The sequence below is a fragment of the Bufo gargarizans genome, chromosome 2 (genome assembly GCF_014858855.1).
Source record: "Bufo gargarizans isolate SCDJY-AF-19 chromosome 2, ASM1485885v1, whole genome shotgun sequence".
NCBI lineage: Eukaryota > Metazoa > Chordata > Amphibia > Anura > Bufonidae > Bufo > Bufo gargarizans.
In genome coordinates, this window is record NC_058081.1 from 162161391 (window position 1) to 162449748 (window position 288358).

Consider the following 288358-nt stretch of genomic DNA (forward strand, 5'->3'; position numbering starts at 1 on the left):
CATTTTCAGTGGCCAGTTTGCCCCTTCTCAGTAATAGTGCTTCCCAAAGTCCCACCAATAGTAGTACTGTAATTCTCTGCCAGAGTGCACTTAGTAGTAATAGTGCTCCTACAGTGCCCCCAACAGTAAAAATGTCCCCACTGTGCCCCAGAAGTAATAATGCTCCCATAGTGCCCATAATAGTAATCATGTTCCCCATAGTCCCCCAGTAGTAATTGGGGGACATAATGTTTACACTATTTATGATAGGGGCACTATTTACTGGGTGCAGTTATTTTAGGGCAGTATGTGCCAATAATTATTGAAGGGCACTATCTACATGGTACTAGTATTATCTGTCAAGGATGATGTTGCAGATAGCTGGAACTTATAAATAAACATCTGACTGGCTTGATCCCAAACTAAGGAGCATATGGGTGAGCCCTATAAAACCCTAAGAGCTCTTCCTGACTGCTATGCCCATGCAAGGGTCTCAATGGTAGACGATTGCATGTGCCCACGTACCTAAGACTGTGTGACACCTGAAAACCCTACAATAGTGAGGGGACACGACCACCGGCTCCCTGCACTTAATACAGACGGAGTCAGGGTCACCTAGAATCAAGCCAGCAAGGAAACACAAATAAAGGAAAGGACTTATCTGAGCAAACAGCAGCAGCAGCCTCCAGCAGTGAACACCTCATCCAGGAAGTAGTATAAACCGCAAAGTGAGGCAGTATAAAGGGAGACAATTAGTCTAAATAGGTGACACCTGGGAGAAGGAAAGGAGATGAGAAAGTGAAACCAAAACAAAGAACGTCATGCAAGAGGTAGAGAAGAACGTCTGCCAGACCTTCTCACAGAACTGGCGGTGACATTATCAGGGGGAATTTTTCTGCAGTATAGTATTGGGTAGCATGGCAGGCACAGTATTTAAGGTGGCAGGATAAGTTGTTCAGAAGGTAGGAGGATGATAGAAAAGTAGGAACCTAAGATGTCTTTTTGTCAAACTACAGAGATGATATATGGGTGAAAAATCATCATGGCGGTCTGGTCTGAAAGGAGAAGATGAGGAAAGAGAATGTCTACATCAAGTGAGATGTCACTGGATATAAGAGGTATGTGGATAGCACTGAATGTAATGTGTAGCAAATATGTCTTTAGTGCTAGGTACAAATGTGTATGAAATGTATATGGAGTAGGTATAGTTACTGTGAGTGTAGCCTGTGTGTAAATTATATACTGTATGGTGTATCATATATGGGTGTACGTATATTGTATATGTCATTTTGTGAATGTAGTGTCTATATAGTCTATGTATGCATTCCTCTCAACTACCCCAGGTCTGGCATAAATACTGTGTTGGGGGCACAATGAAGACTAGGCAGGGTTGGGACACGTAAAGATAGATATTGGGTGGAGGTAGAGGTGCGGGTCAGCACTTTAAAAACTTGTTGTGGCACGCTTTGCGCCCGGCTGATAGTTTAGCTTCTTAGGTTTTTAAAAGTTGGGCAGTGTGTGTGTAGTGTATATATGGTGTATTTATGTATGTGCACCATGTATATGGTCTATTTAATGTGTATGTGTGTTGCATATATATGGTGTATGAATATGTAAACATATGTTGTGGTGCCACGTGTCCGGCATTGAGTAGGGGACCTGTTAAAAAATGTAATCCCACCCCTGGATATAAGGCTCATTTACATGACTGTGTTAGCATTCTACTGTATGCAGTTCAAACAAGAGCAGATTTAAAGAGGTTTTCTCACTTCAGCAAATGGGATTTATCATGTAGAGAAAATTAATACAAGCCACTTACTAATGTATTGTAATTGTCCATATTGCCTCCTTTGCGTGCTGGATTCATTTTTCCATCACTTTTTCCATCATTTTTCCATCCATGGTTACAGACCACCTTGCAATCCATCAGTGGTGGTTGTGCTTGCACACTATAGGAAAAAGCGTCAGCCTCTCTGGTGGCCGGGACCATAGGAGCGCAGTGCTTTTTACTATATTGCGCAAGCATGACCACCACTGATGGATTGCAGGGTAGTCTGTAACCATGGAAACAAGCAGTGTATAATGTGATGGAAAAATGAATCCAGCCAGCAAAGGAAGCAATAGGGACTCACAATACATTAGTAAATGGCTTGTATTAACTTTCTGTACATGATAAATGCCACTTACTGAAGTGAGACAACCCCTTTGGGGGAAGGAGGGGGCGCAATGGGAGCAGTCACCTCTGCCTACACTGGATCCTGATGCATCACCTTTGAGGTATGTGACCTGTGCGACTACGATACTCTTCCAAGATGAACAGGGCATCATGTGGATGGTGTAAGTGTACCACTCATCAGACAGAAAGAGTAGACGGCATCTGAATGATCACGCTACTGGGCTGAATACTTTTTCCCAGTCACTCTCTTCCCTCATTATAAACTCCTTCCCACTGGCAAACAGTACTGGTTCAGTGACGTCTATCACGCCTGCCAGGCTCACTAATGAACTGCCAGCAGCATGTGTGCCAGCACCACCATCAGAGAGCAGAGCGGCAGGGGAAGTTTGAAAGTGCTCATCTAGCCATTGTAGCCACAACTGTGACTTGTCAGCCACTTTCCATGCAGAAAATCCAGTGAGTCTGTGTGCTGAGGTGACTTGTTTTAGACCAGTGATGGCTAACCTAGGCACTCCAGCTGTGGTAAAACTACAACTCCCAAGATGCCCCCCTTGCTTGGCTGCTCTCAGAACTCTATAGAAATAAATGAAGCATGCTTAAAGGGGTTTTCCTGGATTTTACTTTTGGTGGCCTATTCTCAGGATAGGCCAACAATATCTGATTAGCGGCGGTATGACATTCTGCACCCCACTGGGCATCTGTTTTCAGAGTGGCTCCTGCGCAAGAAGTCAGTTCTGGAAATACACAGTACACAGAGCTTCTACAGCCCAGAACCTGATGCAGAACAGCTGATCTGCAGGGACACAGGGGTGATGACTCAGATCAGATATTGATAGCCTATCGTCCATTCAGAGATCGTAGCTGCACGCTAATCGTGCAGCTGCAGATCGGGTTGCCCGCTGTCAGTGACAGCAGGGCAACTCTTAGAGAAGGCAGGGACAGTTCCCAGGTGTCCCTGACTTCTAGGTCGCTGTATATATAGCGCTCACCGAGCGCTGTGTATACATAGCAGGAAGAGGTATGCGCTTCCTGTTCCGGCCCGGGGGTCATGTGACCGCTGGGGCCGGGAGAGTGCAGGAGCTGTGAGGTCTTCTACAGACCTCGATCATCCCTGCACTGAGGCTGTACAGCGTTGTATAGTGCTGTACAGTACAGCCTCTCTGGGGGTGTATTTCCACTGTAACTGGGGATACTATGTCAGCCCCAGTTACAGGAGAAATCAATAGTGGGGGGAAAAAAAAGTGAAGTTAAATGTCTTTCAGAGGTCTTGTATGACCTTAAGGGGGATGCAAACTGTAAAATAAAAAATAAAGTGTTAAAATAAAAAAAATAAAAAAAAAACGTTTCACATGTAAAAAAAAGTAAGGAATTAAAAAAAAATGTTAAAAATAGATTTTTTTTAAATAAAATAGACATATTTGGTATTGACGCTTCTGTGACGGTCAGCTCTATAAATATATCACATGATCCACCCAGTCCGATAAACACCATAAAAAATAGAAAATGTGTAAAAAAAAAAAGCCATTTTTGTCACCTTACATCTCAAAAATTCAACACCAACTGATCAAAAAGGCATATGTCCCACAAAATGGTACCAATAAAACCGTCACCTCATCCCGCAAAAAATGAGCCCCTACATAAGAAAATCATTTAAAAAAATTAAAAAACTATAGCTCTTAGAACATGGACACATTAAAACATATTTTTGTTTCAAAAATGCTATTATTGTGTAAAACTTAAATAAATAAGAGTATACATATTAGATCTGCTCTAATAAAAAGGTCACTTGACTGAACCCCTCAGGTGAACGCTGTAAAAATAAATAAATAAAAACTGTGCTAAAACAACCAATTTTTTGGTCACCTTGCCCCAAAAGTGTTATAATGAATGATCAAAAAATCATATGTACCCAAAAATAGTACCACTAAAATTGGCACCTTATCCCCTACTTTCCAAAATGCGGTCACTTTTTGAGAGTTTCTATGGTAAGAGTGCATCTCGGGGGCTTCAAATGGGACATGGCATCTAAAAACCATGTGGCGCTCCTTTTCTTCTGCGCCCTGCCATGTGCCCATACAGCAGTTTATGACCACATGTGGGATGTTTATGTAAACCGCAGAATCTGGGTAATAAATGATGAGTTTTGTTTGGCTGTTAACCCTTCATGTGTTAAAGAAAAAATTGGATTAAAATGGAAAATCTGCCAAAAAAGTGACATTTTAAAATTTGATCTCCATTTTTCTTTAATTCCTGTGGAACGCCTAAAGGGTTAACAAAGTTTGTAAAATCAGTAATTATTTTCAAAAATAAAATGACCTTTCCAAAATGATGCCAACATAAAGTAGAGATATGGCGAATGTTAAATAATAAATATTTAATGAGGTATCACTTTCTGTTTTAAAAGCAGAGAAACTGAAATTTTTAAAATTGCTAATTTTTCTAAATGTTTGGTAAATTTGGGATTTTTTCATAAATGAAGGTGAAATATATTGACTCAAATTTATGACTATCATGAAGTACAATGTGTCATGAGTAGGGATGAGCGAACTCGAACTGTATAGTTCGGGTTCGTACCGAATTTTGGGGTGTCCGTGACACGGACCCGAACCCGGACATTTTCGTAAAAGTCCGGGTTCGGGTTCGGTGTTCGTCGCTTTCTTCGCGCTTTTGTGACGCTTTCTTGGCGCTTTTTGAAAGGCTGCAAAGCAGCCAATCAACAAGCGTCATACTACTTGCCCCAAGAGGCCATCACAGCCATGCCTACTATTGGCATGGCTGTGATTGGCCAGAGCACCATGTGACCCAGCCTCTATTTAAGCTGGAGTCACATAGCGCCGCCCGTCACTCTGCTCTGATTAGCGTAGGGAGAGGTTGCGGCTGCGACAGTAGGGCGAGATTAGGCAGATTAACTCCTCCAAAGGACTTGATTAACTGATCGATCTGCAGCTGTGGATCATTGAGCTGCTGATCCTCAATTGCTCACTGTTTTTAGGCTGCCCAGACCGTTTGTCAGTCACATTTTTCTGGGGTGATCGGCGGCCATTTTGTGTCTTGTGGTGCGCCAGCACAAGCTGCGACCAAGTGCATTTAACCCTCAATGGTGTGGTTGTTTTTTGGCTAAAGCCTACATCAGGGTGAAGCTGTCACACCAAGTGCATTTAACCCTCAGTAGTGTGGTTGGTCAAGCTATCACACCAAGTGCATTTAACCAGCAATAGTCTGTTCATTTTTTGGCCATATACTAAATCAGGGGCAAGCTGCGCCCGTCACCAAGTGCATTTAACCCTCAGTAGTGTGGTTGGTCAAGCTGTGACACCAAGTGCATTTAACCAGCAATAGTCTGTTCATTTTTTGGCCATATACTACATCAGGGGCAAGCTGCGCCCATCACCAAGTGCATTTAACCAGCAATAGTGTGGTTATTTTTTGGCCATATCCCAGTCTAATTCTGTCACTAAATCCATACCGGTCACCCAGCGCCTAAATACTAGGCCTCAAATTTATATCCCGCTAAATCTCTCGTTACCGCTGTCCTGTTGTGGCTGGGAAAGTTATTTAGTGTCCGTCAAAGCACATTTTTTGTTCTGGGTTGAAATACAATTCCCAATTTAGCAATTTAAAAATTTAGTGGTTTCTGCTGTATCAGAGCTATTTGAAATCTATCCCTAAAAGGGTATATAATATTCAAGGTGCACATAGGGTCATTCAGAATAACTTCACACACCCGCTACTGTGCATTTCCAAGTCTAATTCTGTCACTAAACCCATACCTGTCACCCAGCGCCTAAATACTAGGCCTCAAATTTATATCCAGCTAAATCTGTCCTTAGTTCTGTAGCTGGGCGAGTTATTTAGTGTCCGTTCAAGCACATTTCTTGTTCTGGGTTGAAATACAATTCCCAATTTAGCAATTTCATAATTTAGTGGTTTCTGCTATATCAGAGCTATTTGAAATCTATCCCTAAAAGGGTAGATCATATTGAAGGTGCACATAGGGACATTCAGAATAACTTCACACACCCGCTACTGTGCATTTCCAAGTCTAATTCTGTCACTAAACCCATACCTGTCACCCAGCGCCTAAATACTAGGCCTCAAATTTATATCCAGCTAAATCTGTCCTTAGTGCTGTAGCTGGGCGAGTTATTTAGTGTCCGTTCAAGCACATTTCTTGTTCTGGGTTGAAATACAATTCCCAATTTAGCAATTTCATAATTTAGTGGTTTCTGCTATATCAGAGCTATTTGAAATCTATCCCTAAAAGGGTATATAATATTCAAGGTGCACATTGGGTCATTCAGAATAACTTCACACACACCCGCTACTGTGTATTTCCAAGTCTAATTCTGTCACTAAACCCATACCTGTCACCCAGCGCCTAAATACTAGGCCTCAAATTTATATCCAGCTAAATCTGTCCTTAGTGCTGTAGCTGGGCGAGTTATTTAGTGTCCGTTCAAGCACATTTCTTGTTCTGGGTTGAAATACAATTCCCAATTTAGCAATTTCATAATTTAGTGGTTTCTGCTATATCAGAGCTATTTGAAATCTATCCCTAAAAGGGTAGATCATATTGAAGGTGCACATAGGGACATTCAGAATAACTTCACACACCCGCTACTGTGCATTTCCAAGTCTAATTCTGTCACTAAACCCATACCTGTCACCCAGCGCCTAAATACTAGGCCTCAAATTTATATCCAGCTAAATCTGTCCTTAGTGCTGTAGCTGGGCGAGTTATTTAGTGTCCGTTCAAGCACATTTCTTGTTCTGGGTTGAAATACAATTCCCAATTTAGCAATTTCATAATTTAGTGGTTTCTGCTATATCAGAGCTATTTGAAATCTATCCCTAAAAGGGTATATAATATTCAAGGTGCACATTGGGTCATTCAGAATAACTTCACACACACCCGCTACTGTGTATTTCCAAGTCTAATTCTGTCACTAAACCCATACCTGTCACCCAGCGCCTAAATACTAGGCCTCAAATTTATATCCTGCTAAATCTCTCGTTAGTGCTGTAGCTGGGCGAGTTATTTAGTGTCCGTTCAAGCACATTTCTTGTTCTGGGTTGAAATACAATTCCCAATTTAGCAATTTCATAATTTAGTGGTTTCTGCTATATCAGAGCTATTTGAAATCTATCCCTAAAAGGGTAGATCATATTGAAGGTGCACATAGGGACATTCAGAATAACTTCACACACACCCGCTACTGTGTATTTCCAAGTCTAATTCTGTCACTAAACCCATACCTGTCACCCAGCGCCTAAATACTAGGCCTCAAATTTATATCCAGCTAAATCTGTCCTTAGTGCTGTAGCTGGGCGAGTTATTTAGTGTCCGTTCAAGCACATTTCTTGTTCTGGGTTGAAATACAATTCCCAATTTAGCAATTTCATAATTTAGTGGTTTCTGCTATATCAGAGCTATTTGAAATCTATCCCTAAAAGGGTATATAATATTCAAGGTGCACATTGGGTCATTCAGAATAACTTCACACACACCCGCTACTGTGTATTTCCAAGTCTAATTCTGTCACTAAACCCATACCTGTCACCCAGCGCCTAAATACTAGGCCTCAAATTTATATCCTGCTAAATCTCTCGTTAGTGCTGTAGCTGGGCGAGTTATTTAGTGTCCGTTCAAGCACATTTCTTGTTCTGGGTTGAAATACAATTCCCAATTTAGCAATTTCATAATTTAGTGGTTTCTGCTATATCAGAGCTATTTGAAATCTATCCCTAAAAGGGTATATAATATTCAAGGTGCACATTGGGTCATTCAGAATAACTTCACACACACACGCTTCTGTGCATTTCCAAGTCTAATTCTGTCACTAAATCCATACCGGTCACCCAGCGCCTAAATACTAGGCCTCAAATTTATATCCCGCTGAATTTGAATACAATACATTGGGCCAAATAATATATTTGTTGTTGTGGTGAACCATAACAATGAGAAAAACATCTAGTAAGGGACGCGGACGTGGACATGGTCGTGGTGGTGTTAGTGGACCCTCTGGTGCTGGGAGAGGACGTGGCCGTTCTGCCACATCCACACGTCCTAGTGTACCAACTACCTCAGGTCCCAGTAGCCGCCAGAATTTACAGCGATATATGGTGGGGCCCAATGCCGTTCTAAGGATGGTAAGGCCTGAGCAGGTACAGGCATTAGTCAATTGGGTGGCCGACAGTGGATCCAGCACGTTCACATTATCTCCCACCCAGTCTTCTGCAGAAAGCGCACAGATGGCGCCTGAAAACCAACCCCATCAGTCTGTCACATCACCCCCATGCATACCAGGGAAACTGTCTCAGCCTCAAGTTATGCAGCAGTCTCTTATGCTGTTTGAAGACTCCGCTGGCAGGGTTTCCCAAGGGCATCCACCTAGCCCTTCCCCAGCGGTGAAAGACATAGAATGCACTGACGCACAACCACTTATGTTTCCTGATGATGAGGACATGGGAATACCACCTCAGCATGTCTCTGATGATGACGAAACACAGGTGCCAACTGCTGCGTCTTTCTGCAGTGTGCAGACTGAACAGGAGGTCAGGGATCAAGACTGGGTGGAAGACGATGCAGGGGACGATGAGGTCCTAGACCCCACATGGAATGAAGGTCGTGCCACTGACTTTCACAGTTCGGAGGAAGAGGCAGTGGTGAGACCGAGCCAACAGCGTAGCAAAAGAGGGAGCAGTGGGCAAAAGCAGAACACCCGCCGCCAAGAGACTCCGCCTGCTACTGACCGCCGCCATCTGGGACCGAGCACCCCAAAGGCAGCTTCAAGGAGTTCCCTGGCATGGCACTTCTTCAAACAATGTGCTGACGACAAGACCCGAGTGGTTTGCACGCTGTGCCATCAGAGCCTGAAGCGAGGCATTAACGTTCTGAACCTGAGCACAACCTGCATGACCAGGCACCTGCATGCAAAGCATGAACTGCAGTGGAGTAAACACCTTAAAACCAAGGAAGTCACTCAGGCTCCCCCTGCTACCTCTTCTGCTGCTGCCGCCTCGGCCTATTCTGCTGCTGCCGCCTCGGCCTCTTCCTCCGCCTCTGGAGGAACGTTGGCACCTGCCGCCCAGCAAACAGGGGATGTACCACCAACACCACCACCACCACCTCCGTCACCAAGCGTCTCAACCATGTCACACGCCAGCGTTCAGCTCTCCATCTCACAAACATTTGATAGAAAGCGTAAATTCCCACCTAGCCACCCTCGATCCCTGGCCCTGAATGCCAGCATTTCTAAACTACTGGCCTATGAAATGCTGTCATTTAGGCTGGTGGACACAGACAGCTTCAAACAGCTCATGTCGCTTGCTGTCCCACAGTATGTTGTTCCCAGCCGGCACTACTTCTCCAAGAGAGCCGTGCCTTCCCTGCACAACCAAGTATCCGATAAAATCAAGTGTGCACTGCGCAACGCCATCTGTAGCAAGGTCCACCTAACCACAGATACGTGGACCAGTAAGCACGGCCAGGGACGCTATATCTCCCTAACTGCACACTGGGTAAATGTAGTGGCAGCTGGGCCCCAGGCGGAGAGCTGTTTGGCGCACGTCCTTCCGCCGCCAAGGATCGCAGGGCAACATTCTTTGCCTCCTGTTGCCACCTCCTCCTTCTCGGCTTCCTCCTCCTCTTCTTCCACCTGCTCATCCAGTCAGCCACACACCTTCACCACCAACTTCAGCACAGCCCGGGGTAAACGTCAGCAGGCCATTCTGAAACTCATATGTTTGGGGGACAGGCCCCACACCGCACAGGAGTTGTGGCGGGGTATTGAACAACAGACCGACGAGTGGTTGCTGCCGGTGAGCCTCAAGCCCGGCCTGGTGGTGTGTGATAATGGGCGAAATCTCGTTGCAGCTCTGGGACTAGCCAATTTGACGCACATCCCTTGCTTGGCGCATGTGCTGAATTTGGTGGTGCAGAAGTTCATTCACAACTACCCCGACATGTCAGAGCTGCTGCATAAAGTGCGGGCCGTCTGTTCGCGCTTCCGGCGTTCACATCCTGCTGCTGCTCGCCTGTCTGCGCTACAGCGTAACTTCGGCCTTCCCGCTCACCGCCTCATATGCGACGTGCCCACCAGGTGGAACTCCACCTTGCACATGCTGGACAGACTGTGCGAGCAGCAGCAGGCCATAGTGGAGTTTCAGCTGCAGCACGCACGGGTCAGTCGCACTACAGAACAGCACCACTTCACCACCAATGACTGGGCCTCCATGCGAGACCTGTGTGCCCTGTTGCGCTGTTTCGAGTACTCCACCAACATGGCCAGTGGCGATGACACCGTTATCAGCGTTACAATACCACTTCTATGTCTCCTTGAGAAAACACTTAGGGCGATGATGGAAGAGGAGGTGGCCCAGGAGGAGGAGGAGGAGGAGGAAGAGGGGTCATTTTTAGCACTTTCAGGCCAGTCTCTTCGAAGTGACTCAGAGGGAGGTTTTTGGCAACAGCAGAGGCCAGGTACAAATGTGGCCAGCCAGGGCCCACTACTGGAGGACGAGGAGGACGAGGATGAGGAGGAGGTGGAGGAGGATGAGGATGAAGCATGGTCACAGCGGGGTGGCACCCAACGCAGCTCGGGTCCATCACTGGTGCGTGGCTGGGGGGAAAGGCAGGACGATGACGATACGCCTCCCACAGAGGACAGCTTGTCCTTACCCCTGGGCAGCCTGGCACACATGAGCGACTACATGCTGCAGTGCCTGCGCAACGACAGCAGAGTTGCCCACATTTTAACCTGTGCGGACTACTGGGTTGCCACCCTGCTGGATCCACGCTACAAAGACAATGTGCCCACCTTACTTCCTGCACTGGAGCGTGATAGGAAGATGCGCGAGTACAAGCGCACGTTGGTAGACGCGCTACTGAGAGCATTCCCAAATGTCACAGGGGAACAAGTGGAAGCCCAAGGCCAAGGTAGAGGAGGAGCAAGAGGTCGCCAAGGCAGCTGTGTCACGGCCAGCTCCTCTGAGGGCAGGGTTAGCATGGCAGAGATGTGGAAAACTTTTGTCAACACGCCACAGCTAACTGCACCACCACCTGATACGCAACGTGTTAGCAGGAGGCAACATTTCACTAACATGGTGGAACAGTACGTGTGCACACCCCTCCACGTACTGACTGATGGTTCGGCCCCATTCAACTTCTGGGTCTCTAAATTGTCCACGTGGCCAGAGCTAGCCTTTTATGCCTTGGAGGTGCTGGCCTGCCCGGCAGCCAGCGTATTGTCTGAACGTGTATTCAGCACGGCAGGGGGCGTCATTACAGACAAACGCAGCCGCCTGTCTACAGCCAATGTGGACAAGCTGACGTTCATAAAAATGAACCAGGCATGGATCCCACAGGACCTGTCCGTCCCTTGTCCAGATTAGACATTAACTACCTCCCCATAACCATATATTATTGGACTCCAGGGCACTTCCTCATTCAATCCTATTTTTATTTTCATTTTACCATTATATTGCGAGGCTACCCAAAGTTGAATGAACCTCTCCTCTGCCTGTGTGCTAGGCCTAAATATATGCCAATGGACTGTTGCAGTGGTGGGTGACGTGAAGCCTCATTCTCTGCTATGACATGCAGACTGATTCTCTGCTGACATGAAGCCAGATTCTCTGTTACGGGACCTCTCTCCTCTGCCTGTGTGCTAGGCCTAAATATATGCCAATGGACTGTTGCAGTGGTGGCTGACGTGAAGCCTCATTCTCTGCTATGACATGCAGACTAATTCTCTGCTGACATGAAGCCAGATTGTCTGTTACGGGACCTCTCTCCTCTGCCTGGGTGCTGGGCCTAAATTTATGACAATGGACTGTTGCAGTGGTGGCTGACGTGAAGCCTGATTCTCTGCTATGACATGCAGACTGATTCTCTGCTGACATGAAGCCAGATCCTCTGTTACGGGACCTCTCTCCTCTGCCTGTGTGTGTGCTGGGCCTAAATATATGCCAATGGACTGTTGCAGTGGTGGCTGACGTGAAGCCTCATTCTCTGCTATGACATGCAGACTGATTCTCTGCTGACATGAAGCCAGATTCTCTGTTACGGGACCTCTCTCCTCTGCCTGTGTGTGTGCTGGGCCTAAATATATGCCAATGGACTGTTGCAGTGGTGGCTGACGTGAAGCCTCATTCTCTGCTATGACATGCAGACTAATTCTCTGCTGACATGAAGACAGATTCTCTGTTACGGGACCTCCCTCCTCTGCCTGGGTGCTGGGCCTAAATATATGCCAATGGACTGTTGCAGTGGTGGCTGACGTGAAGCCTCATTCTCTGCTATGACATGCAGACTAATTCTCTGCTGACATGAAGACAGATTCTCTGTTACGGGACCTCTCTCCTCTGCCTGTGTGTGTGCTGGGCCTAAATATATGCCAATGGACTGTTGCAGTGGTGGCTGACGTGAAGCCTCATTCTCTGCTATGACATGCAGACTAATTCTCTGCTGACATGAAGACAGATTCTCTGTTACGGGACCTCCCTCCTCTGCCTGGGTGCTGGGCCTAAATATATGCCAATGGACTGTTGCAGTGGTGGCTGACGTGAAGCCTCATTCTCTGCTATGACATGCAGACTAATTCTCTGCTGACATGAAGACAGATTCTCTGTTACGGGACCTCCCTCCTCTGCCTGGGTGCTGGGCCTAAATATATGCCAATGGACTGTTGCAGTGGTGGGTGACATGAAGCCTCATTCTCTGCTATGACATGCAGACTGATTCTCTGCTGACATGAAGCCAGATTGTCTGTTACGGGACCTCCCTCCTCTGCCTGGGTGCTGGGCCTAAATATATGCCAATGGACTGTTGCAGTGGTGGCTGACGTGAAGCCTCATTCTCTGCTATGACATGCAGACTAATTCTCTGCTGACATGAAGACAGATTCTCTGTTACGGGACCTCCCTCCTCTGCCTGGGTGCTGGGCCTAAATATATGCCAATGGACTGTTGCAGTGGTGGCTGACGTGAAGCCTCATTCTCTGCTATGACATGCAGACTAATTCTCTGCTGACATGAAGACAGATTCTCTGTTACGGGACCTCCCTCCTCTGCCTGGGTGCTGGGCCTAAATATATGCCAATGGACTGTTGCAGTGGTGGGTGACGTGAAGCCTCATTCTCTGCTATGACATGCAGACTGATTCTCTGCTGACATGAAGCCAGATTGTCTGTTACGGGACCTCTCTCCTCTGCCTGTGTGCTAGGCCTAAATATATGCCAATGGACTGTTGCAGTGGTGGCTGACGTGAAGCCTCATTCTCTGCTATGACATGCAGACTGATTCTCTGCTGACATGAAGCCAGATCGTCTGTTACGGGACCTCTCTGCTCTGCCTGTGTGCTAGGCCTAAATATATGCCAATGGACTGTTGCAGTGGTGGGTGACGTGAAGCCTCATTCTCTGCTATGACATGCAGACTGATTCTCTGCTGTCATGAAGCCAGATTGTCTGTTACGGGACCTCTCTGCTCTGCCTGTGTGCTAGGCCTAAATATATGCCAATGGACTGTTGCAGTGGTGGGTGACGTGAAGCCTCATTCTCTGCTATGACATGCAGACTGATTCTCTGCTGACATGAAGCCAGATTGTCTGTTACGGGACCTCTCTCCTCTGCCTGTGTGCTAGGCCTAAATATATGCCAATGGACTGTTGCAGTGGTGGCTGACGTGAAGCCTCATTCTCTGCTATGACATGCAGACTAATTCTCTGCTGACATGAAGACAGATTCTCTGTTACGGGACCTCTCTCCTCTGCCTGGGTGCCGGGGCCTAAATATCTGAGAATGGACTGTTCCAGTGGTGGGTGACGGGAAGCCAGATTCTCTGCTATGGAACCTCTCTCCAATTGATTTTGGTTAATTTTTATTTATTTAATTTTTATTTTAATTCATTTCCCTATCCACATTTGTTTGCAGGGGATTTACCTACATGTTGCTGCCTTTTGCAGCCCTCTAGCTCTTTCCTGGGCTGTTTTACAGCCTTTTTAGTGCCGAAAAGTTCGGGTCCCCATTGACTTCAATGGGGTTCGGGTTCGGGACGAAGTTCGGATCGGGTTCGGATCCCGAACCCGAACATTTCCGGGATGTTCGGCCGAACTTCTCGAACCCGAACATCCAGGTGTTCGCTCAACTCTAGTCATGAGAAAACAATCTCTGAATGGCTTGGATAAGTAAAAGCGTTCCAAAGTTATTACCACATAATGTGAGATATGTCAGATTAGCAAAATTAGGCCTGGTCAGGAAGGGGGCAAATGGCCCAGATGTGAAGTGGTTAAGGATCACACTGGCTGGTCCCGAAACACACCCAGTCATCTGCCCCATTCCAGAAGGGGATACAGGCACAGTGCTGGGGCAGCATAGCACTCACATCGCACCAGAAAGTGTAGTACTTTGGTCAGTCCCACACCTATGAGTGGTATCCGGCCAGTTCTCCTGAACTGGTTGTTAAAAAAAGACACCTGGTTATAAGAGAACCAAGTAGAAGCAGGATGCTGACGTGGGAGCACCACTTTCAACTTCATCCGTGCCCTCAGGATGCCTATAGAGATGATATCTATGGCAGAGCAAGGAGCCATATAATACCTGCACTGCCATTCTCTAGGTGGCAGGCCTCTTTAGGCCTACAGCCTAAAAGACTACAGACTAGCATTCAGGACATCAGCAAGGCCTCAGCCACACAACTCTGTAGGGGATCAGGGTAGGTGATATTGTTTTCTTTTTTTTTTTTATCTGTGAAGAGGCACTATAAAAGGTGAGGGACCACAGCACTATTAATAATGAGGAGGCACTACTAACTCGCCCTGTCAAAAAACAGACAGGACAATGGTAAAGTGATGGAAGGGGGCATTATGTTATGTTACCTGGGTAGGGAATGTGTTGGTAAAATTTAAATCCCACCCTGCCAACACCGATCAGAAACATTACCTATCCTGAGGATAGGTGACAAGTTTCCATCTTATGACAACCCCTTTTAGACCAGATGACCATTGGTTTGCAATGTGCTCCTTTTACTGAATTGTTCTCTTTCTCCACCAGCTTCAGGGTGCTGGGCCTGTTCAGTAACCTGGAAACATAGTTGAGAGATAGTATGTTGTTTCTGAATAAAGTGATGTCGAGAGTTGGTTTACTGACTCGTCTGGCAAGCAGCACCTGGAGTTGTCTCCACTAGCTGATAGACCAGGGAGACAAAGCAAAATGAAGCATAAATCAACAGGCACATAAACAGTCAAGAAACCGGCAAAAATAAAGCAGCAGGCTAAGAGAAGAGAGGACATAAATGAACTCTCAACAAGCTCTGCCTCAGATGTAAGGTAGCTATCCTATAAGTCAATGTGCGACCTTTTAAGCAGGCCTTGAGACATGACTTGGATAATAAGCCAGCTTCTCATAAGACATATCCTCTTCCCAGACATATCCTCTTCCCAGAATTCCAGAGGAGTGTTGCCTGGTCTATAAGACTCCTTATGCTGTTTTATAGTATTCCCCGCATACTAAAAACAGTCACCAAAGTACTACAAGAACAAGAAGAATTGAGTGGGGTAACTAACATCCTGAGACATCACAGCAGAAGGGTGCAACATGTTCTAGTAACCCTCATATTAACGTCTCAGAAAGATTCAGCAACTGACTGCTGGACAGACTAAGCATCCACTCTCTCATGACTGAAACAAGAGATATATATGTTCATTATTACCATGTTAGCAGCTTATGTCATTTGAAACCTTGGAACCATACAGTGGTTTGTAACATTTTCAAAGTGGGGGAAAAACAATGCATAATTCATACTTTTGCTCTGTCGTTGTGTGCAGCATACTCACAATGGACAATTAGGAAGACCACTGCAAAATCTCTCAAAATACAGTAATTTTGCATTTTATATTTAACATTGAGAAAAATGCAGAGGCCTAGTAGGGGCAAATTTAAAGAGGACCTGTTACCATTCCTGACATGCTTGTTTTAATAGCTTCATGCATTCCTCATGTAATAAGTGACTTTATTTCCCCCAAAATGTTAACACCCCTCTGTACCTTACTGCAGACTGCTAGCAATTCATTCATAACTGCTAGCAAAATAATAAAGGAATGGCGCAACATAGAGGTATAAGAATAGATTATCTAGAATTGTTATTACACCAGGAATGCATGAAGCTATTAACCTCTTAAGCCACCATGAACAGTACATGTACAGTACGTCATAAACTGTACTGCATTAAGCCTCCATGATGTACAGGTTCGTCATGGCTGCAAACTGTCACCATGTATATGTACATGGTGACAGTGCTGAGATCGCGGTTGTTACATACAGCCAGCGAATCTCAGCTAACCGGCCCGGGACCAATGAGGACGGTCCCGAGCCGGTGATAGTCTATACAGACTAGCCAATCAGAGGATTGAATCGCCGGCAAAAGGTTCTGATCCCCACAGTTCGTGACTGTGGGGATCAGAACCTTGTTAAAAGTATGAATGACAACAACTATACAGTGTACTGCAGTGTACTGTAGAGCCATCAGACCCACTGGAAGAACCAAGTGGGTCTCGGTACAGGGGCAGTTTTTGCATGAACGCGGAGCTTCCACAGGGCTCAGTAGTCTTAATGTCCTGACACTAAGGCTTCATGCACATGTCTGTATTTCTGGTCTGCATCCGATCTGCTTTTTTTGCAGATCGAATGCAGACCCATTCATTTCAATAGGGTTGCAAAAGATGTGGATGGCACACTGTGTGCTGTCCACATCCGTATTTCTTCTCCGCGGCCCCACCAAAAAAAAAAATTTGAACATGTCCTGTTCTTGTCCATGTTTCTAACAGAGGCCAAGACGTACAAATCCGCAAAATGCAGAATGCACGCGGGTGGTATTCATGTTTTGCGGGTCCGTGTGCATGTCCGTGTCCATGTGCATGCGGCTTAACTAGCGTCAGGACCAGTGATGGTCAGTTCTCAGTGTTCGCCAGCGAACACATGCAGGCTGCCATCTTTAGTAAGGTAGACTCACCGGTCCGGCGATGCACAGGTAAGCCCTTACCTGTGCCTGTGCAGGGAGCAGGTCTGAAATCAAATGCAGTCACCGGGAGCAGGCAGTTCCCAGAACAGCCCGATGAAGGCTTTCTTCCCTTTATAATCCACACCTCAAAAAAATGCTGGCAAAAAAGCTGAGTGTGGAAAACCAGCCTTGGGATGCGTCTCTGCAGTTGTAAACACACATTGGGAGGCCCACTCAGCTGAACCCCTAGCTAAACCTCTGATCATACTGATGTGAATAAAGCACTTGGGGGGAGACAGAAGACTAAGGCCCCTTTCACACGGGCGTTGCGGGAAAATGTGCGGGTGCGTTGCGGGAACACCCGCAATTTTTTTTTAACCCCTCCAGCGTTATTTTACTATGCATTCTGTATTCAGAATGCTATTAGTTTCCCTTATAACCGTGTTATAAGGGAAAATAATAATGATCGGGTCTCCATCCCGATCGTCTCCTAGCAACCATGCGTGAAAATCGCACCGCATCTGCACTTGCTTGCTTGCACTTCTATGGGGCCTGCGTTGCGTGGATTATCGCACCGCAACACACAAAGAGGAGAATGCTGCGATTTTCACACAACGCATAAGTGATGCGTGAAAATCACTGCTCATGTGAATAGCCCCATAGAAATGAATGGGTCGGTATTCAGTGGGGGTGCAATGCGTTCAACTCACGCATCGCATACGCGCGGAATACTCGCCCGTGTGAAAGGGGCCTAACAATTACCTGCAACAGCCTCTTGGTCTATGTCTCTCAACTCTCTCAATGCTAGCAGAATGCTTGGGTGTATAAGGACAGGCATTACCAGTAGAAAGAGGGAGGTGCTCATGCCGCTCTACAGAACACTAGTGAGACCTCATTTGGAGTATTGTGCTCAGTACTGGAGACCATATCTCCAGAAGGATATTGATACTTTGGAGAGAATTCAGAGAAGAGCTACTAAACTGGTACATGGATTGCAGGATAAAACTTACCAGGAAAGATTAAAGGACCTTAACATGTATAGCTTGGAAGAAAGAAGAGACCGAGGGGATATGATAGAAACTTTTAAATACATAAAGGGAATCAACAAGGTAAAAGAGGAGAGAATATTTAAAAGAAGAAAAACTGCTACAAGAAGACATAGTTTTAAATTAGAGGGGCAAAGGTTTAAAAGTAATATCAGGAAGTATTACGTTACTGAGAGAGTAGTGGATGCATGGAATAGCCTTCCTGCAGAAGTGGCAGCTGCAAATACAGTGGAGGAGTTTAAGCATGCATGGGATAGGCATAAGTCCATCCTTCATATAAGATAGGGCCAGGGGCTATCCATAGTATTCAGTATATTGGGCAGACTAGATGGGCCAAATGCTTCTTATCTGCCGACACATTCTATGTTTCTATGTAACTCTGCAGCTCACTCCTTCTAGCTCTACACACTCCATAAACTTCTATGGAAACTTGTAAGATTCAGTGAGCTGGCCGTCCATCTAGGTGTCTCAAGATGGATTTTTCACAGAATCCATAGTGAATGATAGTTTAGAAAAGGTAGTAAAGAGCATTTTCTCTGATAAGATAAATGATAAAATGTATTATATTCACCTATACTAATGAGTTATGCAAAGCTTGCTGTAGTACTTCAGAATGAAAAAACTGCAGCAAAAAAACATGACACAACACATGAATATATGGAGCAAGGATCCGGGCTGTTAACCCCTTACATGCCGCAGGCAATGACACCCACCGCATGTAAGCTGTTATAGAGGGAGCTGACTCTCTGTCTCCCATCAGCACCCTGCAAATGAGATTGCAGGGTGCCGATGCCAGTGGAGGCGTCAGGCCTGCCTATAGGAATAGTGCAATGGATTTTAGAATCAATCAAATGATCGCCTATTATAGTCCCCTTGTGGGACTATTACATGTTTAAAGAAAGTTTAAAAAAATTTATTAAGCTACTTTCACACTAGTGTTAATATTTTACAGTATTGAGATCCGTCATAGGGTCTCAATACCGGAAAAAAAAACGCTTCCGTTTTGTCCCCATTCATTGTCAATGGGGACAAAACGTAACTGAACAGAACAGAGTGCTCCAAAATGCATTCCGTTCTCATACCAGAGAGAAAACCGCAACATGCTGCGGTTTGCTTTCCGTCCTGGGATGCGGAGCAAGACGGATCTGTCATGACCCCCAATGCAAGTCAATGGGGACGGATCAGTTTTCTCTGACACAATCTGACACAATATAAAACGGATCTGTGCTTCATTGACCCGAGCTCATGACGGATCCGTCTTCACAATGTTAAAGATAATACAACCGGATGCAGATGGTTGCATTACCAGTAACGGAAGCGTTTTTGTTGAACACTTTTTTATGCCTAAAACAGGCGCAGAAAATGGTAAATGAGATCCCTTTCCCCACCATGCCCACGTTTTTAGACCCAGCTGAAGCAGGAAAAAGTAGCAGTTTGCAGCGCAAAGGCGCATTTCTGTTAAATAAATGACCTCCTTTCTTCTTTGTAAGAAAAAAAAAAGGAGGTTTTATTGTGCATCAGTAGTAAAGCATATAAAAACTATATGTATTTGGTATTGCTGTAATAGTACTGACCAAGAGAATAAAGTTATCATCTTATTTATGCTGAAAAATTAACGCCGCTAAATTTATAACGTAAAAAGTGTCAGTATTGCTTTTTTTTTTCAATCCCCTTCCCAGAAACAATTAATAAACGTTAACTAGTAGGTTATGTGTACCCCAAAATGGTGCCATTAAAAACTACAACTTGTCTAGCAAAAAACAAGCCCTCATACACCTGCATAGAAAAATAAAAAAGTTAGGACTCCTTCCCACGGGAGAGTTTTCCACAAGGGTGCAACACATTGAACACATTGCACCCACACTGAATCCTGACCCATTCATTTCAATGGGGCTGTGTACTTGAGCGATGTTTTTCACGCATCACTTGTGCGTTGTGTGAAAATCGCAGCAGGTTCTATATTCTGCGTTTTTCACACAACGCAGGCCCCATAGAAGTGAATGGGGCTGTGTGAAAATCGCATTGCATCTGCAAGCAAGTGAGGAAGCAATGCAATTTTCACGGATGGTTGCTAAGGAGATGATGTTAATAAATAGGGATGAGCCCTGGGACCCCATTAACCACCTCCGGACCGCCTAACGCACATGTGCGTTCCGGAGGTGGCAGGCTGGCGCACAGTCACGCATATATGCGTCATCTCGCGAGACGCGAGATTTCCTGTGAACGCGCGCACACAGGCGCGCGCGCTCACAGGAACGGAAGGTAAGCGAGTGGATCTCCAGCATGCCAGCGGCGATCGTTCGCTGGCAGGCTGGAGATCCGAATTTTTTAACCCCTAACAGGTATATTAGACGCTGTTTTCATAACAGCGTCTAATATACCTCCTACCTGGTCCTCTGGTGGTCCCTTTTGTTAGGATCGACCACCAGAGGACTCAGGTAGGTCAGTACAGTCGCACCAAACACCACACTACACTACACCCCCCCCCCCCCGTCACTTATTAACCCCTTATAAACCCCTGATCACCCATGATCACCCCATATAAACTCCCTGATCACCCCCCTGTCATTGATCACCGCCCTGTCATTGATCACCCCCCTGTCAGGCTCCGTTCAGACGTCCGTATGATTTTTACGGATCCACGGATACATGGATCGGATCCGCAAAAAGCATACGGACGTCTGAATGGAGCCTTACAGGGGGGTGATCAATGACAGGCGGGTGATCACCCATATACACTCCCTGATCACCCCCTGTCATTGATCACCCCCCGTGTCATTGATCACTCCCCTGTAAGGCTCCATTCAGACGTCCGCATGATTTTTACGGATCCATGGATACATGGATCGGATCCGCAAAACACATGCGGACGTCTGAATGGAGCCTTACAGGGGGGGTGATCAGTGACAGGGGGGTGATCACCCTGATTACCCTGATCACCCCCTGTCATTGATCACCCCCCTGTAAGGCTCCATTCAGACGTCCGCATGCGTTCTGGGGATCCGATACATGTATCCAGGGATCCGTAAAAAATCATGCGGATGTCTGAATGGAGCCTTACAGGGGGGGTGATCAGTGACAGGGGGGTGATCACCCTGATTACCCTGATCACCCCCTGTCATTGATAACCCCCCTGTAAGGCTCCATTCAGACGTCCGCATGCGTTCTGTGGATCCGATACATGTATCCATGGATCCGTAAAAAATCATGCGGATGTCTGAATGGAGCCTTACAGGGGGGGTGATCAGTGACAGGGGGGTGATCACCCTGATTACCCTGATCACCCCCTGTCATTGATAACCCCCCTGTAAGGCTCCATTCAGACGTCCGCATGCGTTCTGTGGATCCGATACATGTATCCATGGATCCGTAAAAAATCATGCGGATGTCTGAATGGAGCCTTACAGGGGGGGTGATCAGTGACAGGGGGGTGATCACCCTGATTACCCTGATCACCCCCTGTCATTGATAACCCCCCTGTAAGGCTCCATTCAGACGTCCGCATGCGTTCTGTGGATCCGATACATGTATCCATGGATCCGTAAAAAATCATGCGGATGTCTGAATGGAGCCTTACAGGGGGGGTGATCAGTGACAGGGGGGTGATCACCCTGATTACCCTGATCACCCCCTGTCATTGATAACCCCCCTGTAAGGCTCCATTCGGACGTCCGCATGCGTTCTGTGGATCCGATACATGTATCCATGGATCCGTAAAAAATCATGCGGATGTCTGAATGGAGCCTTACAGGGGGGGTGATCAGTGACAGGGGGGTGATCACCCTGATTACCCTGATCACCCCCTGTCATTGATAACCCCCCTGTAAGGCTCCATTCAGACGTCCGCATGCGTTCTGTGGATCCGATACATGTATCCATGGATCCGTAAAAAATCATGCGGATGTCTGAATGGAGCCTTACAGGGGGGGTGATCAGTGACAGGGGGGTGATCACCCTGATTACCCTGATCACCCCCTGTCATTGATAACCCCCCTGTAAGGCTCCATTCAGAAGTCCGCATGCGTTCTGTGGATCCGATACATGTATCCATGGATCCGTAAAAAATCATGCGGATGTCTGAATGGAGCCTTACAGGGGGGGTGATCAGTGACAGGGGGGTGATCACCCTGATTACCCTGATCACCCCCTGTCATTGATAACCCCCCTGTAAGGCTCCATTCAGACGTCCGCATGCGTTCTGTGGATCCGATCCATGTATCCATGGATCCGTAAAAAATCATGCGGATGTCTGAATGGAGCCTTACAGGGGGGGTGATCAGTGACAGGGGGGTGATCACCCTGATTACCCTGATCACCCCCTGTCATTGATAACCCCCCTGTAAGGCTCCATTCAGACGTCCGCATGCGTTCTGTGGATCCGATACATGTATCCATGGATCCGTAAAAAATCATGCGGATGTCTGAATGGAGCCTTACAGGGGGGGTGATCAGTGACAGGGGGGTGATCACCCTGATTACCCTGATCACCCCCTGTCATTGATAACCCCCCTGTAAAGCTCCATTCAGACGTCCGCATGCGTTCTGTGGATCCGATACATGTATCCATGGATCCGTAAAAAATCATGCGGATGTCTGAATGGAGCCTTACAGGGGGGGTGATCAATGACAGGGGGTGATCAGGGAGTCTATATGGGTGATCAACCCCCTGTCATTGATCACCCCCCTGTCATTGATCACCCCCCTGTCATTGATCACCCCCCCCCCCTGGTAAGGCTCCATTCAGACATTTTTTTTGGCACAAGTTAGCGGAAATTTTTTGTTTGTTTTTGTTTTTGTTTTTTCTTACTAAGTCTCATATTCCACTAACTTGTGTCAAAAAATAAAATCTCACATGGACGCACCATACCCCTCACGGAATCCAAATGCGTAAACATTTTTAGACATTTATATTCCAGACTTCTTCTCACGCTTTAGGGCCCCTAAAAAGCCAGGGCAGTATAAATACCCCACATGTGACCCCATTTCGGAAAGAAGACACCCCAAGGTATTCCGTGAGGGGCATATTGAGTCCATGAAAGATTGAAATTTTTGTCCTAAGTTAGCGGTAAGTGAGACTTTGTGAGAAAAAAACAAAAAAAAATCAATATCCACTAACTTATGCAAAAAAAAAAAAATTCTAGGAACTCGCCATGCCCCTCATTGAATACCTTGGGGTGTCTTCTTTCCAAAGTGGGGTCACATGTGGGGTATTTATACTGCCCTGGCTTTTTAGGGGCCCGAAAGTGTGAGAAGAAGTCTGGGATCCAAATGTCTAAAAATGCCCTCCTAGAAGGAATTTGGGCCCCTTTGCGCATCTAGGCTGCAAAAAAGTGTCACACATCTGGTATCGCCGTACTCAGGAGAAGTTGGGGAATGTGTTTTGGGGTGTCATTTTACATATACCCATGCTGGGTGAGAAAAATATCTTGGTCAAATGCCAACTTTGTATAAAAAAATGGGAAAAGTTGTCTTTTGCCAAGATATTTCTCTCACCCAGCATGGGTATATGTAAAATGACATCCCAAAACACATTCCCCAACTTCTCCTGAGTACGGCGATACCAGATGTGTGACACTTTTTTGCAGCCAAGGTGGGCAAAGGGGCACATATTCCAAAGTGCACCTTTCGGATTTTGCAGGCCATTTTTTACACATTTTGATTGCAAGGTACTTCTTACACATTTGGGCCCCTAAATTGCCAGGGCAGTATAACTACGCCACAAGTGACCCCATTTTGGAAAGAAGACACCCCAAGGTATTCCGTGATGGGCACGGCGAGTTCCTAGAATTTTTTATTTTTTGTCACAAGTTAGCGGAAAATGATGATTTTTCTTTTTTTTTCTTTTTTCCTTACAAAGTCTCATATTCCACTAACTTGCGACAAAAAATAAAAAATTCTAGGAACTCGCCATGCCCCTCACGGAATACCTTGGGGTGTCTTCTTTCCAAAATGGGGTCACTTGTGGCGTAGTTATACTGCCCTGGCAATTTAGGGGCCCAAATGTGTGAGAAGAACTTTGCAATCAAAATGTGTAAAAAATGCCCTGCAAAATCCGAAAGGTGCACTTTGGAATATGTGCCCCTTTGCCCACCTTGGCAGCAAAAAAGTGTGACACGTCTGGTATCGCCGTACTCAGGAGAAGTTGGGGAATGTGTTTTGGGGTGTCATTTTACATATACCCATGCTGGGTGAGAAAAATATCTTGGTCAAATGCCAACTTTGTATAAAAAAATGGGAAAAGTTTTCTTTTGCCAAGATATTTCTCTCACCCAGCATGGGTATATGTAAAATGACACCCCAAAACACATTCCCCAACTTCTCCTGAGTACGGCGATACCAGATGTGTGACACTTTTTTGATGCCAAGGTGGGCAAAGGGGCACATATTCCAAAGTGCACCTTTCGGATTTCACCGGTCATTTTTTTACAGATTTTGATTGCAAAGTACTTCTCACACATTTGGGCCCCTAAATTGCCAGGGCAGTATAACTACGCCACAAGTGACCCCATTTTGGAAAGAAGACACCCCAAGGTATTCCGTGAGGGGCATGGCGAGTTCCTAGAATTTTTTATTTTTTGTCGCAAGTTAGTGGAATATGAGACTTTGTAAGGAAAAAAGAGAAAAAAAAAAATCATCATTTTCCGCTAACTTGTGACAAAAAATAAAAAATTCTAGGAACTCGCCATGCCCCTCACGGAATACCTTGGGGTGTCTTCTTTCCAAAATGGGGTCACTTGTGGCGTAGTTATACTGCCCTGGCAATTTAGGGGCCCAAATGTGTGAGAAGTACCTTGCAATCAAAATGTGTAAAAAATGGCCTGCAAAATCTGAAAGGTGCACTTTGGAATATGTGCCCCTTTGCCCACCTTGGCAGCAAAAAAGTGTGACACATCTGGTATCGCCGTACTCAGGAGAAGTTGGGGAATGTGTTTTGGGGTGCCATTTTACATATAACCATGCTGGATGAGAGAAATATCTTGGCAAAAGACAACTTTTCCCATTTTTTTATACAAAGTTGGCATTTGACCAAGATATTTTTCTCACCCAGCATGGGTATATGTAAAATGACACCCCAAAACACATTCCCCAACTTCTCCTGAGTACGGCGATACCAGATGTGTGACACTTTTTTGCTGCCAAGGTGGGCAAAGGGGCACATATTCCAAAGTGCACCTTTTGGATTTCACCGGTCATTTTTTACACATTTTGATTGCAAAGTTCTTCTCACACATTTGGGCCCCTAAATTGCCAGGGCAGTATAACTACCCCACAAGTGACCCCATTTTGGAAAGAAGATACCCCAAGGTATTCCGTGAGGGGCATGGCGAGTTCCTAGAATTTTTTATTTTTTGTCGCAAGTTAGTGGAATATGAGACTTTGTAAGAAAAAATAAATAAATAAAAATCATCATCATTTTCCGCTAACTTGTGACAAAAAATAAAAAGTTCTATGAACTCACTATGCCCATCAGCGAATACCTTAGGGTGTCTACTTTCCGAAATGGGGTCATTTGTGGGGGTTTTCTACTGTTTGGGCATTGTAGAACCTCAGGAATCATGACAGGTGTTCAGAAAGTCAGAGCTGTTTCAAAAAGCGGAAATTCACATTTTTGTACCATAGTTTGTAAATGCTATAACTTTTACCCAAACCATTTTTTTTTTGCCCAAACATTTTTTTTTTATCAAAGACATGTAGAACAATAAATTTGGCGAAAAATTTATATATGGATGTCGTTTTTTTTGCAAAATTTTACAGCTGAAAGTGAAAAATGTCATTTTTTTGCAAAAAAATCGTTACATTTTGATTAATAACAAAAAATGTCAGCAGCAATGAAATACCACCAAATGAAAGCTCTATTAGTGAGAAGAAAAGGAGGTAAAATTCATTTGTATGGTAAGTTGCATGACCGAGCGATAAACGGTGAAAGTAGTGTAGTGCCGAAGTGTAAAAAGTGCTCTGGTCATGAAGGGGGTTTCACCTAGCGGGGCTGAAGTGGTTAAAGTCCATTTATTATGATGGAAAATAATAGCATTCTTTAATACAGAATGCTAAGTAAAATGTCCATTGGGAGTTAAAAAATTATAAAAAAAATTACCTCATCCACTTGATCACGCAGCTATTATCATCTTCTTTCTTCTTCTTGCAGGATCTGCACATGGTGAGAGAGATGACGTCAGCGCAGGTCCTTTTGCAGGTCTTTTTGCAGGTCCTGCAAGAAGAAGAAAAACAAAGACAATAACGTCTGCGCGATCAAGTGGATAAGGTGAGTAATTTTTTTATTATTTTTTAACCCTCAATGGGGTTAAGAATGCTATTGTTTTCCATTATAACCATGTTATAATGGAAAATAAAAAAATAATAAAATCTAAAGAAAAACGAACCCAAACCTGAACTTAAGTGAATTTTTTTTTGCGAAACAGACATACGGAAACAGAATGCACACGGAGTAACTTCCGTTTTTTTATGGATCCATTGCAAATCTGCAAAAAATAAATAAATAACGGGACAGACAAAAAATACATTCGTGTGCATGAGCCCTAAGGGAGTGGTCTGGTCCACAATCGCCTTTCTTAATTCCACCCCTACCCCAGTAGACCTGTGAAAAGAACTATAATTACCTGCTCCCGCTTCTCAGTTCCAGCTCTGTAGGTCCCAGGCTGCAGATGCCAGAAGTGCATGGCGTGGAACAGGTAAATATATAGCTCCCTTCATAGGTGCCGTAGGGTGGGGTGGAATCAGAAGTTCCTTTCCTAAGTTATACTTTTTCCTAATATGTAAATTAGGCCATTGGTGACGGCATCACCGTTTCTCTTGTTGCCTCCCTCGCTGTTTTGCCATTGCTTGGTGCTGTCAATCAAAGCAACGAAGGAGGAGCTGGCCACAGAAAGGAGTGAAGTTTGGGTGTAACAAGAGCAACGGTGAATCCTTTATTGCACCAAACTCCTAATTTGAGCATTGGGAAAATGTATCATAACCCAGGACTAGTGATGAGGGAAGCGAGCTTCAGATGCTACATCCAAAGTCGCTTCTCTAACAAATTAGTTTTAATGCTGTACAGAGTCACAAAGTCGAGAGGTACGAGTCGGAACCGAAGCGGAAGTAGTTTTCCACACACCTTTGGAATAATTAACTTCGCCTCATCAGAGGCAGTACATTTTAATGCTGTACGGAAATGGATCTATGCAAACAACTGGATAGGGAGGTCCCTGGTGATGGATTACCTTTAACCCCTTTTGCGACTTCTGCCGTATATGAACGGCGGAAATCACGACTTTAAACATGGCGTCTGCTCGCGAATGCAGCGGGCGCTATAGCCGCCGGGTTTCTGATGTTTCAAACATCAGAGACCCACTGCACATGTATGCGGTCAGCTATAAGGCTGATTGCGTACATTTCACCCCTCAGATGCCATGGTCAAATGTGACCACTGCATCTGAGCAGTCCGGAAGCGGGAGCCATGCTCTCCCATAACAGTGTTACACGGCTGAGATCATGGAATCTGTTAAACTGTTCTATTAGCTCAAAGCCTCAAGCAAGCTTTGGCAGCTATTAGTGAAATATAGCAATACGGACCACTAGGTGGCAGCACTGTATTGTTATATTGAAAATGAATTGTTCAATGATGGCTATATAGCCATCAATGAACGCAATTGGCAATCTTTGAAAAAAGTTTAAAAAAAATAAAATAAAAAGAAAATAAAAATATTAAAAATTAAAAAATATAAAAGTTAAAATCACCCCCTTTCCCTAAAATGAAAATACTTAACCAATAAAAAAATACACATTATGGGCATCCCCGTGTGCATAAACACCCGTACTATTAAAATATAACAATATTAATGCCATACGGCGAATGGCGTATTGGAAAAAAGTGATAAAAAAGTCACACACACTTCAATGTGGTGTCACTGAAATGTACAGATTGCCCTGTAAAAAAATTAGCCCTCAAACAGCATAATACACATAACTATGAAACAGTTACAGGGGTCAGAATATGGTGATGAAAAAAATAAAGAATGCTATTAAGGTTTTTAATATTTATTTTTGTATTAAAACGCAAGAAAAAGTATACAAGTGTGGTATCATTGTAATTGTACTGACCTGGAGAATGAAGATAACAGGTCAACATGTGAATGAGAAAAAAAAAAGGTTATGACTCTAGGAAGGAGGCAAGTGAAATATGAAAAGGCAAAAATGGAAAATCTCCCCGATTCTCCAAGGGTTAAAGTGGTAATCCCACAAAAAGTATATAGGTCATTGCAGCATAAGTATTATTGCAATATACATGCAATGAAAATATTGCAAAAGGAAGTTTATTTTATCTACGCCTTTCATTCATTCTTTCTTTTTGCGGCTGTTTTTTGCAGATCCACAAAATACATACGGTCGTGTGCATGAGGCCTTAGGCCTCTTTCACACAGGCGAGTTTTCCGCACGGGTGCAATGCGTGACGTGAACGCATTGCACCCGCACTGAATCCAGACTCATTCATTTCTATGGGGCTGAGCACACGAGCGGTGATTTTCACGCATCACTTGTGCGTTGCGTGAAAATCGCAGCATGTTCTATATTCTGCGTTTTTCACGCAACTCAGGCCCCATAAACGTGTATGGGGCTGCATGAAAATCGCAAGCATCCGCAAGCAAGTGCGGATGCGGTGCGATTTTCACGCATGGTTGCTAGGAGACGATCGGGATGGGGACCCGATCATTATTATTTTCCCTTATAACATGGTTATAAGGGAAAATAATAGCATTCTGAATACAGAATGCATAGTACAATAGGGCTGGAGGGGTTAAAAAAATAAATAATAATAATATAACTCACCTTATAGGGGTATTCTCAAGACTCTATTTCATACTTACCTGCTCCCAGCGCACTGTCCACTTTCTGGTTTCGGCACTCGGCAGGGGGCGGGCTCCATCTTTATTGAAGTCTTCTCCCGGCCGAGCCGCGCGCTGTACTGAACGCGCACGCCAAGGCCGTGCATGCGCCCTGGTGACTTCTTCCTGGCAAGTATACTATACTGGCCAGGAAGAAATCACCATAGCGCATGCGCGGCCTTGGCGTGCGCGTTCAGTACAGCGCGCGGCCGGACGGGAGAAGAGAAGAAGTCGTCTGTGCACGCGCGGCTACCGCGATTCCTGAGAAGAGCGGTGGCCGTAACCAGGGGAGACGGAAGACAACAGTCAGGTAAGTATATGTTTATTTACTTCTAAGGGGTGGGAATTTGTTAATTAAATATATTAGGAAAAATGATCACTGTTAAATCATTAACAGATTTAACAGTGATCATCAAGGTGAGAATACCCCTTTAATCCACTTGATCGCGCAGCCCGGCTTCTCTTCTGTCTTCTTCTTTGCTGTGCACAGGAAAAGGTTCTTTGATGACGTCACTGCGGTCATCACATGGTCCGTCACATGATCCATCACCGTTGTAAAAGACCATGTGATGAGGGCAGTGACGTCATCACAGGTCCTTTACCTCACAGATGAAGACAGAAGTGATGCCAGCTGCGAGATCGAGTGGATTAGGTGGAGTTAAATATTTTTTTATTTTTTTAACCCCTCCAGCCCCATTGTACTATGCATTCTGTATTAAGAATGCTATTATTTTCCCTTATAACCATGTTATAAGGGAAAATAATAAAAATCTACACAACACCTAACCCAAACCCGAACTTCTGTGAAGAAGTTCGGGTCTGGGTACCAAAGATGCCGATTTTTCCCACATGTGTGTAAAACACATTACAATGTTTTGCACCCGCGCGGAAAAAAACGCAAACATGGAACGCAATCGCAGTGAAAACTGACTTGTTTTAGTGTCAAAATCGCACCATTTTCCCTGAAGGCATCCGGCCCCAATCCGCAACGCCCGTGTGAAAGGGGCCTTAGGCTAGGGCTACATGGCAACATGTGTCACGTGACATTTATTGTAATAATTTATTGCACTGCGACATGCAACATGCTGCGACTGCGACACAACAGTCGCTAAAAATCCAGCCAAATTGGATTTTTGTGTGACTGTCACAGCCGCAGTGCGACACTATAGACTATCATTACAATAAAGTAGTTGTACACCTTTTGTCGCGTGACAAATGTTGCCATGTAGCACTAGCCTTACATGTGCGGAGTTGCTGTCTGCCTACAGAAAGTGACCATACATGAGCAGCAGATAAACTAAGGAACAAAAAGGGTTGAAGTTTACACTGAAGAGCAGCGTTGTTTGCATTAGGGCTCATTCAGACGACCGTATGCTGTCCGCAAAAATGCAGATCCATTTTTTTTCCGGACCTATTCACTTGTATGGGGCCCTTTTCTTCCGTTCCACGGCTCTGCAAAACAAATAAAACGTCCTGTACTTGTCAGTGAAAATCAGGATGTGGCCCCATTGAAGTGTATGGGTCTGCAAAAATGCAGAATTCAATTTTTTGGGCCGGACATGCTGAACTGTCCAGAAAAAAAATGGATCCGCATTTTTGCAGACAGCATACAGCCGTCTGAATGAGCCCTCAAAGGGGTTGTCTGGTTTTAGAAGGAAACAGAATAATACGTGATCCACCTACAAACAAGAATAGATCATGACTTACTTGACAGCTCCCACATAGCTGCTCCTGCTCTGTTTACCGCGCAAAATCTATGACATCACGTCAACATGTGACTGTTGCAGCCAAACACTGGCCTCAGCAGTGGACCAAAGAGGCCAGTTATTGGATGCAGTGGTCACATGTTGTCGATGTGATGTCACCGCTGCAGCAGGGTAACTGGAGCCAGGCTGGGAGAACCAAAGCAGTGGCACAGGATCTGTTGGATAAGTAAAGCTTTATTCTTGCAGGTCGATGACATGTGCTGTCCGATTTCCTCCTGAAAGAGGACAACCTCCATTTCATATAGTTCGAATAATGGTGTGCATTACTCCAGATTTTATTTTTTTCATTTGTGAGATAATCTCTATAACAACAAGTTCTCTTCTGACACAGCAAGGTATTCCAACCCACCCAAAATAAATTAACCATGCCCCCAAGAGGAGGAGGAGTCCGACTGGTCTGATCTGGGATCTGTCGCCAGCAGCCTGGGAATGGCAGAGAGCGTTAATGAGAACAGAAGTGTATGGCTGTGGTTATTTGGGAAGATTGTAAAGTGTACTTACAGTAAAGACTCAGGGAGGACTACTACTATCATTGCTACTGCTTACACACAGCTGTTTGGAAAGTGGCCTACTCTGTGATATACCTCAGAACTGTGCCTGTCGCTGCTATATGTACTACTATTCCCATCAATAAAGAGACTTTGTTTATTGTAACCAAACGGGCCCGGTGATTGACTCCACTATTCATTCGGCGGCCCCTACACTTACCCTCCTGCCTTGCACCCATCTACCTAACATCAAGGACACCGCACCTAACTTTATGCAAGAGCCCAAAAGGGTCCCAGGTATGCCCCAAGGAGAGAACAAGTGTGCCCCAGGCAGTCATGATAGCCAGATATAGAAAAACTTAGTCCAGCTCACCTGCCTGGTGGAATATGTAATCCCGGCTCCAGAGGCCCTAGGGGAGTGTTCTCGTAGCAGGCTGCAAGTAACTTTTGCCTCCGGGACCTTTCTTTCCAAAGTTACTTGCAGTCATGATAGCCACTGTGAACCACTACCACTCCTATCAGTGCCACAGCTACCACTGTCCTCCTGCGAGTAGTGCAACCTGATAGGGATTCAGGAAATATCCGGTGCTGCAAACTTCCTGAACGTTCTCGGACCCTTATATCAAAAGGTATGTATTTTGTCCATAAAATCCAGATCCACAAAAATAACGGATGACATCCGTGTTGGATTCGTTTCTTTGGCGGATCCATTGTAACAATGCCTGTCCTTGTCTGCAAAACGTTCAAGAATAGGACATGTTCAATATTTTGTGTAACGGATATACGGAGACGGAATGCACACAGAGTTATTTCATGTATTTTTGCGGACCCATTGAAATGAATGAATTTGCATACAGACCTGTTAAAACGGAACGCAAATGGAAAAAAATATGTTTGTGTGCATGAGCCCTAAGGGTTCATGCACATGAACGTATTTTCTTTCTGTGTCCGTTCCGTTTTTTGTGTGGACTGTATGCGAAATCATTCATTTCAATGGGTCCGTAACAAATATGCAAGTTACTCTGTGTGAATTCCGTTTCCGTATGTCCATTGTGCAAAAAAATAGAACACGTCCTATTATTGTCCACATAACGGACAAGGATAGGACTCTATTAGGGACCAGCTGTTCAGTTCCGCCAAGTACGGAATGCACACGGACGTCATCCGTATTTTTTGCGGACTGCAAAATATAAACGGTCATGTGTATGAGCCCTAAGTGTGATATGAAAGTTGTCTGAGTGTATTTTTTTTTAAGCTACTTTCACACTAGTGTTTTTACTGGATCCCGCAGGGTTCAGCAAAAACGCTTCCGTTACTGATAATACAACCATCTGCACCTGTTATGAACGGATTCGGTTGTATTAACTTTAACATAGCCAAGACGGATCCGTCATTATGAAAGTCAATGGGGAACGGATCAGTTTTCTATTGTTGCAGATTGCGTCAGAGAAAAACGGATTCGTCTCCACTGACTTGCATTGGGGTTCATGCCGGATCCGTCTTGCTCTGCATCCCAGGACGGAAAGCAAAATACAACATGTTGCGGTTTGCTCTCCGGTATGGAAACGCAACTAAACGGAACGAAATGCATTTTGGAGCACTTTGTTCTGTTCAGTTCAGTTTTTGACAATGAATAGGGACAAAACTGAAGCATTATTTTTTCCGGTATTGAGCCCCTATGACGGATCTCAATACCGGAAAACTAAAACGCTAGTGTGAAAGTAGCCTTAGTAGGGATGGTAGAATCAATTTCTCTAGTTCCATATTAGCTGAGCAAGTAAAAATCTAAGTGATTTGCATTTTGGAAGAGCTATGAAGAATAAAACCTTCATTTCTATAACTGCAGTTTTCCAGAAAAACTGTATTGACTTTTTCCTCTTGCCATCGTTCGCTGATATTTCCTTTGACTAGAGCCAAATGTATTATACTTCACCTTTGCTTGAACTTTGATTTATTAGAACAGCAGAGCGAATTTTGCTTCATGAATTCTGCAAGGTCTTGTATCTTGGGAAACCAGTGTAAACCACGAGTCAATGATATTCTGGTATTATGTGCCATGTATTGTTCAAAATGAGTGTATTGAGCTGCATGCTTTTCTTTTAGCTTTTGTTTTGCATTGTCTCTATCGATTCCCAACACAGTGAAAATAAAAATGCATTCAGCTTTCCCTATTGATATGGTCTCAGTATCATCAGTACAATTGTACTTTGAGATGGAGCTAAATCACTGGTTGTGGTACGTCTGCCACTTATCCCACCTCAGGTACATGTCTACAGAAACAGATGCCTGCCCTGAATATTTGTACAATGTATCATATTGTATGTAAGGCTTGTTTAATACCTGCGGTAAAGCTATCCAGTGGGGAACAGCCTGCCTGAGTTCACGGTATCTGGCCTAGATGAATACTGCCCCGCTAGCGCCATTGGCTAAAATGGGATCCAGCCGTATTCCTGCATAAGCGCCGGGTTTCGGCAGGACAAAACCTTGTGCACACATTGCTATTTGTCAGGCCAGAACCCAGCGCTCATCCCGAAAATTGGACAGATACATTCCGTATGCCATTACAGTCAGTGGTGTCCTCTTTCTATTCACTCAGAATGTTACCAACAAAATAAAGTGGCACATTCCATACACATAAAGACAAAAACTCACTGAAAAAAGTGATCTTAGGCCTCTTTCACACGAGCGAGTTTTCCGCGTGGTTGCAATGCGTGACGTGAACGCATTGCACCCGCACTGAATCCGGACCCATTCATTTCTTTAGGGCTGTGCACATGAGCAGTGATTTTCACGCATCACTTTTGCGTTACGTGAAAATCGCAGCATGTTCTATATTGTCTGTTTTCCACACAACGCAGGCCACATAGAAATAATTGGGGCTTTGTGAAAATCGCAAGCATCCACAAGCAAGTGCGGATGCGGTGCAATTTTCACGCACGGTTGCTAGGAGACAATCGGGATGGGGACCCGATCATTATTATTTTCCCTTATAGCATAGTTATACCTAGTGCGCACGAGCGCGATCTGTCTGAGGGAGCGGACGATTTCGGAGGCGGTGCTGAGGTGAGGGAGGCGGTGCTGATTTGAGGAAGGCGGCTCTATAGAAAGGGAGGGCGGCGATTTTTAGTGGGAAGGCGGCGCTGGGCACCAGACAGAGACGGCTGCAGCCGGGCACCCTGCATGAAGCGACGTCCCCTTGAGCACCTTAGGTAGGTGAATGACAGGTTATAAAAACCTGTTTTATGTGCTAATGTGCTAATAGAGCCACAGGCACATTTAATAAGGACAGTTTCGGATTCAGCTTATTAGTAGGGATCTGGCCATATGTTTAGGTTATAGGCCTCAAATGTCTTGACAGAATCCCTTTAATGCCGGATCCAGCACTAATACATTTCAATGTAAATTAATGCCGGATCCGGCAAGTGATCAGTATTTTTGTCCGGAGAGAAAACTGCAGCATGCTGCGGTATTTTCTCAGTCTAAGGCCTCATGCACACGACCGTTGTGTGCATCCGTGGCCGTTGTGCCGTTTTCCGTTTTTTTTCGCGGACCCATTGACTTTCAATGGGTCCGTGGAAAAATCGGAAAATGCACCGTTTTGCAGCCGAGGCCGTGATCCGTGTATCCTGTCCGTCAAAAAAATATGACCTGTCCTATTTTTTGGACGGACAACGGTTCACGGACCCATTCAAGTCAATGGGTCCGTGAAAGAACACGGATGCACACAAGATTGGCATCCGTGTCCGTGATCCGTGGCCGTAGGTTGCTTTCATACAGACGGATCCGAAGATCCGTCTGCATAAAAGCTTTTTCTGATCTAAGTTTTCACTTCGTGAAAACTCATTTCCGACAGTATATTCTAACACAGAAGCGTTCCCATGGTGATGGGGACGCTTCTAGTTAGAATACACTGCAAACTTTGTACAAGACTGCCCCCTGCTGCCTGGCAGCACCCGATCTCTTACAGGGGGATATGATAGCACAATTAACCCCTTCAGGTGCGGCACCTAAAGGGGTTAATTGTACTATCATATTCCCCTGTAAGAGATCAGGGCTGCCAGGCAGCAGGGGGCAGACCCCCCCCCCCCAGTTTGAATATCGTTGGTGGCACAGTGTGCCCCCACCATCGCCCCCCCTCCCTCCCTCTATTGTATTAAATCGTTGGTGGCACAGTGTGCCAACCACCATCGCCCCCTCCCCCCCCCTCCCTCTATAGCAGTAACATTGGTGGCAGTGTGCGGTCTCAACAGTAGAAGATTCATACTTACCTGCTTGCTGCTGCGATGTCTGTGAACGGCCGGGAGCTCCTCCTACTGGTAAGTGACAGTTCTTTAGCAATGCGCCGCACAGACCTTTCACTTACCAGTAGGAGGAGCTCCCGGCCGGACACAGACATCGCAGCAGCAAGCAGGTAAGTATGAATCTTCTACTGTTGAGACCGCACACTGCCACCAATGTTACTGCTATAGAGGGAGGGGGGGTGATGGTGGGGGCACACTGTGCCACCAACGATATTCAAACTGGGGAGGGGGGGGCTGCCCCCTGCTGCCTGGCAGCCCTGATCTCTTACAGGGGGATATGATAGTACAATTAACCCCTTTAGGTGCCGCACCTAAAGGGGTTAATTGTGCTATCATATCCCCCAGTAAGAGATCGGGTGCTGCCAGGCAGCAGGGGGCAGTCTTGTACAAAGTTTGTAGTGTATTCTAACCTGAAGCGTCCCCATCACCATGGGAACGCCTCTGTGTTAGAATATACTGTCGGATCTGAGGTTCACTGAAGTAGCTCATATCCGACAGTATATTCTAACATAGAGGCGTTCCCATGGTGATGGGGACGCTTCAAGTTAAAATATACCATCGGATTGGAGAAAACTCCAATCCGATGGTATAAAAGAACTCCAGACTTTACATTGAAAGTCAATGGGGACGGATCCGTTTGAAATGGCACCATATTGTGTCAACATCAAACGGATCCGTCCCCATTGACTTGCATTGTAATTCAGGACGGATCCGTTTGGCTCCGCACGGCCAGGCGGACACCAAAACGACTTTTTTTTCATGTCCGTGGATCCTCCAAAAATCAAGGAAGACCCACGGACGAAAAAACTGTCACGGATCACGGACCCACGGACCCCGTTTTTGCGGGCCGTGAAAAAAATTTGTCGTGTGCATGAGGCCTAAAAAACATAAGAGACACTGAACTGATGCACCCTGAACGGATTGCTCTCCATTCAAAATGAATTAGGATAAAACTGATTCCGGTATTGAGCCCATGTGACGGAACTCAATACCGGAAAATAAAAAAGCTAGTGTGAAAGTACCCTTAACAACCATCAGTGAAAAACACATAGCATCCGCACTTGCTTCCAGGTGAAATGTGTTTTTCACTGAAGTCCCATTCACTTCTATGGGGCCAGGGCTTAATGAAAAGCGCAGAATATAGAACATGCTGCGTTTTTCACACAACGCAGAACTGATGCGTGAAAAAAAAAAAAAAAAAGCTCATACACACAGACTGTAAGATCCTCACCTGTCTCGCACTCCGGTGTGACCAAAAAGGGTCCTCGTGGAGCTGCAGGACAGGTTACGCGTGTCTCCATTGATACACCAGCTCCGACCCCTTTGAGAACCGACGCAGGGATACGTTCGCATGTGCACCGGAGGGGAAGACCGCATGGCTTTCGGGGACAGCTTGGCCGGGCTAGTGGCAGTACGCTGCGGCCGTGCTTGTCTCCGGTGCCTACTGCGAATTCTATTCCGGTGTCCATGTCAACACTCTCGCGGAGCCTGTCGTGCATCCGCATTTACGTTCGAAAACGGGTTTGCAAGGGGATATGCGGTCGCGTGTACACACTTCTTATGCGCTTCACCGACCAGCAAAGGGAATAGCACCTGGCCGCAAGTAGATTAGAGGGCCGGCATTGGTCTAATTGACTAATGACCGACCAAAGCCTTGTACACAGGTGTAGGGCAGGATCATGACCTATGGGGAGTGGACACTTGGCGCCCTGAGATTTGTTAGAAGGCACATAAAAGGTGGCCTCCCCCCAGGTCGGTCAGTGCCCACTGTTATCCTTCCTTATCCAGGTGCAGGGCAGTACTGCTAGCTACTGACTGAAGTTTGCTGGGACTCTGTCTGTTCCAGTGGGACCCGGGACTTTCTGTGACGCATCCGTTTACCTGGCAAGTTGCACAGAGACTTATGCACGGATCGGGACTACTCCTGGCTTTCCTTTGTTTTTTGTTTGCTTGATATTTGCCCAGTGAAGTTTACCTGGACTTTGTTTATTTTGTTAATAAACCCCTTTGATTTCATCCTCGCTGGTCTGTTTCGTTGGTGTCTTGCATTATACAGACCTATTGAAATGAATGGGTCCGGATTCAGTGCGGGTGCTATGCGTTCACATCACACATTGCACCCACGGGGAAAACTCGTGTGAAAGGGGCCTAACCATGATGTGAACTCTCCCTTAGGCCCCTTGCAGACGAGCGTGTCCGGATGCGTTCAGTGAAAACTGTGCGATTTCGCAAACAAAGCCATTCAGTTATGTTTGCGATTGCATTCAGATCAGTTTTTATCGCACGGCTGCAATGCGATTTACTGCATTTCGCTCGCATGTGAAAAAAAAACGGAATGTTTACAAACATCTCTTAGCAACTATCCGTGAAAATTGCATTGCATCCGCACTTGCTTGATTTTCACGCAGCCCCATTCACTTCTATGGGGCCTGCGCTGCGTGAAAATTGCAGCATATAGAACATGCTGCGATTTTTCACGCAACGCAAAAGTGATGCGTGAAAACCACCACTCATGTATACTGACCCATTTTAATAGGTCCGGATTCTGTGCGGGCGCAATCCGTTCGCATTGCACCCGAGCGGAATTCTGGCTCGTGTGAAAGGGGCCTTAGGACTCATTCACATGAATGTATTTTGTTTCTTTGTCCGTTCCGTTCTTTTTTTTTTTTGCGGCCTGTATGCGAAACCATGCACTTCAATGGGTCCGCAAAAAAAACGAAAATAACAGTTTCCGTATATCCGTTCCACAAAAATGTAGAACATGTCGTATTATTGTCCACGTTACAGACAAGAATAGGACTGTTCTATTAGGGGCCAGCTGTTCTATTTTGCAAAATACGGAATGCACACGGATGTCATCTGTATTTTTTGCGGAATTAGTACTTTTGCGGACCGCAAAATACATACGGTCATGTGCATGAGCCCTCAGAAGCAGCAGAAGAACCATATAGGACATTACAGAGAAGTACTGATCATACTGATGTAAATAAAGCACTTGGGGTGAGATAGAAGACTAACAATTGCCTGCAACAGCCTCTGGGTCTGGGCTTACCTCTCACTCTGCAGCTCTTCTATCTCTAGCCACTCCATAAACGTCTATGGGAGTTTGTTACCTGATCCTTCAGTCAGAGGCGTAAACACATCTCAGAGAACTTAGTATGGCCCCCCTGACTCCCAGTACATGTGCAACAATCATCCAAGGTATGCACAAATGCAAAGCACAATGGATTAGATTTCTGATGAATTAACATTTTACATTAAACATAATTTGAATAAGGCCTCTTGCACACGACCGTATTTATTTTGCGGTCCGCAAAAAAAGGATCCGCAAAAAGTACGGAAGACACCCGTGTGCATTCCGTATTTTGCGGAACGGAACAGTTGGACCCTAATAGAACAGTACTATCCTTGTCCGTAATGCGGACTATAATAGCACATGTTCTATTTTTTTGCGGAACGGAAATACGGAAATGGAATGCACACGGAGTACCTTAAGTTTTTTCCGTATACAGTCCGCAAAAAAAAAAAAACGGAACGAAAACTGAAAGAGAATACGTTCGTGTGCTAGAGGCCTAAAAAAATTGCAATAAAAAAGTCACCCTTGGCCTAAGGCTTCTTTGTAAAAAAAAAAAAAAAAAAAGGGTAGAATAGACGCTTCATAAATATGGTGCTCATTCTGAACGATATTTCTCAATGTGTATTTCACCAGAAAATCATTAAATATAAGGAAAAGAAAGCAAATAACTCTCATTATGTTCATGTTGATTTAACATGGAAGATGCTCTCCAGTCACCTGTCGCATTCCGTTGACAGAAATCATACAAAAGGTGTCCATTATAAAAAATATTAGACAACTAAAGGCTTATCCTCATCTCCACCTTTAGGCCTTGTGGCTGCTCACATGTATTTTGCATGTTTTTTTTTTATCATTAGATGGCAGTCCTGCAAGTGTAACCAGACATTTATACAAGGGAGGGCTGGGATGGGGGGCAGGGAGGCAATTGCCCCCCCAGGCCGCCCTAAAAAAAAGTCAGCTGGTCTTTAACAAATACATTTATTTTTTTTTTTTTTATTCCTCAGGGCCGCTCCGCCGATCATCACAGGCAGCGCGACCATGGATGTAATTGCGGCGTTGGTGGCAGTGGGTAGTAGGAGATAAGCGCTTCCATTGTGGAAGCGCTCATCTCCATATTCATCTGTATCGCCATCCTCAGGACAGCGATACAGAAGGCTGTGCTGTGGGCAGGGAAGGGAGAGGTGTCTCCCTCCCCTGTTCTTCTGAAAGGCCGCAGGCACTAATGTCTGCAGCCTATCAGAGGCCGGCTCAGGCGGCATGATGACATCATTATCATCACGCCACCTGAGCCGGGCAGCACACAGCCGGGGACACAGGCCGGAAGAGGCCGGCATCTCTGCTGATGGAGGTAAGTATTAGTGTTTTTTTTGGTTTTTTTTTCTTTGCGGGGGGAGCTGGCATTTCTTACAGCCCCATTTTGGGGGGAATGGCATTCTGGGGGCATTTATTTCTTGCCCATTTTGGGGGGCACTATGGGGGAATTTCTTACTGGCACATTATGGGGGGGGCACTGTGGGGGAGATGAATACTATGGGGGTATCTGTGGGCTCTAAAGTTTTTTTTCATTATTGGCACATTATGGGGGGCACTATAGGGGAGAGTGGCACTATGGGGCATCTGGTGTCACTATAGGGGCATTATTTGGGAGCACTATGGGGAAGTGGGGGCTCTAAAGGGGCCTTTTTTATTGGCACATTATGGGAGGCACTATAGGGGAGATTGGGGTATTATTTGGGGGCACTATGAGGGAGTGGAGCACTATTGGGGCATATGGTGGCACTAAGAAGGGGCAATTTTTACTGGCACATTATGGGGAGAGGAGCACTTTAGGGACATCTTCTGGGGGCACTGAGAAGGGGCATTTTTTTACTGGCATATTATGGGGGACACTATGGGGAAGGGGGAAGAGGAGCACTATGAGGGCATTTACTGGGGTATTTTATACTGGCATACGTTATGGGGACATTAGCTCAACTGTGGGCACTAAGCGGGGTATTTTATGTACTGTCACATAGGGAGAATTATTACTACTAGGGGGTATTATGCGGAGCTTTACTACCAATGGGGGACTATGAGGAACATGATTACTAGTATGGGCAATATGGGGGCATTATTACTACTAAGTGTGCTCTGGCAGAATTATTTCTATTGGTGGGATTTTGGGGAGCACTGTTACTTTGGGGGGCACCCTGGCTGGCACAGTATCAGCTTAGCACAATTATTTTTGGGGGACATTATCTTTATACTATTAGTGTCTGGGCGCAGTTATTTTTTAGAGCAGGCACTATCTGTGTGGTAGTAGTAGTCCAGGGGGACTGTTTCTGCAGTATAGTATTGGGGGTGGCAGGAAAGGGTGTTCAGATGTGAAGATGATGGAAATGTGGGAAACTAATGTCTGTTTGTTAATCTCTGCAGAGATGGGAGATGGCTGAAAAATCATCATGGCGGTCTGGTCTGAATGGAGAAGATGAGGAAAGAGAACTTCTACAACAAAGGTGACATCACTGGATGTAAGAGGTATGTGGCGCTATGTAGGAGAGGGGATGCTCCGGCTCCTCCACCTGCCATTTGCAGAAGGAGGATTCAGAGCTGGGTGAGGACGATGAAAGGGGGGAAGTAGGCCACGGGCGGGTGGCAGATGGTGGGGGGAACCACAGGCCTTGAGCAGGATCTATAACAGCTAACAGCCCCAATAAGATCCCCAATGTTAATAAGACCCCAATAAGACCTCAGATCAGACCCCAATATGAATGACCCCCAATCAGACCTCAGATAATAGCCCCCAGCGTCTCTCATCTGCCCCCCTGTGCCTCTCATCAGCCCCCCCAGTGCCCCTCATCAGCCCCCCAGTGCCCCTCATCAGCCCCCCAGTGCCTCTCATCAGCCCCCCAGTGCCTCTCATCAGCCCCCCAATGCCTCTCATAAGCCCCTCTGTGCCTCTCAGCAGCCCCCAGCGCCTCTCATAAGCCCCCCTGTGCCTCTCAGCAGCCCACAGCGCCTCTCATCAACCCACTGCCCATAATATATGGGGGGGAAAAACACCTCCCCTGCTCCTGGACGCAGATGCTCCTCTTCTCCTGCTGGCGGCTGTGAAGGCTGTGCACAGCGTGACGTCACAGAGCGATTCACTCCTGTGCGCAGCCTGCAGAGCCGACAGCCGAGGACCAGGAAGCGGTGAGTACAAAGCATTCACTGCTTCCTGGTCCTTTTGCCCTGAAACTTTGGGAACGGCGTTCCTGCCATGAAAAAAGTGCAAGAATGCCGTTCCCACTCGACCCGAGCCCTGAAGCAGCCCGGTCTGCCCTATGGCCAGTGCGGCCCTGGCTACGCCCCTGCATTTGGATATGGCTTTGGGTATTAAAAAATAAATAAAAAATCGCAGGTATAAAGACCTTCTGTAATGTGAACGCTGCCTTACTGAACACATGGGGCATTCTGACTGAGTTTCAGGTGGAGATGTGACCTCAGCCTTATGGTTATCAGCCCTGTATCAAGCTTCTATGAGGTAGAAATGGCAAGAGAGGTTCCCAGGAGTGAAACCATTTTTCAGGGGTTCCCCCTGTGGTAATGAGGTTGGGTATTTCTGGGCTAAGCTGGTAAAGCAGCCCCCAGAGCACGCACATAGCCGGGAGGATGCCAGCTAGCTCTAGGATTCTGCTCTGCAGGAAAGAACACACAAGCGCCGCTGCTGCCTCCAGCCGCCTTCTTATTGGCTGCAACGCTTTAGGCGGGGACATTCTGAGAGTTTTGATTGGTTGCTGTGCGTTCCCTAGTCTGCAGCGTTCGGAATCCGAGAGACGCTGATCCGCACAGCTCACCCTGAGCCAGAGGCGGCGGAGCTCGGCAGTGTCACAGGCGGAGAGAGCGGCCGGAGCGGCAGGTGACAGCGCGGACCTCAGCACACCATGGACACGGACTCTGGGGACCTGAGCGAGGGGGAGCTGTCACCAGGTAACAGCAACGCCAAACTTGTCTGCAGCCCTGCGGACTGACAGCCGCACGTCCCGCTACAGATCAATCAACTTCATTGAAATGGGCGGGAGGCTGCATTCCCCTGGTAATGGGGGGTTAACCCCTTTTAAAGGGTTAAAAGGAGAGAGCGCTGTGGCTCCCAGGGAGTGGGTGCTCCGCACGTGGGGCAGGAAGTTTGTTAGGGGCATGCGGTACCTGAGCACCTGTCGCTGGTCATAGCAGGTGCTGCGGATTATAAACCGCAGTCGGTGCACTGCACGGTAGTCACTGTGCCAATGATAGAGCTGCACAGGGTGGGACTGAGGGGGATGTAGCAGAGCTGGAGGTGCTGTTCACCTACCTGTTGTGTCATCATGGATGACATGCTCAGCTCTGCTACATCAAGAGCTGTGGACTGTCTCCTCTTGGCACCCTGTAAACCTGACACCTACTGGAGTGACCAGGTGCCAAGGCTGGTCCCTCAGACACTAGGTGGTTGTGATATGTTCTCCCAGGTACCGAGGCTGGCACAGCACTGGGTACACCGGACTCTGCCGTCATTCAGACTTGTCCCTGTTGGACGCGTATGGATTTGATTAGGCTGGATTCACACTTGCAGGTAAGTGGCTTCAGAAGACGTGTGACCTGTTAGAAGAGGATTTATACGTCTCCACTTCTGGCTGAAAAACTGCACCCAGAACTGCATGTGTGATTCCAGCCTCACATCTCGATGGCTTGTGCCTCGGCTGACATCCACGTGAGCCAGATCCCCGTGGACGTGGCCGCCGGCTGGGCTTTAAGCTATGACTTTGTCATCTGATTACTTTGAGGATGTAAGTTGCAGTAGTCCTTTCTCCCTCATTCACATTTCCGCGTCTGTTTGAATTCCTTGGAAAATCCATCTGTGTTTCATCTGTGAGGTTATCTGCGTGTCCGTTTTTGCCCTCCGTGTGTCCTCTGTATTCCACGGACACTGCTCAGTGTTTCCAGAGCATTTCCTACAAGTGGTCAGTGAAAAACTGACAGAACACGGATGCCATTTGTGTTGCTAGTGGTTTTCATGGACTTATGGACGTCAATGGTCGTGTTTAGGGATGAGCGAACTTCTGTTTTCAAGTTCGGCATACAAGGTTCGGGTTATCTAAGAATTATTTTGTGGATTCCGCTACCACGAACCATAACTTATAGTCCGTAGTATCGGAATCCATAACGGAATATTTGGATAACCCGAACCTTGTACGCCGAACTTGAAAACAGAAGTTCACTCAACACTGGTCCGTGATGCTGGCCAAACACGACTAAGGCCTCATGCACATGACCAGTTTGCTGAAAGGCATTGACAGCCTTTAATATAACTGCCTATTCTTGCCTGCTAAGCGCGGACAAGAATAGGACAGGTAATATTTATTTTGCGGACCACAGAACGGAGCAACGAATGCGGACAGCACACGGAGTGAATGGGTCCGCATCCGAGCTGCCAAAACTGAGGATCGGATGCGAACCAAAACAATGGTCGTGTGCATGAGGTCTTAAGTGGTGGAAAACCACTGAAGTGTGAAAAAACACACTAAAAGTCAACGGGGGAGATTTATCAAAACTGGTGTAAAGTAGAACTGGTTAAGTTGCCCATAGCAACCAGAGTCCATCTTTCATTTTTCAGAACTCCATTAGAGAATGAAAGGAGGAATCTGATTGGTTGCTATGGGCAACTAAGCCAGTTCTACTTTACACCAGTTTTGACGGGCACATTTGCTGTCTGTGGAGAACCTGAGCAGCACGTCCGTGATTTGCTGCAGTGTGAGGCCTGAGGCCCCATCCACATGGAGGTTTTTGTCCACAGATTCCACAACTGCGCTGAGAGGACATGGTCTTTCTTGGTGCAGTTTCTACGTGGATGCAGCTGGTAGCCACGGTGGGTGTCCACTTCAGCGCCGTCCGTAGGGGCTAAACGCAGAGGCAAAATCCGCCCTAAACCTGGTCTGGAATCAGAAGAAGAAGTCCTTCCAACAGGGATCGGACTGTTGGACATTGAAACGCCCAATTCTTTTGTTCTTGGGGGAGATATGTTCCAAAAAACAAAAAAAACAGATCCCGTATTTTAAGCATCCGTTAGGCTCAGTTGTGCACATTTTGCATCCGTTTCAGCCATTTCTGTCTGGAATCTATTATTTTAGATAGAAAAAAAGTCCTCCACAAAGTTTTTTTTTTTTTTTTTTCTTCTTCTAAAATAACGGATCTCTGTTCGTCTGACGTTTGAAATCTTTCTGTGGCACATGCGCAGGGTTGTACAGAGCCAGCAGAGCGGAGGAGATTCTAAGAAATCCTGTCCACACGCTGTGTAATAAATTGCCCCACGGTGCGGATCTGAAATCTACAGCTTGTCAATTTAGGCTGCGGCTCCCATGCGGATTTCACCCTTCGCAGCGGAGAGGATGAAGTTCACAGCCATTCCTGTGGCCAAAAATGTAATGCATGCGATATTTGGTTGCGATTTCTGTTTTAGAACCACAGCAAAAACGGCAGCGGACTTTTCCACCGCACTTTCAGGCACGTGTGGGCGTACTCCTAAGGCCGCCTGCACATGGTGTGGATTACATAGGTTTTTTTCTGCGCAGACTCTCATGTATTTCACAAATCTCATGCGCACTTTGCTTTTTCTTTCTGTCAATTCTCGGTGCGGATTTCACCCTTTTCAATGCAAAGGTGAGACCTGCAGCAACACCACGTCGAATCCTTACCAGCCTAAGGCTACCTAAGGTTCCGTTTGAAGGCTCTCACAAGCGGCCCCGAACGGATCCGTACAGCCCCAATGCATTCTGAGTGGATGCGGATCCGCTCAGAATGCATCAGTCTGGCACCGTTTGGCCTCCGTTCCGCTCAGCAGGTGGACTCCCGAACGTTGCTTGCAGCGTTTTCTTGTCCGCCTGGCCGTGCGGAGCCAATCAGATCTGTCCAGACTTACAATGTAAGTCAATGGGGACAGATCCGTTTGACGTTGACACAATATGGCGCAATTTCAATTTGATCCGTCCCCTATTGACTTTCAATGCAAAGTCAGGATGGATCCGTCTAACTAACAATTAGACTTAGATTTTTTTCTGAAATATAATGCAGACGGATCCGTTCTGAACGGATACCATCATTTGCATTATAGGAGCGGGTCCGTCTGTGCAGATACCAGACAGATCCGCTCCGAACGCAAGTATGAAAGTAGCCTAAGGTATATTCACATTTGGCAGATTTGTTGCAGAAAATTCTGGAGCTGTCCCGTTTATGCGAGTGCAGAAATCCTTGCAGTTGCTGCCAACACAATGAATGGAGCAGATTTTCAGCTGCGGAGATTTATACTGGTAGCTGAATAACACTCCAGATTGCCATAATTTCGGGCTTGTTCAGAGAATATAATGGCTTTGGGCTGCTGTGATATAAACCCCCCTCCCCGTTACCTCTGACACCACCCCTGGCCATAACTGCTAGCCTCCACAGAGATGACATGAGACGTCTATAACTGGCTCTAAAATTAACTCGGGTTACAAACTGTACATGAAGCGCTCAGACTGTAATATACTGTCTGTTCTGTGCTCTGGGGGAGGACATTCAGACAAGGAAGAGACTGCCGGCAGTGCCGCTATGTAAGCAGGGTCATGCCGTGCCTCTTGACATGCCTTCTGTGGTGGTGGTGGCACCTTCTTCTGATGTCCGCCTGCTCAAGGACAGCAGCAATGGGAAAAGTAGTTAACAAATCCGGGCCCAAACGTGGCATTTTCTGCCAGCCCTCACATGGTGCAGGTATGAGAGAGTGCAAGGTGGTGCCGCCTGGTATGAGGGTGAAAAATCACTGCTGTAGTCTGTTTGATGCCTCCTTGAACTTGCAGGGCTATATCTTGTGGTAAATCTTTTTATTTTATTTATTTTTTATATAAAATGGGCCCACGCTGAACGTGTAGCCGCCCCCAAGAAGGCACAAGGGGAAAGTCAGCGCTCTTATAAGCAGTGGATGGGCACCAGAGAAATGGTCAGCAATACTGGCAGCGCTGCGTAGCTTTATCCAGTTGCTGCCGAGCACTGACTGATGGGGGCATGGTCCTGACAACTGCTGCTGCCACCACAGGGTACGGCCACACAGTACCACTGTGCAGCGGCTTGAACCTCACGGCCCCGCAAGCTGCCATCACTTGATGGCAGTCACTGACCAAATCACTGAAGTGCGAACTAGACCTTAGGCCCCTTTCACACGGGTGCAATGCATGAGGTGAACGCATTGCACCCGCACTGAATCCGGACCCATTCATTTCTATGGGTGCTGTGCACATGAACAGCGATTTTCACGCATCACTTGTGCGTTGTGTGAAAATCGCATCATGCTCTATTTTGTGCGTTTTTCACGCAATGCAGGCCCCATACAAGTGAATGAGGCTGCGTGAAAATCGCAAGCAAGTGCGGATGCTGTGTTATTATTTATTATTTTTTTCTCCCCCCCCCCCCCCCCCCACGCACGGTTGCTAGGAGACTATCGGGATGGGGACCCGATCATTATTATTTTCCCTTTATAACATGGTTGTAAGGTAAAACATTAGCATTCTTACTACAGAATTTGCTTAGTAAAATAGAGCTGGAGGGGTTAAAAAAAATAATAATTAACTCACCTCATCCACTTGTTCGCGCAGCCCGGTTTCCCTTCTTTCTTCTTCTTTGATGAAAAGGACCTGTGGTGACGTCACTGCGCTCATCACATGGTCCATCACATGATCAATCACCATGGTGATGGACCATGTAATGAGCGCAGTGATGTCATCAAAGGTCCTTTACCCAGGTCCTGAAGAAAGAAGAGAAGCCGGGCTGCGCGAACAAGTGGATGAGCTGAGTTTAAAATTTATTTTACTATGCATTCTGTAGTCAGAATGCTATTATTTTCCCTTATAACCATGTTATAAGTAAAAATAATACAATCTACACAACCTTGAACCCAAACCTGAAGTTTGGGTCTGGATACCACATTCACCCGTGCGGTAAAAACTGAACAACGGAACGCAATCGCAGTAAAAACTGACTGCAGTTGGGTACCTACACGCGCGGGTTTGCCGCAATGCACCCGGGACGCATCCTGAGCCAAAACGTGACACCCCTGTGAAAGAGGCCTTAGGCTGCTTTCACACAGTCGGTATTTGGTCAGTATTTGATCTGTGATTTCCTTCAGGGATTTTTGAGCCAAAACCAATAGTAGAGCCTACACAGAGATGAGGTCTAAGGCTAGGTCTACACGACGACATTTGTCGCGCGACATTTTGTTGTACCAATGTTGCGCGACAATTTTTATAATGGCAGTCTATGGTGTCGCACTGCAACATGCGACATGTTGCGACTGCGACGCGACAGTCACAGAAAATCCAGTCGCGTCGCAGTCGCAACATGTCGCATGTTGCAGTGCGACACCATAGACTGCCATTATAAAAATTGTCGCGCGACATTGGTGCAACAAAATGTCGCACAACAAAATGTTGCGCAACAAATGTCGTTGTGTAGACCTAGCCTAAGGGCTCCAAAATCTGCAAAACATGGATACCGGCCGTGTGCATTCCGCATTTTGCGACCCCATTGAAATTAGTGGGTCATCATCCGTTCTGCAAAATTGTGGAATGGATGTGGACACGTAAATATGGTCGCTTGAATGAGAAAGAGAGATTTGCTCCTGTTCTGTGTTTTTGACTACTTCTGGTCTTGGCTCATAATCTCTGATAGAAATCACTGATCAGTCAGTGGTGGTCCGAGTTCACAGACCTCATCAATGTGATCCTCTCACATGTATCTATGACCCATGAGAAGATCGTTTAGATTGGTTCTCCCCATTCATTTTCTGTGCGCCACTGTCGGTGTTTCCATCATACGGTCTTGAACATGAGAGTTGTGGCGTGATGGTGGGACTGATCCCCTGTAAAGGGAACCTGTCGTCAACTTTATGCTGTCCATACTAAAAGTATAAAGTAGAGACAGGTGAGTTGATTTCAGTGATCTGTCATTTATAAATTACAAGTAAGTGGTTGCTGAGAACCAACATCGCAATCATTGCAGACTGGACCTGGAAAAGAGTCCCGGCCGCCTGAGAAGAGTCCTGGTTACTCATGACTTCCTGCTGTCCCTGCCCACCTGCTGATGGCTGACAGTCTTCTACCGAGTTTTCTTCCTTTCTCTCTAGGAGAGAACTGCCAATCATCAGCAGGTGGGTGAGAGAGCAGGAGATTATGAATAACCAGGACTCTTCTCAGGTAGATGTGACTCTACAAGACCTGTGCTGCAATGATTATGATGCTGGTTCTCGGCAACCACTTACTTTTAGCTGATAAGTGACACACTGCTGAGATCCGCATTTCTGTCACTACTTTTTGCTGTCCTCAGTGAGATCAGCATAAAGTTGATGACCGGTTCCCTTTCAGTAGTCCATACAGGGCGTACAAAACCATTTCTCCTATTGAATTCCCAGGTACCTAACAGAACAACAGCGGAATAAAGCAGCAAATAAATCAAATAAATTGTTTTAAATGTAGCACCATATGTTTCTGTGCCCTTTTCACCATTTATTTGATTTAAAGCTTCTTCTTTTTTTTTTTTTTTCCCCAGCTGCTTTGTTTTTTTCAGCCAGAAATGTCCCATGGATATGAGAGGCTAGTGTGAATGGTCTCTGGTGTAATGATCTATGTACTGAGTACACTTGGATTTCATTGTGGGGTTGGTTGTAAAAGTGACAGACTGCAGGAAAGCCATGGCAATAGAGTTCTTTACCAAATATGAGCTTTTCTGTGTGCACCTCCATCGTCTCTTTATTCTTACCTTGCTACTCCGCATGTGATGACATCTGTCACTACTGTACTGGAACAAAAGTGGTGTCTCATCTTAAACTGGGTAGTGATGATAGGGCAAAGCTTTAAAGGGCTTTTCCAAAATTGTATGTTAAATTTTTCAGGCAATTCAAAAAACTTTTTATATATCACAGCGACATGTCAAATGTTTTAATCGGTGGGGTCGGAGTGCTGAGCCTCCATTGATTGCTAGGAGGAGAAAGAAGCGCTTACATAGCACACGTCTCTGCAGTGGGAGACAGAATCGAAACGGGTCTATAGGCCTCTTTCATGCATCGAGTTGAGAGTGTTTCCCTAACCTCGTTCTAGCAATCGGTCGGGGAGGATATTACAGTCAAGTACTGACCTGCATTGGTTGTGAATTTAGCACTAGTGCTGAAATATAAAGAGACTGCACATCTACACAGGAGATCTAGTGTCTCTTTTTGAGTCCCGTCTCCCTCATGCTGCTGCTCACTCCTCCCCCTCCCCTCTCCATAGACTTTCTATTTCCATGAAATATGATCATCCCATGGAGATTAACTGTTTTGAGAAAAGCATTTTCAAAGTAAAAAAACTATTAGCAAAGGGTAGAGGAGGGAAGAGGTAAACAGCTGATACCATGTTAACAAATTACAAAGTTTCTTGTGGTCACTTGTATTGATTTATGTAAGCTTGTGTGAAAGTACAGGGGCTCTTAAAAAAAAAAAAAATAAAACCTTTTTTTTATTTTATTTGCATTGCCAGATTCTGACCCCCCACAACTTGTTTAGTTACATCTGCAGAGTTGTACGAGAGCTCATTTTTACTGTAGTGTGTCCGACTTTTTTTAATCATTTTATTCTTTTTTTTTTTTTTTTGGGGGCGGTGAAGTGACAAAAAGTTGCAATTTTTTCCCATTATGATATTCACCATCTGGGATAAATGTGATTTTTATATTTTAATAGTATGGATGTTTTGGGAGGCGGGTTTATTTACTTTTATTATGGGGTCTGGGAGTGATTCGAATTTTTCTATTTTTCTTTTTTTAAATTTTTTTAAAACTTTTTTTTTTTACCTTTTAAGTCCCCTTAGGGGACATCAATTTACGATATTAGATCACTTCTCCTATACACTGCAATGAGATTCTTTATGTTCCTATGAAGCCCTGCAGGCCTGAATAAGAACTACATATGTAATAGTTTCGGATTCTTAAGAGAGCCTGAAGCCTTTACAAAGAAGAAATGTTATCCGCAAGCCATTGGTGCCCGATAACGTAACTCTCCTTGGGGAAACCACCTCAGATGCAGTCACAACTGACCATGTCATCTGGGGAGGGGGGAGTTACATGCTTGTGTGAGGAATGTGGAGTTATGATTTCATTCCTGCCGTTTGCTCCAGAAGTGTGCAGAGAAATTCACACTCCACAGGGGAGCCCTGCTTCAAAGGGCGGCCACGTGTTTATCTTTTACACCTCACTCAACTTCTCTGTCAGGATGAATGCTGGTGGGGTGGGGCGCTAAGTTGGTCAACAAAAGAAAATAATCCATCAGACATCATGGAACCAGGAGTTCATAAGAGATTATGAATTGCCCGTCCAACACAGAAATTAACCGGTTACATATCTGCGACCCTGGGTCCGAGGCGGACATGCCCCTAGTCGCCGTTTGGGGGTCAGGTGCCAGGAAGGGGAGATGCAGAGATCTCCCAGTAGTAACCTAATAACAGCGCCATGTTTGATTTCCACTTGCGTTGCTTCCAGAACCATCTCCCTGTGATCTTCCGGTGATGAGCTATGATCCATAATGGGTTTTTGGATTCTGAGTTGCCAGGGTCTTTCTCAGAAGGGGCCACATTGTGTAATGTGTTTGGGGAGACCTGGATTTGCTGACATCACTGCTCCCAGGTGACTACAGCTAAGGACTATAGCAACCCAGAATTCATCATCATAACCCAAAGGACTACTCATCAACCTGGTAACTGACTATGGCTCTGTTTAACCCTGTTTGTACCACGTCATCTGTATTTGCACATTTGACCATTGTATATATTCTGTGTGTGTATATAGTGTTATGTCTAGTGTGCCCTTAAGGCAATTAAATATATAATTTAATCTTGCGCTATTCTTGTATATCGATCACGAATCCCCACGTCTGTGTTTCTGCATAGTTATAAGCTACTTGGGGTTGATTTCTGACCCAATATAATCGCGCTAGTGGACCGGGCTTATATCTAACGAGGAACTGGTGGCAGTCTACCTAGGACTGGGCTGACAGGGTGCTGTTTCACTGGGGCAGTGAAAAGGCCCTCTCAGCTTGTCAGGGGTGTGAGCGAGTGTGGAGTCATGCCAGAGGTAGCGTGGACCACCCTCACTCACTCTTCCTGTCTCCCTGTGCCAGTGTGGAAAGGAGGTGTCTGTGTCAAGCTGTGCTTTTACACACTGCCAGGGAGGGTGTAACGTCACGTCTTGGTAACCAGTGACAAAACCGGACCACGTGAGCTCGGCGTAGTTGACGTTAGGCGGGGCTGCGAGGTACGGTATTCGTCACATCTTGTGATCTGCATTATCGACGATCACAGAGATTTAACCCCTCTGATACAGTGGTCAATTATTGTGACCATGGCATTTGAAATGACCTTCCCGGGAGTGCTGTGCTCCCAGGCTGGAACAATTTCCCCTTGTGGCAATTGGGGAAGCTGTGTTAGGCCCGGGTCCCTCTGCAGGTGGCAGGGCTCCATAGGAATACAGTGAATAATCTATAGATTTCAGTGTTAAATCACTGCAGTCTGTAGGACAAGCAATGTACAGTAACACGTACTTCTTAAAGGGTTTCTGTCGTGAGAAATAACGTTATGCAGCTGACTGACATTAGCGATGTGCTACTGTCGGCAGTACATAACAGTATGCGTTATAACTCCCTGTATGCCACTGTTCTCTTAAAATAAAGACTTCTAAAATATGCTAATGAGCCTCTAGGTGCTACTAGGGCGTTGCTTCAGCACCTAGAGGCTCGGTCTACGCACCCTTTGGCACGCCCAGGTTCAGTTGATTGACTTTCGAATTCTCCTCAGTGTCCCGTAAATCCCACGCCTGCACCATTCCGTTTAGTATTCGGCGCAGTGAGTGAAGGACGTGCTACTGTTGCCGGCTTTCTCACTGCGCCTGCGCAGAAGGAAGGAAGCCGGCAGCAGGAGCGCGTCCTTCACTCACTGTGCCGAATACAAAATGGGATGGAGTGGGATTTACGGGACACTGAGGAGAACTCGAAAGTCAATCAACTGAACCTTGGCGTGCCAAAGGGTGAGTAGACCGAGCCTCTAGGTGCTGAAGCTACAGATTGTTCCTCAAAAAATGACTATAAAAAATTATTAAGGATAAGAATATGGCAATGAAAAGAGAAAACAATTTACACAACTTTTTTTTTTTTTTTAATAGTATTAACCCTTTCCAACATGTGACGTAGTATTACGTCACATATCGGGTCTTTAAAGATGGTGCCCACGCCTGAGCGGAGTGGGCGCCATAGCGGCTGAGTTGCTGCTGTGTCATACAGCAGGCACCTGTGGCTAATGTCCGTGTTCGGCAGTAATGCCGATCGTGGACATTTAATGTCTCAGATGCCGTGGTCAAACCTGACCACTGCTTCTGAGTGCGATAAATACCGAAAGTGCGTGCTTCCGGTGATGCTCCGGCTCCTCTGATTGTTATAGTGAATGACAGGAGGCTGCATAGTGTTTCCTATGGAGCCCTTGTCTGTAGCAGAGCTCCATAGGAAACTAGTAAAATAATCATAGACTCCAATGCTAGTGCATTGGAGTCTATGACAATAGCAATCTAATGACTGTTTGTCAAAGTTCCCTATAGGAACTATAAAAAACGTGTTTTTACAATTAAAAAAGCTTAAAATTCAAATTGACCCCCTTTCCCCAAAATGAGGATAAATAAAAAAAAATAATAAAAAAAATCATGGGTATCGCCGCATGCAAAAATGCCCATACTATCAATATATAAAAGTATTAATCCTATATGGAAAAAAAAAAAAAGGCGAGACAATTTGCCATTTTTTTGTTTGCTTCTCCTCCCACAAAAGATTGGTCAAAAAGTTGCACACACCCCAGAATTGTATCAATGAAAAGTACAGATCGCCCCGCAAAAAATGAGCCCTCGTACAGGTCTGCACACAACTGCAAAAAAGTTATAGGGGTCAGAAAAAGATATTATTTATATACAGACGTGGACAAAATTGTTGGTACCCTTTGGTCAATGAAAGAAAAAGTCACAATGGTCACAGAAATAACTTTAATCTGACAAAAGTAATAATAAATTAAAATTCTATAAATGTTAACCAATGAAAGTCAGACATTGTTTTTCAACCATGCTTCAACAGAATTATGTAAAAAAATAAACTCATGAAACAGGCATGGACAAAAATGATGGTACCCCTAACTTAATATTTTGTTGCGCAACCTTTTGAGGCAATCACTGCAATCAAACGCTTCCTGTAACTGTCAATGAGACATCTGCACCTCTCAGCAGGTATTTTGGCCCACTCCTCATGAGCAAACTGCTCCAGTTGTGTCCGGTTTGAAGGGTGCCTTTTCCAGACTGCATGTTTCAGCTCCTTCCAAAGATGCTCAATAGGATTGAGGTCAGGGCTCATAGAAGGCCACTTTAGAATAGTCCAATTTTTTCCTCTTAGCCATTCTTGGGTGTTTTTAGCGGTGTGTTTTGGGTCATTGTCCTGTTGCAAGACCCATGACCTGCGACTGAGACCAAGCTTTCTGACACTGGCTAGTACATTTCTCTCTAGAATTCCTTGATAGTCTTGAGATTTCATTGTACCCTGCACAGATTCAAGACACCCTGTGCCAGACGCAGCAAAGCAGCCCCAGAACATAACAGAGCCTCCTCCATGTTTCACAGTAGGGACAGTGTTCTTTTCTTGATATGCTTCATTTTTTCGTCTGTGAACATACAGCTGATGTGCCTTGGCAAAAACTTCGATTTTTGTCTCATCTGTCCACAGGACATTCTCCCAGAAGCTTTGTGGCTTGTCAACATGTAGTTTGGCATATTCCAGTCTTGCTTTTTTATGATTCGTTTTCAACAATGGTGTCCTCCTTGGTCGTCTCCCATGTAGTCCACTTTGGCTCAAACAACGACGGATGGTGCGATCTGACACTGATGTTCCTTGAGCATGAAGTTCACCTTGAATCTCTTTAGAAGTCTTTCTAGGCTCTTTTGTTACCATTCGGATTATCCGTCTCTTAGATTTGTCATCAATTTTCCTCCTGCGGCCACGTCCAGGGAGGTTGGCTACAGTCCCATGGATCTTAAACTTATGAATAATATGTGCAACTGTACTCACAGGAACATCTAGTTGCTTGGAGATGGTCTTATAGCCTTTACCTTTAACATGCTTGTCTATAATTTTCTTTCTGATCTCTTGAGACAGCTCTTTCCTTTGCTTCCTCTGGTCCATGTCGAGTGTGGTACACACCATATCACCAAACAACACAGTGATTACCTGGAGCCATATATATAGGCCCAATGGCTGATTACAAGGTTGTAGACACCTGTGATGCTAATTAGTGGACACACCTTGAATTAACATGTCCCTTTGGTCACATTATGTTCTGTGTTTTCTAGGGGTACCATCATTTTTGTCCATGCCTGTTTCATGAGTTTATTTTTTTACATAATTCTGTTGAAGCATGGTTGAAAAACAATGTCTGACTTTCATTGGTTAACATTTATAGAATTTTAATTTATTATTACTTTTGTCAGATTAAAGTTATTTCTGTGACCATTGTGACTTTTTCTTTCATTGACCAAAGGGTACCAACAATTTTGTCCACGTCTGTATATATATATATTTTTTTTTTATGGCATCAAAATGCACGAAAAAGTATACATATGTGGTATTACTGGATTCGTGTACTCTTGGAGAATGAAGATCACAAGTCAGTTTTATTGAAAAAAAATCGATAAAATTGTGGCAAAATTTTGCTTGTTATTTTTCAAATTTCACCACCTTTTGGAATTCTTTTTTCACTACATTCTATGCAATATTAAATGGTGGCGTTGGAAAGTACAACTTGTCCCACAAAAAAAAGCCCTCATATGGCTATGTGAGCTGAAAAATAAAAATGTTTTATGGCTCTGGGAAGGTGGGGAGCGAAAAACGAAAACACAAAGTCAAAAAAACCTGGGGTAGAAGGGGTTAAAACACAAGAAACAATATATGAATGTGGCCTTGTTGTAATCATACTGACCTGGAGAATGAGGCCAGGTCAGTGTTACTTATGGAATACTGTAAAAAACAATACAAAAACAAACCCCATAAAAGTGTGGCGGAATTGCATTTTTCTTCCAATTCCACCCCGTTTGGATTTTTCCCCCCACTATATTGTATTGTACCAATATTAAATGGTGCCATTGTAAAGTACTTGTCCCCTAAAATTCAAGCCCTTATACCGTTATATAAGTGGATAAATAAAAAAGTTATTGCTCCGGGAACACAGGGAGTAAAAAACTGAAACGCAAAAAAGGAAAATGGCGCATTCCTGAAAGGGTTGAAGACGTATATAGTCGTATGGCGGTGGGGAAGTGGTTAAAGGGAGAAGACTGTTTTCCAGTCTCTAAGTATAGACAGCACGATGAGGAGTGTCAGATCCATTTCCTCACGACCGTTCCTCCCGGACCACCGTCATTACACTAATCAGGAGTGGAGAGCATCTTGCCTTAATGATATATTAGCGGCTGCACAATAAACATACATTTTTAGCGGAAAGGGCCTGGACTATGTAAGAGCGTGTCGCACATAACATGTTATTATACAGCAAGCATAATTGGGGGTTATTGGCTCCAGCTTTACTGGGAAATCCAGTGGAGAGAGAGAGGCGCAATCATCATGGAAGAGATTGTCACCAGTCATCTTCAGCATCATTCAGGTGTGGCTGACTGGTCCAGGCATCTCAGGATGTAGTCTGCAGCGCTCTCGTCTGACATCTGTACATTAGGGGATCACCTCTGTGTGCATCTCCGTATTTTTCTATCTCTGCTGCCAACAGCTTGGCTTCTCCTCCAAACGGCAAGGATGAGACGACGAGCTTTGTAGGATAGCCCCAGTCAGTTTACACGGATTAGGAGCTTGAAAGAGATCATTAATTGTAAAGGATTGCTCCAAATATGTGTGTATATATATCTGTTTAAGTCTCCATGTCTGATGTCGTAAGGAGCTTCCACTTCTTACAGATTGCAGAAGATAAGTGACTATATAGTGAGCTGTTGTTTTGGGTACTGGAATGGACTCTATAAGCCTTTATGGTATCCTTCTGCAGTTTTGATCTCTAGTAAAGACCATCTGTCAGCAGATCTGTACCTATGACACTGGCTGACCTGTTACATGTGCACTTGGCAGCTGAAGGCATCTGTGTTGGTCCCATGTTCATATGTGCCCGCGTTACTGAGAAGGATGTTTTAATATATGCAAATGAGCTTCCTATAGGCTCTGCTCTATGATTGACGGGGCCTGGTGTGATGATGTTTTCACTGCCTGGTCCTGTTAATCAAAGTGCCGAGGGCATGGCAGTTGCATAGGAAAGCGGACCAGTGGTCCTATGGGTGACGTTATCCGATGATCCATTGGAAAGATTTGGCACATTGGCTAATAGACAACCCATAGTGTCTTTGAAGCTGCTAAATCCATATGGGATGTCCTTATTAGAGGCCACATAATAAAAATGGGTTACAGGGTGTATTACCTGGAGGCAGTTCTAGATGTGGACAATGCTGCCCGTGAGCTGGTAATAAAAGATGTGTTTTCCTGTGGAACGAAGTGTGTTGGGTATGCAATAATCTGTAACCTAGGAAAAGTGCTTCGCCTGAGGTGAGATTCGGGGACCTGTAGAGTCACTACATACAGGGCATTGAGCCCCTGGTAATCGATCATATGCAAAGTTTCACAATGGGAATTCAGTTTTTAGGCCTACTAAATGTACAACAGGAGCTAGTTGGGGGGAGGGGGGAGGGGGGGGGGGATCTAACTTTGAAGACTTTCCATGTCCTGACCTGTTTGTAGATGTTGTAATACTGATGATATTATGTGATTAAACTGTGTGGGTCAGGGTTATGCTAACTGTCAGGGCAGGACAACATTTGGGAGCGCACAGAGCGGCTGTCCCCCTGCTCCTTCCACATCCTTTGTAATCTGCGGTCTAAATAAAGTGAAGAAATGTACCGAAGGGACCAAATTTTTAATCTGTATACAGTCCGCAATTCTTGCAGAATGCACACGGACCCATTCATTTCTATTGGTCTCCAAGGAAAAGAAAAACCAGCAGATGGATGTCGTCACCCTTGTGCTGCCTGCACCTGTATGTCTGTTCCCCAAATCATAGAACGTGTCCTGTTCTACTCCGTACTGTGGACAAGTATGCACACAGAAGGTATCTGTATTTTCCAGATCAGAACCGCAAACCAGAGACCCCGTTGTGTGTATGAGCTCCAAGGGTGAGGGCCGTACTGTACTGCTGCAAAGGTTTGGATTTGTTGCCCTTGCCTTTTACACGGAGCACCTCCTGGACATCGGATTGCAGGATTGACAACAGTGTATAATGTGATGAAAGAATGAGTCCAGCCAAAGGAAGCCATATGGACAATCACAATGCATTAGTAAGTGCCTTGTAATAACTTCCTCTACATGCTAAATACTTTATGCTGAAGTGACATCAGTCATCTGAGTATTCTGCACTGTGTGTATGAAGACAGAGCCGCTCTTCTATTAGACAAAACACCACAAAATGATTGTGCCATTTGGATAATGGGAGTGATCAAAGAACACGTTGGACTCATCATTTAGTCCGGTGTCTTCTTGAGGGGAGTGACTCCCTCCTCACAGTGATTGATGGCTGCTGTGTATGCAGATAAAAGTATAGAGCAGAAAAACCCTGAGGGGAGCTGGTGATGCCCACACCAAAAAAATGCAGACATACACTGTTCTGTGCCACCCATTACATGTGCAGGTCAGCAGGGTGTACAACAGGATAGGGGATCTGATCAGTGGGCCTCCGACTGCTGAGAACCCCACCAATAAAGACAGTGGGTGTCCTGTTCCCCTTTCCAACTTAGGCTACTTTCACACTTGCGGCAGAGAGATCCGGCAAGCAGTTCCGTCGCCGGAACTGCCTGCCGGATCAGGCAAAATGTATGCTAACTGATGGCATTAGTAAGACTGATCAGTCTTAAAAATGCCTGATCAGTCGAAAAAATGCATTGAAATGCCGGATCCGTCTTTCTGGTGTCATCCGGCAAAACGGATCCGGCATTTATTTTTTTCACCTATTTTTCAGTCTGTGCATGCGCATAACGGAACGACGGATCCGGCATTCCGGTATTCTGAATGCCGGATCCGGCGTTCAGGCAAGTGTTCAGTTTTTTTTTGCCGGAGATAAAACCGTAGCATGCTACGGTTTTCTCTTTTGCCTGATCAGTCAAAACGACTGAACTGAAGACATCCTGATGCAAACTGAACAGATTACTCTCCATTCAGAATGCATGGGGATATGCCTGATCAGTTCTTTTCCAGTATAGAGCCCCTGTGACGGAACTCTATACCGGAAAAGAAAAACGCTAGTGTGAAAGTACCCTAAGTGGAGCTGCAGGTCAATCTTGCCCACCACCAAACCATTTACTGTCTCTGGTGGAAATAGCTGAGTGCTGTACTCCTATAGAGAGTGAATAGAGCTGCAGCGTGCATGCTTGATCGCTGGGGGCGCTGCCTGTGTGAGCGGTAAGCGCTCAATACAGGCAATGCAGAGAGGCAGGGGGAAGCTGTATATTACTGTCTCTGTATACTGTATACCAGCTTCCCCGCTGCCTGTAGTGAGCGCTTACCGCTCACACAGGCATTGCTCCCGGCTGCTGGTTAATTACGCCGTGCACCGGGCGTACAGGGGGAGAGCTCACTGATGGCACTGCCCACGCTGGTCAGTAAGCAGGAACGAGGAATGTATATTATACACTAGTCGCAAAAAGTTCACGCTACAGTAATTTTATATCATGAAAGTAGGGCATTTAAGTAGAAGCAGCAATGGTGATTTCCTCATCTCAATTTATTGAAACAAAAGCCAGCAGCAGTGGTGGGTATACCCCCACAAAATGTCACTGTCTCAATAACTTGTCATGTGGCCCTGAGCATCAGTTACAGCTGGAGAACGACGTCTCGTGCGCTTCACAGGTCGACTTATTGTCTGCTGAGGCATGGCATCCCACTCTTCTTGAGGGGCGGCCCTCAGTTCATTGAGGTTATGGGGTACACGGCAAGGTTATGAGCCTCTACACAGCAACTCATCTGAGGTCTGGAGAAAGGGCAGGCCGCTCCATTTGAGGTACCCCAGTCTCCAGCAGCCGCTCCCTAATGATGTGACCTCCATGATCTGTTGCAATGTCGTCCATGAAGATGAAATTAGGCCTGTGTTGTTCATGCAGAGGCACAATGAATGGATTAATGATGTTGTTAGTAGTATGGTCTTGTCACTGTACCATTCACAAAGTGTAGGGCAGTTCTGTATGGACTAGAAACACCTGACCACACTGTAACACCACCACCACCACCAAAGGCTCGTCTGCAGTGGCGTAACTAGAAATGACAGGGCCCCACATCAGGTTTTTGCACCAACTCCTATGGCTAGTCTAGATCAGGGCTTGACAAATCCCAGGTCGCCATGGCGATCAGGAATTTGGTCCTGGTGCTTGGGTATTTGTCAGCCCGTTTTCAAAGGTGCCCGGGCGACGGGTGCTGAGCGCCGGGGGGGGGAGCCCTTTCTGTCCGGAGGCAGCAGTAGTGGAGATGAGCGCCTGCATATTCATCTGTATCGCCGTCCTCAGGACAGTGATACAGATAAATGGTGCGGAGGAGCAGGGGAGAGGCGTCTCCCTTGCCCGTTCCTCTGATAGGCTATCGGAGGCTGATGCAGGCAGCGCAATGACGTCATGGCCGCCTGAGCCATACAGTGCGGGACACAGGCCGGAAGAGGCCTGCATCGCATCACTGACAGCAGCTTAAGGTAAGTATATGAGTGTATTGTTTTTATTATTTATAGTATACTGTGGCAAGAAGGGGGGGGGGCCCTATATACTGGCACAATATGGGGGGTGGGCACTATGGAGAAGAGGGGAAGCACTATGGGGCCCTATATACTGACACAATATGGGGGGCACTATGGAGAAGAGGGGAAGCACTATGGTGGCCCTATATACTGGCACAACATGGGGGGGCACTATGGTGGCCCTATATACTGGCACAACATGGGGGGGCACTATGGAGAAGAGGGGAAGCACTATGGGGGCACTATATACTGGCACATTATGGGGGCCCTATATACTGGCATATTATGGGGGGCACTATGGAGAAGAGGAGAAGGAGCACTATGGGGGCATCTACTGGGGACTTTATGACGCGGCTCCGCTTGGCTCCTAACTTTTTTAGCTGGCTCCTAGATTCCAAGGAAATTTGTCAAGCCCTGGTCTAGATCATTCTCCTAGGTGAAGCCCGGCAGCCGCTCTATCGGTTTCCTACATGTATATACTGTATATGATGTCATTCTATAATACTGTTAAGGGGGCCCTGACGATAAAATCTTTTAGTCCTCCTCCTGGGTGCACCCCCTTCTGAGTTCGGGCCTCAAAGCAGCCGCTTCCCTTGCTTCCCCTATAGCTACGCCCCTGCTTGTCTGGTGACAACAGTGGCTGATGCATAGATGCATAGCGCTCTCCATCGTTGGTGGCCATCATTTCTGCTCAGTGTGAATCAGCTTTCATCAGTGAATAGCACTGAGGCCCATTGGTACCTAGTCCAGTGTAGATGCTCACTAGCCCATGCAAGACAATGACGCCTGTGGACAGGTACCCTTGCAGGTCGTCTAGCATGCATACCACACTGATGTAAACCGTTTTGAATGGTCTGACATGACACTTGGGTGCCTCTCACCTCCCTTAAATGTGCCTGGAGTTGTGACATTCATCATCCGGTTCCGCAGGGCATTGGTCACAATGATGCGGTCATCTGTGCAGGGCTGTGGAGTCGGAGGCAATTTTGGGTACCTGGAGTCGAAGTCGGCAAAAAATTAACCGACTCCGACTCCTACTAGATTTAAATTGGAATAAAAATTAAAAAAGCAAGTTTAAATGTCCCAATTCACAAAAAGTTATAATTAATTACCGTATTTTTCGCCCTATAAGACTCACCTAGGTTTTTGAGGAGGAAAATAAGAAAAAAAAATTGGGGAACCAAAAGGTGTGCTTTTGGTGGGTTTTGAACTAATGGTGGTCTGTGGATGACACTGCTGTGGGTGGCACTGTTATGAGGGATCATTGCGGGGACATCTGTGGATGACACATATATAGCATCTTATCTTATGTGTCAGCCACAGATTCCCCCCCCCCCCCCCCCATAACAGTGTCCCTGTGTAGTGAATGGGGGCTGGCATCTGTTTCTGTAATGGCAGCAGGGCTCGGTGCCTGCTTCATTCATAAAGTGGGCGGAGCAGGCGCGTGACGTAGTGAGCTACGCTACGAGCGCCCGCCCGGCCTCCTGACTGCCAAGAAGTTTTTAAGATGATTGGAATACTTTAACAATACCCACAAGTTAGATATGATTACCGTATACTACAGTGAGCGGGGCCCAGTGTAACAGAATACAGTGACTGCACCGGGCACCGCTGCCATTACAGAAACAGATGCCGGCCCCCAGCCCCTCCTCCCTCTCAGCCTATTCACCGGACGGTCGTAGCAATCGCCCCATAAGACGCACTGCTATTTTTCCCCCACTTTTGCTAAAAATGCGGTACATCTCTACTGTAAGAATAAAGGCCAATGCATGCAGTGCGTCACGTTACCGCAAAACGAACACGTTAAGTGACCATGAAGAAGCATGCTTTTCATATGCTTCACTATATGGCACGCAACGCACAGTTAAGGAGCGGCAATACTTATACTTTCCATTGTGTTGTGTTCCGCTGTTACAGGGAACGTTGCGTTAACCTAGCCTCTTACTGATAACTGATTAAGTAAATATGTTTTTTGCAGGACTAGACACTTGTATAAGTGATGGGAATGGATAGTCAATAGTTCAAGACTGAAGCTGCAAACCATTTGAAAAACTGCTGTCATTCAGCTAAGGCTATAAAAACTTGTAAACTCAGATTGTTAGTTTAAACTTTAAACATGACTATGGGATTCTACATGGGAAATCATGTTTTACAATAAATGCCCTTCCCCTGCCCCTTCCTGGATCCTCCCACTGCCCTATCTTCAGCAGAAGATCAGCACACAAAGGAGAAGGCAGCAGCTTCCTAGCCAGCAGTTCTGTGGTAATGACATTCGCATATTAAATACAAAGGAGTCGGAAGTACCAAAAACTGAGGAGTTGGAGTCAGACTATATATCTACCGACTCCACAGCCCTGCATCTGTGTTGTATGTGGTCAAAGGACATCCACTTCTATGTCTTTCTGTGACTCTTCCAGTCTCCCTGTATCTCTGTTACAACCTGCTGATGGCTCTGTGACACTCTAAGCTCAGTGGCCACTTCTGTCTGAGAACACCCTGCTTGAAGCCTCGCAATGCCGAGGTACTGCTGGTCAATTGTTAGGTGTCATCTGGGTCTCATGATGTCAAAATGGGAACAGCATGATGAGGAGGACTGTTTAAATACCAATTCTAAATGAACTAAGAAATGTATTGGGTGATTTATGGATCAAACACCTGTTGTGAATTTTGCTGTTAAGAACAGCAAGTTGTGCAAAAAGTACTGAAACATTGAACAGTTGTACATGTGCATTCAAAGGTTTAGAGAAGTTCACCTGTAAAGGTTAGAGGGCATTTTAGGTTCATCCTGAAATTTCATCCACAAGACAAATATCCCTAACTTTTTGTGAGTAGTGTATAGGGCTGCAGCTAACGATTATTTGAATAATTGATTAGTTGTCGATAATTTAATCGATTAATCGGGAAAAAACACAAAAATTACAAAACAAAGAGGTTTATATGATTTTACTTGAAAAATGATGTTCAATGGCCATATTAAAACAAATTGTGGATGGCACTGTTATGGGGGGGGGGGATCTGTGGGTGGCACTGTTATGGGGGGGATCTGTGGGTGGCACTGTTATGGGGGGGATCTGTGGGTGGCACTGTTATGGGGGGGATCTGTGGGTGGCACTGTTATGGGGGGGATCTGTGGGTGGCACTGTTATGGGGGGATCTGTGGGTGGCACTGTTATGGGGGGGGACCTGTGGGTGGCACTGTTATGGAGGGGTCCTGTGGGCATAACAGTGCACAGATCCCCCTCCCATAGCAGTGCCATACACAGATCCCCCCCCCCCCCTCCCCATAACAGCCCCGGCCCCGCTGCTCACAGCAGACTAATCCGGCAGTAACTTTTACTCTGCTCAGCGTATCTTTATTATCTTACATTGAAGCTCGGGTAACAGGCAGAGCGGGCGGGGCGGCATAACCTCACTCACGTGACGCACCTGCTCCGCCCACTTTATGAATGAAGGAGGCGAAGCAGGCGCGTCACATGAGTAAGTGACGTTACGCCGCCGTCCGCTCTGCCTGTTACTGGAGCGTCATTGTAAGGTAAAATAAAGATGCAGTGATTTTAAAGTAAACCGCCCGCATAGCAACGAATCGGACGATTATTCGATAACTGGATTCGTCGGCAACGAATCCAGTTATCGATTATTATCGATTAATCATTGCAGCCCTAGTAGTGTATGTACCCTGGTTATCACTTTATTAGCCTCACTATGTGAGGGAGCAGTGCGGCAGACTGCATCTCTAGCATCTGGGTTAAGATAACAAGTTGTTAAAATCCTCTTCTATCACATAGAATTTTGACAAACTGTAGGTTGGATTAGCTTTATTATGGTAAGATGGACCCATGCGGATGATAATTGACATATATCTGACCTGTCTGCCATGTAGATGCAGGTGCCTACTTATACTGTCATCCAGTGTGGAACTGGATTCATATCACTCGCCTGGCTTCAGTGAAGGAAAATTCTGCTCATCCGCAGTTGGTAATGTGACCGTCGTTTGTAACATTTGGCAGGGCTGACTTTTATTTTGGTGATGAGTCAGCTGATGAAGTCAGCTTAATATCGTATATACGCGTTTTCCCATTTTATTAATCATGCTTCAAAAGCTGTTCTGAGTTGCGCAAGCCAAAATGTTAATATACTGACATTTTTAGTTATTTGAATTAGGGTTGTTAGATACCATAAAAAAAGTATTGCAATACTTGATACAATTCGATACCACGTAAAAAAAATAAAAATAATAATCTGCGTGCATTCCGCATTTTATGGAACGTCCGGCCCATAATCTAACAGCCCTATCCTATTTTTGGGGGGGACAAGGTAACTTTTAAAAAAAAATGGCGGATTGCGCAGTTTTTTTTTTTTTTTTTTCCCTTTTATGGCATTTACCGCATAGGAGATATTTTTTTTTATATTTTTATTGTTTGGACGTGGCGATATGTAGTATTTTATTTATTTATTGTTTGTTTATATATTTTATATGTAAAATTGGGAAAGGGGGTGATTTATACTTAGAGGTTGTCCGGTCCCAAAATCTAAATTCTTATTACGCTATGTGCTTCTAACACCCCTCACCATCATACATATTCCCCCAATACCTGTTTGTCATGTCTGAGCTTTCCTTCCTTCATGAAAGACATCACATTATCCTGGCAGATCTGTTTCCTTTCTCTCCTTGTTTGGTTGAATATATAACTTTATTGATACACAAGCCTGGCTGCACTGCAGAGTGATGAGTCACAGGCTGGAAACGCCCCCCACTGCTCTGTCTGCCTGTCGCGCTTCTGGGACAGCAGAGAAGGGCTATTATGGCAAATTACATCCTTGCACTCCCCTATGCCCCATCTGGATTGGGGGGAGGTGGGGGAAACTTTGTATATGGGCACTTTCTGCTTACTTAGGTGGTCGCACATGCTCAGTTCCCACCTTTAGCTGCCAACAGCCAAATCTACTTTTAGAAGCTGACAGTTACAGAGAGAGAGCTGCAGCCGAAAGGACACACCCCTGAGAAAAATAACATACCATGGAGGAGTTGTAATCGAATGAAACTTTATATGTGTGAACATAATGATGATAAATGTAAGTGATTACAATATTACAGCGATACAATAGGTTTATTGGGGAAAACGGTACAACTGGAAGGCAGCTCTAGTACCCTGCTGGGCCGCCTCTAGCCTGGATACAAGATGAGATACGGTTGGGTATGGAGGCATACAGGTTCTGTATCTTGCAGCACATTGTAGGTTGCTGATGCTGGCATCCCAACTGGTCCCATAAATGCTCGATTGGTGATAGATCGGATGACCAGGCAGGCCAAGGAAGTGTTACAATCTGGGGGAGACATTCCTGGGAAACCCCTGCTGTGTGTGGGTGAGCAGTATCCGGCTGGAAATGCCATTTGGAAGCCCTGCCATGAGAGGAACACATGTGCCTGTAGCATGTCTTTCGTATCACTACTAGGGATGACTCCCCAGATCATCACACCAGCAGTTGGGGAAGTGTGTTACTCCATAGCAAATACAGGTTTGAAGCTCTCACCATGAGGCCTCCATACTGAAACTCGACCGTTGTGGGATCCCAAACAGAACCTGAATTTGCGGTAAAGATGATAGTCCCAGTCCGTAGCAGTCCAGGTTTCTTGTTCACTACAGCTTTGCAAACAAAGGGAACAGTGACTGACTGTCGATGGCAGAACAAGTAATAGGTGACATGGGACCAAATTCCCTTCTGCTAAGTGCCTTGAAATGGTCCAGGCAGAGACGGGGATGTAAAGTAAGTGGTACTGATAAAATAAAATAAAAATAATAAAAAACTGCCGGAAGTGCTGACTGGGGGGTAAAAAGAATGTGTTAGAGAGGGAGAGTCCCTCAGAAGCAAAAGTGGGCAGAGGTTCATAGGGGTGGGCGATATGGCCTAAAATCTATATTGCAATATAATTTGAAGCATGTGCTATTATTCTTCTGTATGTATACAAAAAATACTAATTACAAAACTGCCATCAGACATATCCCCCAGAGCTAGTGCCATCAGCCCCAAGCCCCTTGGCATTTGCCATCATCTGCCATCAGACATGTCCTTGTCCCCCCAGAGCCAGTGCCATCAGCCCCAAGCCTCACCGCCATCCTTTGCAAATAGATCCCCCCCCCGTCCCCGATCCTCCAGCCCCCACCCCTCCCCCAGAATAATCGCTATACTTACCTTTCCTGCAGGGTGCTCGGCATTCCACAGGTGTCGCGTCTTCTTCCCAGCATGCATTGTGGGCGGGACCTGACGTCACACACAGCGTCAGCCAGCGGGCTGACGCTGTGTGCACACCAGGCCCTGGCCACTCCAGTATAGCGCGGTGCAGACTGCGGAGTCGGTAGCCGGAGCCACGGAGCGGTGAGAAGCTGCTTCAATTCACTACCGCTCCGTGGTCATATCGCGGTCCGGTGATATGGACAAAATCTGTATCGTTGCACAGATTCATATTGTGCATATCGCATATATCGCCCACCCCTGGAGGTTCACCAATCTGTGAAAAAATTTTGATAAATTGTGGAACAGTTTCAGAAAAATGTTCCTCGTCATAAAGACTTTGAATATCCCACCATCTACAGTACATAATATCAAAAGATTCTGAGAATCTGGAGAAATCTAATTGAGCAAGGACAGTGCTGACAGTCACTGGATGCTCGTGATCTACGCACCCTCAGTGGCACTGCATTACAATCAGGTAATCACTGCTTGGGCTCAGAAGCACTGAACATTGTCTGTGAACACAGTTCATCATGCAATCCACAAATGTATCAGAAGTCATATGTCAACTTGATCCAAAGAGGTATCTCCCAGGGAAAGAGAACCAGATCGCTAGTGCTCTGGCACTAGAGTCAGCACCGTGCCTAAGCTACATTCAAGAGATCGCGCTCAGCCAGCCAGATTCCTGGGAGATACCTCTCTAGAGCTTGGCCAATAAGTCTCCATACCATGGAGCACTGATAAAAACTCTCCGTACACAGCTGGTCTCTTAGGAGGAAAGTCGAAACGATCCAGAAGCGCTGCTGTCTTTTCTGGGCCGAAGTTCATTTAAAATGATATGAGGCAAAATGTAAAACTGTTCTATGGTTGAAATTTGAAACCACAGATGCCATGCTCTGTGGACTCAGGAGGAGAGGTACCATCAAGCTCATCAGGGCACAGTTCAAAAGCCTGCATCTCTGATGTTATGGAGCTACATTAGTGCCTATAGTGTGGGAAGCCTACACATCCGGAAGGGCACTATCAATGCTGAACAGTATATAGAGGTTTTAGAATAACGTATGCTCCCATCCTGACTATGTCTCTTTCAGGAAAGGCCTTACATATTTCAGCAAGACAGTGCTAAACCACATTCTGCATCCATCACAATGGCATGACTTTGCAGAAGAGCCTGGGCACTGAACTGGCCTGAAATTTCACCAAAAGATAACATTTGGTGCATTGTGATAAATCCTGTAAAGAAGACCCAGAACTGTTGAGCAGCGAGAATCCTACATCAGACAAGAATAGGACAACATTCCTCTCCCAAAACTCCAGGGGCTCATCTCCTCACTTCTCAGACTATTGGTAAAAGAAGAAGGGATGCTACACAGTGCTGCAAGTTCTAAATGAGTTAATTTTCTTCATGTAATGGTAAAATGTCTCACTTTCAACATCTCATATGTGTTCTGTGATCTATTGTGAGTGAAATATGAGTCTGAGATTTACAAATAATTGTATTCTGTTTTATTGACATTTTACACAGCGTCCCAAATATTTTGGAATTGGGCTTGTATTTTTCACACCGCTTTAATTACCCTCCTTGGAATTGAAAATTAAAATGCTTTCACATTGTGCAACAAATATTGTTATTGATGGAAATCCCTGCCGCAGTTACCTTTGCATATAGATTTGTCCTTCAGTTGGATCATCCTTCTATAGCACATACTACGCATAAAAATATAGAAATGTGTGTATTTTGGTCTGGTGAGCGGCAGTAGTAAAAGCTCGGATACACGCGGTACATATTAGAGCTTTCAGCCAGGGCAAGCAGTACATGCTACAAGTCCATTTTGTCTGTGTTATTCCGAGGGTTCATTTTTCCATACAGTCTTCCAATATCATTTGGAAGTCTTTGACTCTCAGGGCAGTCCCCTGGCTGGAAGTGAATGGAAACATTCGCATTGCAGATGTCACTTCTGAAGCTACTACAGAGAACATGTTCAGCTATTGGGAGTAACCATTAAGAAGTGCATGACCCAGGGGATAAGTTCTTGGGTTAATAAGACAAGGATTAGAAATACAGTGTAAAGGACACACATGGCAGGTTTCCTGCAGCAGAAAAGATTCAGGGTATTTGAGCAAAATCATGCAGATTTTGGTCTGAATATGCTGCCAATTGCAAAGGGTAAAATCCTCGCCATTATATCCACAACATGAATGCCGCAGTTATAAAATCCACACCAGATGCGGGCATCCTACACAGCATGTGAATGAAATATATGAAAATCTCATCCATTTTGCTGCTACTTTTAACCCCTTAAGGACCGGGCTCATTTTCACCTTAAGGACCAGGCCATTTTTTGCAAATCTGACCAGTGTCACTTTAAGTGCTGATAACTTTAAAACACTTTGACTTATCCAGGCCATTCTGAGATTGTTTTTTCGTCACATATTGTACTTCATGACACTGGTAAAATAAAGTCAAAAAAATGAATTTTTTTGCATAATAAAATACCTAATTTACCAAAAATTTTGAAAAATTTGCAAATTTCAAAGTTTCAGTTTCTCTACTTCTGTAACACATAGTAATACCCCCAAAAATTGTGATGACTTAACATTCCCCATATGTCTACTTCATGTTTGAATTATTTTGGGAATGATATTTTATTTTTTGGGGATGTTACAAGGCTTAGAAGTTTAGAAGCAAATCTTGAAATTTTTCAGAAATTTACAAAAACCCAATTTTTAGGGACCACTACAGCTCTGAAGTCACTTTGCAAGGCTTACATAATAGAAACCGCCCAAAAATGACCCCATTCTATAAACTACACCCCTCAAGGTATTCAAAACTGATTTTACAAACTCCGTTAACCCTTTAGGTGTTGCACAAGAGTTATTGGCAAATGGGGATGAAATTTGAGAATTTCATTTTTTTGCCTAATTTTCCATTTTAACCCATTTTTTCCACTAACAAAGCAAGGGTTAACAGCCAAACAAGACTGTATCTTTATTGCCCTGACTCTGCTGTTTACAGAAACACCCAATATGTGTCTGTAAACTACTGTACGGCCACACAGCGGGGCGTAGAGTGAAAGGTGCGCCGTATGGTTTTTGGAAGCCAGATTTTGCTGGACAGTTTTTTTGACACCATGTCCCATTTGAAGCCCCCCTGATGCACCCCTAGAGTAGAAACTCCATAAAAGTGACCCCATCTAAGAAACTACACCCTCAAGGTATTCAAAACTGATTTTACAAACTTCGTTAACCCTTTAGGTGTTGCACAAGATTTAATGGAAAATAGAGATACTATTTCAAAATTTCACTTTTTTGGCAGATTTTCCATTTTTTATTTTTTTTTCCAGTTACAAAGCAAGGGTTAACAGCCAAACAAAACTCATTATTTATGGCCCTGATTCGGTAGTTTACAGAAACACCCCATATGTGGTCGTAAACTGCTGTACGGGCACACGGCAGGGCGCAGAAGGAAAGGAATGCCATACGGTTTTTGGAAGGCAGATTTTGCTGGACTGTTTTTTTGACACCATGTCCCATTTGAAGCCCCCCTGATGCACCCCTAGAGTAGAAACTCCAAAAAAGTGACCCCATTTTAGAAAGTACGGAATAGGGTGGCAGTATTGTTGGTACTAGTTTAGGGTACATATGATTTTTTATTGCTCTATATTACACTTTTTGTGAGGCAAGGTAACAAGAAATAGCTTTTTTGGCACGTGTTTTTTTTTTTTTGTTATTTACAACATTCATCTGACAGGTTAGATCATGTGGTAATTTTATAGAGCAGGTTGTCACGGACGCGGCGATACCTAATATGTATACAATTTTTTTTTATTTATGTAAGTTTTATACAATAACTTTTTTTTAAAACCAAAAAATTGTTTAGTGTCTCCATAGTCTAAGAGCCATAGTTTTTTCAGTTTTTGGGCGATTATCTTGAGTAGGGTCTAATTTTTTGCGGGATGAGATGACGGTTTGATTGGCACTATTTTGGGGTGCATATGACTTTTTGATCGCTTGCTATTACACTTTTTGTGACGTAAGATGGCAAAAAATAGCTTTTTTTACACCTTTTTTTTTTTTTTTTTTTTTTACGGTGGTCATCTGAGGGGTTAGGTCATGTGATATTTTTATAGAGCCGGTCGATACGGACGTGGCGATACCTAATATGTATACTTTATTTTTATTTATGTAAGTTTTACACAATGATTTTATTTTTGAAACAAAAAAAAATCATGTTTTAGTGTTTCCATAGTCTAAGAGCCATAGTTTTTTCAGTTTTTGGGCGATTATCTTGAGTAGGGTCTCATTTTTTGCGGGATGAGATGACGGTTTGATTGGTACTATTTTGGCGTACATGCGACTTTTTTGATCACTTTTATTACCTTTTTTGGGAAGTTAGGCTACTTTCACACTAGCGTTCGGGCGGATCCGTTCAGAACGGATCCGCCCATAATAATGCAGACGGAGGCTCCGTTCAGTACGGATCCGTCTGCATTATTTTAGCAAAAAAAAGCTAAGTGTGGAAATAGCCTGGGACGGATCCGTCCAGACTTTCAATGTAAAGTCAATGGGGGACGGATCCGCTTGAAGATTGAGCCACATTGTGGCATCTTCAAACGGATCCGTCCCCATTGACTTACATTGTAAGTCTGGACGGATCCGCACGCCTCCGCACGGCCAGGCGGACACCCGAACGCTGCAAGCAGCGTTCAGCTGTCCGCCTGTCCGTGCGGAGGCGAGCGGAGCGGAGGCTGAACGCCACCAGACTGATGCAGTCTGAGCGGATCCGCTCCATTCAGACTGCATCAGGGCTGGACGGCTGCGTTCGGGTCCGCTCGTGAGCTCCTTCAAACGGAGCTCACGAACGGAATACCGAACGCTAGTGTGAAAGCAGCCTAAGGTGGGCAAAATTTCAATTTTCTCAGTTTTTTTTTTTTTTTTTTTTTATGGCGTTCACCGTGCGGGGAAAGTAACATGACCGTTTTATAGATCAGGTCGTTACGGACGCGGCGATACCTAATATGTGTAGTGTATTTTATTTTTTTAATTTTTATTCAGTGATAAATTTTTTTTTTTTTTATCTTAACTTTTTTCACTTTTTTTTTTATTTTTTTGACCCAGACCCACTTGGTTCTTGAAGATCCAGTGGGTCTGATGTCTGTATAATACAGTACAGAACCTATATAGGGTTCTGCACTGTATTTTACTTACACTGAACAGATCTATGCTTTCAGCACAGATCTGTTCAGCACCATGGACAGCAGGACGCCTGAGCAGGCGTCCTGTTGCCATGGGAACCTTCCCCGTCTGCCACAACTTCGCAGACGGGGAAGGGTAAGGACGGGGCTCTCGGGGGGATGCCTGGGGGCTCTCTCCCTCTCCCATCGGGGGGCTGCAAAGGCACCGATGGGAAAGGCATGTCAGCCGTTTATACCAGGGTGCCAGCAATGTGCTGGCACCCTGGTATATCCACTAGAAACCAACGATTATTCAAGGGGAGGCGGGCGGGGGATCGCGATCCCGCCTGCCGCACCGCCCGCCTCCCGCAACGCCCCCACTGCCTGCGACACCCCCCCTGCACCACCCGCCGCCATCAAATCGTGCAGGGGTGCAGGGGGAAGGTGAAATCTTGATTTTAGGCACTCTGAAGTTTCTGATCCCCGCGGTCAGGGACCGCGGGGATCAGAAACTGCAAAAAGCGCAGCAAACCGCAGGTCTGAATTGACCTGCGGTTTGCTGCGATCGCCGACACGGGGGGGTCAAATGACCCCCCCCTGCGTTGTTACGGGATGCCGGCTGAATGATTTCAGCCGAAATCCCGTTCCGATTAACCCCCGCGGCGCCGGAATTCAGATTTTAAGTCAGGACGTACCGGTACGTCCTCGGTCCTTAAGGACTCGGGAAATAGGGCGTACCGGTACGTCCTCGGTCCTTAAGGGGTTAAAGGGGGTTGTCCAGTTTCGGAGCTGAACCTGGACATACCCAGAATTTCACCCAGGCAGAGCAATGGCATTTTATAGTGTTCCGGTGAAGTACCGGGCTCTCCATAAGGAATGCTAGGTGGAGGCTTCTGCTTATGAGTGAGCACGGTGACGTCACCTGCTCTGATGGGCGGGCTATAGCGCTAAAGCCCACCCATCAGAGCCGGTGACGTCACCAGAAACACTGCTAGGCAGAAGCCTCCGTCCAGCGGTGTGTTGTTATAAACAAAAAAGCCCTTGCCCTGCGCGATCCAACGCAGGGCAGGAGAGAGCATCATAGCAGGGGGGCTGGCTGGGTGAAATTTTGGGTATGTCTGGGTTCAGCTCTGAACCCAACAACCACTTTGTAGAAAATCCACAGCATTTGTAAAATGCATGTGACTGTCCCCTTAGGCCCTTGGGACCTGTGCTGTTCATAGCCCACCCATGAATGGCAGGAAAAGTCTAAGGCATATAGGTGCACCATAGACTTATTCCAGGGTGTGGGTGCCCACAGAGAGGCCTCTGAGTGCCGCCTCTAGCACCCGTGCCATAGGTTTGCCACCACTGCCATAGGCATCATTTTGAGACTGAAAAATATGGATGAGCGACCAGCCTCTGAAATCCAGTCACATTTTAGGTGAAGTCCTGTTTCCAGCAGGATTTTCAGCTGCCTTAAACACCTGCATAATATATACCTGAAAGTGCCTGTTCACATGGAGGATTGTGACGCTGTCAAAATCCTCCACATATACTGCGGTACAAACCACAGCAGTTTCTGCCCCAGTAGTTTGGATCTTGCAGAATCGCTTGCAGCTTAGCTCCATTGAATGGAGCTACTGTAAATCGTGAGCAGACACCTGCCGCGCTCCACTGTACCAAGAAGGAACATATCCCTTCCTGACGCAGTCGCAGCTTTAACCTATTGAATACTGAAGTTTTTATCGTCCTGGCGTTTTCATTCTTCTCTGTGTTTACATTTAAAAAAATTCTAGGGAAAAGAGGGTGATAATTATTATTATTTTTTTTTATATATATTTTTATTTTATTTATTGCCTCTCTAGGAGGCTACAATATGCAGTAGATCTCACTAGAACCACAGTATAAGCTCCATCTGCGGTTATCCTATGTTGGACTGCCACCTGCAGGCCTCCATAGGTACTGCAGCTCCAATACGCAGGGTCTCTTCAGAGAGACTCTGTGCATTAGAACTTTTTAGAATAATCCCGATTGCCGCACGAGGGAACTGGTCCTAAACCGATTTCCAAGTTTTTTGCAATTTTCAAGCATGACCACGACATCTAAAGGGTTGAATGCTTGTGAATGGCATTATTGCCGGTCACAAACATTATCCATTGGCCTCTGCTGTTTGCAGAGATCCGCCAGCTATGGCTCCCGGTGTGCTCTCGAGCAGGCACCATATTTAAAGACCATACCAGTCCCCGTACATGTATGGCGCTAGTATTCTAAGGGTTAAAGGGAATCTGTCACCATAATCATGGACTATTCTCTACAGTAATAGATGGTTAGTACTGCAGATAAGGCCGAATGCACACAGCCGTTGTTCACGGCCGTGAGCGGTCCGTGGAACCGCGGCCTGGATTCCTCCTGAGAGCAGGAGCGCACTGCGTCATTGGTTGCTTTGACGCCGTGCGCTCCCTGCTGCCGCCACAGTACAGTAACACACTGGTATAGATCATACTAGTGTGTTACTGTGTGGCGGCGGCAGCAGGGAGCGCACGGCGTCATAGCAACCAATGACGCCGTGCGCTCCAGCTCTCAGGAGGAATCCAGGCCGCGGTTCCACGGACCGCTCACGGCCGTGTGCATTCGGCCTAAGAGTCCAGATCAGTTTTTTTTTTTTTTTTTTTTTTTTTTTTTTTTTTCCCCCCCCTCAACTGCCCCATCCTCTCACTATCAGTGCTCAAAGCTGCGCTGAAATACATTGTCAGGACTGCTGTGCATGCGCACAGGATTCTTGACAGCACAGCAGTCTGGACTGTGTATTTCAGTGCAGCTTTGAGTGCTGACATGATGGGAAGTAGGAATATAAAAAATGGCAATCTGGGCTCTTTATATGTGCAGCAGGCTATTGCCAGCGTCTGGGGTATCCCTTGCCCCTTAGGAGGTTTCTGCTAAATATGCCCCTCTTATAGAGCAAGTAGTCGTGACGCCAGTTGCAGTTAAGCAACGAGGACATGGAGTCCCCTTTGTAGATGGTAGTGTTGGTACCCAGATGTAGGATTGCCAGAGTGGTGTCGAGTGGCATACAATGTCTGTAGATGTTGTATGCACGTGTCATTATGCTCCTACCTAGATATCCTTGGATCCCAGACGTGGTGTAGTCTGAAGCAAGTGCAAAAGGGATGAATAACTTGGATGATGAAGGAATAATTGAGTCCAGACTTGTAGTAACGTTGAACACAGCTTTACTTGGCATAAACGGTAATCCAAACAGTTTCCAAACGGTATCTTGGTCATCAGCAGGTATTGGCTTAACTTTGGCAGGCAAACACTTCTGCAACAATCTCAGCTTTGCTATGTGGTAGCTTTCTCAGCTCTGCTATACTAGCTGGAGTAAATAGGAACTTTTCCTCTTCTGCTGGAACTTGGTTTAGCTGTAGTCTGTCTCTTACTTTAATCCTTAGTCCTAGGAACTTCTTCCTGGCATTTAAGCTTGGCTTGTAGGCAATGCGAGCCAAGGAGGGGACAAGCAACCATGTAGACTTCAGAGGATGGGCCAGCACATAACCTTTCCCCAGGAGGGGGTAGGCTAGAATGCTCACTAACTAAACTAAACTCCTCCCTCTTTAAAGAGGTCTGGAATGGAACTAGAAGTTCCTTTCCAGAGAAACTATCTCTGCACAGATTTGCTGCCACCTGCTGGTGAACCAGGCACATTACACGTTAACATTGTGTATATTTATTCCTTATAAAACAATGAGTGACCTGATACAAATGTATTAGATGATACACTCTCAGCTCATAGGAGGTAATGGTAATGGCACTCTGGGTCATTACATTTGCAGCACTACTATGTGTTACCTCAGATAACAGTCTAGGCCAGCGTCCCGCAGTGCTGCCTCCCGTATAAAACAATAGGAAGCAGTCACCACTCGGCCTCTGGCAGGATTTTCACACGTTGAGTGAGATCAAATAGCAAACCAGCATATTTGAAGTGTATTTTGGAAAGCTCAGCTTCTAAAATTGCTTCACAGCAGTGACATGCTACTTCTTGAAGCCTATTTGAACACAGGCGTGAAAGTATGCATCATGTGAACTGTGGCACATATAACTGAATACCACGAGAAGCTTTTTAGAAGTGTTACGGAAGTGTATTGTGCGAAACATGAGTATTTAAAATGCCAAAATATGGCAAAATTTGGTGTCTAGGTTTAGAGAAATTATCTGCACCTAGCCTGATGGTGAGGCCTGGCTAATTGGTGAAATGTGGCACCAAATTGGTGAAATGTGGCACCAAAATTCGGTCATAAAGCAAAATAACCTATAGTCGGTATAAAGTGAGAGAAAAGTGTCCATCCCTGCACCCTATTCCTCATCCAACCTGAGCCCCCGTGATAAATCTGTTGCAGGTCTAATAGGATTAGTACGTTTGCACCATTGTCTTTAGATCCACGTCCAAGGTCTTTCTGTAAAACAGAGCTTTGCTTCAGGCATAACACTTCCTACCGTTTTATGAATAATGTGTGTATGACAGTGAAATAAACAGCAACGGGTCTGTTACTTCAGTGTGTCGCCAAGAGATTAGAACGCGGTGGAAAGGCCAAGTGTAACTAGCGTCTTCGGAGCACAGTGTAAACACACTCGCGCCATAAAGCATGTTCTAATGATTAAGATGACGGCACATCCAAGAGCCTGAGCGGATCTGGGCTCCAGCGCTACTTGCAATGGGCAGATTGCTTCATTTTTCCTTAATAAGTACGCTGCCAATATCTAGCATCTCATTACTTACAGAATATGTTAATGGAATATTTTTTTAAAGATTTGTAAGTACCCTAAATGTTACATTATGTATGTATACATATCCAGAGAAAATGTGTTGAATAGCAGATAAAAATGAGGAAAGATCTGTGTATAAATATATATTTGTCAATCAAAGAATAATCCAAAAAATAATCACGTCCGCAGTACAGTGATCTTCCTGGCACAGTATAAATCTTACAAAGCATGCTCAAGATAAGACGCGTGGTACTACTTTAGTCTTAAAGGTAATTAACATTCTACATTGATATGCCCATGTATAATCAAATCCATAGGTATCAAATATATGGACGTGACTTGACGGGAAGGGTATGTGGCTAAGAAATGACAGCGACCGAGATTTACTAATGTATCTGTGCCAAAAATCTGTCTTAAAGTAATGCATCTAGGGTTTCTACATTATTTTTATTTATTTCCCCCCCCCCCAACAGGCTCGGAAAAAGTGTCCGGTTGTTCACAGGAAAGGGGTATGTCCTGAGATGTGCCATTTTGCATCAGAATTTTGGTGCAATTCTGGCTTAAAAATCTGCTTCAAAGTAAGCCAAGAGAAGTCAAAGAAAAGGGTCTATCCCGGCACCACATTTATCCTCCAGCCTGAGCCCCTGTGATACATCTGGTGCAGGTCTAGACAGCCGGTCTAATCTTACACCATCTAGAGCAGGGATCAGCAACCGTCGGCACTCCAGCTGTTGTGAAACTACAATTCCCAGCATGCTCCATTCATTTCTATGAGAGTTCTGAGAAGAGCAGAGCAAGTATGCATGCTGGGAGTTGTAGTTTCACAACACCTGGAGTGCCGGAGGTTGCCTACCCCTGATCTAGAGGATTAGTAAATCTGGGCCAGTGTGTGCCAACATTTGGAAGAAAACCAGCTAACCAATATACGTTAGACAAAAGTGTCTAGGCATGCACCAAATGTATCATCCAGTGAGAGCCACTGTGATAAATGTTACATAGCATCATAAATTAGTAAAATGCTATGCAGTGCTACGGAGTTCTTGCCGACACACGCTGCGAGTTCAACGCATTGAACTTGCTCATGTGAAACCAGCCATAGCCTTGCTTCTGGCTGACAGGAGTTGCTATCATACTCCCATTGAGGCTCTCATAGACTTGCATCTGACACATCAGACACTATAGGACTCCATTGGTCAGACTGTAGGGGAGTTTGTTGTTCTGCAGTTAAGAAGTCGATAATGTGATTCACTGCAGTACACTATCCCTTCTGTCGTTAACAATTCAGAGTGCTTCACGGTACCCACGCCCCCTTCCCTGTCCCTTTGCTCTGACTGACAGCCGGCAGTTCGGCAAAGCCAGCGGAACTCTCTGCATAAGCGCTGTCAATCACAGCGAAGGGGCAGGGGAAGGGGGCGTGGGTACCGTGACTTGACGCAAGGAGGCCGCTGCCTCCGTGACTTCAAGCCTGACTACAGAAGCGCGCCGGCAGGGGATTAAAGATCGTTTTTGCAGCTTTTGCTTCATCTGCCTGCAGGAAGAAAATGATCGCTACAAACATGCTGCTGGCTTGGGATGTTTGTTGGAGGGGACAGGTTTCCTTTAACCTCTGTGCAACCCCTAATGTTATAGTATGTCAACAGGTCAAGTGAGATGTTTGGAGCAGGGTCATCGGCTGACCCCACTGTATATAATGCAGGTGCCAGCTGCCGGCCGCAATGACAGGGATCGGAGATAACTCGGTTCGCAGACATTTAAGCCCTCAGGTGCCCTGGTCAATAGCGACTGCAGCATCTGAGCAGTTAGACAGAGGGATCAGGCTCTTGGTCGGAGTCCCTGAGGCAAAATCGCACCGAGGCACTGCCTGTAGCATTCCATAGACTACAATAGTATTATACACAGCCCTGTCACATTACTATGACCAACAGCTAGTAATCACCTGCACGAACACCAGTTAGAGGGCTGGGAGGGACTCGGTTAGGTCCTGGTAGGTTGTCGCAGGTATCTGGAGCCATGCTGACTGCAGTGCATCCCACAGCTGCTGGAGGGTGCATGGGGGAGGATCCATAGCATAAACATGTTGATCAAGGTGGTCTCACAGATGCACAGTTGGGTTCAAATCTGGGGATTAGGGGCCAGGGTAGTACTTGGAAGTCTTGGTCATGCTCTTCCAACTAGTGTTGGACATTTCTAGCCATGTGACAGGTCGCATTGTCTTGCTGGAAGATCCCATCCACCTCAGGAATGGCAATCAGCATCTATGGGTGTACGTGATCTGCAAGGATGGATTCATACCTAAATCAGTTGAGTGCCTCGCACATAGATAAGTGGTTCCAGATGATGCCATGAAACATTCTCCATACCATAATGCTGCCACTGCAGAAGGACAGATCTACTGTATCTTCTGTGTTTGCCTTTGTACTGCAGACACAGAGCGCCTGCACATCAGGTTATATGCGTATTCACATAATGCAAAATGTAGCAAAGTACTGCAGTGTGAACCTGGCCTTACTAGGTCTAGCTGCTAAACCACAGTGGAGGGAATTTATCAAGCCCTGCACTCCAGAAAGTTTGTCTTCAAAAAGTCACAAATTAGTGCTTTTGCAACTTTTTGGGTCACTCACTCCAGTTTTGAAATGTAGGTGTAGTTAGCTATGATAATTGATCTCACTCCAGATTTATCACTGGGAATTAAAAAAAAAAAAAGTTGCGGAGGGTGGGGGAGGGAAAGTCGCACATGTTCTCCAGGAGGGGGGTAGTGTAGAAAACTGAAGCAGAATTTCTAGACAAAAGTGTTCAAAGATGTACCAAATCAAACAAACCACATGCGCTGTTTGATAAGTTAAAGCACAGCAATGCAGAATCGAGGAAAAATGACTCAAAACTGACTCATGATAAATTTCTCCCTATATCTCTTAACCCCTTAAGGACACAGGGCGTAGCTGTACGCCCTGTGTATTTCCGATCACCGACGCTCGGCGGGCAGTGATCGGAACCCGGTGCCTGCTCAAATCATTGAGCAGGCACCTTGGCTCAAGGTGAGGGGGGGTCCTGTAACACCCCTGTTGCGGCGGGCGGCAGTGCCATCGGGTCCCCATGCAGCTGTGGGGGGGACCCGATGGCATGGAAGGCAGCATGGAAGGCACACAGTATTACTCATACAGCCAATGCATTCCAATACAGAAGCATTGTAAAAGGGATTAGACCCCCAAAAGTTGAAGTCCCAAAGTTGAAAAAATAACGTTTTCCCCACCAAAAATTAAGTTTTCAAGTAAAAATAAACAAAAACGTAATTTTCCCCAAATAAAGTATAAACATTTTTTTACATATTAGGTATCGCTGCGTCTGTATCGACCGGCTCTATAAACATATCACATGACCTAACCCCTCAGATGAACACCATAAAAAATAAAAAATGTGCTAAATAAACCATTTTTTTTGTCCCCTTACATCAAAAATGACAACAGTAAGTGATCAAAAAGGCCTATGCCCACCAAAATAGTACCAATCTAACCATCACCTCATCCCGCAAAAAATGAGCCCAAAAAAATAAAAATAAACTATGGCTCAGAATACGGAGACACTAGAACATCATTTTTTTTGTTTTAAAAAAGCTGTTATTGTGTAAAACTTAAGTAAATTTAAAAAAGTATACATATTGGGTATCGCCGCGTCCGTATTGATCGGCTCTATAAAAATATCACATGACCTAACACCTCAGATGAACACCGTTAAAATGTTTTGGGGGGTCATCCTGCATCACAAAAAGTGGAATAGCAAGCGATCAAAAAGTCATATGCACCCCAAAATAGTGGCAAGCAAACCGTCATCTCATCCTGCAAAAAATGAGACCCTACCTAAGATAATCGCCCAAAAACTGAAAAAACTATGGCTCTCAAACTATGAAGACACTAAAACATGATATTATTGTGTAAAACTTACCCAATATGTATACTTTTTTTTATTTATGTAAGTTTTACACAATAATATCATGTTTTAGTGTCTTCATAGTTTGAGAGCCATAGTTTTTAGGCGATTATCTTAGGTAGGGTCTCATTTTTTGCGAGATGAGATGACCGATTGGCACTATTTTGGGGTGCATATGACTTTTTGATCACTTGCTATTACACTTTTTGTGATGTAAGAGGACCAAAAATAGCTTTATTTTTGACACCTTTTTTAATGTGATATTGTTATAGAGCAGGTTATTACGGACGCGGCGATACCCAATATGTATACTTTTTATTTTTATGTATCGCCGCGTCCGTAATAACCTGCTCTATAAAAATATCACATTAAAAAAGGTGTCAAAAATAAAGCTATTTTTGGTCCTCTTACATCACAAAAAGTGTAATAGCAAGTGATCAAAAAGTCATATGCACCCCAAAATAGTGCCAATCGGTCATCTCATCTCGCAGAAAATGAGACCCTACCTAAGATAATCGCCTAAAAACTATGGCTCTCAGACTATGGAGACACTATAACATGATTTTTTTTTTGTTTCAAGATATCGCTGCGTCCGTGACAACCTGCTCTATAAAAATACCACATGATCTAACTTGTCAGATGAATGTTGTAAATAACAAAAAAAAACTGTGCCAAAACAGCTATTTCTTGTTACCGTGCCTCACAAAAAGTGTAATATAGAGTGTAACGGATCTCCTGGCACCCCGACAGGGTACCTCCGTCAATGGATGCTCCTAGTGCTTCCCGAGGACTCCAAGCACTCCACTCGACACCGTAAGCGCTGCAGACCCCACGAACCGCCGAAGCTTGGTTGAGGCCTCGCCATCTCCTTCCCACCCTGGACCTATGACAAGGCTCCAGTGGGTGAACCTCTCCTAAATCCAGAGAGCAGGAACAGCTCTTACAAGAGCTAGGAGTTATAGCCAGGGGAGTAGAGCAAATCTTCAGCATATAGCAATCCCCAGTGTTGATCAGTTACCCAAACACCAGCCTCAACATGATGAAGGGTAAAACAGGAACTATTTATTGAACACACAGCATTGACTTATATACACATGACATATCGAGGACATGACATAGCAGCCAATCCTGTACAGTTTAAACACAAAACTAACTCTATTCAACAAACACAATGGCATTGTCTGTGACGCAATTAACAAACACACTGGCATTGTCTTTGACGCAATCAACAAAATGCAATTACCAAAAAACATTGAGCTCTGTCTGTGATACAATTACCAGACATAATGGGCTAACTTAATCACTCACAAACAGAAACCACACATTTTTCCCAAAACACAGAAAACACCTCAAAACCCCACATATCCCCATAATGTGTACATGGGTAGCTCTGATCTGGGTGAACAACATATCCAAAAATCACCCAGATCCGAGCAGGGGTTCCTGAATTCTATGGAAGTCACATTTGGCTGGCCGCAAGCATGGCTTTCCTGCCCAAAACAGTTCCACAGATTTAAGGTGTGCGGCCGGTCTGTCTTCTCCTTCAAAGTTAGTATGGGCCATAATCCTGAGGCAAGAGGCTGGTAGCCAGGCTTCTCCACTACCCAGTGGCGAGGTTGGTTTCATCACATAGAGCAACCAAAAATCATATGTACCCTAAACTAGTACCAACAAAACTTCCACCCTATCCTGTAGTTTCTAAAATGGGGTAACTTTTTTGGAGTTTCTACTCTAGGGGTGCATCAGGGGGGCTTCAAATGGGACATGGTGTCAAAAAAACGAGTCCAGCAAAATCTGCCTTCCAAAAACCGTATGGCATTCCTTTCCTTCTGCGCCCTGCCGTGTGCCCGTACAGCAGTTTACGACCACATATGGGGTGTTTCTGTAAACTACAGAATCGGGACCATAAATATTGAGTTTTGTTTGGCTGTTAACCCTTGCTTTGTAACTGGAAAAAAAAAATATTAAAATGGAAAATCTGCCAATAAAGTGAAATTTTGAAATTGTATCTCTATTTTCCATTCATTCTTGTGGAACACCTAAAGGGTTAACAACGTTTGTAAAATCAGTTTTGAATACCCTGAAGGGTGTAGTTTATAGAACGGGGTCATTTTTGGGTGGTTTCTATTATGTAAGCCTCACAAAGTGACTTCAGACCTGAACTGGTCCTTAAAAAATTGGTTTTTGAAAATTTCTGAGAAATTTCAATATTTACTTCTAAACTTCTAAGCCTTGTAACGTCCCCCAAAAATAAAATGTCATACCCAAAATGATCCTAACATGAAGTAGACATATGGGGAATGTAAAGTAATAACTATTTTTGTAGGTATTACTATGTATTATAGAAGTAGAGAAATTGAAACTTGGAAATTTGCACATTTTTCCAAATATTTGGAATATTATTATTTTTTTTATAAAGAAGTGAATTTTTTTTTACTCCATTCCACTCTCAGAATGGCCTGGATAAGTAAAAGCGTTTTAAAGTTATCACCACTTAGTGACACTGGTCAGATTTGCAAAAAAATGGCCTGGTCCTTAAGGTGAAATATGGCCGTGTCCTTAAGGGGTTAAAAGGTTTCATAGCGGTATAATGACTTCTTCCTAGCTGCTTGGCTTCTGTTGCTCATTATGGTTAATCAAATTGAAGAGTTCCAGTTGTTAGTTTTGGGTCTTTGCAATTTTTTTTTTTTTTATTTGACAAATGACTTAAAATCTTATTTTCTGAGAAATAAAGAATGCAGGCAAAATATTTTTCAAGTATGATTTGATTGCCGTCTCCGAAGCTGCGTTCAGCACAGACTGTCTTTTGAGGTCACTGTGAAGCATAATTACATTTGTGTGAAGACCAGTCATCCAGTAATTCATCTTTGTCACATGATGAGATACACAAGACATATTTTAGTCAGAAGTTTATACTGTGTCCATTAAACTGTACAGGAATGATATTTAGAGTTCCAAATGTTAAAGTGGGCATAACCATACACCTACAAGATGCAGTTCACTTTAAATGGAGGTGTATTTCCACTTATTGCCTACTAGATTAAATGAATACTGTACTGTCTCACAGTTTTGCATAAATGAATAGCACAGGTGAGCATAAGAAACTTTGTGATGTATCTTAACAGCTACCCCCCCCCCTCCTTTTTTCAAAACAAAATTCTTCCCTGAAATATATGAGAAGTCTATTGCAACATGGACTGCCTGAAGGATCAGATTCAATTATCCCATAGAAGCCTACACAGAGGGGCGGGAGAGGGGATGTAAGCTACAGTGAGAGAAAAACAAAAAGAGACAGACTTGATTCAGCTTTGAATATCAAGTGCCATATCTCACTCCAAGTGCTTTATTCACATCTGTGCTTCTCAGTACTTCTCTATAGTGTGCTATATGATCGTTCTGCATAAGAGATTTAGGAAGTAGAATCTCCTGTCCCTATATGCAGTCTGTGAGGAACAGCTAGTGTCCAACCATCAGCTCAGAGACCATTATAAATTACAGATGGAGCACACATAGATGTTTAAATATGCCAGATATAGGCCATATAATAGTCAGATATAGGCTGCTTTTACAGTCGTGGCCAAAAGTTTTGAGAATGACACAAATATTAGTTTTCACAAAGTTTGCTGCTAAACTGCTTTTAGATCTTTGTTTCAGTTGTTTCTGTAATGTAGTGAAATATAATTACACGCACTTCATACGTTTCAAAGGCTTTTATCGACAATTACATGACATTTATGCAAAGAGTCAGTATTTGCAGTGTTGGCCCTTCTTTTTCAGGACCTCTGCAATTTGACTGGGCATGCTCTCAATCAACTTCTGGGCCAATTCCTGACTGATAGCAACCCATTCTTTCATAATCACTTCTTGGAGTTTGTCAGAATTAGTGGGTTTTTGTTTGTCCACCCGCCTCTTGAGGATTGACCAAAAGTTCTCAATGGGATTAAGATCTGGGGAGTTTCCAGGCCATGGACCCAAAATGTCAATGTTTTGGTCCCCGAGCCACTTGGTTATCACTTTTGCCTTATGGCACGGTGCTCCATCGTGCTGGAAAATGCATTGTTCTTCACCAAACAACTGTTGTTGGATTGTTGGAAGAAGTTGCTGTTGGAGGGTGTTTTGGTACCATTCTTTATTCATGGCTGTGTTTTGGGCCAAAATTGTGAGTGAGCCCACTGCCTTGGGTGAGAAGCAACCCCACACATGAATGGTCTCAGGATGCTTTACTGTTGGCATAACACAGGACTGATGGTAGCGCTCACCTTTTCTTCTCCGGACAAGCCTTTTTCCTGATGCCCCAAACAATCGGAAAGAGGCTTCATTGGAGAATAGGACTTTGCCCCAGTCCTCAGCAGTCCATTCACCATATTTTCTGCAGAAGATCAATCTGTCCCTGATGTGTTTTTTTTGGAGAGAAGTGGCTTCTTTGCTGCCTTTCTTGACACCAGGCCATCTTCCAAAAGTCTTCGCCTCACTGTGCCTGCAGATGCGCTCACACCTGCCTGCTGCCATTCCTGAGTAAGCTCTGCACTGGTGGCACTCCGATCTTGCAGCTGAATCCTCTTTAGGAGACGATCCTGGCGCTTGCTGGACTTTCTTGGACGCCGTGAAGCCTTCTTAACAAGAATTGAACCTCTTTCCTTGAAGTTCTTGATGATCCTATAAATTGTTGATTGAAGTGCAATCTTAGTAGCCACAATAGCCTTGCCTGTGAAGCCATTTTTATGCAACGCAATTATGGCTGCACGCGTTTCTTTGCAGGTCACCATGGTTAACAATGGAAGAACAATGATTTCAAGCATCACCCTCCTTTTAACAGGTCAAGTCTGCCATTTTAACCCAATCAGCCTGACATAATGATCTCCAGCCTTGTGCTCGTCAACATTCTCACCTGAGTTAACAAAGACGATTACTGAAATAATCTCAGCAGGTCCTTTAATGACAGCAATGAAATGCAGTGGAAAGTTTTTGGGGGGATTTAGTTAATTTTCATGGCAAAGAAGGACTATGCAATTCATCTGATCACTCTTCATAACATTCTGGAGTATATGCAAATTGCTATTATAAAAACTTAAGCAACAACTTTTCCAATTTCCAATATTTATGTAATTCTCAAAACTTTTGGCCACGACTGTACACAAGCATATTTGCAATCCGTATTTGAAATACACAGTATGTCCGAGTTTTGTGCATATGTTTCCAAATACGCACATTACATTCTATGGTAGAGCATAACAAATGCAGGGAGGAAAGAGTATGCTTGTAAATCCTGAAGCAATACTGGTGACAATACTGATGGTATATAATCAGGGATCCGTGCATAATCCAGAGCCAGAATACTGACCGATTTCCATGCACCCATTTGAAAGAAACCATAGTGTTGTCAGTCATGTATATACTTCAGCTTTTTCTGAAAAGTTATCTGAAAGTGTAGGTACGCTTAAAAAATGTGTTTATGAAGACATCCCATGTACCTATCCAGATCAAGTCTAAGCCATTTACAGCTCCCCCACCTTCCTGAGAAGACGCACTTTCATTTTTTAGTACATATGGCTTTCAAAGTATTAACTTTTTTTTTTTTTCCATTGTTCAGTTATTTAAATAATTATTGAACTCCCCTATGTAATTAGGTTGTGGTTACTTCCTGGTTCACATGCCGTACATTCTGCACGTGATCCTAGCCCAGTTACAACCTACGATGTATGTGGGTTGCACCTGCACAGTCCAGCAGCTTCGGGCACTGTAAGCAGTCGGTGCCACTGCGAACATTGCGAGTTGTAACTGGGCTAGGATCAGAAGGCAAATGTACGGCACGTGATCCAGGAGGTACCTGCAACCTAATTACACCGGGGAGCACTAAAACACATGAAGGGGGCACTGTTAAAATCACTGTTAAAAAAAAAATTACAGATAATCCCTTTAATGCTCTTAGTAATTAGTACCCTTTTATAATACCTAGCATTACATTTATGGTGACCGCCATCTTATGGACAGGACCTCTGTGTGGACAGTGAAGAAATTGAGGCGAACAAGAAGACATGTCATTTGAAATATAGTAAATGACACAGAAAATCAACATCATCTTACTGTACATACACATTGATCAAGACTAGCCAGAAAGTGGGCAAACCCTTTAAAGGGGTTATCCCATCTTAAACAATGGGGGCATATCGCAAGGATATGCCCCCATTGTCTGATAGGTGCGGGTCCCACCTCTGGGACCCGCACCTATAACGAGAACGGAGCCGGGGAGAGTTGTGGCTGGAGGACCCCGGGTTTCCCAGGGTCCGACCACCACCAGGCGCAGCTCCCCGCCTCTCCCATTGAAGTGAATGGGAGCGCACCGCACATGCGCGGCCAACGCTCCCATTCATTTCTATGGGGCCGACGGAAATAGCCGAGCCAGCGCTCGGCTATTTTCGGCGGCTCCATAGAAATGAACGGAGGGCGGCTGCGCATGCGCAGTGCGCCCTCCTCCACTTTCTCTGCTCCGTTCTCCTTATAGGTGCGGGTCCCAGCGGTGGGACCCGCACCTATGACAATGGGGGCATGTCCTTGCGATATGCCCCCATTGTCTAAGATGGGATAACCCCTTTAAGTACAAGTAACACATGCAGGTGCAGGAGGGTTAGAGGGATTATTCACTTCGCAGCAACAATCCTGTCTGCACATTGGTAATCTTTGACTTCCGTCTGTTCAGATTTTCTCCACACGTGACAGATTTTACTGAAGAAAATTTCTGCAACTGAAAATAAAGTCCATTCACCTTTAAAGGCAAGGCACTTGCAGAAATTCTTGTGCTTGCCACCAAAACAACCACATCCAGATGAATGGAACCGATTTTCAGGCACAGAAACATTCTGCAACAAAATCTGTTAGGTGTGAAGGCGTCCTCACCAGTCCCATCTACTGACTGACTAGTGAACAGAGGGAAGTGTCCACATTTTAGGGTTGCTGCTTTGGTAAATCAGTTGCGTCTGGTATGTGCTAGGGCTTATTCACAATAGCAGTAAATGACGGGGGCATGTATTGTCCATAGAGAACATATGAATCCATTAATTGTAGTGTGTTTATTCACATCCTTGTTCTTCCACTCACCGTGGTTCACTACGTTGGTCTGTTTTGCAGGACAGACACCATAAAAGTCTGTGTCCGTAAAAACCCCTGATCAAACATGAATGACATGGGTGTTCTGTCCAGTAAAAAGGGGATTTGTAAAGAAGATTTTGAAAATAAAAACATAAGAAAAAACTCAGATGCAACAATTTCTGCAAATGTTCTTTTTATCTGAAGGGGACTTGTATAAATTAATGTGCTTGGCACCAAAACAACCCATTCACATAAGGGCTCGTGCACACAAACGTTGGATGTTTTGCGGTCTGCAAGTTGCAGATCCACCAAACATGGATACCGGCCGTGTGCAATCTGCATTTTGGGAAGGGCCGGCCCCTAATAGAACAGTCCTTTCCTTGTCCATAATGCGGACAATAATAGGACACTGTTAACGACCCTATGGACACAGTCATTTCAGTTTTCTGCGTCCCCATTAAAGTGAATGGTTACGCATATGGGCCACAAAAAAAAATATGGAACAGACACGGAAAAAAAAATACGTGTGTGCATGAGCCCTAAATAGAAGGTTTTCAGTAGAAGAAAGTTCTGCAAAAATTAGTCGATGTTACGGTGACCCCTATAGTGGATGAAAAGTTTTGCAGCTTCCTATAATACTGTGCATTAATTCTTCACTATTTAGTTGTCTTCTTGTTTATGTCCTCAACAAATCTATTGGGTACCAGTCTGAAAATCTGGACTTAAAGGTGTATTCCCATCTGGATATTTATGGCATATCCATATAAATGTCCTATCTTGAGAACAGGGGACCCAGGAACCTCCTTTAGTGTCTACTGTGAATGGAGAGCTGGCCATGTATGCGTGGATCTATGCATTCACTTTTTAATGAGAGTCCCAGAATATGATGAGTAAAAGATAAATAATAAAGAATAATCTAGAAAGAGCATCTCGGCCCATCACTGTGGAACTTCCTGCTAGGGCCCCTCAAAGATTGCAGCTGATTGCTGAGGGTCTCAGAGGGGCCCCATGTGATCAGCTTATCTTCATTAGTCTTGTCCAAAGCAAACAGCAGCTTAAAGGGGTTCTCCGGGAATTATGAGTAGACATGAAGTACAGAGAGGAGGTGGGGATGTGACTACTGAGCAGCAGCACTTGAATGCAGTCTCCATGACCACAGATCCATATCACCACAGTCTGTCCTGTCCATCCTCTCTGTACCTCATGTCTCCTTATGACCTCCATTCCTAAGGAGATTCAGCTGAATATTATATTAAACTGTATTCAGGATGATAATCCCTGACAAGTAGGAGAGGAGGAGGAGGCAGCTCTTTATCTCAGTGCTGTGAAGTAACTGCTGTGTGATTAGGACAGGTTTTGTGTGTACTAATAGGACGATGGCCATTTTATTTCTCCTAATTATTGCTCCCTAGACAAAACAACCCATTATAACTATTGAAAGGTATTTGGAAATACATGTAAGTTAAAATCAGATGTAAAGGAAATGTGTCGCTACAAATTTGTATCTGCCAGTTAAAACCAGATAGTAACACACATCCCTTTTTTTTTTTTTTTTCCATAATCTGTTTTTATTTTCTGATTTTAAATGTTTTTATTTTATTGCCTGATTAAGTTGGACCATCTTGCCTGAACCGTTCTTAACAGCATTTAGAAAGCATTAAGAAAATTGCTTCATGGCAACCCCGTTGGGCCATAGACACAATGGTCAGGAGGGAAGTTCCTCTTTGACTTCTATGGGAGAGTTTTCTAGACATGCTCTGTGACCTATGCAGAGATCATTGTACAAGGAAAGAATAGATAAGATCTGGCAATCACTTATTGTGAATAGTGGATCCTGTGTTATCTATACAGAGAGGTGATATCATAACAGGCAGGATTAGAATGGCAGATAAGCAGGTAACTGCAGGAAAGTGATCTGTACAGACCAAGAAGTGGCGCCAATTATTAGACATAGTGGCCAGTGTGAAAACTGCAGGATTTTTGTTTTTTTTTTAAATTGACATGGAAAATTAAAAATAACCTCATCAAAATAAAAATGTTAAACATAAAAAAGTGATTTAAACAGCAGGTAAATTTCTGATGACACATTCCCTTTAAGTATTTTTCATTTTCTTTATTCCCAGAGAACCCCTTTAATGGGCCCTTTTACATGGGCTGAGAATCCGCCAGATAATTGCTAACGCTCATGGTAACATTCATTAATAATTATCTGGCGGTGTAAAAGTGCTGCCAATTACCTAATGAACAGCAAAATGCTCAATCATGGAGTATTATATCATATTTCATCTTTTGCCGGCAGCAGATCGAGTCTGTATGAGGATAAGCGATGGCATTAGTGATCGCTGCTCCCAATACTGTGGAATAAATCACTGCGTATAAATGAAGCGGTCTCCTTCACTAACTAGCAGATGATTGTTGGGAAGGAACACTTTCTATCGGAGAGCAGTACACTGGGAGGGACTGTCTACTAAATCAGACTGATTACTGAGCCAGCGGTTCATGATGTTGGACAGCTATTCTTGATAAACTTGGCCATTATCCAACAAGCTGAAACCGTTCACTGAAAAGTCACTTGATCTATTAAAACATAACCTTTTATACCAAATATGCACACAAGGACAAAAATCTGTGCTCAGCCTACAGCACCCCTAGTGTCAGCCAAAGCTGGTTTAGCACTGGAAAAAGAGCAGCCCCCCCGTCCTATCCTTGTTATACTGCATTAAACCCTTATGTATGAATAGTATAAGAACTAGGATGAGAGGATGGTTACAGCAGTATGTAAACTATTGTACAGTATGTTAACTAATGAATGGTACCCTTCACATTCTTTGAAATCAAACAGCTTGATTCTTGGCACCCCCATTCACATTAGATGGTCGACTGATCCCACTGAAGTCCTGGTCCCACAGTTGGTCTAATGTGTATGACGAGCGTTAGAAACAAAAGAAATGTGTGGGCAGTCTTGAGGGTATTTGTGTATCTTACATACTAGCAGATGATATTTTAGTGTTTAGGTAGCTTTTTCTCACAGTTTACTGATAATTAACATAAGTAGGGGATGTGTGAAATGCAAGAATTATTGCATTTTTAATGAAACGCATAACGTTCCAGCCTATTAGCCTACAAAGTTGATCCAGAGGAAGGCAATTTCCTCATTTTAGAGGGGGAAAAAATCCTTCCCGACTCCAAGCAGGCAATCGGAACAACTCCCTGGATCAACGACCCCTCTCTAGTAGCTATAGCCTGTAATATTATTAGAAATACATCCAGGCCCCTCTTGAACTCTTAGTGAACTCACCATCACTACCTCCTCAGGCAGAGAGTTCCATAGTCTCACTGCTCTTACCGTAAAGAATCCTCTTCTATGTTTGTGTACAAATCTTCTTTCCTCCAGACGCAGAGGCTGTCCCCTCGTCACATTCCTGGGGATAAATAGATGATGGGAGAGATCTCTGTACTGACCCCTAATATATTTATACATAGTTATTAGATCTCACCTCAGTCGTCTTTTTTCTAAAGTGAATAACCCTAATTTTGATAATCTTTCAGGGTACTGTAATCCACCCATTTCATAGTTGCCCTACTCTGAACACTCTCCAGCTCTGCTATGTCTGCCTTATTCACAGGAGCCCAGAACTATACACAGTACTCCATGTGTGGTCTGACTAGTGATTTGTAAAGTGGTAGGACTATGTTCTCATCTTACTGGCCTTGGCAGCAGCTGCCTGACGCTCCTTTTTACGGCTTAGTTTGCTGTTCACAAAAATTCCTAGGTCCTTTTCCATGTCAGTGTTACCCAGTGTTTTACCATTTAGTATGTACTGGTGACTTGCATTATTCCTTCCCATGTGCATAACCTTACATTTGTCAGTGTTAACCCTCATCTGCCACTTCTCTGCCCAATCCTCCAATTTATCCAGATCCATCTGTAGCGGTATATTGTCCTCTTCCGTGATAATTACTTTAAACAGTTTAGTGTCATCTACAAAAATTGATATTTTACTGTGCAAACCTTCTACATTATTAAATATATTGAAGAGAATAGGGACCAATACTGACCCATGAGGTACCCGACTAGTGACAGTGACCCAATCTGAGTGTGTAACATTAATAACCACCCTCTGAGCCAGTTACTTACCCGCATACAGACATTTTCTCTCAGTTTAAGCATTCCCATTTTATATACTAACATTTTATGCGGTACATTGTCAAATGCTTTGGAGAAGTCCAGATACACGACATCCATTGATTCGCCGCTGTCATGCCTAGAACTTACCACCTCATAGAAACTGATTAAATTAGTTTGACATGACCGATCCCTCATAAACCTATGCTGTAATAGTGTTATATGCTTATTTTCATTGAGATACTCCAGAATAGCATCTCTATTGTTTCAGGGCTCTGTTTTTGACCCCTTTTTGAATATTGGCACCACATTTGCTATGCGCCAATTCTGTGGAACACTCCCTGTCAGTATAGAGTTCTTAAATATCAGAAATAAGGGTCTGGCTATGACATTACTTAATTCTCTTAGGATACGGGGGTGTATGCCATCTGGTTCCAGTGATTTGTCTGTTTTAATCTTTTTAAGACGCAGCTGTACTTCTTTCTGGGTCAGACAGGGCACTTTTAATGGGGAATTTACTTTTGCATTCTGCATTTCTTAATTTCCTCAGTGACTACAGTGGAAAAAGTACTATTTATTAGCTTTGCTTTCTCCTCATCGCTGTATGCAACTCTGTAAAGGGCTGACAGAGTTATACATATACAGTACAGACCAAAAGTTTGGACACACCTTCTCATTCAAAGAGTTTTCTTTATTTTCATGACTATGAAAATTGTAGATTCACACTGAAGGCATCAAAACTATGAATTAACACATGTGGAATTATATACATAACAAAAAAGTGTGAAACAACTGAAAATATGTCATATTCTAGGTTCTTCAAAGTAGCCACCTTTTTGCTTTGATTACTGCTTTGCACACTCTTGGCATTCTCTTGATGAGCTTCAAGAGGTAGTCACCTGAAATGGTCTTCCAACAGTCTTGAAGGAGTTCCCAGAGATGCTTAGCACTTGTTGGCCCTTTTGCCTTCACTCTGCGGTCCAGCTCACCCCAAACCATCTCGATTGGGTTCAGGTCCGGTGACTGTGGAGGCCAGGTCATCTGGCGCAGCACCCCATCACTCTCATTCATGGTCAAATAGCCCTTACACAGCCTGGAGGTGTGTTTGGGGTCATTGTCCTGTTGAAAAATAAATGATGGTCCAACTAAACGCAAACCGGATGGAATAGCATGCCGCTGCAAGATGCTGTGGTAGCCATGCTGGTTCAGTATGCCTTCAATTTTGAATAAATCCCCAACAGTGTCACCAGCAAAGCACCCCCACACATCACACCTCCTCCTCCATGCTTCACGGTGGGAACCAGGCATGTAGAGTCCATCCGTTCACCTTTTCTGTGTCGCACAAAGACACGGTGGTTGGAACCAAAGATCTCAAATTTGGACTCCTCAGACCAAAGCACAGATTTCCACTGGTCTAATGTCCATTCCTTGTGTTCTTTAGCCCAAACAAGTCTCTTCTGCTTGTTGCTTGTCCTTAGCAGTGGTTTCCTAACAGATATTCTACCATGAAGGCCTGATTCACACAGTCTCCTCTTAACAGTTGTTCTAGAGATGTGTCTGCTGCTAGAACTGCTGTGTGGCATTGACCTGGTCTCTAATCTGAGCCTGCTGTTAACCTGCGATTTCTGAGGCTGGTGACTCGGATGAACTTTTCCACCGCAGCAGAGATGACTCTTGGCTTTCCGTTCCTTGCGCGGTCCGCATGTGAGCCAGTTTCTTTGTCCACTTGATGGTTTTTGTGACTGCACTTGGGGACACTTTCAAAGTTTTCCCAATTTTTCGGACTGACTGACCTTAATTTCTTAAAGTAATGATGGCCACTCGTTTTTCTTTACTTAGCTGCTTTTTTCTTGCCATAATACAAATTCTAACAGTCTATTCAGTAGGACTATCAGCTGTGTATCCACCTGACTTCTCCACAACGCAACTGATGGTCCCAACCCCATTTATAAGGCAAGAAATCCCACTTATTAAACCTGACAGGGCACACCTGTGACGTGAAAACCATTTCAGATGACTACCTCTTGAAGCTCATCAAGAGAATGCCAAGAGTGTGCAAAGCAGTAATCAAAGCAAAAGGTGGCTACTTTGAAGAACCTAGAATATGACATATTTTCAGTTGTTTCACACTTTTTTGTTATGTATATAATTCCACATGTGTTAATTCATAGTTTTGATGCCTTCAGTGTGAATCTACAATTTTCATAGTCATGAAAATAAAGAAAACTCTTGTGTCCAAACTTTTGGTCTGTACTGTACATATATATAACTCTGTATATGTGTGTGTGTATGTATGTGTGTGTATATATATATATATATGTCGATTCCAAGGAATCAATTGGTCTCATTAGTAGGAGCTCTTCACAGGTGAAGAAGTGTCCATCTGCTGTTTGATTGACAGGGTCAGACATCTAGCCTGCCTCTGTCAGTCTTCTGCCTGCTCAGTGTAGGGACACAAGCATATAAGAGGCTCATTTGGCTTTGTGAATAGTGACTGGGGGTGCGCCACAACACTTCCAGGTATATTGCACATTGTGAAAATATTCATCCACTTGGTGATGTCTCTTTTGTTGCATTACAAACTGGGAATAAAAAGGGTTTCCATGTTTTTAGATTTTTTTGCAGAAACTTTCTGCATCTGAAAATCAGCTCCATTCACCTGAATGGGGCTTGCAGAAATCCTTGTGCTTGCCGCCAAAACAACTTCATTCAAATGAATGGTGCAGATTTTCAGTTGCAGAAATGACTGCAACAAAATCTGTCACGTGTGAAGACGTCCAAATTGAAAGAAAGGACTGAAATACCTAAACCTTGTTATTTCCATTTCTTGTTGAAAATAAAAACTGAAAAGTTGTGAGTGCATATGAAACCCTGAAAAAAGATTGATTCAACCTATTAAATTAAAGAGCATCTGTCAGCATGATCAACCCTATTAACCCAGGCATACAGAGTGGTAGGGCTGATCATGCTGATAAAAATTAAAAACAATACCTTTATTCTGAATATCCCTGGCTCAATTACTGCATTTGTATTTATATGCAAATTACCTAACCGTGTTTCTCCTGCTGCTCTCCTAGCAGCGCAGGTTCAAGCTGAGCAAGTGCCGAGACCGGTCATCTCATGCTGTATCTTCCCGTCTTGGTAGACAGCGCAGGCAGGAGACTACATGTCTCGGTGCTAGGAGAGCAGGAGGAACTAGAAGACTAGTCCAGGGGAAGGGGAAAGAACTGAAGCTGAAGGGGATATAACAAACTGGTGCTCCAAGAGCTCTGGCCAGCCCCTCTGTGCTCCAGTTAGGTTATTTGCATATAAATAAAAATGTAGTTTTCTCAATTTTATCAGCATGATCAACCTTACCAGACTGTATGCCTGTTTTAATAGGGTTGATCATGCTGATATATGTATATGATATATATTCTTTAATTAGTTGAATAATAAGGTATGTATTATATACTGTGTGTGTGTGTGTGTAAAATATATATATATATATATATATATATATATATATATATATATATATATATATATATATATATATATATATATATATATATAATTACAATAATAGATCATTAAATGCTACAGTCATGATGAGAACAGATGGAAAACAGCAGTAGGAGGGAGGACAATTTCCCAGGAAATTATTTCTTTGGCAGAATTTCCATTTTTAATAACACAGTTTTCGAAACCCAAAAAGGAAAAACCATTAACAAACCTCTATTGTGATGTAAAACTGAGTAATGCATTGTGCTATTCTCTCCTGTGATGACCGCTATCTCAAAAATAGCACCAGGATAATAAAAGTACGTGCCTCTTCTTTTGTGATTAGACTGCAGATCTTGCAGTGAATGACCATACCTGAAACACAGACGTTACGTGACAGATCATTATTACCAGTACCATGTAACCAGGCTGCAGAATGACACTTGTGCTTGTATTTGCAACTTGGAATTGACTTCCGCTGTGCTGTCAAAATTATACCCCATGAAGCCATTTTAATGAAAGTTGTGCTCATCAGACACAAGAAATAAATCCTACATAATCAAGCTGCACACTCGGATGGTTTCTGATTGGTCGTACTACTTGGAATTCAGTGTTGTGGTATAAGTACCTGACTCTGCTATTTGGGTTCTGTATGGTTTCTAATACTTGTACATGCACCTGAAGACAGAGCTGTATAGCATTTTTTTGGACTAAGCAAGTTCTAAACCAGCAAATCCAGATCAGGACAGTAGACCACTGATGATCTATCATTAGACAGAATAGGGTTCAGTCAGGACTTTGACTTGGCCACTCAAAAACCTTTTAATTTTTTTTTCTTTTGGGTCATTCAGAGGTGAACTTGTTTGTGTGATCTGCATAATTGTCCCGCTTGGAAACGCAACTGCGCTTAAGCTTTAGGTCACAAACTGATTTGTGAACAATCTCGCTAAGAATTTTCTGATCGAGAGCAGAATTCATGGTTCCATCAGTTAGGACAAGTAGTCCAGGTCCTGCAGAAGCACAGCAACTCCAGACCATCACACTGCCATCAACATATTTGATTGGTGGTAAACTGTTATGGGGGAATGTGGTGTTTATCTTTTACAGAGATGCAAAGGGACCTATGTCTGACAAAAAGTTCCACTTACATTTTTGCCCAGTTTCTTTCTTATTGTGGAACAGTGTTCATTAACCTTAAAGGGGTTGTCCAACGAAAAATATTCTACAGTTTTCAAACCAGCACCTGCATCTAATAAAAAATTTTGCATAGCCAGTCATTCAATAAAATGTATCTGTATAGCGGCACCTGCTGTTTATATATATTTTTTTTTTCTTATTTCTTTGACCTGCCCACTGTGATGGCCACACATGCTCAGTTTCATCTTTCAACTACACTCCCCTTGTGCTGCCAGCGTGATATACCGTATTTTTCACTTTATAAGACCCACTTTCCCCCCTCAAAAGTGCAGTGCGTATTATAAAGCGAATAGTGCATGGCTGACACTGATACATCGCCGGCCTCTATTCTGCACAGTGTGGCCTGCGAAGTACTCTCCGTTTGTGGATAATGACTCTAACTGTGGTACGCTGGAGTCCCAGAGCCTTAACAATGTTAAACATATTTTTTTAATGGTATTTTTGGTGTTTATTTTTAATTTTCAATGTCACTATCTATATAAAAAAAAAAAAAGTACTGTGCACTAGTAATGGGTCATACCTATACAGGTAACTTTTTAGTAGCTATTAGCACTATCATCACAGTCAGAATTACAATGACAAGTAACCTCTCTGTATAACACAGAATCCACCATTCACAATAGGTGGTGTCACAGCTTTTCTGCTCACTCCTTACCTCTGCACAGGTCACACAGCAGGTCTAGAAAAATCTCCCATAGAAGTCATTGAGTCCTCTCTTGTCCAATGTGTCCGTGGCCAATGTAGCTGCTCTCAAAAGACAATAAGGTCTTAAAGGGGTTTTCCAGTGACACACAAAAAAAGAATAATAACACCAGCAGTCAATCTTCAGCATCATATAAGTCACATAAGATGATCTGAGTGCATTTTCACTCCATCATAATTGCTATCTGTGACCTGCAGACCTGTTTACATCCCAGCGGAAGACTCACGGGGTGTGTCTGTAGCATCAAGTCTCTTCCTCTGCCAGCTGAACGTCACAGATCCAAGCAGGGCCAGCAGCCTTGTTAGTATTCACTGCATTGAAGCTGTGTTGGATATGGGCTGGAGAGGGTCCCTCTTCCAGCACAAAGGGGGAGATTTATCAACTCCCTTGCACCAGAACAGTGGCTTTAAAAAGTCGCAAGTTGTGCGCTACTTTTTAATGTTGTTAAAAAAAAAAAAAAAAAAAAAAAGTTGCAAGTGCCTGTTTTTGCACCACTTTTCCAAAACCGAGCATGGCAAGGACGGGAAAAGGGCGTGTCCAACAGCTGAGACAAATTTATCTTCATTTACGCCAGTTTTCTAGTGCAAATGAAGCCAGGAATCTACAGCAGTTCAGAGCTGTCATAGATTTCTGTTTAGAGCCTGTGCCTCGTCAGTGCAGAAAATATCAAGACAGGAAATCTCCTCCAAAGACTTTTACTAAAGAAATTATTTAACAGGTCTTCATCAGGATTTGAACTCCAGACCTACTGTATGTTAGGCAGAAGAGTAAGGGAACGTTCACACGGCGGCTTTTTAAGCAGAATTTTTGCGTTGACAGCCACGCCGAAATTTAGACTAAATTTCTGCTGGAAACCCTGGATCCAAGCCTGCTTGAAGCTCTGCTGAATGGCTACTCCATTCATTTTGGGGGCTTCACATGGTACCCGGTCACCGTTCTCAGGATCGATGGGAGTCCCATCGGTATGACCCCCACTGATCTAATAGTTATTCCTTATCCTGTAGATAGGAGATAACCTAACCAGAATACCCCTTTAAGTTCTAGAAAACCGCTCTAAAATTATTGTTGGTTGATTTTCTGGAATTTCTCCCAACTGCACACAGGATCTTTGGATCTCAGTCACCTCTCTAACCAATGTACTTCTCCCCTGGTTACTTAGTTTGGTAGGGCGGCCATCCTTCTTTTTTACAAAGAAAAAGCCAGCAGCTACAGGGGATTTGGATGGTCTGATATGTCCTTCGTCAAACTATCGGATATATATTCTCGCATCACCTTTCTTTCGGGTTCCGAAAGATTATACAACCGAGATTTGGGCAGTTTACCTCCGGGAATAAGATTGACGGAACAATCACATTCCCGATGCAGAGGTAACTCCTGGTTACCACTCTCAGAAAATACATCAGAAAATTCGGAAATGAACGAGGGTACAGCTTTAGTGGTGACCACAAAGAACGATGTATTAAGACTCACTCCAGTCGAGAATCTGTCTCGCTTTCCAATCGATAGTAGGGTTATGTTTGCTTAACCACAGTAGACCTAACACCAACGGAGCAGGCAGACCTTTCCGCACATAACATGAGATAGATTCCTGATGAAAATCGCCCACTCTTAAATGAATGTCATTCACCACCTGCGACAGTAATTTTTGGGTAAAAGGTGCTGAATCAATTGCAAAGGCAACTTCCCCGGAGGACAAGAATCTGGTGCATCTACCTGAGCCTCCAACACCTGCCTCCAGGTCGGGATATTGGGCGGATATAACTACCCCTTCGGACAATATCGGACCCAGATCTTCTGAATCGCCTCCCCCAGGAAATCTACGCGACAAAGCATCAGCTTTGACATTCTTAACCCCAGGGCGATAGGTGACAATGAAATTAAATCTGCTAAAAAATAAAAAAACAACGACCATCTGGCCTGTCTTGGGTTCAGTCGCTTATCCGACTCCAAGTAAGCCAGATTTTTGTGATCGGTAAGCACAATTATGGGATGGATTGCTCCTTCCTACCAATGACGCCATTCTTCAAAAGCCAACTTAATGGCCAACAATTCCCTATTACCCACGTCATAATTTATTTCAGCAGTCGAGAGTTTCTTAGAGAAAAATGCACATGGGCGCCATTTAGTGGGTGAAGGACCCTGCGACAAGACCGCTCCTACCTGTCACGGCGGACGTACACTTTGTACCAAAGATGACACGCCAGCCAGGCTCTGGACGAGAGACAGGGGAAGGGTCACCTCCTAGCTTATCCCTGACCTCTTTCCCTGCACTGTTCAGCCCACAGCAGACCTTGAAGGTAGGTGTGCTAGTGTCCTCCAGCCTGGGCTAACAAAAACCTTGAACTCCCTAAGATGGTGAAGTGGGGAGATAGGCGCAGTCTGCTCGCACAGAACCTGGATGGACAAGAAGACACAAACAACCGAACTAGCAATGACGCTTATCTCTGAGAGCAGGAACTGAGAGCCAACCTTCTCTCCAAGCTTCCCAGACCAGAATGAACAGTATAATCCGCTCAGGACAGTAGGCGGATCCAGCACGGCTCCAAAGCAATCGCTAAACTCGTGCTGCTATCCTGGCTGACTTCCGCACATCGTCAGAGTGGGGCATGACACTACCACAACCTCGGATGCGTCAACTTCCACAGTGAACGGCTGTGACAAATACAGTTGCACCAGAATAGGGGCAGAAGCCTTCACTGCTGAAAAGGCTTGTAATGCCGCATCAGACCAAACGGAGAAATCGGCAACCTTCCTAGTAGGGCTGCACGATATATCGAAAAAATAATCGAATCAAGATAATCGCCAAATGCGATATGGCGATTTGGCCGACCCGAAAATGCCGCGATTATATATGAAGGGCCCCGCCGCGCACATAACTGGCTTTTTGTGTAAAGTATTTTACTACTGTGTGAAACCTGGATGGACAAGAAGACACAAACAACCGAACTAGCAATGACACTTATCTCTGAGAGCAGGAACTGACAGCCAACCTTCTCTCCAAGCTTCCCAGACCAGAATGAACAGTATAATCCGCTCAGGACACTGGGCAGTGTGCGATTTAAACTAAAGACCCCACCCAGTGCACCTGAGAGGAGCGGATCCAGCACGGCTCCAAAGCAATCACTAAACTCGTGCTGCTATCCTGGCTGACCTCCGCACATCGTCAGAGTGGGGCATGACAGTACCCCCCCTTCTACGGGTGACCTCCGGACACCCCGAACCAACCTTATCCAGATGGGACCTATGAAAGGCCCTCACCAGTCGGCTGGCGTTGACATCAGACGCCGGAACCCACATCCTCTCTTCAGGACCGTATCCCCTCCAGTGCACCAGGTACTGGAGGGAGCCCCGAAGAACTCTCGAGTCGAGAATCCTGGAGATCTCGAACTCCAAGTTTCCCTCAACTAGAACAGGAGGAGGAGGCAATGGCGATGGTACCACCGGTTTAACATATTTTTGTAGCAAAGACCTGTGGAAGACATCATGGATCCTCCAAGTTTGCGGAAGTTCCAGCCGAAACGCCACCGGATTGATCACCGCAGAAATCTTATACGGACTAACAAATCTTGGACCCAGTTTCCAAGATGGCACTCTCAACTTGATATTCTTAGTGGACAACCACACCAGATCACCCACACACAGGTCCGGACCAGTCACACGTCTCCTGTCAGCCATTCGTTTATACCTTTCACCCATCATCTCCAAATTCCCTTGAATCCTCCGCCAGATAGAGGACAAGGCAGAAGAGAATCTCTCCTCCTCTGGCATCCCGGAGGAACCAGACCCAGAAAAGGTACCAAACTGAGGATGGAAACCGTATGCGCCAAAAAATGGCGACTTACCCGTGGACTCCTGCCAACGGTTATTCAATGCAAATTCTGCTAAGGACAAAAATGAGGACCAGTCCTCCTGATTCTCAGCCACAAAGCACCTCCAAGTAGGTCTCCAGGTTTTGATTGGTACGCTCCGTCTGACCATTCGACTGTGGATGAAAAGCCGACGAGAAAGAAAGTTGAATGCCAAGCCGAGAGCAGAACGCCCTCCAAAACATGGAGACAAACTGCGAGCCCCTATCAGAGACCACATCCGAAGGAATACCGTGCAATTTCACAATATTATTCACAAAGATTTGCGCAAGAGTCTTAGCGTTAGGCAGACTCGTTAGTGGTATAAAGTGAGCCATTTTACTGAAACGGTCAACTACCACCAAAATCACTGTTCTCCCGGAGGAACTCGGCAGTTCCGTAATAAAGTCCATGGACCAATGCGTCCAAGGACGAGATAGAATAGACAATGGAAGAAGTGAACAAGGCGGTCGAGTATGGGCAACCTTTGACCGAGCGCAGGTTTCACAAGCTGTCACGTAATTCTCAATACTCTTACGTAACCCTGGCCACCAGAACCTCCGGGACACCAGATCACAGGTGGACTTACCACCAGGATGTCCAGCGAGAACAGGATCGTGATGTTCCTTGAACACCTTGTATCGTAGGCCCTCAGGAACAAACAACCTCCCTGGAGGACACGAACCAGGAGCCCCCTCCTGAGCTCCCAATACCTCCATCTCCAATTCAGGGTACAGAGCGGAGACCACCTCCCCATCCGCCAAAATCGGCGCTGGATCTTCTGAATCACCTCCCCCAGGGAAGCTGTGAGACAAGGCATCTGCCTTGATGTTCTTTACCCCTGGGCGAAAGGTAACCACGAAATTGAACCTGGTAAAAAAAACAATGACCATCTGGCCTGTCTAGGGTTCAGACGCTTGGCAGATTGCAGGTAGGCCAAATTCTTATGGTCTGTATACACCGTAACGGGGTGGGACGCCCCCTCTAACCAGTGATGCCATTCCTCAAAGGCCAACTTGATAGCCAACAACTCCCTATCTCCAACATCATAATTCCTCTCGGCGACCGAGAGCTTCCTGGAGAAGGCACACTGGACCCACTTGCCAGGAGAAGAACCCTGCGAAAGCACCGCCCCAACCCCCACCTCTGATGCATCAACCTCCACCACGAATGGCTGAGATACATCTGGCTGCACCAGAATGGAAGCAGACGCAAAACGCTCCTTAATAGCCGAAAAGGCCTGCAATGCCTCATCCGACCAGACAGACATTAGCGCCCTTCTTGGTCATATCAGTAAGGGGTTTGACTAGAGTGGAATAAAATCGAAATACATTTTTCTATAATAATTCGTAAACCCCAAGAACAGCATCAAAGCTTTCTGATTCTCCGGTCGGTCCCACTCCAGAACTGTCCGGACCTTTTCGGGGTCCATACGAAAACCATAATCAGAAAGCATGTATCCCAAGAACGGAAGCTCTTGCACCGCAAACAATCATTTCTCCAGTTTAGCATATAACTTATTCTCCCGAAGGATCGTCAAAACCTGTCTCACATGATCCTGATGGGTCTTCAGATCAGGAGAATAAATTAAGATGTCATCTAGGTAAACTACTACGAACCTCCCCACCAAGTGATGAAAAATATCATTGACGAATCGCTGAAATACCGCTGGCGCATTCGTCAACCCAAAAGGCATTGCCAGGTTCTCAAAATGACCGTCGTGCATATTGAAGGCCGTCTTCCACTCATCCCCCTCCTTGGTCCTGATCAGATTGTATGCTCCCCTCAAATCCAACTTGGAGAACACGTTGGCTCCAACAATCTGATCAAAAAGATCAGAGATTAAAGGCCCGGGATATGGATCCCGGACTGTAATACGGTTCATCTCCCGGAAGTCCAAACACGGTCTCAGTGATCCATCTTTCTTCTTCACGAAGAACAAACCTACTGCCACTGGAGACTTAGATGGTCTGATATGACCCTTTGCCAAACTCTCGGCGACATACTTTCGCATGACCTCTCTCTCGGGTTGAGAGCGGTTGTAAAGCCGAGACTTAGGCAACTTAGCCCCCGGAATGAGATTCACTGGACAATCATAGTCTCGATGAGGGGGCAATTCCTGAGCCCCACCCTCCGAAAAGACATCCGAAAAATCAGAGAGATACTGAGGCAAGGCCGTAATGGACACTTCAGCGATAGATGTGATAAGACAATTATCCGAACAAAACTTGCTCCAACCAATGATTTGCCTTGCTTGCCAGTCAATAATTGGGTTATGTCTAGACAACCATGGCAACCCCAACACTATTGGCGCTGACAAATCCTTCATGACAAAACAAGAAATAATCTCAGCATGTGAATCACCCACCCTTAAATGAATACCATGAACAATGTGAGTAAGGCTCCTTTGAGAAAAAGGTGAAAAATCAATTGCAAAAACAGGAATCTCGTTCTCTAACGTGCAAGTACTTAGTCCCAGGCCCTGAAGAAAAAGAGAGTCAATTAAATTCACCCCAGCACCACAATCAAGGAAAACATCAACAAACACATTTCTAGACTCTAGCGCCACCATAGCTGAAAGGAGAAAACAGGAACTGCAGGGAGCTTGCATACCCGTCTGCTCCACCACACCATTCATACAACTAAGTGTGAGGGGAGTTTTTTTTTTCCTTTTTTTTCTTTTTCTCTTCCACCTGTGGTTTAACATAAGGACAAGAAAAAATAAAATGACCCTTCTTCCCACAATAGAAACATAGATTGTGCACTCTTCGAAAGTCTCTACTATCAGAATGGCCAGAAATCTGACCCAACTGCATGGGTTCCTCCCCTACCCCAGAGTAACAAGCAATATCATCCTGGGCAGCTGGTGAAACAAAACCACACGCGGGAGGAATCCCCTGCACAGGGGGACCCTTACACCTCTCTGATACGTCTATCCAAACGTATAGCCAAAGAGATTGCATTCTCCAAAGTATCTGGGTATTCATGAAAAGCCAGGGCATCTTTCAACCTTTCAGATAACCCCTGACAAAACTGACTACGTAACGCGGGGTCGTTCCACCTCGACTCAGTAGCCCACCTCCTAAACTCTGTGCAGTAAACCTCAGCTGTATGTTTACCCTGTAGTAAGTTACGTAATTTTGATTCTGCCATCGAAACTCTATCTGGGTCATCGTAAATCAATCCCAGGGCTTTAAAAAATTGCTCCACCGACCGGAGGGCCAGAGAACCGGGCGGCAGAGAAAAAGCACAGGATTGCGCGTCCCCTTTAAGCAAAGACATGATGATACCCACCCTCTGATCTTCATTACCTGAAGAAAATGGGCACAATCTAAAGTACAACTTACATGACTCTTTGAAGCAGAAAAAATCATCAGTACCCCCTGCAAATTTCTCAGGAAGAGCGACTAGGCTCCCCAACAATTTGACCTGTACCTGTTGCCAGCACCTTCTGACACTGTGTGACCGAACTACGCAGATCCGCAACCTCTAGGGATAAACCCTGCATGCAGTCAACCAGTGCATCAATTGACGCCATCACAAAAGCGCTGAGCAATGGCCGTCACAGTATGGCGGATTATAATGTCACGGCGGACGTACACTTTGTACCAAAGATGACACACCAACCAGGCTCTGGACGAGAGACAGGGAAGGGTCACCTCCTAGCTTATCCCTGACCTCTTTCCCTGCACTGCTCAGCCCACAGCAGACCTTGAAGGTAGGTTTGCTAGTGTCCGCCAGCCTGGGCTAACAAAAACCTTGAACTCCCTAAGATGGTGAAGTGGGGAGATAGGAGCAGTCTGCTCGCACAGAACCTGGATGGACAAGAAGACACAAACAACCGAACTAGCAATGACGCTTATCTCTGAGAGCAGGAACTGAGAGCCAACCTTCTCTCCAAGCTTCCCAGACCAGAATGAACAGTATAATCCGCTCAGGACAGTAGGCGGATCCAGCACGGCTCCAAAGCAATCGCTAAACTCGTGCTGCTATCCTGGCTGACCTCCGCACATCGTCAGAGTGGGGCATGACACTACCACAACCTCGGATGCGTCAACTTCCACAGTGAACGGCTGTGACAAATACAGTTGCACCAGAATAGGGGCAGAAGCCTTCACTGCTGAAAAGGCTTGTAATGCCGCATCAGACCAAACGGAGAAATCGGCAACCTTCCTAGTAGGGCTGCACGATATATCGAAAAAACAATCGAATCAAGATAATCGCCAAATGCGATATGGCGATTTGGCCGACCCGAAAATGCCGCGATTATATATGAAGGGCCCCGCCGCGCACATAACTGGCTTTTTGTGTAAAGTATTTTACTACTGTGTGAAACAATCTCTCTCCGACTCCTATTGATAAAATGGCCAGCCTCTGTACTCGCTATTACGATGAATGCACTGCAGCGAGCGGGCCGGCGCATGACTGACGTCACTTAGTAACGCTCCTGCTTCCTGAAGTGGGAGGAGCGTTACTAAGTGACGTCAGTCACGCGCCGGTCGGCCAGCTCGCTGCAGTGCATTCATAGTACTGTGACGGTGAGTACAGACTACAGAGGCTGGCCATTTTATCAATAGGAGAGAGTTTGTTTCACACAGTAGTAAAATACTTTACACACAAAGCCAGTTATGTGCGCAGTTTAGGACACATGAGGGGACACATAGGGCCATGAGGGGGACCAGCATAAGATGCTATATGTGTGTCTTATGCTGGCCCCCCTCATGGCCCTATGTGTCATAGCACACATCCCCCATAACAGCCTCCTCCACAGATTCCCCCATAACAGCCTCCTCCACAGATTCCCCCATAACAGCCTCCTCCACAGATTCCCCCATAACAGCCTCCTCCACAGATTCCCCCATAACAGCCTCCTCCACAGATTCCCCCATAACAGCCTCCTCCACAGATTCCCCCATAACAGCCTCCTCCACAGATTCCCCCATAACAGCCTCCTCCACAGATTCCCCCATAACAGCCTCCTCCACAGATTCCCCCATAACAGCCTCCTCCACAGATTCCCCCATAACAGCCTCCTCCACAGATTCCCCCATAACAGCCTCCTCCACAGATTCCCCCATAACAGCCTCCTCCACAGATTCCCCCATAACAGCCTCCTCCACAGATTCCCCCATAACAGCCTCCTCCACAGATTCCCCCATAACAGCCTCCTCCACAGATTCCCCCATAACAGCCTCCTCCACAGATTCCCCCATAACAGCCTCCTCCACAGATCCCCCCATAACAGCCTCCTCCACAGATCCCCCACAAACCTGAGGGTGAGAGCAGGTAACCCAGGAATTGCACTTCCTGAACTGCAAATACACACTTTTTCCATCTTGGCATATAACGTATTCTTTCTTAAGATCTGTAACACCTGTCTCACATTATCCTGATGAGTCTCCATATCGGGAGAATAAATTAATATGTCATCCAGATATACAATAACAAATCTCCCCACTAGATGATGAAAGATGTCATTGATAAAGTGTTGAAAATCTCCTGGAGCATTGGTTAACCCAAAAGGCATGACCAGATTCTCAAAATGGCCCACAGGTGTATTAAATGCAGTCTTCCACTCATTCCCCTCCTTGCTCCTTACCAGATTATAAGCCTCCCTCAGATCCAACTTAGAGAACACCTTGGCGCCGACAATCTGATTAAACAAATCCGGGATTAAAGGAAGAGGGTAAGGATCACGGACGGTAATACGGTTGAGCTCACGGAAGTCCAGACATGGCCTCAGGGTACCATCCTTCTTTTTTACAAAGAAAAAGCCAGCAACTACAGAGGATTTGGATGGTCTGATATATCCCTTTGCCAAACTCTCAGATATATATTCTCGTATAACCTTTCTTTCAGGTTCCGAAAGATTATACAACCGAGATTTGGGCAGTTTAGCTCCAGGAATAAGATTGACAGAACAATCACATTCCTGATGCGGAGGTAACTCCTGGTTACCACTCTCAGAAAATACATCATAAAATTCGGAAATGAATGAGGGTACAGCTTTAGTGGTGACCACAAAGAACGATGTATTAAGACCGTTGTCTGTGCAAAATTCACTCCTATCGAGAATCTGTCTCGCTTGCCAATCTATAGTAGGGTTATGTTTGCTTAACCACGGTAGACCTAACACCAACGGAGCAGGCAGACCCTCCAACACATAACATGAGATAGATTCCTGATGAAAATCACCCACACGTAAATGAATGTCATTCACCACCTGCGATAGGCATTCTTGGGTAAGAGGTGCTGAATCAATTGCAAAGACAGAAATACTTTTCTCTAGTGCACTAGTAGTCAAACCATGCATATGAACGAACTGTCCATCAATCAGGTTAACCCCAGCCCCACTTTGATTTCCACAGTTTTGGACTCTAGCGTCACCTCGGCTGACAGGAGAAATCTGGTACTATCAGTAAAAGACAAAAGTTAATTTTCTTGCTTCCCACCCACACCACCAATAGTAACTTGGGGATTAAACGTCTTTTTTCTTGTTTTTACCTTGACGCTGCAAGGACGGACAACTATTCACAAAATGACCCTTCTTTTCACAACAAAAACAGACCCCCTTCATATGACCAAAGCTCTTACCAGCAGTCCCAGGAGTAGCTTCCCCTAGCTGCATAGGCTCATCACAAGGCGTAAACTCGAGAGTATCTCCACCCAAAGTATCAGAGGGAGCCGCCATCTCATATGATAGTACCTCCTGAGAATGAGGGACTTTAGATCTCTCTCTCTCTCTCTCTCTCTCTCTCTCTCTCTCTCTCTCTCTCTCTCTCTCTCTCTCTCTCTCTCTCTCTCTCTCTCTCTCTCTCTCTCTCGTCAATCTATACATACAGCAAGTGGCATGGCTGCCTTCAAAGACGATTCTCGTGAAAGGCCAATGCGTCTTTCAGCCTCTCAGATAATCCCTGACAGAATTGATTATTCCACTCCGTATCCGTAGCCCATCTCCTAAATTCAGAGCAGTAGATCTCCGCAGACCGCTTTCCCTGCCGCAAGCCACGCAACGTAATCTCGGCCATGGAAATCGGATCCGGGTCATCGTAAATCAAACCCAGCGCTCTGAAAAACTCGTCCACCAACTGGAGGGACTGTGATCCAGTCTCCTTTAAGCAGTGACATGATGATACCCACTCTTTGACTCTCATCGCCAGATGAGCGAGGACGCAGCTTAAAATATTATTTACATGACTCCCTAAGGCTACTTTCACACTAGCGTTCGATCGGATCCGTTCTGAACGGATCCGATCGTAATAATGCAGACGGAGGCTCCGTTCAGAACGGATCCGTCTGCATTATATTAGCTAAAAAAAGCTAAGTGTGAAAATAGCCTGGGACGGATCCGTCCAGACTTTCAATGTAAAGTCAATGGGGGACGGATCCGCTTGAAGATTGAGCCATATTGTGGCATCTTCAAACGGATCCGTCCCCATTGACTTACATTGTAAGTCTGGACGGATCCGCACGCCTCCGCACGGCCAGGCGGACACCCGAACGCTGCAAGCAGCGTTCAGCTGTCCGCCTGTCCGTGCGGAGGCGAGCGGAGCGGAGGCTGAACGCCGCCAGACTGATGCAGTCTGAGCGGATCCGCTCCATTCAGACTGCATCAGGGCTGGACGGCTGCGTTCGGGTCCGCTCGTGAGCTCCTTCAAACGGAGCTCACGAGCGGACCAGCGAACGCTAGTGTGAAAGGAGCCTAAACAGGGTGAAATTATCACTGCCCCTGGAAAACCTGTCTGGGAGAGCAACCTTAGATTCAGGGCAGGCCTGATTCCCACAGTCGGAACCAGCTGCCAGAGGTCTCTGGATCTGTGCAACGGTGTTGTGGAGGTCAGCTACCTCCAAAGACAACCCCTGTAGTTGTCCGACCAGTACAGGGATTGGATCCATTGCCCCACTGATACAAACAAAATGTCGGTTTTGGCGGTGTATAATGTCACGGCAAGGTGTGGAAGGGAACACCACACCAAACACAAGGGGGGGGGGGGGGAAGGTATCTGGCCTAGAAGCTAGGGAGAGGAAAAGGTCACCACCTAATAAATCCTAACCCTAGCCCTGATGCTAACCGAATGAACGGACCTCAGTGGTAGGACCGTTAATTCACAGGAATCTAAAACCTGACTTGCCCTGTAATGCCCTGAGGTAGTGATAAGGCCCAAAGATGACCCGTTCCTTAAGCAGAAGGAACAGGGGTCTTGACTCAGACCAGATACCTGAAGGCAGGGGAAACAACACAAAACAAATACAAAGGAATGAGTCACTTAACTCCTGAAGTCGAAGAACGAGCAGGAACACCAGAGGAGAGAACGCACACCAGCTCTTCCACTTGCAAATTAAGCTTTACACCGCAACGAGTGAAGGGAGTAGCCAGACTTAAATAGTAATGACCACTATGCTGCACCTGACTAGGGGTGTGCTCATTACCATCAACAACAAAGTGAAATTAAAAGAGGCTGTCAGATGACATCACGTGCAGCCAGCCTCTCCGACCTTCTAACACCTAGCCTGGGAGTGACCTTGACAGTATCTTTCCAAATAATGTCCAATCAACTGAATTTACCACAGGTTGACTCCAATTAAGGTGTAGAAACATCTCAAAGATGATCACGATAAATGAGAGTAAGTGCCATAGCAAAGGGTCTGAATACTTCCAGTATGTTCATGTACATTTTTTGTTTTTCTTTTACATAAATTAGCAAATATGTTTTCACTTTCTTATTATAAGGTATTGAGTGCAAATTTATGGGGGGAAAACGTGATATTTTTTATTTTAGCAGAAGGCTGTATAAAATTGCTAGAAGAGAAATTTGCTAACATTTTGTGAAACTAACTGTAAAGCTGAAATATCAGTGTGACTTAAAACCTTCACAAACTGAATGAGGATGATGATGGTATGAGCATACCTCTATATCAAACACATCTCTCAGATCCAAGCTGTTCCTAATATCTTTTCATAATGTCATTTATTCTGCATAATTGTTGGCAGAACATAGAATTGTGTATTTTATATACTTATGAAAGTCAAATCAGACCAGGTGGCTGCATTTTTTAGCTTCTAGACTGCAGAGAGCCAGGGAATGGGTGAATATTTCAGATAATACAGTAGCTTGCTGTGTGATACTGCATTGCAGATAACAGGAGGATATTCTTACTGTTTAACTGCTCTTCTTCAGCAGATATTATACGTGTAATAAACCTGCATACAGCGAAGTAAATTTGGCTTCCTATAGTATGCGCATAATATTCAAAATTAAATTACTGTAATTTTCATATAAGGAAATATATGAATAAATTGACAACGCTGTGTTACCATTCCTCTTGTCAGTATGGTGTGTCTCTGAACTCTGAAACTAGCACTAGCGACAAGGTTAAAGGGACTCTGTCACCAGTTTCTAACCCCCCCTTTTAAAACTATTGTTCTCTCCATGGTGCCCTTGTCATTACAAAGCTGTTGTTATAAGATAAATCCGCCGTGTAGTTTTGATAAAAATCGCTTTTATCTAACCTGCCAATCTTCTTGATAAGGTGCCCAGGGCGTTTCTGAAGGTCTGAATCTGCCGCTCTCCGCCGCCGCCGTTGGTGCCCAGCTCCTCCCATGATCCTTTCAGCGCCACCTCGATGTAATGAAATCCGCCTCCGGCTCTCCTCAGTGCACCCTCCTCCTTTTCAAAGATCCCGCGCGTGCGCACAGGCCTGTGCCTGATGCGCCCGTGCGTACTTTTAGATTCTGCCTCGTGGAGCGAAGTGCGCATGCGCGCGAATGCTCAACGAGGCAGAATCTAAAAGTCCGCACGGGCGCATCAGGCACAGGCCTGTGCGCACGCGCGGGATCTTTGAAAAGGAGGAGGGTGCACTGAGGAGAGCCGGAGGCGGATTTCATTACATCGAGGTGGCGCTGAAAGGATCATGGGAGGAGCTGGGCACCAACGGCGGCGGCGGAGAGCGGCAGATTCAGACCTTCAGAAACGCCCTGGGCACCTTATCAAGAAGATTGGCAGGTTAGATAAAAGCGATTTTTATCAAAACTACACGGCGGATTTATCTTATAACAACAGCTTTGTAATGACAAGGGCACCATGGAGAGAACAATAGTTTTAAAAGGGGCGGGTTAGAAACTGGTGACAGAGTCCCTTTAATGCCCAGTGTCAATATATTCATGTATTTCCTGAAGGAATAACATGGTAACAGAGTTCTGAAAAACCAAGATGCCAAGTATGTACTGAAATAGATATGTCCGAGCCGAGTGTCTCTTCCAGTGTTGAACTCTATGCCTCTGGAAAGCATGATGAACTGCAAAAATGGTGGAGAGCTTTTGACCTCATGAACACTATCGTAGCAGGTCCATGCCCGTATTGTAGCCCTCAAAAAGCTGGGCCGCAATATATGGTCACTGGCCGTTTGCGCACCGTATGACCTTTGCTGACCCACTCACTTGAATGGGTCCACAATCAGGAAGATACGGTGTGGTGCAGAATGGAGGCATGGATTGGGAGCCCAAGGAAGCACTAGGGACTGTATGCACTACTTTTTTGCTGTGCAGATGTCTTTTTGCCCGTAGGTTATATCCTCTTCCCCAAGCCCATCAGGAACATGTCATGTATTACTTACCCATTATCATGTCTGCCTAACCTGTTGCATTTTTGTTGGCTATCTAATTGCATCAAATATATCATTAGTGTGGATGGGACTATTTTTGACTAATACTGACCCCCCCCTGAGCAACCATCCGGGGGAAATGCGTTGGGGTGATGTTAATGATAATCCAAACCATCTAGGGCATTCCAGGGTCTTATAGGACAGGCACGAGGACAGGGAGACCCCACCATTAGGGGTCGTCCCTGGGCTGAGATATAACTAGGGCCTCTGTAGGGAAAGTTCTTCCCGCTAGGTACTAGGGATCGAACTAAATTATAGATTTTTTTTTTTTTTTTTTTTTTTAACAAAATGTTTTTTGAAATTTTCCATGTATGATCATTACAGTGCAATCAGGTTTTGACATGAAATTTCACATTATTGTTTCAGAATGAAAGAAAACGTATACATCTAAATGAACATAAATCAACATCAATTGACTCCTCCCCCCCCCCCCCCTTCTCAGGTGGTTCACCTCTATGATCTCCAATATAGTGGTCCTGAGCGACTAAGTTACTATTGTTTTATCCGGTCAGGTTTTCTGTGATGGGGTATTTCAGCCTACCCAAAGTTCCTGCAATGTCTTCTCTATGAGATACCAAGTTGAGTCCCTAAAGGGGTAAATTAATTTGTTTATTTCCGATTCATTCAGGAATTCGCTAATAAAGACTCTCCATTTTCTGAAAAGTTGTCGACTGCGTTTCTTGCTTTTTTTCTTTCTCAACCACCTCTAACAACATACAGTGTTTAACCTACTCTACCACTTCTGGGATACTTGGGCATCGTGGGTCGAGCCACTTTCTTAATAGACTCATTTTTACTGCTAAAATAAACAAATGAATTATTTCTGGATTGTATTCCTCATTCTCCATTGCCTGAAAAAGTATCATCTCTGGTGATATCGGAATCTCAATGGTTTTTGTTTAAAGGGTTTCTATCACCAGAAATACTGTTATGTAGCTGACTGACATTAGCGATGCGCCCATGTCAGCACTACATAACAGTATGTTTCTAACGTTAGTCCCTGCAGCCGTGTTTGTTAAAAAGGCACTTTTATTATATGCTAATGAGCCTCTAGGTGCTATGTGGGCGTAAAATCAGCAGCTAGAGGCTCCGTCCACTCACCCTGTATTCCGCCCAGGTCCAGTGTTGTGCCCGCCCCGCTCCTCTTGATTGATGCCACTGTTCCCTGCATCGTTGGCGAAATCCCGCACCTGCGCAGTTCACTTCGGTCTTCGGCGCAGTGAGTGAATGATGCGATCCTGGTGCCGGCTTCCTCGCTGCGCCGACTACGTCACAGTGAGGAAGCCGGCATCAGGAGAGCGGCCTTCACTCACTGCGCTTGCGCCGAAGACCGAAGTGAACGTTGCAGGCGCGGGATTTCGCCAACGATGCAGGGAACAGTGGCATCAATCAAGAGGAGATGGGCGGGCACAACACTGGACCTGGGCGGAATACAGGGTGAGTGGACGGTGCCTCTAGGTGCTGATTTTACGCCCACATAGCACCTAGCGGCTCATTGGCATATAATAAAAGTGCCTTTTTAACAAACACGGCTGCAGGGACTAACGTTAGAAACATACTGTTATGTAGTGCTGACATGGGCGCCTCGCTAATGTCAGTCAGCTACATAACAGTATTTCTGGTGATAGAAACCCTTTAAGGTAGGTTCTGAGTTGGGTCCAGAAATTTCTGGAAACCTGACAACTCCATATTCCGTGATAGAGGTCCGTATCCTCTAGTTTGCAATTAGGGCAAGCTGTCAGTATGTTTTGGTCTAACTTTCAGTTTTTTCGGAATACATAGATCGCCTTATGCATGATCCGAAACTGGGTTTCCCTCCAAATTTCACTAATGGTTACCCTCCTATTTTCCATCCTCTCAATATTATATCATTAGTGTGTTCACTTGGAAATTCAGTTCTCCATCCTTTTGAATAATTCTCTCTCTAACATTGGTATATATGTTTGATAAGCTCTGCTTAGTCTGAGAGGGTGATATCAATGTATCAAATTCGTTCACTTTCAGTTCGGTGGAGTAATTTTTAAACCTTTTCTTTAGGGAACTAATTATTTGGTAAAATGCTCGAAAGGATGTGCCATTTAAAGGGAACCTGTCACCCAAAAATCGCCTATTAAGCTGTTTACAGTACCTTATAGTGCTGTATACTCGTTTCTTGATGCACTTTTTGTTCGTTTTCCCGCATGTCTGCTCATTCAGAAATCGATGTTATATTCAGCTGCTGCCCCGTGCTTCAAGTCAGGCTTGAAGTCACGGGGGCAGCGGCCTCGGCGTCTTACATGGCCCTCTCCCCGCCCCCTGCCTCTGTTACTGACAGCCGAACTCCGAATCCGGGACCGCGCTCAACGGCCGCATGCGCAGTAAAGGGCGGCAGGAGCGCGGTCCCGGCTGCCGCGCGTACTACGCGCCGTCTTACTTTCGCCGCACTGCGCATGCGCCCGACATCCTGTATCAAACGCGCCCGCGCCCAGATGCCGGGCGCGGGCGCGTTTGATACAGGATGTCGGGCGCATGCGCAGTGCGGCGAAAGTAAGACGGCGCGTAGTACGCGCGGCAGCCGGGACCGCGCTCCTGCCGCCCTTTACTGCGCATGCGGCCGTTGAGCGCGGTCCCGGATTCGGAGTTCAGCTGTCAGTAACAGAGGCAGGGGGCGGGGAGAGGGCCATGTAAGACGCCGAGGCCGCTGCCCCCGTGACTTCAAGCCTGACTTGAAGCACGGGGCAGCAGCTGAATATAACATCGATTTCTGAATGAGCAGACATGCGGGAAAACGAACAAAAAGTGCATCAAGAAACGAGTATACAGCACTATAAGGTACTGTAAACAGCTTAATAGGCGATTTTTGGGTGACAGGTTCCCTTTAAACTGTATTTGCTTTTTCCCTCTTGAAAGGTATAATACCTCCCTTCTCCTGAGTGCCAGAAATCGGCTGTGGTTTTCGGTTGGAGTTGGCCGGGTTGTACTGTTAGTTTAGCTTACATTCCTCCCTCCGCTACTATAACCTTTAAAGGGTCAAGATATTCCAAGCCATGATGGTATCCCTGAACAGAAGATGATTTTTAATCTTGTTTGGTAGCATAGCAAAGGAGGTGTGCAATAATGTGTTTTAGGTGATTTTTTTTAAAGTTTTTAATAGTTTGGAGTTTTCGGACGTGGCAATATGTGATATGTTTATTTATTTATTGTTTATATATTTTATATGTAAAATTGGTAAAGGGGGTGATTTATACTTGGTGTGGTGTTTTTATTTTATTTTATATTTTTGCTTTTTATTTAATAACTATTTCCCCCCTTAGGGGCTAGGACCTGGGTTCTTTTAATCCCTTGTCCTAGTCACCCTGATAGAGCTCTATTAGGGTGAATAGGACTTTACACTCTCCCTGCTGCCCTGTGTATAGTACCATGGTAACTGATCGAAGCCCCTGGATTACACTGGGGGCTCCGATGTCACAGGTAACCACCCTTAACCTGTTGCGGACAGGTGACGTACCGGTACGGCATGATGTCCCGGTACTTAAGGACACATGATGTACCGGTACGTAATGTGTAGTTCCGATCATCGTCGCCCAGCGGGCGGTGATCGGAACAAGGTGCCTGCTCAAATCATTGAGCAGGCACCCGGGGACAATGCCCTGTGTCAATTCAGACCTGTGGTTTGCTGCTTTTACAGGTTGCGACGGGCAGCAGTGCCATCGGCTCCCCGTGCGGCTGTAGGGGGGACCCAAAGGCATGGAAGGCAGCGCGATGCCTTCCTTAGACATCGGCGCTGCCTTCCGGTGACAAGCCTGTGAGATCCAGCCCCCTGGATCTCACAGGCCGGAAGCTGTATGAGTAATACACACTGTATTACTCCTACAGCTAATGCATTCCAATACAAAAGTATTGGAATGCATTGTAAAGGGGATTAGACCCCAAAAGTGGAAATAAAGTTGAAAAAATAAATAAAGTTTTCCTCCCAAAAAAGTAAAAATAAACAAAAACGGAATTTTCCCCAAATAAAGTTAAAAAAATATTGTAACAATTTGGGGGAAAAAAAGGTATCTGAATCGACCGGCTCTATAAACATATCGCATGACCTAACCCCTCAGATGAACACCATAAAAAAATTAAAATTGTGCTAAATAAAACATTTTTTGTCACCTTACATCACAAAAAGTACAACAGCAAGCGATCAAAAAGGTGTATGCCCACCAAAATAGTACCAATCTAACCGTCACCTCATCCCGCAAAAAATGAGCCCCTACCTAAGACAATCGCCCAAAAAAAAAGACAACTATGGTTCAGAATATGGAGACACTAAAGCATAATTTTTTTTTGTTTTTAAAAAGCTGTTATTGTGTAAAACTTAAGTAATAACCTGCTCTATAACAATATCACATGACCTAACCCCTTAGGTGAACACCATAAAAAAATTAAATAAAAATGGTGTAAAAAAAAAAAGCTATTTTTTTGGCACCTTACATCACAAAAAGTGTAATGGCAAGCGATCAAAAAGTAATATACATCCCAAAATAGTGCCAATCAAACCGTCATCTCATCCTGCAGAAAATGAGACCCTACCTAAGATAATCGCCCAAAAACTAAAAAAAAACTATGGCTCTCAGAATATGGAGACACTAAAACATGATTTATTTATTTTGTTTCAAAAATGAAATAATTGTGTAAAACTTACATAAATAAAAAAGTATACATATTAGGTATCGCCGCGTCCGTAATAACCTGCTCTATAAAAATACTAGGTGAATAGTGTAAAAAAAGCAATTTTTTTGTCACCTTATATCACATAAAGTGTAATAGCAAGCGATCAAAAAGTCATACGCACCCCAAAATAGTGCCAATCAAACCGTAATTTCATCCCCCTAAAAACATACCCTACCCAAGATAATCGCCCAAAAACTTAAAAAACTATGGCTCTCAGACTATGGAGACACTAAAACATGATTTTTTTTTTATTTGTTTGTTTCAAAAATGAAATCATTGTGTAAAACTTACATAAATAAAAAAAATAGTATACATATTAGGTATCGCCGCGTCCGTGATAACCTGGTCTATAAAAATACCACATAATCTAATAAAAACGGTGCCAAAACAGCTATTTCTTGTTACCTTGCCTCACAAAACGTGTAATAGAGCAACCAAACATCATATGTACCCTAAACTAGTACCAACAAAACTGCCACCCTATCCCGTAGTTTCTAAAATGGGGTCACTTTTTGGGAGTTTCTACTCTAGGGGTGCATCCGGGGGGCTTCAAATGGGACATGGTGTTAAAAAACCAGTCCAGCAAAATCTGCCTTCCAAAAACCGTATTGCATTCCTTTCCTTCTGCGCTCTGCCGTGTGCCCGTACAGCAGTTTACGGCGACATATGGGGTGTTTCTGTAAACTACAGAATCGGAGCCATAAATATTGAGTTTTGTTTGTCTGTTAAACCTTGCTTTGTAACTGGAAAAAAATATTAAAATGGAAAATCTGCCAAAAAAGCTAAATTTTGAAACTGTATCTCTATTTTACATGAATTCTTGTGGAACACCTAAGGGTTAACAAAGTTTGTAAAATCAGTTTTGATTACCTTGAGGGGTGTAGCTTCTAGAATGGGGTCATTTTTGGGTGGTTTCTATTATGTAAGCCTCACAAAGTGACTTGACCTGAACTGGTCCTTTTTAAAAAGTTGTTTTTTGATAATTTCTGAGAAATTTCAAGATTTGCTTCTAAACTTCTAAGCCTTGTAACGTCCCTCAAAAATAAAATGTCATTCCCAAAATGATCCTAACATGAAGTAGACATATGGAGAATGTAAAGAAATAACTATTTTTGTAGGTATTACTATGTATTATAGAAGTAGAGAAATTGAAACTTGGAAACTTTATTTATAAATAAAAATGAATTTATTTATTTTTTACTCCATTTTACCAGTGTCATGAAGTACAATATGTGACGAAAAAACAATCTCAGAATGGCCAGGATAAGTCAAAGCGTTTTAAAGTCATCACCACTTAAAGTGACACTGGTCAGATTTGCAAAAAATGGCCTGGTCCTTAAGGTGAAAATGAGCCTGGTCCCTAAGGGGTTAAAACTTAACTTTTTAATAGCTATCTAAAATGGCTACAAACCCTCCAACACAAACCACATAACCGTAAAATAAGAAAACAAGATAGAAGATATCATTAGGTTGATACTTAGCTTTGGGGCTAGGAATGGCATAGATTGGGCCTAATATATAGCTATAGGCTCTCCCCCTATAGATGACCCTCTCGCTATTTGTGCCCTGCCTACAAACGGAATGGTCGCCCCGATAGGGGCGATCCCATATCAGGAACCACTTGGATGACCCTAACAACTAAAGGTACAAAAAAACAAATACCATAAAAAGTAATAAAAGTTTAGCGATAGATCATTATGATTAGTCTATCTCCTGCTTATACTTGTAGATGCATACTATTAGTTGTCAGATAGCACATAATCCCATATTCTAGTTAAACAGAATGTTTGACATCACCTAGAGTTGGTGGTATCAATATCCCTTTATTTCATAGATATTATGGTGTCATCAACTTAGTGTCACGAGGGTATCGAGAACCACGCCTGACTCCGTTATACCTGGGGTCAGGAAGTCGCAGCGGTTGGCTGCACGCTCTATTTTAGATTGGGATCTTCCTGAGAACCTCAAAGCACTACAACGGTTCTTGGGCTTCGCGAATTTCTATAGGAAATTCATTAAAGATTATTCACTTATTGTAAAACCGCTTACTGATATGACTAGGAAGGGGACTGATTTTTCTAAATGGTCTGACGCCGCTAAAGTTGCTTTTTCCTCTCTAAAAGAGAGGTTTACCTCAGCACCTGTACTAGTCCAACCTGATGTCTCTCAGCCTTTTATTGTTGAAGTCGATGCGTCAGAGGTGGGAGTGGGGGCTGTGCTGTCTCAGGGTCCGTCTCCTGGCAAATGGCGCCCTTGTGCTTTCTTTTCTAAAAAATTATCTGCAGCAGAAAAGAACTACGATATTGGCAATAGGGAACTATTCGCTATTAAACTTGCGTTTGAGGAGTGGCGTCACTTCTTAGAGGGGGCAGTCCACCCCGTCACTGTGATTACGGACCACAAAAATCTCCTGTACCTCGAATCAGCTAAGCGTCTCGCCCCTAGACAGGCTAGGTGGTCGCTATTTTTTACCAGGTTTAACTTTGTGATTACCTATCGTCCTGGGGCAAAGAACACCAAGGCTGATGCACTCGTTGTTTCCCTGGAGGGGGTACTGTGAGTGATCCGGTGCCCATTCTACAGAGAGGAGTGGTTGTCTCTGCGGTACACTCTGTTTTGGAGGGGAAGGTGCTAGAGGCCCAGGGGGACGCCCCGGTCTCTTGCCCCTCAGAGAAATTGTTTGTACCGTTGAACCTGCGTTTCGAATTATTAAAGGAACATCATAATTCGGCACTTATGTAAAGCAACCTTGGAGCACCCGGGTAGTAAAGCAACCTTGGAGCTATTGTCTCGTCGTTTTTGGTGGCCAAGGTTGCGTCAGGATGTATTAGATTTTGTGTCTTCTTGTTCTACCTGTGCGCGCGCAAAAGTTTCACATACACGTCCTGCAGGGTCTCTATTACCACTCGTCATTCCCAATAGACCGTGGACACATCTGTCAATGGATTTTATCACTGACTTACCTTTGTCTGCGGGTAAAACAGTTATTTTGGTAGTAGTGGACAGGTTTAGCAAAATGGTACACTTCATTGCGTTACCCGCACTACCTAATGCTAAGACTCTTGCTAAGGTATTCGTCAGTGAAATCGTGAAGCTTCACGGGGTCCCCTCCGATGTTGTTTCGGATCGGGGTACCCAGTTTATTTCTAAATTTTGGAAAGCTTTTTGTTCCCGTTTGGGGGTACACTTTTATCCTTTTCCTCAGCTTTCCATCCTCAGTCGAATGGACAGACTGAGCGTACCAACCAAAACCTTGAGACATATCTAAGATGTTTTGTGTCTGAAAACCAAGAGTTGTGGTCATCATATTTACAGTTAGCTGAGTTTGCCATAAATAATTGTCGTCAGGAATCCACTGGCAAGTCACCATTTCTTGGTGCATATGGTTTTCATCCCCAATTCTGTACTTTCAAAGAGGGGGGGTCTTCTGGGGTTCCCGAAGAGGAACGTTTTTCGTCATCTCTGTCATCGATATGGCAGAAGGTGCAAGCTAACTTGAAAAATATGGGAGGTAAATACAAATGCATGGCTGATAAGAGACGGTCGCCAGGTCCGGACCTAGGAGTAAATGACTATGTGTGGTTGTCTACTAGGAATATTAAATTGAAGGTTCGCTCTTGGAAACTGGGTCCTAGGTTTATTGGCCCTTACAAAATTGTAGCCATCATCAACCCCGTGGCTTTTCGCCTGGAGTTACCTCAGACTTTTAAAATTCATAATGTTTTTCATAAGTCGTTACTCAAAAAATATGTTCCACCTCTAGAACCATCACCGCTGCCACCCCCTCCTGTTGTCGTGGATGGTAATCTAGAATTTCAGATATCCAAAATTGTTAATTCTCGTCGGGTCCGCCGCTCTCTTCAATATCTGGTGCATTGGAGAGGTTACGGTCCCGAGGAAAGAATGTGGGTTCCTGCGTCTGAGGTAAACGCCGACAGGTTAGTTCGGGTTTTTCATGCCTCTCATCCTGAGAGACCTGGTCCTGAGTGTCCGGAGGCCCCTCGTAGAGAGGGGGGTACTGTCACGAGGGTATCGAGAACCACGCCTGACTCCGTTATACCTGGGGTCAGGAAGTCGCAGCGGTTGGCTGCACGCTCTATTTAAGATAGGGCTGTTTTCCTTATGGTAGCTTTCTGGGTTTGCTTTGCAAACCCTTTTGGCTCACTCAGGGATCCGTAGCTCCTTCTCCTCAGCTGTTCCTTGTCCAGCACTCCCAAACCTCCTTATATTCCTCTCTCACACTTCTCTGGTTGCCAGAGATAGAGCTTCCTGCCTGGACATCTATTCTGACCCACTGGAGCTGTGTTGCTGCGTTCTCGGATGGTTGTTTCAGAACTCTACCCTCCGGATCCCTGTTGGACCTTTGTGGACTGCTGTGGTCGCCCACCTGGGTGTTTGTGTTTGTTTGTATTTGTCTGTCCTCTCCCTGGTGTTTCCCTCTTAGTGCAGTGGTGCGGACTAGCGATCCCACCGGCCCGTTCACTATCTAGGGCTCATTTCAGGGAAAGCCAGGGTTTAGGCACGTGATCGCCGCACGGGTGAGGAACCCGTCTAGGGACGTCAGGGCAGTCAGGTGCCAGCCGCAAGGTGAGTTAGGGGTCACCACCTTTACCTCTCCCTTGGGCAGGGCTTTCCCTGTTTTCCTCCCTGTGTGTGACGCCGGTCATTACACTTAGGCTACTTTCACACTTGCGTTCAGAGCGGATCCGTCTCAGACGGATCCGCTCGTATAATGCAGACAGTGGCTCCGTTCAGTACAGATCCGTCTTCATTATATTGTTAAAATATTTCTAAGTGTGAAAGTAGCCTCAGACGGATCCGTCCAGACTTTCAATGTAAAGTCAATGGGGGACGGATCCGTTTGAAGATTGAGCCATAGTGTGTCATCTTCAAACGGATCCGTCCCCATTGACTTACATTGTAAGTCTGGACGGATCCGCACGGCTCCGCACGGCCAGGCGGACACCTGAACGCTGCAAGCAGCGTTCAAGTGTCCGCCTTCTGAGCGGAGCGGAGGCTGAATGCTGCCAGACTGATGCATTCTGAGCGGATCCGCATCCACTCAGAATGCATTAGTGCTGGACGGAAGCGCTCGGGTCCGCTTGTGAGCCCCTTCAAACGGAGCTCACAAGCGGACACCCGAACGCTAGTGTGAAAGTAGCCTTAGATGGCATCATTGCCCCGACGCGTTTCACCCTTACTGTACTAGGGTTCATCAGGGAACCAAATTGTATTCAGAAACAGGGGTATAAATAGCGCCTTAGTATCTAAATGATATTTAAATTGGTAGTTATGACATTGATAAATATTTGTATACTTGCATATCACCAATGATTATAATACTGGGGGGTGGGGGGGAGGGCACACTGCGCCACCAATGATTATAATACTGGGGGGGGGGGGGGAGGGCGCACTGGGCCACCAATGATTATAATGGTGGGGGGGAGGGCACACTGGGCCACCAATGATTATAATACTGGGGGGGAGGGCGCACTGCACGGCCAATGTTTTTTAACACTGGGGGGTAGGGGGAGTGTGCACTGCGCCACCAATGATTATAATACTGGGGGGTGGGGGGAAGGGAGCACTGGGCCACCAATAATTATAAAATACTGGGGGGTGGGGGGGAGGGCACACTGCGCCACCAATGTTTTTAATACTAGGGAGGGCGCACTGCGCCACCAGTGATAATTAAAGTTCAATACAGGAGGCGGGTGTGTCGGAGCAAAATCACATAGCCGGCACCCTACCTCTGACAGGGAGCTAAGATCAGCGGCAGCAGTTAACCCCTCAGGTGCAGCACCTGACGGGTTAACTGCCGCTGATCGCAGCTTCCTGTCATGTAGGCTGGGCACCGCCTCCTGTATTTGTGTTAGACGTTTATTATCATTTGTGACGCAGTGCGCCCGCCCCTCCTCCTCCCATCTCTCCTCATTGGCAGAGCGGCACAGGGGGAGGGAGAGAGTGACTCCTTCTCCCTGCTGCTAAGGCAACATGAGCATGCTGACAGCAGCGCGCTCATGTTCTGTGATAGGGCGCTGGACACATTATCGGTATATCAGATTATAGGTCAGATGCCGATAACTTAAAAAATCATGAATATCGGCTGATAATATCGGTAAGGGTCCATTAACACGTCCGCAATTTTGTTCCGCATTTTGCGGAACGGAATTGCGGACCCATTCATTTCTATGAGGCAGCACAATGTGCTGCCCGGTTATGGAATTGCAGACCCGCACTTCCGGGTCCGCAATTCTGTTCCCGAAAAAAATAGAACATGTCCTATTCTTGTCTGCAATTGCGGACAAGAATAGGCATATTCTATTAGTTCCGGCGAAGTGTGGTCCGCAAGATGTGGAACGCATATTTGTGTCTGTGTTTTTTGGATCCGCAAAACACGTTACGGACGTGTGAATGGACCCGAACTCTGATAATCCGTCGATCCCTACTAGGTACATCCAACTTGTACTGTCCAATTACCCAGTTCCCCTTTTATTTTACTAGTTGCCATCATACCTGACATCATGTGGACACCATATTTATTAAATCTGTTGGGTCATTTCTCTGCCCACAGTAGCTACCCTTTTTCCTGGGTTTCAGGTTCTCCATTACTTTCCCCAGATTACTATGGTACCTTTCATATTGAAGTCCATCGCCGATTTGCTCCAAAAAACACTTTTTAACCATATGGTAATTAGGTTCTGAAGGTGCCCAGGGGTGGCGTTGCTTACCAAACTCCTCCTCTTTCACCCCTCTGGTCCGCCCTTGTTTAATCTGATTACCTCCTCCTCTCCGTCTGAAATTCTGCGTCCTCGTCGCTTCACACATTCCTGGCACGTGCTCACTGCATTGCCCATTATGGGCAGAGGAAAAGGGACTTTGAATGCGCACGCGCCAGCCTGCGCACCCCGATCCAGCCGGCGGAGGCACGGGATTTCAGACGGAGAGGAGGAGGTAATCAGATTAAACAAGGGGCGGGCCAGAGGGGTGAAAGAGGAGGAGTTTGGTAAGCAAAGCACAAAGGGGCCTGGGCACCGGCCGCATGAACGCCACCCCTGGGCACCTTCAGAACCTAATTACCATATGGTATAAAAGTGTTTTTTGGAGCAAATCGGCGATGGACTGCAATATGAAAGGTACCATAGTAATCTGGGGAAAGTAATTGAGAACCTGATCTGAGTGGTCTGTAATGGTCATATGCGGTGGAATTTTTAAATTAATCCTAATAAAGTTGATGTTTTAAGGGTCCTTTTATTGCAAATTAATGTACTTTCTAGTCTTTAAGGACACCATTACTATCTCTGATAGCTCGTATAATAAATCCGGATCCGCAAAACACGGACACCGGAAATGTGCGTTGGATCATGTTAAGGACCATGTGATGAGCGTAGTGACGTCATCAAAGGTCCTATTCCTCACAGATGAAGACAAAAGAGATGCCGGCTGCACAAACAAGTGGATTAAGGTGAGTTAAATGTTATTATATATTTTTTTTTAACCCCTCCAGCGCTATTTTACTATGCATTCTGTATTCAGAATGCTATTATTTTCCCTTAGGCCTCATGCACACGACCGTTGTGTGCATCCGTGTCCGTTGTTCCGTTTTCCGTGATTTTCTGCGGACTTATTGACTTTCAGTGGGTCAGTTGAAAACTTGGAAAAAGCACCGTTGTTCATCCGCGTCCGTGATCCGTGTTTCCTGTCCGTCAAAAAAATATGACCTGTCAAGTGCGGCACCTGAGGGGTTAATTGTGCGGATCACAGCCCCCTGTAAGAGATCGAGTGCTGCCAGGCAGCAGGGGGCAGTCATGTACACAGTTCATAGTATATTCTAACTTGAAGCGTCCCCCATCACTATGGGAACGCCTCTCTGTTAGAATATACTCTCTGATCTGAGTTTTCACGATCTAACTCAAATCCGATGGTATATTCTAACATAGAGGCGTTCCCATGGTGATGGGGACGCTTCAAGTTAAAATATATACCATCAGATTGGAGAAAATTCTGATCCGATGGTAGGTAATAGGGACTCCTGACTTTACATTGAAAGTCAATGGGGGACGGATCCGTTTGCAATTGCACCATATTGTGTCAACGTCAAACGGATCCGTCCCCATTGACTTGCATTGTAAGTCAGGACGGATCCGTTTGGCTCCGTACGGCCAGGCGGACACCAAAACGACTTTTTCCTTCATGTCCGTGGATCCTCCAAAAATCAAGGAAGACCCACAGAAAAAAAAAACGGACACGGATCACGGAACTACGGAACCCATTTTTGCGGACTGCAAAAAAAACAGTCGTGTGCATGAGGCCTAATAACCATGTTATAAAGGGAAAATAATAATCAGGTCCCCATCCCGATCGTCTCCTAGCAACCGTGCGTGAAAATCGCACCGCATCCGCACTTGCTTGCAGATGCTTGCGATTTTCACGCACCCCCATTTACTTCCATGGGGCCTGCGTTGCATGAAAAATGCACAAAATAGAGCTTGCTGCGATTTTCATGCAACGCACAAGTGATGCGTGAAAATCACCGCTCATGTGCACAGCCCCATAGAAATGAATGGGTCCAGATTCAGTGCGGGTGCAATGCGTTCAACTCGCGCTTTGCACCCGCGCGGAAAACTCGCCCATGTGAAAGGGACCTTTAGAAGTGAATGGGTGGACGTCACACATGCGCAGTGCTCTGATTTTCCTCTGGGACCCCTTTCTGGAGATAGGAGTGTGTCCCAGAGTTGGGACCCGCACCTATGTAACATTCGGGGCATATCCTATGAGATGGGTATACCCATTTAGGTCTTAAATGTTGGTCTTGAAAAGTTACTCCACCTTCTATGTCACCTGGTTCCTGGAGTAAATTAGAGCTGATAATTCTGGGCCAACCATGTCCATTTTCTAAGGCTACATGCACACGACCGTATGTGTTTTCCAGTCAGATCCGCCCAAAAAACAGATGACGTTCCGAATGGCATCTTCTTTTTTTTTTTTTTTTGCGGATCCATTGTAATAATGCCTATCCTTGTCTGCGAACTAGAAAAAAATTGGACATGCACTATTTTTTGGGCGGAGCAACGGAACTGACATACTGATGCCGGCAGCACACGATGTGCTGTTTGCGTTTTTTGCGGACCCATTTAAATGAATGGGTCCGCATCCTATCTGCAAAAAATAAAAACGGAATGGACACCGAAACAAAACGTTCGTGTGCATGTAGCCTAACCCACATTTCAAAACTGAAGTGGTGTAAAAATATAAAATGTTTTAAAATTTTTGTTTGTTTCTTTTTTTTTTTTTTTTGGAGTTTATCAGGCCCAGAGTTCAGGGCTTGATAAATTCACCCTATGTGTGAAGCCACTCTAACCACTTCAACCCCGCTAGCTGAAACCCCCTTAATGACCAGGCCACTTTTTACACTTCTGCACTACACTACTTTCACCGTTTATTGCTCGGTCATGCAACTTGCCACCCAAATGAATTTTACCTCCTTTTCTTCTCACTAATAGAGCTTTCATTTGGTGGTATTTCATTGCTGCTGACATTTTTACTTTTTTTGTTATTAATCGAAAATTAACGATTTTTTTGCAAAAAAATTACATTTTTCACTTTCTGCTGTAAAATTTTGCAAAAAAAATAAATACATCCATATATAAATTTTTCGCTAAATTTATTGTTCTACATGTCTTTGATAAAAAAAAATGTTTGGGCAAAAAAAAATGGTTTGGGTAAAAGTTATAGCGTTTACAAACTATGGTACAAAAATGTGAATTTCCGCCTTTTGAAGCAGCTCTGACTTTCTGAGGACCTGTCATGTTTCCTGAGGTTCTACACTGCCCAGACAGTAGAAAACCCCCACAAATGACCCCATTTCGGAAAGTAGATACCCTAAGGTATTTTTTATTTTTTATTTTTTTGTCACAAGTTAGCGGAAAATGATGATTTTTATTTTTTTTCTTACAAAGTCTCATATTCCACTAACTTGTGACAAAAAATAAAAACTTCCATGAACTCACTATGCCCATCACAAAATACCTTGGGGTGTCTTCTTTCCAAAATGGGGTCACTTGTGGGGTAGTTATACTGCGTTGGCATTTTAGGGGCCCATATGCGTGCAAAGTAGTTTGCAATCAAAATCTGTAAAAAAATGACCGGTGAAATCCGAAAGGTGCACTTTGGAATGTGGGTCCCTTTGCCCACCTAGGCTGCAATAAAGTGTCACACATCTGGTATCGCCGTACTCAGGAGAAGTTGGGGAATGTGTTTTGGGGTGTCATTATACATATACCCATGCTGGGTGAGAGAAATATCTTGGCAAAAGACAACTTTTCCCATTTTTTTTATACAAAGTTGGCATTTGACCAAGATATTTATCTCACCCAGCATGGGTATATGTAAAATGACACCCCAAAACACTTTCCCCAACTTCTCCTGAGTACGACGATACCACATGTGTGACACTTTTTGGCAGCCTAGATGCGCAAAGGTGCCCAAATTCCTTTTAGGAGGGCACTTTTTAGACATTTGGATCCCAGACTTCTTCTCACGCTTTAGGGCCCCTAAAAAGCCAGGGCAGTATAAATACCCCACATGTGACCCCACTTTGGAAAGAAGACACCCCAAGGTATTCAATAAGGGGCCTGGCGAGTTCATAGAAATATTTTTTTTGGGCATAAGTTAGCGGAAATAGATTTTTTTTTTTGTTTTTTTTAGTTTTTTCTCACAAAGTCTCACTTTCCGCTAACTTGGGACAAAAATTTCAATCTTTCATGGACTCAATATGCCCCTCAGCGAATACCTTGGGGTGTCTTCTTTCCAAAATGGGGTCAGTTGTGGGGTGTTTGTACTGCCCTGGCATTTGAGGGTCTCCGCAATCATTACTTGTATGGCCAGCATTAGGAGTTTCTGCTATTCTCCTTATATTGAGCATACCGGTAATGAGATTATTTTTTTTTCCGTTCAGCCTCTGGGCTGAAAGAAAAAAATGAACGGCACAGATTTCTTCATTCGCATCGATCAATGTGGATTAAAAAATCTCTGCCAAAAAAAAAAAAGGAGGGGAAGGGCGTCTGCCAGGACATAGGAGCTCCGCCCTACATCCATACCCACTTAGCTCGTATGCCCTGGCAAACCAGATTTCTCCATTCACATCAATCGATGTGGATGAATAAATCATTGCCGGGATATAATTTTTTTTTTTATAGACAAAGTGTTTGCCAAAGCATAGGAACACCGCCTCCTCCTCAGCTCATATGCCTCGGCAAACGTATCTTTTACTGCAGAGGAGAAATCTCGTCTTGCAGCGCCGCATGCACCGACTTGTGTGTAATCTGACAGCAGCGCAATGCTTCTGTCAGAATGCACATCAGTGCTGCAGCTAGTCGATCGGTTGGTCCACCTGGAAGGTAAAAAGAAAAAACCAGGCCGCAACGCAATAATTTAATTAACTTTGGAACAGAACATATAAACTTTTATTTTTTGAACTGAACATTAACCTTTTTGCTTACTGGTGTTTTGTTTTTTTTACCTTTAATAGAACAAACCTCTCCTTCCCCATGGGACAATGTGCAAAGCGCAAATCGCCCAAAGATGTGGCGAAGTGCGTTATGCACTTTGTCCCAGGTGAAAGGAGAGGTTTGCAGCAGCTGTGTGTGAATGGGCCCTAATAGCCCTGTGTGCCTGTCCTGGTGAGATGTGATCCCTATGCTAGGTGTACCTGTGTGTGGTACTTCTGGAAACACTCCCCTAAGCATAGGGCAGGGTGGTCAGGGCAGTCGGCACAGAAATAGCGTCTGTCATGCCTTATTCCACTCCTGCTACAGACACGACATCTTTTTCGGGGTGACGGTTGGGTTGAGGTACCGGCAACAACATTGGGGAAATGTCGCTCGTGTAGACGGCTAACTACACTGGTGGATGGGGCCACGGAACCTCCTGGGTACAGGAGGTTCTCGATGATCTCTTCCTGAAATTTGAGGAAGGATAGTGTTCTCCCAGCCTTACTGTAGAGAACAAAACTATTATACAGAGCCAATTGAATCAAATATACAGACACCTTCTTATACCAGCGTCTGGTTCTGCGGGAAACTAAATACGGAGACAACATCTGGTCATTGAAGTCCACCCCTCCCATGTGAAGGTTATAGTCGTGGACTGAGAGGGGCTTTTCAATGACATGGGTTGCTCGCTCAATTTGTATTGTCGTGTCTGCGTGAATGGAGGAGAGCATGTAAACGTCACGCTTGTCTCTCCATTTCACTGCGTGCAGTTCTTCGTTACACAAGGCAGCCCTCTCCCCCCTTGCTAGACGGGTGGTAACGAGCCGTTGGGGGAAGCCCGCGCGACGCCACAGGCGCCAATCTGTTCTTGAAACAAATGCCTGAAGAGGGCCATACTTGTGTAGAAATTTTCCACATAAAGATGGTACCCCTTGCCGAATAAGGGTGACACCAAGTCCCAGACTGTCTTCCCACTGCTCCCCAGGTAGTCAGGGCAACCGACCGGCTCCAGGGTCTGATCTTTTCCCTCATAGACACAAAATTTGTGGGTATAGCCTGTGGCACTTTCACAGAGCTTATACAATTTGACCCCATACCGGGCGCGCTTGCTTGGGATGTATTGTTTGAAGCCAAGGCGCCCGGTAAAATGTATTAGGGACTTGTCTACGCAGATGTTTTGCTCTGGGGTATATAAATCTGCAAATTTCTGGTTGAAATGGTCTATGAGGGGCCGAATTTTGTGGAGCTGGTCAAAAGCTGGGTGGCCTCTGGGACGGGAGGTGGTGTTGTCGCTAAAGTGCAGGAAACTTGGACTGGTTTCCACCGGAAAGGCTGGGCATAATAGCTTCCCGGGTGGCGGTTATAAATTGTGTGGCATACCGGTTTGTTTCGACCACGACTATGTCTAAGAGCTCCACAGCTCAAAAAAATCCCAGGGCAGAACCGATCTGAGCTGTCTCAACCCGAACTCCAGACTGGGCGGTGAAAGGGGGAACTACAGGTGCGGCTGAAGTTGGGGACTGCCAATCAGGGTTTGCCAGCACCTCAGGGATTCTAGGGGGTCTACGGGCCCGTCTTTGCGGTGGCTGCGACGGGGTAACTAATGCACGTGCCACCGTACCAGCTTCAACTGCCCTTCTGGTGCTCGCCACTTCACCAGGTTGTACGGCAGTGCTGGTACTAGGTCCAGGGAGGGCTGCGCTGCTGGTGTATGCCTCACCACGTAATCCGACACCACCAGCCCCACTCTGCTGCCCTTGAAGCGGATCCTGCGCAACCTGTGGTCTAGCAACACGGGGCCGGGTACGCCTGGTGGTATCAGGGACCTCAACCTCCTCGTCCGAACTTTGGGTCAGCCACTGCTTTCTACAGGTTCATATTCTGACCCGCTCGATTCATCAGATGAGGGTTCCCATTCCTCATCCGACTGGGTCAGAAGCCTGTAGGCCTCTTCAGAAGAATACCCCCTGTTTGACATTTGGGCAACTAAATTTAGGGGTATTCCCTGAGACTACCCAAGAAAAAAAGCAAGCCTGTCTTACAAATGGGGGGCTAGCGAAGTACCGGAGGCCGCTGCGGTTGATAAAAAATATCAAAACTGATTTTTTTTATCGCCGCAGCGCGTGTAAAGTGAATGTGCAGTGATCAAAAAATATATATTTTTTGTCACTGCGGTGGGGCGGGTGTGGGCGAACGCACGTGTGGGCGACCGATCAGGCCTGATCGGGCAAACACTGCGTTTTGGGTGGAGGGCGAACTAAAGTGACACTAATACTATTATAGATCTGACCGTGATCAGTTTTGATCACTTCCAGATACTATAAAAGCACAAATGCTGATTAGCGATACGCTAATCAGCGAATAAGGGACTGCAGTGCGGTGGGCTGGGCGCTAACTGATCGCTAACTACCTAACCAAGGGGCCTAAACTATCCCTAAAACCTAACTTTGATTACATGATTACGTGATTGACAGGGGCGATCAAAGGGTTAATTGGGGTGCAGGGGGTGATCTGGGGCTAAAGTGTGGTGTTTGGTGTACTCACTGTGAAGCCTGCTCCTCTGCTGGATCCAACCGACCAAAAGGACCAGCAGAGGAGCAGGGCAGCCATATAACACATCATATTTACTAATATGATCTGTTATCTGGCTTTTGATTGGCTTTTTTAAAAATCATCAGCTTGCCAGCCGCGATCATTGGCTGGCAAGCTGATGATGCGACCCCCCTTGAAGAAATGCCGGCCCGCATTGCGCATGCGCGGGCCGGCTAAGCACGTCATCTCGCGTCTCGCAAGATGACGCGTATAAGCGTCAGTCTGCCTGCAGCTGCCGCCTCCGGACCGCGAATCTGCGTTAGGCGGTTCGGAGGCGGCTAAGCCTGGCAGAACATATGGATTCTGTCAGGGATGGCATTCAGCCCTATGTAGTCAGAAACATGGAATATAAACTTATGTCACAGGTGAAAGATGCAGAAACTGCAGGCTGCGCTGTGTGAATGGAGCCTATGTGCCAGTCACTGAATCCTTTTCATCTTCTGTTGTAAACACAAATATATTCACTTACATTACATCGAGGGTTTCTTCAGGCCATCATTTTTTACAGTTTGTGGTGGAGATTCATTACTTGGATTCCCATGAGAGGGTTTTGTGTTTGTCATAAAACAGGAGTTTAAAGAGACATGATGCATTATTATGATTTATTGTGCATTTATGTTCCTAGTTGGAAAATGTTACAATCTTGTTACTGTTCTATCTGGCTTCTTTTGTATGAGCAATGCATAGAAGTGTAACATTTAGATGCTGTCAGGGATTTAAAGAGGACCGGTCACCACAAAACGCAGTGCAATCTGACAACACCGTGTTAGGCTACTTTCACACTCGCGTTTGGTGCGGATCCGTCATGGATCTGCACAGATGGATCCGTTCAGATAATACAACCGTCTGCATCCGTTCAGAAGCGATACGGTTGTATTATCTGTAACATAGCCAAGACGGATCCGTCTTGAACACCATTGAAAGTCAATGGAGGACGGAGCCATTTTCTATTGTGCCAGATTGTGTCATAGAAAATGGATCCGTCCCCATTGACTTGCATTGTGTGTCAGGACGGATCCGTTTGGCTCAGTTTCGTCAGACGGACACCAAAACACTGCAAGCAGCGTTTTGGTGTCCGTCTCCAAAGCGGAATGGTGACTGAACGGAGGCAAACTGATGCATTCTGAGCGGATCCTTATCCATTCAGAATGCATTAGTGCAAAACCGATCCGTTTTGGACCGCTTGTGAGATCCCTGAATGGATCTCACAAACGGAAAGCAAAAACGTGAGTATGAAAGTAGACTTATAGAGGAGAAGAAGCTGAGCAGATTGATATACAGGGGGTCATTTATTAAACTGGTGTAAAGTAGAACTGGCTTAGGTGCCCATAGCAACTAATCAGATTCCACCTTTCATTTTAGACAGCCCCTTTAGAAAATGAAAGGTGGAATCTGATTGGTTGCTATGGGCATCTAAGCCAGTTCTACTTTACACCAGAGTGTATAAGTTGTCACGAACTATGGATCCGATCGCTCCGGATCCCACAGCTGTGACGTAGTGGTCTGTGACTGAGTCTGCGCACACACAGAGACCTCACGTGACCGGGGTATTACCATCCGGCTAACACCCCCCCACTACACTTCGGTAACTGCCACCACGTGGGTTCCTGGTCCACGAGCCGACTATCCGGGTCATTCACTATCACACAGATCAGTGGATGAACCGGATATCACTTACTGACCAACTGCAGTCAATCACCCCCAGCTACAATTCCTAAATGCAATTTAACTAACTACCTGGTAACGTCTCTTCAAAGGCAAGGTACGTTGTTCAGCAGCTTAGAATATGGAAGACTTGGCTATTTAGATTTTATAATCTTTAATAAGAGGTAAAAAGCAGTGCATACAAGTCTAATGAAAATGACTATAAATCTACAGAATAATAATAACAATATAAATAATCACAACAGTTCAAATGAAAGAGAAAAAGATGAAAGAATACTTAGTTTCTCTGGAGGGTTTCAGATGGTCGTTCATATGTCCTTTTTGAATCCTTGCAAACCCAGTTCAGTATGTATCAGGGGAGACCCTCAAAGTTCTTCTGATACAGGGATATGCCGTCAATGTCCAATTAAGTGTCTGGTGATGTTCCATGGGTCTCTCTCCTCTGTCCTTGTGCACAGATTTTTATGAACTCTCCCATGGGCAGGAGACTTACTCCTGTCAGCCAATGGCAGCAGAGTGACTGTGAAGCCTAGGGATTGGCCTCCAAGTGTTTTATGACCCCATCAAAGTTCAGTTCCTACAATGAGGATTATACTTAAGCTCGTATCTCCCTGATACATCGGCATATTTTTATACAGAATACATATTTGCGATCCTTATTTATTTACATACAGAATGAGACCACACACGGTAATGCTGGGACCTGTAGTTCTTCTACTACCCATAGGTCAGTTACAGAATCACATCCTCTGGTCATATTTGATACCCAATTAACCACAATACTCTGTAGAGCCTGGATCTGGTGTCGGAAAGGGCATAAGTTGATTCATAAATGAAATATGAAAGTGGACTGGTTTTATGCCCAGAGCTAATTAAGGGCTATTAGCTCTCCTCAAACCAGACCTGGAAATTAATTACGTCACGCTCCAGCCAGGCTTGACAGCGAGCTGATCTTATCTTAAAGGACAGGATGAGCTGGGCCTGGTATAGCCTTTATGACCTTTTATAGCTGGCCTCACAGAGTAGTGGTAATAAAAGTGTCCATCTATATCATAGGTGACCCACGCTTCAGGAAGATGAGAGTTCAGTTTTTTTTACATATGCCAGAAGCATATAAGATGGCTACCCAGAGGAATTATGTATGTATGCCTGCACACCTCCCTCTTTTAAAAGGTTGCCTGGGGAAATGGCCATAAGCCTATTCCACAGCAACCCAGCCGTCTCCGGCCGATTCTCCCTGCCGCGACAACCCGTCGGCATTTCCATGTAAACTACCTTTTCTGTGCTGCACGGTGAAGTTGTACTGCTGCAAAATCAGGCTCCATCTCAGCAGTTTCGCATTGTCTCCTGCGAGACGTGCCAACCAGCTGAGGGGATTGTGATCAGTGATCACTGTGAAATTGCATCCATACAGGTAGTGTTGTAGCTTTTGCAGGGACCACACAATAGCTAAACACTCCTTCTCTATTGTGGAGTAGCTGGTCTCCCTGGCCACTAACTTACGGCTCAGGTATAGTACAGGATGCCCCTCCTGGCCTGGTTCACCTGACTCAGGACTGCACACAGACCAAAGGCGGAAGCATCCGTGTGGACCACAAACTTCCGAGTAAAATCTGGGGCCTGAAGCACAGGAGCACTGGCTAGTGCATCCTTCAGGACCTGGAAGCCTTGCTCGCATTCCGGCGTCCATGACACCATCCTGGGCAGCTTCTTCTTGGTCAAGTCTGTCAGAGGCTTGGCCAGGGCGCTATAGTTCGGGATGAACTTCCTATAGTACCCGGCCGTTCCCAAGAAAGACATGACCTGCTTCTTGGTGAGAGGTGTTGGCCATCTCGTAATGGCTTTCACCTTCTCTATTTCAGGCCTCAGTGTGCCTCCTCCTACTCTGTGGCCTAAGTAAGTGACCTCATTCATGCCCAGCTGGCACTTGCTAGGCTTAACAGTTAGTCCAGCCGCAGCAAGTTTGTCCAGTACTTGCGACTGGTGCACCAGGTGCTCCTTCCACGTGGGGCTATACACGGCAATGTCGTCTAAATAGGCGACAGCACATTCTTCTAGTCCTTCCAGCAAGTCATTCACAAGCCTTTGAAAGGTGGCTGGCGCATTCTTAATCTCAAACGGCATTACAGTAAATTCGTATAAGCCGAAAGGGGTGATGAAGGTCGACTTCTCCTGAGCCTCCGAGGTCAGGGGAATCTGCCAATACCCCCTGCTCAGGTCCATGATTGTCAGGTAGCTGGCTCCTGCCAACTTATCTAACAGTTCATCAACCCTGGGCATGGGGTAAGCATCCGAGGTTGTGATGGCATTCAGTTTCCGATAATCCACACAGAACCTGGTTGTCTGATCTTTCTTCGGGACCAGAACCACCGGTGAGGCCCAAGCGCTGTGGGATTTCTGAATGACCCGAGCTGCTTCATCTCCTCGATCTCCCTCCTGAGGTCTGCCTGGACCTCCATTGAGACACGGTAGGCGGACTGCTTTGTGGGAGCATGTGTAACTGTGTCCACATGATGGACTGCAAGGTGAGTTCTCCCGGGTTTCCCTGTAAAAGTGTCACGGTGAGCCGTCAACACTTCTAAGAGCTGAGATCTCTGCTGGGACGAGAGTTGAGGGTTGAGGGTTAAGTCCACCTCCAACTCTCGAGTGTCAGCTAGCAGATCTAGTAGGGGGTCGGCCTCCTCCCTTTCGGGCAGGCTGCAAACCGCATAACATGTGGCGTTCTCTCGTGATGCTCCTTGAGCATGTTGACGTGAAACGTCTTCTGTCTCCTACCTCCCTCTCCAAGGCCCACCACATAATTTACCTTACTCAGACATTTGACAATGGGGTACGGCCCTTCCCATGCAGCTTGCAGTTTGTTTTGCCGCATTGGCAGCAGGACATAGACCTTCTGCCCCTCCTGGTAGATTCTCTCTCGGGCAGTGCGGTTATACCACTGCTTCTGTTTGCTTTGGGCCTGCACCATATTCTCCTGTACCAGACCTACAAGCGACTCCATTTTGTCTCGGAACCTGAGGACATAGTCTACTACAGAGACTTCAGTTCCGGCAACCTTGCCTTCCCAAGACTCTCTGATTAGGTCTAGGGGACCTCTTACTCGTCGACCATACAGGAGTTCGAAGGGCGAAAACCCGGTTGACTCCTGGGGAACCTCTCTGTAGGCAAATAGCAGGTGAGGTAGATATCGTTCCCAGTCCTTCCTTGCGCCTCCACGAACGTCTTCAGCATCTGCTTCAACGTCCCGTTGAAGCGCTCACAGAGGCCGTTTGTTTGTGGGTGGTAAAGGCTGGCTACGATATGGTTCACCTGTATTTTCCTACAGAGCCCCTGCATTAGTTCAGACATGAACTGAGGTCCTTGGTCGCTGAGAAGCTCAGCTGGGAACCCCACTCTCGTGAAGATCTCCAGCAGGGCGTCCGCAACCTTGTCCGCCCTAATGGAGGATAACGCCACTGCTTCCGGGTAGCGCGTCGCGTAATCCACCAGGGTTAATATGAACCGTTTACCCGAACTGCTGGGGATGGCCAGTGGACCAATGATGTCCACGGCCACCCTCCTGAAGGGTTCATCAATTATTGGTAAGGGATTCAATGGAGCTCGGTGACGGTCTCCTGCTTTGCCAACTCGCTGACAGATGTCGCAGGACCTGCAGTACTTGGCGACATCTGCCCCGAGGCCAGGCCAGAAAAAATTCTGCATCACCCGGGACTTTGTTTTGGTTATTCCCAGGTGACCAGCTAAGGGGATCTCATGAGCCACTTGCAGTAATTGTTCCCTGAACTGCACAGGTACAATGAGCTGCCTCTTGAGTGGCCCCACCCTACTGTCACTGTGGGAGATGTCCTCCTTATACAGTTTCCCATTGTCCCAACACACTCGGTATTTGTCTCCCTCAGTGGGAGGGCTGGCAGCTAACCCTCTTAGCTGCTCCAAGGTAGGGTCATCTCGCAGGGCCTGCTCAAAGGCGGCACTACAAGTCCCAGCCAGCTGTCCTGTGGCGAACAGGGACAGTGGCTGAGGCTCTGACGCGGTTAAGTCCACGGGGTCCGAACCGGTGGAAGGGGACACTTCCACTTGCTCTTCCCCAATGGAGCGTTCCGCTGCGGCTTTTGCAGCCCTGCGAGTGACGGACAACACAGGCACAATAATGTCATCACATTTAACATTTGCACAACTTGAATCAGTTAAACACATGTCCGCTACCTGCGTACATACACCCGCCATCCCCTCTACATCTCCTGTCATAGGAGAACTGCTCCCACACACCCCACCTCCCACCTCCCGCGGTCCATCCCCAAGGTTATCTGATGTTACGCAAACATCCTTGCACAGTACCTCGGTATGTCCAGGGACCTCCATAGGGACGGGTGAGTCCTGTGTGCTTCCAGGGGGCACGTAGCACGAGACCAATCGTCCTAGGTCAGTGCCTAATAAAACATTTGTGGGGATCTCCGCAGAGACTCCCACCTCCCTTACTCCACTCCCAGCCCCCCAATCAAGGAAAACACGAGCTAGGGGAACATTAGGGCTCACCCCCCCCCCAACTCCCGTGATGGTGAGGCTTTTGCCGGGAATAAGGTCTGCGTCATCCACTAGTTCAGGCCGAACTAGTGTGACTTCGGCTCCTGTATCGCGGAAGCCTGTGGTGCACCGGTTGCCCACAGTAACCGACTGTAGGTTGTCTGCGGTGTGTCTTGCAGCTCCATTCACCAACAGCACAGATGATGGGTTGCGGGCAAGCTTGCCAGGGGGTGCTGTCTTCTTCTCCTGGCACGAGTGGCTGAGGTGTCCTGGCTTGCCGCACGCATAGCACTTGCGCACGTCTGTCGGTGCTGGCTTGACTCCTTCAGGTCTTTGTGCAGGCCTGTGAAAGGGTCGCTGGACAGGAACCGACAAAGCTGGCCGGGAGGAAGAAGCAGATGAAGAGGTTCCTCCCAGGCGGGACAGAGTGTCTTTGAATGCCCGAGTGCTGGGCATGGCGACGTATTCATCGGCTAGCTCGGCCGCCTCTCGCGCACTCTTCGGCTTGTGCTCACATACATATTTTTGCACATCCGTGGGGCAATTGGAGACAAACAGTTCTCGGACCATCAGATCCGCCAGGGACTGCTTGGTGTCCTCTGTGAGGGGATCAGACCACTGTTGGAAGGTGGTCTGCAACTTGCCCAGATGGTCCATAAAAGTATCTCCGGGCCCTCTCCGCAGGGACCGGAACCGTAAACGGTAAGTCTCTGGAGTCAGCTGGTACTTGACCAGAATAGCCTTTTTGATGACCGCGTAACTGGTACGCTCTGCTAATGGTAGTCCGACCAGGGCCTCCATAGCTTTGCCCTTCAGTGCGGACATTAGATGTCCTGCCCACTGTGGCTCTGGCACCTGGTACTGCTGGCATGAGGTTTCAAAAGCATGCAGGAAAAGATCAATGTCACAGTTCTCAGACTCCATCACAGGCAGTTTTGGCTTGACCATCAGGGATGGGCCTGTGGATGTAGCATGCCGGTCGGACCCCTGAAGCTGTACTCGGGCCATGTCCAGTTCATGCCTGCGGACAGCTTCCCGTTCTGCAGCCTCGCGCTCAGCCTGGCGCTCTGCCCGACGTGCCTCCAGCAGCCGAAAATATAAGTCCGGGTTACTGAGCATTAGTTGGTCCAGACCATTTTGGGATGGCATAGAGACAGAGTTATGTCCAGCTAGAGGACTGCAAGCCCCAGCAGGCTGTCCTCCTCCCAGTTCATCATCCTCATTCTGGAAGGGGTCACCTGGCTCAGGGGCCCCTGAGTGTCCTCCATTCTCTGAATCCTGCAGGGATGACTCTTGACTCCTCCGTGCACATAACTCCTGGATAAGGACAGTCTTATTTTTCCCATATACTTGGATGCCTTTGTGCTCACACAGAGCTGTGATATCAGCCACGCTCATGACGTCATAATTCACGGATTCGGACATTATTGCCAAATAAAAGATAGGACAGAAAACAAGAGAGAGGGGAGGGTACTGTCGTGAATTATTATTCTATCAAAACTAATGCACTGTGCTTCGTCTTCCAGAATTTTTCAATCCTTTAGTACAGAGTTATGGACATAACTTCATGCACTAATATTCTAAGCATACAGAATCCCGTAAGCTGCCACCAGAAAATGTCACGAACTATGGATCCGATCGCTCCGGATCCCACAGCTGTGACGTAGTGGTCTGTGACGGAGTCTGCGCACACACAGAGACCTCACGTGACCGGGGTATTACCATCCGGCTAACACCCCCCCACTACACTTCGGTAACTGCCACCACGTGGGTTCCCGGTCCACGAGCCGACTATCCGGGTCATTCACTATCACACAGATCAGTGGATGAACCGGATATCACTTACTGACCAACCGCAGTCAATCACCCCCAGCTACAATTCCTAAATGCAATTTAACTAACTACCTGGTAACGTCTCTTCAAAGGCAAGGTACGTTGTTCAGCAGCTTAGAATATGGAAGACTTGGCTATTTAGATTTTATAATCTTTAATAAGAGGTAAAAAGCAGTGCATACAAGTCTAATGAAAATGACTATAAATCTACAGAATAATAATAACAATATAAATAATCACGACAGTTCAAATGAAAGGGAAAAAGATGAAAGAATACTTAGTTTCTCTGGAGGGTTTCAGATGGTCGTTCATATGTCCTTTTTGAATCCTTGCAAACCCCTTTTCAGTATGTATCAGGGGAGACCCTCAAAGTTCTTCTGATACAGGGATATGCCGTCAATGTCCAATTAAGTGTCTGGTGATGTTCCATGGGTCTCTCTCCTCTGTCCTTGTGCACAGATTTTTATGAACTCTCCCATGGGCAGGAGACTTACTCCTGTCAGCCAATGGCAGCAGAGTGACTGTGAAGCCTAGGGATTGGCCTCCAAGTGTTTTATGACCCCATCAAAGTTCAGTTCCTACAATGAGGATTATACTTAAGCTCGTATCTCCCTGATACATCGGCATATTTTTATACAGAATACATATTTGCGATCCTTATTTATTTACATACAGAATGAGACCACACACGGTAATGCTGGGACCTGTAGTTCTTCTACTACCCATAGGTCAGTTACAGAATCACATCCTCTGGTCATATTTGATACCCAATTAACCACAATACTCTGTAGAGCCTGGATCTGGTGTCAGAAAGGGCATAAGTTGATTCATAAATGAAATATGAAAGTGGACTGGTTTTATGCCCAGAGCTAATTAAGGGCTATTAGCTCTCCTCAAACCAGACCTGGAAATTAATGACGTCACGCTCCAGCCAGGCTTGACAGCGAGCTGATCTTATCTTAAAGGACAGGATGAGCTGGGCCTGGTATAGCCTTTATGACCTTTTATAGCTGGCCTCACAGAGTAGTGGTAATAAAAGTGTCCATCTATATCATAGGTGACCCAGGCTTCAGGAAGATGAGAGTTCACAGTTTTTTTTACATATGCCAGAAGCATATAAGATGGCTACCCAGAGGAATTATGTATGTATGCCGGCACATAAGTGTCCATACAGAGGTAGCTGTCAGTCACTGATGACACCTTCCTTCTGTACCAATAGCTGTTCAGCTGGGAGAAAAAGCAAAGATGTAAATGTATAAATTACATGTTTTACAGAATCTTTTCCCATAAAACCATTTATCAATCCTGCTCTAAAACATGGTGCTTTCAGATTGGATTCATTTACTGTGGACAGGTCCATCAGGGGTGCAGAGATAGAAGTTACTACTGGGCCCTACAGGGGGCCCAAAAACCTTTCTGCCACATAAGAAGACACCAGCATTATGCTAGGGCTACACTGCGATCTTGGCCACGTCACTCATTGCAGAACCAGAGATTGCTGTGTAGCGGTGCAGCCACTAAACTGTATGGGGTTGCATAGCAATTTGCATGTTGTATTTTTTGTCGATTCTGGGGTCACAGTCATGGCATATTGTGAGTCGCACTGCAGCCCCATTCAGTACCACAAAGTGAAGAGACAGAATTCAGCAGAGAACGTCATGTCTACCTGCTAGGGACCATAATCTTAACTACTGACTGTCTTTCCTCTGTGTGTGCCCTGGTAGTACAGCAGAGAGGACTTGCTGAGGATAGCTTGTACTGAACCCAGCCACCCCTAGCTTGACGCTGGGTTCACACCTGAGCATTCGCGATGGAGCGCTCTGTATGCGCGATTGTACCGGCGTTTGCAATCGCGCATACAGAGACAAGCGAACGCCCATTGTCGCGCGTTCCCGAAAGTCTATGTACGGGAACGCGCGACAAGACGCCCCAAAGAAGCTCATGTACTTCTTGGGGCGTCGGGCGTTTTACAGCGCGATCGTACGCGCTGTAAAACGCCCAGGTGAGAACCATGCTGATAGGGAAGCATTGGTTTCTCCTTGTTGAGCGTTTTACAGCTCGTAGGAACGCGCTGTAAAACGCTCAGGTGTGAACCCAGCCTTTATGGAAAGGTTACAGTACCCAGCTCCTAGAGTAATAGCATTACGGGGGCAAAACCTGCTAATCAGAAGCGCATATTAGTGTTTATATAGATATATGCTTTGGCTTATTCAAAGGTAAATCCTTTCAGACATCAGCGTTGTCACGAGGGTGTCAAGAGCCACGTCTGACTCCGTTATACCCGGGGTCAGGAAGTCGCAGCGGGTGGCTGCGCGCTCTATGTCTAAAGATCACGGTGTTTCTTAGTGTTTGTTTTCTGTGTTTGCCTTGCTATCCTTTTTGTCTCACTCAGGGATCCGTAGCTTCTCCTCCTCAGCTGTTTCTTGTCTGCCACTCCCAAACTCCTTATATTCTCCTCTCACACTTCTCTTGTTGCCAGTTATAGAGCTTCCTGCCTGGACATCTATGCTGACCCACTGGAGCTGAGAATCTGGTTGTTGTTCCAGAGTGCTACCCTCCGGATCCCTGTTGGGCTTTTGTTGTCTCCTGTTGTTGCCCACCTGGGATTATATGTTTAGTTTGTATTGTCTGTCCTCCCCTTGGTGTTTTCCTTTAGAGCTAGTGGTGCGGACTAGTGTTCCCACCGCCCTGTTCACTATCTAGGGCTCATCCTAGGGAAAGCCAGGGTTTTAGGCACGTGATCGGCGTACGGGTGAGGAACCCGTCTAGGGACGACAGGGCAGCCAGGCGCCAGCCGCAAGGTGAGTCAGGGGTCACCACCTTCCCTCTCACTAGGGCAGGGCCTCCCTCTTTTCCTCCCTCCGTGTCACGTATGTGACAGTTACGCCGATCGTGATATTATAACTGGCCCTTATTTTTTTTTTGAGAAAAAATATATATAATTATTTTTTTTTTTTCTCTACTTAGAATCCAATATGGATCCTATTGCTGCTTTGGCAAAACAGCTTCAAGGCCTGTCTTTGGAGGTGGCAGGATTGAAGGCGTCTGTCCTCCAACAGCAGCATCAAATGCAGCAGACCGTAAGCCCAGCGGTTGCTATGGGTAACCAGGTTGTTACAGAACCCAAGGTTGTTCTTCCTGACAGATTCTCTGGGGGAAGGGACAAATTTGTGTTGTTCTGTGAGGCCTGCAAATTATATTTTAAGCTGCGCCCTTACTCCTGGGGTAATGAAGAACAGCGGGTGGGGATTGTTATTTCCCTGCTTCAGGGGGACCCGCAATCCTGGGCGTTCTCGTTACCCCCTGGTTCCCAGGCTCTCCGGTCAGTGGAGGGATTTTTTGGGGCTTTGGGTCTCATATATGATGACCCTGACCGTGTCGCCCTGGCTGAGTCGAAGTTACGGAGACTCCTACAGGGAGATCGGCCAGCAGAGGAATATTGCTCAGAGTTCCGCAGGTGGGCTACGGATACTCAGTGGAACGACCCGGCTCTCAGGAGTCAGTTCTGCTCTGGGTTATCTGAAAGGGTTAAGGATGCGCTGGCGCTGTATGAGACCCCCCTTTCCCTTGATGCTGTTATGTCCCTCTCTATCAGGATAGATAGACGTCTTAGGGAGAGATCGAAAATTCCTGAGCAATCTGTAACCTCTCCCAAGCAGCAGTTAGTCTGTACTGACTTGGATGAGCCTATGCAGCTAGGAGGAACTTCTCGTCAGGTCCGTCCTCCTGAGGTTCGCCATAGGTGGGGGGCTTGTTTTTTCTGTGGGGGGAAGGGTCATTTCATTAATGTCTGTCCCTCCTTTCCCAAAAACAAAAGACCGTCGGAAAACTACTAACCCCAGGCTGTGCTGAGGATGTCAGCCGGGGGGTATACGTTTCCTCCATACGAACATCTCAATTTGTGTTGCCAGCGGTTATTGTTTTTGGTGTTAAGACGGAGTCTATTTCTTTTTTTCTAGACAGTGGTGCAGGGGTAAATTTGATAGATGCCCATTTTGCCCGCACTATGGGTTTGTCTCTCTGTACGCTGCAGAGACCCATTCCCATATTCGCTATTGACTCTGCTCCTCTGTCTCAGAGAAACCTCACTCACGTTGTCCATAACTTACATCTTCGGGTAGGGGACCACCATAAGGAGCGTCTTTCATGTTACGTTCTGGAGGGCCTTCCCTCTCCTGTGGTATTGGGTCTTCCCTGGTTGGTAGCGCACAATCCAGTGGTGGATTGGCAGGCCAGGGAGATATTGGAGTGGAGTGAGTATTGCAGAGAGAATTGCTTAAATAACAATTGCTTAATCGCCTCCATAGCTTCCCTACCTACATTTATTTCGGACTTTGAGGACGTTTTTTCTGAAAAGGGTTGTCGGAAGCTACCACCTCATCGTCCTTATGATTGCCCGGTTAACCTGATTCCCGGTGCAAAATTACCCAAGTCCAGGTTGTATAATCTTTCGGGTCCCGAGAGACAAGCCATGAAAGATTATATCTCCGAGAGTCTGGCCAAGGGACACATCAGACCCTCTTCTTCACCCGTGGCTGCAGGGTTTTTCTTTGTTAAAAAGAAAGATGGGGGCCTGCGTCCTTGCCTAGATTTCCGTGAGCTAAACCGGATAACCGTCCGAGACCCATACCCTCTTCCTCTCATTCCTGACCTTTTTAATCAGATTGCGGGTGCTAGGTGGTTCTCCAAACTTGATCTTAGGGGGGCCTACAATCTGATTCGTATCAAGGAAGGGGATGAGTGGAAGACAGCTTTTAACACCCCTGAGGGGCATTACGAAAATTTAGTCATGCCTTTCGGTCTGACCAATGCCCCTGCTGTCTTCCAACATTTCGTTAATGATATTTTTAGTCATCTCATCGGCAGGTTTGTAGTCATATACCTAGATGATATCTTAATTTATTCGGCTGATCTGAAAACACATGAAGTACATGTCAGGCAAGTACTGCAGGTCCTACGAACGAATAAATTATATGCGAAAATTGAAAAATGTGTCAGGTTTCCGTATGGATCCTGGGAAGGTCCAGGCAATTTTAGATTGGGATCTTCCTGAGAACCTTAAAGCTCTACAACGGTTTTTGGGTTTCGCAAATTTCTACAGAAAGTTTATTAAAAATTATTCAGTGATCGTTAAACCCCTTACTGACATGACTAGGAAGGGGACTGATTTTTCTAAATGGTCTGACGCCGCTAAAATTGCATTTTCCTCTCTAAAAGAGAGATTTACCTCGGCACCTGTCCTAATTCAACCTGATGTCTCCCAGCCTTTTATTGTTGAAGTTGATGCGTCGGAGGTGGGAGTGGGGGCTGTATTGTCTCAGGGTCCGTCTCCTGGCAAATGGCGTCCTTGCGCTTTCTTTTCCAAAAAATTATCTGCAGCAGAAAACAACTATGATATTGGAAATAGGGAACTGTTGGCGATTAAACTGGCGTTTGAAGAGTGGCGTCACTTCTTAGAGGGAGCAATCCACCCCGTCACGGTAATTACGGATCACAAAAACCTTCTGTACCTAGAATCGGCTAAACGTCTCACCCCTAGACAAGCTAGGTGGTCGCTATTCTTTACCAGATTTAACTTTGTAATCACCTATCGTCCTGGGGCAAAAAATACCAAGGCAGACGCATTGTCTCGTAGTTTCCCTGGAGGGGGTAATGTTAGTGATCCGGTACCTATTTTACAAAGAGGAGTGGTTGTCTCTGCTGTACACTCTGTTCTAGAGGGAAAGGTGTTAGAGGCCCAGGGGGACGCCCCGGCCTCTTGCCCCTCAGAGAAATTGTTTGTACCGTTAAACCTGCGTCTTGATGCGTCTTGTTGATTCTCGTCGGGTCCGCCGCTCTCTTCAGTATCTGGTGCATTGGAGGGGTTACGGTCCCGAGGAAAGAATGTGGGTTCCAGCGTCAGAGGTAAACGCCAACAGGTTGATTCAGGCTTTCCATGTCTCTCATCCGGAGAGACCTGGTCCTGAGTGTCCGGAGGCCCCTCGTGAAAGGGGGGGGTACTGTCACGAGGGTGTCAAGAGCCACGTCTGACTCCGTTATACCCGGGGTCAGGAAGTCGCAGCGGGTGGCTGCGCGCTCTATGTCTAAAGATCACGGTGTTTCTTAGTGTTTGTTTTCTGTGTTTGCCTTGCTATCCTTTTTGTCTCACTCAGGGATCCGTAGCTTCTCCTCCTCAGCTGTTTCTTGTCTGCCACTCCCAAACTCCTTATATTCTCCTCTCACACTTCTCTTGTTGCCAGTTATAGAGCTTCCTGCCTGGACATCTATGCTGACCCACTGGAGCTGAGAATCTGGTTGTTGTTCCAGAGTGCTACCCTCCGGATCCCTGTTGGGCTTTTGTTGTCTCCTGTTGTTGCCCACCTGGGATTATATGTTTAGTTTGTATAGTCTGTCCTCCCCTTGGTGTTTTCCTTTAGAGCTAGTGGTGCGGACTAGTGTTCCCACCGCCCTGTTCACTATCTAGGGCTCATCCTAGGGAAAGCCAGGGTTTTAGGCACGTGATCGGCGTACGGGTGAGGAACCCGTCTAGGGACGACAGGGCAGCCAGGCGCCAGCCGCAAGGTGAGTCAGGGGTCACCACCTTCCCTCTCACTAGGGCAGGGCCTCCCTCTTTTCCTCCCTCCGTGTCACGTATGTGACAGTTACGCCGATCGTGATAATCGTATAATTATGTGGGTTTTCTTTAGTTTTTTTTTACATTTTTTAATACATTTTTTTTAAAGGGGTTATGCCATAATTGATGCAAAAAATAATCAATAATAACATAAAATAATACATGACAATCTTTTTCTAAGGGCTCGTTCATACGACTGTGTGAAGCTTGTGCTGTGGACCGCAAATTGTGGTCCACAATGCACGGCCACCGACCGTGGCCCAGCCATATGGGGATTGTGGACCCATTCACTTGAATGGGTCCACGATTCCTCCGTTCCGCAAAAAGATAGAGCATGTTCTATCTTTTTGCAGTGCGGAGGCATGGAACAGAACCCCAGGAAGCACTCCGTAGTGCTTCCGTAGTGTTCCGTTCCGTGCTTCCGTTCTGCATCTCCGGATTTGCAGACCCATTGAAGTGAATGGGTCTGCATCCGTGATGCGGAATGCACACGGAACGGTGCCCGTGTGTTGTGGATCTGCAAATGGGGTCCGCAATACGGCAACGGGCAGCACACGTTCGTGTGAACAAGTCGTTACAAAGCTAGAACCAGCCCTTTTCCTCACATCTCCACATTCACTGCTCCAATTGCTCTGCTAGATTATCTTCAGCCTGGCAGCTCAGGGGCGAGTCCTTTCTGCTGCAGCTCTCTCCCTGTAACCACCACAGCCTCTAACAGAACATATGGCTGGTCGCAGTTGAAGATCTAAACTGAGCAGGTTCGACCAGCATACTGAGACGGACAAAAAATAAGGAAAAGAACAAACAACTGGTGGCGCTATACTAGGGCTGCAGCTATCAACTATTTTTGTAATCCAGTATTCTATCGACTAATCCAACAATTAATAGAGTACTCTTATAACAAAAACAAATTAAAATAATGTTTTTCTTTATAAAAACTCATCAGCTTTCCCCCTCAGTGCCATCAGCTGCTCGCTATTGCCACCCTAGTGCTACCAGCTTGCTCCCCAGTGCCATTAGGCTCCCCCCCCCAGTGCCATCAGCTGCCACCCCAGTGCCATCAGCTTGTCACCCCAGTGCCACCAGCTTGCCCCTCAATTTGCATCTGGAATTTTTTGGGTGTCGAATTACTCGATTCAATCGAGTAATCGTTTCAGCCCTGCGCTATACACATACATTTTATTGAAAAAAACCTTAGTGGCGATGCTAAATTTTTAATTACATGCAATGACACAACCCCTTTATGTTTAGAGAGAGCGCTGGCTTTATGATCATTGCAAGCAGAGAGCTGTGTCTGTGTCGGGTTCAGTAAAGTCTAGTTTTGCACTGCATGGCATCCCAGGTACTGCCGACCTGTAGTCTGTGCGGCGCAGCCGTTGGTATCACACACAATACACACAGGAATAAGCATTGCAGATCAGTAATAGGATTACACTGACTGAACCCCACTATAATACTGTCACTTTGTTATTTTCCATTTTTTCCATTACATTTACATACTAACCATGCTGAGGCCGCTAGAATGCTAAAATTGCGTTGAACGTCAGCCGATACAGCTAGACAGAAGCCTTCCTATGGCAGATTGAAAACTGGACCTCAGACGGTCGTGTGGAAGCAATTCCAACGCCCAAGTGCCCTCTTGGCAGCGTTCCTAGTTATAGATTGGTGGACAGGCAGAAATCACAGTAATCCATGCGGACATTTCCCTACAGACACCCTGAGCTGCGCAGTGAAGGTTAACCTCAGAGACGCGCTGGTATGGGGGACAACTCAACCATCATGTTGCTATTAGTGTGCTTGTTTCCTGGAGCACCTCTTGTAATGAGAGTGATTTTTGCACTGGCACCCCCTCAAAAGTGCAGCCCCAGTTTACCCATTAACTGCTGGATAACTGAGACCTGAAGCTCTGAGCTGGAGATGAACTGACCCGCATGAGGGACACTGGGCAAGATGCTTCACCAGTTATTCTCATTGATTCACTCAGAGCTGGCACCGTGTATTCTATCGACAGCGAAACCGGGTGATTAATTTCACTCTGTATTATTGCTGTGTGTACTGCTTGCCCAGTCTCCAGGCTACATTTATTATGCTGATTATGTTCTTTCTAGCACTCTTCATTATGTAAAAGACTGTTATACTGGTTATTTAGGTTAATTTTTCATTTTTGATCATGCTTCTGTTTTTATTTTTTATTTTTTTGTGCAGTATTAGTCCTGGTATTTATTGCAGTACTCATGGGAGACTGGCAGTTGTGCCCCTGTGTAAGAGGGTACTTTGCATTATCATTTTATGTGCTTTTTATCAGGGCTGGTCGATTTGGCCTAAAATTAAAATCTAATTAAGAGTTTTATAGGTTCTTTATATTGATTACTTGTCCTCAGGATAGGTCATCAGTATCAGGTCGCTAGGGGCCTTACACCCTTGTTAGGGTACTTTCACACTAGCGTTTTCTTTTCCGTCCTAGGGGCTCAATACCGGAAAAGAACTGATCAGTTTTATCCCCATGCATTCTGAATGGAGAGCATTCCGTTCAGGATTCATCAGGATGTCTTCAGTTCAGTCTTTTTGACTTTTCAGCACGGAGATAATACCGCAATATGCTGCGGTTTTATCTCAGTCCAAAATTTCGGAACACTTGCCGGAATGCCGGCATTTTTTCCCATTGACATGCATTTATGCCGGATCCGGCCAGAGCAAAACAGATCCGGCATTGCGGTCTGCGCATGCTCAGACCGCAAAAAAATGTGAAGAAAATAAAGGCCGGATCCGTTTTTCCTGGTGACACCGGAGAGACTGATCCGGCATTTCAATGCATTTGTCATACGGATCAGGATCCTAATCTGTCTGACAAATGCCATCAGTTTGCACACGTTTTGACTGATCCGGCAGGCAGTTCTAGCGACGGAACTGCCTGCCAGGATCCTCTGCCGCAAGTACACGTCCTTTGTGTAGTGGACGGAGATGGTTACTGCAGCACTGTTCCCTTCTAAGCGAATGAGAGCAGCGCGGCAGTAACCATTTCTATCCACTACACAGTGGACGGAGCTACTCAGAAACAGCTTATTGGCCAGGTGCGGCTTGTTGGGCCCCCACCCATATGATATTGATGTCCTATCCTAAGGATAGGCCAGCAGTTTAAAAACCCCGGAAAACTCCCTTAAGGACTAGTCTCGCTTGTAATCCCGATTTTCCATTTCATTTTTTTATTTTTTGTTTTATTTTTACTGCCCCATAGAGAATTTGCAGGGTGCATGCTCGACCTGCCGCTTCATAAGGACATGGGAACGGGATCCCCATTCTCTGGATTAGTGGAGGCCCCAATGATCGGACCCCCATGAATCAGTTATCCTTATTTCTGTGAAATTAAGGCCACACATTATTATTTTTTAATTATTTTTGCGTTGTCACATTCACCCAGCCATAATTTTTTTTACGTTTTTTATTTTATTTATGTATCCATATGAGGGCATGTTTTTTTCAGGATAGGTTTTATTTTTCTGTGGTACAATTTTGCGGTACATATAAGGTATTGATTCACTTTTATTAATAGTTTTCTGGGGGTGGGTGATGGGTGGGGAGGAAGCTAATCTGTATTTTTGTTTGCACTTTATAAATACTACTACACACCACAGTCCAAGGGCGATAACCTATTCAATATTCCCTCCAAGTAGCCGTATAGGGGCTTGTCTTTTACGGGATAAGATGTAGTTTTCAATGGTATCATTTAGAGGTACATGGGACTATTGATTAAAACTTATCTTTTTTTTGTAGCGGGAAATAGGAAAATCCGTTCAGTTTTTATTAAAGCATTTTCTTTGTTTATGTTGTTCACCAGGCAGTTTAAATAAGGTTATTTTTATTAGGGCACATGCACACAAACGTATTTTCTTTCCGCTTCCGTTACGTTTTTTTCGTTTTTTATTTTGCAGACCGTATGCAGAACCATTCACTTCAATGGGTCTGCAAAAAAAAACGGAAGGTACTCCATGTGCATTCCATTTCCGCATTTCCGTTCCGCAAAAAAGTAGTGCATGTCCTATTATTGTCTGCAAATCACGGTCCGAGGCACCCTTCAAGTGAATGGGTCCGTATTTTGCGGCTCCATACTGTAGAAATGCTATGCCCAGCCCATATTGCTCATGTGTTTGGTGATTAATAAGTTACTGTTTCCTTTTCCAATCCGCAAAAAATGGAGCGCATATGGAAACCATACGGATATGTTTTGTGGATTAACGGAACGGAAGAGTACTTAAATCAGAAAAAAAAAAAAATCCGATACGGGACAGGAGATCTGTGAAAAACGGACCGCGAAACAACAACGGTCGTGTGCATGAGCCCTTAACCTGAATTTTTTGTGTAGCCTGAGACTGGCAGGTTGACTATTGGGCAGTGCCTGCGGTGCAGCCTTATAGGCATACACTCATGGCATGTCTGGGGGCCTACGTAAGGCCCCTAGCTGCTATGCCAGTTTATCAGCGCCCTACAATTGCATTCTAGAGGGGCTGATGGGAATAGAGGGAGATTGCAACAATTTTTTTTTACTTTTTAAAGATACTGATGACCTATCCTCTGACACCCGGGACCCCCGCCAATCAACTGTTTGAGATGGCACCAGCGCTACCAGTAGTGCCGCAGACTTCTCTCAGCTTCTCCTAGGCCAGTGACGACCCATTCAGCGGTCACGTGGCCAGCTCCATGAAGGTGAATGGGGCTGAGCTGTGATGGCAAGCACAACCGCTGTACAATGTATGGCCCTGTGCTTGGTGAGCACGGAGAAGGGAGCAGCGCTCACAGGAGTACTGGTGCCTTCTCAAACAGCTGATTGGCGGAAGTCCCGGGTGTCAGACCACCACCGATCAGATACTGATGACCTGTCCTGTGGCTAGGTCATCAGTAATAAAATGTCAGAAAAGCTAACCAGGTCCACTTTTACTACCCACGTGTCAAAAAGGGTGGGGGCTTAATAAATTCCCCCACTGTCTTCAGCATGATGCCTATTGCCATTACTGCACTGACTCCTGGCAGATTAGAGATGCTCTTAGACATTGTAAGGAGGAGAGGACTTGTGCAGTCATTCTGGGAGACAAGAAGAAAGAATCAGAGATTACAGCTTAAGCTTGAAGGATTCCTCCTTGTGCGATTATAGAGGATTTACGAAAGTGATGGACTTCACTCAGCTGCCTCGTAGAACCGCACGAATGATATGTAAATCCCAGATTACCTGCAGCACATATGTACATAAACCACCATGGTATGCAGTACATTACCTGCATTAATAATTCCCATTGAGTGACCCTCTCTGTGTGTGGTCCGGACTCGTCTAATGTTTTAATGTGAACCTTCATGTGGTATTAGCAGACTGAAATCTGCTTTACATGTTCAAACAGCGATCAGGATATAATTAGAAGACACCAGAAGTATGCTGCCTTCATATACATCCGGATCAGCACCTCCTGAAATAGCTGCCATATGTGTTAATATGATCTTCAGCTTCTTACATCTAGAATTAACCACAGCTATATACATAAATCTCACTTTAATTAAAATTTTCTCCAAGACTGTAGTACCTGAGTAGTCTAGCAGCTATGTACTAGTCCTGGGAAGGATTTGTTAATTATGTCACGCTAAGCATTGCTGTGTCGAGCATTTAAAGGGGTCTTCCGACCCCTGAAAAAGAAATTAGAAAGGGTCCTGTAAGTGTTTAAAAGAAAGGAAAAAAAAACCACTTGCCTATTGAATGCCGATCTGTTTCAACTCATATGCTTCTTTCTGTACCGGGATGACGTCTGTGGTCATGATGACCACTGCAGCCATTCAATGGCCTCAGCACAGACTTGTCTCTAAGTGGCAAGTGACTAACTCTGCAGTGTGTCCCTCTCACACATCCCCAGTGATTCCAATAATATATAGCACCATGGTATGCAATGCCCACTTCCCAATTTCCTTCTCCACTGCCTAGAAAGAGATATCCAGTAGCTTTATATGTCTATGACTTTAGAAGTAGGGGCAAATGGATGGCTGAAAGGTGTCTGAGCTGCCCTTACAATGAGAGCAACTGAGAAACAACTGAGCATGTCTGGTTCCCCACGATATAATGGACCAGAATTTCAGCCACATGAGAAACAGCAGGGGGCGCTACCAAAAAGGAAAATGGAATGTACTCTTGTAATACTCTTCTTGCATGTATTGAAATTCCCCATTCATTGCATAGTAACACATTTTGCAAGATCCATCTTTTCGATTCCATGTGAATCTGACAGAAAAAACTGGCACACTCCATTGGACGTCATATGGATTATTTTTAATGCCATAATGGGGGGGGGCCACAGGGACTACATGATCATCTTTGTGCTTGAGGCCATAGGACTCTTTATTCTGCATCAATAAAGTGGAACCTACAGAGAAAAGTATAATGGAAAGATGTGTACCTGTTCTGCGTAATGCGGTGATCAAAAAGTAATACTCAAAATGTTACCCAAAAAACGCCATTCCAACAAAAGACAAGTCCTCATACAGCTCTGTCGACAGGAAAATAAAAGTTATTGCAACACAAAAACTAAATATTTTTTTAAGTGCTTTCCGGGAGTTTATGACCTATCCTCAGCAAACCCTGCCACCAGCTGTTTGAAGAGGCCGTAGTGCCCCGGTAAGTGCTGCGGCCCACCAATCATAGCGCTGTACATTGTATAGCTGAGCTGCATCTAGGCCATATGACTGATGAACCTGACGTCACTGGACTGAGAAGAGGCCACTTCACTCAACAGAGCACTGGGCCTCTTCAAACAGCTGACCGGCTGGGGTGCCTGGCATCAGATCCTCACCGATCAGATAATGGTAGCCCATCAAGATCCTGAATGTCCACCTTTAAGTTTTATTGTGCAAGATAGTAACACGTAAAAAGCCGTTTAGATACCTGGTATCATTATAATTGTGCCAGCCCATAGTGTATTGTTATTTACAACACTCAGGTTTTGCATAAATGTTAAAATTCAAAAAACAGGCAGAATTCCAAAGGGGTATTTTTCAAATTTCCCCAAGAAAGGGTTAATAAACGTTAATATTTATATGTACCCCAAAATGATGCCATTGAAACATACAACTTCTGCAGAAAACAATCCCCTCTGCAGCTATGTCAACAATAAACTAAAAAAATGATGGTTGTACAAATGCGATGATGGGAAACAAAGACCACAGTGACTGAGTGCCGTGCACCACTCCAGCCGATGAAGTGCCTCAGCGGTGACCTGTCCCCAAACGGCACATTATAGCTGGGTCACATGGAGTTTGGGAATACGTCACTGCTGAGGCCAGTCATTGGCTTCAGCAGCTAACATGGCCTTATCCATGCAGAGGTTAACAGATGGAGACCAGATGTCTATTAAAGGAAGCCACAGAGCTGGAAATCCCGTGACTATGGATTTCACCACTGGCTGGGGTGTAAAATAATGAAAAATAAATTGTGCAATCTGTTTAACCCCTTCCCGACTTTTGGAGTCAGATCTTCAAAGATGGCTCCCAATCCCGTCTGAAGTGGGTACCATAGCAGCCGGGTTTCTGCTGTTTCATTTAGGGCTAATGTCTGCAATAGGCAATAAAGATTTAACCCCACAGATGCCGTGGTGAGTTGTAACCATGGCATCTGAGGTGACTTTCTCCAGGAGCCGCCTCAGATGCAAGAACAACCGGAATGTTCCAAAAAAGTTGCAGCAGCAACTGGGAAAGTTCCCTGTGATGCCAAGCTATTTGACAGGTTCACTGTGTGGTGCTGAACATAGAACTTTGAAACTTTCTGTATTGATAACTTTTGATCCACAAGAGATATTGCAAATATGATTGTGGCAATCGATTTCTGAGAAAATTATGTTGCCATGATCTAATATGGTGGCTTTCAAGATGGTGCCCATGTTCCGGACATAGCCTAAAAGATAGGCCCCCTCATCCATTTGGCCTAAAAGATAGGCCCCCTCGTCAATTACTTGCTTGGGTATTCAGATATTTAATTTTCTTTTTTGTTTCTGAAATAAAAGGGTGTCCTAAGACGTTTGACTCACACGGTCTGTGTAATATATATCCAAATCACCCCCTTTTTCCCATAATAAAAATAAAGATCATGGACATTGCCACTTTCCAAAATGCCCAAACTTTTAAAATTATAAATATATAAAATTAAAACGTTAACATTTTTTTCCCATATGGTGAATGCAGTAACAGGAAAGAAAATCAAAATGTCCAATTTGCAGTCTTTTTGTTGCTTCTCCTACCAAAAAAATGATTAAAAAGTCACACACCCAAAATGGTATCCCTTAAAACTGCTAATCCCACAAAAAATTAGCCCTTACACAGCTCCGTAGATGTAAATATAAAATGTTATGGGCATCAGAGGGAATGTCGTAAAAACAAAACCCATAAAACTGAAGTTTTTTTTCCAATTCTACCACATTTGGATTTTTTTTTTTTAAAGCCTCCCACTACATCGTTTACAATATTAAATGGTGTCATTAGAAAGTTCCCCCAAAAAAACAAGCATACGGCTGTGAACGTAAAAAATAAAAAAAGTTTTGATCCTGCAGCTTTCCAAGGACAGCGCTGCACTTTGTATAGTGGCAGTGCTTGGTATTGCTGCTCAGCCCCTTTCGCTTGAATAGGGCTGAGCAGCAACTAGGCCACATGACCCATGTACTGTGATGTCACTGTCCTAGGAAGAGGCTGCGGAGCTCAAGGCCTCTTCTGACAGCTGAACGGTGGGTGTCCCGGGTGTTGCGCCCCCCCCCCCTCCCCCCCAGATCTGATACTGATGACCTATCCTGAGGAGAAGTCCTAAATATTGCTTGAACCAATTACATACCAAAAATTTATTGGATAACTTTTACTTCCTCCGTGTTGATAACCAGCAACCAAGAATCCTTTTTCAGTAGGTCTGATGATAATGGAATAAATACGGTAGATCCCATTGTGTTGTCACCAGAGAAGCAAAGGATTATCAAACGGTGTACCCCCAGTCCCCCCCCCCCCCCATTGTGTACGCTTTGTCACTTGACATTTTTTTGCTTAAAAAAAAAATAAAAATTTACATTGTGGACAAACTAATAACAATTTGAAGAGCCCTTCAGGAAGTTGAAGGATGTTAAGTAGCCTAAGGGAATGTGCTTCCACTGAGATCAATAGAAGCTGCACGCTAGGTGACAGCAGTAATTTGTAAGTGCACTGCATAGCTATTGTCCTGGGAATAGTCCAATTCTGTTTGTCTTAAATATTTTATTATGTATCCTTTTGAGTGACACAAACATATCTCCTAGAACAGCGAAAGCTGCGGCTCTCCAGCTGTTGCAAAACTACAACTCCCAGCATGCCCAGACAGTCAACAGCTATCAGCCTACAGCAGGGCATGATGGGAGTTGTAGTTTTACGACAGCTGGAGGGATGCAGGTTGAGCATCCCTGTCCTAGTACATCTCACAACCATGTCTATGTGGAAGAAAACATACTGCTGCAGCTTCCATTGTTTTTCAAAATGTTCATATGTAATTAACATTTAGCTGTCCATTTTTTGGGTTGTGCACGAGGCTAAAGTATGTCTGGAAGTCTGGGATACCGTACTTAAATGCTTAAGACAAAAAATTTAAGAGGCACTCCAGTTTTTTTTTATTTTTTTTTTATTTTAAACTTATTACTAAGGGCTCGTTCACACATCAGTTTTTAATCAGTTATTTCCATCAGTTATTGTGAGCCAAAACCAGGTGTGGGTCAAAAACACAGAACAGGTACAGATCTTTTCATTATATCTGATCTCTGTGTAGCCTCCACTCCTGGTTTTGGCTCACAAAAACTGATGGAAATAACTGATCAAATAACTGACGTGTGAACAAGGCCTAACTCACACCAGTATTTCAGCAGTGTAACTTGTTACACCCTAAGGGCTCTTTCACACGAGTGGATGCCGTGCGTGGAATCCAAGCCCCGTTCTGGACAGCAGAGACACAGAGCATTAACAGGATTGATAATGCTCTTTGCCTCTCTGTGACCTTTTTACTACAAAATCACTGTGACAACTTTATCTCACTGTGATTTTGTAGTAAAAAGATCAGAGAGACCCACATAGCATTATCAATCCTGTTAATGCTCTGTGTCTCAGCTGTCCAGAACGGGGCTTGGATACCACGCACGGCATCCACTCGTGTGAAAGAGCCCTAACTTGGGTGCATCATTTTAGTTATGGGAACCTGGTCATGTGACCTTAAAGAGGCTTTGTCACCAGGAAATAGACAATTCGAGCAGAGGCGGGTCTGAATCATCTGAGCACTGCTCTGTGACACCCGCTGTGCTCTGCACATGCCCCCCTCTATTGACTGACAGGGCTAGACATCAGGCTGAGGGCAGAGTTGTGTCCTGGCTTATACATACAGTATGTACTGTATATATGTGTATTATACACACTATGTACTATAGCTTCACCACACTGAGATCTGCTCAGAACGCTGTTATACATATTGCTGCTTTATTTACAGGCAGAATGTATCATTATAAAGACACTGGTAATATGTGTTAACTTATAAATATAGAAAAAACCATAACTTTTTATCTGCAATGCTATGGCTTAAAGGTTTAAGCAACTGGTTTTGTATGTGAAGATCCCTGGTTTGAATTTTAGTAGAGACTTAAGTTTTTTTTTGTCTTCCGGCATTGAGTTCCGTCCTAGGGGCTCAATACCGGAAAAAAAAGATTTAGTTTTATCCTAATGTATTTAGAATGGAGAGCAATCCGTTCAGTATGCATCAGGATGTCTTCAGTTCAGTCACTGTACGGTTTTTGGACGGAGAAAATACCGCAGCATGCTGCAGTATTTTCTCCGTCCATAATTCCGGAACACTTCCATTGAAATGCATTAATGCATTCCAAGTGTTCTGGGAAAACCGGATCTGCACGTGTGTGAAAAGGATAAATACCGGTCCCTTTTGTCGAATGACAAACTGAGAGACTGATCCGGTATTGCAATGTATTTGTGAGACGGATCTGCATCCAGATCCGTCTACAAATGGTATCCGTTTGCATACAGAACTGCCTGCCGAAATCCAACAATTCAAGTGCGAAAGTACCCTAATGTGGTTTTAAATAAAAATGAAAAATAAAAAGACCTCTCCTGGAACTTGAACCAGGGATGTCTATATTCAGGGCAGATCGCTATACCACTAAGCCAGTGTTTCCCAACCAGTGTGCCTCCAGCTGTTGTAAAACTACAACTCCCAGCTAGGGGTGGGCGATATGGCCTAAAATCTATATTGCGATATAATTTTAAGCACGTGCGATATATATCGCGATATATTGTTTTCTATATTGGGGGGGGGGGTTTAAACTTTTTTTTTTTTTTTTTTTTACTTTTTATTTATTAGTCTCCTTAGGGGCTAGAACCCTTGTCATATTCACCCTAATAGAGCTCTATTAGGGTGAATAGGACTTTACACTCTCCCTGCTGCCCTGTGCATAGTGCACACAACAGCAGGGAGCTGAGTCCCCTCCCCTAAACAGTGCCATCCACAGATCCCCTTCCCCTAATCAGTGCCATCCACAGATCCCCCTCCCATAACAGAGCCGTCCCTGGATCCCCCTCACCTAATCAGTGCCATCCACAGATCCCCCTCCCATAACAGAGCCGTCCACAGATCCCCCTCCCTAATCAGTGCCATCCACAGATCCCCCTCCCCTAAATAGTGCCATCCACAGATGCCCCTCCCCTAATCACTGCCATCCACAGATGCCCCTTCCCTAATCAGTGCCATCCACAGATGCCCCTCCCCTAATCAGTGCCATCCACAGATGCCCCTCCCCTAAATAGTGCCATCCACAGATCCCCCTCCCCTAAATAGTGCCATCCACAGATCCCCCTCCCCTAAACAGTGACACCCACAGATCCACCTCCCCTAAACAGTGACACCCACAGATCCCCCTCCCCGACGCTCACAGGAGCACATTTATAAACTAAACAGTAACTTTAACTTTAATCAGCGACTCTTTACTTGTATACCTTACTCTGCCTGCTGTTACCGGAGCTAAGACAGAGAACAGTATACAAGTAAAGAGTCGCTGATTAAAGTTAAAGTTACTGTTTAGTTTATAAATGTACTCCTGTGAGCGGCGTGGCCCTGTATATTCTAACCCCCAGGCAAGTGTCCCTGTCACCATGGGAACGCCTGGGGGTTAGAATATACCATCGGATTTGAGTTTTCACGCTCTCACTGAGATCGTCAAAACTCAATGATTTACTGTCAGTCCCTCCTCCTCCACCTCTTTTGTCATTGGTGGGCAGCGGCAGCCACGCACAGTGGGGAGGGAGGGACTCCCTCCTTCTCCACTCTGTGCCGTCTCAGGAGAACATGGTGCGCGCAGAGAGCGCGATCATATCGCAGTCCGGCGATATAGGCGATATGCTAAAAATCCATATCGTGGAACAAATTTATATCGCCTATATGGCCCACCCCTACTCCCAGCATGCCCGCACAGCCAAAGGCTGTCCAGGCATGCTGGGAGTTGTAGTTTTGCAACAGCTGGAGGCACACTGGTTGGGAAACACTGCACTAAGTTATAGCATTACCATATAGAGATGCATGGTTTTCTATGTTTATAAACTCACAGCAGAGGTGTCTTCATAATGATGCATTCTGCCTGTGAATACAGCAGTGATATGTATATCAGCGTTCTGAGCCGATCTCAGTGTGGTGAAGCTATAGTACATAGTGTGTATAATACACATATATACAATACCTATGTATAAGCCAGGACACAGCTCTGCCCTCAGCCTGATGTCTAGCCCTGTCAGTCAAGAGGAGGGGGCGTGTGCAGATGGGGGTGTTACATAGCAGTGCTCAGATGATTCAGTCCCGCCTTTGAGTGCTCGAAATTCTCATTTACATATAAATAAAAACGCAGATTTTTCTGCAGCCGTTTAACGTACAGACAAAATAAAGATATGATTTTATTCAGCATGATGAGCCCTACCAGCCAGTATGTCTGGTTTAATACGGTTGATCCTGGTGACAGAGCCGTTTTAAAGGCTATGTACACCTTCGGAGGCAATATTTGTTTGATTGCATTTTACTAATTTTTGAACTGTTCTTTCACAAAGGGTTAACTGTTTTTCTAACTGTGTGACTGGTACTTTCACTTTGTGCTGGTCATCTAATAAACCTTATCTCTAAATTACTAAGAGGTCATAAACACTTAAGCCACATTTTTATCAGTAAGATGAGAACTGAGCTATAATGAGTGTTTATAATGTCAGAGAGCAGAGATAAGGAGACCGTCTGCTCCCCAGATGACAGAAAAGAGAAAAAATCTACATGCTGCTACTACAGCATCTCAGCTACGTACAGAAAAAAGGGCTCCATATTTTTAATAAAGACCAAATAAAAAAATGATTTTAAGCTCAGAATGACTATAATGCAATAATAAAAATAAATAAAAAATTGCCCCCCAATGCTTGCACTTATGTGTGTACAGCAGTGGTCAGTCTCCCAACAGCCTCATCAGCTATCAGATCCCTACTGGAAGCTCTCAGGCATCACCCCACCCTTCATGTTCTTCTGTACATTTTTGTATATGGTTTTTATAAACTCCATGTACTGTAAGGATTTTGCATCATCTTTTTTTGGACATGTCCTCTTTTTGGGAACTAAACAAATGGCCCGGCTGGAATTTACAACATGTCCGGGATTCTCGAGATGGGGGTCGGGTAGCCGGGAACACACTATTACTAATGAGTGCTTCCATTGTGGAGCACTCATTAGTATAGCCATTGCCCCACATTCTGCTTGTGTAAAAACGAAAAATACTCACCTTATCCTTATGAACGTGCCATGGGGAACACTCGTTCCTCATTGGATGCACTGGTCAGGACCTGCACTCCCAGCGTGATGACATTTTGCAGGTACTGCTGCCTCCAATCAAGGAGACACTTGCTCCTCACCGCATGTAGCAGCAAGGACCTGAGTTCCCAGCGTGATGATGTCATTGCTGCTACATTCTGTGAGGAGTGAGGCTGGGTTCACACCTGAGCGTTTTACAGCGCGTTCCTACGCGCTGTAAAACGCTCAACAAGGAGAAACCAATGATTCCCTATGGGAATGGTTCACACTTGGGCGTTTTACAGCGCGTACGATCGCGCTGTAAAACGCCCGACGCTCCAAAAAGTACATGAGCGATTTTTGGGGCGTTTGTGGCCATAGGACACTGTAGTGAATCACACAAACGCGCGTCAAACGCGCGTTTACTATTACAAAAATGCGCGTCAAAAACGCGCGTAGAACGCGCGTTTGCGCAACGCTCAAGTGTGAACCCAGCCTGAGTGTTGACTGGAAGCAGCAGGACCTGAAAAACGTCCTGTCCTGCGCATCCAGTGAAGAGCGGGTGTCCCATCCCCGGTGCATTCAAATGAAGGTGAGTCATTTTTTGTTTTGTTTTACACAAGCAGAATGGGGGGGCATTAATAATATTAGGGGCCGCTAATGGGGGCGTTAATAATGGGAGTTTTTTTTTTTTACATCAAAAATAACGGAGCTCTGACAGAATAGTATATAACAGATACGTCTTTTTGTGGTTGTTTTTTTATTTTTATTACGGATCAGAAGAATGGAAAACAAAATGGTGATGTGAATGCGGCCTAAACTGTTTACGTCCATATCCCATACACATTGACATAGTGCCACCAAATACTTTAAATTACAACATCCACCACCAACTTCCGCCAAGTTCAGGTGTCCGTCTGCACCATGCCACCAGTTGGCACTGTGTCCTCCTTTTCGTAAACCAAAATATGGTCACGCTACTTCTGATGTCACAGGGTCACATGACATTCAAACCTCATTTTCAGATTGACCATATGCCTCACCCTAAAAACTATTAGAGTCCATTCAGACGACTGTGTGGGTTTTGTGGACAAGCATAGGACATCTCTATCTTTTTTGCGGAACAGAAGTACAGACGTGGACAGCAAACGGGGTGAATGTACCCCTTGCCTTAGTTATTATTTTCATATTATATTACTAATCTTTATTAGCACAGCACATGGGATGTAGATATTACCCTGCTTCAAACATCCCGCAGCTTCTTTAGGATGTCATGTAATCCTGTGACCTCACAAGGTCCTTACAGCACATGGAGTTTACACACAACCGTTGATGATATAATGTCTCCCCTGTCTAAAGGATCAGGAGTGCAGATATTTTGTGAAAAGGTTCAATATTCTAGGCTCAAAATGTCACACACTAGTCAGCTAATTAATCCATACCCCCTGAGCAAAGGGCACCCTAAAATTGAGACTTTGGGGTTTCATAAGCTGTAAGCCATAATAATCCATATGATAACAAATAAAGGCCTGAAATATCTCGCTTTGCATGTAATGAGTCTCATATGTTAGTTTCACCTTTTAAGTTGCATTACTGAAATAAATTAACTTTGCATGATATTCAAATTTTTAGAGTTTCATCTGTATATGGTAGGTGAATGTATACAGTGATTAGCTGCAGTTTTATAAACCTCCTGACTCGCACTGCCTTTCTATGCCATCTGTGTGTGCTGACTCTATCTGGGGGGAAGGGGGGGGAACGAATCAAGATGTCTGACAGCTCGCAAATGGCATATCGAATCAAGTAGTTATACACAAGAGCCTGTATCCTATTCTATAACAACTAGACATTAAGCCCGTTACAATAATGGGCGCTAGAACAGTAGTGCATAAACATTAGTAGAAACAATCTATATTAAGTGGCAAGGGGACGGGTGGCATTGACTGGTGGTGCTGAGACTGCTGGCAGCGACTGGTGGCTGAGATTGCTGGCACTGACTGATGGCTAAGACGCCTGGCACTGACTGGTGGCTGAGACTGCTGGCACTGTGACTGGTGGCACTGGCTGGTGGCTGAGACTGCTGGCAGCGGCTGCTGTCTGTGGCTGAGAGTGCTGGGACTGTGCAGCTCTGTGATGCACGGACAGTAATGGCGGCGCTCTGAGTTGGAGAGCACACCATAAACTGCGAGCGGTGGCGGTGATTGGGCGGCGTGCAAGTGTGGGCAGCGTGTGGAGCGCCGTGTGATGATTGGTTGGCTCGCTGCACATGCGCAGTTCAATTATCGGCACACACGCACAGACACACAGCCCTGAGCACGCACACAGGGCTTTTATTATAAGAGTAATGTAATGTGCACCTGTCAGATTTGTTTCCGGTGGATTGTCACAGAATCCATAAGGAGAACATATCTGTGAGAGCCGTGATTAATGATGAATCAGGTAGGAGGTATTTTTGAAGGTTGTGCACAACTCTGTTTTTAATCAAGAAGGAATAAATAATTGTTTTTAACTTTTTTGGCCAATCCAGAACATTTTTGTGCATCTCCAGAAAAAAAAGGAGGTACACAGAATTTTATGGGTGGCGCGGTATGGATCTTTACCACGCCAATCTATATTGCAAGAGCATGAGCATGACTTCTTATACCACGGTTTTGCCCGGCCCAAACTACCGTATTGTCAGATTTTTTTTTTACATGGAAAAATTGGGTGAATCTAATGAACAAAGCAGACTATTTTCTGCACAGCTAGACCAAAGAGAAAAAAATTACAGACTCGTGCTTCAGTATATTCTAGCACTGAGTGACTCTGCCTGCAATATGCAAAGGTAAATGGATTTAATGGAATGAAGCGCTACCCTGGTCTACACGTGTCCGGTATGATCAAAACCCTACTGCAATAGACAATATATGTAGGTAATCAGTTCTCCTTTAATACAAGCACATACTCCATGGTCAGAAGTGTCAGTCCTCCTCAATTATGATCTCTTTTATTGTCAGAAATGAGAAGCAAATCACAGGCAAGTTTTCCTGTTGTTGGATAAAAGCCTTTTTGCTGAAAAAGACAGCTGCATGAGCCTGACAACTTCCTGGGAATGAATGTAACATATTTGAAGAGTCAGTTTTGAAAATAGAAATAATTACACGTTTGCCAGTGAAGCCCTTTTCTGGAAACACGTGTTGTACAATGATGGAAAGCTCTCGGCAGCGAGCGATGTAACCCTCTGTAAATTGACTGTAATTACAAAGTTATCAGGACAGAGTTTGGTCAGTCTAGTTATTTGGCCAGCAGCTAGCTGAGTAGAAAATAACATTTAACACGTCTCAAGGCTTGGCACTATGTAATCAGGATTATTTATCACGGGTCAAGATGTATGGACTTTCCTGTCAGCGAGGAGTTAACTTGATCTTACATTTTATTCTTCTGACAGCAAATTAACCAAAGACATCATGCTTTTTTGCAATGACTGTCCCAGTGGAGAACATAATGTAGGAAACTTTGCTGCAATTAAAAATCATCAAAAATGTGCCCATTACCGATTTTTTATTTGGCTAAATGTAACAAAATCAAGCTCCCCAGCTTGGTTTTCACAGGTATATGTACAGTTGAAACCAGAAGTTTACATACTCTATATAAAAAGACACATCTGCATGGTTTTTCCCCAGTATCTGACATGAAATCAGAATAAACCTTTCCTGTTTTTGGTCAGTTAGGATTACCATAATTATTATTTGCCAAATGTCAGAATAATGAGAGAGCATTTTTTTATTACTTTTCTGCAAAGTCAAAAGTTTACATGCATTTCATTAATATTTGGCACCATTGCCCTTAAACTGTGTGACTTGGGTCAAATGTTTTGGATATCATTCCACAAGCTTCTCACAATAGTTGGTCGGAATTTGGGCCCATTCCTGCTGACAAAACTGGCGTAACTGAGCCATGTTTGTTGGTCATCTTGCTCACACCTGCCTTTTCAGCTTTGCCCATACATTTTCAATAGGATTGAGATCAGTGCTTTGTGATGGCCACTCCAAAACATTGACTTTGTTATCCCTAAGCCACTTTGTAACCAGTTTGGCAGTATGCTTTGGGTCATTGTCCATTTGAAAGACCCATTTCCGCCCAAGCTTAACCTTTTCTGGCTGATGTCTTGAGATCATAGAATGTGTCGGCAGATAAGAACCATTTGGCCCATCTAGTCTGCCCAATATACTAAATACTATGGATAGCCCCTGGCCCTATCTTATATGAAGGATGGCCTTATGCCTACCCCCTGCATGCTTAAACCCCTTCACTGTATTTGCCGCTACCACTTCTGCAGGAAGGCTATTCCATGCATCAACTACTCTCTTAGTAAAGTAATACTTCCTGATATTACTTTTAAACCTTTGCCCCTCTAATTTAAAACTATGTCCTCTTGTAGCAGTTTTTCTTCTTTTAAATATTCTCTCCTCTTTTACCTTGTTGATTCCCTTTATGTATTTAAAAGTTTCTATCATATCCCCTCGGTCTCTTCTTTCTTCCAAGCTATACATGTTAAGGTCCTTTAATCTTTCCTGGTAAGTTTTATCCTGCAATCCATGTACTAGTTTAGTAGCTCTTCTCTGAACTCTCTCCAAAGTATCAATATCCTTCTGGAGATATGGTCTCCAGTACTGCGCACAATACTCCACATGAGGTCTCACTAGTGCTCTGTAGAGCGGCATGAGCACCTATCTCTTTCTACTGGTAATGCCTCTCCATATACACCCAAGCATTCTGCTAGCATTTCCTGCTGTTCTATGACATTGTCTGCCTACCTTTAAGTCTTCTGAAATAATGATCCCTAAACCCCTTTCCTCAGATACTGAGGTTAGGACTGTATCACTGATTTTATATTCTGCTCTTGGGTTTTTACGTCCCAGGTCCATTATCTTGCACTTATCAACATTAAATTTTAGTTGCCAGATTTTTGACCATTTCTCTAGTTTTCCTGCTTCAGTATTTCCACATAATCTTCTTTCCTCATGATTCCATTTGTGAAGTGCACCAGTCCCTCCTGCAGCAAAACAACCTCACAACATGATGCTGCCACCCCGTGTTTCACAGTTGGGATGGTGTTCTTAGGTTTCGAAGCTTCTCCTTTTTTTCTCCAAACGTAACGATGATCAGTATGGCCAAAAAGTTCAATTTTAGTTTCGTTAGAACACAGGACATGTCTCCAAAAATGTATGCATTGGCAAACATTAATCTGAATTTTTTTTATGTTTCTTTTGGAGTAATGGCTTCTTCTTGGCAGAGTGGCCTTTCAGCCCACGTTGATGTAGTACTCGTTTCACTGTGGATACTGACACAATCTTGCCAGCTTCCGCCATCCTCTTCACAAGGTCTTTTGCTTTTGTTGTTGGGTTGATATGCACATGTCGGACCAAAGCACGTTCATCTCTGGGACACAGAACCCGTCTCCTTCCTGAGTGGTATGATGGCTGGACATTCCCATCTTGTATGTACTTGCATTTAATTGTTTGTACAGATGAACGAGGCACCTTCAGGTATCTTGAAATTGCACCCAATGTTGAGCCAGACTTGTGCAAGTCCACAATTCTCTTCCTGATATCTTGACTGATTTCTTTAGATTTTCCCATGATGCTACACAAAGAATCAGTGTTTCAGGTGTGCATTTGAATACATCCACAGGTGTGTCTCTAAATAACTCAGATGTCGCCAACAAACCTAACAGAAGCTTCCAAACACATGACATCATCATATGGGCAGTCCAGAATTGTTTAAAGGCATAGTAATCTTAGTGTATGTAAACTTTTGACATTGCAGAAAGTAATAAAAATCCCTTAAAATAGAGGTGCACCGAAAATATCGGCCGAAAATGGGCCTAATCCATTTCGGCCGATATTGGTACATATCGGCAGAAAATATGGTTGGTTATATACGTTCGGGCGGCCGGGCGGCGGCGCCCCTCATGCTGTGCCTCCTAAACGCTTGCCGCTCTAAAGAATCTCCGGCTCAGTGCTGCGCAGCCTGCTGTGTCTGCTCTGTGCTACTGCTGTTGTTAGTGTAGCGTGGCCGAGCTCTGTTCGTTCTGCGGTACAGGAGCTTTTGTTTCCTGTACCCGGCCGGACTGACAGGAAGTGCTCACTTAGTGTGCACTTCCTTTCAGTCCGGCCGGGTACAAGAAACAAATGCTCCTGTACCGCGGACCGAACAGAGCACGGCCACGCTACACAGGCTACACTAGAGGTGACAAGGGAGGGGGAGGGGGGGTGTAAAATGAGAGTGACAAGGGAGGAGGGTAGAATGAGAGTGACAAGGGAGGGGGGGGGAGTAGAATGAGAGTGACAAGGGGGGGTAGAATGAGAGTGACAAGGGGGGGTAGAATGAGAGTGACAAGGGGGGGTAGAATGAGAGTGACAAGGGGGGGTAGAATGAGAGTGACAAGGGGGGGTAGAATGAGAGTGACAAGGGAGGGGGTAGAATGAGAGTGACAAGGGAGGGGGTAGAATGAGAGTGACAAGGGAGGGGGGGTAGAATGAGAGTGACAAGGGAGGGGGGGTAGAATGAGAGTGACAAGGGAGGGGGGGTAGAATGAGAGTGACAAGGGAGGGGGGGTAGAATGAGAGTGACAAGGGAGGGGGGGTAGAATGAGAGTGACAAGGGAGGGGGGGTAGAATGAGAGTGACAAGGGAGGGGGGGTAGAATGAGAGTGACAAGGGAGGGGGGGTAGAATGAGAGTGACAAGGGAGGGGGGGTAGAATGAGAGTGACAAGGGAGGGGGGTAGAATAAGAGTGACAAGGGAGGGGGGGTAAATAAGAGTGACAAGGGAGGGGGGGTAGAATGAGAGTGACAAGGGAGGGGGGGTAGAATAAGAGTGACAAGGGAGGGGGGGAAATGAGAGTGACATTTTTTTTAAAAAATAACCACTTTGGGTGGCATTGTGTGTATAATATCTATGTATCTGTTTTACTTTATATTTTAATTCACTTTCCTTTTTTTTTTACTTAAAAAAAGTATTTTAAAAGTATTTGGGCAAAAAGGCAGTTTCGGTTTCCGGTCAAGGGCATCCTGAATTTTCGGTTTCGGACCAGAATTTTCATTCATTCTCTCTCTCTCTCTCTCTCTCTCTCTCTCTCTCTCTCTATTCTGGCATTTGGCAAATAATAATACTCATTATGGTAATCCTAATTGACGAAAAACAGGAAAGGTTTATTCTGATTTCATGTCAGATATTGAGAAAAACATGCAGATGTGTCTTTTTATATAGTGTATGTAAACTTCTGGTTTCAACTGTATGTGCGCAGCGTGTTCTTAGATTGCAAATAATGTAAACTCAAGGGCGAGTATGAAGACCCAGATTCTGCTGGGTTGCATCACAGTGATCATTTAGGGGACCAAACACTGTCTGAACTTGGTAGATCTCTGTACACAGGTCACGTATGCCTATTGGGGGAAAAGAATTGAGGATACACTGGAAAAGGTTTATACATGCAACATAATTGTCTCTGTAATGTATTCTAAAGGGGATTTCAAGGATTTGAAAGCATTCAACCATCAGGAGTAAATGTGATTAAAATAAAAACCCTCAAAACATTACTCACCGACAGTCTTTGTTGCCTTTCCTACAATAGTGACTTGCTGTACCCCCGTGTGACTGCTGCATCCAGTGGGGGTATGCTGATAGGTTGTAGGATGAGGAGAGAGATTTGACGCATACAGAAAATCTTTAGATCCTTTCACATTTTTTACATTTTGTTATGTTGCGGCCCTGTGATAAAATTAAAATAATCACATTTTCCCCCATCGTTCTGGACTAATTACCCCTCGTAAAAACAGAATGTTTGAAATCTTTGCTAATTTATTGAAAAAAGGGCTCTGTCTGGGATACTCAAGGACCTTCACAGAGTTGCCCCTAAACCACTCCTGTTTTTTGTCTTGATTGTGTACTTGTCTTGTTGGAAGATGAACTTTCAGCCCAGACTGAGGTCCAGAACAGTCTAGATCAGGATTCATTAATAATATCTCTGTACTTTTCTCCCATCTGCACGTAGGATTTTTTTAGTTCAGCCAGAGTGACCATTGGCTTTTTGGTCACCACTCTTACCAAGGCTCTTCTCACCCAATTACTTAGTTTGGTGTAGCGATCAGCTCTAGGAAGAGTCCTGGTTGTTCTAAACTTGTCCCACTTAAGAATTAATGGAGGCTATAGAAGTGCAGTAGATTTTGCCTCCACACAAATCTGTCTCTGATCTCTACAGGTTTCCGTTCCTCCTCATGACTTGGTTTTTGCTCTGATATGCATTGTTAGCTGTGAGAATTATATAGCTAGGGGTGTATCTTTCGCAAGCATGTCCAGTCAACTGAATTTTCCACAGGTGGACTCTAATCGTGGTGTAGAAACATCTCAAAGATGGTCAAGAAAAATGGGAGGCCACTAGTGCTAAATTTCAAGTGTCATAGCAAAGGGTCTGAATACTTATGCCAATGCATAATTTTAGATTTTCCTTTTTAATATGTAGTATTGAGTGCAAAGTGATGGGGGAAACTTTATTATAGCACAAGGCTGCAACATAAAATATGAAAAAGTGAAAGGGTGTGACGACTATCTGAATGCATTGTATAGTTCAGTGATGGCTAACCTCCGGCACTCCAGCTGTGGTGAAACTACGACTCCCAGCATGCTCAATTCATTTCTATGTAGTCCTGAAAACAGCTAAGCAAGTGTGCATCTTGGGAGTTGTAGTTTTACCACAGCTGGAGTTCTGGAGGTTAGCCATCACAGGTATAGTTGCTCCTCTCCCTGTGTAACTACTGTACATAACCCTAAGAGGGATGGGTAACATGGACGTCTGTCATGTTGTTGTGTTATGCCCTCCTTCCTCCATCAGTCACATTTGTTCTCTGTTTGTCACATGGGGAGCAGACTTTTTTTTTTCAGAAAAGGAATGTGAAGATGAATGCTTGCCCATTGCCCATGACACAGATGTTTACCAGTCCAGATCACAGCATAAAATTAGTTGCACCAAACACTTGAACCACACTCCCTTTTTCCATGAAGTGTGCTATAATTGTACCAAATTATCATACTAATCCAGAGAATAACACCTCATTTATGTTGTGTGGTGAGGTGTGTGTCCACGCCTTTTCTCGTTAGTCACCTGGATGTCATGTCACCAGTGGCCTATACAAAGACCGGCAGGGACCACCGGAGCAGCACCAGTGGAGCAATCAGGAATTTTACAGTTCAGTATCGCATTTTCTCGTGTTAGCTAAATTTTATATATTTTTTCAAATTCCAGGCAACCCATTTTAAAATATTACAATCTTCATGGCAATTATTGCTAATTCTACATAGATTTTGATCAGTTCCCGACACACCCCTTTTGAAATGAAGAACTGTGCTCTAACCATATGGAGGGAATGTATTAAGATTGGGATTTTGTACATCAGTCTTTGATGTGTGCACTGACTTACAATGTGCCAAATTTATGAAGAGAAATGCACCTTTAAAATTTGGTGTATCATGGGCTGATCCTGCACTAGAAATGGAAATCTACACCACTATGAGCAGGTATAGATTTTCACCTAGTTTTGGTGCAAGTTCAAGTACTGGTCCATAGGAGGCCCTGACCCATTCTTCTAAACCCCATCCACTTTCTGTGAAACCCCACTTTTCTCATCACTTTAGAAATGTGGCATGAGGCTAATAAGATTGTTTGCTATGGTACTTAGTACTTTCAATAAAACACACTGTATTTGTGACGTTACATACACAAGCATACACTTGTAAATGCATTTGTATAGTAAACCACTGCCACTGCTGGGCTCTTGGACTATCCAGGGCTCTGGGGCCGGGGAGCCACAGTTCTGACTCGCACTCCTCTATTTTATCTCACTCAGACTCCTTCATAAATGGCCAGTAATAAGTAATTTACTGTTGTACAGTTGGGCTTATTCTCATCAACATGTAAGTAATCAGGCTACTTGAATAGAACTTAAAACCTAGTAATTGGAATACAATTTCTGGCCAAATAACTTTTCTTTAATTTCTGTAAGTTAATATGCAATACACTAGGCATTTAATAACTGGCAAAACACTGTTAGGAGTTAAGAAATCCTTGAATTTGTCCTCAGAAAAAGTGTTGCCTCTGACAGATCCTCCTTCATGGATGACCACAAATCTGATCTAATTATGTTTAGAACCAGAAACAACCTCTCTCCACTAATGTAGGTTGGAAGCAAAGTAGTAACCACAAGGACCATTTCAGAATAGAAAAGAGTAGTTTGTTGATGAATTATTGAACTGCTCTAATTCTTTTACTGCAAGTGAAAAATAAGTTGTGTATAATATTGATTAAGCGGGAGTCGGTACAGTTGTACCAACTGTACCCAAAACTAGCTTGAACTCCACGACTCAGTCCCAGGGCTGTAGAGTCAATCACGCCACAATCCAACCTGCCGTAACTGGTTGATCCCACTGCTGCTACTATTAGTGGGGCTCAACAGACATCATATGTACACAGTCTTGCATCAAATCCAAGTAGAATGAAAGTCCATGGGGATAGGAACTTTTTTTATTGTCATATAGTCACAAAATGTGGAGGATCCACGAGGCCAAGACTTTGTCAATGCCTGGTACACTTAATATATAAGTTTTATTTTAATGCATCAATGATTAAGATAAACAAAACACTACTTTCGGCAGACTCGCTCTATGAAATACTTAGGGGTTCATATTACTTCTTCCTACTTTATACGGAGCGAATTTCCCCCCGGTGATCACTAATATTACTACGCTTTTACACAAATGGGGATCCCTCCACATGTCCTTATTGGGCAATTAAGCTGTCTATGCTGCCCAGACTCCTATATCTCTTTGAGACGTTTCCGGTCAGGGTGCCTGCGGGGATACTCTGCCAGATCCAGTCTGCCTTTCTCACATTTGTGTGGAATAATAAACAACATTGCATTGCTAAGTCGGTCCCGACCTCCAAAAAATCCCAGGGCCCTTTACTATTATGCCACGCATCTTAGACATATAGCTTCTTGGACTACATTACATTCCTTAAATAAATGGACTGAGATTAAACGACTCTGGTTAGCCCAAGTACATATGGGTGCTATGATCTGGGGTCACACAGTCGATATCTCTCCCCAAAACCTACTAGGCCCCATGGCTTTTACTAGAAACCTATGGTTGAGCTGCAAGAATTAATTTAATCTTTCCATTCTACATTCCTCTCGCATCGTTTCTATTAACCCACACTTAGACAATATCAGTAAAGCAAATATGGCTAAACTGTGGATAGAGGCGGGACTCTATCACTTTTATGTTTTGCAAGAACCTCTTACCAACTGCCTATTTTCTTTCCCGGAATTACAAAGTAAATGTCATCTCCCCTCATCCTTGGCATTCCACTACCAACAAATAGCCCCTTACTGTTGCTCAACTGTTACCCCATTTGAAAGAATCTGTTTACAGGGTCCTTCAGCTAGGGGCTTTATTTCCGATATGTATAACCTACTCTCCTCCCAGATTTATTTGGTCGGAGGGGGACATTTATATATGCAGAAGTGGGAGAAATGGCTTGATAGAGAAGTCTCGCCGGGCCTCTGGAGCGTGATATGGTCAAGGGCTTTTGCTAGTTCCTCTTGTGTAGTCTATAAAGAGAACCAACTGAAACTATTGATGCTCTGGTATCGTACCCCGGAAGTGTTGCATACCCTTAATGGAACTATCCCCAATGTTTGCTGGAGAGGTTTGGCTAGTGGAGCCTCGATTTATCACATATTTTGGGAATGTCTTTACATACTGCCATTCTGGAATATGGTGGCTTCTACTGTACAGGATGCTTGGTGTCGTTGGATCTGCTCACGTACCTATTCAATGTTCCCCCTAGGGGAAGGTCATGTCTCCAAGCTGCTCCTCCAATTACTTACTGCAGCGTAATGCCTTAGACCGCTTTTCTGGAAAAAAACTGCTCCTCCATCCAAGGCGGATTATTAGGCTACATGCACACAACATTGAAAAATGGCCGTGTGACGGCCATCTAAGTAGTGGCCATCACACGGCCATTTTTAGCACCAGTGAAAGTCTATGGGGCTATTCACATGGCCGTTCGTTGAAATCAATGGGACCATTTTTAACGGCCGATTCACAGGAGTGCACCAGTCTAATGGCCATTAAAAATGGGTACACAGGCCATTTAAAGGTAAAAAAACAAAAACCTCACCTCATCCACTTGCTTGTGGAGCGGCAGTCTCTTCTCTCTTCATTGAGCTGGACTTGCCGAAGGACCTGTAATCTGCATGGTGACGTAAACATGTGGGAGCGTGCAGTGACGTCATCGCACACCTTCGGCAGGTCCCGTTCTGTGAAGAGAGAACAGACTGCTGCAGCGTGAGCAAGTGGATAAGGTGAGGGTTTGTTGTTTTCTTTGGGGGGGGGGGGGGGGTGGCTGCGGGACGATATGGGGGCATTATATAAACCATGGGGGACATTATAAAGCTGGGGGCCCTAAAATATTTTTTTTTTAAAACACACTATGGGGGACATTATTTAAGATGGGGCCCTACATTGGGGGCATTATTAAAGCTAGGGGCGGTAAAAAAAAATGATATACAGTGGGGGACATTTATTTAGCTGGGGGCCTACATGGGGGTATTATTAAAGCTGGCGTCAGCAAAAAAAAAAAAAAAATTCCTACAGTGTGGGGGAAATTATTTTATTTTAGCTGGGGGAGGCTGTTCTCAGAAGGGTGGGTCAAATTTATCCAGTTTTCATGTCCGTTTTTTAACGGACATGAAAAATTGGTGCAAAACGGACATTAAAAACAGACACACGGACAGAAAATGGATGCACCCACTGATGCAAAATGGCCATGAACGGACATTTTTTTTCCACTGTCATCTGCATGAGGCCTTACTCTTGCATTCAAGACATACACTCTTTAGAATACTACACAACCCCATCACAAGGGAATGTAGATAGGTTTTTGAAGATCTGGTCCCTTTGGGATCTTCATCATACTGATCTTCTTTATAGAGCGAAGGAGAGAACCTGTTTTAGAAAGTCTTTTTTTATTTTTTATTTTTTTTCCCTTTTTTTAAAAATGATGTTCCTTTCCTCATAGCCTTAGATATCTACATGCGCCATATGCTAGTATTTTTATATAAGCTGGTGTTTTATCATCTTTGTCTGTTTTAATATGTATTCCATGTATGCTTTAGACATTGTAATGTAGACAGTTATTCATATGTCAATTAATAAACAGAAAGTTGAAGAAAAAAATTATACATATATAAATATATTTTAGTTGCATTGGGTTTTAAAGTCTCGATATTTTGATACTGGGATTAGCGTTTTTTTTTTCGATACTAAGTAGTATCAGTCACTATCACAGGACATGGTATGCGCACAGCACACCCCATGTTCTCATGTGCAGCCCGATGAGGGATGTCAGGGAGAGAGGGCAGGGGAGAGAGAAACTCGCCGTGTCCTCATGGTGCTGGAAGCTGATAAGTTAAAGGACCGTTGTTGACGCCATTGCCATGTGACAATAATATCCACTTGTTACTGGTCACATGGTGATGACATCATCAAAGTTCCTTTAACATATCAGCTTCCAGGAAGATCTTGCTGCAGGAGGTTTCCTGCAGTTTTATAGGTATGTGTTTTATGATGTGTGCATGTATTAATGTGAGGCACATGCTCTTATTACTTTAGTGCATCACATTAAGAGCAAGTTTTTATTTATTTATTTTGCATGTTATTGATTATCGTAATACTTTTTCTTGGTATTGAAACTGAATAAAATTTTTGGTATTGTGACAGAAGTTGTAGGCAAGTCCAAATTGACTGATGGCAGGGCAACACAAGCCACAAGTAATGAGGGACAACAGAAATGTAGCCCAAAATTCCGCCCCAGAAAAACCAAATGTCACAATACTGCCCTACTTCTGAGGACAGTGATATAGTTGAGTTCAGAAAGGCACTTGCCGCCACTGGCCAGCTACATAAAATACTTGATGCTTCTAGCATTAATTATTGCTGAGAACATCAGATCGTTATGTGCATGGCCAGCAGCTGTGAGGAGAGCTCAGGTGGCCCCATGGGCAGCGGCCCGCTGGGAAATTTCCCTGAGGGGTATATGGCCAGTCCTCCCCTGGATGAGCTGGAGTAAGGATCAGGGCTGTCAGTCGTAAGTGTAGGTCTGGTAATGGTCAGTGCAGGCAGCACACATATGAACAAGGCCAGGAAAACAAGTAGTGTCACAACCATGAGGAGCAGGAAATAACAAATGGACCTTTCTTCTCAGGCTAGTAGTGGACAGAGGTAGACCCTAATGAAGCCTGGTGTGAAAGTTGGTTGGCAGAGTCAGCATAGCTTAGCTCATACTGGCCTTTTAAGAGCCCAGGAGCCAGTACATGTCTGTCACCTGCAGACGGGGCAGCCTCTGAGTTGCTGGACTGTCACACTAGACTTTATATACAGTCCTATAACCTAGTCTTTTCTACCATTCTTATGCTCACTCTTATTGCATTTTTCACGTTGAATTGTTTCTCTTCTTTAGGCCTCATGTTCCCCAGGATCTACAAAGTATATGGCTTGAGCGCCGTATGCTTCCTTTATTAGTTCAGGATGAATGTGGCTTTGGTGGCCGCAGTGGTGACCTGCAAATAATTGGCTGAGTGGCCATTTCCTATGGGAAACTGAATAGCATGGTATAATAATAGGTTATTTTATACGTTATGATATATGGTTTTCACAGACAGCTCTAGATTATACAAGCCCTGTATGAGGAATACTAGTCATAAAGAATATTATAGCATTTAATGGTAATTACTAGGAGCACTGAACATGGAGCTCAGAGGTGCTTTCAATCAGCTATGTACAGTTTTAGACCTGATTGTAGTTGTGTATTTTTACTATAGATGAGTAATCTTAAAGGGGTTATCTGAGTTATTTTTTTTGTTCTTTCTATGTTCCTAACTGGGCAAATGTAACCGCTTTCCAATTCACTCACTTTATCTCCAGAGGCTGGTTTCTCAGATTTCACTGAGGGTCACATGACCTGTGATGTCAGCTTCTCTCCCTGCTCTGATAAAGGTCGTTTACAAGCCTGTAAACAAGACGTCACTGTGCTGGCCACGCCCTCTCTTCCCCCCCCCCCCTTCACTGCCTTCTACTATCTGCTAGGAGTCTTAACCCCTTCAGCTGCACAGCTCTGCAGGCAGGGACAATTCTGGGCACTGGAGCTGATCTACTAGAGAGAGCATTACACAAGAAGGTAGGGTGAAGATGCTGTGTGTATTAGCAGTGTCATTGTACAGCTGGGACTTGTAGTCCTACACATACAACATGCTGCAGTCTCTCCCAGCAGGCAGACATGTCACTCAGGGCAGCTCTTGAATTCACTCCCTGAGCAGAGCAGGGGGAGGGGCAGAGATTGTTTTTATTGCATGTAAACAAAGAGCCAGAAAAGAACCAGGGAAATTAGGAAAAAAAATATATATTTTTTTTTTTGCATAAAACTTGCTTAGCTCAGTTATATATCAGATTTTCAGTGCTATATATTTTTTTTTCCTAACTCGGACAACCCCTTTTAAGGACAAGGATAATACCTTGACAACAGAAATATTCTTGTTTGCTGCGTCCATCTCCCTACAGGTCTGCTAAAACACGGTTTTGGAAATCTACATCATACTATAGAGAGAGATTTTTTTTCAAGCCATTCATAGTTTCTCATCTATTATTGATACCAGCAAGCAAATGTACATCTAATAACACATATGGTGTGATGATGCCTAAGGCTAGGAGTACAGTATGCGACTAGACTGCTCCACTCAAAAAGAACATTCAAAATATTTCCTAAGATTCTATCCATATTGTACTTCTGGTTGATTTTTGATTTGGTAGAGCATTATACAGTATGTATCATGTAAGTTCCAGATGAAACACCACTATGTCTCGCTCTTCCTAACCTAAAAGATATCGTAATTCCCAGTGTAATGGAACAGACAGAGTGAATAACCTAAACCTACCACAGATGACCATTGCTGGGGCCAAATGGACCTTAGTTGCCCAGTCATGTTTTTTGGCCTCTGCTTTCTTGTGTTGGTGGCGATTTTATATTCTAGGGATTATTATATTTTTCTTGCACAAGACCTTGAATCTACAGTATATTTTGAGCCTCACTGTAATTTAATTGCAGAAAAATTGGATGCTTTATAATAAAGACAAGCAGTTTGCGGTCAGCCTTTTATGTGATTCAGCTTCTTAGTCTGCTATTTATGCCGCGGTTGGAGTCACAATCTTGGTGCACACAGCTTTTGGACACTTGCATTATTTTTATGCACCAAAAAGCAGGGTTTTTTTCAATATCCTCAACATTTCTCTGCTTAAGGCCTCATGCACACGACAGTATTTTTTCATGGTCCGCAAAACATTGTTCCGGGATCCGTGTCCGTTTTTTCTTCCGTGTGTCTTCATTGATTTTTGGAGGATTACCAGACCAGAAAAGTGAAAAAAAAAATAATCTAAGTCAAGTTTGCCTTGAAAATGGTAGGAAAAAAACGGACACTGATCACGGATGCGGATGACAATCTTGTGTGCCTCCGTGTTTTTTAACGGACCCATTGACTTGAATGGGTCCGCGAACCGTTGTCCGTCAAAAAAATAGGACAGATCATATTTTTTTGACGGACAGGAAACACCGATCACTGACGCGGATGACAAACGGTGCATTTTCAGAGTTTTCAACTGACCCATTGAAAGTCAATGGGTCCGCAGAAAATCACGGAAAACGGAACAACGGACACTGATGCACACAACGGTCGTGTGCATGAGGCCTTAAAGAGGACCTTTCATGGGTCCAGACATAATGAAATAACTAGCAGGATATGTAGGACATAGTCCATGGATTTAATATTGCTTACTAGTTTGTCTTGGCGCCGCTCCGTTCGCCTGCTGTGCCCTCCTGCAGTTTTCCCGGCTGGTATGCTAATGATTACCATCAGTACAGGGAGGAGGAGACTGCCCTGTTTCTCAATTGGCGTCTCCTTCTCCCTGGCTGTAGCGCGGTCCAATCGCCTGGGAGAGAAAAAAAACTCACCTTCTCCCTGGCTGTGATGCCATGGTCTATGCCCTACATATCCTGCTTGTTATTTCATAATGTATGGACCCATGAAAGGTCCTCTTTAAGCTAGAATGTAGGCATGGGCAGCTTCTGTCTACCTTCTAGATATGTTTATGCAGCTGAAATCCATTATTCTGGCACATAGAAGTGGCACAGATTAGACCAATTTAGAGTTGGTGTAAAGTTTTTGGTGGACAGAATTTTTGGCATGGAGACTGTTTTAGTGAACAGAGACAGGGCATGTGGACAACATTATTGTCCTAAGCTAAGCCAATAAATATGTGGTATAAACTGCACTAGACAGTCTATAGATGTCCCAGATTTATCATCCAGAATCAGCCACTGTGATAAATGTGGTGCATATTCAGATTGTCTGTTTACTCTGTCTACAAATTAGATAGGATTAGTAAATGACCCCAAACTATAGGAGGATTCAGCATTTGAGGCGTCATACTCCCATCACCCTCAGTAACTTGTTGGCCTTTCTGTTTATCTTTTTAAGGGTCCATTCACACGTCCGTTGTTTCTTTCCTGATCTGTTCCTTTTTTGCGGAACAGATCTGGACCCATTCATTTTCAATGGGTCCTGAAAAAAAACGGACAGCACAATGTCTGATTTATTTTTTTTTTTTCAGGACCCATTGAAAATGAATGGGTACAGATCTGATCCATATCTGTTCCGCAAAAAAACGGAACAGATCAGGAAAGAAACAACGGACGTGTGAATGGACCCCAAGTTTGTATTTTATTGTAATTAGTTTTTCAAGTAATGCTCGTCTGTACATTTTGGATGGCAGGGCTGACAATTTTAAGATCTGTAATGTCAGGTAAAACACAATGGTAAATGTCATTGGTAGAGGAGCCTGAACTGTAAAACCTGTCAGTTTTGGGGAATATTAAGACCGATCTGTCAGCTTAGTGTTCTGTCATATGTAAGGGCCTGCATAATGTGGCTACACATCTATACTACTAGTAGCCGAAATGGCAAATCGCCATCCAGACAAGTGGCAGGGGAAGCACACCATTGAGCTCAGAAACTATGGGTGGAATTTATCATAGACTAGCATTTCATGCTGTCTATAATATCCCCTGCGCTGCTAGAGGATGCGCCCAATTTATGCATGCCGCACCATAAATTAGGCACATCCGGTGGCAATCCATACGCTTAAAGGGATATCTACGCCAGCTCCAAGTAAGCTTGGAGTAAGAGAAATATGCTGAAATTGGCTAGGGTGGGGTGGCTTAGAAATGGCTCTAAGTTTAGGTGCAATGGCGTGTAAGGAGCCTTTCACATGGAGTTTTTTTCCACTGAATTGGACACTCTTGCCGAAATCTCACCCCCAACCATGTGCTTTCTGCCTCAAACTCAGTTCAATAGGAGGCAGCGCGGAGTGACTGTTTAAAGCCGTGGCCGGGCAGAGAATGGACTGGTCCCTTTTCAGCACAGCTGCAACTTTAAGCCGAAGCCCCGTGATCCTCAGCGCTGCTTTCCTTTGAAATGAATGGGAGGCAGGAACCAGCAAGAAACCCTGTGGCCACCGGCAAAATTTGAGCATGAGTGTCCACCCCAATGATCCACAGCAAAAGACCCTGTGTAAATGGCCCCTAAAAAGTTGCAAACAAAAAGTCCTGAGAACTGTTGTGGGGGAATGATCAATTCCCCCACATGTCCATTGTATTCTGCATGTCTGGTAGCCACATTCATAGCATTTTAGTCCTGTCGACAGGACTTTCTTTTCAGTCCTGGATAACAGAAACCAGACTAATCTGTTCTGCTTGCCCATAGACCTCGGTTATGGCAGAATGGAATGCCTCTAAAGGTTTCCGTTTTAAATTCTGTCTTACAAATTCCGTTATTTTCCGTTGTAACCATGTTATAATGGAATTCATTAGGGTCCATTCACCCGTCCGTAGTGCATTGCGGATCCGCTATACACCCGTCCGGCACTCCCATAGAACTGCCAATTCTTGTCTGCAATTGCGGACAAATATAGGACATGTTCTATTTTTTTCCGGAGCCGCGGACCGGAAGATCGGCGGCGCGCTCCAGAAATGCGGATGCGGACAGCACATTGTGTGCTGTCCGCATTCATTCCTGCCCCATAGAGAATGAAGTGGTCTGCACCCGTTCCGCAATTTGCGGAACGGATGCAGACCCATTCTGCGGACGTGTGAATGGACCCTAACGCTGATGTGAACCTGCCCTTATTTGTGCCATTCTGACTGCTAGTAGTACGGAACTGTAGCTGTAATATGCTGCCCCTGCAATCATAATAACCTGACAGAAAGGAGTTGTCTCCCAAATGAGAGAGACAACCCCTTTATAATCAGAACATTTTATGGACAATACACTTTATATTTGTGTCTTCAGGTTTTAGTGATTTTATCATTTCAGCTAAGTAGCCACTTCCATGCTTAGTATAATAGCACAGTCTCTGACAGCTCCCTACATAAGGTATATGGTGTCCCCTGTATAGTTCACATTATTGACAATTAAATAAATTTAACATGAAACAAACTAATTGACACTGTTTTATGTTTCATACACAGGACCAGAAAATTTCAGCTCCAAGAGCTTTGCAGTACGAGCTCAGAAGAAAATTCTGAGCAAAATGGCTACAAAGACAATGGCAAATATGCTTATCGATGATGTAAGCAGCGAAATCTTTGATGAGCTCTTTAAAGCCACTAAGGAACACGTGAGGAATAAGAAAGAGGCTCATAAAATCCTAAAGGACCTTATCAAGGTTGCTGTCAAAGTTGGCATTCTGTATAGGAATAACCAGTTCAGTCCTGAAGAACTGGAAATTGTAGAGAAATTCAAGAAGAAGCTCAACCAGACGGCCATGACAGCAGTCAGTTTCTATGAAGTGGAATACACGTTTGAAAAAAGTGTTCTTTCAGGACTACTGCAAGAATGCAATGGCCTACTTCACGACTTGGTACAGCGCCACTTGACGCCAAAATCCCATGCTCGAATCAACAGGGTCTTCAATCACTTTGCAGATGTTGAATTCCTTACCGCTCTTTATAGCATTGATGGAAACTGCAGGCCGTACCTCAAAAGGATTTGTGAAGGCATCAATAAACTGCTTGATGAAAGAATTATTTAAAACGGTCTTCTCTTTTTATTTCTTTTTTTCTCTGGTTCTGATAATATGCTAAGGAATGGCTGTTTCTGAGATGTGGATTGCCAGTGGCCAGATTAGAGCACAGATGGCTGTATTGGGAATGTTTATTTTGGTCTTGGGGCATGTTGTGTACTGCACTCACTGAAGGAGGCCTTCACCCACAACCATTAAACTGTATCCTTATATGAACTCAAATAGAAGAGGAGATAGAACTTGAACTTCCTTTTTCTTCATTGATATTTGTCAGGTGTTAACTGGGCCTTTTTATTCTCAGAGATCTACTTGTGTTTCATACTGTGGCCTCATTCGTTGCTCATATGCTCTTGTTTGACCATCGTTCAATAGAGACAATATATTAGGCACTAGTTTATATGTAACTATTAAGAGGACTTCTTATGAAAACAATCTAAATGGCCTTAATCTAAAAGGAAAAATGCAGTGTCCCATATATTTTATTTATATATAATCAGAAGTACCATACACTTTTCTGTGGTGTCCACTTAAGCTGATTTCATACAGGGAGGAACAGAAGTATTTGAACACCCTGTGATTTTGCAAGTTCTCCCACTTAGAAATCATGGAGGGGTCTGAAATTCACATTGTAGGTGCATTCCCACTCTGATTGACAGAATTAAAAAAGTAATAATCAGGAAATCACATTGTATGATTTTTAAAGAATGTATTTGTCTTGCACTGCTGAACATAAGTATTTGAACACCTGAGAAAATCAGTGTTAATATTTGGTACAGAAGCCTTTGTTTGCAATTACAGAGGTCAAACATTTCCTGTAGTTCTTGACCAGGTTTGCACACACTGCAACAGGGATTTTGGCCCACTCCTCCACTTATCTCTCCTAGATCTGTCAGGTTTTGGGGCTGTCGCTGAGCAACATGGAGTTTCAGCTCCCTCCAAAGATGTTCTATTGGATTTAGTTCTGGAGACTGGCTAGGCCACTCCAGAACCTTGATATGCTTATTACAGAGCCACTCCTTGGTTATACTGGCCTTGTGCTTCAGGTCGTTGTGATGTTGGAAGACCCAGCCACGACCCATCTTCAATGTGCTGGCTGAGGGAAGGAGGTTGTTGCTCAAAATCTCACAATAAATGACCCCATTCATCCTTTCCTTAATACAGTGCAGTCATCCTGTCCCCTTCAGAGAAAAGCACCCCCAAAGCATGATGTTACCACCCCCATGCTCCCCTTCAGTAGTGATGGTGTCAAACACAACGAGTGAAGTTTAGACCAAAAAGTTCTACTTTGGTCTCATCTGACCACATGACTATCTCCCATGCCTCCTCTGGATCATCCAGATGATCATTGGCAAACTTCAGACGGGCCTGGACATGTGATGACTTGAGCAGGGGAACCTTCCGTGCAATGCATGATTTGAAACCGTGACGACGTAGTGTTCTGCCGACAGTGACCTTTGAAACTGTGGTCCCAGCTCTCTTCATGTCATTGACCAGCTCCTCCCTTGTAGTTCTGGGCTGATTCCTCACCTTTCTTATCATCAGTGATACCCCACAAGGTGAGATCTTGCATGGAGCCTGACAGTCATATTTAGCCTCTTCCATTTTCTAACAATTGCTCCAACAGTTGATCTATTTTCACCAAGCTGCTTGGCAATTGCCCCATAGCCCTTTTCAGCCTTGTGGAGATACACAATTTTGTCTCTGGTGTCTTTTGACAGCTCTTTGGTCTTGCCCATGGTAGTAGTTGGCATCTGACTGACTGTAGGGTGGACAGGTGTCTTTAAAGATCTCAGACAGGTGCTACTAAGTTATATTAATGAATGGAGAAGAGGTGGACTTTTTAAAGGCACAGTAACAGGTCTTTGAGAGCCAGATTTCTTGCTGTGTATCAGGTGTTTAAATACTTATGTTCAGCAGTGCAAGACAAATAAATTCTTTAAAAATCATACACTGTGATTTCCAGATTTATTTATTTTTTTATTCTGTCAGAGTGGGAATGCACCTACAATGTGAATTTCAGACTTCTCCATGATTTATAAGTGGGAGAACTTGCAAAATCGCAGGGTGTTCAAATACTTCTGTTACTCACTGTAAATAGCAAATTGTGAAATTGTGCCTATGACCAGTATTCAGCAGATTGAGCACACCAGACCACACACAACTTTTTATTTTATTTTTTAAACTAAAAAAAAAATCGCCAACGTGGCCACTAGCTTTCACTGTACAGGGGTCCATCTAAAATATATGTTAAAAGTACATCAAAATGAAGCATCAAAAATAAAGTCACAGTGATCGATTATGGACCAGGGCAGACAGGGGGTGGGGAAAGCAATTGGACCCTCCACGGCAAGTATGGTAATATAATCAATGGTCACTCTCCAACCAGACATGGAAAAAAAGTCCAAAAAGCTGATGAAAGGAGGTCTAATACCATACGGAAGGTATTAGCCCCAAGGTAGGGGCATGATTTAGATGATCCTAGTACCTGATGTAAAATGTATGGGATAAAATATGACTAGCCCTAATAACATGACACTGAACGGGCTCTTGCAGAGCTTCCGCTCTGAATTGGGCAGGTTACAGATGGTGCCCTTTTGAACCTTTAGACTAACCCTAATAGCATATCCCAAACACATTTTTGCCGAAGGGTCAACTAGCTTCATATGGTCACGTTCCATAGAAATACAGGACAATAAACCACCATAACTGATGACAAAGTTGGCAAAGGTTATGGTCAGACCAGCAGAGTTGACTGCTCCATCTCCTGGCATCATCTGACTCTTTCCATGTCTGGTTGGTGAGTGACCCTTATTATACTTGGTTTAGAGGGCACCATTATTTTCCCCACTTCCTCTTTGCCCTGGTATATTATAGATCACGGTGACTTTTTCTTGTTAATTGTATTGGAATATTGAAGGTTATATTTTAACTGGGCTCTTATACAGCCATTTCTGTTCTTGGGTTGTGAGACCTTGGCTTGCTCTATACTATAGTTGGTGATTTGGTGTTAGATCATAGCCACTTCACAAAGTTACAGGGTTCACAGAAGGGCCCCCAGTATGTGAAGGCTTGATGGGACTGGGTAAATTGCAGGCAAAACTTTTTTTTTTTTGGCTGCTTTCACATGAGCAATGTTTTCGTCCAGGTACTCTCTGAGTTTAGAATGGACATTAAATTGAATCGGTATAATCACATGGGCAACCTTCAGCACAGACTGTTGGTCCCTGCAGCTTTGTCCAATAGGTCTATGGAAAAAACAGACAGCACATGTACTTCATCCATGCGTGATGCATTTTAAATTTCATTGGTATCTGGCTGGATCACAGACTTTTGTAAAACTGGCCTACGTCTTACATTTCCATTTTTCAGTGAGGTTTTTTTACCTTTGCCTTTAGGGCAATTGTAGGCCATCTGCAAGTGGGTCAAGGTCTCAGATGTGTAGTGATAATGCACCAATGCTGCCAATTCCCAGGTTGCCATTAAATCGTACTCTCAAGAATAATCCTGTAAGAAGTTTGAAGAACTCTGTACTGCTGAAATAATGAAGTGCTGCTGAATAGCTCCAAGTCAACGAACTCCTATATGAATGGAGGCCACACTCATGTGGCCCCTGGAATCATCAGACATTTTTTTTTATTGAATAGACATTTGGTTGCACTCATAGTAGATTGTGGTGTTTAAAACAATAGTGGCCCAGATCTCCCATATCGTGCCATGTAATATGTTCAATTTCCAATTCAAAATACCGTAATTCTCTTTATATCCAATAATAGGTCATTGTGAAGCAGGACTAGGTCAAGTCACATATTTTCCTAAAATTACATGTGTGTGTATATATAGCTCTGGAAAGAGACCACTGCCAAATTATCATTTTTTTTTAGTTTTACAATATATGGGTATGTGTTTGACTAAAATGAGCAGTTTTGTTCTTTTCTATAAAATGACTACATTTTAAAAAAATTCCTAAATTTTAGATGAAAATATATATATATTATAATTTTTATTTTTTTTTGAAAATGACAACTGGTCAAAATAACAAAACCGTTCCAGTAATATCAGACCTCAAGTTCATAATTATTTTTAAACAACACAGTACTAATATTTCAACTTAGAAAATATTTTGTGGAATAACCCTGATTTGTAATCACAGCTTTCATACGTCTTGGCATGCATGCCCACCAGTCTTTCACATTGCCCGTCCAGGCGCAGAAGCTCAAGTAGCTTGGCTTTGTTTGGCTTGTGATCACCCTTCTTCCTCTTGATCACATTCCAGAAGTTTTTAATGGGGTTCAGATCTGAGATTGGGCTGGCCATGACAGGGTCTTGATCCCGTGGTCCTTCAACCACACCTTGATTGACCTGTCTGTGTGACATAGGGCATTGTCCTGCTGGGAAAAAAAAACAATTGTCAAAGTTGTCAGAGCAGAAGGAAGCAAGTTTTCTTCCAGGATAACTGTGTATGTGGCTTGATTCATGTTCCTTTCACAAAGGCAAATCTGCCTGATTCCAGCCTTGCTGGAAACCCCCACATCATCACCAACCCTGCACCAAATTTCAGTGTGTGCGAGACACTGTGGCTTGTATGCATCTCCAGGTCTCTGGTGTTGGGCAAAGCTGATAATTGGACTATTCAGAGAAGATGACCTTACTCCAGTCCTTTTCTGTCCAATTTAGGTCAGTGATCAGCAATCTTCGGCACTCCAGCTGTGGTGAAACTATGACTCCCACCATGCACAGTTAGGCTACTTTCACACTGGCGTTTTGCCTTTCCGTTTGTGAGATCCATTCAGGGCTCTCACATGCGGTCCAAAATGGATCAGTTTTGGCCTAATGCATTCTGAATGGAAAAAGATCCGCTCAGAATGCATCAGTTTGCCTCCGATCAGTCTCCATTCCGCTTTGGATGCGGTCACCAAAACACTGCAGACACACAATGTAAGTCAATGGGGACGGATCCGTTTTCTCTGGCACAATAGAAAACGGATCCGTCCTCATTTGACTTTCAATGGTGTTCAAGACGGATCAGTTTTGGCTATGTTAAAGATAATACAAACGAGTCCGTTCTGAACGGATGCATGCAGTTGTATTATCTGAACGGATCCGTCTGTGCAGATCCATGACAGATCCGCACCAAACGCAAGTGTGAAAGTAGCCTTACTTGGCTCTTCTCAGAACTCCCACAGAATTGAATGATGCACACTAGGAGTTGTAGTTTCACCACATCTGGAGTATCGGAGGTAGCTGACCACTGGTTTAGGTGATAGAATGAGGTGTGACTGTGATGGAATTCAACAAACACTGGAATGGAATTGCTGTTGTAGATGTGGATATGCTGATTTCAGAATCCGAGTGGTCTCTTCATTTTTTCCAGAGCTGTGTGTATAATATATAAAAATATCCGCAGGGCTGATATATATTTTGTATACAGTATTTATCTTTTGTGTATTAACTGATATTCCTGTCCTAGAAAGTAATATTAATTGCAAATGGAACCTATCTGTTTGATGTGAAATCTGCAAACATTCATATATACGATTTATAGGATGAGTTTGATAAATTAAAGGATATCTAGTATAGGTCTCAGGTGCATGGATGCATGACACATCCGGTACTATGCAGAACTGCAGCTCTGTGCGGAACCAGCCGTGTTCAGTACAAACAGGGATCTGTGTAAACGGATCAGATGTTCCAGTCTCCACTGACTTGGGGATCATGCACACAAACGTATTTTCTTTCCGTCCCCGTTCCGTTTTTTTGCGGACCGTATGCGGAACCATTCATTTCAATGGGTTCACAAAAAAAAACTGAAGTTGCTCCGTGTGCATTCTGTTTCCGTATGCGCATTCCGTAAATAAATAATTCCTATTATTGTCCAGATTACGGACAAGGATAGTCCTGTTCTATCAGGGGCCAGCTGTTCTGTTCTGCAAAATACATACGGCCGTGTGCATGAGCCCTTAGGGGGATGAAGCATTATCTGTATGACAATCAATGAAGTATGACATTACTTTTTTTTATTATACACTGGCACTTGTAGTGGTTGTAAATCAAAATGAAGAACCTTCATGCCTGGTATTACAGATCTGTTTTCATTCCACTCCACAATGTGGCTGGCCAAACTTGTGCGGCCATTAGAGCCGCAGTTGGGTGGGACTTTGCCTCATTTGGCCAACTGCACAGTGGGGTTGCACCCTAACACACAGAACTGTTAATGTGTCTGATGCTCTGTGCTGTGATAGTCTCTACTACTTAAAGGGGTTGTCCGGGCTTTTACGATTGATGATCTATCCTCAGATGTGACAGTAAAATGTTGCTCTTGTGCCCCAGTTACAGCTGCTGAACAAGTAAGTAGCGCTAGATGTAAAGGGGTTGTCCGGGCTTTTACGATTGATGATCTATCCTCAGATGTGACAGTAAAATGTTGCTCTTGTGCCCCAGTTACAGCTGCTGAACAAGTAAGTAGCGCTAGATGTAAAGGGGTTGTCCGGGCTTTTACGATTGATGATCTATCCTCAGGATAGGTCATCAATATCAGATAAGCAGGGGTCTGACACCCACCCCGATCAGCTGTATGAAGAGACGGCGCGCAGTGTGCCATCTTCTTTCTCTCTTCTTGTTCACTGCTGCTGTCTATGGCAAAGACTGTAGACCTCAGCAGTGGACAGGAAGAGAAGGGAGACGGCACGTGCACATTGTGCGTGCCGTCTCTTCATACAGCTGGTCGGGGGGGGGGGGGGGTGCCAGGTGTCAGACCCCTACTTATCTGATATTGAGGACCTATCCTGAGGATAGGTCATCAATCGTAAAAGCCCGGACAACCCCTTTACATCTAGCGCTACTTACTTGTTCAGCAGCTGTAACTGGGGCACAAGAGCAACATTTTACTGTCACATCTTGAATACTTTAAAACGCACGAAAATGTCGCTCATTTAATCTTCTATAGGACAAAAAAAAATATTAATACTCTAAAGGTTTGATCTACATAGAGAATTTAGGTGCAGCAGTCATAGTTCATTGAAATACAACTACAATCGGGCACAAGTAATATGTTTTCTTAGCGGCTATCCGATGAAGAATAATGGGGCAGAATTACTAATCGTATTAGTCAGATAGTGGAAACTGTCTAAAGATGTATCAGCGGTACCCATTGTATGATACATTCGGTGCATCTTTTAAGGTGGATACACACACTATTCAGATGAATGGAACTGATTGGTAGGCTTACTTAGGACACATCTTACATGTGTTACATTTTAAGCCACATCCCCAAAGCCATGACCCCTTGTTGACCAAGGCACAAAAATTATCCAATACGCTTATGCAACAGAACTCTAGGCAATTTAATTTAGTAAATCTGCCCCACTGCGTTTAAAGGGGTTGTCTGGGTTCAGATCTGAACCCGGACATACCTCCATTTTTACCCGGGCAGCCCCCTGACTTGAGCATCGGAGCAGTTCATGCTCCGATGCTCTGATTAGCCCTGCGCTAAATTGCGCAGGGCAAAGGCATTTTTAGGAGTTCTGATGACGTACCGGGGCTCTTTTCTTTAGATAAGCAATTACCCACATATTCCAGGAAGCATTGCAATTAGCTCTGGTTAACCCCTTCCTCTCCGCATAGAATAGCTTCACTGTGATGGCAATCTCATCTGGTTATTTTCTGTAGCAATGTGCGTACTTCCCTTAACATCAATGTACCTAAATGTTTCAGCTGCTAATTTAAGGATGCCTTCACCTAAACCACGTATGTAAATGTCATACCAACAATTGCCTAATATTAGTGCAGATGATACTGTATATCTTCTCCAGATTTCTGTGTTCAGTGATCACAAACAGGGCTTTGTGTGATTCAATGACTTGCAAAAAGCAAACATTTTCCGTGAATGATTTGTATGTCCGAATGTGCGTTTTCTATTGACTAAATATATATTATGTTTGTTGACCCCGGGCATTACAGTGTTGTCCTGTTGCTTCATTTTAGCTTAAAAATGTAAACTTCAATTAGCTTTTAAGCTGCAGGTATTCTACATAAGGACGGTACTAGATGATGAGTTAGGGCTCTTTCACACTTGCGTTGTCCGGATCCGGCGCGTACTCCATTTGCCGGAATTACACGCCGGAACCGGAAAAACGCAAGTGAACTAAAAGCATTTGAAGACTGATCAGTCTTCAAAATGCGTTCAGTCTTACTATGGCAGCCAGGACGCTATTAAAGTCCTGGTTGCCATAGTAGTAGTGGGGAGCGGGGGAGCAGTATACTTACAGTCTGCGCGGCTCCCGGGCGCTCCTGAATGACGTCAGAGCGCCCCATGCACATGGATCACGTGATCCATGCGATCATGTCATCCATGCGCGTGGGGCGCCCTGACGTCACTCTAAAGAGCCCCGGGAGCCGCATCGACGGTAAGTATACTGCTCCCCACTACACTTTACCATGGCAAACAGGACTTTAGCATCCTGCAGCCATGGTAACCATTCAGAAAAAGCCAAACGTCGGATCCGGTAATGCGCCGAAACGATGTTTAGCTTAAGGCCGGACCTTTCAATGGGCATTAATTCCGGATCCGGCCTTGCGGCAAGTGTTCAGGATTTTTGACCGGAGCAAAAGGCGCAGCATGCTGCAGTATTTTCTCCGGCCAAAAAACGTTCCGGTCCTGAACTGAAGACCTTCTGATGCATCCTGAACGGATTTCTCTCCATTCAGAATGCATTGGGATAATCCTGATCAGGATTCTTCCGGCATAGAGCCTCGACGACGGAACTCTATGCCGGAAAAGAATAACGCAAGTGTGAAAGAGCCCTTAGGCCAGTGCTTCTCAACAGGGGGGGCGCCAGGCTCCGTAAAGGGGGGCTCGTTCAGGGCCGGCCTTTGGGGTGTGCGGCAGTGTAATATGCGGCAGGGAGATGAGCGCTTCCATTGTGGAAGCGCTCATCTCCCTTCCTCTGATCAGAGGCCGGCGCAGTACGGAGCGGGGGCCGGGGGAGGGACTGGGAGGAGGAGCTGGTGGCCGGCAATAGCGGTGGGGAGGTGCGGTCACTGTACTATAGCCCCGCCCCACCGCTCCCTCTGGTATACTAGTAATAGTACCGTATATCCGAATTTCTTCTGTATAATGCCGGCAGGCCGGGCGGCCGGCGTGTCCCTCAGTGATGTCACGTGCCTGCGCCGCCTGCTTTATGAATGAAGCAGGCGGCGCAGACAAGTGACGTCACTGAGGGACGCGCCGGCTGCCCGGCCCGCCTGCCGGCATTATACAGAAGAAATTCGGATATACAGTACTATTAGGCCTCGTTCACACTTCAGTGTTTGGTCAGTGATTTCCATCAGTGATTTGTGAGCCAAAACCAGAAGTGGAGCCTCCACAGACATGAGGTAGAAGGGAAAGATCTGCTCCTGTTCTGTGTTTAGAGTTGTACCTGGTTTTGGCTCACAAATCACTGATGGAAATCACTGACTAAACACTGAAGTGTGAACGAGGCCTTAGGAGTGAGGGGGGCATGTTTAATAACTTTAAACGGCGGCGGCGGGCACACAGAATCTGTGGATGGCACAGTTAAGGGGTGGGGGTCTGTGGATGGCACTGTTATGGGCTGGGGGGGCACTGTGGATGGCACTGTTATGGGGTGGGGGGGGGTCTGTGGATGGCACATATATAACAGTGCCAGCCACAGATCCCCCTGTAACAGTGCCAGCCACAGATCCCCCCCCATAAGTGTCCGTCATCCACAGATCCCCCCATAAGTGTCCATCATCCACAGATCCCCCCATAAGTGTCCGTCATCCACAGATCCCCCATAAGTGTCCGTCATCCACAGATCCCCCCATAACAGTGTCTGTCATCCACAGATCCCCCCCATAACATTACTGGGAAAGGGGGGGGCTGTTATTACTGGCGGGGGCTGTTATTACTGGCACAGAGGGGCTCTTATTACTGGCGGGGGCTGTTATTACTGGCACAGAGGGGCTCTTACTGGCGGGGCTGTTATTACTGGCACAGAGGGGCTCTTATTACTGGGGGCTGTACTTATAACAATTTTATAGACAAATGATACTATTTACAGTCGCGCGGGGGGGGCGCAAAATGTTTTCTTCTTCCTGGGGGGGGGGGGGGCGGCATGACAGAAAATAATTGAGAAGCACTGCCTTAGGCTATTTGATTACTAGAGACAGTGACATGTTGCAACATTTTGCACTTTCACAAAATTCATGTCCCACTTCTCTAGACCTGAACTCTAGAAATCACAGAATAGACTTGTTCAGCCAAAACAGCGGTATTCCAATAGAAGTGAATTAGGACCAAGTAAAACAACGGTTCTAGTCAAACACTTTAGTGCCACTATAGGTCCTTTTACATGGACCGATAATCAGGCCATCGGGTGAGCTTTTGTAGAAATGCTGGTTTCTAATAATTGGCCTATGTAAAGGGTGACGGCAATCATTCGCCAAACAAGCTAATGAACAAGCTGATTCATTGGGTGATCGTGTTTTTCATCCGTAAAATCATCATTTCTGTGCAGCAGATTGTGCTGCGTAAACTGTAGTGATCGCCTGTCTTCATGTAGCTCTCATCTCTTCTCATGATCAGGCAATTATCAGGAAAGTTTGGTTCATTCCCTATAATTGTCTAAAACACCAGTGTAAAAGAACCTTTAGTGCTCAGGCTGCACTGAGTTTAACAAATAAAAAACAGTGCTTTCCTGAAAATCACGCAACTTCAAAACGTGCAAATTAAGTCCTAAAAAGCATGTTCTTTCTGTGCACAGCTATGAGTGACTGATAGCTATCTATGTCTACACACTTACACAGAGAAAACTATCAATCACTGATAACACCTCCCATGTGTACAGCTATCTCTGTATACACACTTACACAGAGAATAATATCAATCACTGATAACACCTCCCATGTGTACAGCTATCTCTGTATACACACTTACACAGAGAATAATATCAATCACTGATAACACCTCCCCCATGTACAACTCTCAGTGACTGACAGTTATCTATGTATACACACTTGCAAAGAGAATGCTGCTGCCTGCAGATCACACTGCATTTTGTGGTGACAAGTTCCCTTTAAGCTCAGTCCCACAGTACAGAGAATGACATACATAAATCCATCTGGTTCACCCTATTCTCCTGCAATGAAGATCCAAACTCTGAAACTCTTGAAATCATATCAGTGTCATATAAAAGGAATGACATCTAACATTGTAACAAGTACTGTATTTACTGCAGCAGCTGGAAAACAATGAAGGAGATACTTATATTCCCTTACATGGCACCATTGAAATCCTGTATAGTAAAGGAGAGGATTTTTTTGTTCTAAATCTAAAGCAATGGGGGCAAATTTATTAAAAGGGTTATCCGATAATTTATAAGGAACACCTATCCTTTGGATAGGTCCTCAATATCAGATCGGCAGGCATCTGACACCCAGGACCCCCGTCAATCAGCTTTAGAATAGGCTGGATGCTCCTTGAGCACTGTGGCCTCTTCCTAGGCCATGTGATGTCACCGCACGGTCACATGGCCTTGTTGCAGGTCAGCCCCATTGTAGTGAATGGGGATGAGCTGCAATGACCAGCACAGCCGCTATACTATGTACGATGCTGTGGTTGGAAGGATGCCAGGAGCCGTCTGTACAGGGAGTGCAGAATTATTAGGCAAATTAGTATTTTGACCACATCATCCTCTTTATGCATGTTGTCTTACTCCAAGCTGTATAGGCTCGAAAGCCTACTACCAATTAAGCATATTAGGTGATGTGCATCTCTGTAATGAGAAGGGGTGTGGTCTAATGACATCAACACCCTATATCAGGTGTGCATAATTATTAGGCAACTTCCTTTCCTTTGGCAAAATGGGTCAAAAGAAGTTCTTGACAGGCTCAGAAAAGTCAAAAATAGTAAAATATCTTGCAGAGGGATGCAGCACTCTTAAAATTGCAAAGCTTCTGAAGCGTGATCATCGAACAATCAAGCGTTTCATTCAAAATAGTCAACAGGGTCGCAAGAAGCGTGTGGAAAAACCAAGGCGCAAAATAACTTCCCATGAACTGAGAAAAGTCAAGCGTGCAGCTGCCAAGATGCCACTTGCCACCAGTTTGGCCATATTTCAGAGCTGCAACATCACTGGAGTGCCCAAAAGCACAAGGTGTGCAGTACTCAGAGACATGGCCAAGGTAAGAAAGGCTGAAAGACGACCACCACTGAACAAGACACACAAGCTGAAACGTCAAGACTGGGCCAAGAAATATCTCAAGACTGATTTTTCTAAGGTTTTATGGACTGATGAAATGAGAGTGAGTCTTGATGGGCCAGATGAATGGGCCCGTGGCTGGATTGGTAAAGGGCAGAGAGCTCCAGTCCGACTCAGACGCCAGCAAGTTGGAGGTGGAGTACTGGTTTGGGCTGGTATCATCAAAGATGAGCTTGTGGGGCCTTTTCGGGTTGAGGATGGAGTCAAGCTCAACTCCCAGTCCTACTGCCAGTTTCTGGAAGACACCTTCTTCAAGCAGTGGTACAGGAAGAAGTCTGCATCCTTCAAGAAAAACATGATTTTCATGCAGGACAATGCTCCATCACACGCGTCCAAGTACTCCACATAGTGGCTGGCAAGAAAGGGTATAAAAGAAGAAAAACTAATGACATGGCCTCCTTGTTCACCTGATCTGAACCCCATTGAGAACCTGTGGTCCATCATCAAATGTGAGATTTACAAGGAGGGAAAACAGTACACCTCTCTGAACAGTGTCTGGGAGGCTGTGGTTGCTGCTGCACGCAATGTTGATGGTAAACAGATCAAAACACTGACGGAATCCATGGATGGCAGGCTTTTGAGTGTCCTTGCAAAGAAAGGTGGCTATATTGGTCACTGATTTGTTTTTGTTTTGTTTTTGAATGTCAGAAATGTATATTTGTGAATGTTGAGATGTTATATTGGTTTCACTGGTAAAAATAAATAATTGAAATAGGTATATATTTGTTTTTTGCTAAGTTGCCTAATAATTATGCACAGTAATAGTCACCTGCACACACAGATATCCCCCTAAAATAGCTAAAACTAAAAACAAACTAAAAACTACTTCCAAAAATATTCAGCTTTGATATTAATGAGTTTTTTGGGTTCATTGAGAACATGGTTGTTGTTCAATAATAAAATTAATCCTCAAAAATACAACTTGCCTAATAATTCTGCACTCCCTGTATTCATCTGAGCGCAGTGGCTCCCTGAAATAGCTGATCAGAGGATAGTTCTTCATTATCTTTACTTGGATAACCTCTTTTAAGCCTGTAGATGGCATAAACGTAAACCGGTTGTCTAGACCTGCACCAAATTTATCACAAGAGCTCAGGCCGGATGATGAATCTGGTGCAGGGATAGACACTTTTCTCTCACTCTATACCTACTATTGTCTGACTTAGGCCTCTTGCACACGACCGTATATATATTTTGCGGTCCGCAAAAAATGCAGATGATATCCGTGTGCATTCTGTATTTTGCGGAGCGGAACAGCTGGCCCCTAATAGAACAGTACTATCCTTGTCCGTAAAGCGGACAATAATAGAAAATGTTCTATTTTTTTTTTGCGGAAAGGACATACGGAAACAGAATGCACACCGAGTAACTTCAGATTTTTTGGGGACCCATTGAAGTGAATGGTTACGCATATGGTCCGCAAAAAAACGGAAGGGACACGGAAAGAAAATACATTCGTGTGCAAGAGGCCTTAGGGCCCTTGCACACGACCGTATGCCCTCCGAGACATACGGTCCGTGAGCGGCATTGATGTTGCACAATCTTTTTGCAAAATGTCACATCTTAGGCCAGTTGTTGTTGTGTGTTGTTTATAAACTCTCAAAAATGTTATTCTTATTTACTAGTTAAAACTAGATAATGAAACATATTACTTTTTCAAATATGTTTTACAGTATTTTCTGGTTGTAGATATTATTTTCTGTACATGATTATGTGGGCCTCAATCAAGCCTAAACTGCTGTTAACATTTACATTAGTCACATGAATCATAGACCATGAGATGTCTATCATTGTGCAGGGAGGGGAAGTAGATGAGCTGTAACATCCCCAATTGTAAATGGCATGATTTTGTGTTATCTAGTTGTTGGTGGTACCTGCCAGTCATAATAATCGCTACCTGTGATAATTAGGTGGCTGCTGAAAAGTGATTTGTTCAGAACAAGAAGTGTCAGCTATTAGGTTTATCTTTCAGCGCGATAAAAGCAGGTTTTTAAGATTTCTCTTTTAAATACAGTGACATAGACCTGCACTTACCTGACAGAGGTTAACATCATGACCTTTTGGCCTTTGTTTGGGGTGGTATACATTGCCATCCTTTTTTTTTTCTTTTTACACATTTTTTGTTTAGATTTTTTTTTTTTTTTTTTAACCATAGTGCCCAGTAGCTGACCGGTAATAGAGAGTACACGGGCACCATGCATGTGCATTTAAAACTGTCTTGTTTTTAGTGTCCTACATCACCCATCTGAAGAAGCCCAAAAGTTGCAGAGTAACCCATGGCAGCCAAATGGGTAACTACTTTCAGATTCTAATCTGTTAAGGGTACTTTCACACTTGCGGCAGAGTGATCCGGCAGGCAGTTCCGTCGCCGGAACTGCCTGCCGGATCCGTCAAAACGTATGCCAACTAATGGCATTTGTAAGACTGATCAGGATCCTGATCCGTCTTACAAATGCATTGAAATGCTAGATCTGTCTTTCCAGTGTCATCTGGAAAAACGGATCCGGCATTCAGTAAAGTGTTCAGTTTTTGGGCCGGAGATAAAACTGTAGCATGCTGCGGTTTTCTCTTTTGCCTGATCAGTCAAAATGACTGAACTGAAGACATCCTGATGCATCCTGAACAGATTACTCTCCATTCAGAATGCATGGGGATATGCCTGATCAGTTCTTTTCCGGTATAGATCCCCTAGGACGGAACTCAGCGCCGGAAAAGAAAAACACTAGTGTGACAGTACCCTAAGGAAAATCCCAGCAAAGGGCAATATTTCTCTGCCTGAAGTATTTTTTGTTTTATAATTTTTTTCTTTTGTGATATTTTTTTTTTCCTTCATTCTTTTTTTTTTTACTTCATTCTTTTTTTTTCATTCAGTTGGTAATGACTTTTCAACATAAGATGTTGTAAGAAAGTATTTGCCGTGCATCTTATTGCTTGTTCATCTTAGGCTACTTTCACACTCACATTTGGTGCGGATCTGTCATGGATCTGCACAGACGGACCCGTTCAGATAATACAACCGTCTGCATCTGTTCAGAACGGATCAGTTTGTATTATCTTTAACATAGCCAAGACGGATCCGTCTTGAACACCATTGAAAGTCAATGGAGGACGGATCCAATTTCTATTGTGCCAGATTGTGTCAGAGAAAACGGATCCGTCCCCATTGACTTACATTGTGTGTCAGGATCCATTTGGCTCAGTTTCGTCAGACGGACACCAAAACGCTGCAGGCAGTGTTTTGGTGTCCACCTCCACAGCGGAATGGTGACTGAACGGAGGCAAACTGATGCATTCTGAGCGGATCCCTTTCCATTCTGAATGCATTAAGGACCAAAACGGATCCATTTTGGACCGCTTGTGAGAGCGCTGAAGGGATCTCACAAACGGAAAGCCAAAACGCTAGTGTGAAAGTAGCCTTACTGATTTGTTTTAATATTCCAAAAAAATGTTAAAAATGGGGAGCCTGAGGAGTCATATAAATGTTTTTTTACATTACCACTGACTTAAGGAATAAAGTTATCAAACACTTATATATAATATCAAGCTCCTGTGTGCTCTGCCTATCACTTTCAAGCATGTTGCCTTGGTTGTTCCCATACATAATTTGTTCTCATTTTGTAAATAAAATATTCAGTTTTTCAAAGTCGGTGACTTTGATTATTAATTCTGCACTTAAAGGGTATTGCACACATAATATATAAATGTTGGCTGAACCCCCCAGGTTAGATGGTTGGCCGGTAAGCAGGACTGGCCAACCATCTAATGTGTATGGATGCCTCCCAATGGCAGCTGTGGGGACAGATGATGATGATCGGGCCATTGGCGTTCACCTGCCCAATTCCTTTGTTGTCAGGAAGATAAGCCACTGCCAGTAATGTCTGGCAGCAGCTTACTCCCCTCTCTCTCCATTTGCAACACATGCACACTTGACCAAGCCTAACATACATGTATGAGGGATAAGGAGAGAGCGCGTTTTTGGCAGGCCTTATACTACTGCCAGTGTTGGCAGCTGAGGCTCTGATTCTCTTGTGTCATGAAAAAGGATAGGTCATCATTATGAGAGCAGCGAGGACCAGGAGTCGGATCATAAGTTTGATGACCCCGCGATGCTCACCGGACCATTGATGAGCACAGCGGCCTCCTTGAAGATTACTAATCACAGCACAGTCTACTGGATAACGGCTGACCTATCCTCAGGAGAAGCCATTAATATCAAAATCCTCTTTAAAGCAATAGCCCAGTTAAGATCTCAGATAGGTAGTTGCATAGTAGGCTTAGCCATGAAGAAAGTCTGTGGTAGCCTAAAATACACCTCCTGTCTCATCAGCGGCTTTGGGTCCATGGCTCTTCCACAAGTCACACGAAAAATCTGTGTCCATATTGGTTGCAGCGCAGACATACAAGTTCAGTGCACGAAGAGGATTAACCCAACAGAAAAGACAATGGCCACATTAACTATTTTGTGGCCGAATTCTGGCACATTTTTTGTACAAATGCCTTAAACAAATGAAACACGCAATTTTGTCACAAAGTGAATACACACATTAGTGAGTACACCAAGCCAAGTGAGTAAAGGCTCTTATACATGGGCAGATTGATGATGCAGCACGTTCACATTAAGATCCCTGAACAAACGGCCACAGAAACACTTGTTCACTACTTACGGTACTTTGATTGTGAGCCCCATTGGGGACAGTGTGATGCTAATGTCTGTACAGCACTGCAGTATATAGTAGCGCTATATAAGTGCGTGAAATAAATAAATACTTTTGATTATTCATGCTGCTGTTCATTTACACTGTTATCTGGGGCACATCCCCTCTTCACATGGGTAGATGTGCAGACAACTAAATTTCACTGTTTGCAGCTGTGTAAAAGAAGCAATCAGCTGATTAAGGAGGGTTTCCTTATTTGTGGGCTGATTGGCGGAACTTTTATACAGTGTAATCATCAGAACTACGCGTTCTGCTGATCATTGTCCTGTGTAAATGGCACGTAACCAGCCAGTGACCGCCAATAAATCTTTCTACGGAAGTCACTAATAAGCCATAGGCCAGGCCACTGCCGTTTTATGGCTGCCTAGTCTAAGTGAAGAGCAGAAGTCAGGCTCTCTCATGATAACCAGACTTCTGCTCTAACAGCCCGATTCAGCAGAAATGCTGATCCAGCCTGTTTAACCCCTTAGATGCCGCGGATGCTATTGACGCATTTAAGTGGCTTAGAGAGAGGGTCCCTGCTGCGAATGTGATCAAGGGTCTTACTGTGGCAGCCTAATGAAGGCCCTCGGTCTGCCTGCAGTGTATGCCTATCAGCCTCGCCTATCATGTGCGGCCTGTCTGCCTGATGTCAGTATAGTACTAACAGTATAATACAATGTACTTCATGGACCTCATCTGTTCCCTTGTGGGAATAATGAGTGGTAAAAATAAGAATGAAATAAAGTTTCTTAAATTAAAAATAAATAAATATAATAATATACACTTTTTGGTATCACTACATCCCTTACTGACCCACACTAACAATTTAGCCAATGTACCCAAAATGGCACCAATGACAACTACTAATTGTCCCACTAAAATCAAGCCCTCACATGGGGGGAATTTATCATTAGGAGAATATTTAAAGTCAGTTTTGCTTCAGTCTGTGTTGGAGTACCGTATTTTCCGGCGTGTAAGACTACTTTCTAACACTAGAAATTATTTTCAAAAGTCAGGGGTCGCAGTCCCTGCTTCCCCCCTCCACCCCGAATCCTGGATCCCAGCGCCGCCCCTCTCAATTTATTCACTGTAGGGCTGCAAGTTAAGTCCCTAATATATCGCTGGCTGCGATGCTTCTCAGCTCAGCAATGTATCAGCCAGGAGGGAGGAGGGGCTGGAGGCGGCAACTCGCAGCAGGGCCGGTGCAGTCACTGTACTCTTACACCGGCCCTGCCGCTCACAGCAGTATAATATCTAAAGACTATTCCTTAACCGGCAGTAACTTGAACTTTGAATCAGCTCTATGAGCTTCATAACCTTACAATGAAGCTCCGGTAACAGGCAGAGCGGGCAGAAGTGTAACGTCACTCACTCATGTGACGCGCCTGTTCCGCCCACTTTATGAATGGAGCAGGCGCGTCACGTGAGTAACGTTACGCCGCCGCCGCCCGCTCTGCCTGTTACCGGAGCTTCATTGTAAGGTAATAAAGATCATAGCACTGATTTAAAGTTCAAGTTACTGCCGGTTAAGGAATAGTTTTTAGATATTATACTGCTGTGAGCGGCGGGGCCGGTGTATTGGGGGACACTGTTATGGGGGAGATCTGTGGATGACACATATAGCATAAGATCCCCCTCCCCATAACAGTGCCATCCACAGATCCCCTCCATAACAGATCACCCATGGCAATGGACCGACTATCCTTTCCCAGCCCCTAGTAGTTCCTATGTGGAAACTGGTAATATGAAAAGAAAAAGATAGGTTACCATGGCAGCCAGGATGCTACTGAAGCCCTGGCTGCCATGGTCAGTTCCCTGCACTGGAGAAGATAGTCTTAGAGACAGGGAGGGCCGGGCAGGCAGGGGTAGTCTTATACGGCGAGTATAGCCCAAACCCTTTATTTTAAATGGAAAAGTTGGGGGTCGTCTTATGCGCCCAGTCGTCTTGTACACCGTAAAATACAGTACTTTGTGCCACATTTATCAAATGTTGCATGTTGTTTGATAAATTTGGTTTGTCTTTAAACCTAATACTTCTGTCTAGAGAAGCTACTCCAATTTTCCTACTCCACCCTGCTCTTGGAGTGAAATTGCAAACTATTTGCGACTTTAAAAAAAAAGTCTCAATGATGAATCTGGAGTGAAACATAGCTCACCACGCCCACTTTTCCATCCATATTACAAAACTGGAGTGAGTGGTATACACATGCAAAAAGTACAAAATGTTGTGCAAGTGAGTGTAAAAAGTCGCAAATACAGGTCCTTCTAAAAAAATTAGCATATTGTGATAAAGTTCATTATTTTGTGTAATGTACTGATAAACATTAGACTTTCATATATTTTAGATTCATTACACACAACTGAAGTAGTTCAAGTCTTTTATTGTTTTAATATTGATGATTTTGGCATACAGCTTATGAAAACCCAAATTTCCTATCTCAAAAAATTAGCATATTTCATCCGACCAATAAAAGAAAAGTGTTTTTAATACCAAAAAAAGTCAACCTTCAAATAATTATGTTCAGTTATGCACTCAATACTTGGTCGGGAATCCTTTTGCAGAAATGACTGCTTCAATGCGGCGTGGCATGGAGGCAATCAGCCTGTGGCACTGCTGAGGTGTTATGGAGGCCCAGGATGCTTCGATAGCGGCCTTAAGCTCATCCAGAGTGTTGGGTCTTGCGTCTCTCAACTTTCTCTTCCCAATATCCCACAGATTCTCTATGGGGTTCAGGTCAGGAGAGTTGGCAGGCCAATTGAGCACAGTAATACCATGGTCAGTAAACCATTTACCAGTGGTTTTGGCACTGTGAGCAGGTGCCAGGTCGTGCTGAAAAATCACATCTTCATCTCCATAAAGATTTTCAGCAGATGGAAGCATGAAGTGCTCCAAAATCTCCTGATAGCTAGCTGCATTGACCCTGCCCTTGATAAAACACAGTGGACCAACACCAGCAGCTGACATGGCACCCCAGACCATCACTGACTGTGGGTACTTGACACTGGACTTCAGGCATTTTGGCATTTCCCTCTCCCCAGTCTTCCTCCAGACTCCGGCACCTTGATTTCCAAATGACATGCAAAATTTACTTTCATCCGAAAAAAGTACTTTGGACCACTGAGCAACAGTCCAGTGCTGCTTCTCTGTAGCCCAGGTCAGGCGCTTCTGCGCTGTTTCTGGTTCAAAAGTGGCTTGACCTGGGGAATGCGGCACCTGTAGCCCATTTCCTGCACACGGTGGCTCTAGATGTTTCTACTCCAGACTCAGTCCACTGCTTCCGCAGGTCCCCCAAGGTCTGGAATCGGTCCTTCTCCACAATCTTCCTCAGGGTGCCGGTCACCTCTTCTCGTTGTGCAGCGTTTTCTGCCACACTTTTTCCGTCCCACAGACTTCTCACTGAGGTGCCTTGATACAGCACTCTGGGAACAGCCTATTCGTTCAGAAATTTCTTTCTGTGTCTTACCCTCTTGCTTGAGGGTGTCAATGATGGCCTTCTGGACAGCAGTCAGGTCGGCAGTCTTACCCATGATTGCGGTTTTGAGTAATGAACCAGGCTGGGAGTTTTTAAAAGCCTCAGGAATCTTTTGCAGGTGTTTAGAGTTAATTAGTTGATTCAGATGATTAGGTTATTAGCTCGTTTAGAGAACCTTTTCATGATATGCTGATTTTTGGAGATAGGAATTTGGGGTTTTCATGAGCTGTATGCCAAAATCATCAATATTAAAACAATAAAAGGCTTGAACTACTTCAGTTGGTGTGTAATGAATCTAAAATATATGAAAGTCTAATGTTTATCAGTACATTACAGAAAATAATGAACTTTATCACAATATGGTGTGTAATGAATCTAAAATATATGAAAGTCTAAGGTTTATCAGTACATTACAGAAAATAATGAACTTTATCACAATATGCTAATTTTTTTAGAAGGACCTGTATTTGTGCGAGTGTAAAAAGCTGCAAAGTTTTTGCGCGAGCGTAAAAAAGTCACACATTTTTGCACAAGCGAGTGTCAAAAAAAGTCTCAAAAGCTTTATTTTGTGACTTTTTGATGCCAGAATTTGATGCCTGAAGGGAAGGTATGATAAATCAGGGCCTTAGATTTGTAGAACGAAAAATAAAAAAGTTATGGATCGTGGGATCTAGCGATGCAAGAATTTTTTTTTAAAGGGTTTTAATTGTGCAAAAGTAGTAAAACATAAAAAAGCATATATATATATATATTTGAAATTACTGTAATCATAAAATAAAGTTATCTTTGCTATTTAGGACGAAAAATGAATGTTTCAAAATGTATCATGTAAAAACTCAGTATTGCTGTTTTTTCCCATCCCCCACAGAGTTAATAAAAGTTAATCAGTAAGTTAAGCGTACCCCAAAATGTTGCCACAAGAACAATCCCTCATAAGACTACATCAACAGAAAAATAAAAAAGTTATAGCTCTTGGAATGCGATGATGAAATAAAATAAAATAGAAATTGCTTGGTCACTAAGGCCCAAAACAGGCTAGTCATTAAGGCTTACAAGGGGTAGTCTGGTGCATGACATTTTGATAACAGCAATGTATCTGAAATGTAATTATGAATTGAGAAAATGAAATTGATAAATACAAGTTAAATGTTAAAAGTGGAGATGAAGTCAAATTATTAACTCACTGAGTACCCTTAATATATAGAAATTTTCCTAAATTTATAATCTGAAAATATCTCACTGCCAATGCAAGATGGTTAATAACCAAAAAATATGGAAACCCGCTAAAGGGCAAACCCATCATCATCAGTGTATACGTAGACACAATCTTACGACCTTTTGTGGTGTCTTTACCTTCATATACTAGAGATACAATGGATTTTCTCAGCAGGATCAATGGCATCACCTATGAGGAAGATATTATGTTGGCTAGCCTCGATGTGGAGGCACTTTATAGTTCTATTTCACACGATAGGGGCATCATGACCATTGAATATTGCTTGAGAGAGAGGGGTTCATTGTAGACCACATAACAAGTTCATTATTTCCCTTTTAGATTTCATCCTCAAGTACAATATTTTTGGGTTTAATGGTAAGATCTTCCGCCAGCTCAGGGAAGTGGCCATGGGCAGTCTGTGAGCCCCGATGTTTGCTAACCTCTACCTGGGCTGCCGGGAGAAGGAGGTCATTTTTAGAGAACATCTTGAAGAATGGGCACCATGTATCCAATTATGGCTGCGTTACATAGATGATGTTCTGATTCTATGGAAAGGTGAGGCAGCACAATTTAAACTCTTTGTGGACAAACTGAACATCAATGAGTTGGGTCTTTTCTTTACATCAACAATTGATCACTGGGAAATGACCTTTCTGGATCTCACAATTAGTAAAAACAAGGAAGGTCTTCTAACAACTAGAATGTACGGGAAACCGACAGCAACAACTTGTTACAATGGGATAGTTGGTGCCCTTCTGAAAGGAATACCAAAGGGACAATATCTCAGAGCTAAATGTAACTGTTTTGCAGTATTGGACTTTAAAACATGACTTGAGACTGAGATTTTAAAACAGAGGATATCCGGAGTAAGTACTTAATACGGCGTACCACCATGCCCGATGCAGTAATCGTAATACCCTCCTCACTCCAAAAATAAGCAATGAGAATGGGGAAACTATAAGAATAATAGGCACATACGGTGATGGGCATAAAGAAGTGAAAGATATTCTCACAAAATTCTGATGTATCCTTCATACGGACCCAGACGTGGAGGAATTCCCCCGCATTACATATCCTAGGGGTAGGAACCTAAGGGACCGGCTGGCCCAAACCTTTGTTAAAGCCCCACTTCACCAACCACTAAGGGGACATACAGATGCAGTGGATGCGTTGCCTGTGCATCCATCTTAACGGGCAGAACATTCAGGAGCACGTCCACAGGTAAAGTGTATGATATTAGAACATTCATATACTGCAGGACCACAGGTGTCGTCTATCTAGCAACATGCAAATGAGAAAGAAGATACAAGAGCTTAGGAGTAGGATAGGGGAACACCTGAATGATATTAAGAATAAAAAAAGATACCCCACTCGGTAAGCATGTGAGAACCTAGGTGACATTAATGCACTTAAAGAGGACCTTTCACTAGTATACAAACTAAAAACGAACTCTATCTATGGACAGAGCGGCGCCCGGGGGTCCCCCTGCACTTACCAGTATGCCTGGCTATGAGCTGTGCGCTGCGATTGGCCAGCACTGCAGCAAGGGACACGCCTCCTACAAAAAATCAGTCCAATACAACAGACGGAGCTGAGACACCGGAGCCTATACCGGGCGAACGGAGCGGCGCCCAGGCATACTAGTAAGTGCAGGGGGACCCCTGGGCGCCGCTCTGCCCACAGATAGAGTTAGTTTTTAGTTTGTACACTAGTGAAAGGTCCTCTTTAAGTTTCAAGGCATCGAACGTGTCCACCAACCTGGATAGGAGACTCCTCAGAAAAGAACTACAGTGGATTTTTCATCTAAACACCGAAAGGATTGAATGAAAGAAGCAGCTACACATGCTTTATTGAATAAATACTGCTTTTTTTTTCTTTTCTTTTGATTTGTGACTGGTACTGATTGAGTGCACTAATAAATCCGGTGGGTGTAACAGATACGTCGTCGCACGCTGGTGTGTCTACACAATTTTTGATGATGCTGAATGTTTATCTAATGAACATAGATAATAGGGAAGCTACACCCATACCACAGTTGGATACTATCCAGAGATAGACCATCTGTAATAAATCTGGTCATTTTCCCTGTGAGTGCAGACCTTTGACAAAGTAGTCCTTACACGCATTACACATCTGCATTCACATGAGGGTAGACAATTTATGCACTCCACTTACTACAGGTGTACTCTGACTATTTTATTTATTTTTGATAATTTTTATATTGCTCTGAGTGAAGGATTTGTTGTATTATGGATTTACATTCCTGGAGGTTCTTTGAGTTACCCCTGCTGGGATATTGTTATTATTGCCTCGTACTGCTCTTTCCACTGAGATGTATAAATCCCCATGAATGAATTCTAGCAATAGCCGCTTGGAAATCCTCAACTGAATTGAATACTTAGGTGGGAATACAGGTATCTTGCCACAGTGGGATGCGGGAGATTGGGACCAGGAGCCTTAGACACGCCCCCTGAGCATCTACGTCCCACCTCTTCATTCCCCCTAATTTATTGAGCGGGAACGGGCCGGCGCTTACAACCACACTAGGAGGTTGCACACCACAAGTGCAGCGTTACCGTTCTTCTCTAGCAACAGATTTACAGTGGATATAAAAAGTCCAGAGCCCAGACCTGAATCCAATTGAAAATCTGTGGGGTGATCTGAAGAGGGCTGTGCACAGGAGATGCCCTCGCAATCTGACAGATTTGGAGTGTTTTTCCAAAGAAGAGTGGGCAAATCTTGCCAAGTCAAAATGTGCCATGCTGATAAAGTCATACCCAAAAAGACTGAGTGCTGTAATAAAATCAAAAGGTGCTTCAACAAAGTATTAGTTTAGGGGTGTGCACACTTATGCAACCATATTGTTTTATTTTATATTTTTTCTTCCCTCTACCTAAAAGATTTCAGTTTTTTTTTTCAATTGAGTGGTACAGTTTATAGGTCACATTAAAGGTGGAAAACATTCTGAAATGATTTATCTTTGTCTCATTTTTTTTACATCACAGAAACCTGACATTTTAACCGGGGTGTGTAGACTTTTTATATCCACTGTAGACAAGATAACCTGCTTCAGGGCCACGCTACAGCTCCTGATGAGGTATACATGAAACACGTCAAGCTAGTTAGGCTACTGACGCTCACCAAGGAGATCTTATTGTAGAAGCGGTGATACTTGCAGCGTCCCACTGGGCGTCTGTATATACTGGAAACACTCACTATAGCAGTCTGCAACAGGATTGAGTGCCTCACCACCGCTTATCTTGCTACATAACTCAGTGTTACGGAGCCTTGGGGACTTGTTACTTAGTTTCCACTATACACCATCCCACAATCAGAGCTTATAATAGGTTGATGTTTTGAGAATCCCTGGTTTGCAACAAATGTTATTGATGATATGGTACAGTGGATAACATTACTATTCCTGCTCAAGGGAAGCCATTGACTTAGTCTTCCCATCAGTTTTGCAGGGCAATATCTTTCTGTGCATTAGGGATGAGGTCCACTACCATTTCATGGTGGCCATCTTTTAGCTACAACTAAGGGTCACACCAAAAATATCCATATCATGTAGTTTCCCTCCACATCTAGGGACCCTTATCCCACCTGTCTGTTTACACGCAGTGACAGGGGTGCAATTAATAATTTATTTCTATTCAATAATTGTTCAAATAAAACTTTAATTGTTTTTGGTTATTAACCGTCTTGCACTGGCAGTGAGATATTCAAAGTGAAGATGCACTTCAATATTCAACTTTTCTAGTGCAGCTACGCTTTATTCAGTACTCTAGGAAAGTTGAAAGACAGACGTTCGGTTCCAAATTTTAAAGTGGTTTTCCACTTTAAAAATCAAGTACCAAAGTTATTCAAGAAAGTCTTGCACAACTTCACCTCATCAGAGGGAGTACATTTTAATGCTGTACGGAGACTGATCTTTGTACAGCATTAAAACAAATTTTTCAGCGGAGCGACCGGATGTAGCATCCAAAGCTTGCTTCGCTTATCTCTAGCAATTTCGATCAGTGATTGTGAGCCAAAACCAGGGTTGGAGCCTCCACGGAGATAAGGTATAAGGGAAAGATCTGCACCAGTTCTGTGTTTACAGCCGCACCTGGTTTTGGCTCAAAATCACTGATGGACGTCACTGACTGAAATTCTGACGTGTGAATGAGGTATTAGAATGTGATTTGTATTCTTACAGCTTATGCACACAAACTTATTTTTCTGTCCATGTACGTTCCGTTATTTTTGCAGCCCGTATGCAGAACCATTCGTTTCAACAAGGCCACAAAAAAACAAAAACGGAAATGACACCGTGTGCATTGCGTGTCCTTATGTCCATTGCTCAAAAAAAATACATGTCCTATTCTTGTCTGTTTTGCGGACAAGGACAGGCATTGTTACAATGGATCCGGAAAAAAACGTATGCAACACAGACATCACACAAAGGTCATCCGTTTTTTTTTTTTTATGCGGATCGGTGTTTTGCGGACCACAAAATACATACGGTCATGTGCATGACCCCTAAATCATTGTTTTGCTGGCCAGGGATTTAACAATTATTGATATGCAGAAAATCTATAACACTCGTTAAAACCCTGTTATCTTTATTCACGTCTCTAAAAACATCAGAGTCATTGACTGGGGAGGCTTACATGTTTTGGATAGTATAGGAACATCCTTACAAACTTGCAATTTGCAAGCTCGGCGTTCGGGTTATCTAAGAATTCCGTAATGGAGTCCGTTAACGTGGACCTATAAGAGGCATTCCGTCATAATAGAAGTCTATGGCCAGCATGCAATACGGAATGTCTCTTATAGGCTTCCGTGCTGCATACCGTCATAGATTGATTCCGTTATGGTCCCTGGTAACTGAATCAATTATGGAATTCTTAGATAACCCGAACACCCAACTTGCAAATCGCAAGTTCACTCAACACTAGTCAATATCTCAACCGGTTAATACTGGCTTTAAAACATATTTGGCCAGATTTATCATTACATTACACCAGTATTATGGTGTGAAAACCTGCACGTTTGCCACTTTTTCAACAGCCTCGACACTTTCCCGAAGAGGTGGGGTTGGGGAGGGGGCAGGGACAGCGGCCCTACCACATTTATCTTCTTCTAGGCCAGTTATCCTTCTTGGTACAGAATGAAGTTGTTAATGGAGAATACTAGGATCTTTTGCCTTGTGCTGTCATCAAAGGGGTAGCTTGTTACTGGTTAGTTTAGACAAAAATACTTTATTGTTTATCATCACGCACATTTCAGGACCAAACCGATCCCTTTTTCGAATGGATTCAATATACTGTATGTATACAAGCATACTGTTTTAAAACTGATTTGGCAGTAAAAGGAACAGGAGGTCAACGCGTGTGCCGTAAAAACAAACAATCATATATGCATATGTCGATGCATAAATACATGTCTTACAATAAAGTAACTTTCTAAACTAACCAGGTACATGCTACGCTTTTGATGATAATGCAGGGAGAAAAATTCTAAGTCTCTGTTAACTACACTACTAATACTATTTAACTACTTATCTCTTTATGAACTTCATGAGTGGTTTTATTAAAAAGAACATCTGTGTGTGGAGGCAGCATTACACAGCCCAACGAGGCAGACGATTGTCGGGAGGGTAGAGTTCCTTCCAGACAAATTTCTGCTCACTAGCGGAGAAGACCACTGCTATTACATGCAGCGATCTCCTCCTCATCATGGGGAGGAGCGATCACTATGTCATTGCCTGTCCCCATGCTGTATAGTGGTTTGCCGGCCGCAGATAGTTATTAGACACCACAATCTGCCACCTACAAATGATTGTTTTTTAGCATGTCAAAAGATTTGAATTGCCTGATGAGCGAGCATTTACTCGTTCTTTGGGCAATTGGTGGCAGTATTACTGCAAGATGATCAGGCAATGTAATAGAGGCTTAAAGGGGTATTCCTGTCTCAGACAATTAGGGCATATTGTTAGGATATGTCCCCATTGTCCGTTAGGTGTGGGTCCCTCCACTGGGACCCGCACCTATATTGAGAACGGAGGGGGGAAAGTGTTGCCTGGAGGACCCTGGGTTTCCCCAGGTCCGGCCACCACCAAACGCTCTCCCCATAGAAGTGAATGGGAGCGCACCGCGCATGTGTGGCCACGGCTCCCATTCATTTCTATAGGGCCAACGGAAATAGCCGAGCCAGCACTCAGCTATTTTCGGCGGCCCCATACAAATGAATGGAGGGCGGCTGCACATGCAGGTTGCACCCTCCTTCACTTTGCTGGCTGCGATTACGAGATAGATCTAGTCCCAGAGATGGGAGCCGCACCTATCGGACAATGGGGTATTTCCTAGTGATATGCCCCCATTGTCTGAGATGGAAATACCACTTTAATATGTGAGATGTCCATTGGTGGGACAAGACCCTTGAGAAAAGCAAAACCGGAGGAAATAATTGAAGATTTAACATCACTGTTTTAAGAACTTTACTTAGAATCCCTTTTTAAAGGCACCAACAGTAGTAAATACGTCTCAGACAATTCAATGGTAAGAAACCACAACTGATTGCATTGCTTGAAAGAACCAATAAAAAAGCAGCCGCACGTTAGTCCACTGGGACAATACCAGCCCCTTGTATATAAGTATCGACATGTTGTATGTGATCAGGCAGACTGGCATCATGCATTAAGTTGCATTTTGCAATCTACATTCAAGTTTCTAGTGGAGGATTTTGAAACTTTATACAATGCTGTAGAAGACACCATGCATGCATCAGAAGAATCTAACCATGAGCTAGAGAGCCAGGTGTTCAGGATGACATTAACCTAATGGAGGACAGGCAATCAGGTGGACCGCTAATCTGCAGGTACAGTTATATATTAACCCCTTCAGGACCAGACGATTTTCAGTTATTTACTCCCAGCCTTCCCAAAGCCATAACTTTTTATTTTTCCATTCACAATGCAGTGGAGGAAAAAAAATTATAAATTTGGGTGGAATTCTAAAAAAACTCACAATTCTGACAAAGTTTTATGGGTTTTGTTTTCACGGTGTTCCCTATCCGGTAAAACTGGACTGTTACCTTAATTCCCCAGGTCAATATGATTAGAACTTTACCACATACAGTGGAGGAAATAATTATTTGACCCCTCACTGATTTTGTAAGTTTGTCCAATGACAAAGAAATGAAAAGTCTCAGAACAGTATCATTTCAATGGTAGGTTTATTGTAACAGTGGCAGATAGCACATCAAAAGGAAAATCGAAAAAATAACTTTAAATAAAAGATAGCAACTGATTTGCATTTCATTGAGTGAAATAAGTATTTGAACCCCTACCAACCATTAAGAGTTCTGGCTCCCACAGAGTGGTTAGACACTTCTACTCAATTAGTCACCCTCATTAAGGACACCTGTCTTAACTAGTCACCTGTATAAAAGACACCTGTCCACAGAATCAATCAATCAAGCAGACTCCAAACTCTCCAACATGGGAAAGACCAAAGAGCTGTCCAAGGATGTCAGAGACAAAATTGTAGACCTGCACAAGGCTGGAATGGGCTACAAAACCATTAGCAAGAAGCTGGGAGAGAAGGTGACAACTGTTGGTGCGATTGTTCGAAAATGGAAGGAGCACAAAATGACCATCAATCGACCTCGCTCTGGGGCTCCACGCAAGATCTCACCTCGTGGGGTGTCAATGGTTCTGAGAAAGGTGAAAAAGCATCCTAGAACTACACGGGAGGAGTTAGTTAATGACCTCAAATTAGCAGGGACCACAGTCACCAAGAAAACCATTGGAAACACATTACACCGCAATGGATTAAAATCCTGCAGGGCTCGCAAGGTCCCCCTGCTCAGGAAGGCACATGTGCAGGCCCGTCTGAAGTTTGCCAATGAACACCTGAATGATTCAGAGAGTGACTGGGAGAAGGTGCTGTGGTCTGATGAGACCAAAATAGAGCTCTTTGGCATTAACTCAACTCGCTGTGTTTGGAGGAAGAAAAATGCTGCCTATGACCCCCAAAACACCGTCCCCACCGTCAAGCATGGGGGTGGAAACATTTTGCTTTGGGGGTGTTTTTCTGCTAAGGGCACAGGACAACTTATTCGCATAAACGGGAAAATGGACGGAGCCATGTATCGTGAAATCCTGAGCGACAACCTCCTTCCCTCTGCCAGGAAACTGAAAATGGGTCGTGGATGGGTGTTCCAGCACGACAATGACCCAAAACATACAGCAAAGGCAACAAAGGAGTGGCTCAAGAAGAAGCACATTAAGGTCATGGAGTGGCCTAGTCAGTCTCCGGACCTTAATCCAATCGAAAACCTATGGAGGGAGCTCAAGCTCAGAGTTGCACAGAGACAGCCTCGAAACCTTAGGGATTTAGAGATGATCTGCAAAGAGGAGTGGACCAACATTCCTCCTAAAATGTGCGCAAACTTGGTCATCAATTACAAGAAACGTTTGACCTCTGTGCTTGCAAACAAGGGTTTTTCCACCAAGTATTAAGTATTTTTTTGTTAGAGGGTTCAAATACTTATTTCACTCAATGAAATGCAAATCAGTTGCTATCTTTTATTTAAAGTTATTTTTTCGATTTTCCTTTTGATGTGCTATCTGCCACTGTTACAATAAACCTACCATTGAAATGATACTGTTCTGAGACTTTTCATTTCTTTGTCATTGGACAAACTTACAAAATCAGTGAGGGGTCAAATAATTATTTCCTCCACTGTATGTATAGTTTTACATTTTAATACTGACCCAAAATTTTTGAAATGTTGGCAAAAAATATTGGGGTCATTTATCAAACTGGTGTAAAGTAGAACTGGCTTAGTTGCCCATAGCAACCAATCAGATTCCACCTTTCATTTTTGACAGCTCCTTTGGAAAATGAAAGGTGGAATCTGGTCTACTTTACACCAGTTTGATAAATGACCCCGGTACATGACCGATAGTTTTTTTGCGTTGCATCGCCATATTCTTACCCCCTTAGCTTATTTTTTTGCAAGCAAGTGTGGATACGGTGCGATTTTTACGTATGGTTGCTAAGGAGACGAGGGATGTATGACCCGGGACCCCATTTACTTTATTATTTTCCATTATAACGTGGTGAGCGTGATGTTGCAGGTCCTTCAAGAAGAACAAAGAACAGGATCCCGGCTGCGCGATCAAATGGATGGGGCGAGTTATGTTTTTATTATTTTTTAACCCTCAATTGACATTATACTTGCCATTTTGTATTCAGAATGCTATTATTTTCCATTATAACCATGTTATAATGGAAAATAATAAAATCTACAGAACACCGATCCTGAACTTCAGTGAAGAAGTCCGGGTTCGGATCTGGGTACCACATTCAGTTTTTTCTCACGAGGGTGCAAAACGCATTGCACTCACGTGAAAAAATAAATAAAAATGAACAACGGAATGCAATCTCAGTCAAAACTGACTGAAATTGCGTGCCTACTCGCACGATTTTCCCTGAACGCACCTGCATCGCATCCACCCCGCAACGCCCGGGAAGGGGGCCTTAGCCTTGTATTGATGTGCATAAATTAATCTAAAACAAAAATGCACCACATTTTGATCTATTTGAAAGGGTGTTTCCAGTATTTTAATCAAGATAAGATAGGTCATCTATATCAGATTGGCGGGAGTCCGATACCTGGCACCCCCGCCAATCAGCTGTATGAAGAGAAGGCAGGCGCAGTGCCGTCTCCCATCTCTCTTCCTGCTCGCGGCTGCTATGTCTATGGTAAGCAGGAAGAGACAGGAGACTAATCTTCATAAGGTTGATCCGGGGAGTCGCCCCACTGCCAATCTGATATTGATAACTAGAGATGAGCAAATGTCATATTTTTTAATTTGTTCACTCTTCTTTTGGTGGTAAAAGCAGGATTGCGTTATGGATTCCGTTACCACGGACCATAACGAAATTCTATGACGGAACGGATTCGTTATGTAGCCCATAGACTTCTATTATGACGGAATAAATAACGGAATGCCTCTAAAGGCATTCCGTTATGAATTGCGTCATAGAATTCCGTTATGGGCCGTAGTAACGGAATCCACAATTCTGCTTTTACCACCAAACGAAGCGTGAACAAATTTCATAACATGAAATTCGCTCATCTCTATTGATAGCAGAAAAATGAATCAAATCTCTAAATCTATTCAGGCTATGTTAGCACTCCAAAAGTAAATAGGCAAACGAGGGGCCCCTAAGGAAGGGGGGAGTGTGATTATATTAAAATATAACTTCTAATGTGGTCTAAAGATAACAGAATAATATGACTCACTGCAATACACAAACATACATAGAGGGACCAAATTAATGGTACCCTGATCGCTGGTAGAGAAAACAAATCTGCTCCGTCTAATGAAAGGCGTGAGCAGTCTTACCAGACCCTTGTAGACAATGGGATCGGTCAGGGGGGATAAGGTTCAGGAAACGATGGATGTATACCAAACGGGAAGTTGCGGACTTGCTTTGTTTCTGTATAGTAGAAGCAGGACTTGTCCTGTGTAGCCCTACTGGTTGGGGAGGGGGCTATTTTACTTCTACCCATCTACACAGAGCACCAGCCCCGAAAGGGGCGACCCCCGTCTGGATACCTGCCCCTATCTTGGACCTGATCCCTAAATCTACAACATTATTGCCAGTGCAAAAGTTATAGTTGTGGTACTTCCAATGACCTCCCGACGTGGCACGTTTCTGTCCGTGACTCTTCAGGGGAGTAAATGCACAGGATGGAAAAGAACGGATATAGCCTGAGCCTGAGGCTAAATAAACACTGAATAAAAGCAACAAAAGGCTTGTATCCGCTATCCCAGGATGGTGGGATGCGGTATTGCAGAGGAGGGGTTAGTCCTATGCTGGACGGTCAGGGCGGATACAATGATCCAGTATCTAGTGGATCCCCTATGGTTGGGGGAAACAACGATATCAACCAGCCGCCTCTCTATTGATAACCTATTCCGAGAACAGATCATCAATATTAAAGACTGGAAAACCCCATTTAAAGGGGGTGTCACCTATAATATTTTTTGCCATTTGAAACCACATAGTGACATATATCATTTTTTCTAATCTTTTATTATTTTCAGATTGTGTTTTTTCTAGTTCCATTTCCTGTACAAGATTATGGGGGGCATCCATCATGCCTGAGCTGTTAACAGCATTTAGATATATGCTTCACAGAGCCACCATGGGCCCATAGGGGGTTATTTATTAAACTGGTGTAAAGTAGAACTGGCTTAGTTGCCCATAGCAACCAATCAGATTCCTCATTTCATTTTCCAAAGGAGCGGTCAATGAAAAATGGAATCTGATTGGTTGCTGTGGGCAACCAAGTCAGTTCTACTTTACACCAGTTTGATAAATTACCCCAATAATATATCAGCCTGGGCGCCTTTAAATTTGAGGTGCATTTTAAATTAAATATATCCAGCAAGGTCTCACAATACATTTTTGCAGTCTCTCCTGTACAGTCAAGTGCCTGATTTTTAATTAACTTAATTAAAATATCTGACATTACAAAGAAAATCAATCCGAATGTGATTGTCCAGGCTGCAGACTGAAGGTCCGTTTCCTCCTGAGTCACAGCCTTCTAATCCATTAATAACGGAGACTTTATAATACATATTGCATTATGTCATTTGGACAAGTGGCTATTAAAAATGATTCTCCAGATATAACTTCACACTGCATAGCTTTTACCATACTTTTCCCAGATTAGTTGCTCTGCCCTATGTGAACACCAAAGCCACAACCAAAGGTCATATGGTGTTAGACATCAAAACCCACTGTAAGGCCCCAAGCATATAAGATCATCGGTTTTACAGCCTGCAAATCGTGGATCCGCAAAATACAGAAGCAGTCCGTGTTGTACACCCGCTATACAATGTACGGTGCTGCGCTTGGCGAGCAGGCAGAAGGCCGTGGCGCTACTGCGAGTGCCGATGCCTTCTCAAACAGCTGATCGGCAGGGATCCCGGGTGTTGGACCTCCATAGATAAACTGATGACCTGTCCTGAGGATAGGTCATCAGTATTAAAGTCTTGGAAAACCCCTTAATGACCGGGCCATTTTGCACCTCACCTTTGTGACCAGGCTGATTTTTATATGAAACACAGAGAAAGAATGCACCAAACAGATATAACACTGACTATACTGGTATAGTCAGTGTTATATCTGTTTGGTGCATTCTTTCTCTGTGTTTCATATGATTGCTACATTCTGTGTAGTTTGTTCTTGTGGTGCATGTGGACCGCACCGACGTCCTCCATTGTATGCATATTTTGCTGGGGTTAGTCGATTACCGCGGTCCACATGCGGTCGGGTTGCTCCCCCTGATTGAGGACACGCCACTGTGTCTGGGGTTGAGCAGCTCCTCCAAAATTGCCACTAATAAATTTTTTTGTTTTTCGTTTTCTGCTTTGCTAGATTTGAGTGTGTCTGCCTTTACCTGGCATTCTAACACTCCTTTGCACCTGGTCACCTCCATCACATGGTCTGATGTGGGTGTGGCTTGCAGCCTGGCTTCATTCACATCGCACAACCGCAGCATTCATGCTGGGCGTTTGTCGGAAGCTTTGCTGCGAGCTGAATTATATCACCCCCAGACCGTGTTCACACCATAGTTAGAGCAGCGGTTAGGACCCCTTGCCATGCTGAGAACCGTGACGTGGTGCATGATGGGCTCCGATATATCCATCACTGGTATATATTGGCTAAAGTCTCAGCTTTTAATACCTTCATTTGTGTCTTGCCAGTATAGTCAGTGTTATATCTGTTTGGTGCATTCTTTCTCTGTGTTTCATATGATTGCTACATTCTGTGTAGTTTGTTCTTGTGGTGCATGTGGACCGCACCGACGTCCTCCATTGTATGCATATTTTGCTGGGGTTAGTCGATTACCGCGGTCCACATGCGGTCGGGTTGCTCCCCCTGATTGAGGACACGCCACTGTGTCTGGGGTTGAGCAGCTCCTCCAAAATTGCCACTAATAAATTTTTTTGTTTTTCGTTTTCTGCTTTGCTAGATTCGAGTGTGTCTGCCTTTACCTGGCATTTAAACACTCCTTTGCACCTGGTAACCTCCATCACATGGTCTGATGTGGGTGTGGCTTGCAGCCTGGCTTCATTCACATCGCACAACCGCAGCATTCATGCTGGGCGTTTGTCGGAAGCTTTGCTGCGAGCTGAATTATATCACCCCCAGACCGTGTTCACACCATAGTTAGAGCAGCGGTTAGGACCCCTTGCCATGCTGAGAACCGTGACGTGGTGCATGATGGGCTCCGATATATCCATCACTGGTATATATTGGCTAAAGTCTCAGCTTTTAATATCTTCATTTGTGTCTTGCCAGTATAGTCAGTGTTATATCTGTTTGGTGCATTCTTTCTCTGTGTTTCATATGATTGCTACATTCTGTGTAGTTTGTTCTTGTGGTGCATGTGGACCGCACCGACGTCCTCCATTGTATGCATATTTTGCTGGGGTTAGTCGATTACCGCGGTCCACATGCGGTCGGGTTGCTCCCCCTGATTGAGGACACGCCACTGTGTCTGGGGTTGAGCAGCTCCTCCAAAATTGCCACTAATAAATTTTTTTGTTTTTCGTTTTCTGCTTTGCTAGATTTGAGTGTGTCTGCCTTTACCTGGCATTTAAACACTCCTTTGCACCTGGTCACCTCCATCACATGGTCTGATGTGGGTGTGGCTTGCAGCCTGGCTTCATTCACATCGCACAACCGCAGCATTCATGCTGGGCGTTTGTCGGAAGCTTTGCTGCGAGCTGAATTATATCACCCCCAGACCGTGTTCACACCATAGTTAGAGCAGCGGTTAGGACCCCTTGCCATGCTGAGAACCGTGACGTGGTGCATGATGGGCTCCGATATATCCATCACTGGTATATATTGGCTAAAGTCTCAGCTTTTAATATCTTCATTTGTGTCTTGCCAGTATAGTCAGTGTTATATCTGTTTGGTGCATTCTTTCTCTGTGTTTCATATGATTGCTACATTCTGTGTAGTTTGTTCTTGTGGTGCATGTGGACCGCACCGACGTCCTCCATTGTATGCATATTTTGCTGGGGTTAGTCGATTACCGCGGTCCACATGCGGTCGGGTTGCTCCCCCTGATTGAGGACACGCCACTGTGTCTGGGGTTGAGCAGCTCCTCCAAAATTGCCACTAATAAATTTTTTTGTTTTTCGTTTTCTGCTTTGCTAGATTTGAGTGTGTCTGCCTTTACCTGGCATTCTAACACTCCTTTGCACCTGGTCACCTCCATCACATGGTCTGATGTGGGTGTGGCTTGCAGCCTGGCTTCATTCACATCGCACAACCGCAGCATTCATGCTGGGCGTTTGTCGGAAGCTTTGCTGCGAGCTGAATTATATCACCCCCAGACCGTGTTCACACCATAGTTAGAGCAGCGGTTAGGACCCCTTGCCATGCTGAGAACCGTGACGTGGTGCATGATGGGCTCCGATATATCCATCACTGGTATATATTGGCTAAAGTCTCAGCTTTTAATACCTTCATTTGTGTCTTGCCAGTATAGTCAGTGTTATATCTGTTTGGTGCATTCTTTCTCTGTGTTTCATATGATTGCTACATTCTGTGTAGTTTGTTCTTGTGGTGCATGTGGACCGCACCGACGTCCTCCATTGTATGCATATTTTGCTGGGGTTAGTCGATTACCGCGGTCCACATGCGGTCGGGTTGCTCCCCCTGATTGAGGACACGCCACTGTGTCTGGGGTTGAGCAGCTCCTCCAAAATTGCCACTAATAAATTTTTTTGTTTTTCGTTTTCTGCTTTGCTAGATTCGAGTGTGTCTGCCTTTACCTGGCATTTAAACACTCCTTTGCACCTGGTAACCTCCATCACATGGTCTGATGTGGGTGTGGCTTGCAGCCTGGCTTCATTCACATCGCACAACCGCAGCATTCATGCTGGGCGTTTGTCGGAAGCTTTGCTGCGAGCTGAATTATATCACCCCCAGACCGTGTTCACACCATAGTTAGAGCAGCGGTTAGGACCCCTTGCCATGCTGAGAACCGTGACGTGGTGCATGATGGGCTCCGATATATCCATCACTGGTATATATTGGCTAAAGTCTCAGCTTTTAATATCTTCATTTGTGTCTTGCCAGTATAGTCAGTGTTATATCTGTTTGGTGCATTCTTTCTCTGTGTTTCATATGATTGCTACATTCTGTGTAGTTTGTTCTTGTGGTGCATGTGGACCGCACCGACGTCCTCCATTGTATGCATATTTTGCTGGGGTTAGTCGATTACCGCGGTCCACATGCGGTCGGGTTGCTCCCCCTGATTGAGGACACGCCACTGTGTCTGGGGTTGAGCAGCTCCTCCAAAATTGCCACTAATAAATTTTTTTGTTTTTCGTTTTCTGCTTTGCTAGATTCGAGTGTGTCTGCCTTTACCTGGCATTTAAACACTCCTTTGCACCTGGTCACCTCCATCACATGGTCTGATGTGGGTGTGGCTTGCAGCCTGGCTTCATTCACATCGCACAACCGCAGCATTCATGCTGGGCGTTTGTCGGAAGCTTTGCTGCGAGCTGAATTATATCACCCCCAGACCGTGTTCACACCATAGTTAGAGCAGCGGTTAGGACCCCTTGCCATGCTGAGAACCGTGACGTGGTGCATGATGGGCTCCGATATATCCATCACTGGTATATATTGGCTAAAGTCTCAGCTTTTAATATCTTCATTTGTGTCTTGCCAGTATAGTCAGTGTTATATCTGTTTGGTGCATTCTTTCTCTGTGTTTCATATGATTGCTACATTCTGTGTAGTTTGTTCTTGTGGTGCATGTGGACCGCACCGACGTCCTCCATTGTATGCATATTTTGCTGGGGTTAGTCGATTACCGCGGTCCACATGCGGTCGGGTTGCTCCCCCTGATTGAGGACACGCCACTGTGTCTGGGGTTGAGCAGCTCCTCCAAAATTGCCACTAATAAATTTTTTTGTTTTTCGTTTTCTGATTTTTATATGGTAATAACTTTGGAGCCATTCTGAGACTGTTTTCTTGTGACACATTGTACTTCATATTAGTACAAATTCATAAATTGGAGTCCATATAAACCACCTTTTTTTATAAAAACCTCCTAAATTCACATAAAATTTTGAAAGAATTGTAATTTTCTCAATTTAAATTTCTCTGCTTTTAAGGCAGGTAGTGATACCTTACAAAAATTATTACTCTACAGTTATTATATTTCCCATGTCTACTTTATGTTTTGAAAATGTAATTTTATTTTTTAAAGACATTAGAAGGCTTAGAATTTTAGAAGCAATTCTTAAAATTGTAAAGAAAACTTCCAAAACCCGCTTTTTTAAGGACCAATTAAGTTATGAAGTCACTTTGTTGGGCTTACATAGTAAAAAAACACCTATAAATTTACCCCATTTTAGAAATTACACCCCTCAAGTTATTCAAAACTGATTTTACAAATTTTGTTAACCCTTTAGGTGTTCCACAAGAATGAACGTAAAATGGAATAGAAATTTCTAAATTTCACCTTTTTTGGGCAGATTTTCCATTTTAATCCATTCTTTCCTGTAACACAGCAAGAATTAAACAGACAAACTAAACTCAATATCTTTTACTCTGAATCTGCAATTTACAGAAACACCCCACATGTGGTGGTATACTGCTGTATGGGCGCAAAACAGGGCTCAGAAGGAAAGGAGCGCCATGTGGTTTTTGGGAGGGTAGATTTTCCTGGACTGGATTTTAGGCATAATGTCACATTTGAAGCCCCCCTGATGCACAGTAGAATCTCCCAAAAAGTGATGCCATTTTGGAAACCACAGAATGAGGTGACAGTTTTATTGGTACTATTTTGGGATACATATGATTGTTGATCGCTCGATTTTATGTTTTTTGTTAGGCAAGGTAACCAAAGAAATGGCTGTTCTGTTTTTTTTTACGATGTTCACCTGACATGTTAGATCGTGTGCTATTTTTTATAGAGCAGGTCATTGCGGATGCAGTGATACCAAATATGTCAATATTTTTTCATTTATTTTGGTTTTACACAATAAAATAATTTTTTTTAATACAAAATCAAGTTTTTGTGTCTCCATTTTCTGAATGACGGTAACGGTTTGATTCGTAATATTCTGGTCTATATTGGACTTTTAGATCGCTTGGTATTACACTTTTTGTGATGTAGGGTGACAAAAAATGGATAGTGTATTGCAGTGCATTGTGTCTTACAAAGCCTGATCAGGCTCCTGCCTCTGCAGGACATGTTAGGCTCAGATACCATGGCAAGTCTGGATGCCTGTGAAAGTGTCTGGTTGCCATGGTAACCATTGGGACGCTGCCACACCAGCGGCCCATGGAGAGCGCTCCCTCCCTGTTAACCCCTTCCATACAGCAGTCCCTATGGACCATGGCATGGAAGTCTTTAAACGGCTGACATCGGTGGCAGCACAGATGTCGGTTGGAGCAGCAGAGTGTCAGCTGAATGTTACAGCTGACACTTTACTGCTATGCTGCTACTGCTTGACCATCCTGGGGGATGAGGCCTGAGGGTGTTTGTTCGGTGGTCCCACTCAGCCATCCTGAATTGGGGGGATTGTGACATTGTGGGGGCTACAGAGACTACTCAACAGCGCAGCCCCTTTCTACTCAACACTCACTGACAGGTTGAGATCGGAGCTGCGCTGCAGGATTTGAGCCTGCCGCCAACCAGGCTCGTGCTGCAATCACCGAGCAGGGACCGCTCTGAGTGGATGCCTGTTGGGTGCAGTCAGTGACACCAGTTTGCATGCCGGTGTCTCCGCATATATACTTGCAGTGACATGTTGGATTTAATTACGTACTGTGTACATCCTAGGTCATTTAAGGGGTTAAAGGCACATACACTGATAATTGCTACTAAAGGGATGACTTTCTAGGTGAAAAATTGCTCCAGCTGTTGCAAATAGTATTAATCATGTTATTGGCAAGAATAATAGGAATATTATGGTTTTTATATATAATATATATATATATATATATATATATATATATATATATGCAGCGTCACATGTTCAGAGGAAGTGCCTGGTATTGTAGTTGAGTGCAATCTTAGTCACACATGGACAGACGGGACACAATATTGGGGCTCATTTACTAAAAACTGGCGCCTCACACACCAGTCAATAAAAACCGCATCGCATTAAATGCTGTTAATTAAGAGGGCATGCCTTTTAATAAATTTGTTGCATCTGTGCTCTCCTTGCGCAAGAAGCTTTAACGTGTAAAGCCAGTTTTCTGTTGTAAATTATAGTGAATGTGAGGGCCGTGCTGGGCTGCAGGAATTTGTGACTTTTGTACACCAGAAAACTGGCACACTCTGTAGACCTTATGAATCATTATTGTATTGCTGTATCTATAATATCTGTGCCAGTACTGCATGCAGACAACTGCACCCTGCTCACAATATCATGCCCAGGACTAGCAACCAGTGCACCACAGCTTGCTGTCTGTGAATTGCACCAATGCCAATGTGTTACATGTCACCCAGCAGATATTTTGGGTGCTGTTCGCTATATCATGATTTTGTTTACAACGGAGCCATTAAAGCTATGCGGGCAGCATATACCGGCAAACCTTGGTAGATAAAATTGACTTTAATGGGATCCATCAATGTGCCAAAAATAGCGCTGTAGACTGTGATACTCTTGCCAAAGATATTGTGAAGTTCGGGGGAAAGCCCTAGGTTCTGAATATAGATGTGAACAAAGCCTTATTTCTGAGTATTACTACATATGTAATAAATGATAAGAATTATCCTACTGGTATCCAGAAATGTAACAAACACCAGCCTTAGTATAAAGTAGATCGGCGAAGAATGCGCCAAATGTATTAAGAACCACAGACCTCTTAATAAATTAGGAACATTCCCAGGCAGTCCAGGCACCAGAAGATCAGCTGAGAGGGCATAGGTTTGAAATATCATTTAAACCTGTTTCTACTACTGGGCAGTGGGAGGCCATGAACCTGCCCAAGCCCCGCTCATTTTCCCACCTAGCTTTTGTAAAGTGGCAAGATAAGTGAAAAGCCATAAATTATGGTGTAAAATATAGAATAAATATCGACATAATTAGCAACTTTCTTACACCACAACATCCCTGAATAAATCGTGTGCCCTTTCTATAGGTTTGTAAAGGAAGCATGCCGCATTAGCAGTCAGTAAGAGAACGCGCTAGACTAGATCCCAGTAGCGCAGCAGGAGCTAAATACTTTGAGGTATTCTCACACTGCTATGGTGGATACTGATGTCGCAGTGCAGCACATAAATAATAGGCTTCTCTTGTGAAGAGAATGACAAAAGTAAAAATAAAAAAAAAACAGGTAAAATGTGAACGTCCATCAAAGTGCAAATGATCAAGTATTAGCAACAACCTGCAGGTAAAAAAAAGTTTATAATAAAATAAAGCAATATCCATCCCTCCAGAGTCCTTAGCATCACATCCTCTCTGACTGTGTTCCTTTGGTACAACCACGTAAAGCACAAGATCCAGAAAAGGAGGCACTGCTATTCTCAATGTTCTGTTAATGTGTTTTGGCAGAGGTGAAATAAAGAGTCCGATAGAGTAGAAGACGACGATCTTATCCACACCACCAATATACCCTCCTGAAGGTGGCAGTGCAGCAGAGATGGTACAGAGGGCATCAGTTGGCACGCAGCTATCCCTTCATCACCTGGAAGACACAAGGAGGCCCTCAAGATTAACAAGCACATACACGGACCAGAAGAGGCTGAAACAGAACAAAATGCATTACTATGTGAATTATTATCTATAACCGTATGGAGATACAGGCAAACCTATTGTTAACCCCTTAAAGGGTTTCTACCCATAAATAAAATTACCAACGCTCACAATAATATTCTATCTTGTACCCTATTCTCTGTCAGATTGCCACTATATCTTTACTATACAGTAGGCACTGTGCAGATCTACTAACTTACAGAATAAGGGAATACAGCACCAGGACCTGATTCAATTAGGTTAAAGAGGCTGTCTAGTTTAGAAATCCCATTACCATGTACTCCATTAGTGAGTTCTCAGTTAATAGATCTGTACAGGACTCTCATCTCTTAGCCAAATCATTACAAAAAGTGTCTCTCCCTCTGGATGAGCTGTCCTCTATAAAACAGACAGTCCATTGTTTTGGTATGGCAGTGTGTAAAGCTTAAAGGGGTTCTCCAGGAATGGTTTAGAATGACTGCCAGGAGCCTGTCATAGAATTTGAGCAGGACTGATTGTCACCTCTTGTAGAGCTGTCTAGGACGGTGAGGGTGCCGGGCCTCACTATACACTACACTCTGGCACTTTCATATACTACATATTAGTGAGTTTTCCTGTCAGGCTGGTCAGCCATGATGGCATATCGTAGGTAGGATTAAATCATTACCATCTATTGTACAGCAGTGTACTCAGGTCCTGCCCTAGGCAGCTCTGCAGGTGGTGGCAAATAGTCTTTCTCAGATTCTAGTACAGGCTGCTGGCGGACATTTTAATTAGTTCCCCGGAGAGCTCCTTTAATTTCACCTGTAATGGTTCTGCTGGGAAACTGAACAATTACTAGGTGGTTACCCACAGATTACAGGCGATTATGGGGGTGGATCCTAAGAGGGGAACGCTTTGTGATCGGGTTATTGTGGGAGGGGAAAGGAGCCCTCTGACAAGTAGGGACCGCTTTAATGTTGAGGGTCCCATGAGGGGTCGTATTACAGTAAACATTGTATCCTGGAAGCCATGACCTATAATTTCTGCTAATCAAGAGGACCTTATACTGGTCCTGACAAAACATTATTACCTGCAGTGTAGGCCATGATCAGTAGATGTCCTTGCCCTATCAGATCAGCTTCTCTGTTGGGGCGCTGAGCCCCTCGTTCTCTTTTGCCGCCCTGTGAGCTAATTAGTAGCATCTGTACAGGGAGGAGGCGACGGCCATGTTTCTCAAAGGGAGTGTCCTTCTCCCTGGCTGTGACGCATAGCATTAGCATAGCTTTAGTGAAAGAAGGAGCCTGGGTCCAGGGTGGATTAAAATCAGACATTCACTTGACTGCCATTATTACCGTATTATGTAACAACTGCTATCCTTATACGTGTGTTAGATAGAAGAACCCAAGTGCTCCGATTCACAGCCAGACCACATACGGCAACCATAGCAACAGTACTTACAACCTGTCGTTTCTCAAGCAGAGCATCTGACGGTATATAGCGGCACTCATCTGATGGGCTGTTGGACTAAGATTACAGCCTCTTCCTACTGCATAAGGAAAAGCATCAGAAGAGACTGAGGACACTGACCCTTAGGCTGAAGTCAGAAAAGAATATAGGAGGGGGTCTGTGAGCTTTAACCATTTCTTGGACTGAAGGGCCCGGATGTTTTTTCTCTAAAAAGGCCCAAACCATTTAGTTGTGGTCGTCAGAGATTTCTGCAGTAACCCTGAATCTGAAACAGCATTCTTTGAAAGAGCCACTGGTTCTTACAGTGCTGTGTCAGACGTGGGAAGGCAATAGCAGGGATTAGCAGGGTTCACTCCCCTTCTTATGGTAATAAAGAATGGATCCCTTTTCTCCGAGCCGGAGCTGGTAAAATGGTCATTTAAATCCATTATCTTACATCACCTTCTCACTCCCATCTAATATCCAGAAGAAGTAGTCAATTAGTTAAAGGAAGTCTGTCATCATGTTTTAAACTGCTCATATAGTGTTATTGTGCACATACACATGAATAAAGCCTTTGATGTATTTGTTCCGTGTAGGGAAGGTTACTTTCACACTTGCGTTTGGTGCGGATCTGTCATGCATCTGCACAGACTGATACGGTCAGATAATACAACCGTCTGCATCCGTTCAGAACAGATCCATTTGTGTTATCTTTAACACAGCCAAGACGGATCCGTCTTGAACACCATTGAAAGTCAATAGAGGATGGATCCGTTTTCTATTGTGTGCCAGGATGGATCAGTTTGGCTCAGTTTCATCAGACGGACACGGCAAGCAAGCAGCGTTTTGGTGTCCGCCTCCAAAGCGGAATGGTGACTGAACGGAGGCAAACAGACATTCTGAGCGGATCCTTTTCCATTCAGAATGCATTAGGGCAAAACTGATCCATTTTGGACCGCTTGTGAGAGCCCTGAACGGATCTCACAAACGGAAAGCCAAAATGCAAGTGTGAAAGTAGCTAAAGCTGCAAAAACGGGGTCATAAACTTATGCAAATTAGGCCTCTCAAGTGCTCAGGGGTGGCGCTATGGCTGTAAGTGCTCAGGGGTGGCGCTATGGCTGTAAGTGCTCAGGGGTGGCGCTATGGCTGTAAGTGCTCAGGGGTGGCGCTATGGCTGTAAGTGCTCAGGGGTGGCGCTATGGCTGTAAGTGCTCAGGGGTGGCGCTATGGCTGTAAGTGCTCAGGGGTGGCGCTATGGCTGTAAGTGCTCAGGGGTGGCGCTATGGCTGTAAGTGCTCAGGGGTGGCGCTATGGCTGTAAGTGCTCAGGGGTGGCGCTATGGCTGTAAGTGCTCAGGGGTGGCGCTATGGCTGTAAGTGCTCAGGGGTGGCGCTATGGCTGTAAGTGCTCAGGGGTGGCGCTATGGCTGTAAGTGCTCAGGGGTGGCGCTATGGCTGTAAGTGCTCAGGGGTGGCGCTATGGCTGTAAGTGCTCAGGGGTGGCGCTATGGCTGTAAGTGCTCAGGGGTGGCGCTATGGCTGTAAGTGCTCAGGGGTGGCGCTATGGCTGTAAGTGCTCAGGGGTGGCGCTATGGCTGTAAGTGCTCAGGGGTGGCGCTATGGCTGTAAGTGCTCAGGGGTGGCGCTATGGCTGTAAGTGCTCAGGGGTGGCGCTATGGCTGTAAGTGCTCAGGGGTGGCGCTATGGCTGTAAGTGCTCAGGGGTGGCGCTATGGCTGTAAGTGCTCAGGGGTGGCGCTATGGCTGTAAGTGCTCAGGCCCCTCTGTGATCTGCATGCCTAACCCCTCTCCCCATGGTGTCCACTGGCCCACCCTGTAATGATCTTGTGTCATCCTCTTCAGTTCTCGCCTGCACACTATACTGCCGGGCCCTGGCACGAGCAGTACTCTACCCACTATGGGCAGAGGCAGAGACCTGTGCAGTGTGCATACCCCGGTTAAATACAGCAGCTCGGTGTCCTCTGCTGGCACGGGCACTTACAGCCATAACACTACCCATGGGCACGTGCGAGATCTAATTTGCATGGGACAAATACATCATAGGTACCGTTTTATTCATGTGTATGTGCGCAATAATGCTATATGAGCAGTTTAAAACATGAAAACGTGGTGACAAGCTCAGTGCTTACCTCTCCTTATTCCTGCTGTCTCCCTGAATATAACTTTTTTTTACTCCTTATAACCCCAACACCCTCCCTCCCCATCTGTGACGATCTCACAGTGCTTTGTAGCGCTCTGAGGCTGTCCGCTATGATTCGACAGAGCGCTGCTATGGACTCTACCGAGGGAGAAGAAACCAGTGGTCTCCCCCAGTTGGGCATTAGTTTGTAGGGTGGTAAATAGGATAAGAGGCCATATCTACAGAACAGGAAGATGTAAAATAGAAAAAAAACGCTATGCTCAGGAAGACAGCGAAAATAAAGACAGGTAGGCAGTTAGCATTTTTTAAACTAATGGCAGGTGTTTTTTAATCTCTCTGCCCCCTGACAACACAGCTGGTAGAAGCTCAGTAGGTGGCACTGGCTGCTTATCAGATCACTTACCAATGACTTCCACAACATAAAGGTTCAACACTTGCTGTATGGCAAGCAATACTTCAGAAAGGGATTGCTGTGGACTGGAGATCTGGATTTTTTCCTTAAGTTCATTTGATAGTGTCAGCCACATCTTACCAAAATTTTCTGTGGAAATCGTAAGAGGTCTGAATAAAAGAAGAAACAACTCTAATTAGACCCACATGGACACCACATCTACTGTACCTTACAGACCTTCCCGCCCCATGACTTGTGGGCCTGAAAGCAAATTGCCATATTATTACAGCCTCATGATGGTGTGGCAAGGAGCTTACGTTAAGCCATGAGCAAAGAATGTCAGCTATAAATTACAGATTACATGCTTATGCATCGGAACCGCAGCAATCCCAGCCGTTTAACCCCTTAGATGCTGCAGTCAATAATGACCACAACATCTAATGGGTTTGTTTGTCAGAGGCACTGTCATCAGATCCCCACAATGCAATCTCACCATGCCAATGGGTTGTCAAAGCTGCAAGGGCCTAATGAAGACTCCCATTTCTGCCACCTCTGTAAACCCATCTGGGGTCTAATGGGATGCCTGTCAACTTTAGGCTGACTAGCATTATATATTGCAGAATGGAAGTACTGCAGTGTACTATACTAGTGATCGAGTCCCCTGGTAAACCCCAAAAATTTATTTACTTGAACATATTTAGAAAAAAAAAAATCATTGTCATTTCTTCCATTAAAAAATAATTATGTCAAAAATTATTAAAACCTCAACATATTTGGTATTACTACATATGTAGCGACCCACTCATCCTGCACTGTTAACACCATAAAAATATAAGGATAAAAAGCAATGTAAGGCTACTTTCACACTAGCGTTTAAGTTTTCCGGTATTGAGTTCCGTCATAGGGGCTCAATAATACCAGAAAAAAACGCTTCCGTTTGGTCCCCATTCATTGTCAAATGGGGACAAAACTGGACAGAACGGAATGCTCCAAAATGCATTCCGTTCCGTATAGTTGCGTTCCCATACCGGAGAGAAAACCGCAACATGTAGATTAATTTCCGTCCTGGGATGCGGAGCAAGACTGATTCGGCATGACCCCCAACGCAAGTCAATGGGGACCGATCCGTTTTCTCTGCCACAATCGTATTTATTAACAGCTTTTATAAATGCTGTTTTTATGGAAGTTAGAATCTCCTCTCTTTTTGTATACTGACATTGCCGCAGGTCTGCAGTGATTCCATGCATCCACAGAAGCACACAAGTGCGCTGAATCTTCATTTTGGGGTACATCTAATGTATAGAAAACATTTAATACATTATTTTGAGAGAGTGAAAAAAGTTTATTATTTTATTTAGCTTTTATGGCGTTTGAAGTGCAGTATAAATGATACATTAACTTTAATCTGCGGGACAGTATTGGTGATACCAAATTTATGCAGTATTTAATATTTATGTAAGTATTTAGGGGGGGGATCATTTATCAAACAAATACACCTATGTTAGGCATATTTCTGGTGCAGATTGCAGCGTAAAGGTCCTTTGTGCCGCAATCTGTGGCTTCTCCCTGCTCACGCCAGGTCTAAAAAAGTGGGCATGACGTGGGTGGGGAAGGGAATGGGATGGGCCGGCAGGCCCGTCTAATTTAGAATTTTTCTACGCCTGTTTTAGAAGTGGCGGAGGTTCCAACAAAGTTATGTAGAGGACGGCACCTCTTTATACCTCCAGCGGATCCATCGCTAGGTATAGGGCGTATTAAGACCTACGTCTAAAGCAACGGTCTTAATAAATGTGCCCTTAATACTTTCATACAATAAAAAAGTCAATAGTTGTTGTGTCACCATATTCTGACCTGCTCTGTTTTACAGCTGTTTTTACAGGAGGAGTTAAATTTTTATTCCAACTATTTTTAAGACTTCTTCATGATTTTCCTTCAATTTTAGGGAGGTGGAATGAACAGAAGCAGTTCTGGTGGTGTTTTTGTATGACATTCACCATTATTCACTCGAGGGGACCAGACAATGCGATCACTTGACTGCTTCTATAATACACTGCAACACTTCTGTATTGCAGTGTGTTAAGCCTGACACAATGCAAGGCCTCTGACAGTAAAGAAAAGTAATGGATGCCTCTGCAAAACATCAGGAATATGGGGACAAAGGGAATCCCCTCTGTCTAACTATTTAGATGCCAAGAACAATAGGCCAAGATTGGAGTTATCTTCAATACCGGCTTTGTGGCAAAGTGTCAGCTCCTGAGCCCAAGCCATCACAATGCCGTAAATGTACAATATTTGTGGAAAGTACCCACAGCTACTCATAGATTTATTTTACCTGATAAAATCAGAGAGCATAAAATATAATGAAAATTCAAGCTGAGAAGGCACTTCTGACTCGGTCAGGTAAGTGACGCGGCCACGGATTAACTCTTTCTTGCATGGGTGTGCCGGGTGTACACTACCCCAGCACTGATGCACTTCTTTTGCCTCCAGATGAGAAAGCTGGCAGCGAAGACTCTGGGAAACCTAAAATACAATGAAATGAGGGTAATGAAGCACAGCAGCAGAGCATTCACATCACTTATAAACTGTGACCTTTGTAACCATGTCCTCTATGCACCCCATACCCTCATCTGCTGGGTTATAAAATATTGTGGCGCTGATATCACACCCTGGAGACCCTGCAGTTTTCCTTCCTAAGGTGAACTTACCATAAGAATCTCAGAGTCTTCCAATTGAAGATTAATATTTTTAATGGCCGAGCTTGTCGGATTAACAATTAACAATACAAGCAGCAAACTGTCTTCTTTCCATACTTTACTGGAGTACAGCATCAGAGTCCCAGCAGCTGCCAGCTCAGTGACGGCAGAGTGTGAATGCTGGGCAAGCTCAGGAAGTAAGGTTGGCACAGAGAGAATCCTGCTGGCTCCTTGGGTGGGTGAAAACGTTTCCAGGTTACAGTTTGCAAACAAAGAAGAAACTTTCCCATCTACTGACTTCTCTTCAACTGTTTGTGAAGGCAGCAATCTAGAAGTGACGGATGAGACATCATTTGGTAAGGTCCATGCCATGTGATTCTGCTCTCCAGGGGAAGACAAGAGTGCATCCTCTTTTTTGCTAAACTTTGACTTTCTTTTAAACTTTTGTGTGGTCTGGTCTGCTTTACCCATCTGTAAAAACAGGAAGATCACACATTAATAATACACATTTATAACCATTTGATATAACTTATTTGCGTCTGTTAAACCCACACTCCTTCAAGCGCCTGGCAGCTGTTTCCCCCCATATTCATTAAATTATAACAAAGAGCAGAAAAAAAGATAATAATGTTTCCTCTGTGATCAGGAGTCCTAACTGGACATTTATTACATATCCACAGGATAGGTGAGAGTCCTGCCTCTGGGACCCGTTACTATCTCAAGAAGGGATCCCGTCAGGAATGGAGAGGAAATACACCTATAGTCATGTGCATTTAAGGAAAAAACACCTGGTTCTACAACAATATAAAATATTGTCCAATACATGTAAGCCTTTATTTGCCTGAGTTTTAAAATCCATCATCCATTAATCTTAAAGAGTCCCTGTCACTACTCCTGACATGCCTGTATTAATAGTTTCATGCATTCCCCATGTAACAACAATTCTGGAGCATCTATTCTTATGGCTCTATATTGTACCATTCCTTTATTTCTGCTAGAAGTTATGAATGAATTGCTAGCAGTCTGCAGTAAGGGAACAGAGGGGTGGTAACCAGTTAGGGGTGTGTACCTGCACAATGGCAGTACTGATTGGACAGAGTCAGACTGTACAGGGACACACCCCCAACTGGTTACCTCCCCTCTGTACCCTTACTGCAGACTGCTAGCAATTCATTCATAACTTCTATCAGAAATAATAAAGCAATGGCACAACATAGAGCCATGAGAATAGATGCTCCAGAATTGTTATTCCATGAGAAATACATGAAGCTATTAAAACAGGCATGTTAGGAGAGGTGACAGGGACTTTTTAAGAAGAAAAAAAGAAATAGATAAAACCAAAAACCTTAATTAACACACTTTGGCTACTTAGCCAGATGATAACAGAACATGTGCATGCATGCTTACATTCACACTTTTTATTAGGACGTTACAGAGGATGCAGAGTCAGACATGACCTTAGGACCAAATACTATTTAAGTTATAGCTGATCACTAGCACATGCTGCTATGGAGTCAATAGGTATAACAATGGAGAACAGAAGAACGTTCTGTGGGGGATAGATTTGTTATATCCACAACATCTCTTTAGGAACACTAAAAAAAATCTATGATACGGCAGACCTTTGTGTATCCCAAAAACTAAAACTGCCATCCACTTTACCTCCTCTTACCTAATGACGCATTATCAATCCTCCACTGCCTCATATAGGAGGTCTGAATACCATGGACGGACTGGCCATAGACTCTGTTGCTCCCCGAGTTCATTAAGACTGGGAGTGTCAAGACCTTATGTACTTGGCCGGCGGCTACTGGTGCCCTCCTGCCTTCTGAATTCAACCGTATTGCCATCCTGAGGCAACTGGAGTAGAGGACGGAACGTGAGAGCTAGCACTGGCCACCGTAGAGCTTTTGGGGAAGTTACTTTGTGCTGCTGGGGCGGCATTTTGCGCTGCACTGTAGTATTTGGTTCTGCTGGGGCAGTATTTTGCGCTGCACTGTAGTATTTGGTTCTGCTGGGGCAGTATTTTGCGCTGCACTGTAGTATTTGGTTCTGCTGGGGCAGTATTTTGTGCTGCACTGTAGTATTTGGTTCTGCTGGGGCAGTATTTTGTGCTGCACTGTAGTATTTGGTTCTGCTGGGGCAGTATTTTGTGCTGCACTGTAGTATTTGGTACTGCTGGGGCAGTATTTTGTGTTGGTTTTTGCATGGAATCGTATCACATATCTGGAATTAAAGATACTTTATTCAACATAGACCAAATATACACACACACACACACACACACACACACACACAACCAAAAATAGAAAAAAAAATTGATTAAAAACAACGTCAGTTATATCTATATGCTCCACATCACACCATATTCTTATTTTTAGGGTACATATTTGACAGACGCTTTTCAATATGATTGGTATTATGCGGCCAACTGATTTAGTTTGGAGCAGTATACAAATTAAGCACATTTGGAATTAAATCAACAGTATGAAAAATTAAAAAACAAATAAAATATGTAAAACATATGTAGATAATTATAAAAATATAGAATGAGGTGTGACGATATTGTAGTACTTTCTATATAGACAAGATTCAATTTTCTGGATCTTCCACAAACATATGTATCAGATCTAATGTCCCGCTCAGTTAACCCACTTATTATATATCAAAGTCACTTAGAAGATGAGTGTCCCTTTAATATTCCATATAGACAACTCCTATTATTGATATTCTCTCTGTGGGACCGTAGATGTCCGTTTCATATCACAAGCCCAATACAATGAGTTTATTTTTCCATGTGGCCATAGAATGCCAACGTCAGTTGCACTGGTTATGTTCATCTCAGTGGATCATTTTGGAGTCCATTTTAGATACATAAATGCTTCCTTGTAAATCTAGTCAATGAGAACTCCACTGTTCTTTTTCAATCCTGGTAATTATTATCGGCACTTTGGGAAGTATTGTAATTAAAGTAAATGCTTGCATTACCAGTTCCTGTATGTGACCGGGGGAGCTCTGTGCGCAGAGCGTAAATGTATCACTGAAACTGTAGTGTCTTTAGTTGCTGCGCTATCCTCGGGGTCCCACGTGTTCTGGGGATGCCGGTGTTCTCAGCTTCCAATTACCAGTCAGTGAGAAGTACAGAGCGTTCCTATTCATTTTGAATGCATATAGTTGCATTAAGTCGGATGTATTAAACGCTCTGATGATACCATTCCTGCATGTATTGTCTCCTCTCAAGCTCAGACGCGTTTCGGAGCTTAGTGCTCCTTCATCAGGGCTACCACTGCTCCGTACTGCTCACTGACCGGTAATTGGAAGCTGAGAACACCGGCATCCCCAGAACACGTGGGACCCCGAGGATAGCGCAGCCACTAAAGACACTACAGTTGCAGTGATACATTTACGCTCTGCGCACAGAGCTCCCCCGGTCACATACAGGAACTGGTAACGTAAGCATTTACTTTAATTACAATACTTCCCAAAGTGCCGATAATAATTACCAGGATTGAAAAAGAACAGTGGAGTTCTCATTGACTAGATTTACAAGGAAGCATTTATGTATCTAAAATGCTCCAAAATGATCCACTGAGATAAACATAACCAGTGCAACTGACGTTGGCATTCTATGGCCACATGGAAAAATTAACTCATTGTATTGGGCTGTGATATGAAACGGACATCTACGGTCCCACAGAGAGAATATTAATGACAACAGGCGTTGTCTATAGGGAATATTAAAAGGACACATCATCTTCTAAGTGACATTGATATATAATAAGTGGGTTAACTGAGCGGGACATTAGATCTGATACATATATGTTTGTGGAATATCCAGAAAATGTAATCTTGTCTATATAGAGAGAGTTCTACAATATCACCACACCTCATTCTATATTTTAATCATTATCTACATATTTTTTACATATTTAATTAGTTTTTTTAATTTTTCATACTATTGATTAATTCCAAATATGACTAATTGTATACTGCTCCAAACTCAATCAGTTGGCCGCATTATACCAATCATATTGAAAAGCGTCTGTCAAACATGTGCCCTAAAAATAAGAATATGGTGTGATGTGGAGCATATAGATATAAATGAGGTAGTTTTTAATCTATTTTATTTTTCATCTATTTTATTTATATTTTTGGTTGTGTATATATGGTCTATTTTGAATAAAGTATCTTTAATCCCATATATGTGATATGATTCCGTGCAAAAATAAGATAATTGAGTGCCCTCCATACTCTCTACTTTATTATTATATTGCAAATTGGCATGGGTGTTGATATGGGAGAGTGCACCTAGTTCGGTGGATTCGTGTTGGTTGGGCCACTAAACCCAGGTCCCAGTATATTGTGCTGCACTGTGGTATTTGGTTCTGCTGGGGCAGTATTTTGTGCTGCACTGTGGTAATTGGTTCTGCTGGGGCAGTATTTTGCGCTGCACTGTGGTAATTGGTTCTGCTGGGGCAGTATTTTGTGCTGCACTGTGGTAATTAGTTCTGCTGGGGCAGTATTTTGTGCTGCACTGCGGTATTTGGTTCTGCTGGGGCAGTATTTTGTGCTGCACTGCGGTATTTGGTTCTGCTGGGGCAGTATTTTGTGCTGCACTGCGGTATTTGGTTCTGCTGGGGCAGTATTTTGTGCTGCACTGCGGTAATTGGTTCTGCTGGGGCAGTATATTGTGCTGCACTGTGGTAATTGGTTCTGCTGGGGCAGTATTTTGTGCTGCACTGTGGTAATTGGTTCTGCTGGGGCAGTATTTTGTGCTGCACTGTGGTAATTGGTTCTGCTGGGGCAGTATTTTGTGCTGCACTGTGGTAATTAGTTCTGCTGGGGCAGTATTTTGTGCTGCACTGTGGTAATTAGTTCTGCTGGGGCAGTATTTTGTGCTGCACTGTGGTATTTGGTTCTGCGGGGGGCGGTGTTTTGTGCCACAATATGGTCTTGTCCAGTCTAATATTGTTGCCGCTCCTTCTGCCCTTCTGTCGCTCTGGACCCGCCTACAACATGATGCTACTTTTAACTTTTCCCGGCGACACTTTAAATTCCCATCCCGCCCCTGCTGGATACATATAATATTGTAATCATGCAGGTGACTTCACAAAGCCACATTTCTCATTTCCTGGACTGGTCTCCGACATAATAACAGAATCAGTGAAATGATATATCTGTATCCTGCTCATGACTATTATAGCCTTCCCTTACTTAGTCTATTGAGTTTATGCATAATTTCCATGAATGATATTAGCTGTAGTTACTTTACAAGACTCAATAAACCAAATTATGCATAAAACCAAGACCGCCATGTCTAGTCTATGGGAATCTGTCTCTAGTACTAAAGGTAACAGGAGCTTATTCCTTAATATCCGCTTGATATACTGTATACAATACTGCTATTTGTCTTCTTTAACTTACATTTCTGTGCAGGACACTTATGTGTTGCATAGACAGATGTTCCAACCGCAAGCCGCAAAAAAGGCTACATATAATGTTCAGGCGTCCGAAAAATTGTACAGAAAGACAGACGGCCCTTGTACTGACTTGAGCACCACTGGAATTTGATCATTGGAAGTCTGACCTCCAGGAATACAACGATGAACACCATGAAAGACAGTGGCATTCAGACATCCTTGGACTATCTTTGTTTTGTTTTAGTCCTGGAGAAATCCTTTAACTATATTAACATATATTCAATAGAACCGATTACGTGCACAGAGGCTCCTATTAGACCCAGAAGCTATAAAGCCAATTTTTGCCTATCTAGATGTAATAGCAAAATCAATAAGTCAAAGTGAACTGAGTAGATCCTTCAGCCGATCAGAACTTACCAATGAGACAGCATTAGATCCGAGGCCCACAAACAACGTGGAAGCTAACAGTTTCTTCTCTCGCTCTTCCTCTGAAATAACCGCCACTGACGGTTCTGCAGGAGTAACAGTGGCTTCTTCATCCTCCCCCATTGATATACCACTCTCCAGTGGAGGTGAACTAGACTCTGTTTCACCAACTTTACTTTCCTTTTTCATTAAGTAGCCTTCTTTTCCCCAAACTTTCTTAATACCATCCATCTTCAAACGATTTTCCCTACACAGGAAAAAAAATATATATACTGTATGTAGATACAGAAAATTCTGAAAACATTTTAGCAAAAGCTTAAACCGTAAAATAAGGTTATAAAAAAGGAAATACTCTGCGACAAGCCCTAGAGAGGAAGCCATATACTGTCACCAAACTTTCAAGGACAAAAGTAATGGCAATCCCCCACAACTGGCATTTCCTAAAGTGGTTAGCACTGGTGCCTTGCATCACTGGGGTCCTAGGTTCGAATCCGACCAAGGACAACATCTGCATGGAGTTTGTATGTTCTCCCTGTGTTGCAGTGGGTTTCCTCTGGATACTCCGGTTTCCTCCCACACTCCAAAGACCTACTGATAGGGACCTTAGATTGTGAGCCCCATTGGGGACAGTTGGTTGCTAAAGCGCTGTGGAATATAGCAGCACTATATAAGTGCATAAAATAAATATATTATATATGGTCACTGAGACAGGGCCTGGCTTTAGAGAATACACAATATAAACTATAAACGCTCTTAAACATCACAAGGACCCTTTCTCAAAGAACCAATAAATAACATGAACACTACTGAAAGATATGGTCCAAACTGTAATATAACTGGTATGGCCTCATCTAGTTTTCTGTGATTACTACATTACTCAGTTGTTGTCCAGGGTGTTTTTTTACTGCTATAGATAATGGGTGGAGATTTATCAAACTGGTGTAAAGTAGAACTGGCTTAGTTGCCAATCAGATTCCACCTTTCATATTCCAAAGGAGATGTGAAGAATGAAAGGTGGAATCTGATTGGTTGCTATGGGCATTAGAGTACACAAGCTGGTTCCTCTTGATCCTTCCCAGTTCTGGCCGAGGTGGGTCCGAAGCAGGGAACTCTCCGCTATTACATCCATATACCCTATTATCAGATCACCCCTTTAAAATGACTGTTAGATACTTCTGAACACTTCATGATCCTCCCTCCAGTATCCTACTGGTTGCACTTACTCTTTTTGTCCAGTCTCCCCACTATTTCCAGAGACTTCAGATAACACAGAGATCGCAGAAGGTGAGTGCCCATCAGCCAAACTGATAGAAGGTAGACTGGGGGAAAAGCACAGTCCATAGGGCTCCAGGTTTAAAGCTGAGAAGAGAAAAGCTTTGTAACTAACAGGTAACAGATCATTTCCGTATGTAGTTCATCTTTATCAGGCAACATTACTGAACTGATGTAAGAACATCCATCTACAGAGAAGACGTTCAGATCTCTATAAACCAATCCATTGCCAAACTGGCTGCATCACCAACAGATGAAGATATTACAGGTATGCAGACTTCTAAAGGAAAGGCCTATCCTTAGGATAGCCCATCAATATTAGTCCTACTCTCAGCACCCACATTCACTTGTGTGATATGTGTGGGTTCACATCACGTTTTGTGCCTTGTTTGACGTATATGTTAGATAAAAAAAAAGGATACAAAAATGCAGCACACCACGTCCTTGTATGCTGCAGATTTTTTTTTACAATAGAACTCTATGGCTAACGGATGCCACTGTATGGCATCAGTCTGAGGCATCCGTTTAACGTATACGTTAAACAGATGTGAACCCACCCTAAGCCATCAATTTAAAAAAAAACGGAATAACCCTTTAGAATCCTTACACACACATTTGCACTGGCCTTTTTGGGGCTCTAAAAAACATCAGGTTTTTAGGCCATCCCTATTTTTTGCCACTTTTATTGTGCCATTTTTTCAGGCGTTTTTGCCCACTACCATTTTCTTCATGTTGTTTTTTTGCCTACGGAGAAGCTGATGTACAAATACCTGCAAAAAAATGGCAAGAGCTTCAACATGCTGTGTTTTTGAAAAGAAGCCAAAGAAACTAAAAAATGTCACCAAATTTACAAACACGGTAGTAGCAAAAAAAAAAGCCGACGTTTCATATTTCGCATAGACCTTTGGCTAACATCTGGAGCAAGCATTTTTACTGCAAAAACATAAAAGTGCTGAAAAACGCCCACAAAAATCTATGTGCGAACCCACCCTAAAAGGGGTTGTGGAGTGCTACTATACTGCCGGGATTGGTGGGGGTCCGACTCCCGACACCCTCACTGATCAGCTGTTTGGTGGTGGTGATGGCACTAGTGTGAGGGCTGTTTCCGCTTCGTAATTAACTGTGCGCCGTATAATGACAACTGAGGATAGGTCATCAGTATAGTAGTGCACTGCAGGAAAATGGGATATCTCTGTTATGTCTAGCAACACACCCTCAGTAATAAACAAACTGACTTTATGACTTCTTCAAACTGTATACACAATGTAATAAAATCAGTGCTACAATTAGATTCAATCAGCACATAATATACTGTAATAGGTATAAAGTATAAAGGAAGAAACCGTCAGTAATCATTATAGCTGTACAAGCCCTGATCAAATAAAGAAAGGTATAAAACATTCACAGTAATAACTAAATAGAATTAAACTATTATCAGAAACAAGCTCTGTCACAATGGAGAACAGACACAGTATACCGAATGGTTGGGTAGAAGTCAGGAGCTGGAGAGCAGAGCTGTCCGGGAGGTCGCGCCAATGTTAGAGATACCTTATTAAGACTCTATCCTCTTAAACACAATTGGTTACTCTGATGAAATATCTGCTTCCCATCTGGTCTATACGCGTGCTGTGGCAGTGAACCTCACGTAAACTCAGGATTACATCAGCGCTGGCTAAGCTTAGATTTCATCCACAAAGCATCTAGCACCGCGACCTATACACATAACAGAAGTACAGTCCCGTCCTGGATCAGCTCTACGGTACTTTCAAACTTGCGGCAGAGGATTCAGTCGTCGGAACTGCCTGCCGGATCCGTCAAAACGTGTGCAAACTGATGCCATTTGTCAGACAGATCAGGATCCTGATCCGTATGATAAATGCATTGAAATGCCGGATCAGTCTCTCAGAAAAAACGGATCCAGCATTTAATTTTTTCAATTTTCTTTCGCTCTTAGCATGCGCAGACCGCAATGCCGGATCCGTTTTGCAAGAGCACTAAATTCCATACCCGGCATTAATGCATGTCAATGTGAAAAAATGCCGGATCCTGCATTCCAGCAAGTGTTCCGGAATTTTGGACGGCGATAAAACCGCAGCATGCTGCGGTATTATCTCCATCCTGAAAAAGGCAAAAAGATTGAACTGAAGACATTCTGATACATCCTGAACGGATTGCTCTCCATTCAGAAAGCATGGGGATAAACCTGATCAGTTCTTTTCCGGTATTGAGCCCCTAGGACGGAACTTAATGCTGGAAAAGAAAACCGCTAGTGTGAAAGTACCCTTATACACCGCCACGATGAGAAGTTTGTTTCTGTAGGGCTAATTCACTAAATCATCACTTCTTCCAGGTAAAGTGCGCACAAAAGCAGCAGGGAATAGTCAGGAACTGTCATTTTCTAATTTCACTATATGACGGTTTCATGTTCTGGAATGAAAAACGAACAGCGGGGGGCTGTACTACTAGTGAGCCAGTTGATCCTTCTGCTACCTTAGATTTCTGTTTAAGTGCGTGGACCGCCAGCCGCACAGGGGATATCAAGACCAGCGCCAGCCTTAATTAATCTTCCCTATGAATCCTTTCTGTCTTCAGCAGTGAGGAACGTGAGCAATCTGTGGGAGCATTTCTATCACCACGTTTGAACAATTGGCGGGGGTCTCAGAACTCAGACCTCCACCAAATCAAAAAAGTTGAAATGTTATTATGAATTTAGCAAAAGTTTTTTTTTTTTTTTACAGTACAGGGACCCTTCAAGTCTTATATCTCTTCTATTTCAGGCTGTACATTTGTGTGCCACTTGCAAACCTAATAAACTGTATAAAATGACCTCATTGCAACAAACATTTAGGAGGAAATTTTCCAACGCCCGCAGCAGACGCCAATCTTGATTAATCAGTTACGCATGATCAGATATCTCTCTGATGAACACAGTATTATTCTGTTAGAAAGTGTAATTCGATATCAGCTTGAAGCCAGGAAAGCACTGGATAATCACCAAAAGCATCATGAGCTATTCCAAATTATGCACAAGACTAAATATTAGTCAACGAGTAGAGCCAAGTCACAATGATGGTGACCACCGACATTTCAAGCCTTTCAGATGAAATGTTTTTACAAGGTCTTTAGTTACATCTGAGAAGGATTTTGTAGGTCTACTTTATATCTCATCCTCAATTACCTCCCACTTCAACTAAACATGAAGGCTGCGTCATACAGTACATTAAAGTGTAACTGCATTTATTTCATTTTTCTTCTAATGTGTAGGGACAGTGATAGGGAGGATTTTATTAATATACTTTATTTAAAGAACTTGTACATTTATAGTAGAAAACTTGCCCCTTGAGTGTTGCTAAGGCAAGTCTGTCTACACAGTACAGAGCAGCGCTCACTGTGAAGATGGCTAGGGTTAATTATTTTTCCCTTCATGCTGGCTCGTATATATTTCTAGAAAAGAACATATGTAATATATATTTGCTCTGCTCTCCCATCTCCTGCTATTGTGACAATGATCAGCATGGCCAGCTCTGACAGTGAATAATCCTGTATCCCGGGTGCTCTGAGTAACTAACCAGCCCCCGAGAGATGCTACTATTGAGAAGGGGAGACATCCAGTAAGCTGACTTACAGCACATATAACTAATGGTTCGCTTACTTTGAGACAGATCTTTACCTCAGAATTGCGCCAAAATTTTGGAGCGAAATAGTGCATCGTAGGCCCCACCCATTCCCATGAAGCCCCACCTACTTTCAGCTATGCCCCACCCCCTTGTCACAAAAAAGTGTAGGAATTTAAGATGTGTCAATTTGCATCACTTATTTTTAGACAGATTTTTGCCACACACAAAAGGAGATTTTTGTATAACTTACCAGTTAAATCTCTTTCTCGCTCTTCCTTGGGGGACACAGACCTTGGGTATAGCTCAGCTCCCTAGGAGGCGTGACACTAAGTAAAACTGTTAAGCCCCTCCTCCATCAGCTATACCCTCAGCCTGGAGATAGAGGCTACCAGTTGCGTGTCCAAGTAGTGAAAGGATAACAACCAATAACGGAAACAACCAGCCAGCAACCCAACGGGGCGCCAGACCATAACCCTGTAACCAAACACAGAAGGGTGGGTGCTGTGTCCCCCAAGGAAGAGCGAGAAAGAGATTTAACTGGTAAGTTATACAAAAATCTCCTTTTCTCGCCCATTTTCCTTGGGGGACACAGACCTTGGGACGTTCAAGAGCAGTCCAAGAAGGGAGGGACCACAAACCCAAGGCGGAACACCACCAGAGCATCAGGAAACCGCTGCCTGCAAAACCAGGCGGCCCAAAGCAGCATCCGCTGATGCATGCGTATGCACCCTATAGAACTTTGTGAAAGTGTGCAGAGAGGACCAAGTGGCTGCTTTGCACAACTGTTCAGCCGAGGCCCGATGCCTCTGCGCCCAGGAAGCTCCGACTGCTCTGGTGGAATGAGCAGTGACGCCGAAAGGCGGAGGTCTGCCCTTGGCTCGATAAGCCTCAGACACCGCCAGTTTAATGAAACGGGCAATAGCCACCTTGGAGACCGCCAACCCTTTGCGCGAACCCTCCGGAACCACAAACAGGGAGTCCGTGCGCCGAAAGGACCCGGTGACCTCCAAGTAAATCCTCAACGCCCTGACCACATCCAGACGGTGCAGTTCCCGTTCTCTGGGGTGGGAAGGAGAGGGACAGAGCGACGGAAGGACGATGTCCTCATTGATGTGAAAGGCGGAGACCACCTTTGGCAGGAAAGTCGGGACAGGCCGAAGCACAACCTTATCCTGGTGGAAGATCAGGAAAGGTTCGGAGCAAGAAAGAGCCGCTAACTCCGACACCCGTCGGAGAGACGTGACGGCCACAAGAAAGATGACCTTGCAGGACAGAAGGCGAAGGGAGACCTCCCGTAAAGGCTTGAAGGGGGCTGATTGGAGCGCTGAGAGCACCACATTCAGGTCCCAGGAAGGAACTGGAGGGCGGTACGGCGGAACAGAGTGAGCCACCCCTTGTAAAAAGGTCTTAATTGGCCCTAGAGGGGCCAGGGGACGCTGGAGAAGAATAGACAGCGCCGAAATCTGACCCTTCAGAGAACTGAGGCACAGCCCCAGGTCCAGACCCGACTGGAGGAAGGACAGGATTGTGGGAAGAGAAAACCGGAGAGGTGGGATGCTCCGGGACTCACAGAACCCCAGATAGGACCTCCAAACCCGATAGTAGATCCTAGAGGATACGGGCTTACGAGCCCGGATCATGGTGCGGACTACGTCCGCGGAGAAACCCCGTCGCGTTAAGACGGCGGTCTCAATAGCCACGCCGTCAAACGTAGCGAGCCTAAATGCTCGTGGAAGATCGGTCCCTGAGAGAGAAGGTCTTCCCTGGAGGGCAGTGGCCACGGTGCGTCTGCCAACAGCAACATTAGGTCGGCGTACCAAGACCGGCGGGGCCAATCCGGGGCGATTAGAATCGCGGGGACGCCCTCTGCCGCGATCCTCCGAAGAACCCGTGGCAGGAGGGGAAAAGGAGGAAAGACGTACAGAAGGGAGAATTCGCGCCACGGAAGGACGAGCGCGTCGGCGCCGTATGCCTTCGGGTCCCGTGCCCTGGCCAGGTATAGGGGGACCTTGTGGTTGAATTTGGAGGCCATGAGGTCCACGTCGGGGCGACCCCAGCGAAGACAAAGGGCTTCGAACACCTCTGGGTGCAGGGACCATTCTCCCGGGTCGATGGTGGACCGGCTGAGGAAATCCGCCGCCCAGTTGTCCACCCCCGGGATGTAAATCGCAGATAAGGCCGGCACGTGCGTCTCCGCCCAGAGGAGAATGAGGGTCACCTCTTGCATCGCTGCAGCGCTGCGAGTGCCTCCCTGATGGTTTATGTATGCCACAGCCGTGGCATTGTCCGATTGGATCCGAACAGGGTGGCCCCTCAGCAGATGGGTCCAGTGTCTGAGGGACAGAAGAATCGCCCTCAGTTCCAGAATATTGATTGGAAGTCTGGACTCCGATAGAGACCAAACGCCCTGGACGGACCGGGGAGGGAAAACCCCCCCCCACCCCCGTAAGCTGGCATCTGTGGTAATCACCAGCCAGTTCAGTGGACGGAAGGACTTCCCCCTTAGAGGGATATGCAACCACCAGCCGAGGGAAGCCCGAGCCAGGGGAGGCAGAAGAAAGGTCCTGTCCAGACTCCTCGGTGATTTGTCCCAGGCCGACAGAATTGCCCTCTAAAAGGTGCGGGATCGGAATTGTGCGAACGGCACCGCTTCGAAACAGGCAACCATCTTTCCCAACAACCGCATGCTGGATCTGAGGGAAGGGCGGTGATGACGGAGGAGACTGCGAACCGACCCGCGAAGGGCCAGACGCTTGTCCGACGGAAGGCGGACCTCCGCCAACTCTGTATCCAGGAGCATCCCCAGGAAGATCAGCCGTCTGGAGGGGGTAAGGGAAGATTTGGGGTGGTTGATAATCCAACCGAACCGCGTCAGGGTCTCCAGAGTGAGTTCCACACTGCGGGATGTCTGAGAGAAGGAGGGTGCCTTGACCAGGATGTCGTCCAAGTATGGGAGAAGAAAAACACTTCTTGAACGTAGAAGGGCCAAGACAGGGGCCAGGACCTTGGTGAACACTCGAGGAGCCGTCGCCAGACCAAAGGGAAGGGCGACGAATTGGAAGTGATCGTCCCCCACCGCGAAGCGCAGGAAGCGGTGATGACATGGAGCAACCGGAACGTGGAGGTATGCATCCTGAATGTCGATTGAGGCCATGAAATCCCCTCTTTCCAGGGAGGCCACTGCGGACCTGAGAGACTCCATCCGGAATCTCTGCAGTCGGAGAAAACGGTTCAGGCGTTTTAGGTCCAAGATCGGACGCACTGAGCCTTCCTTCTTGGGAACCACAAAGAGGTTCGAGTAGAACCCCCTGAACCTTTCCGTCGGAGGCACGGGGGCGACGACACCCTTGTCCATTAGAGAGTGAATGGCCGCGAAGAAGGCGGCCACTCGTACGGGATCTCGCGGAGGACGGGATCGGAAGAAACGGTCTGGCGGAATGGACGCAAATTCGATTTTGTATCCGCAAGATACAATCTCGAGCGCCCATGCGTCTGAGATGTGGGCCCGCCATACGTTCCTGAATAGGAGAAGGCGGCCCCCCACCCGGGTGGGTGGGGGCGCACCTTCAGGCAGAGGGCTGCTGGCCTGTGGGAGCCCGTGCAAGCTGGGACTTGCGCCAGGTAGGTTGCGTCCGAAAAAACGGCTTCTTGCGTCTATCCTGGGCTGGGCCAGAGGAAGAAGAACTGGCCGCGGGTCTAGACCCGGTGGGCTTGCGAAAGGACCGAAAATGGGACGAACCAGCGCGACCACGGGGGGCGCCCATTGGCCTGGACTGGGGGAGGTGAGTACTCTTCCCACCCGTGGCCTCTGATATAAGTTCGTCCAGACGGGTTCCGAACAGGCGGGAACCCGTGAATGGTAGGCCGGCCAAAGAGCGTTTGGAAGCGGCGTCCGCCGCCCAAACCTTCAGCCAGAGTTCCCTCCTGACAGAAACTGCCAGGGCAGAGGAACGGGCAATGAGGGCACCCACATCAAGGGAGGCCTCACAGACGAATTTTCCGGCCTGAACAATTAGTTGGGCTAAGGAACGGAGGTCCTGAACAGGGACGTCCGACCCTAACTCCCGTTCCAGTTGCAAACCCCATTCAGAGACCGCTTTGCCAACCCAGGCGGAGGCAAAGACCGGTCTAAGGGCCGAACCAGAGGCAGTAAATATGGCCTTGGAGAGGGATTCCGTACGACGGTCCTCAACAGACTGGAGGGAAGATCCGTCCTGTACAGGAATAGTAGTGCTTTTGGACAGGCGAGCCACGGGAGGATCAACCTTAGGCGGGGATGTCCACGTGGTCACAGAATCCGCTGGAAAGGGATAACAAATGTCCAGCTTTTTGGGTGTAATAAAGCGGACGTTAGGCCGAGTCCAAGCCTTGGATACCACAGAAGAAAAATCAGCGTGTATGGGAAAAACCTTGGAGGCCTGTTTGGGGCGGAGAAAGGACACGCCGGCCTGTTCAGAGCTGGGGGGGTCATCGTGTAGCTGAAAGGTATCACGGATGCTAGTGACAAGATGCCCCACCGCGGACGCCAATTTGGACGGAAGCTCTGAGTCCATGTCCACGTCCGAATCCGCCAGTTCTCCCTCAGAAAGCGTATCCCTTTGAGAGGATAGACTTGACTGAGCTCGCACGCATGGCGGAGAGAGCGAAGCATCTGGAGAAGATGTGCACTCAACCCTTGAACGTTTCTGAGTATGCCGGGCCCTGGAAGATTCGCTGGGAGGCAGGGAACCAGTGGGGGCGGCAGAAACGGTAGTCCCAGCGGGTGCGACAGGGATTGTGGCAGCCTGCGGGAGAGGCGGTCTATCCACGAGACGGCCCACTACGTGTGTAAGGCTTTCCACCGCCTGAGACAGAGACCTAGCCCAGTCAGGGGGTTCAGAGGCACCGGGGGGCGCAGCGGGAAGCGGGCCCTGCACTGGGGCCTGACATGCAAGGCAATGTGGCTCAGATTGCCCCCGCGGAAAAAGTTCCTTACAGGCGGTACAGGCATGGTACCAGGGTTTGGGGGCACCTGTGGGATCTGACATGCTGAAGTGTGGTTGTACTCTAATATAGAGACCACAAAGGGTTATAGCAGCTATGACCAGGAGGGTTAGGAGAGGGTTAACTGTCCTACCAGTGCCTCAGAAGAACGTCAGGAGATGGCCCAGATCAGCAGCAGCAGAGAAGCAGTGAACAGCAGTGAGCAGCAGAGAGCGCCCACAGAAGCCGAGCGATGTACACAGGAGGTTAGAGTCCCCCACCGTGTCCCAGCTTCCTGTCAGGAGTGAGGAAGCGCGGGAAACCTCAGCAGAAAGCACGGGGAACAAGCTCCGCCCCCTCCAGCGCTTGAAATGTCTCCTGTGAAGGAGAACGTAGCTCCGCCCCCAAAATGACGCGCGCGTAAGCCCCGCCCCCCGTTCTCGGCAGGAAGGGGGAGAGAGAGAAGAGAAAAATGGAGTCAGCCCCGAATGAGGGGGAGGGGGGGAGAAAGATAGCAGCGTGGGGGGGAACGGCGTGGGGGTGCTGAGGATGCTGCTGTGCTGCATTGTCCTGCAGATGAGCGCTCAGAATGAGCGACCACGGGTGCCCCCCTTACCCAGAGGGGTAGATGCTGCAGATAGGGACGGGGTATGGGCTGGAATAGCCATCTCACCGTCCGACGTCTTCACCCTCAGTCCTTTCCAGCAGGGTCGCCCCTTCAGCCACTGGCACCGCAGTGGCAGGAAGCTGGAAGAGGGGCTTGGCGTGCGGGCGACCCCCTAGCTGGCGGGATGTAGGGGAGCCATTGCTGCCCAGATCCTCCTATTGCTTCTGTGGGGGAGGCAGCAGTGCAGATAAGTTGGCACTGGCGCAGCTCAACCCCGGGAGAGCAGAGAGGTCTAATGCGTCTCTGGTATCCCTAGGAAAAAATAAAATAACAAAATTAGAAGAAAAAGTAAAAATAACAAGGAGAAAACAGCCCTGCAGTAGCAGGGAGTGTCTTGCCTCCTTGGACACTAAGCTAAAACTGGTAGCCTCTATCTCCAGGCTGAGGGTATAGCTGATGGAGGAGGGGCTTAACAGTTTTACTTAGTGTCACGCCTCCTAGGGAGCTGAGCTATACCCAAGGTCTGTGTCCCCCAAGGAAAATGGGCGAGAAAAGTAAATCTGGGCCATTGTATCTGCTCACAGTATGGACGGTAGGGCTTCAGTCATATTCTCGGCCCATAAGAAATTTTAAATCCCAACCAAAAAGACATCAATCAAGCCATACTGAGTGTATCTGAAGAGCTGAGACCATGAATGTTCAGACCAGGAGCTCCACCTCCATGACCTCAAGAAGGTAAGTTACATGCAAGGTGCTCCATCTTCAAAGTTAGCGCTAGGTTTTCATAATGCAGCAATACACAAAGGACACAGGGATGTGGTTAGGTAGCTGCTCACCTACACTATAAAAGGTAGTAAAAGCTACTGCCGGGTTCCCTTTAATGTCGATCTGCCTGACATTTAAACGGAATGTGTCACCAACAATATTATCTTCCAGTTAGAACCAGGTAACAACACATCTCCTTTTTTCTAATCTATTTTTATTTATGATTACAAATTTATTTATTATGTTACCTGAACATTATATATGGGGGTGGCCATCTTGCCTTGTTCTTAACTGTGTTTACACAGCATTAAGAAAATTACTTCACAGCAGCCCCATGGTCCATAGACGCAATACTCAGGAGGGGATCTCAGTGACTTCTATGGGAGAGTCTTTTAGACATGCTCTGATCTGTGCAGAGGTCATAGTACACGGGAAGAATAGATAAGCTCTGACAATCACCTATTGTGAACGGTGGATCCTGTGTTATCTATAGACAGAGGTGATATCATTACAGGCAGGATTAGAATGACAGATAAGTAGGTAACTGTAGGAAAGTGATCTGTACAGAACAAGAAGTGGCCCCTATTATTGGGCTTGAGGGCCCATAGTAACATAGTTCAGTCCTTATAAGGCAGAGCGACGGCATTAGCAATCGCTCCTTCCCATACTCTGGAGGAGATCACTACATGTAAATGCACCAGTCTCCTCCACTAGCGATCAGCAGATTGTCAGGAAGGAACTGCTGCAATATCGTCCCGTGTAAAGAGACCTTTAGTGACCAGTGGGAAAACTGCGGGGTATTTGTTTAAATATAATCGACATGATGGAAAATTAAAATATCAAAAATTCTTAGAAATGTGTTTAACATAAAAATGCGATTTAAACAATGGTTTATTTTCTGATGGCACATTCGCTTTAACTATACGTTATGCAGGAAGAACGCTACATGTGCAGTGTAATCCGGCTGGGCACATACCTTTTTCCCGAGACAGCTTTTCCTCTTGGCGCTGGTGCCGAGGCTTATATGGGGCTGCACCATTACTAAGAGCTTCAGCCACAAACCCATCCATAAAAGACAGAGAAGCATCCACCTGCAACCCAACATTGCACATTTATGATCCATACACAAGTGAGCATATCAGAGATACAAGAAAACTGTATGAAACATAAAAAAAAAAAACTAGCATATTGCCGATCGAATCCTCCCACAAAACTATGCACCGCTACACTACATACCACGTTTCATCCGGGGACTCCTGTTTCAGGATTGCAGTTCCAGAATTAGAGAACTGACACTTCCAGGTGGAGCATTAAGAGGGTAAGCAGGGGGCAGTACAGTACAGATTGATTGGGCATGCTGTGTGTGTAAAGCTGCTCCTGAGGAAGGGACCTCCTAGTCGGGAAACGCGTTGAGCCGGATTTTGACTCCAAATTAAAGAATTTTGAACAGAAGCCCCGGATGGTGTTGGCTGGGGGTTCAAGGTTTACTGGTGAAGTGAGTAAAAGCAGACAATATCTACAATCCCTACATGTTATTTATTACTGCTTGAACTTTCTCTACGGATTCTAAATTATTGGCCTTATGATCTGAACCAACTTAAAATAGTGAATTGGCGCTGTACTTTGGGTTGTTTGGAGCAGGTTGTATTCAGTAGGTTGTCACCACGGGCCTGCTGTACCCAACCTGTGTCCTTTCCACTAACATTGTCTTACATGCCGATCTTGTGTCCGCTTGGTTAACCCATAAGCAGCCTCTTCACTAGATCTAATACATTCTACCTGCCTTTTCCTTCCCTCCTAATATGTTCTCCTAACCCACTGGCGCGTCTAGTTTTTTCTGGATCACCTTTCCACAAGATCTGATTAACCCTCAACTCTTTTTTTCATTACATATACAATCCAATGGGAAATTATACACTATAGAAATCCAGCATGTTTTAGGCAAAAGATAATAGCCAAGCGGATAACTAGGGGACATATAAAGTAATATTAGTCTTTTAAGATAGTTCTTTAAGTACATAATAGTAACTCAGCATAGCGAGACAACAGAGACTGGATCAGCCTTCATAGTGCATGTCACTGTAAATGACCTTATAGTGCTTCATACCAGGGCTAACATATTAGTGTGAACTCATATTTACCAGTAAGTCGTCACAGCAGGAACTCAGCGGAAAAAGGCCATGGATTAGCGACCTATCCTCCCACAGTGCTTTCAATTCGCAGGCCTGCTGCCGCATTGCCGTGTCCAGGCAGGTCGAGAATTCTAGGATTAGCTGATCCACTAATGAAGAATGAGGGGTGACTGCGGCCAGCTTTGTTATTGCGGTCATGACCCAGGTCATGGTTTCAGAGGTGGCAGAGCTTTGTTGTAGGACGTTTTGCAGTTTAGATATTACTGATTCTGTAGGAACCTGCTTTGCCAGATAGGAATATTCTCCAAGTACCTGAAAACAGCAAAATCCATGCATAAGAAATGCTAACAGGAATGTACATTTAACGTCGGCTTTCTTTAACCCGACACATTAAAAGGCTCACTTCACTTCACATCACATTTTGGCATTAGGCATATACCCCAAAGGAAGGCTACAACATATCCCATTGAAAAGGCAACATAGACTCCCACTGTAAAAAAGTCTACAACTGTATACCAATGTATATCGGCCGTCACCACTGTATACCAATGTGTATCGGCCGTCACCACTGTATACCAATGTGTATCGGCCGTCACCACTGTATACCAATGTGTATCGGCCGTCACCACTGTATACCAATGTGTATCGGCCGTCACCACTGTATACCAATGTGTATCGGCCGTCACCACTGTATACCAATGTGTATCGGCCGTCACCACTGTATACCAATGTGTATCGGCCGTCACCACTGTATACCAATGTGTATCGGCCGTCACCACTGTATACCAATGTGTATCGGCCGTCACCACTGTATACCAATGTGTATCGGCCGTCACCACTGTATACCAATGTGTATCGGCAGTCACCACTGTATACCAATGTGTATCGGCCGTCACCACTGTATACCAATGTGTATCGGCCGTCACCACTGTATACCAATGTGTATCGGCCGTCACCACTGTATACCAATGTGTATCGGCATTCACCACTGTATACCAATGTGTATCGGCCGTCACCACTGTATACCAATGTGTATCGGCCGTCACCACTGTATACCAATGTTTATCGGCCTTCACCACTGTATACCAATGTGTATCGGCCTTCACCACTGTATACCAATGTGTATCAGCCTTCACCACTGTATACCAATGTATATCGGCCTTCACCACTGTATACCAATGTGTATCAGCCTTCACCACTGTATACCAATGTGTATCGGCCTTCACCACTGTATACCAATGTATATCGGCCTTCACCACTGTATACCAATGTGTATCAGCCTTCACCACTGTATACCAATGTGTATCAGCCTTCACCACTGTATACCAATGTGTATCGGCCTTCACCACTGTATACCAATGTGTATCAGCCTTCACCACTGTATACCAATGTGTATCGGCCTTCACCACTGTATACCAATGTATATCGGCCTTCACCACTGTATACCAATGTGTATCAGCCTTCACCACTGTATACCAATGTACAGAAGCCAAATGGACACTTGATTGGTCCCCATAAGGTGAATGAAGATTTTCCCACTAACTAGTATGCTAATGAAGCCGATATCATGACAGGAAAGTAGGATATATTTCATCAACCACAGTACAAAGGCTTTATAACAGGTAAACCATGTATGTCCAGTCTACTGGTGGAAAGCAAGATCTACATGCATTCAGCTTCCCAAAGAACTTCTGTATTTCTTCCAACTGGATACAATAAAAATAGGGCTGGGACGGACAATTGCCTTTACACACGCCGCAAAGTGGCAACGGCCGTTTCGCGACTCTCCTGGCCACATACCTCATCGTGCAAAACGCGCACCTTTTAAGCGGCACTCCATCCAGTTGCCATAGCAACCTTTGACGCTATTATACTTATTAAAACAAAAGTAACACAAATGACACCTAGCATCAAAACTTATATATATTTAGACCTAGAGGGCCCGAAGCAGCGGTCCAGACGATCCATCTAACCTCCTTTTGTAGGAGTAGGCGGTGAACGAGTTCAATACCTGCAAAGCTCAAGCAACTTAGATCCCCTCTGTGGACATCGTATACGTGAGTGCTCAGTCTGGGGCAACCTTTTCCGGTTCTTACAGAATGAATATGCTCCCTAAACCTTTCATACAGAGGTCGGATTGTTTTACCTATATAAAAAGCACCACAAAATCAAATAGACCACATAATTACCTTTACATGTGATAAATGGAGTTATTTTATGGTGTATCCCTCCAAAAACTAAGATTTTTTTCTGACAATTATATCTACAAATAACGAACAGTTTCCGCATTTGTAATTCCTTATAGGTCGTTTATCTGTTAACCAACACTTCTATCCTCCCTATAGCGAAGTTTGTCCCTAAGTGTGTGGCACCTCTTAAACGTTACCAACGGTCTATTTGATTTTGTGGCGCTTTTTCTATAGGTAAAACAATCAGACCTCTGTATGAAAGGTTTAGGGAGCATATTCATTCTGTAAGAAGAGGAAAAGGTTGCCCCAGACTGATCACTCACGTATGCGATGTCCACGGAGGGAATCTAAGTTGCTTGAGCTTTGCAGGTATTGAACTCGTTCACCGCCTACTCCTACAAAAGGAGGCTAGATGGATCGTCCGGACCGCAGCTACGGGCCCTCTAGGTCTAAATGAAAGGAAATATCGGAGCGTATTTATAGAATGCCAATAACGTGTATAAGTTTTGATGCTAGGTGTCATTTGTGTTACTTTGTTTTAATAAGTATAATAGTGTCAGAGGTTGCTATGGCAACTGGATGGAGTGACGCTTAAAAGGTGCACGATGAGGTATGTGGCCTAAAGAGCCGCGTAAGCGCAAAACCGCTGTCACCACTTTGCGTTCTGTGTAGAGGCAACTGTCCATCCCAGTCCTATTTTTATTGTATCCAGTTGGAAGAAATACAGAAGTTCTTTTACCACAGCGGTGAGTGCCGCCTTTCTATTTATCTACTTGTATTTTAGAGAAATCCATGTGTGTGGACAAGACCCTATGAAACAGCGGTGCTCCCATTCAAATCAGTGACCAGCTCCATCACTACGAAACGGACTGAGCTGTGTACTTCTGGCTAAAAGTACTGCAAATGATTGTGGGTTGAAAGGCATTACATGCCCAATATATGGCATGTGATCCACTACAGAATTACACCGGGAGTGCAGCGCTTGCCCGGTAAGTATTAAAAAAAAATCCTATTCCTGTAAGACTTACCACTGTGGGCAAAAACATCAGAAGAACTGCAAATGTAGCTCCAGATTATAGTACAGGCCTTTTAATGATCTCATGAATGGCTTGTGCTACCAAAAGCACAGTATACATCAGGCAATCTGAGTATAGGTACGGCCATCTTGGATGGCAGAAGAGGAGCCCTGGAACTGATGGATCTGCAACTGATCGCCGAATGCCCGATAATGGCATGCTCGAGGGCGGAGAAGGCCGCTATCAGACACCTCTGGCAGAGGCTTATCTCTCAAGAACAGATGGATCAAGCATGTTGAGATCACCCCAACAGCTACTGTTGGTGAAGAGTCAGAAGGTCCCCATACACATCTGATGGTTGGCTGGTCCTGCCAAGACCAGCAGGTTCATCCAACATTCCTCTAATATGTATGGTCAGCTTTAGTAGTGACTAGTGTTAAGCGAACTTGTGTTTTAAGTTCGGCATCTAAAGTTCGGGTTTGGGTTCTCGAAGAATCGCGTTATGGATTCCGCTACGAAAGACCATAACGGAATTTAGAATCCATAACGCGATTCTTCAATAACTCGAACCCGAACTTTAGACGCCGAACTTAAAACACAAGTTTGCTCAACACTAGTAGTGAGTACTATTTAAAAGGAACCTGTCCATTTGGAATGCAGCCCTATTGGTATACAGTTAGCTAGCAATGTTCCGGTATTACTGGTATTTATGTCAATCCTTGCTATATGCGTTTAGGAGTCCAGTGGGTGGTCCTACTCAGTGACCGACATATCTGTCATGCTGGGAAGGCTGCCAATCCCAGAACCGCCCACTGGACTTCTACACTCAAAAAGAATGAATAAAAAACATATGATACTGAATCCTTTCCTAGTAAGTTTGATGAGCTCCCCCTTTCTATATTAAAGCTGCATGTACAACCTGTCAGGTCCCCTTTAAAAGTCCTGCCACGCAGATATGAACAATGTGTAACTGCCCTGCAGAACTAGAACCAAAGCAGTATTATTTTAATGAAATCCACAACTAATTAAAGTCAACTTCTTTCCAAATATTTCCCGTAAGGAGATTTAAACTTGTGCAATTTGGGAAATGTTAAATATTGCTGGACTTATTCTAAAATCCCCGGCTAGCAAGCAGAGAGTATAATTAGAAGTTAGCCAGTGTGAAACAGCCAATTTACATGGCAGCTCAGAAGCGAAAATGCTAATGTCTACTTCATGTATCCAAGCACAAAGGCAGGCTTTCCGCTAATATCTTCCTCACCCAGCTGATAACCTGTAGGAAGCGCTGGGGATAAGGCGCATTCTCCATTTCCAGCAAGGCGAGATAAGACTGCACCGCATACAGCCTCAGCTGTCCATCTTCCTTTTCATCACCAGATCCTGGAGAGATGAAAAATGAGATGTTAACCACAGAGAGCACAAGCTGCACAAAGAGATCCGAAATAAACTTACAAACTGCAAGACTGTCAGTCTTGGGAAATGATGCAGAAATGGTGCGCAGGCACAAAGATCCCCGGGAAACCTTCCGCCTCCAGCTGCTAGAATTTAGCAAGATAGCAGAAATGCTGCCGGAGGCTCCAGGGACAAATACACGGATACAAGAAGACAAAGGAGGGGACTGGAAAGCAGGTCTCAGCCAGCAAAGCACTAAATATTCTGCTTATTAACAGCCTCCATGCCGAAGGCAGCATAGGCTCTAATGAATTACACATAGAAGGGGCTGCCCGAGCACAAACATGGATGTAGGGGGTGGGCGATATGGCCTGAAATCTATATTGCGATATCATTTTAAGCATGTGCGATATATATTGCAATATATTCTAGATTTTTATTTAATAACTATTAGCCTCCTTAGGGGCTAGAACCCTTGTCCTATTCACCCTAATAGAGCTCTATCAGGGTGAATAGGACCTCGCACTCTCCCTGCTGCCCTGTGTATAGTACACACAACAGCAGTGAGCTGACCATGGCAGCCAGGGCTTCAGTAGCGTCCTGGCTGCAATGGTAACCGATCGGAGCCCTGCTATGGGGAAGGGGGGGCACAATTAATATAATACTTCAAAGAGGGTGAGTAGAAGGGAGAGGCTGTGGCCACTGCGCCAATGAATATAGTTAATATGCCTGAACACAAACGTAGCCTGCATGTGCCGGCCATATCCCATACCTGGCCTCTATTACTGCACGCCGTGATCCGCCGCAATTAGGGGGCTCCAATGGATATGGGCCCATATTCTTGTGATCAGTGGGGGTCCCAGTGGTAACATCTTTAGAAGGGTTGTCCAACTTGCTATGCTTTTTTGGCTGACTCTCCCCCACCCCTCCCCCGAGACCACCCAGCTGGGCTTATGGACAGCAGCATACTTACCTGTTCCCTGACACTTGGTTCCAGCTTCTCCAGTCCCCACATGTACACTTCCGGTGGACAAGGGTCAAGTGTGCCACTGCAGCCAATGACTGGCCATAGTGGTGAGGTGCCCCCCCAAGCACCATGTTACCGGTTTGGGTGGGGGTTAGCCAAAAGGTTTAGAAAGCTGGACAACCCATTTAATGAAAATTTACTAACAAGTAAATATGGGTGGCTCTTAAAATTGGATTGCAGCACACACAATCGTCAATGTACAACTACACCATGATCACACTGAGGCCCACAATACACATGACTGAAAGCAGCTCCATAGAGGCCAGATACCTTGCCCATCATGCTGCCACCTGTACAGCCCAAATTAACATTCATTATTTCCTGCACTGTAAGGATACAACCAGAAATAGCATGTGGTGAATACATCATAAAATCTGCATATATTACATGTGGACTTTGGTGTGGCTTGTGCCATAGATTCATGGAGACGTTCCCCCTGCTTTATAGAAATAATGAAATGCACAACAAAATGAGCATTGTCCAGACTGAAAACCCACAAAACGCTTTTTTTTTTCACACAAAGAAAAGGACTAATCAACAATATAACAAGTTGATTGGTGCTGGTATAAAGGGTCTTTACACTGTCCAGTGCAAACTGTTTGGGGAGGAATGACATACAGTTTTCACACTGTCGACAAGCAGGCAATCAGTTGAGCGTTTTTTCAGCTGTCATTTGCCGACTGATCAGGGCAATGATGAAGAACGAGCGTTCTTACGAATATATTATGTATGCAAGGTAAAAATATATTGGATGCCAGACCTGATGGTAAATAATTCATTCCATGAAAGAGGCCGGACATCCTCCTCAATGGCATATGAAAGGTGCTTACCATCAGCCAGAAGTCGTAGGAAGTTGTTAGGAATATCTGGATGCACCAAATCTCCACCAATGGAAAACACTACATTCATTGTCTCCACAAACCACTGATTGTTTGGTGAATACGTAATAATATTGTCAAGGAAAATCATTTTATCATTTAAAACAAAACTGACTCGGAGCCACAAACATAAAGACGATGGTGCTGAATACAGCCCACAGTTAAAGGCTATGGACACCTTTGACACCAGAAAATATTATATACACTAGAGGTTACTTTGAGTAAAAACCAAAAGTTGCACCTTAAGGGTCCATTCACACGTCCGTTGTTTCTTTCCTGATCTGTTCCGTTTTTTTGCAGAACAGATCTGGACCAGATCTGGACACATTCATTTTCAATGGGTCCTGAAAAAAATCGGACAGCACAATGTCTGATTTTTTTTCAGGACCCATTGAAAATAAATGGGTCCAGATCTGTTCCGCAAAAAACGGAACAGATCAGGAAAGAAACAACGGACGTGTGAATGGACCCTTAGGCTGCATTACTTCATCAAATTTTAGACCTCCTGATATTTTACCTGGTCCAATTTTAGACTTCTCTTATGTGGAAGAGTCCCACCTAATAATATATGCTAAATCGGTGTGTCCAGGATGATGTTGTCTTCACTACATTCCTGGACTTCCTTTTTTACAGCCAAGAAGGGATCTCACATTTACTGACAGACACTGATGCTGAGGAAAATGTTATCCCGCTTCAGAGTTTGCCATGCATGCTCTGCTTTCTCTTTAAAATGTATACACAACCTATGGGATTCTTCCCCTCTAGACTGCCCTGTATGTGGATTCCTCCATATCTACAACCAGTGTGAACCACCCTCTTTGGATGCTTTGGCCCTCTCCACCTTCTGCTGTGCACAACCTCCTCCCCCTCCTTGCTGCCATCTCTAAGAGAAGGGGAAAGAGAGCAAAGTGTCCAGAAAAAGGAGCCGAGCTCTGATGGATTCAACAGCCCCAACTGCTAACTGAAGGAGTTACAACACTCTGCAGAAGGAAAACAGTAGGTAATGTTTGATAAAGACTATTTAGCAAGTTGCTTCATTTTGAAATTAGAAAGCAAATGAAGAAAAAGAAGATCAGCACAAAAGGTATTTATATCCCTTAATTTTAAGGAGCCATTTAGACAAAGGTCATAAAAGATGGTTGCTGAGGATGAGGTTTTTGGGAGCGCCAACAGTGAAACAGATGGCTAGATGCTGGTTTTACAGCTTAAAACCATCGAGGGGGGGGGGGGGGGGGGGGGGGAGGTGTGCAGCACACTATATATAACAATAAAAAATATAGATATTTTTTTTTTTTTTACTATAAAAAGCATTTTTTTTAGGAAGAAAAAAAATATTGCCTGCATCTTAAAGTCGGCAGCCAGGGTGGCCCTGCAATGTAAGACCTCTCTGACTGCTTAACTCCTTCCCGCCCAGTGCATGTACGAGAGCGGATCGCTACACCCCAAAGTTAACGACCTTGACCGTCCACTTCATTTAAAGGTTTATCAAAGACCTATAGTGCCCCCCCCCCCCCCCCCCCATATGCCAGGGCCCACACACAGTTTGTACTTACCTCGCTCCCCGGCACCTTCGGATGCAAACATATGCGCAGGACCCCCACCAATCTCATACTGATGACCTTTGCTGAGGATAGGACATCAATATGTAAATCCCAGAGAACACCTTTAATAATAAAATTGCTAATTTGGTACAGTTTAGTCACAACAAATTTATTCTTAATAGATGATTTATTACGCAAAAAGGATATTTTTCCGCCAAGTCTGCTACTTTTCCAACCAGTGCAATTACTGTATATTCATCTTTACTTTGCTTTAAATATTCTAGCATTTTCTGTACAATAACGGTAACGTTCTGCTCATTAGTGATCCGATACAGAAGCTCCAGCGTCTATAAAAAATACAAAATCACATGCAGCATTTAAAAAAATTTCTCAAAATGAGAAATGAGATTTACAAAGAAAGCAGTCTTCACTCCTGACATGTTTTTCTTAGAACTCTGTGGTGAGTTCCTCTGTTATTCTTCCTGTAAAGCATGACGACTTGTTGTTCCCCTTCTGACAGTCAGACACTGTCCAATCAATGATCTCCCAACTCCACCATAAGGCCATGTGCATACATGGGAGATTTGTTACAGATTATCAATATAAAAATATGTAAAAGAAACAAAACAAAAAAAACACCTTATTTGCTAGAAGCGGAGTACTCCTTTAGTACATGTGTTATTATCAACAAACCTCTCTTTTAATGATGGGATCAGGGTGGTCTAAGCACTCAATTATTGTCATCTGGTGCTGAAGAGCCAGGTTAGGGTCTTGCTGGATAACATATGTAAGTGCCTTCAGTCCTATAGGAGAAAATCATAACATAACAATACCGACAGAAAATGATTGGCTTCCACAATAAGAAGCTTAGACACTATCTTTACTGCCAAAGCTGCAGCCCGTACAGACCATAGATTGTATATAGTGTATGCATGTACGTGCTCAGAAGTTGGAATATTATAGGGGAGATTTACTAAGGTAAATGCAGCAGAATTCTGTATTAATTTGTGCCCAAAAAAATAACTGCAGCACATGCTTTGCAATATAAAACACACAAAAAAGCCAGCGCTGCATACACCAATATCATAGTACAACCTATTGAACAGGTTCCTGCCACTGTACCCAACACATTCCCAAGGTTAGGACAGCACACATTCCTTTGGATGAGAAGCTGGGTAGCCTACAACTTAGGGAGCTTAAAGGGGTTTTCTGAGATTATTTAACTGATGACCGATCCTCTGCTGATCAGTATCTGATCGGCTAAGGTCCAAAACCTGGGACCCCTGCCAATCAGCTTTTTGAGAACGCTGTCTAGCACCGATGCCTTCCCCAGAACAGCCCAGTACATTGTACAGCAGCTTGGTATCACGCTCAGCCCCATTCCATGTGACTGAGGAGCATGACATATGGCCAATGCAAATAGCCTTCTCAAATAGCTTATCGGCAGGGGTCCTTGGTATCAGACCCGCACCCATCAAATACTGATGACTAAAGATTATTATTTTTTTTTAGGGAGAAATTTGCTTCCTGTTAGGGGTACCTTTTCAATGGAGATCTGACCTGCCAATGTGAAAGCGGTCAGCGCTTATTTTTATGGCCTGATGATATGATGTCTACATCAAAATGTGTAACGTTTTATATTCAAGATTATTAATAAATTCTTCAACTTTATCTATTCTGCATCCCTTGCATTTGTCCCGCCTAATGCCGCACGGCCGATGAAAATTCCTTTTGTGTTGGTTCCATGTGATGCACCATGTTGCCGCTGTGTTTGTTCTTTTAGATACAGTATATGCTTTGTGATGGCTTTCTTATGCGTTTTACACCCCCGTATGCACCCTTGTGTGGTGAGATGAAGTGACTAATGTGCATCAATATTTCACCATTTAGGTACAAAGTAATGAAACCAATAGGTGGTCTAAAGTTAAAGTGTCTAAACATCCCTCTTGCATGAACCACTGTGATAAACCTGGGGCATCTTATGCTGTCTAAGTTTACGCTGCCTTAACATTAGGATTAGTACATCTGCCCTTATGTCTGTCGTTCTCACATAGTTCAATTACTCCAACACAATCTCAATGTAGTCCATTAGCACTAGTGAAAATACAATACACAATTCCCGCTGACCTATTAGGGCTGCATATGAAAGGAACGGTTTGCTGTAAAAACACTCCTTGCATTGCTACAAAACAAATACAAGTTATCTTCGTTCCATGTTCTTGTATACACAAGTGTAGGCTGCAACGATTAATCAAAGTTATCGATCATATTCGATAACGGGATTCGTTGTCAATGAATCCAGTTATCGAATAATCGGCCAATTCGTTGCTATGCGGGGCAGGAGCGGGCGGTCAGGGTCCTTAACCAGCAGTAACTTTTACTTGAACTTTAAATCAGCGCATCTTTACTAACTTACAATGTAACAGGCAAAGCAGGCGGCGGCGTTATGTCACTTACTCACGTGACGCGCCTGCTCCTCCTGCTTCATTCATAAAGTGGGCGGAGCAGGCGCCTGCTCTGTCTGTTACTGGAGCTTCATTGTATTTGTAAGGTAATAAAATTCATAGAGCTGATTTAAAGTTCAAGTAAAAGTTACTGCCAGTTAAGTAATAGTCTGAATACTGATGTGGCCGCTGTATTGGGAGATCTGTGGATGACACATATAGCATACGATGCTATATAGTGTCATCCACAGATTTCCGCCTCCCCACGCCAGTGTGTCATCCACAGATTTCCGCCTCCCCACGCCAGTGTGTCATCCACAGATTTCCGCCTCCCCACGCCAGTGTGTCATCCACAGATTTCCGCCTCCCCACGCCAGTGTGTCATCCACAGATTTCCGCCTCCCCACGCCAGTGTGTCATCCACAGATTTCCGCCTCCCCACGCCAGTGTGTCATCCACAGATTTCCGCCTCCCCACGCCAGTGTGTCATCCACAGATTTCCGCCTCCCCACGACAGTGTGTCATCCACAGATTTCCGCCTCCCCACGACAGTGTGTCATCCACAGATTTCCGCCTCCCCACGACAGTGTGTCATCCACAGATCCTCCCCCTCAACAGTGTGTCATCCACAGATCCTCCCCCCAACAGTGTGTCATCCACAGATCCTCCCCCCCAACAGTGTGTCATCCACAGATCCCCCCATAACAGTGTGTCATTCACAGATCCCCCATAACTTGTCTTTTTTACATTGTAAAGCAAAATTTTAATAATTATGTAACTCCTAAATTAGTTTTAATATGGCCTTTGAACATAATTTTTCCAAGTAAAATCATATAAACCCCTTTTTTTTTTTGACATTTTGGTGTTTTTTCCCGATTAATCAATGAAATTATCGACAACTAATCGATTATTCAAATAATCGTTAGCTGCAGCCCTACACAAGTGTGTGCATTTAAAAAGGAGTTATCCAACCTATAATGACCCCGACCAATGCCCAGGCACCTCATATACATTATACTTGCCCTACTCCCCGGCTCCCCACAACAGTGTGTCATCCACAGATTTCCGCCTCCCCACAACAGTGTGTCATCCACAGATTTCCGCCTCCCCACAACAGTGTGTCATCCACAGATTTCCGCCTCCCCACAACAAGAGGTCAGACTTACAGATACACAGGAGGCTCCTATAATCTTCAAAAGCAGTGTAAATGCAGAGCTTCTACCAGTCTCAGGAGTTCAGCTAGCTCTGATACTCCCCCATTTCCTGCAAGTCGTCCTCTGTTACAATAGAAGGACCTTGTCCGACAACAGGCAGTGGACTGCATATTAGAAGGCTGACCATATTGCCTCCTCTGCTGGCTTGATTCTTTTTATCATCTTATTATACACAACTAGTTTCCAGGGGTTATGACCACCCTGCAATCCATCAGTGGTGGCTGTGCTTGCACACTATAGGAAAAAGTGCCGGCCTCTCTGGTAGCCAGGATCGCAGGAGTGCACATAAGTCAGTGCTCTTTCCTATAATGCACAAGCATGGCCACCACTGGTGGATTGCAGGGTGGTTGCAATCCCTAGATTTGAGCAGTGTATAATGTGATGGAAAAATGAAACTAGCCCTCAAAGGAGGCCTTGTATTAACTTTATCTACATGATAAATGTAATTTGCTGAAGTGAGACAACCCCTTTAAGTTTCCGTCAATCTGCAGACTTTCACATTAAACCCATCAGGTTTCTGTTCTGATGGCTTGATGTGTAGCCCTTATCTCTAAATTCCTGACAGCTCCTAAACGCCATACACCATATTCTTATCAGTTTGAATTAGAATTTTTAGGTGTCAGTCTTAATAAAGCCCCATTGCTGGCGGAGGATCCGCCGAAGTTATGAAGAGGCGCCGTTCTCTCCATAACTTCGGCGAATCCAGTGCCAGTTCTAAATGTAAGGCAGCTTCCTTTTAGACCATTTTCTATGCCTAAAACAAGTGTAGAAAATGGTAAATGAGACCGGTCCCCGCCCACAATTTTAGGCCTGGCATGAATAGGATGAGGTCGCAAATAGCGGCGCAACTAACCGTTGCACTGCCATCTGCGCCTGAAATACACCTAATATTTATTTCAGTATAATAAATGACCCCTATTGTCCCCAAAGATGTTCAAAGTCTTTAGGTATTTTTTCTGTATATTTCAAAAAAAAAAAAATATATATATAATGTTCGCATGAAATTGTGAAAGGCTGCAATTACCATGCTTGACTATAGGTGTCGTGGTTTCAGATATACATTGGCAGACATGGGGCATCACATTATGGCGCTCACTAGCATCTCATTTTATCATCACTATGAGCGTGCACACATTTGATTTTGCCTTTTTATCTGGAAATCACAGGGGTCCCCAGCATATAGTATACACGGCTTGCCAGCATGCAGAAGGATAACATTGCAGCACTGCTACTTATCACAAAGCCCAGATCTATTCTTCCGCACATCTGAAAGGAAATGCTGCTCTATGAATTCTAAATAGTAGCTACTCTGGAAACAATGCCATTTAAGTAAAGAAAATTAAATGAACATTTAGCATTTTAGAGAAAATTTCTATGATTAATACTGTAGATAATAAGAGGAGATAGCCAGCGCCTCTTCATAACTTCGGCAATCCACCGCCTGTGCAGGGGCTTTATTAAGACCCCCTCTATTTCTAAATCTTAAATTAGGCACAGTTAGTATTTGTAAGCCAGAACCAGGAGTGGAACCTACAGAGAAAAAAAATAAATAAATAGCAAATCTTTCCATTACACTTTTCCTCTGTAGGGATCACTCTTTGGCTTACAAATACCAAATGTGTGAAAGCCACCGAATACACTTTCTCTTTGAAGATATTTGACAAAGTTCTTAATGTACTATAAAAGTGACACTGCATATCAAGCCTGTTGGCCAGTAGCTGGGGGACTTTTTTTTTTTTTTTCCTGAAGAAAAATAGAGTGAGGGGATCAGCTTGGTTAAGTAAAAAAGAGAGGAACTCATCATTCGTCCTACACCACCTCATGTTTGCGACAACATTTTAGTTGCAAGTGGAATTTCCACGCATCCTCCGCAACTTTCCAAAAATGGGACATGGCAAAGGCAGGGTAATTAGGGCCAGTTTTTGCACTTTAATGAAGACAGAAGTCTACGGCAGCTCGGAGCATCTTCTAGCAGCACAGGGGAGATTACAGGTGGGTGATTTACTGTATTTTTCGCCGTATAAGACGCACCTAGGTTTTTGGGGAGGAAAATAAGAAAAAAAATATTTTTAACCAAAAGGTGTGCTGTGTGTTTGGAACTAATGGTGCTCTGTGGATGACGGACACTGTTATGGGGGGGATCTGTGGATGACGGACACTGTTATGGGGGGGATCTGTGGATGACGGACACTGTTATGGGGGGGATCTGTGGATGACGGACACTGTTATGGGGGGAACTGTGGATGACGGACACTGTTATGGGGGGAACTGTGGATGACGGACACTGTTATGGGGGGGATCTGTGGATGACGGACACTGTTATGGGGGGGATCTGTGGATGACGGACACTGTTATGGGGGGGATCTGTGGATGACGGACACTGTTATGGGGGGGATCTGTGGATGACGGACACTGTTATGGGGGGAACTGTGGATGACGGACACTGTTATGGGGGGAACTGTGGATGACGGACACTGTTATGGGGGGAACTGTGGATGACGGACACTGTTATGGGGGGAACTGTGGATGACGGACACTGTTATGGGGGGAACTGTGGATGACGGACACTGTTATGGGGGGAACTGTGGATGACGGACACTGTTATGGGGGGAACTGTGGATGACGGACACTGTTATGGGGGGAACTGTGGATGACGGACACTGTTATGGGGGGAACTGTGGATGACGGACACTGTTATGGGGGGAACTGTGGATGACGGACACTGTTATGGGGGGAACTGTGGATGACGGACACTGTTATGGGGGGAACTGTGGATGACGGACACTGTTATGGGGGGAACTGTGGATGACGGACACTGTTATGGGGGGATCTGTGGATGACGGACACTGTTATGGGGGGGATCTGTGGATGACGGACACTGTTATGGGGGGGATCTGTGGATGACAGACACTGTTATGGGGGGGATCTGTGGATGACAGACACTGTTATGGGGGGGATCTGTGGATGACAGACACTGTTATGGGGGGGATCTGTGGATGACAGACACTGTTATGGGGGGGATCTGTGGATGACGGACACTGTTATGGGGGGGATCTGTGGATGACAGACACTGTTATGGGGGGGATCTGTGGATGACAGACACTGTTATGGGGGGGATCTGTGGATGACAGACACTGTTATGGGGGGGATCTGTGGATGACAGACACTGTTATGGGGGGGATCTGTGGATGACAGACACTGTTATGGGGGGGATCTGTGGATGACAGACACTTATGGGGGGGATCTGTGGATGACAGACACTGTTATGGGGGGGGGATCTGTGGATGACAGACACTGTTATGGGGGGGATCTGTGGATGACAGACACTTATGGGGGGGGGGGATCTGTGGATGACAGACACTGTTATGGGGGGATCTGTGGATGACAGACACTGTTATGGGGGGGATCTGTGGATGACAGACACTGTTATGGGGGGGATCTGTGGATGACAGACACTGTTATGGGGGATCTGTGGATGACGGACACTGTTATGGGGGGATCTGTGGCTTGCACTGTTATACATGTGTCATCCACAGACCCTCCCAGCCCATAACTGTGCCATCCACAGATCCCCCGCCTGCTCCAGTATACTAATATAATATGTCTTATTCAATTAATAGTTATTAAATATGCCTCTTTATTCCTAATAGTACCCAAAGGGACACTGACGGGCAAATTCAGCATATTGTGTTATATATCTGACATTACAGGTCTTATACAGTCTATTAAAAGCATGTAAGTATCCCCCCTGTCCACCTTCTAAATACCGAAATATAAAGTTTTATAACTTGCCTGTCTCCTCACCAATCTGCCCAAGGGGTGGCGTTTCATCTGAAAATGCGCCCAGCCAGCCGCCCCCAACTGCCGTTCTGTAGCCCCGCCCAGCTCATCAATATTCACTTCGCTGGGCAGGGCTACAACTCTCCCCAGTCACGATCCTGCGTATGGTTGATAGAATCCGCTTGGCAGCGTCCGTCTAATCCTCTGCGCCTGCGCCCCGCCGTGGTTAGATCGCGCCTGCTGTACACACCCTGCCTGCGTTCCCAAAGGCAGCTGCAGCCTCTGCCTCATGCGCATGCCCCAGGCACTGTTCAAAGCAGCGCTTCAGAGTGCTGCTCACTCACATCTCCAAAGGGGTTAATGATCGCTGGGCGGGGCTACAACTCTCCGCACTATCATGCAGGCGCAGAGGATTAGACGGACGCTGCCAAGAGGATTCTATCAACCATACGCAGGATCGTGACTGGGGAGAGTTGTAGCCCTGCCCAGCGAAGTGAATATTGATGAGCTGGGCGGCGCTACAGAACGGCAGTTGGGGGCGGCTGGCTGGGCGCATTTTCAGATGAAACGCCACCCCTTGGGCAGATTGGTGAGGAGACAGGCAAGTTATAAAACTTTATATTTCGGTATTTAGAAGGTGGACAGGGGGGATACTTACATGCTTTTAATAGACTGTATAAGACCTGTAATGTCAGATATATAACACAATATGCTGAATTTGCCTGTCAGTGTCCCTTTAAATCCTAAGCGCTTCAGTACAATGCCGGCAGGCCGGCGCGGCGCGTCACTCACGTCACTTGCCTGCGCCGCCTGCTTCATTCATAAAGTAGGCGGCGCAGGCACGTGACATCAGGGAGTTACGCTGCCGTCTGCCCGGCCTGCATTGTACTGAAGCGCTTAGGATTTAAAGGTACTATTAGGCATAAAGGGGCATATTTAATAACCATTACCGTATTTTTCGCCGTATAAGACGCACTTTTTCTTCCCCCAAAATGGGGGAGAAATGCCCCTGCGTCTTATACGGCGAATGCAGTCAGTTTTACATCGCTGGCAGCGATGTAAAGAGAGCGAGGACTCGGGGAGGGACTGGGAGGAGGAGCTGGGGCCGGCAATAGCGGCGGGGCGGTGCAGTCACTGTACTAAAGGCCCGCCCCGCCGCTCCGGTGTACTAATAAAATATGTCATATTCAATGAATGGTTATTAAATATGCCCCTTTATGCCTAATAGTACCTTAAATCCTTAGCGCTTCAGTAGTATGCAGGCTGGGCGGGCGGCAGCGTAACTCCCTGATGTCACGTGCCTGCGCCGCCTACTTTATGAATGAAGCAGGCGGCGCAGGCAAGTGACGTCAGTGAGTGACGCGCCGCGCCGGCTGCCCGGCCTGCCGGAATTGTACTGAAGCACTTCGGATTTAAGGTACTTTTAGGAATAAAGAGGCATATTTAATAACTATTAATTGAATAAGACATATTATATTAGTATACAGGAGCGGCGGGGGATCTGTGGATGGCACAGTTATGGGCTGGGAGGGTCTGTGGATGACACATGTATAACAGTGCCATCCACAGATCCCCCCCTGTAACAGTGCCAGCCACAGATCCCCCTGTAACAGTGAAAGCCACAGATCCCCCCATAACAGTGTCCGTCATCCACAGTTCCCCCCATAACAGTGTCCGTCATCCACAGATCCCCCCATAAGTGTCCGTCATCCACAGATCCCCCCATAACAGTGTCAGTCATCCACAGATCCCCCCATAACAGTGTCAGTCATCCACAGATCCCCCCATAACAGTGTCCGTCATCTACAGATCCCCCCATAACAGTGTCCGTCATCCACAGATCCCCAGTAATAGTGCCATCCACAGACCACCTAGTTCCAAACCCACAGCACACCTTTTGGTTAAAAATATTTTTTTTCTTATTTACCTCCCCAAAAACCTAGGTGCGTCTTATACGCCGGTGCGTCTTATACGGCGAAAAATACGGTAATTGAATATGACATATTATATTAGTATACCGGAGCGGCAGGGTGGGGCTATAGTACAGTGACTGCACCGCCCCGCCGCTATTGCCGGCCCCAGCTCCTCCTCCCCGAGTCCCCGCTCGCTTTACATCGCAGCTTGCGATGTAAAACTGACAGCATTCGCCGTATAAGACGCATTTTGGGGGGAGAAAAAGTGCGTCTTATACGGCGAAAAATACGGTATCTTATTTTTTTTCTCCTCTCCTCCTTTCTTCTTCTCTCTTGTTTTTGTGGACTGATATTATTCATAATACTACTGATCCCTGTATTTTCTATTGCACTGTATTACATGCACATTATATGTGACTTTTTGCCACTTTCCTCTGACAGTCCTTGTATCTGTTTAATTTGCGTAACCGTTAATTCATCTTTTGCTACTTACCTAAATACTTAAGGTTGATTTTTGGAGACAAAACAAACTTTCCAATACACTTTGCAGCTTTCTCAAATAAATCAGACTTTGGGTAAATTGTATAAATCGTTTGTACACATTCAAAAAGGATAGCTGAAACAGAAGGACAGAAGAATCACATAAAATATTTGATAACATTATAGAGGAACACTCTGATCCCTATGAAATAAATATAACAAGGTGTATAATGCTAGACACTGTATTTGACTTTTTTCCCCTTTAAACCATCTATGGATACAAAAATTAAAGAGGTATTCCCACTCGCATCGTCATGAACGGTCTCCTTCTGCTTGGACACAGAAACCAGCAGCTGACCCATGGGGGATGAGGGTCAGGGCACCCATATTCTGCAGACATGTGCGGGTCCCAGAGGTGGGGCATTTATGGTATACCCAGTTTAAACACCATAGTATAAATGTCCCAGATGGAGATACTCCTTAAAAGAGCACCTGTAACCACTCCGGACATGTCTGTTCTAGTAATTATTGTATACAACATGAAATGACACTGTACTATGTACACTGTACTATGTCTCTATTATTCCTGCTAGAAGTTCATGAATAAAGATACAACTGGGTGTTACTAGTTGGGGATGTGTCCTTGTACAATCTGACAATATCCAATCAGCGCTGACAGTGTTAGACTGTGCAGAGACACACCCTCACTGGTAACATATAATTGTACCTTTATTTACAAACTTCTAGCAGGGATAATAGAGGAACAGAACAACATACAGTTATAATAAAAGATTCTTTAGAACTGTTATTGAATGGGGAATGTAAGTACCATAATTTTTGCCCTATAAGACGCACTTTGCTAATGAGCGGTGCCATTTTGTACAGTAGGACCGGGGATGGGTGAATACAGCACTCCTTTTACTGGCTCTGTACTGACCGCTTCCTGCTGGCGCCACACTCTGTGTTGTGACCTCCGCACAGTGTGAGGACATAGCTCGAGGTCACGAAGCGTACCTATGTGACCTCAGGGCACAGCACAGCACGGCAGGAAGAGTGCTGGATCTCAAAAGCTAAGGCGGTGTCCGGAACAGGAGAGGCGACTTGATTTTTTATTTTATCTGAGGACTGATTAACATCGGGGTTCTGATCTGAGGTCCGATCGGGGGTTCTGATCTGAGGTCCGATCGGGGGTTCTGATCTGAGGTCCGATCGGGGGTTCTGATCTGAGGTCCGATCGGGGGTTCTGATCTGAGGTCCGATCGGGGGTTCTGATCTGAGGTCCGATCGGGGGTTCTGATCTGAGGTCCGATCGGGGGTTCTGATCTGAGGTCCGATCGGGGGTTCTGATCTGAGGTCCGATCGGGGGTTCTGATCTGAGGTCCGATCGGGGGTTCTGATCTGAGGTCCGATCGGGGTTCTGATCTGAGGTCCGATCGGGGTTCTGATCTGAGGTCTAATTAACATTGAGGGTCTTATCTGAGGTCTGACTGGGGGTCTTATTAGCATTGGGGGTCTGATCTAAGGTCCGATTAACATTGGGGGGTCTAATCTAAAATCTAAATGAGGGTCTGCTTAACATTTTTTATTTTCATCCTGTAAAACCTAGGTGCATCTTATGGGCAGGTGCGTCATATAGGGAGAAAAATACTATAGTTATTAAAACAGCTATACAAGGCATGCATGACATTTTAGCTAATCACATGGAAAGTAACAAACCCCAATTATTATGCAGCAGGCTAAACAGTAGTTAAACGGGAGTAACTTACATATACCACTATTACTTTTTCGGAGGAGCCAAATGCTCTCCAAATGTCTGGATTATTTACAGATTTTGTTCAGAGGATCTATTTTCTCCAATGCGTAGACAGGCCATCCTGAAGAGGATGAAAGGCTTACCATAAGTGATATTGTGATTTATTTCTGCTCTTCGCAATGATTCATCTAGTATGTCATAAATAAGCTGGCTGGATCTTCACAAAAGACAAGAAAACATATTTATAATTAATCCTTGAGCCACAGGGTCAGACATAAGCATACACATAAACATATAATGAAATACAAGCCATGCCACACATACAATATAAAAAATAACTGGCTAAAACCAGGCAAAGTGATCTTCAGACATGACACAAAGAATGAATATCACACTGGGGAATCTATACAGTTGAGTCACATTATTATCACCACCAGCTAGTATCCAGAGTAACCGCCAAGTGCAGCGAGGACACCAGTTAGGCTACTTTCACACTAGCGTTCGGGTGTCCGCTTGTGAGCTCCGTTTGAAGGGGCTCACAAGCGGACCCGAACGCTTCCATCCAGCACTAATGCATTCTGAGTGGACGCGGATCCGCTCAGAATGCATCAGTCTGGCAGCGTTCAGCCTCCACTCCGCTCAGCAGGCGGACACTTGAACGCTGCTTGCAGCGTTCGGGTGTCCGCCTGGCCGTGCGGATCCGTCCAGACTTACAATGTAAGTCAATGGGGACGGATCCGTTTAAAGATGACACACTATGGCTCAATCTTCAAACGGATCCGTCTCCCATTGACTTTACATTGAAAGTCTGGACGGATCCGTCTGAGGCTATTTTCACACTTAGAAATATTTTAACAATATAATGCAGACGGATCCGTACTGAACGGAGCCACCGTCTGCATTATATGAGCGGATCCATCTGAGACGGATCCGCTCTGAACGCAAGTGTGAAAGTAGCCTTAGAGGGCGGGGAGTGATTCGGTTAGGACCTAGTAGGTTGTCACAGGCATCTGGAGCCATGCTGACTGCAATGCATCCCACAGCTGCTGGAGGATCCATACAGCAAATCAGACGATCAAGATGGTTTCACAGATGCTCAGTTTCTTAAGTCTGGGGAATTAAGAGCCCGGGTAGTACTTGGAAGCCTTGGTCACTCTCTTCCAACCAATTTCGGACATTTCTAGCCGTGTGACAGGTCACCTCTCACATCAATGGCACGTGATGCTCCAGTTTCTTCGTCACTAATTCACAACTTTGCCATTTGTCCACTCACTATACACTTTCACCACAGCCGCATGCGGACAGTTCACAGACTGCACAGCTTCAGAAATACTTCCAAGTAGGAAGTGGTCATAATAATATGACTCGACGACCAATTCCTTCATATGAAGGGGACGCAGTGCTCCACTGAGTTGAATATGCTTTTGCTTGCAATGTCATACCATCTGGGTGGGCACTGTGTAGCACTGAGTCAGCAGGGGGCTGAACTCCAGTACTCCATCCACCTCTGAATATGTCACAAGATCCACTTTAGCTAGATTTCCCCTTTAAGCAGAATAAAGTAAAACTAGGAACATAATACAGGATAATAATATCCTAATAAAAGCCTTTCACTGGTATCATCCAAATCGTTTTACCCAGGGTCATCTTTTCCTAGCAGTCTCAGGATCCTCAAGAGTTGGATTTGTAGCCAGGGTGCGGGGACACTGTGATAATTAAAGTCTACAGGGAGTTTTCCTCCAACCACTTGTTTCAGAATCGTCACAAATGACCCCGTTAGATCCTTGTATCCAGATGGGTTATCCTGTGCAGAATTAAAGGCATTAGGAGATAGAATGTGTTATTTGTTGTGCTTGCTAACAAATCAGAAGTTAAAGAAGCACTCCAACAATGTTTTCTCTATATAGTGCAGCATAGACTACTAATGAAGGAACAAATGCTTGTCTTGCGTTTACTCATGTTACCTCATCTGAGCCTACATTTCCCATTATACAGAGACAGAAGAAACATGGTCTCATCACGGTGTAGTTGCGAGAATCCTATCTAAGGGCTGTAAAAGATGGATCAGTGACATGAAACGTCTGCCCTCTCACACTTCAGAGTCTCAGTGCAGTCCTACATGATGCAGCTTCAGCCCGTCTGCCCTTGCCTCCTGCCTATGATACATTTCTCACTGTCAGTTTACAAACAGGAGACAGGGACAGAAGAGTGAAGCTGTACCTCACAGCCATATACTCTGCATAAGGCCTCATGCACACAACCGTATTTTTTTGTCCACGTCCAACACGCATTTTTTGCATTCAGCACGTGGACCCATTCATTTCTACGGGGCCGCAAAAAAATTCCTTTCTATGATAGGTCAGCAGAGAAAAATGTCCCACGGCTCAAGAAACCATCCAATAGTTTGAATCAAATTCAGAGGTTTTATTCAGCAAGTGGTACAATGCGTTTTGGGGGCTGTGGTCCCCTTCAAGTACTAAATACTTGCAAACATATGTAAAATACTTGCATACGTATTTTGTACCTGATGAAGGGGAGCACAGCACCCGAAACACGTTTTACCACTTGCTGAATAAAACCTCTGAATTTGATTCAAACTATCGGATGGTTTCTTGCGCCGTGGGACATTTTTCTCTGCTGATTGACTTATCTTCTGAGGGACCCCAGGCATATCTTATTTGAAGCACCTGCATCCATGGCAGCACACCATCCATCTAAGTAACCCCTGATAAGCATTCACTAGAGTTGTGCCTACCTATAGCACAACCACAGAAGGTGAGCCTCCTCAATTGAGACATTTTTAATCTGCACGTACGTTATTACCCTAGGCGTCTCCTCAGCTTAGCACTGCCTGCTTCACTCTTTCTAGGATAGGGACCAAGGAAAGTGCAGGATGCACATGGTCAGTATCCATACTTTGCGGATCCGTGGTGTGCTGACTGCAAAATACATACGGCCATGTGCATGTAGCCTAAAGCACTTGATAATAGTACAGACAGGCATTGTGAGTCTGGACAGCATTATAACTCTGCAGCTAATTATGGTTTGGCCTCACCTACTATATCACTGCTTTCTTGGCCTCTTAAATAGGGCCGGAATAATACATTCAGGAGCACTCTATGAATTGAATGGGAGGACATACAGCGGAACAAGGAGAGTGCAGCTGAATGTGGAGGAGAGGTGTCTCAGAGCTACCAGGAGGGATTTACCAGATAATTAAGTAATTTTGTAGTTCATAGTAAGTCAGCCTCAAAGGGGAGACTGAAACCTTGAACGTAGGGGAGACTGAAACCTTGAACGTAGGGGAGACAGGGGAGACAAACCATGAACGTAGTGGAGACAGGGGTGACTGAAAGTAGGGCAAGCTCAGGACTGGTGGTCAGGCTGGGATCATATGATCCCTTAATGAATAGTCTCAAACTGCGTGAATGAAATAAATTACACTACACGATGTCCTAAAGCAAATTAGCAGAAGTGCTGCTTTACCAAATTGTTCAACTCAAGACATTTTTTACCTTTATGACCTGCAGATAAATATGCAGAGAAGCGGCCATTACACCGACATCCCTGTCACATAATGCCTTCCTGAACTTCTCATGAATGTGTTGTACTTGAGTGGGTGCAATAAGGTAGAATTTATACAACGCCAGGACAGCTTTCCTCCGCACAATTTCTCTAAAAGATCATAAAAAAATCATTTTACAACGAGAAGATCATTCAAAGGGTTCTAATCATGTTACTGGCATTACAAGAATGGAATCCAACAAATAAACCAATCTCTTACCAGGTCCGGCAACCGGATATTTTAGGTGCAGCTCTGTCATTTCATAGGCATCCAACCAACAATTTATGAACACACTGGGCCAGATTTATCATTACACTTACATCTTACTCCACTTTTACACATGACCAAACTCACTTTTGGCCAAGTCAGATTTATTAATGCCCTTAATACTGTGATAAATGTGGTTTGAAGGTAGCAGTTTATCCTTCAGTAAGCGGATTTACAAAAGTCGCACGTCTTTACGAAAAAGTTGCATGTTCTAACAAAAAGTCGCATAAGATAAGCATGGTCATCACTGGTGTGAAATAGCCAAATGTTTTGCGACTTTTTAAAATTTTCGCAATAGTAAATCTATCTAGAGATTAATTTACATAAGAAAACACGCCCACTTTCAGAAAACTGGTGAGCATAGCGCAGAGCCAATAAAAGTCGCACATTTTTGCGCAGTTTTAGCTATTGCGCAAAATTTGCAACCTTTTTAACTCCATTATTTTGACTTGAGCTAATGATAAATCTGGCACAGAGTTAAAGGGAACCGCAGACAGCATGAGATACTATAACCGCCCTGAAAATAACGAGTGGCGTTTCAGAGACATCATAGGGGGTATGTACATTCAGAAATATGCCTATTTCTGGTGCAGATTGCGGCGCAAAAGGTTATCTGCACTGCAATCTGCAACTTTTACTCACTCACGCCGTGATCGTGGAGTGGGTTTTAGGCGTAGAAAACTGTTTACATGCAAGACAGCAAGGAAGCTGACTAACATTAAGACTGGCAGTGGATACGCCAACATTACGTAGAGGCTGAAGCCTCTACATAACTTTGGAGGAACCACCCCCAGCGCAGGGGCTTATTAGGACCGGCGTCTAAAACACCTGTCTTAATAAGTGACCCCCATAATTTTAAAAGGTGTCAGACTTGGACAGAAGTGTCCACTGGGTGGCTCTCCTTAGGCTACTCAATGCCCGGCTCAGCATGAACAACACATCTGTTAGTGCAGGCTGCCGTATTATTAGGGCTAGGCCGTTGGTGCTACCTCTTCATGTTTACTGGCTTCAGGGAATTTCTGTGCCTCAAGTCCCCTGCAGGGGACAGTTTGAATTGGGCGGCAATCTGCGGAGAGACGACTTATATATATTTCCATCCGATCGATGAGAACAGATTAAGCTATATGGAAGTTTATTCTACACATTTATGTACTTTTCCAAACTATGGCAGGTAGGGCTCAGATCATAGTCTGGAATGTCAGGGGTCTGGGAGATGCCACAAACGGCGGTCTATATGGCCGTACAAATGTATGAACCGGCCATATTAGGTCTCATATAAACGCATCTTTCCAAACACTCCCAAAGACTGCTGCATAAGACGTGGATCTTGCACAATTATCAATCTACCTTTTCCAATGCCAGAGGGGTCAGTGTCCTGGTTCACAGGGCTATTCCTCCGAATTTGATCCTGATGGCAGATACATCTGCCTACACTGTTCCCTATATAAGGTACAATTCTTTCTGATTGCTATGTATATTCCACCATCGTATTCATGTGAAGTGATAAAGCAGGTGATGACAGTTGTACTTCGAGGCCCTCCGGTGCCAACACTTATGCTAGGGGACTTTAATAAGTACTTAAACCCATCTCTAGACAAGGGCCCCACCCTGGCAACTGACCCAGAAACCTCATTGGCAAGGCTATTACGCCAGTTGGATCTTCATGACCTGTGGAGACTCCAATTTCCTACGGTGTGCCAATATTCTTATTTTTCAATATCTCATAACTCTTTTTCCAGAATAGACTTGTCTATTGTGTCATATATTTCCTCTATAGAATACCTACCACGTAGCCTGTCAGATCATTCCCCCATCCGCATAGAGATGCTACTTGTGAGACATAAGGAGTGTAGAGGACCATTTCTTTAAAATTTAACCCATTCTGGATTCAGCTATTGGATGAGGGGGAGCCTCTCACAGAAAGGATTAAAGAGTTCTCTCACTGCAATTTGGGTTCAGCGGCTATGGGGACGGTTTGGAATACTGGGAATGCTTATGTCGGGGTCTCTATGTACAAAAAAATTAAACAGTGCAAAGCTAAGTCTAGGGGACTTTCTGACTCCTTGCAGCGGGAGGTGAAAGACTCCGAGGCTGCTTCTATAAGAGACCCATCCACGCGGACTGAGTCTGCGTGGAAGGAGGCGCAGGATAAACGCAATGACCATTTGATCCAAGCTGCTGACAATAAACCCTTCTTCCTGAGACAGAGATATTTTGTAGCAGGTGAAAGTGCGGGTAGTTTGTGGCTATTAGAACTAGAGAGGAGGTTCATTCCACAGATGATCCGGTTATCCTTATTGAGTTTTATGAGTTATACACCTCCAAACTGGAAATGGAGATAGGTGATCTCATATCTTATCTAGCCAATATACCTGTCCCAGTAATGTCTCTGGAATCAGACCAGTACCCAGATGAGCCCTTAGAATTGGAGGAACTTAAGACGGCTCTTTCCCCAACGAGAAAGCCCCGGGTTTTGACAGCTTACAGGCAGAGTTTTTTAAAAGATATCAGGAGACCCTTCTCCCACACCTGTTAGACACCTTTAATGACGCTTTGCGGTTTGGGAAACTGCCTGCATCCATGCGGGAGGGTGTGGTGGTAGTGTTACCACAACCTGGCAAGGACCCAACTTTGCCTGAACCCTTTAGGCCCATCTCCCTTTTGTCGACAGACTTGAAAATACTGGCGAAGGTACTTGCAAATCGGCTTAAAGTTATTACTTCCCTCATACATGAAGACTAATCAGGTTTTATGCCTGACAAAGGTACCTCCATTAATCTTCGGAGACTTGTCTTTAATCTTCAAAGATCCGTGGACACCAGGGGCTGCCTTGCAATAATATCTCTAGAGTCTAGACGCTGCCAAGGCTTTTGACAGTGTGGAGTGAGAATATCTGTGGGAGGTCATGGGGTTTGGTCAAGGTTTCATGTCATGGGTCAAGCTGCTCTACTGTTCGTCAGTAGCCAGGATTAGGGCAAATGGAGAGCTATCTGGACAATTTCCATTGCATAGGTGAACGAGGCAAGGGTGTCCACTGTCCCCTCTATTGTTCGCTATTGCCATCGAACCCCTGGCCTGTCTCCTGCGTTCCTCTCCTGACTTGAAGGGGTTTCCACTGGGTTCTCTGGAGGAGAGAGTCTCCCTGTACGCCGATGATATGCTCCTGTACGTAGGGAATATAGAGCAGTCTATTTGCCCCATTATGAGGGATATTATTGAATTTGAGAAACGTTCAGGGTTAACAATTAATTGGGACAAATCTGTAATTATTCTTGATCCCGTCCTACCACAGATGGAATGGACTCAAATCCAGTTACAGGTTACCTGTCATCTGGATTTTGCCTATAAAGCAGCGGACATGTGCTGCTAGATCGCCGCTAGCACATCCGCAATATACATTCCCCATAGCTCTCAGTGTGTTTATTGTGTCAAAAAAATTATTTTATATATATGTAAATGAGAAAAATAAGGTGCCCAAGGGGCTGTTACTAACATTTCTGCTGCCCAGCTACGCCCACTGTGAAGGAGCCCAGCACCGTCCCACATCCTCCGAATCTCCTCCTTGCTCCACGATGTCACAAAGTTAGAGCACCGTAATCTCGCCTTATGTCAGTGCCAGCATAGTGTTCCTTCCCTGTGCTGGCATCAGCCTCAGGGAACTAACTGCGCATGCGCTTAGCTGCGAGATTACGGCGCTCTAACTTTGTGACGTCGGAGAGCAAGATTCGGAGGATGTGGGACGGTGCTGGGCTCCTTCACAGTGGGCGTGGCTGGGCAGCAGAAATGTTAGTAACAGCCCCTCGGGCACCTTACTTGATTATATATATATATATATATATATATATATATATATATATATATATATATATATATATATATATATATATATATATATATACACACACACACACACACACACACACACTCACCTAAAGAATGATTAGGAACACCATACTAATACGGTGTTGGGCCCCCTTTTGCCTTCAGAACTGCCTTAATTCTACGTGGCATTGATTCAACAAGGTGGTGATAGCATTCTTTAGAAATGTTGGCCCATATTGATAGGATAGCATCTTGTAGTTGATGGAGATTTGAGGGATGCACATCCAGGGCACGAAGCTCCTGTTCCACCACATCCCACAGATACTCTATTGGGTTGAGATCTGGTGACTGTGGGGCCATTTTAGTACAGTGAACTCATTGTCATGTTCAAGAAACCATTTTTCCAGTCTTCAACAGTCCAATTTTGGTGAGCTCATGCAAATTGTAGCCTTTTTTTCCTATTTGTAGTGGAGATGAGTGGTACCCGGTGGGGTCTTCTGCTGTTGTAGCCCATCCCCCCTCAAGGTTGTGCGTGTTGTGGCTTCACAAATGCTTTGCTGCATACCTCGGCTGTAACGAGTGGTTATTTCAGTCAACGTTGCTCTTCTATCAGCTTGAATCAGTCGGCCCATTCTCCTCTGACCTCTAGCATCAACAAGGCATTTTCGCCCACAGGACTGCCGCATACTGGGTGTTTTTCCCTTTTCACACCATTCTTTGTAAACCCTAGAAATGGTTGTGCGTGAAAATCCCAGTAACTGAGCAGATTGTGAAATACTCAGACCGGCCCGTCTGGCACCAACAACCATGCCACGCTCAAAATTGCTTAAATCACCTTTCTTTCCCATTCTGACATTCAGTTTGGAGTTCAGGAGATTGTCTTGACCAGGACCACAACCCTACATGCATTGAAGCAACTGCCATGTGATTGGTTGACTAGATAATCGCATTAATGAGAAAAAGAACAGGTGTTCCTAATAATTCTTTAGGTGAGTGTGTAACATATATATATATATATATATATATATATATATATATATATATATATATATATATATATATATATAGTGGGTTTTGGGTTGCAGTTTGGGCACTCTGTCTGTAAAAGATCCGCCATCACTGCTTTATAGTGTCACAGCCTCAGCTTAACAGTGGGCCTAACTGTACGTTCACTTGCGGTAAATTACATTACGTCCATATGCAGGAAGGGGTTAGAGGGGACCTGTAACCTCCCCTAACATGTCTATTTTAGGACTTGTAAAAATAGATAAGTCAGGAGAGGTTACAGGTCCATTTTAAAAAGGGAACCTGTTGTCAACTTTATGCTGATCTCACTGGGGGCAGCATAAAGTAGTGACAGAAATGCTGATCTCAGCGGTGTGTCACTCACGACCTAATAGTAAGTGGTTGCCGAGAACCAGCATCATAATCATTGCAGCCCAGGCCTTGAGAAGAGTCACATCTACCTGAGAAGAGTCCTGGTTATTCATAATCTCCTGCTCTCTCACCCATCTGCTGATGATTGGCAGTTCTCTCCTAGAGGGACAGGGAGAATACTAGGTAGAAGCCTGTCAGTCATCAGCAGGTGGGCAGGAGAGCAGGAATTCATGGATAACCAGGACTCTTCTCAGGTGGCCGGGACTCTCTTCCAGGCCCAGTCTGCAATGGTTGTAATGTTGGTGCTCGGCAACCACTTACTTGTAACTTATAAATGACAGATCACTGAAATCAACTCACCTGTCTCTACTTTATTCTGCCGTTAGTATGGGTAGCATAAAGTTGATGACAGGTTCCCTTTAAGGCAGAGTGCAGACGTGGCAGACCTGATACAGATTTTCTGTGCACTCTCTACACTGCCAATCCACAGCAAGTTAAAGTACAATACATATGGATAGGGTTTTGAAGACGAAATTCACATTTAGTGGAAAATTTTGGGTAGGCTGTAGATTTTCAAATCTGTTCTATTTCAATTCTATATTTTTAAAAACTTTTGGGGTCATTTATCAAACTGGTGTAAAGTAGAACTGGCTCAGATTCCACCTTTCGTTTTCCAAATGAGCTGTCAAAAATGAAAGGTGGAATCTGATTGGTTGCTATGGACAACTAAGCCAGTTCTACTTTACACCAGTTTTTTTCACTTTTTTTTTTTCCAGTACCCTTAGTTATGAATCCAGGCTAATAATCTGGCTTAATTGGAAACAAAGTACAAATTAACAAAACGGCTGTATAAAGATAGTCCCTCGGCCACAGTAAAGACAATGTGATAAATTAATTGGATTTGACCGTAGCGGGCTGAACCAATTCACTCATCAGCATCTTGGATCCTTCAGAGGGATCGGGCTGCCATAGCAAACAAATGGCTTCCCCAATCACAGCGCAGGGGAGCCATTAATGCCCTGGGAGCACAGCATCCCCAGGGAAAAGCCTCTTAGATGCCACAGTCACAATTGACCGTGGTATCTGAGGGTTTAAATGTCTGATCGGCGCTATTGTTTAAAACAGCAGAAAGCAGACATTATGGCAACCGCTCAGCTTCTGAGAAGGCGCCATCTTTAAAAGACTCGACTTCTGCCGTACATGGACGGCACAAGTTGGGAAGAGGTTTAAGAAGGTCCTGAAACAGGATCAAAGTGGAGCAGTGTCCAAAGATGGAGCTAAATGGAGCTATACACAAGAACTACATACACACTGTGATAAATGTCTTACTTTGAATGCTGAAGCTTGTCTTCAATGAGTGGTAGAGCAGCAGGAATCATTTCCCGGGGAAATATCTGGCTCACAACAGTCAATGCCATGCACACCTCCACAAGGTTAGTGCTCTGTAGATCCTGTCGGAGGGCACAGTTTACTGGACAATGCTTTACATCACTATAAGGCCTCATGCACACGACCGTTGTTTCATTCCGTGTCTGTTGTTCCGTTTTTCATGATTTTCTGCGGACCCATTGACTTTCAATGGGTCCGTTGAAAACTCGGCTAATGCACCTTTTGTCATCCGCGTCCGTGATCCGTGGTTCCAGTCCGTCCAAAAAATATAATCTGTCCTATTTTTTTCACAGAAAACCGTTCATGGACCCATTCAAGTCAATGGGTCCGTGAAAAAACGCGGAGGCACACAAGATTGTCATCCGTGTCCACGTCCGTTTTTTTCATATCATTTGCATGGGAAACTTTTAGACTTTTTTTTTTTTTAACTTTCCTTCATGTCTGGTTATCCTCCAAAAATAAAGGAAGACACACGGAAACGGATCACGGAACAACGGAACCCCATTTTTCGGAACGGAACACAACAACGGTCGTGTGCATGAGGCCTAACACTGTATAGTCTAATCCTGAGACTTAGTTCAATGTGTGATTTAAGTCGTAGAATTAATTTACACAATTAACTTTTCTACTAATATATATGACAAGGATGGATGAAACATCGTACACACAAGTAGCCTTGCAATAAAAACTTTCACTAGAAAGCTACATATATCTAAAGGGTATATTAGCCGGGCCGATTTTCTGCCCAGCAATCGCTAATGAGCATACCTACGAAAGCTTGTTAGCGATCATCTGGCAGTCTAATACTGCCTTTGATTGCCTTGAATGAGCAATCTGGATTTGCCGGCGGCAGATTGTGCCGTGTAATTATGATCTGCTGCCGGCACACCACTGTACGGCATGGGGACAAGCGATAGCATAGTAATCGCTCCTTCCCATGCTGTGAAGGACATCACTCCATGCAATAGCTGCGGTGTCCACTGCTAGCTATCTGACGATTGCTGGGAGGAAACGCTTCCCTCCCAACAATCGCTTGCAGCATTGGTTTGCCTAATACACCCTTAAGTACTGCACGGATCCCTGCAGCGATCAGCTGATTCCCAGATGGCATTCTTGTGAGGAGTGGTTGTCTAGATGGAGCAACTTCTTTAAAATTGAGACTGTCAACTAGCGTCAGATGTTTTAGTGCGCGGATCTGATTTCCTTATATCTGCAGTAAATATAAAATACTAATGACTGCGGACTACAGATGTCACAAAATCCATTAAAAAGGAGCATAAAAACTGTACAAGCTATCCAATGGACGGTAAAACAGACTCTTTCTTTACCTTTAGAACAGTATTTACAAGCAGAAGCAGCAACTCGTGATTTTCATGTAGGAATAATGACACTGCCAAGTAGCCTGCAACAAACAACAGGATATCAAGGTAGATAAAAAGCATAACCCAACATGTAAACCATTTACAGCATGTCTCCCCCTACAGCTGAGCTGAGCTAAGCTGAGCTCTGGGATAATTTTTTGCCCTATAAGACGCACCTAGGTTTTTGAGGAGGAAAATGAGAAAAAAAATATTTTGAAACTAAAAGGTGTGCTTTGGTGGATGGCACTGTTATGGGGGGGGTATCTGTGGATGGCACTGTTATGGAGGGGTGTATCTGTGGATGGCACTGTTATGGAGGGGTGTATCTGTGGATGGCACTGTTATGGGGGGTGTATCTGTGGATGGCACTGTTATGGGGGGGTGTATCTGTGGATGGCACTGTTATGGGGGGGTGTATCTGTGGATGGCACTGTTATGGGGGGGTGTATCTGTGGATGGCACTGTTATGGGGGGGTGTATCTGTGGATGGCACTGTTATGGGGGGGTGTATCTGTGGATGGCACTGTTATGGGGGGGTGTATCTGTGGATGGCACTGTTATGGGGGGGTGTATCTGTGGATGGCACTGTTATGGGGGGTGTATCTGTGGATGGCACTGTTATGGGGGGGTGTATCTGTGGATGGCACTGTTATGGGGGGGTGTATCTGTGGATGGCACTGTTATGGGGGGGGTGTATCTGTGGATGGCACTGTTATGGGGGGGGTGTATCTGTGGATGGCACTGTTATGGGGGGGGTGTATCTGTGGATGGCACTGTTATGGGGGGGGGGTGTATCTGTGGATGGCACTGTTATGGGGGGGGTGTATCTGTGGATGGCACTGTTATGGGGGGGGGTGTATCTGTGGATGGCACTGTTATTGGGGGGGGTGTATCTGTGGATGGCACTGTTATTGGGGGGGGGTGTATCTGTGGATGGCACTGTTATTGGGGGGGGGTATCTGTGGATGGCACTGTTATTGGGGGGGGTGTATCTGTGGATGGCACTGTTATTGGGGGGGGGGTGTATCTGTGGATGGCACTGTTATTGGGGGGGGTGTATTTGTGGATGGCACTGTTATTGGGGGGGGGTGTATCTGTGGATGGCACTGTTATTGGGGGGGGGTGTATCTGTGGATGGCACTGTTATTGGGGGGGGGTGTATCTGTGGATGGCACTGTTATGGGGGGGGGGTATCTGTGGATGGCACTGTTATGGGGGGGGGTATCTGTGGATGGCACTGTTATGGGGGGGGGGTATCTGTGGATGGCACTGTTATGGGGGGGGGGTATCTGTGGATGGCACTGTTATGGGGGGGGGGTATCTGTGGATGGCACTGTTATGGGGGGGGGGTATCTGTGGATGGCACTGTTATGGGGGGGGGGGTATCTGTGGATGGCACTGTTATGGGGGGGGGGGGGGGTATCTGTGGATGGCACTGTTATGGGGGGGGGGGGTATCTGTGGATGGCACTGTTATGGGGGGGGGGGGGTATCTGTGGATGACCCATATATAGAATCTGATGCTCTATATGTGTCATCCACAGATCCCCCCATAACAGTGTCCCTGTGTAAATAGTGACCCCAAATACAGGGGGTGGAGGCCGGCAACTGGTGTTGAAATCGCGACGGGGCCCGGTGCAGTCACTGTACTCTATTACACCGGGCCCTGCACACAGCAGTATTCATATGTAAAGTGTAGGCAATCCATAGCAATCCTCTGCGGTAGCGCAATCCACATAATACTCACTACTAGCAAGAAGGCTGGCCGGTCACTCACATGCTCCTCCCAGTTTATTAATGAAGCAGGCGGAGCATGCGCGTGATGAAGTGAGTGACCGGCCAGCCTGTCTGCCTGCTAGTACGGCGTTTCATAGTAAGTACTACATGGATTGCACTACCGCAGAGGATTGCCTACACTTTACATATGAATACTGCTGTGTGCGGTGTAATAGAGTACAGTGACTGCCCGCCTTCAGCCCCCCCTCCCTCCATGTATCAGTGTTAGCAGAGTAAAAATGGCAGCATTCGCCCCATAAGACGCACTTCCATTTTCCTCCCACTTTGAGGTGGGGGGAGTCTTATGGGGCGAAAAATACAGTAGGTTTATATCAGGTATGCCCAACCTGCGGCCCTCCAGCTGTTGCAAAACTACAACTCCCATCATGCCCGGAAAGCCTACAGCTATCAGTCTACAGCCAAGCATGGTTAGAGTTGTAGTTTTACAACAGCTGGAGGGCCTCAGGTTGGGCATTCATGGTTTATATGATTTGAAGGTGGATTTCTGAGTAAAAAGCAGAGTAAATCCTGACAGGACTCCTAGGAGAGGCAATGAGAGTCCTGATTACCCCACCTACTCATAATGATAGACAGCTCTTCTTATATCAGGGTGCGCACACAGAAGGCTGTCAATCAATGTGTGGGCAGGGTGATCAGGGCTCTCATTGCCTCTGCTAGGAGTCCTATTGAGATTTACTCTACTTTTTACTCATAACTCTAGAATTCTATGGCATAAGGATACAAGTATACTTTTGCCTGGAATCAAGATCTGTGCGGATCAGACTCACAGCACTCCCACCAATCAGCTGTTTAAAGGTGCGGAGTACTGCACAGTGTGCGCTGCATCTTCATTATTTACACATGTCCCTCCACATAATAGAGGCAGTGCATGGCATTGCAGCATTGTCACATCATATTCCTGGGACGAAGCTGCAATTACCTGCGCTACTATGCAGTCAGCCTGCTGGTAGATGGAGCCATGTAAACAATAAACTTTAAAGGGCATGTGCACATTTTTGGGGGTTTAGCAAACCCCTCTCCTGGGCAGACCCGTGAAGGGAAGCACACTTACCTGCTTCCCAACTCCTGTGCTCACTGGCCCTCACTGCTCCACTCGGGTACCAGGATGTAAACTTCCGTTTTGATGCCACTGCAGCCAATCGCTGGTCGCAGCAGTAACCTGCTCTCCTGGCATCACGTGACCATTTATCATGATGCAAGTGGAGCAGATCACCACTGTGGTCTGCAATTGGCTGCAGCAGCGTCAAAATAGAAGTTTGCATCCAGGGACCTGAGCAGAGGCCAAAGAGTGCAGGAGCAGGTAAGTATGCTACCCTGAGCAGGTCTGCCCAGGAACGGGGTTTGCTAACCCCCACCTTAAAAGGGAACGCGTCATCAACTTTATGCTGCCCATACTAATGGAAGAATAAAGTAGTGACAGGCGAGTTGATTTCAGTGGTCTGTCATTTAAAAGTAAGTGGTTGCCGAGAACCAACATCACAACCATTGCAGACTGGGCCTGGAAAAGAGTCCCGGCCACCTGAGAAGAGTCCTGGTTATTCATGACTTCCTGCTCTCCTGCCCACCTGCTGATGACTGACAGGCTTCTACCGAGTTTTCTCCCTTTCGCTCTAGGAGAGAACGGCCAATCATCAGCAGGTGGGTGAGAGAGCAGGAGATTATGAATAACCAGGACTCTTCTCAGGTAGATGTGACTCTTCTCAAGGCCTGGGCTGCAATGATTATGATGCTGGTTCTCGGCAACCACTTACTTTTAGCTGATAAGTGACACAGCGCTGAGATCAGCATTTCTGTCACTACCTTATGCTGTCCTCAGTGAGATCAGCATAAAGTTGATGGCGGGTTCCCTTTAAACTTAAACTTTAAGTCCACTAACAGAGGAATGGTACATACCGACTCGTTTCTCAAGTAGGTTTCCTTGCTGAGCTAATTTAATGGCGTGAATATAACCAAATGAAGCTTCATATCCCAGCATTTCACAGTAAATCAATCTCACCATGCATTCCTTCATCTGCCTCTACAATGTAATTACAAGTCAAGATTAGTGGTAAGATATATACGACCTATCAAGTTGTATACAGCAGTCAGTGTATTCAAATATAAGAAATGATCATTTGTGCTTCTGGCCATGTGCAATTGGGAAACTTGGGATAAGATATTCCTACTGTAAAACTATTTAAAGGCTATAGACACGTCTGCGGACTCCGCTTGAACGGAACATTAAAAGCAAAGCAAAAAAGACTTTATTGGTAAATATAATAAAACTGGGGCCGTAGCCCAAAAATATCACTGTAAATCAAGCTGCAGGGTGTATAAAGCAGAGGTGAAAGGTCTACATCACTGGTTTAGACCAATGCAAACCTATGTGAATATCTTAGTTGTGGGAGGTGATGCGATCATCAAACGTCACCCAGTGACCTCACCTAGTCACACCACCCTGTTAAATAAATCACTACTCGAGTGTAATGTTCCCAAAATATTTAGAAGGGATACAGTTACTCCTGTAAAGAGATATATGCCACTGGTAAACCAGCCGGCATAGGGTTCAGATGGCTACCCAGGGAGAGTATCTACATGCTAGTAACGCTCTGCACAGGCACAGCGACAGCCTGTGAGTTGCAGAGATCTCCTGTATAGAGGTCTCTGTACTGTGCCCCTCCTCAGTATGTGATCAGTGATCCTGTCAGGGAGCTGCTCTGATGGCACAATCTGTAGCCCTTATATCTAAACTCCTGGCAGCTCATAAACACCCACCGCAGCTAAATTCGTATCAGTCTGATAAGAACGTAGCTGTAATAAGTATTCATGAGCTGTCAGAAATGATGCACTAACTGACAATTGGGAAGCAATAGGCTGCAAATACACTGAAAGTGAAAGCTGTAGAGGACAAACTGTTAAAGATGAATTGGGAAAACTAGTAGAATGTAGAATGCAATGACAAAGAAGTTGCTCCCAAAGATGCCCTTGCAGTGTGGCACTTCAGTAGCCAAGGACGTAACTCATATGATGTAACTGGTATAAGAGCCTGGTCTGTTTTTAAAGCTGACAATCTCAGCTTTAAAACAAAACCAAGGTTGAGGCTCTATCCGGGATAAAAGGTGCGTTAGAGCCCTTAGAAAATCGGGTCAGGGATGAAAGCTGCAGGTATATGCAGCTTTCAGTGAGATTTCTTTCTAAGTGCACTACTTGCGATTTCCGTTACTTGCCTTGACATTGGTCTTGATTTAAAGCTTTAAAACAAGACCGGGCCTGAATTTCTAGCTGTTACACAGCCTGATATATGACCCAGAAACCAGCCCTCCCCCAGTTTAACCATCTGAGATGTAAGCCAGTATGGAGGAGGAGAGAGACACATAGTGCCTTCTCTCTCCCTGTGTAACTGTACATGTTCCCATGGGGAGGATAACATGGACTTTTACCCATCAGAGAACATACTTGCTTTCCGATTGTCACACATGGGGACCCTTTTATCAGAAAATGAGTGTGAAGATGAGTGCATGCTCATGTAATCACCCTTATTAGACTGTTTACTGATGTGATCCAGAGCGTCGGTATCATAGCACCAAACACTCCACAAACATCAGTAGAGCTTACATTTTGCACTACCCCTTACCTGATCTATGGAGTATAATATACAGATACCAGTTACACACTGCAGTAATAGAGACGAATATCTAATATCGTTCTGACAGATGGAAAACCTTTTCATCAGTCAGCACAGATTTTTCACTCGACTGTCGCCATAAATAACTGCTTTCAATATTTTTAGTACTCAGACATTTCTGTCGGGTGTAATACAGAGGCTTTTTTGTGCCCATATTATGGAGGCAACATTCAGGCCTCCCAGAACCAGGGCATGGCACTCCAACTCATTTTCTTGTGAACTGCAGGCGGACTAGTACCCATATTGTATCCAGAAACAGAGATCAGGAATATTGAAATCCAGCATGCCCGATCCTTATTTTCTCCCCGTACCTACTTCTAACGTATGCACACCTTTATATCAGACAAGCTATAGTCAGAGCAATGAAAGCACATATGATGCTGCACTACTGGACGGTAGGTAATGTAAGACATGAATAGTACGGGGTGTTACCAGGGTGGTATTAGGCGAGGAAACTGTTGTTTTCAGGTTGGCAAGTTCTTGCTGGATGAGCTTTTCTTCCTCCTAAAGGAGAGGTAGTCAGCGTTAATATGACGTGCTATGTGGTAGGACATCTGCTTATTCTTATCTCCATGCGCGTGATACCGACACTAAAGGGATTATCTGGGAACTGAAAATGAGGTCATCTATCAATTTAAAAGGAACGTCTGGGGAGGGGCAGAACGGGTTAAAAAAAAAATTACAAATAAAAGCCTTACTCACCCATCCCCCACTGATGCTTACTGGTTCCCCGCTAATTTTCACTTTCAGGTCCCTCGGAAGATACCGGGTCACTGCTGCTGCCAGCGATTGGTTGTGGGGACATTTTCTGTGGGTCAAGACAGGACCTGAAGGTGGAAACCAATGGGGACCCAACAAGCGCCAAAGCACCAACAGGGGACCGGTGAGCAACATTTCTTTAATATTTTTTAACTCATTCTGCACCTCTTCTAAAACATTTTATCCTGCCAGACAACCCCTTTAAAGGAGTTTTTCGGAATTTTAATACTGAAGGACTATTCTCAGGACAGACCGATGATCCCTGATAGGCGGGGTCTGACACCCCAGACCCCCCCACCAAACGGCTGTTCACAAGTAGCTCCAGGTCTACCAACCAGTGTTCTGAAACTACAACTCCCAGAATGCTCCATCATAAGAACAGCTGAGCATGTTGGGAGTTGTAGTTTCACATCAGCTAGAGTACTGAAGGTTGCTGATCCCCAGTGTAGTGAATGGGGATGGTAATTGCAGCAGCGCTCCCATTGAAGTACATTACCCAACCACATCCAAAAAATCCTGGTCCCAAACCATGACGTCAGTGCCATGTTATAGAGCGCTGCACCAATGTATGTGCGCCACAACTCTTCAACTGGAGCAAAACTACAACTCCTAGCATGTGCTGGCAGCACCTTATGGGACAGATCATTCTACTTACTACTAAGAGTCACTGGTTTGGTAGCAATGACATATGTGACTACCAGTCAGTGCTCTCAGACTGAGGAGCCTCACTGTCAGTTATAAGCTGTCTGATCCCAAGTACTGCAAGATCTATGGACAACTAGACAGACAGATGGGTAGATAGATAGACGGACATGATAAAAAGATAGGTGGACAGAGAAACTAGACAGACAGTGAGTACTCTGGCAGTGAGAGTCCTGTACCTGTCTGGAGGTGAGCGCTGTGATGCTCCGGATCAGGCCCCCCAGTTTGGAGCCAGGCCCGGGCGCAGGGTCCTGCAGGAGCAGGCTGGGCAGAGCGCTCAGGGTCCGCTCCACAATCTCACTCATCTTCCAGCTCCCCGCTCACAACAACAACCGGCATCATCCAGCACTTCCGCTTCTGTTCAACACAACATAACTTTATTCATAACTACTTTGTTACATGCAGTGAGCCGTGTGGACACTAGGTGGCGCTCCTGCATTGGATTGTATGTACTACACTACCGTATAATGAATGACGTCCCTAGTTCTGAAGTTTAATAACTTTTCTGTGACCAAGAATCTGATCAGATACAGAAAAGACACTGGAATAAGAAAGAATAATGCGGCCTGAGCACTTCTGCCTATTTTCTAATGCCTTTCAAGGCCCTTGTTATTGGCACATGATGGGGGGGGGGGGGGCATGGAGAGGCATTTGTTACTGGCACATGATGGGGGGGCATCTATGGGGGCACCTCTTACTGGCACATTATTGGGGGCATCTATGTGTGCACTTCTTACTGGAACATTATTGGGGGGCATCTATGGGGGCACTTCTTATTGGCACATTATTGGTGGCACTATGGGGGCACTTCTTACTGGCACATTATTAGGGGGCACTATGGGGGCATCTACTGAGGCCACAAAGAAGGGGTATTTTATATGGGAGAAGGGGAGAGAGGAACACTATGGGGACTTCTACTGAGGTCACATAGAAGGGATATTTTATATGGGGGGCTCTGTGTGGTACTAGTATTATCAGGGGGTTTATCGGTTTCTACAGTATAATACTGGGGAGCACAGCAGCACAGTATTGGGGTAGTAGGATGATTTGTCCAGAAGATGGGAGGATGATGGAAAAGTAGACAACTAAGATATTTTTTGTCAAACTGCAGAGACGAAAAATGGCTGAAAAATGGTGGTCTGGTCTGAAGGTCTGAAAGGAGATGAGGAAAGAGAATATCTATATGAAAGGAGACGTCACTAGATGTAAGAAGTATGTGGGGCTGTATAGAAAGTACAGCAAAATGCAGTGTAGAGGGAGGGGGCACTTAGAGAATTGGGCTGTGACGAAACCAACCTCGCCACAGTGTTTTGGAGGGGGCTGTTTGCCAGCCTCCTGCCCCAGGATTACGGCCCTTTGAGATACTTTTGCTAACTTTTAAACCCCTGAACTTATTCGAGTGAATTTTGGATGGGTTTGTCCCCAAGTTATACTGGTTGGGTTGATGTGGGTTATGTGTATGTACAATGTAGGCTCACAAAGTTGTGGCAATTTATGAGAGTAACTTTTCAGCTTAGGAGATAGTTGGGTAGATGCAGAGATTGACTCAATTATCTCCTAGACAGAGGGGAGGAATATGCTGGGTGTGTTTCTATTGTCCCATTGTGCCATTGTCCCATTGTGCCATTGTCCCATTGTGTGTTTAAATGGTAATTTCTGTCCTGTTGTCTCCACGTGTGTATTGGCAATTTCCCTTTGTCCTGAGAGATAATTGAATTGCTCCTCAGGTGTCTCCGGGGCAGAGGGGAGGAGGCCATGATGCATTGTGGGGATGTGTTGTGTCTGTGTGTCGCAGTCCCCCTTCCGGTCCCCTGGGGACGTGTCCACCAGATGGGGACCTGCATAAATACGGGCGGGTAGCCCTCAATAAAGAGATGCTGTTTTTATACCTTCATGAAGTCTTGGCTCATGTTTGGGGAATGCGATAACTACACTCTTGGGGATTGCTATATCACAATACTCCCCTGAGTAGAAGCTCTTGTAAGAGCTTGTTCCTAGTTCCTGTCTCTGCATTTAGGAGAGGTTCACCCACTGGAGCCTGGAGCCTTGTCGTAGGTCCAGGGTGGGTAGGAGACGGTGAGACCTCAACCAAGCTTCGGCGGTTCGTGGGGTCTGCAGTGCGTACGGTGTCAAGTGGAGTGCTTGGAGTCCTCGGAAAGCACTAGGAGCATCTATCGACGGAGGTACCCGGTCGGGGTGCTAGGCGTTCTGTTACATGGGCCATATTCATTGGGGCTTGGGCCCCGGATCTTGGACCCTAGAAATGCCCCTAACCTCCACCCATTCTACTGCGCCCCGCCCACGTGACCAACGTCATCTCAACAGCAGCAGCAGAAAGTGACGTCATGTTCTAAGTGGTTGAAAGACCGGCAGGCTTAGCTACTACTTCCGGCCAAGCTAAACCTGTCTGCAATGACCGGCCATGATGACAAGGTCAAAATAGCATATCTGTGTGATGTCACCATGTGCTGGGAAGGCTGTTACTGTTACTGGAAATGCAGTGGTAGATTGAAAGGAAAATATTACTGATAGCAGCCAAAGGCTGTGTATGATACTGCCGGCTGAACCACATATCTAAGCTTACCATGTGTAAGGGCTCATGCACATGGCTGTGCCTGTATTAAGGCCTGCAATAACAGCGGATCCGCAATATACGGGCATCGGACGTGTGCCCACTGTATAATGGATGCAGAGGAAGTGCCCCTTCCGAGACCAGGCTCTGGATCCGCCACTGCCCCAGCCTCGCTTCCACCCATCCGGGCCCGCCCGGCCTCCACCCATCTGGGCCGGGCGCTGCTTTCTTGCTGTGATCTTGCAGGATCACGCAATGCACGCCAGAAGACGGGATTGTGGGAGGCTGCGAGCGAGAGCAAGACGGAGGGAGTGGAGCAGTCTCACTCTCAGAGCGAGGTGAGTATTATTTTTTTTTTAAATGTGCACACTGCTGCCTGGCTTTATAACTCACACAGGGGAGCACCGCACCTGGCATGGCACTATATGACAGGCACCAGCAAATCCTTCACAGGGGCCTGGCCCCGGGGGCAAAAATATATGGCACTGGCAATAAGTAAACTAAGCAAAAAATGAAAAAAAAAAGGAATATATACACAGGGGACAAATGATTATGGAATATATACAGAGGGGGCAAAATCGATATATACAGGGCCCCTGTATATATATCCATTTGCCCCCTCTGTATATATTCCATTTTCATTTTGCCCCTTGTATATATATCCATTTGCCCCCTCTGTATATATATATCCATGGGATGCTGGTGTTAGGAGGAGTTCTGGAGGGGCGCCAAAATGTAGCCTTGCACCGGCCCTGTCCGGATGCGTTGCGGGCGGGTTCAGGGAAACCCGCGCGAGTTCGCACACAATTTGTCTGCGATTGTGTTGCATTGTTCAGTTTTTCTGCGCAAGTGCCAAGCGTTTTAATGCAATTTGCGCACGCATGATGAAAAACGGAATGTTGGT

The 288358-nt window shown here is 44.8% G+C and overlaps 2 protein-coding genes across 4 annotated transcripts; one reads left to right on the forward strand and one right to left on the reverse strand.

Moving 5' to 3' along the window:
* Positions 1 to 42545: 42545 nt before the first annotated feature.
* Positions 42546 to 179279, forward strand: TNFAIP8L3 (TNF alpha induced protein 8 like 3). Its single transcript, XM_044279645.1, has 2 exons — positions 42546 to 42663; positions 178687 to 179279. The coding sequence occupies exons 1-2, from the start codon at positions 42618 to 42620 to the stop codon at positions 179247 to 179249; spliced, it is 609 nt and encodes a 202-aa protein (XP_044135580.1). The 5' UTR covers positions 42546 to 42617; the 3' UTR covers positions 179250 to 179279.
* A 38651-nt stretch (positions 179280 to 217930) lies between these two features.
* On the reverse strand, positions 217931 to 285223 carry AP4E1 (adaptor related protein complex 4 subunit epsilon 1). 3 transcript variants are annotated; one of them, XM_044279642.1, is made up of 21 exons: positions 285062 to 285223; positions 283854 to 283925; positions 281651 to 281774; positions 277929 to 278002; positions 276541 to 276662; positions 269696 to 269855; positions 267818 to 267984; positions 266324 to 266397; positions 264441 to 264563; positions 255290 to 255399; positions 254804 to 254943; positions 253008 to 253120; positions 251020 to 251138; positions 246563 to 246865; positions 245398 to 245512; positions 234422 to 234557; positions 233190 to 233445; positions 227365 to 227823; positions 226989 to 227179; positions 224669 to 224826; positions 217931 to 220628 (listed from the first exon to the last, which is right to left on the reverse strand). In XM_044279642.1, the coding sequence occupies exons 1-21, from the start codon at positions 285185 to 285187 to the stop codon at positions 220468 to 220470; spliced, it is 3303 nt and encodes a 1100-aa protein (XP_044135577.1). In that variant the 5' UTR covers positions 285188 to 285223; the 3' UTR covers positions 217931 to 220467. The 3 variants fall into 3 exon arrangements, with proteins under 3 accessions (XP_044135577.1, XP_044135578.1, XP_044135579.1); XM_044279643.1 differs by lacking the exon at positions 283854 to 283925; XM_044279644.1 differs by lacking the exons at positions 276541 to 276662; positions 283854 to 283925; positions 285062 to 285223 and having other exon boundaries at positions 281651 to 281718.
* Positions 285224 to 288358: the final 3135 nt, after the last annotated feature.

Coding starts and splice junctions, on each gene's coding strand:
- TNFAIP8L3 (XM_044279645.1), top strand. CDS start 42,618: ATGGACACGGACTCTGGGGACCTGAGCGAGGGGGAGCTGTCACCAG. Junction 42,664..178,686: donor CGAGGGGGAGCTGTCACCAG/GTAACAGCAACG, acceptor TTTCATACACAG/GACCAGAAAATTTCAGCTCC.
- AP4E1 (XM_044279642.1), bottom strand. CDS start 285,187: ATGAGTGAGATTGTGGAGCGGACCCTGAGCGCTCTGCCCAGCCTGCTC. Junction 246,866..251,019: donor TCCTACAGGTTATCAGCTGG/GTGAGGAAGATA, acceptor TGCTGTTTTCAG/GTACTTGGAGAATATTCCTA. Junction 233,446..234,421: donor GGGGAGACTGGACAAAAAGA/GTAAGTGCAACC, acceptor TTTCCTGTGTAG/GGAAAATCGTTTGAAGATGG.